General features: G+C 43.9%; 4 protein-coding genes and 2 long non-coding RNA genes across 10 annotated transcripts; 2 read left to right on the forward strand and 4 right to left on the reverse strand.

Annotated features, from left to right (window-relative positions):
* Positions 1 to 1,813: 1,813 nt before the first annotated feature.
* SLX4IP (SLX4 interacting protein) lies at positions 1,814 to 103,134 on the reverse strand. Of its 3 annotated transcripts, XM_082215692.1 has the most exons (9): positions 102,741 to 103,131; positions 92,015 to 92,068; positions 68,433 to 68,550; positions 46,317 to 46,406; positions 43,872 to 43,995; positions 29,671 to 29,748; positions 25,380 to 25,447; positions 6,995 to 7,089; positions 1,814 to 3,293 (listed from the first exon to the last, which is right to left on the reverse strand). In XM_082215692.1, exons 3-9 carry the CDS (start codon positions 68,457 to 68,459, stop codon positions 3,194 to 3,196), a joined length of 582 nt encoding a protein of 193 aa, XP_082071818.1. In that variant the 5' UTR covers positions 68,460 to 68,550; positions 92,015 to 92,068; positions 102,741 to 103,131; the 3' UTR covers positions 1,814 to 3,193. The 3 variants fall into 3 exon arrangements, with proteins under 3 accessions (XP_082071818.1, XP_082071820.1, XP_082071819.1); XM_082215694.1 differs by lacking the exon at positions 29,671 to 29,748 and having other exon boundaries at positions 102,741 to 103,134; XM_082215693.1 differs by lacking the exon at positions 68,433 to 68,550 and having other exon boundaries at positions 102,741 to 103,129.
* A 224-nt stretch (positions 103,135 to 103,358) lies between these two features.
* Positions 103,359 to 121,582, forward strand: LOC309528287 (uncharacterized protein). The gene is made up of 3 exons (XM_082215713.1): positions 103,359 to 103,465; positions 112,018 to 112,256; positions 121,282 to 121,582. Exon 3 carries the CDS (start codon positions 121,329 to 121,331, stop codon positions 121,479 to 121,481), a length of 153 nt encoding a protein of 50 aa, XP_082071839.1. The 5' UTR covers positions 103,359 to 103,465; positions 112,018 to 112,256; positions 121,282 to 121,328; the 3' UTR covers positions 121,482 to 121,582.
* Positions 113,267 to 119,555, reverse strand: LOC309528332. Its single transcript, XR_014217672.1, has 3 exons — positions 117,900 to 119,555; positions 113,557 to 113,863; positions 113,267 to 113,518 (listed from the first exon to the last, which is right to left on the reverse strand). It is a non-coding gene; the product is annotated as an uncharacterized lncRNA (long non-coding RNA).
* A 113-nt stretch (positions 121,583 to 121,695) lies between the features above and the next one.
* On the forward strand, positions 121,696 to 128,937 carry MKKS (MKKS centrosomal shuttling protein; the record flags this gene model as incomplete). Of its 2 annotated transcripts, XM_082215556.1 has the most annotated exons (4): positions 121,696 to 122,689; positions 124,839 to 125,014; positions 125,719 to 125,829; positions 127,614 to 128,937. In XM_082215556.1, 4 exons carry the CDS (start codon positions 121,696 to 121,698, stop codon positions 128,052 to 128,054), a joined length of 1,722 nt encoding a protein of 573 aa, XP_082071682.1. In that variant the 3' UTR covers positions 128,055 to 128,937. The 2 variants fall into 2 exon arrangements, with proteins under 2 accessions (XP_082071682.1, XP_082071683.1); XM_082215557.1 differs by lacking the exon at positions 125,719 to 125,829.
* Positions 128,938 to 153,032: 24,095 nt separating this feature from the next.
* Positions 153,033 to 243,294, reverse strand: SNAP25 (synaptosome associated protein 25). 2 transcript variants are annotated; one of them, XM_082215683.1, is made up of 8 exons: positions 243,145 to 243,294; positions 178,229 to 178,365; positions 176,582 to 176,623; positions 169,873 to 169,921; positions 163,704 to 163,821; positions 158,650 to 158,775; positions 157,703 to 157,847; positions 153,033 to 154,718 (listed from the first exon to the last, which is right to left on the reverse strand). In XM_082215683.1, the coding sequence occupies exons 2-8, from the start codon at positions 178,298 to 178,300 to the stop codon at positions 154,650 to 154,652; spliced, it is 621 nt and encodes a 206-aa protein (XP_082071809.1). In that variant the 5' UTR covers positions 178,301 to 178,365; positions 243,145 to 243,294; the 3' UTR covers positions 153,033 to 154,649. The 2 variants fall into 2 exon arrangements, with proteins under 2 accessions (XP_082071809.1, XP_082071808.1); XM_082215682.1 differs by lacking the exon at positions 163,704 to 163,821 and adding an exon at positions 163,433 to 163,550 and having other exon boundaries at positions 243,145 to 243,288.
* LOC309528313 lies at positions 159,096 to 161,146 on the reverse strand. Its single transcript, XR_014217651.1, has 2 exons — positions 161,056 to 161,146; positions 159,096 to 160,705 (listed from the first exon to the last, which is right to left on the reverse strand). It is a non-coding gene; the product is annotated as an uncharacterized lncRNA (long non-coding RNA).
* Positions 243,295 to 288,358: the final 45,064 nt, after the last annotated feature.

Here is a 288,358-nt window from a genome sequence, read left to right on the forward strand (position 1 = left end):
GGCGAGCTAGCCATTGAGAGATCCAATGAGGTTTCTTAAACGGAACATTTTCTGATCAGAATCGCAATGCTGGCAAAAGGGGAGGGTTTTTTTTTATTATCCTGTTCTCTGAGCTGTTTTTCTCAGCTGAAATCACTTTCTGAAACAGCTCTTTGCCCCATGGGGCAAGACACAAAAGGTAGAAAAAAGAAAACAGCATGTTATTCCTTGAAGGAAAAGTACCTGAAAATGATTTACAAATGGTACCTAACTTCGAATAGGCTTTCTAAGATGTATAAGACTGAATCAGATAAGTAATGGAGATGCAATGAGGTTGAGGGTATGTTCTTTCATATGTGGTGGATCTGTAAAAGGGTAAGAGTATTGGGAAATAATTTATAATGAATTGAAAAAAATGTTTAAAAGCACTTTTTGAAAAAAAAATCAGACTCCTTTCTGTTGGGGATAATGCAGATGGAAATTCCCAGGTGTCAAAAAAGGTTGTTTATGTAAGCCACTACTGCGGCCCATATTTTGTTAGCCCCAAAATGGAAAATGAGCGAGATTCCAACTAAAGAAGAACAACAACTTAAACCAGGCTTCCTCAACTTCAGCCCTCCAGATGTTTTGAGACTACAATTCCCATCATCCCTGATCACTGGTCCTGCTAGCTAGGGATCATGGGAGTTGTAGGCCAAAAACATCTGGAGGGCCGAGTTGAGGAAACCTGACTCAAATATGCACAACTTGCGGACCTAACATATAGAATAAGAGAACAAGAAGAACATACGTTTAAAGAAGACTGGAAAACGTTTATTGAATATATGGGGGCAAATTGTGTACACTTGAAAACGTTGGCTTCATTAAGATAAATTCAACAGTTTAGGTAAGTTTTGATGGATGTAATACTGGAATACTGAATGGTTTGTTTTATATAAAACACGCAGGGATTTATGTTATGAAAATGAACCATGGAAGGAGAAGAAGAGAAGGCATTGATATCTTAAGGTTGGTCAAAAATGAGTATTCTAAATTGTAAAACAGAAAATGTAATAAAAATTATATATTAAAAAGAGAGAATTGAAAACAAATTGTGGAAGAAAATAAGAAACCAAAAAGGTACAAAGATTAATAATGAATGGAATAAATTTATGATATATATTGAAACAGATGTAAAAAATCTAAAAATCACAGTAGGCTCGATATAACGCTTGCGACGCAAAGAGTTTTAAGAAAACGAAACTGCAGATAGGAAACCTTTTGTAACATATTCCAAAACCGAATTGAAGGGAAGTCAACTATTGTTGTGTGATTTAGTTATTTGGTTATTGTAAGTTTAACTTGTTGGTGTTTTATGTTATGTAATGTTTTTCTTCTTTTTTGTTTTCTTGTGTTTTGTTTGTCTTTTTTGTTGCTTTAATGTTTGGTGTTGCATAATGAATTTGAAACTAATAAAAATTAAATTAAAAAAAGAAAAAAGAAAACAAATTGTGGAATGAAGCGACTGCCTAGCTCACATACAAGCAGTCGTCTGCCACTTTTCATGCAGCCCATAGGCAGCCAACACTGGAAACAGATGAGTACACCAATCACTGAACAAGGGCAGTGACATGGGTGGAATATCACAGCAGTTTGAATCTCCACTTTCCACGAAACTTTACTAGATGATCTTGGACCGATCAGATCCTTTCAGCAGTTTTCTCAAGCATAAAAATGGGGGCAAACGTGCATCAGAGAAGTAAAGAAAATGGGTGTATTATCTCCCTGATCAATTGCACTGCCGAGTTTTGTGAGCTCTTAGATCTCAAGCCTCCTTAAAGCAATTCTGATGCAGTTTTAATGTCCTCGTAAACATTTATTGCAACGGAGAAAGAAAAGTGAGTCAAGTGAATAGTAAATCTCATAATAATCCAATAATAGAGGTTTAGCTCCAAACAAATTTAAGTGGATTCGAGGTACAGGGGTGGGCTTAATCTTATCCTTTCTGCCTCTCTCTCTCTTCCCAACCTGCTGGTTGGGAAAATATATTCCATTCAGCACACTCTATTTCTTCTAAATGGCTTCTGCATATTAAAAGCTATACAAAAAAACAGGAATAAGACCGAGAGAAATAGGGGCAAAAGAACCTAAATCCCAGTTTGATTCCCATGGAAGTAAATGATGACAATTAGGCTGTAAACAACTGCAGCAGATAAAGGCCCATAATGGATTCATGACAAAATGAAGAAGGGTCTTTGAGGGAAGCCAAAAACAGATCAAAACTCACTTCTCCAATTACCTGTTGTAGATCACTACCAGGTGTAGAATACAATGCTATATGGAACTTGTTTCTTGTTACATTTCAGTGATGTCAAGGATCTGAAACCTTAAGAAAGCTCAGGAGAAATGCCCATTTAGATGATACTTGCAGGTACTTAGCAAGCCCCCCAAGAAGCCAATATATCTTAACTATGGCCCTGGCAGAAAACAGAATCATGATAGCTTTAAATTTGGGGAACTGTATTTTTCTGTGGCTTGCTTTTAGGATGGCCTTTCCCCCAACCCCTGCAATTCCCAGCCAACACACACACACACACACACACACACACACACATTGAATGAGTCTGTCTGCAAGCTTGGCATACAGGGGGTTAAGCGTTAAGGGTTATTCTTTGGTGACTGCAGTCGGTTTTGGTTTGTCTGCAATGACGGGGCCGTCGTATTTTTCATAAAAACAAGTCTCTCAGGAAGGCTTTTTCTTCGAGTAAGCAACTCTCCATCAGACTTGGTTCCTGCCAAAGCCTCGTGTAGAAAAAACAATGTGGGATTTGGGGGTGGGGGGAAATTTCTCTGAAAGATGTCCCCGGACAACCAGCACGACTGCAAGTCTGGGAACAGAGTGATCCTGCCTCGGAGACAACCTTATTGCTCCTGCAGGACAGGACAGCAGTCGTTTCAGTCACCCTTTGACTTTGGTTTGGATGCGGCAGGGCTGCTGACTCACAGCACCGCCGAGGGTTCCTGCGTCGAAGCCCTGTCTAACCACGCCGCAAAATGTAGTTTTTGCTGGCCGGCTGCACTGCTCGGCTGTCTCCAATTCACATCACTTGTCCCATTCTGAAACAGGAAGCCCCAAGCTGCTCTCAGCTGTATTTATGCAATCCTTTGGTCGAGCTCCACGCCTACGTTTTTTGCTTCGGGCTGAGCATCGGAAGGAGCTTGAGAGGCATTCTTCCTACTCCCTGTCTGAGTGCAGAGAGCCAAGATACACTTTCACGGTGTCCTTGCTGGGCTGCTTGCTCTCGTCAGCTTTCTTTGATTTGGTCCTCTTCACTCTAATAATAATTTTAAAAAGAGATATTTTTCTTTAATAATGCGTCGCTCACAACAGCTTTGCTCTTTCTACGAATTCAGGAAGGCTAAGGGAGGATCGGCTTTTGTCAATGACAAGCCTGCTTATTGTCTTGGCAAACACCTACGGCTTGCCCAGTATGGGTAGGATCAAGCAGCCGCCATCTGCAATGGGGGAATTGGATTTACGAAAGAATGAGTTGTTCAGGGCTTCAGGTCCAAATCCACAGGATAGGGCGGAATTTTATCCAGATGTTACAACCCACAATGCACGTTGTCTTCTCATCCTTCCCAACTGAAAGACAATGTTTTCAGGAAAAAAAAGATATAAAGACCTATGCGCCCAGAGAGGGATTCTAGACTTTTCGGCTTGAAGAAATTGTATGCCGTTTTCATAAACACAGTGGACGCCAGATTATAGCAGATGAACATAGCACACCATTCTCAGTCCTGTGATTTAACATTAGAGAGAACCCTCTCTTCCCAGTCCACAGTGGAAAACGATTCTGGGGGAATGACGGTGACGAACATCTTCTGGATGCTCACGGCAGTAGAGCGTGGGTAGCCAAAACATCTTCCAGATGTTTTAGACTCCAACTCCCTTCATTGACAGTATGGCCAAAGGGAGATGTAGTCCACAACTTCTAGGGGGCAGGACGTTGGTAATCCTAGATCGAGGAATGTTGTTTGGGAAATACATTTCCCATGTTTCCTTGCAGACTTGATACTGGTAGTTGCATATCTTTGCAGCACTTTCCTAGACTATGGAAGCCCTTCTATGAGCTACTATAGCCAGGTAAGATTGGGGCCAAGAACAGGTGAGAGGGATGGCTCTTGGAGTCCTAGGGACTGGTCCATTTCATTTATGGATTCCAGAGAGGGAGAGCTTGAAAAATTGGGGCATGGAAGGCCACAGACCTATAAAATTTGATGACCAAACCTCCATATTTTCACAGCTCGCCACATTACTTGAGGTTTGTGCCAGTGCTTACCCATTTTAGATTTTCTGTTATGCTGGTGTGCATCCTTAATTTAAATATCATGCATGTTTCTGTTTTCTCTGCCTCGGTTTTATATCGACATGCATTTTAGGTGATCATAAATCACTTTGTTGATTTTTGGACCAGGGTGGAAATCTTTCAAATAAACATTTAGCAGAGGTATGGAAGTGTTGTGATTCCCATGCTGAATTCATGTGCCCCTATGGGTTGGCTGATACATTCCAATTGAGATAGATCCACATATGCATTCCTTTACATCCAGGGACCTGCTGCCTCCAATTTAACAGATGAGGATGGGCAGCCCATAAACTACTTAGCCTTCTGGAAACAAACAAACTTGAAGCCAAGAAACTGAGAATCAACTAGATTTGCATTCTACTTCCCCGCTGGCCATATTCTCTTCATTGTCAGATGTATCCCTACTGTTGTGTGGAGCAAAACCTTTTGAAAAAGTCCCACCCTGCCTGACACCGGGCCCTGGAGCCTGGCCTGGCCTTGCCACCGCATCCCTGGCCCTCTTGCTGAATGACCACTCAGCCAGCGCTCGCTCACTCGTCACTCAGATGGTGAACGAGCTCAGACAGAGGGAGGCAGGCATGGGGCAACCCCAGCCTGACCCTCCTCTCTGCAGGCGTTGGGGGGGGTTCGCCCCCCAAGAGCCACACCGGCTGGCCAGGCAGTGCAGCGTGGCCCCACCTGGCTGTGGTGGCAAGGGCTGGGCTGGCACGGCGGGCTCCATTTGCCCTCTGTGCTCCATGCATGCCCCGGGCACCAGCAAACACTGTTACACCACTGCCTCAAAGTGACCTACACGTGGCTTCCTGCAGCCTACCCACGTCCTCGCTTCGCCAGACTGATGTGCCCATGGCTATAGTCGTTCCCCGGCTATCCGGGGAAACACGTAGTTAAGGAGCTGGGTGATCTTCCAGGAGACAAAAGGAGGAAGATGAAAAGCCCAGACAACATGCTATCAAATGCCTTTCCCTAGCACATGCCACTGGCACAGATGAACTTTAAACAGGCTAGGCTGTTAACCGCAGGCAGAACGAAGAGGGCAGTGTCTTGGATTTTGTCAGGCAATCTCAGCTTTAAGGCTAAGTTAAAGTGGGGGGTAAGTCCTCTGTGCAAAGGCCACAGCATAATGAAGGCTGAAGTTCAACTAACACTAATATTTGCGGTTGGCGTAAAGAGCACGGAGGAGAAAAGGAATGTTCCTTGGCCCAGTGATTACTTAAGCATAAAGGACCCTCAGCTGCTTTGCAAACGAGCAGAGAAAGGACCCAAATTTTATTCTATACCTTGGGAACTGATTCAATTCCCAAGCAGTGCAAGCTCTGGGAATGCAAGGATCAAAGGAACATTGAGCAGCCAACTGGTAACTTACGAAGGGGAACAAGCACTTTTGCCCTGCCCGCCCAATTCATTTGGACACGTGGTTTCATTTTGGCCTGTTGCAAAATGAATTTCTATTTTGAATTCTGAATAAATGCATCATATGTATTGCTACATGTTAGACAGATGGCTCTCTCAGATGGGTTAGGAAGCATATCCATTTCCAGAAAGAAAGAAAAAACAGCAAGGGGGTAGAATACCTCTCATTACACCCCAAAACACGACGTGGGCCAAGGACTGCTCCCATATACCTGGCAGCAGAAAGAAGCACCAAATGCTATAGGTCAACTCTGTGTCCAGGGCAGCTGTCTACCAGCTCCATCTGGTATGCAGGCTGAGACCCTACCTGCCCACAGACTGTCTCGCCAGAGGGGTACATGCAGGGCCGTCTTACCCATAGGTGCTAGGGGTGCAGGGCACCTGGGCACTGGGCTCCCAGGGGCGCCAGGCCAAGAGTCCGGGGAAGAGCCAGCCCGTCGGTCGGAGCACTGCGGCGGGCTCTTCTACTGCAGGCGGCTCTGAGCCACAAGTTCAGGGGTGACCGAGCCGGCGATACACTGAGGAGGCCGGCCGGATATACCCTCCTGCGTGCCTGGGACTGGGCAACCTGGAGGGGGGGCACTGGGCAGATCTTTGCACCCCAACGCCGCATATGCTAAAGACAGCCCTGGGTGCATGCTCTAGTTATCTCCTGCTTGGACAACTACAATGCGCTCTATGTGGGGCTACCTTTGAAGGTGACCCCAAAACCAGTGTGGTGATTAAGAGATCGACTCGTAATCTGGGGAACTGGGTTCGCGTCTCCGCTCCTCCACATGCAGTTGCTGGGTGACTTGGGCCAGTCACACTTCTTTGAAGTTTCTCAGCCCCACTCACCTCACAGAGTGTTTGTTGTGGGGGAGGAAGGGAAAGGAGAATGTTAGCCGCTTTGAGACTCCTTCGGGTAGTGATAAAGCGGGATATCAAATCCAAACTACAACTAACCCAGAATGCGGCAGCTAGACTGGTGTCTGCCACCTAAGACCCAACTCTCCTCATGATCAATTAACTGCGAGAGAAAGTTGGAAGGGTACGAATGAAAAACAGTCCCTTCCCACCCACCCTGTGTGGGTTCCAGTTGTTCCTCTTTGCTGTTTATTTCTAGGAAGTTGCTTTTATTAAAAACCATGTATATGCATGAATGACGTGGGGACTTTGGGGACTGTGCTGCAGCGTTGTCACTATAAGGTTCCCTATTCCCATCTTAAACATGTATGTGGTGTGTGTGAGAGAGAGGAGGGGAGAGCACTCACATCTTTTTCAGGGCGTCTTGCTTTTCCTGCTGAGTCAGGGAAGTTGCCACAGATTCTCCAAAATATTCAGATGTCCCAGGAGGAAGGGTCTCTTCCTAATCCAAAAGGTAATGCAAAGCTTTCAAACGGTGACCCATCAGCATCACATTTTTTCAAAACGTTATAATATACGTGTACAGTGGTAACTCGGGTTAAGAACTTAATTCGTTCTGAAGGTCTGTTCTTAACCTAAAACTGTTCTTAACTTGAAGCACCACTTTAGCTAATGGGGCCTCCCGCTGCCGCCGCGCCACCACTGCACGATTTCTGTTCTCATCCTGAAGCAAAGTTCTTAACCCGAGGTAATATTTCTAGGTTAGTAGTGTTTGTAACCTGAAGTGTATGTAACCTGAAGCGTCTGTAACCTGAGGTACCACTGTATTCTTTATACATTTCACAGATTTTACAATAATTTTGACATTTCAAAACTTGACTTCCTTCCCTCTCTTTCTGTGGTTCCTTAAATTTATTTTTAATATCTTCTGCGTATCCAAAGTAACTTAATTTGCTCATTTATTAATCTTCTTTAAATATATACTCTTAGGAAACTGCAGGTTATTGCAATAATCCTGCCAATGTTCTTATCTGTTTACAATTTATCTGTAAATAGTCAACAAACCATTTCCATACTTTTTTAAAAAAGTTTGTTATCTTGATTTCTCATTCTTCCGGTAAGTTTCACTATTTCTGCATATTCCATAAGTTTTGTATCCATCCTTCCTTTGCTGGGACTTCTGCTTCTTTCCATCTTGGGGCAAGTAACATTCTTGCCGCTGTAGTCGCATATATGAATAAATTTCTATACAGTTTGGGTAGTTCTGTCCCTATAATTCCCAAATAATGTTCCTATAATGCCCTGTGTTATTATTCATCATTCATATTTTTATCAGCACCAGATGAGATCATAAAGGCCAAGCTCTCTCCTTTCTCTCCTTCAAGTCTCTCTCCTTCATTGGCCACTATCAACATGAGGTCACAATGGCCAGTCTCTCTCTCTCTCTCTCTCTCTCTCTCTCTCTCTCTCTCTCTCTCCTTCCTTCAGGGAGGCAGCATCCTCATGAGGTCACAGTGGCCAGGAGAGCCTTCATAGTCCAGTAGCTGTTGCAGGTTGAGGGCAGAGTAGAGAGAAGAGATGGACTAGGCAGCAACTGATGGGTAAAGCAGCAGTAGAACAACCAAGAGGAGACTACAGTGGTACCTCGGGTTACGGATGCTTTAGGTTACAGACGCTTCAGGTTACAGACTCCGCTAACCCAGAAATAGTACCTCGGGTTAAAAACTTTGCTTCAGGATGAGAACAGAAATCATGCAGCAGTGGCGTGGTGGCAGCGGGAGGCCCCATTAGCTTAAGTGGTACTTCAGGTTAAGAACAGTTTCAGGTTAAGAACAGACCTCCAGAACGAATTAAGTTCTTAACCTGAGGTACCACTGTACAGAAGAAGAGAGGAAGGATAGGAGGAAGCACCCAGCACTGGGAGAGGAAGAGAGAAAGTAATTTGGACAGGAGTAGCAATGCTCACCTGATTTCTTATTCATCTGGTAAGTTTTTGCCATTTCTGCATATTTCGCAAATTTTTGTATCCATCCTTCCTTTGCTGGGACTTCTGTTTCTTTCCATTTTGGGGCAAGTAGCATTCTTGCCACTGTAGTCGCATACATGAATAAATTTCTATACAGTTTGGTTAGTTATGTCCCTATAATTTTTCTGTGAATTTCTCAAAGGCTTCCAAGCTGGTGGCCACATCTTGTGGCAGTGAATTCCATAAGTTAATTCTGTCCTGTGGGGAGAGGTCCTTCCTTTTGTCTGTCTTGAATATTCTGCCAATCAGTTTTAGCAGGTGTCCCCAAACTCTAGTACTATGGGTGGTGATTTCAGACCTAGCGTGTCCCTATTTTCCTGGTACCATCCTGGATTTACAGAAGCCATCCCAGAATGCCCTGCATTTCCTTAGGACATCCATATTTTCATTGCTTAAATGTTGCAGCCAAGGAAATAGCTATACAACCTTTAGAAGACATCTGAAGACAGCTCTGCATAGGGAAGTTTTTAATGTTTTATTATGTTTTTATATATGTTGGAAGCTACCCAGAGTGGCTGGGGCAGGGTATAAATTTATTATTAATAATAATAATAATAGGGACACGGGTGGCGCTGTGGGTTAAACCACAGAGCCTAGGACTTGCCGATCAGAAGGTCAGCGGTTTAAATCCCCGTGACGGGTGAGCTCCCGTTGCTCGGTCCCTGCTCCTGCCAACCTAGCAGCTCGAAAGCACACCAGTGCAAGTAGATAATTAGGTATCGCTCCGGCGGGAAGGTAAACGGCATTTCTGTGCGCTGCTCTGGTTTGCCAGAAGCAGCTTAGTCATGCTGGCCACATGACCGGATGCTGTATGCCAGCTCCCTTGGCCAGTAAAGTGAGATGAGCGCAGCAACCCCAGAGTCGGTCATGACTGGACCTAATGGTCAGGGGTCCCTTTACCTTTACCTAATAATAATAATGGAATAGGATGTCCGTATTTTCATTGAGGAAATTATTTTTCTTATGTGAAGAATGTGCCCCAGTTCCATTGATTATTTGTTCGTCCTTTTCTGCGTCTTCTTTTCACTCTCACGGTAACACTTTATTATTATTATTATTATTATTATTATTATTATTCATTTTTAAATTAAATTTTCTGCTTTACAATTTAAAATACTCATAGTGTCTAACCTCTGCAGTCATTCTTTCTGCCTGTTATATTTTTCTTTATTTTACTTACTTAAAAAAAAATACGGATTCCCAGACAGGATGAGAACAGATTTAATCTTCCCTTTTTCATTCAGAAGCCTTGGCATTCCCACAGGAAATAAACAACAGAATTCTCAAAACAAGCTCCTCATCCCTCCTCGCCTGCCAGTCCCCCATCCCCCATCTCATCAACTAATTATTAAAGCAGGTATCACCATTAATACTTAAGATATATGAAGTGTCCACTTTTTGTTCCATATATATATATATATATATATATATATATATATATATATCTGGTGCTATTCCAGCCTCAGGCAACTTAACATTCCTCCTAAAAGCAAGAGGCTCTCTGGTTCCCACAGAGTCGTTCAAAGAATGACTCATATTCCTTATGTTAATTGTTCAGTTCTCAAAATATAGCACTTACAGGGTGTGGCTCTGAGGGGAAAATCTACTATACTTACTGGGCATGTTGAGAAGTGTTTCACATATACATCATTTTTCCCTTGTTATTTTTCAAAGCTTTAACCCTTTTCGGCTCCCTCTATGGACAAATACTATGAAGCAAACTAAAAGTCAAAGAGTGCAATCTTTTCCACTCAGCAACACTTTCCTCACAGCTAAACTGCAAAGTGGGTTTAGGCCACAAGTTAAACGGCATGCATGAATTTGGCCTTGCAAGACTCTTCTTCATGTCATCAAGGCACAACGTTATGTGACATGGGAGAAGTGTGGCACTTTTTGCTTCAATGATGCTCTGAGGACCGAGGCCTCCAATTTTTGATTGGATAGGCGAGAAGGCAAATGGAAGCCACACCTTTTCACCTCGGCTAGATGGTCCAATTTCAAGTATTCAGAAGGGTTGCAGCGAGGAGCGTGACTTTTACAGGAGCAGTGTGTGGGGGATACATAAATAAAATTTCTCATTCTGTTCATATATAGGTTTTAATAATGAAGAGAACAATCAGCGTTCTGTGTGCATGTACAAATGTATATATTTATTAAAGTCACTTTGTTGTTGTTTAGTCGTTTAGTTGTGTCCAAGTCTTCGTGACCCCATGGACCAGAGCACGCCAGGCACTCCTGTCTTCCACTGCCTCCCACAGTTTGGTCAAACTCATGCTGGTAGCTTTGAGAACACTGTCCAACCATCTCGTCCTCTGTCATCCCCTTCTCCTTGTGCCCTCCATCTTTCCCAACATCAGGGTCTTTTCCAGGGAGTTTTCTCATGAGGTGACCAAAGTATTGGAGCCTTAGCTTCAGGATCTGCCCTTCCAGTGAGCACTTAGGGCTGATTTCCTTCAGAATGGAGAGGTTTGATCTTCTTGCAGTCCATGGGACTCTCAAGAGTCTCCTCCAGCACCATAATTCAAAAGCATAATTCAAAATGAAAGTCACTAGCAAAGCTGAATATAATGGATGGATAGACAGTTTTGCAAGTCTCTGTATCCCATGTAGTTAATATGGGAGATCATAGGAATCCTTCAGAGAATAATGGAATAGACACGGTTCCATTAACTCTTCAATAACTAGTGACAAAGCAAGCTGCTGTTGTCTGCTACACAGACTCCTGGCATCTGTCACAGTTCGAACCACAGAGACGTCAAATATTTGCCAGCAATTTCTTCAGATGGCTTGGAATCCAGCTCATTGGCCTTGTTTATTTGTGGTTCAGTTCAGTGGCTCAAAAATGTGTAGCAGGAGATTATTGCAGGAAAGATTGCCCTTGGTTTAGTGCAATCTGGTGTCCCTTTTTTCTGGAGAGGTAGAAGAGTTAATAAAGAATACATGTATAAACTGGGGGGAGGGGTGAGTTTAACGAATAAACTGGCAAAAATGTATAAATCTAAATCAAATAAGTGTTGGAAATATAAAGGGAAAAAAGGTTCTTTTTATCCTATGTGGTGGTCTTGTAGTAAGGTTTAGGCTTACTGGGATATGATATATAATGAAATGAAAAGGATGTTTCAAATAACCTTTGTAAAAAACAAACAAACCAGAAGCTTTTCTTTGGGGAATTATAAGGACAGATCTACCATCTGCACACACAGCTTGCTGTGATCTGTTTTTTCCTGACCCTCTCCTGGCCACTGTGACCTCATGAAGATGCTGCCTCCCTGAAGGAGAGAGAGAGAGACTGGCCATTGTGACCTCATGTTGATAGTGGCCAATGAAGGAGAGAGACTGGTCATTGTGTCCTTGTGCTGATGTTGTCCACTTGAAGGAGGGAGATTGGCCATTGTGACCTCATGTTGATAGTGACCATTGAAGGAGAGAGACTGGTCTTTGTGGCCTCGTGCTGATGTTGTCCACCTGAAGGAGAGAGATTGGCCTTTATGATCTCATTCGGGTGCTGATAATAATATGAATGATGAATAATAACACAGGGCATTATAGGAACATTATTTGGGAATTATAGGGACAGAACTACCCAAACTGTATAGAAATTTATTCATGTATGCGACTACAGCGGCAAGAATGTTACTTGCCCCAAAATGGAAAGAAGCAGAAGACCCAGCAAAGGATACAAAAACTTATGGAATATGTAGAAATGGCGAAACTTGCCAGAAAAATAAGAAAGCAAGATCACAAACTTTTAAATAAAAGAACGGTTTATTGAATATTTACAAATAAACTGTAAACAGGTAAGAAAATTTGCAGGGTTATTGTAAAAACCTGCAGTTTTACAAGAGAATATATTTAAAGTAAATGAATAAATGACTAAATTGAGTTATTTGGAATATGCAGAAAATAATAATAATAAAAATTATTGAAATGTATAAAACTGAAAAACATAAATAAAATAATATGTTTGGGGGGGAATCATAGAAATGAGATTGATCATCCATTGTAATCTACGGTAACTAAATGGATCCCTCCTAGTTTCCTGGTAATGCATCTTGAGGAAGTAGAGGATTGCATCTGTCAAAAGCTTGCGCCATAGTCAAGGAGCTTTCAAGATGCCACGACTCATTTTGTTGTTCTTCGCCCCTGTTGCTGACTCCTGCTTCCCCAAGACTGCACCATTTTGAGTTCTAGCACAAATACTCCGCCTTCCAAGAAGGAATTCACAAGGAAACTGAAAACGACTATTTTCAAGACCTGGGAAAGGCCCTGTGTCAATTCCAGTTCCTTGCACTCACCTGAGGTCTAGCCAGGTTGGTGCCCTCTTTGTAACGCTTTTGGGAAAAGGAAGGGGCTGCTCCCTGACAACTTTGCATATCACCTTTCTAAGAACGTCTCAGTTTCTGGTGCCTTCCTTTGGAACGAAGCTCTTCACTTCTGGGTACTGGAATATGTTGTTGTTTAGTCATTTAGTCATGTCCAACTCTTTGTGACCCCATGGACCAGAGCACACCAGGCACTCCTGTCTTCCACTGCCTCCCGCAGTTTGGTCAAACTCATGTTGGTAGCTTCAAGAACACTGTCCAACCATCTCGTCCTCTGTCGTCCCCTTCTCCTTGTGCCCTCAATCTTTCCCAGCATCAGGGTCTTTTCCAGGGAGTCTTCTCTTCTCATGAGTTGGCCAAAGCATTGGAGCCTCAGCTTCAGGATCTGTCCTTCCAGTGAGCACTCAGGGCTGATTTCCTTCAGAATGGATAGGTTTGATCTTCTTGCAGTCCATAGGACTCTCAAGAGTCTCCTCCAGCACCATAATTCGAAAGCATCAATTCTTTGGCGATCAGCCTTCTTTACGGTCCAGTTCTCACTTCCATACATCACTACCGGGAAAAGCATAACAATACGGACCTTTGTCGGCAAGGTGATGTCTCTGCTTTTTAAGATGCAGTCTAGGTTCATCACTGACTGGAAGGTACATTAGCCATATTTTAAAGGAAAAGGAGAGGAGGGTAGGAGGTGAAGAATAGAATCATGGTTCTCTTAAACTCCCCTATGTGCATTATTTTTTAAAAATGTGCAGGGGTACTAAAAAACAAAAGTAAGTTTTCACAGTTTGCCAAAAACAAGCTGGTTTGACAGCTAGGTACTCTTTACCTGATTGGATTTTTACTGTGGAATACAGAACATTTCTTGTGCTGCCTTACAAAAGAGAATTGGTGGCCACATCCAAAAGCTACTGCTTGAAGACATATGCTTAATACTGTTGCTCCAAGGCTAAGATCTTAATTGAGGCATGAATTGCTTCCGATTGCACATTATGTCATGTGACTATCGACGGTGGATTCAGAGTGAATATTTGCAGAGAATGGATCTATTGTTCAGCGATAACACAAAGGCGGGGAAAGGTCAGTGGTTTTATAGTCAAGACAACATTCGCTTAATAACATGCAAAGGAAACTGAAGCCAAGATGGTCTTTGGAGTTTTACTTTTTTCTGGTTGTTAAATGCTTTAACAATGCTGTTTTATCTGCTGAACATTCTCTATTTCCCTACTTTAAAGCAAGCATGGGAAGGCTACGGTTAAGGAGGAGGGAAGACGAAACTTTTGCATTTCTGACTCGGGAATCTTGAAAGCTTATTTTATCATTTGGCTGAAAGAAACACAGGAGGAAGCAAATCAATAAAAATATTTTAAGAAGAAAGAAAGTGGAAATGTAAAAAAAAAACAACTACAGGTGAAAAAGAATATGGATTTCGAAATACAGTGGTACCTTGGAAGACGAACAGAAGCCGTTCCGGAAGTCCGTTCGACTTCCAAACATCCAGAAATCAAGGAGTGGCTTCTGATTGGCTGCAGGAAGCTCCTGCCAGCCAATCAGAAGACGCAGAAGCTGTGCTGGATGTTCAGGTTCCAAAAGAATGTTTGCAAACCAAAACACACACTTCCGGGTTTGCGGCGTTCGGGAGCCAAAAAATTTGACTTGCAAGTCGTTCGTTAACCAAGGTACGACTGTATCTAAGTAGTGTTGGATATCAAAATTAAGGAACACCCATGTAAGTACTAACTTATGACAGATGAACTGCACACAGCAGCAGGGCATTAGCAGGGGAGAGCTGACAGAGGGAGAGAAATGTGTTAATATATTAAAATTCCTCTTCTTTCCAATTCTCCCCCCCCCCTCACTTGTAAGTCCCAACCCTTTTGGGAAGGAAGAGGGAGGACTGGTGGGGGACTAAGGCAGGCTTTGTCAACATGGTGCCCGCCAAATGTTTTGGGCTGAAATTCCCATCAGCTGCAGCCAGCCTTGGGAGTTCCACTCCGAAACAGGTGGAGGGCACCAGGTTGTCGAAGGCTGCACTAAGCATCCCTCTTGCTCATTCTCCCTTCCACGGAGCACACTTTCTGCCGACTCACCTTTGCAATATCCCAAACGGTTGCTGGAAATAAACAACCTTATTTTACAAGGGTAAATTCCAAAACGGCAATAGAAGTGGCTGTTTGCTGATCTAATTATGGCAGCATGGACAATAACTGTTGATGACTTCAAAGGTCAATAGCACTTATCCTTGATCTTGCCATTTATAGTTGGATTAGGGAGGCTCAGCTGACAGTATCAACTTGCCCTCGATGAGAATAGTGGTCAGACATGGGGAGCATCACTAACCAGGACAAACCCCCTCTCTCACACTTTCATCCCAGCCATTACTCATGTGGTCTACATCCTGGCTCCTTCCTTTCAGAAGAAGATTGCAACAGATGTCAGGTTGAAAATTGTTGTTCAGCCAAGAGATGGAAAGGAGATAAAGTTCTGACCAGAGAAGAATGGCAAATTAAGTTGATGGATTATGCCAAAATGGTAAAAATGACCGGAAGAATCAGAAATCGGAAAGACCAAAAATTTAATAAGGAATGGGGAATTTTTTATCTTAAAAACCACTGTAAATAGTTAAAACTGTTAGTAGGATGGGAATAACACTTGTAGTTTAATGGTGAATTTTGGATATAATGGAGATGCAGAAAGATGTCGATTATTATAAAATATGCAGGAGGAAATGATTAACAATAGGACCCACAAAGGGGAGGAGGGAAGTCCAGTAGATTCTATGGAATTTTGTCTTTATGTTGGATATGTGATTGTAAAACTGTAATTTGAAAAAAACACCCTGCAAATAAATAAATTTAAAAAGCAAAAGAAAATTGTTGTTCAAGAGGCGAGCTCAGTTTTTATTGACAGGGAAAGCAAAAACAAGTCAGCACACTGTATTAATGCATTACTAGAATGCAAAGGTGAATAGTGTTTTTATCAGTACTTTGGTATAAATGCACATTTAATTGAAGAAAATGAACCTTGCCCCTACTTCAATGTCCTTCCCCTTTGTTTATTTTTCTTCTGGCTTAGATTCAGCTACCCACTGTTGGAAAGGAAGCAGGTCTGCTAATATGTGTTTTCCCAGCAAGGCTTCAAAAATCATGGCACCGACTTCCCAAAAGTTAGAAGCCTATAGGCATAAGGCAAATTTTCATGATGTTATTTTTGTTCTAGTACAACAAGCTCCTCACCAGCTCCTCCCCCTTCTATCGCATTGTATAAAATCACTCCAAAGAAGCTTATGTGCATTTTGCACAGTTGCAAACAGAAGGAAGGAATGTCCTTCTAGACAGTTAGCAATTCAGCAAGGTATAAAACATTATTTTCAATAGGCAATAAAGTGTAATCAAATATTTAGAAAGCAAAATAGGCATCAAATTTTACAAGACCTAGGGTAAACGCCAGACAACGAAAAGACTTTAGGAAATAAAAGCATTACAGTTGACGTAAACATATAAGCTCTTAGTTTGAAGTGAGAGTTAACACTCAGAATTCTGATTTCATGAGGATTGCTTTCCACTCTTCACTATCTTGGCATCTTTGAAAAACAACCGAGGGACTTGGTGATATATATATTTTATATATATTGCAAAATCTACGGCTTATCTTTGTAAATCGGTCTACGCTAAAAGACACTTCCCTTTCTGGTGTCCCACCCGTAAAAAGTGATATCAGAATGTATCTGTTAGATAATTATTCCAGTTGAAGGTACTGACAACCATTAATCATGGTTATGGAGAGTGAAAAGGTATCATTGCTCTGTTAGAAGTTATTTCCTAACCTAAGTCTGGGTGTGCCCTCAAAGTAGCTTTGTTTCATCCAGACTTCCCCATCTTCCCAAATATCTCCATTATTTCAGCACTGAACAAATACAGATCTCTCTGAAAAGCTGGAAATATTTACTGCTTAGCCCTAAGGGCCTCTCAGCTATATTCTGTGCACAGCTATTTCAAAATATTTGCCATCTTTCATAACTTTATACCACCTCCTTTTATAGGCATGCCCCATTTCCACTTTTTAGCTTTCTCGAGAGCCAGTTTATTCATTCAGCTGGATGGCGGAATAAAGCTTTCCCCAGACCATACCATTTCAGGCCACAAGTGAAGAAGGTGCTGGTTTGAACAACTGGGACGCAAGTGGCGCTGTGGTCTAAACCACTGAGCCTCTTGGGCTTGCTTTTTTTTTTTATAAAATTTTTTATTGGTTTTACAAGAGTTTTTATAACAAACAAACATAAAAGAAAAACAGACAAACAAACAAATATAATTTCAAAATGTCCTTTCATAAACTTCTTTCCTCGGACTTCCCCATACCTCCCCTTTCTGCATCCTCATGTCCAAATTTTATAGCAACTTATAAATGTTTTTTCCGATCTTAATTCATCATAGTCCTTTCTTAATCTAATCTTATATTACTGCAACCCTTTCTCTCTGTAAAATCTCGACATTCTAAACTTCATCAAGTTTATAATAGTTCTTAAGATAAATCTTAAATTTCTTCCAGTCTTCTTCCGCAGTCTCCTTTCCCTGGTCACGAATTCTGCTCGTCATTTCCGCCAATGTCATATAGTCAATCACTTTCATCTGCCATTCTTCCAAGGTGGGTAAATCTTGTGTCTTCCAATACTTTGCGATCAGTATTCTTGCTGCTGTTGTTGCATACATGAAAAAAGTTCTATCCTTTTTTGGCACCAGTTGGCCGACAATGCCCAAGAGAAAGGCCTCTGGTTTCTTAAGAAAGGTATATTTAAATACCTTTTTCATTTCATTATATATCATCTCCCAGAAAACCTTAATCTTCGGGCATGTCCACCAAAGATGATAAAAATTACCTTCAGTTTCCTTACATTTCCAACATTTGTTATCAGGCAAATGGTAAATTTTTGCTAGCTTAACTGGAGTCATGTACCACCTATAGACCATTTTCATCACATTTTCCTTTAAAGCACTACATGCCGTAAATTTAATACCAGTGTTCCACAACCTTTCCCAGTCAGCAGACATAATATTATGACCAATGTCCTGTGCCCACTTAATCATAACTGATTTAACTGTTTCGTCTTGTGTATTCCATTTCAACAGCAAGTTATACATTCTTGACAAATTCTTAGTATTGGGTTCTAACAATTCTGTCTCAAGTTTTGATTTTTCCACCTGGAAGCCAATTTTCCTGTCTTGTTTAAAAACCTCCATTATTTGATAATAGTGGAGCCAATCTTGTACTTTGGGTTTTAATTTTTCATGGCTCTTTAATTTCAGTTTCTCTCCATCCTGTTCTAAGATCTCACAATACTTTGGCCATCCGACCTCCATATTAACTTTCTTGTGGGCCTTAGCCTCTAAGGGTGACAACCATCTAGGGGTTTTGTTTTCCAACAGATCTTTATATCTCATCCAAACATTAAACAACGCTTTCCTTACAATATGATTTTTAAAGGCACTATGCACTTTGATTTTGTCATACCATAGATATGCATGCCAGCCAAATGCATTATTGAAACCTTCTAAGTCCAAGATATCTGTATTCTCGAGGAGCATCCACTCTTTCAGCCAGCAGAATGCTGCTGCTTCATAGTACAATTTTAAGTCCGGCAGGGCAAATCCCCCTCTTTCTTTTGCATCTGTTAAAATTTTATATTTTATTCTGGGCTTTTTGCCCTGCCAGACAAATTTCGCAATGTCTTTCTGCCACCTCTTGAAACAGTCCATCTTGTCAATAATCTGCAAAGTTTGAAATAAAAATAACATTCTAGGCAGTACATTCATCTTAATCACTGCAATTCGGCCTAACATTGACAATCTCAAATTTGACCATATTTCTAAATCTTTTTTAATTTCTGACCAACATTTTTCATAATTGTCCTTATACAGATTCAAATTTTTAGATGTTAAATTAACCCCTAGATATTTCACCTTCTTAACCACCGTCAGACCTGTCTCTTCTTGAAACTTATTCTTTTCCATATCTGTTAGGTTTTTCCCTAAGACTTTAGTTTTTTGTTTATTCAATTTAAATCCAGCTACCTGTCCAAATTGTTGGATTATTTCCAACACTCTTTTTGTACTAGTGTTTGGCTCCTGCAAGGTCAAAACAAGGTCATCTGCGAACGCTCTTAACTTATAGTGTTTGGTTCCGACCTTTACACCTTTAACCTGCTGGTCGTCTCTAATCATGTTCAGCAACACCTCCAGGACCGAAATAAAAAGCAATGGGGAAATTGGGCACCCCTGTCGTGTTCCTTTTTCTATCTTAAGTTCCTCAGTTATTACATTATTTACAATCAACTTAGCTTTTTGTTCGGAATATATTGCACCCATACCATTCTCAAATCCTTGTCCTACCCCCATCCCATGAAGATTCTTTTTCATAAAACTCCACGAAATATTGTCAAAGGCTTTCTCCGCATCCACAAATATCAAAACTGCTTTAGTATTTATGTTCACCTCTAACTTTTCCAAAATGTCTATTATATTCCTAACATTGTCTGAGAGGTGTCTTTTTGGGAGAAAGCCTGCTTGGTCTCTGTGAATCTTCTCCATCAATACTCTTTTAAATCTTTTTGCTAAAATGTCTGCAAAAATTTTGTAATCCACATTCAATAACGAAATTGGGCGGTAGTTCTTCAGTTGAGTCTTTTCAGTCTCTGTCTTTGGTATGAGTGAGATATATGCTTCTTTCCACGATTCGGGTGCCTTTTTTCCCTCTAAGATCTCGTTACAAACTTCCTTTAACGGTTGTATCAGCCATTCCTTTAAAGATTTGTAATATCTGGAAGTCAGTCCGTCTGGCCCTGGAGATTTGCCCAATTGCATGTCCTGAATGGCACCCTCTATCTCTTGTTCTGTTATTCTCTGGTTTAGATCCACCTTGCTATGATGAGAGATTTTTTGTAATCCATATTTATTAAGGAATTTATCTATGTCCTCTTCATTTTGTAATCCTTGGGAATAAAGTTTTTTAAAATAACTCACAAAACAATTTCTTATCTCGTTGGGTTTAGATATATTTTTTCCATCCACTTCTAGACTTGTGACTGTATTTAATTTCTGTCTTTTCTTAAGTTGCCATGCCAGAAGTTTACCACATTTGTCTGCCGACTCAAATGTCTTTTGTTTCATTTGCTTTATTTTCCATTCTATCTCTTGGTTCATCAATTCCATATATTGTGTTTGATACAACTTAATCTCCCTCAAAATCTCCTGGGACTTTGGTTTTGATCTTAATTTTTTCTCTCCTTCTTTTATCTTTTCCAAAATTTTTTCCTTTTTCTCATTCTGTTTTCTCTTCTTTATTGAATTTTGTTGAATCAAAAATCCTCGCATCACAGCTTTACTTGCGTCCCAGATCACTCTTTTTTCCACATCGCCCTTTAGATTGATTTCAAAATAGTCCTTTAGAGTTTTTTGGGCCTTCATGTGGATCTCTCTATCTCGGAATAGGGTGTCATTCATTCTCCATCTAAACTGACCAGTTGTTATAAATTTCATTTCCATCTTCACGGCGTTATGGTCGGAACAGGTTTTTGGGCAGATTTCTACCTTCTTAATCTTCGGAGCCATTCCACTAGTAACCCATATTTGGTCGATTCTGGTCCAGGTCATCTTTGCATGGGAGAAAAAGGTTCCCTCTCTTTCAAGAGGGTTCCTTGTTCTCCAAATGTCTATTAAGTCCATATTTTCAGTCATTTCGAAGAAAGTCTTCGGGAGTCTCCCTTCTTTAGTAAGTGTCAGTCTTTGTGTCTTGTCCATGTTTGTAGAGACTACACCATTCATATCTCCCATGATTATCATATTGTATTCCAAATAATCCGTCAAAGTTTCATGGAGTTTTTTGAAGAATTCTGCTTTACCTTCATTTGGTGCATAGATCCCAATTATCAAAAATTTTTCTCCTTGTACCTGAATCTCCACCGCTAAATATCTTCCTTGTTCATCTTTGAACATCATTTTTGGAGCCCACTTCTCTTTTACATAAATCACAACTCCTCTTTTTTTCACTTTGTCCGACGAAATAAATTCTTGTCCCAATTTTTTATTCATAAGCAGTCTCCTGTGTGCTCTAGTTATATGGGTTTCCTGTAAGCAAATCAAGTCCAGTTGTTCTCTATACAAAATATGGAATACTTGTCGTCTCTTCAAAGGACTGTTCATCCCATTACAATTCCAGCTAAGGAATTGCAGGGCCATCTTGTTATTTTTCTGGTATTCCTCCAACAGCTCCCAATTGTTGTTCCTCCTCTGTTGGTGGTGGAAGATTCTGTCCAAACGAAAGGTTCAGGATGTCTATTACACTCTTTTGCTCAGCAATTGGGTCTACAGTTCCTTTCTGTAAATCTTCTTGATTTCTTTGCAGGAACCTGTCTTTATCCTGTATCGTCTTTATTTTCACCTTCTTCCCCCTATAGTCAAAAGACAGTCCCTGTGGAAATTCCCACCTGAAGAGAATGGTGTTCTTCTTCAACAGGTAAACCAAATCCTTATAAGAAGCTCTCAAGTCCAAAATATGTTTAGGAATGTCTTTAAAGATCTGTATCGGTGAGTTCTGAGCCTCTTGGGCTTGCTGATCAGAAGGTTGGCTGTTCAAATCCCCATGACAGGGTGAGCTCCCGTTGCTCTGTCCTAGCTTCTGCCAACCTAGCAGTTCGAAAGTACACCAGTGCAAGTAGATTAATAGGTACCACTGCGGCGGGAAGTTAAACGGCTTTTCCATGCACTCTGGCTTCCGTCATGGTGTTTCGTTACACCAGAAGCAGTTTAATCATGCTGGCCACATGACCCGGAAAGCTGTCTGTGGACAAACGCCAGCTCCCTCGGCCTGAAAGCAAGATGAGCACTGCAACCCCATAGTCGCCTTTGACTTGACTAAACCATCCAGGGGTCCTTTACCTTCATACCTTGATTGAACAATTGCTTATGATAAACCTTCCTGAACAACGGCAGGGGGCGGAATGTCTGAAAGTCATCTCAAAACCTTCCCCTATCCAACTACTTTCGAATGTGTAAGGTTTTTGTGTAGACTCTTGGAAAGGGGGAAGAAGAGTCCACCACCTCCCAAGGGAGACTGTTCCACCTTTGAAGAACATTTACTGTCAGAAATTTCTTCCTTAATGTTTAGTCAGAATGTCTTTTCTTGTCCACTTGAAGCCATTGGTTTGAGCCCTTTCCTCCAGAGCTTGTTCCCGCTTCCATGTGACAGCCCTTGAGATATTTGAAGATGGCTCTCACATCTCTTCTCGGTCTCTTTCCCAGGCTAAACATACCCAGCTCCTTCAACAGTTCCTCATAAGGTTTAGTTTCCATACCCCTGATCATCGTGGTCTCCCTCCTCTGCACACGTTCCAGCTTGTCAATATCCTTCCGCCCTGCAACCTGAAGTGGCGCAGTCCAAGAAAAAGCTTTGTCCTTTGATGTATGGTAGCTGAATGGATATACTGGTCCCAAATCTGCCCTGAATAGAGGAGTCAGCTCAGAATACACGCAGGGGCCAGCTCAGGACCACTAAGAACCAACAGCTCTCTGTTTCAAGCAGATGCTCAGCATCTGCTGAGCAACAATCAAAAACCAATATGCCTCCATCCTGGGAAAATGTAAAAGCTGCATTAAAGGTGTTGCAGTAAGGAACGGCATCCTTTAAAAAGGCAATGCTTGTTTCTGATAACGTGGATGACATCACAGCAGTCTATCTTGGTATCACCATTCATCTGTCACACTTTCAGTCAGTGTTTGATGTTGGCATCCAAGGTGAAACATTGGCGTAAAGATGTCCTTAGACTTTCCCTCCCCCCCCCCCCCCGAGATCAAGCTAGCTTCACCTGGTTTTTAAATAATAATAATAATTTTATTATTTATAGCCTGCCCATCTGGCTGGGTTGCCCCAGCCACCATAGCCAACAATATATTCAAGAACAGGAGGCACCATCTATTTTGCAAGATGACAGTTTAATATGAATCTTGCCACCATCAGCGGCATAATGCATTATCAGTGGGGAAATATTATTATTTAAGCCACGTATTTAAGAACAGAACACTAGACGTATTTCAGATGTACACAAATGTATAATCAAACCTTTCTCCTACACAGGACATTCTAAAGCAGTCTAAACAATGTATAAAAGACCACCTAAGAAGCTGGGAGCAGTGATATCCCAAAAATCTGGCGGGGCAGGGAGAGGTCTATCCACCATCCTGGTAGTTCAAGAGACCTTCCAACTGACCCATACTTTTTAATGACAGCTGTGCTATGCTCTTTCTCTGTGTGGGTGTGTCTTTCTCTTAAAAAGCATCTTAAATGACAACAGACAAAAATGACTTCTGAAAGAACCTCAAACAGCTGTCTATACAGTGGTACCTTGGGTTACAAACACCTCGGGTTACAAACACTTCAGGTTACAGACTCCTCTAACCTGGAAGTAGTACCTTGGGTTAAGAAATTTACCTCAGGATGAGAATAGAAATCGCGTGGAAGCGGCGTGGCAGCAGTGGGAGGCCCCATTAGCTAAAGAGGCACCTCAGGTTAAGAACAGTTTCAGGTTAAAAACGGACCTCCGGAACGAATTAAGTTCATAACCAGAGGTACCACTGTATATTTGTTCATTCACAGCCAAGAAGACATCAGTGTCCGGCTGCTTTAAATCACGGTACAAAATTATTTCATCAGCAGACTGTCCAGTAATGTTATGTGCAAATATCATTTCATCTGCAGACCATCCAACAATGAAATGTGCAAAAATAAGGCAGATTCTCAACGGCTGTAGAATCACTGAATGAATGAATGGAAGTTGGAAGCTGGAATAAGGAGGCAACTCCAAAATGGTTGATCATACATGCATCCTATTTGACAAATTCCTTTCCGCTGTGCTCCCATGAAAGATGTGTTGGAAAGGTCTAAGTGTGAAATTGCCCTCTGAATCCAAGGCTTCCTACTGATGCTTCCTACAGTGGTCAGAATTGGTGGAACCTGTATATACTCATTTTTGGTCAGCCAACCTAAAAAATAGTGTTAAATCAACTCCCTCTCTGTTTGATTTGGACATGGCTCACAAAGAATGGTTATTTTTTAAAACATACCCAGGAAAAAAAAATCCGTTCTGAAATGCCTTATGATGTTGAGTGTTACAACAAAACAAAACTAGTCCCAGAAGCACTTTTAATTTCTCTTGTGCCAGGCTTTGCTGCTTGTCAATAGTGCCAAGAAGCAATGCCCATTGCCCAACTCATTAAAAAGAGACTGGTTACTGTTAGCAGTCTCCAATAGTGTGACAGTCGCCATACACACACACACAATGCTGGAGGAGACTCTTGAGAGTCCCATGGACTTCAAGAAGATCAAGCCTATCCATTTTGAAGGAAATCAGCCCTGAGTTGTCACTGGAAGGACAGGTCCTGAAGCTGAGGCTCCAATATTTTGGCCACCTCATGAGAAGAGAAGACTCCCTGGAAAAGACCCTGATGTTGGGAAAGATGGAGGGCACAAGGAGAAGGGGACGACAGAGGACGAGATGGTTGGACAGTGTTCTTGAAGCTACAAACATGAGTTTGACCAAACTGTGGGAGGCAGTGGAAGACAGGAGTGCCTGGCGTGCTCTGCTCCATGGGGTCATGAAGAGTCGGACACGACTAAACAACAACATATACCCAACATATACTTTTGAGGGTTTTTTAGAATCACAAAACATACTTCTAATTACTAAATGGATGTTACCTTAACTTCAGCTAAAGTTGGGGATGGATGGATCAATCAATCAATCAATCAATCAATCAACCAACCAACCAACCAGTCACTGTCAGTTTCACCTGTGATCATCCATTCCCCCTATTCATCTGCGGGCTGTTGTTTTTTAATGCAAAAATAGCATTTAAATACATATTTTTCACATTTTTTTGAGTGTTACAAAACTGGAAGAAGTGCGAAATCCAATGGATGACTCTATTTTGCTCTGGATGTTACTGTGGGAGATCTGCATCATATTGGAACGTGGCAAATAATTAATTCTGCAAGCATCCCTTGCTGCTTGGTATAGAATGCAGAAGCACTCCAAATTAAAGCATTTAAAATATTTTTTTAAAACAAGGTTGTAATTAAAAAAATAAGCTTGTAAAATCGCTTTATTCTGCACCCCAAGGAACAACCTCGCTTTGCAGAAGTGGTCCGCTTCCCAGAAGTTCTCATCGTTTCCCCTGCTTGGGTGTGTAGCTTGTGATCCCAGAGAACATATTCTTGACTCCAAGTTTTAAACTACTTGGCCTAAGTATTTTTGTAACATTTTCCATCTCCAGCACGTGCCAAGAATCTGTGAATGGCAAAGGCCAATATAAAAACCACCCACGTTTCTAACCAGCGCATGGCAAAATGTGCTGTTTCTTAATGCCCTTCAGTGTGTCCCGGTGCCACACTCTCACTGACCTGAGGAGGTGGACTGGAGTCAAGTCTTGTGACACAAACCACAAATCGGTCAGGAAACACTCGCAACTCTGCAAAAGAAGGAAGCACAGGGATGTTGTATCTTTACCCCGCTCCCTCAAACACACACATACCAACAAGCTTAGACGCCCCTCTCTAAGCTGCCTCATCCCTTAAGATTTTAAACACGCAGCACTTTTTTCAACTGGCATCTACGCTAATGGCATTACTTACTCCTCTTGACAGACAAGAGCACCCAAACTGCATAAGCCTCATGGAAATATGCTGAAGTCAATTGCCAGAACTGAACCCCCCCCCCAAAAAAAACCCCAAACCACAAGGTTTTGCCACACACAGAGGACAGAAAATAAAATATTACACTTCTATTTCTTTGCACCTTGCCCAATCATTTCTTTTTTTTTCTTTTTGGGAATATGTTTTATTGGGATTTAAAGATCTACGCATCACGCAGCACAGAAGCAAAAAAAAGAAAAAGTCTGAATTAGGTTTTCTTTTCTTTTTCTTTCTGTCTCAAGATGAGAAGATAGAGTCTGACACTAATGATATTCATGTGGGTAGAGTCAGTCCATCATGTTGTCATAAATCTACTGTTTTCTTTTTTCTTTTTTACCAAAATATGTTTTAATGACACAGCTTTGCCTTTGACTTTCAGACTATTTTTAAACTTAATTTTACATGTGCAGAGTTGTAACAATACCAAATACATATCCATATTTAGATATTTCTCTGAATCTCGAGACTTCCCACCATCCCCTCCATGGGTCCTGTTATCAACTTTTTCAACTGCATATTATTTCATAATCCATATTTGATACCTCTCCGTATTATCCAGGATTAAAAGTCCTGCTAATGTTTTCATCTGCTTACAATGGCCTCCTAAATAAATTATAAATTATAAAATTTTCCCATTCTTTATTCATGTTTTTGTCTTCTTGGTTCCTGAGCTTCCTGGTCAATTTTGTCATTTCGGCGTAGTTCAACAGCTTGATTCGCCGTACCTCTCTTGTAGGGATTTTGTCTTCTCTCCAATTGCCTAATCATTTCTTAACCCATATCATAACACATGGCATGGAAACTGGACTCCGTGAGCTAGTTGTGGCATTGTGAGAATAGAATGAATGTACCCTTTTTTTTATCAAACCTATCCGTTCTGAAGGAAATCAGCCCTGAGTGCTCACTGGAAGGACAGATCCTGAAGCTGAGGCTCCAATATTTTGGCCACCTCATGAGAAGAGAAGACTCCCTGGAAAAGATCCTGGTGCTGGGAAAGATGGAGGGCACAAGGAGAAGGGGACGACAGGGGATGAGATGGTTGGACAGTGTTCTCACAGCTACTAACATGAGTTTGACCAAACTGTGGGAGGCAGTGGAAGACAGGAGTGCCTGGCGTGCTCTGGTCCATGGGGTCACGAAGAGTTGGACACGACTAAACGACTAAACAACAACAACATAAAAACAATGTGCTGAAAGCATATTGCTGTACAAATGGGCAACTCACAGAATCCGTACCAGCCACAAATGGAGTTAAGCAAGGTTGTATCCTAGCTCCCGCATCGTTTAATTTATAGATAACATGCATCCTACATTGCATTCCTTTATCATTCTCATTCCTTTGCTTATATTTCAAGTCCCTGCCTGGAATTTCATCTGATCATAGTATTTTCTCAGATAGCCCGTGGAAGACAGGAGTGCCTGGCGTGCTCTGGTCCATGGGGTCACGAAGAGTCGGACACGACTAAACAACAACAACACCCTTTTTTGTTATTCAAATAGTAGCTGTGGGGATGGGGAGTTGCGCTCTCTCTCTCTCTCGCTCTCTCTCTCTCGCCCTGAGAGAAACAGCACCTCTGAAATTGCCATTTGCTCATACGTGGTGGACTTGGAAAACAAAAAAAAAGTCACAGGCTTTTGGGGACTGATACATAATGAGTTGAAGATGTTTAAAATAGTCGTTTCAAAAAAGCCTGAACAAAAAAAGGTGGTTAAATTGTTTATGTACACTACTACCGCAGCCAGAATTTTGCAGGCACAGAAATAGAAGTTTCAACAAAAGAGGAGTGGACTCTAAAACTATTAAGACTATGCGGGGATGGTGAAATTGATGGCAAAAATAAGAGAGCCAAAAGACGAAATGCCTGTGGAATGCCTTTTCGTACTATCTGAGAAAATACTATAGTGAAATGAAATTGCAGGCAGGACTTGAGATACAGTGGTACGTCGGGTTACATACGCTTCAGGTTACATACGCTTCAGGTTAGAGACTCTGCTAACCCAGAAATATTACCTCAGGTTAAGAACTTTGGTTCAGGATGAGAACAGAAATCGTGCTCTGGCAGCGCGGCAGCAGCAGCAGGCCCCATTAGCTAAAGTGGTGCTTCAGGTTAAGAATAGTTTCAGGTTAAGAACAGACCTCCAGAACGAATTAAGTACTTAACCCGAGGTACCACTGTATAAGCAAAGGAATGCAGATCATAAAGGCATGACATGTAGGATGCATATTATTAAAAAAAGGATTATATTTAAGGCAGTAGATCAGGCACCCCCAAACTTGGCCCTCCAGATGTTTTGGGACTACAACTCCCACCATCCCTAGCTAACAGGACCAGTGGCCAGGGATGATGGGAGTTGTAGTCCCAAAACATCTGGAGGGCCGAGTTTGGGGATGCCTGCAGTAGATAAAGGATTTGAACAGAAACATCATGGAAGTAAGGATGGGAAGTCAAAATGTTAAGGAAAATTGTACTGAAACATAATTGAATTCTTATTCCCCCCCACATGCCCCCAAAGTGAAGAACTAGACTGATGCATTTATTTATTTTAAAAACTAAGCACTGCTATAAGAGTAAACATCCAGTGTTTAAAAAAATGTAGCATTAATTTAAAGACGAACATGATTCAAGCAGGGATTTCAGACTAACTCTTAAAAATCCTGAGAGTGATGTTATTTCTGGCAGCGTAAGATTTGATGTCATATCCTCCTATTGCTCCTTGGCTTGGGGAAACATGAAGAGAGACCAGGTCCAATGACATCACCTAGAATCGGTTTTCTACAAGCAGGCCGGGCAACAGCCCTTCCTTGCATGGGCTTGTACCACCCTTTGACAACAGGCCTGACTCACAGAGCAAACTCCACTGATTCACAATCTGGAGACTCGGGGAAGAAAGCGCTGAGTCTTGTCCTCGCAGAAATGTGGTGTGTGGCCCAGCCAATTACCCTGACCCGAGTTAAAAGCAAACTTTAAAAAGATTAAGAAGTTAGTTAGCAGCACAGAACGACAGGACGACAGCCAGATCCTAACGCAAATATTGGCCCTGATTCAGCAGACGGGCTTCCCTAGCAGCTGAAAGAAAGACTGTGTTTCAGGGTGCGGCTGAAATGGATCACCGGCACATCAGTGCTTGCTGTTGTGCTTCCGGCAGCTGCAATGCGTTGTCTCCATTCTTCTCGCACAAAAGAATGGAATGTTCACTTGCTGCTGCTGTTTGGTAGCATCTTCCTTCCACCCCACACATAAACATGGGATTGTGTGACATTCAATTGTGTGTGTGTGGGGGGGGTACGTATGTGTGTGCCACATGTATTCACCCTGACATGGTCAACACAACCAGAGAAAACATCACTAGTTCAAGCAAGTGAAAGGGAGAGGGCAGTGGGAGGGGTCATTCCACCCCAAATCCCACCCCCCCACCCCGTTCCAGAATACCACTGAGATTGGGGCCATTCTCTTTGTTTTGTAGTTCTTTTTCGAATTATAAGCTTTGCTCCGAAAAATATGTATTTTTTCTATCTAATTTAAACATTTCATGTAACTGATGGTATTGTAACCAATCCATAACATGGATCCTTACATTTTCCATTGATTTCAGTTTGGGTCCCCCTCCCCGTAAAGTACAGCAATTCCCTGTAAGTCACCCACTGTCTATCGATATTTACTCTCTTAATAGTAATAGCCTTGATAGGAGATAGCCATAAAGGTGTTTTCCTTTCCAGCAGATTTTTATATTCTTCTCAAACTCTATACAGATTCTTCCTAAGAATATGGTTCATAAAACTTTTATAAATTTTTGCCTTCCCATGCCAAAGACATGCATGCCAGCCGAATTTGAAATCATGGCCTTCTAAGTTCAGGATGCCTGCATTCTCCAGTGCAATCCATTCTTTTAACCAACACAAACAGACTGCCTCATAATACATTTGCAAGTCTGGCCATTCTGGAAATAAACCTCTTCTGCCATCACTCGCTTTCTCCAAAGTGTTAAACAAACAGCTTACCGCCATGCTTCTGACCCATAATACATCGAAGATTCGTCCATCTTTTGACAAAGTAGGCTGAAATGTGAAAGTCGCCAGCTGCAACATAAAAACAAAAACAAGGACAGCCCTCAATAGATTTTTTTCATTGTTTAAAGCCAATGGCCATCACAATATAAGCACAAATCACCAGGGCAGGCTTATTGATCGGTGCTGCTTTCACACAAGTAGCACATGTTATCAGAATATGCCTCTACAAAACTCTAGAGAATAGAAATCCACAAAATAGACAAAGGGAGGTGAAACTGCAACTTAATCCTAGCCACCAAACAAGCCTGAATTGAAAACAAAATGAAAATGTATGCTTTGCTGTACGGCTTTAAAGTAGGCCAAAAAGCAGTGAATCCATCTGCTTCTTTCCTCAAACTGGGGCATCTAAGGATGGCTTGGAAGAAAGGGATAGCCACTTTTCCATACTATTATATTTCCCCCATTGAGAATTTTTCCTCTCTGGTCTCAGATGCTTGGGGAGGCTCAAATGTTTGTTTGCAAAGTACAGTCAAACATTGTTTTGCAGATGGGATCCGTTCCAGGGGCCTGTCCGCAAGCTGAAAATGACGCACGTCAAAGCGTCATGTCTGTGCGTGGTGCAATTTAGTGCTTCTGCGAATTATGCAAGCGACGAACCCAGAAGTAACCTGTTCCGGTACTTCTGTGTTTGCTGCAGACGTTCGCCGAAGCGGAGGCGGACGCAGAACAAGGTCTGACTGTAGATGCAATTGTTGCGGCAAATGCTCAAGAACCAGCTATAAGTTGCATTCCTTCCAGCACAGTATATACTACATCCCTGGATAAAATGCAATGGCTTCCATGGCCTTAATTCTTTTGCAAACAGTTTAATCTGAACCAGGTGAATGACACACAGTAAATAATAATAATAATAATAATAATAATAATAATAATAATAGTAAATTTTATTTATATCCCGCCCTCCCCAGCCGAAGCCGGGCTCAGGGCAGCTAACAACAATAAAACAGTACAAAAGTACAGCACAAACAAAATCCTGCTTGAATGGGCTTTATAGTATTACACTAGAGTGGTACCTCGGGTTAATAACTTAATTCATTCCAGAGGTCTGTTCTTAACCTGAAACTGTTCTTAACCTGAAGCACCACTTTAGCTAATGGGGCCTCCTTCTGCTGCCATCCGATTTCTGTTCTCATCCTGAAGCAAAGTTCTTAAACCGAGGTACTATTTCTGGGTTAGCGGAGTCTGTAACCTGAAGCGTCTGTAACCTGAGGCACCACTGTATTCATATTTTTCAACTGTATTGAAAAGTAAGTACAGTGGACACTCGGGTTGCGAACGTGATCTGTGCGGGACGCACGTTCGCAATCTGCAACATTCGCAACCCGCAGCGTTCGCAACCTGCGTCTGGGCATGCTGTGATTCGTTGCTCCTGTGCATGCGCAAAACGCGATTTAGCGCTTCTGCACATGCGTGATCGCCGAAACCCGGAAGTAACCCATTCTGGAACTTCCGGGATTCGGCGGTCCGCAACCCAAAAAAACGCAACCTGAAGCGTCTGTAACCCAAGGTATGACACTTGCTATAAATCTACCTTCCTTATTTTTTTTTTTATAAAAATATTTATTTCGACAAAGTAATAATCATACATAAATAAGAAAAAAAATGTGCACCCCGCCACCAAGACCATTCAATTTTAACTATCCAACCTCCCAAAATTTCAACGCCTCTTGCGATGGTTTGACCCCTTTCCGTTTTAACAGTACAAATTCTACAAACACCCTCCATGTCTCCTCAAAATCATTTCTCCTCCATATTCCCTGTCTTACCTTAATGGCACATTTTAATTTATCATTAATAGCTATATCCCACACCTCTTTACACCACTCTTCCATTTTATATTCTGCTTGCCCCTTCCACTTCCTGGCTATAATAATTAATGCAGCTGTCAATAAATTTGTGAACAAGTCCTCCATAGCCTGCGAACCTTCTACCTCCATTGTAAATTAATAATAATGCTACCTCTGGACTTTTGGTCAGCTTTAACCCAGTGATTTCTGTTATCTCCTTAAACACCCTTTGCCAAAGGAATGTACATATTTACACCGCCACCACGTGTGAACATAATTCCCGGTTTCCTGGCATCCCCTTCAACATAACACCGAATATTTATTGTTTATTTGATTTAATCTGACTGGTGTTAAATACCAAAAATTTATAATAATTTTCTTTTATTCTTATGAACAGCATTTTCTTTTTTTAGATTTGATTGTTATCATTCACTTTAACACACCAAACAGAAAAAGAAAGCAAATTACTATCACTGCCAAACAAAAAAGAAGGGAATTAATACATCAACTAATAGCCTTCAAATCATAAAATAAAAGTGATCTTTTTCTATCGACCAGACTTCCTGTCTATTCCTTATTACAGATTCTGTATCATTTGTTCACTGCCATTACATAACTAGGTAAAGGTAAAGGTAAAGGTACCCCTGCCCGTACGGGCCAGTCTTGCCAGACTCTAGGGTTGTGCGCCCATCTCACTCAAGAGGCCGTGGGCCAGCGCTGTCCGAAGACACTTCCGGGTCACGTGGCCAGCGTGACATCGCTGCTCTGGCGAGCCAGAGCCGCACACGGAAACGCCGTTTACCTTCCCGCTGGTAAGCGGTCCCTATTTATCTACTTGCACCCGGAGGTGCTTTCGAACTGCTAGGTTGGCAGGCGCTGGGACCGAACGACGGGAGCGCACCCCGCCGCAGGGATTCGAACCGCCGACCTTTCGATCGGCAAGCCCTAGGCGCTGAGGCTTTTACCCACAGCGCCACCTGCGTTTTGTTCAAATTTAATAACCCTTGATCCATTCATAGGTTTTACATCATTCTTACAACTGCTACTGAAATTATTTGAACGCTGCTGATTACCTTAGACTACAATTGATATTTTTCAGATATATTTTAAAAGCTTCCCATTTTGAGACAAATACCTGTTTTGGGGTGTGTGTGTGTGTGTGTGTGTGTGTGTGTGTGTGTTTGTATATATATATATATTTCTGACATGCTATCTAATTCCGCATACTCAGGCAGTTTTTGAATCCATTCTAATCTTGACGGGACTTTGTCACTTTTCCAATTTGCCGCAACGAGAACTCTTGCTGCAACTGTGGCATATAAGAAGATCTCTTTAACATTTTCAACGTACATTTTCCCCATATTTTCCCCCAGCTTTGACTATCCATCTGTCCTGCTGTCTTCTTTTCCCACACCTCTAAATCTACCTTTCTTATAAGGTCATTCCAAATCTCCTAGTTTATCTCTAGTAAATACAATGATAAAAATAACTGCTGAAAATTGTGGTGTTTTGCTCCTTCTCCTCCTGTGCTATACTAGGAGCCAAGCCTTGGCATTACAGTGGTACCTCGGGTTAAGTACTTAATTCGTTCCGGAGGTCCGTACTTAAGCGGAAACTGATCTTAACCTGAAGCACCACTTTAGCTAATGGGGCCTCCTGCTGCCGCCACGCCGCCAGAGCACGATTTCTGTTCTCATCCTGAAGCAAAGTTCTTAACCCGAGGTACTATTTCTGGGTTAGTGGAGTCTGTAACCTGAAGCGTATGTAACCTGAAGCGTATGTAACCCGAGGTACCATTGTATATCTGAACCTGGTCTTGTGGTTTGTCATCCTCTAAACAAATGTTTCTTAAACTTGGGTCCCTGGCTGTAGTTGGACTACAACTCCCATCATCCCTGACCACGGGTCCTCCTTACTAGGGATGATGGGAGTTGTAGTCAACAGCAGCTGGGAACCTAAATCGAGAAATGCTGTTCTAAACAAACTACAAGCCGTAACTAAAGTTTGTTCATGGCTTTTTGTGTGTGGGGTGTGTGTGTAAACTATGGCTGAGTTCCTGGAAGCCCAGCAGGAACAGAGGAAGGAGCGATGTGCTGGTGGTTGTCTCACTGTGCACCAGTACTTCTTCATGCAGCTCCGAGTTAAACAAGGGAACTCCACAGGAGGCTGCAAAGGCCAATGACTTTGATGGCTTTAAAAGAGGAACAGGCAACTTCACAGAGGACAGGACTGGTGGCGACTAGCCATGACGGCTCAGCTCGGCATCCACTGTAGGAAGCAGCAATGAATCTAAATGCCAGTTGCTGGACACGGGTGGCACTGTGGTCTAAAGCACTGAGCCTCTTGGGCTTCCAGATGAAAAGGTTGGTGGTTCGAATCTGTGTGACGGGGTGAGCTCCCGTTGCTCTGTCCCAGCTCCTGCCAACCTAGCAGTTCAAAAGCACACCAGTGGAAGTAGATAAATAGGTACCGCTGTGGCGGGAAGGTAAACAGCGTTTCCATGCGCTCTGTTTTCCGTTATGATGTCCCGTTGCACCAGAAGCAGTTTAGTCATGCTGGCCACATGACCCAGAAAGCTGTCTTCAGACAAATGCCAGCTCCCTCAGCCTGAAAGTGAGGTGAGCGGCACACCCGTCACCTTTGACTGGACTTTACTGTCCATCGGTCCTTTACCTTTTTACATTTTACTTTACATGCAAACCAGGCCGTTGCATTTATTTAAAGACTTGCCCAAACCACATGGATGAGAGAAGGCACTGTATGTCTTTCCACACTACTCTTTAAAATGCAATAATTAGCAGTTTACCTACATGGAGCCATCTTAATTCATGATTTACCTGCTATTAGGAACAAGTAGTAATTAAAGATATCCCATGGATCTCTACTGTTTAGCTCCATGACACACTGACTCATATTTAACTGTTGCTGCGGAGTGGTGTTTTACTGCCGCTCTGCGTGTGACCTCACAAATACATTGGCTCCAAAAGTCACCTTTGTCTAGGGAGGTCAGTTTTGGGGGCCGAATCGGCCATTTGTCGTGCTGATGACCTGGTCCAGGAGAGAGATGGGCGAGTGAGAGCCTGTTAATCTGGCTGGCTGTCTCAGCAGCTTTGGATACCATTGCTCACAATATTCCCCTGCACCATTTCAAAAGATTAGGGTTCAGAGATTTTGTATTGCAGCAGTTCCAGAAAGGTATGGATTGCTCGTACACCCCAGGTAGTGTGGTTGCTGACCTTGAGCCAGACATCCTGGAGAGTGAAGTCAAATGGGCCTTAGAAAGCACTGCAAATAACAAGGCCAGTGGAAGTGATGGCATTCCAGCTGAACTATTTAAAGATTTAAAAGATGATGCTGTTAAGGTGCTACACTCAATATGCCAGCAAGTTTGGAAAACTCAGCAGTGGCCAGACGATTGGAGAAGATCAGTCTACATCCCAACCACAAAGAAGGGCAGTGCCAAAGAATGCTCCAACTACCGCACAATTGCACTCATTTCACACGTTAGCAAGGTTATGCTTAACTATGGCAAAGTTTGAAAAGACCCTGATGTTGGGAAAGCGGGTTTTTCGTCTTGCGAGGCATTCGTCTTGTGGGGCACCACTGTACTGCATAACGTTTAAGGCAGTAGATAAAGGATTTGAACAGAAACATCATGGGAGCAAAGATTGGGAAGTCAAAATATTAAGGAAAGACGGCACTGAAACTTAATTGAATTTGTTAAATAGTATGAAAATCAATAAAACATTATTTTTTTGAGGGGGGGGGGAGAATTTACGTGCAGGGATGGTTCCAGAAAATAGCATGGTGTGGCTCCCTGGCAACTAGAGCGCTGAAGGGCTCTATCCTGTTGCCAATGCAATTTAATATTTACCGTATTTTTTGCTCTATAAGACTCACTTTTTCCCTCCTAAAAAGTAAGGGGAAATGTGTGTGTGTCTTATGGAGCGAATGCAGGCTTTCACTTTGCAGCGATCCCTCTTGCTGTTCTGGCTTCTGAGATTCAGAATATTTTTTTTCTTGTTCTCCTCCTCCAAAACCTAGGTGCGTCTTGTGTTCTGGTGCGTCTTATAGAGAGAAAAATATGGTATGTGCAACTGCTGAGAACGGCTATTAGGAGAGTTGGAGCAAAGTGTCATCAGTATGTGGATGACACCCAGCTCTATTTCTCTGTAACATTTGAGTCAGGAGAGGCTGCACATGTCATGGATCTGTGCCTGGAAGCAGCAATGTAGTGGATGAGAGCCAATAAGCCAAGACTGGATCCTGACATTATTTTTAGGAGGCTTAAACACCTCCACAGAAACTCAAAGTTTCCCTAAAGCCTAGTTCCTCATCGCGGCATGTAGGCTTGAGAGAAAAAGCGTATGATCTACGAGGAGGAAAAAATTGTTTCCGCTGGGAGTTGGAACTCATTCAAATGATACCAATTTCACTTGGAAAAGTGCCTTTGATATGACAACTACAGACAAAGGCCTTCATCACTCTGTTCACACCCCTGTGGTTAGAGATTAGAAAAATTAGAGGAGCTGATCAACAGCCGCATCCTATGTCTTTAGTGTGTTGAATGCAAAAGACCCTAAATGCGAACTGACAGCGCCAACATTTTCCTTTGTTTTAATAATAGCTGTTTCTATTTAGGCGGCAGCAACATTTTCATTTTGAAAAAGGAATAAATTCCTGAGGGTTAGCCAGGTTAGCCCATGGCAGCCGCCACAACCAAAATTCTTGTGGCTCCTCTAAGATTAATCACTTATGTAGAACAAGCTTTTAGGGGCCACTGGATGTAGGAAATGGCCCTCTATCCAGTCAGCTGATCATCTCAGGTACCTGCCCGTGGGGGCGCAGGCCTACCACAAATGCTTATATTAGCAGCTGGAAATAAGTCCCAATTTGGCCCGCAAGGCCACCCCAACAAGCTACGCTTCCCCTCTGCAGGGAAGTGGGACCGATTTGGATGGACCTAAATGGTTTCCAGAGAGTAGTATGGGATGTTTTATCTCATGTTGATGGCCTTTCTGCTGATTCCCTGGTGACCCGCTGGAACGCGGAGTTAACCAGGGCTATCAACTGTCTGGGTCTGAAGTGCCCTCTCTGATTGCATGGAATCTGGACAGCCCCGTGGTTTTCTTCAGGGCTAAGGGCAATGAAAGGACATGGGTGGTGCTGTGGGTAAAACCACAGGGCCTCTTGGGCTTGCTGATCAGAAGAGATCGGTGGTTCGAATCCCCGCGACGGGGTGAACTCCCGTTGCTCAGTCCCTGCTCCTGCCAACCTAGCAGTTCGAAAGCACATCAAAGTGCAAGTAGATAAATAGGTACCACTGTGGTGGGAAGGTAAACGGCGTTTCCGTGCGCTGGTCTGGTTCACCAGAAGTGCCTTAGTCATGCTGGCCACACGACCCGGAAGCTGTACGCCGGCTCCCTCGGCCAATAAAGCGAGATGAGCGCTGCAACCCAAGAGTCAGCCACGACTGGACCTAATGGTCAGGGGTCCCTTTACCTTTAAGGGCAATGAAACAATCACTGATATGGTTAGAGCGCCAGAAAACTCTTTCTGAGTCAGACCGGACACGGGTTAGACCTCAACGTCGACACTACCACGTGGCGACAGCGACAGCGAAGAGGACCTTCTTCACCGCCTCTATTGCATCTGCAGAAAACAGGAGCAGGAGACTCTTTCAGACAGTTCACAATTTAGCAGACCCACCTTCGCCATTGGGGCCCTGTAACTACCACAAGATCTCCTGTAATGATCTTGCCAAGTTTTTTGCAGGTAAAGTCGCTCAGATTTGGAAAGAGGTAGACTTCACCGTGGGAGCATGGCTGGGGCAGGAGTGTACTAGAGTCCTGTCTAGTCAAGTTGTATAGGATCAATTCCAATCTATTACCTCTGAGGATGTGGACAGGCTGCTTGGATGAGTGAAACCGACTACCTGTCTCCTTGATCCTTGCCCATCCTGGCTCATAATTATTATCCTGGCTCATATTATTAGAAGCCACAGCTGCCCGCCTCCCTCACCTGATGTCCTCAGTTGAGGGGCAGGTACGATAGAACAGCTGCGAAGAAATAAATTGGAAGCTTCAAGTGATCTCAGGGATCTCTGACCAGAAGCCTCACTGGGAATAGCAGAAGCAGGAAGCTCCCCATAAACTACTATTGAGTGGGGCTCACTTTTTCCATTTCGAAGAGGCAGTATGAATCCAAACCGCTTCATCCAAATGGACACCCTGCTGACTGGCAGTTACTGTGGCCTCCTTGGAATACTGACAGGTGCCAATCACCCAGCATCAGGTGACTGGCAGACAAAACTTGCCCGCAGTAGGTGGGGGAATTAAGAATCGGTCTGTCTGCTGCGTCCAGTTCCCTGTATTTGTTCCATGCAGCCAAAGAAGCAGTCAGTGAGATGTGCCATTTAAAACAACACCATTTGGAAAAGAAGTTAAGGTTGGAGGAGGCAAGACCCCAGCAGCAGAGGTCTTGTCGAGATTTTCGAGTTAACTTCAGATGAAGTTTACAGCATGTCATTCCTTGAAGGAGAACTACCTGAAAATGATTTACAGGTGGTATTTAACTCTGATTAAGCTTACTAAGATGTAGAAGACTGAATCAGATAAGTGCTGGAGATGCAATGAGGTTGAGGGGACGTTCTTTCATATGTGGTGAACCTGTAAAAGGGTAAAAGAGTATTGGGAAATGATCCATAATGAATTGAAAAAAATGTTTAAAAGCACTTTTAAAAACAACAACCCCAGAGATGTTTTTGTTGGGGATAATTCAGATGGAAATTCCCAGGTGTCAAAAAAGGTTATTTATGTATACCACTTCTGCGGCCTGTGTTTTGTTAGCACCCAAATGGAAAATGAGCGAGGTCCCAACCAAAGAAGAATGGCAACTTAAATCGATGGAGTACACGCAGCTTGTGGACCTAACATATAGAATAAGAGAACAAGAAGAACATACGTTTAAGGAAGACTGGAAAATGTTTGTTGAATATATGGTGGAAATTGTGTACACTTGAAAAAGTTGGCAGCATTAAGATAAATTCAACAGTGTAAATAAGTTTTGATGGATGTAATAATGGAATAATGAATGGTTTAGTTTATGTAAAATATGCAGGGATTTATGTTATGCAAAATGAACCATGGAAAGAGAAGTCCCTGAACTTGCCCGGTCACCTGCAGCCTCCTCCGGAAAGCTTACTAAGGCAGTACCTGACAAGTTGACTTGGACATCGATGAGGCTGCCAGCAAGAATCTGCAGCACAGGATTGAGCAGCGTAAAGCTGTCTCCCACGGCTATTAAAGACCGTTCACCTGGGGAGCCTGGGAAAATGCCTTTTTTGCTGCTGAGTTATCCAGAATAGCCTAGCAGGTGTGCCCTTCCCAGCAAAAACTGGCAGCTGAAGAGCTCCGTGACTGAATTCAGCAAAGCCTTCTTCAAAACCACAAAACAGGCCTTAGGAGGCCCACAGTGATCCAAAACATTTTTGTACGTGTCGCTTCCATTGTTTGAGATGCCTTTTCATGTTCTGTTCCAAAATCTCTGTATTTCCCCCCACTTTACCGCCCAATCATTTTAGATCAGAAATACTCTGTTCTTTGCTTCTCATTTATTTATATTTTAAGACAGGCCATTTTTCTTTGCTGCAGGGACTGAAAACCTCACATATCTGGAAAAAAATACATTAAAAACTAAAGTGTGTGTGTGTGTGTGTGTGTGTGTGTGTGTGTGTGTGTATAAATGTGACACACAGCAGACAAGATAATTGGTTGAAGCAGAAGTTCGCAAGAGTGCTAAAAGATTTGATTGTCTAATCTGGCTAATTTCTTTTAAGAGCGTAACATTTGTTAGCCCATGTAGGCACATAAATATTTAGCATCCCTATGAGCATATCCAGCTCTCTGCATTTTCAGGACGTTTAATGATATCTAATCCCTTAATTATCTTTCTCCGCTCAATATTTCAACAGCGAAGCCTCGAAGCTACAGAAAAGAGCTTTCATTTAAAGTTTGCCTGCTGCTCCCAGTAAAAAATTCCATAGCAGGTCAAACGCTTGAGAAATCTCATTGAGACTTGTGACATATATACCGGGCTGGGGGTGGGTGGGTAATGTAATGAGAACGGTCAATGACCATCAATAGAACCCTGTGTCAAATATTTCCTTTGGGGTTCAAAGAACGTTCGGAGCAATTTTTGGGTGGTGGTGGGAAGCTGCAGGGGAAACAGAGAAAGAGGGCGATTCATTACGTTCGTTCGTATAAATATAAAATCACAAACAATGATATCAAAATATAACAATCGCTTCTATAGGGGAGCCTGCCTGCCTGAATCTCTCTCCTGCAATCCTTCTCTAGGGGCAGTTGGTGGCAGATAGCCCTGAGAAGTAGCTGGAGAGTGGAAATGGATAGATATATAGGAGCCAGCATGGTGTAGTGGTTAAGAGCGGTGGACTCATAATCTGGTGAACCAGGTTCGCTTCCCCGCTCCTCCACATGCAGCTGCTGGGTGACCTTGGGCTAGTCACACTTCTCTGAAGTCTCTCAGCCCCACTCACCTCACAGAGTGTTTGTTGTGGGGGAGGAAGGGAAAGAAGATTGTTAGCCACTTTGAGACTCTTTAAGGGGAGTGAAAGGCGGGATATCAAGTCCAAACTCTTCTTTTTCCCATTCTCACATCTATCTGCTGTCAGCAATTTTGTCTGGAAACCTAGTGAGATGAACCAAAGGGATATGAGCAGTGCCGGATTTACATATTAAGCTAAACAAGCTATAGCTTAGGGCCCCACTCTCTTGGGGGCCCCCACAAGAAATTAAAGGGGGGGAACTGGATGTACATTTCCAAAATATAAGATAAAAAACAAATAAAATAAAACCTACATACAGCAACAGTGTTTTGTGTTGTGTAGGCTCCTATTATGTAAGTAATGGGCCCCACCTGCTAGCCTGCTCCCTAAAATATCACTGGTTTGCTCATTTCTATGTATAGGGGGCCTACATTGGCTCCCAGTATGTTTCTGAGCACAATTCAAAGTGCTGGTGTTGACCTTTAAAGCCCTAAACGGCCTCGGCCCAATATACCTGAAGGAGCGTCTCCACCACCATCGTTCTTCCCGGACGCTAAGGTCCAGCGCCGAGGGCCTTCTGGCGGTTCCCTCATTGTGATAAGCAAAGCTACAGGGAACCAGGCAGAGGGCCTTCTCGGTAGTGGCGCCCGCCCTGTGGAACGCCCTCCCATCAGATGTCCCATCAGAAGACATCTTAAGGCAGCCCTGTTCAGGGAAGTTTTTAATGTGTGATATTTTAGTGTATTTTTGCTTTCTATGGAAGCCACCCAGAGTGGCTGGGGAAACCCAGCCAGATGGGAGGGGTACAAATAATAAATTATTATTATTATTATTATTATTATTATTATTATTATTATTATTATTACATTCTGCATGAACTGGTTGCATGGCAACATGTGCAAATGGCTTTAGATACCTATTAGGTCCATAAATTACCATACAGCATATATTCAACACAAAAAAACAGCAACAATTTGTTGTTGACAAAGGACAGCTGGACATATAAAGGGCCCCATTACCTTCAGTAGCTTAGGGGCTCATCAAACCTAACTCCAGCCCTAGATATGAGAGTTCTGGAAGGGAAAGGATTTGAGCCCAATTCATGTGCCACTCACATATTGCCATGTTCATGGAGGAGTGAGGCTGAGCTTTCATGTGCCCCCCCCCCCCCGACATCGCTACCTGCTTCTGCAGCAAATGTGTGTTGGGTTGGGCTCTCTGCAATGAAATTCTGGTGCAAGAGCATCTGCTGTTGACTTGGGGCTCAGTCAGTGGTGTAGCGTAGGCAGGCCACAGGGAGATTACCCCAGGCACAAAATGATTAAGGGCACAAAATCTCAACACTCAGTGTTGAATACAGCTGCGTGCTTCTGTTGCTGGGCTCCGTTGAAAAAGGCTTCTCCACGCAAACCAGGAAGTGACTTCTCCAGACAACGGAATGACTCTTCTTTTTTATCTCTGCGGCTGCGATCTCCTGGATGACGCAGTTGAATGTGCATGTGTACTCTGTCCATTTCCCTTCCTCCCACCCCGTCTGCATGGCCCCGGGCTCTGGAAACCCAAGCAACACCACTAAGCTCAGTGTGATCAGGACAATGCTCCCTGATGCTATTAGACAACACCACCACCAGTGAGCTAGTGAATGTGCAGAATAATACGGAGTGATCTCCGCAGTAAGGAACAGCAGGATATAGCTGGATTTCCATGGTTGCCAGGGGCGTCTGTCTCTCCAGTTTTATGTCATGCCATGTGCCCCATGGGGGCCATTTTGTGACTGGCACCATAGCACTTTCTCTCAAAAGTGAAATTTCTGAAAGTCCAGAGGTAGCATTGTTATCAATTCATGATGGGGTGGAAGGTTTGCAGGCTATGAAGGGCTCGCTCACAAAATTATTGACAGATGCACGAATTGTGATAGCTAGGGAGTGTAAGGGGCAAGCAGAATATAAAATGGAAGAATGGTACAAAGAGGTGTGGGGTATAGCTATTAATGATAAATTAAAATGTGCCATTAAGGTAAGACGGGGAATATGAAGGAGGAATGCTTTTGAGGAGATATGGAGGCTGTTTGTAGAATCTGTACTGTTAAAATGGAAAGGGGTCAAACCATCGCAAGAGGCGATTAAATTTTGGGAGGTTGGATAGTTACGATGGAATGGTCTCGGTGGTGGGGTGCACATTGTTATTCTTATTTATTTATGATTATAACTTTGTTGGAAAAAAATTGCCTTCTGGTCCAAAAAGATTGGCAATCTCTGATCCAGAGTGTACGTCCTCAGGCTGCAGGTGGGACTTTACATGGCTGAAGAGAAAACATTTCCATAAAACTTAATTCAAAAGCATCCAAGCAGGAAACTAGTATGTCACAGAGAACATGAGTCAAGAACTCTTTCCCCCTGCATCTAGTTTTCTAATTTTTGTGCGTAGAGCTTTTCATTTTGCCAGATCCATTCATAGGAGCTCCCAAACATGGTCTGAAGCAGTTTAGACCAGACACAGGTTTACCATCTCATCTGCTATTAGTGTGAATTAGGACTACAAAGTGTGGAAGAGAAAGCAAACAGACTAGTTGCCCCACTTTCCAAGAAGCCAGGCCTGTAATAATCCACTCAGAACAGGCACACAGGCAACTCCTCCCAGCACATGCATTTATTACTGTTTATTTCCGTAAAACCATCAGTGTGTGTGGCATTTTACAAAGCAACGAACAAGAAAGGCAGTTCTCCATCCTGAGGAACTTACAATTTAAATTTCAACAGCAGGAGAGGCAATGGAGGGAAAGGCAGAGCAAAGGAGAATGGGATGGATATGCACAAATGCAAATAAAAATGTTGTGAAAACTAGGCAGATCTTCTCTCGCTATCCGTACTACAAGAAATCCGGAGGGGTGGGGATGGGGGCTTTTCTGTCCCACCTCCTAAGAGCTTATCCAAATGATCAAACCAAAACGTTCTCCAAGCTCATTTTACCCATTCCTTTGCAGGACATCCTTTTCACACTATCCCTTCCAGACACAGTAGCCGTAGGGAGAAAAACTTGGGGTCCACAAAGTCTTCTGAAAAAGGAGAAAGGATATCCATGCTGCTTTTAAAAATAAGACTAAGCAATATGAGCCCCAAAACAGGAAATGGAGAGCAGAGAGATGCAATTTCTTGCTTTTCTAGTTTTTTTAAAAAAAGCTTTACAATAGCAGTAGGAAATTGGTGGCTCATGGGGCAAATCCAGTCCACCAGATGCCCTACTATTCACTCATGATATAACCTAGTGGCTATTTTAAAGAAGCAAGCCAGCAAAAATGAACAAATGTCCTTCTAGTTCCATGAAGCTGTGTTCACCCTACATGAGACAGTTTTCATCCTAAGGCCGAAGCAAACCAAGGGACCAGCCTGAGCCATGGAATTTTGCTAGTCGGCCCTATCAGTCACTAGCTAATTTGCTGCCATGCAGTGAAATTCTTCTTTCTATTCACCCCAACAGTGGGTTGTTGTTTTTTCAGGTGGTAGACTGTCTTATGGGTCAATACTGAATTCTGGACCATTGTACCCCAATGGACAGAATGCCTTGTGCTGGCTTGACCCAATGACTGTATCCCCCTCCAAGCCAACATGATCATAGGCAAAATAATTTCTAATGGCACTCAGCTATTTCCAAGGTGTTCAGCCTGTCTATTTGATGGAAGTCTAGGTAATGAGACAATTGAACACTCAAAAGCTTAAGCAAAAAAAAAAAAACAACTGTGGGGAAATCGCACTGTGTTTGTTGTTATAAGCAGCTCCTACCTTTCAGAGACAAAGGATTAACTTTTGCGTGTTCCGTTTCCTTCGACTGTCCGTGCCGTTTGCGACCTTTCAGGTACTGCGTCACCCTTGAATCAATGACATCTTTTAGCAGCAAGCAGACATCCTAGAATAAATATTTGTTTTCAGACAGGTTGGAGCATCTTCTACGAGGTCTGAGAAACCACTTGTGAATTCTCAGATTTGTTTATCGTGCAGTGTCTTTGCAAAGAAGCTGAAAAGCAATGCAGGCTGCAGTTCTAAACTTGATTTGAAATCAACTGCATATATTTCTAAGTACTGTACATCATGGTCATTCCTAGATCCACGTATACTAAGTGAGCATTTTGGACATTGGAGAGGAGGGAAATAATAGAAAATAGATTAGTGACAAATCCCTGAGCAATCTTATAGCTGAGGGCAGGAGCAGCAAAGTGACTGCTCTTTGCTTTTGTACCGTACTTTGTACACATTAGTCAAAATAAAGAGACGTCCCTCAAGCTTGCAGGCAAAGGGATTTGGCAAACAGGAGAAGGCAAGCAAAGTGGGGGAGGTAACCAAAGGTAAGCATCAAGATTGACGCTGCTTAGTTGCTGTCTTTTAAATGGAAAGGCAGAATATAAATGCAACACATCACTGCCCTTATTCTTCCTTAGGCAAATCTAAATGTTTTCTTTTCTACATATGCTGCTCTATGGGCTGCTATGACATACAGGAAGCAGCGAGACAGGCACATCCCTTCAGTTGGGAGTGAAGAGAAGCAAGAAGGAAGGAAGGAAGGAAGGAAGGAAGGAAGGAAGGAAGGAAGGAAGGAAGGAAGATGCTCCTTTGCCACAATAGCACAAATAGAAGAAGAAGAGTTTGGATTTGATATCCTGCCTTTCACTCCCTTTAAGGAGTCTCCAAGCGGCTAACATTCTCCTTTCCCTCCTCTGGGGCTTTTCCCATTCTTCACAACAAACACTCTGTGAGGTGAGTGGGGCTGAGAGACTGGCCCAAGGTCACCCAGCAGCTGCATGTGGAGGAGCGGAGACGTGAACCCGGTTCCCCAGATTACGACACTACCGCTCTTAACCACTATACCACACTGGCTCTCCTGCAGCTTCAGCTGTTCTATAAGATCATGAACTCCAGATCATACATGCAGGCAGTATCTTCAAATCTATCTATCTATCTATCTATCATCTATCTATCTATCTATCTATCTATCTATCTATCTATCTATCTATCTATCTGTTTTTTATTAAATTTTCTGTTTTACAATTTAAAACACTCATTTAAACATCCTTAAAATATAAATGACTTCCCTTCTTCTCTTTCCATGATTCATTTTACATATCATAGATGCCTGCATATTTTACAAAAACTATACTGTTCAGTATCCCACTACTGCAGCCATCAAAACTTGTTTACATTGCTGAATTTATCTTAATGCTGCCAGCGTTTTCAGCTGTACACAGTTATTTCTCATATATTCATTAAACGTTTTCCAGTCTTCTTAAATCTCCTTTGGTTGGGACCTCGCTTGTTTTCCATTTTGGGGCTAACAAAACACGGGCCACAGTTGTTGTTGCATACATAAATAACCTTTTCTAACAACTGGGAATTTCAGTCTGAATTATCCCCAACAGAAAAGACTGGGTTTTGGGGGGAAAGTACTTTTAAACATTTTTCCCCAATTCATTATAGATCATTTCCCGCTACTCTTTTACCCCTTTACAAGTCCACCACATATGAAAGTGTTAGGATATTTCCGTTCCACCTTAAAAAGGGGACAGGCTGTTGTGTGTCACAGCCTGTGTATTTCCTGTTCACAGGATGTTTCTGTTGTGTCTATGCTTTCGTTTCTCTCTCTGTGCCTGAGACACCGAAGCAGGCAGTCACGTTTTCTTTGTTCTGACCAACGCTGAATAAAATTGTAAATAATGCTCTCCTGCGTGCATCTTTCGCTGTGCATTATCTGCTGATAGAGCGTGCAAGAGCTCTGGAATGTGGGAAGCTATTTCTGGGGCTCGTGTCACTAATTGAATGATACTACGTGTCTACGGGAGATCGATGGATCGTCCGGAATCGACGTGGGGCCTTGATGGATGATGTCTCCCTGGCAGTATCCCAACAGAAATAACGTTCCCTCCACCTCTTTGCATCTCCACCACCTATCTGATTGAGTCTTATACACCTTTGCAAGCCTGCTCAGAGTTAAATAACATCTGTGAATCATTTTCAGGTAGTTCTCCTCCAAAGAATGACATGCTGTAAACTTCAGGTCAGGAGTTTTTCCCTGCAGTATCTTCAAATATCATATCAATTCCAACAAAAAAGGGAGCACAAATAAAAATTCCCAAGATATTAGGAACATGCAATAACCAAATGTGAATAAGCCAATACAATCTCCTGCTTACCCTGCTTAAATTGTGTGCTTTTAAAGCACAAATGATAGAGCCTTACCTCTCTCTTACGATCAGAAAACCACACAGTGTCCTTACTGGAGTCACGCGACGTAACATGGAAATCCACCAGAACAGCAAAGTTTCCACACTTCGGATGTTTGTGGTAGAAAGCAGAAAAGGGAGAAAAACAGAAAATCTTTTTTATTCTGTGTTATTATACACATCATCATAGAATCATAGTTGGAAGAGAAAACAGGGGTCAGCTAGTCCAACTCCGTGCAATGAAGGAATTTCATCCAATTTGAAACCATACCGGACCCTGCTTAGCTTTGCAAACATGCTAGCCGTTTTATTGCTGCAAGTTTAGTGTGGTTCTTGGAGTTTAGAGCTAGGTCTTACATGACTGAATATTACCCATGTACAGGATATAACATAGCATCATAACTGCCCTATGAACATGCCGTTTATCATAGGAATCTTAATATTTTGTTATTAAAACCTAATCAATTCAATATCAGTGCATCAACTAGCACGTATAAACTTTAACATAAAAAATTACCCAATTCATGCCAGCTTAATTTTTTTTTTAATGGATTGAGAAATTCTTTTTTGAATAGTGTGCCTGACATTTCACGTTAGCCTATCAAACTGTTCATGTTACATTTTTTTTTAAAAAAATAAGAACTGCCTTTTCCCAGCGGAGGCAAGTTACGTTGGCCTAAACAGAAATGAATGAGTGAAGAGGATTCTGTGGTTTTCCAGGTCTCACCTGTGGCAAGACCAGGTGAGGGTCAGGGGGTCACCTCTATCGCCAAAGACCTCAGGTATCCCTTTTCCAGTGGATGAGGTGGTTTGGTACGGAAGAGGAGCTAAGACTGATGAGTACCCAAGAGAAAGTAGACATCCTTATCGGTCAATATTCATCCGTGGAAGCACAGAGAGACACAGGGGCTATGTGGTCATCACTGTTCAGCTGCCCAGCACAAATATGGGTCATGACATCAGAAATACATCTTTGGCGATCACTTGTAGACGAGTAAGATTGTCTTCCATGAACACAGTCTTAACAGTGAGTCCGTAAGTGACCGTGGAGGCCAATTCTGGATCCACATGTCCTTCCACAGTGGGGACATAGGTTTCTGGACAGGATGTTGATCATGACGAGGGTTTGCCAAATGTGCCTTCCTCTTAGTATGTTTCTCCCTATGTGCAACTATGTCAGCCCTGTTTGGCGAACTCTTCCATTCCACATCCTCCCATTAATGTGGAACTAAACTGTTTACTTATGCAGATTTTATGCAGGAATCAGTGTCTGGACCAAGTTAAGTATTATTCATAGTTTTATGTCAGCTGCCTTTAAAGCAAAGGGAGACTCCATGTTCTTGGAGGTAACCAAAATAATGTGTTGAAAGAACCCATTTATGAGCAGTAATAGCTCTGCATTTGATTATCTTTCTTCTTTAGCGAACACTCGTGGCCGAGTAAGATTGTCTTCCATGAAAGTGGTTTTAACAGTGAGTCCGCAAGTGACTGTGGAGGCCAGTTCTGGATCCACACGTCCGCCCACAGTGGGGACATAGGTTTCCGGACAGGAGTTGATCACGGTGAGGATTTGCCAAATGTGACTTCCTCTTGGCTTGTTTATCCTTTCCATCCTGAGTTTGTGCTTCCTCAAAGCTCACCACCCCTTTGGTAAAGGCTGTTTTCCAATTGGAGCGCTTGCAGGCCAGTGCTTCCCAATTTTCTGTGCTTATACCACATTTTTAAAGATTTGCCTTGAGAGAGTCTTTAAACCTCTTTTGTTGACCATCACCATTAAGCTTTCCATTTTTAAATTCGGAATGGAGTAGTCACTTTGGAAGACGATAATCAGGCATCTGCACAACATGACCAGTCCAACAAAGTTGATGTTGAAGAATCATGGCTTTGACAGTGGTGATCTTTGCTTCTTCCAGTACACTGGTATTAGTTTGCCTGTCTTCCCAAGTGATGTGTAAAAATTCTGGGAGACTCCGTTGATGGAATCTTTCGAGGAGTTGGAGATGGCGTTTATAAGTGGTCCATGCCTCACAAGCGTACAGTAAGGTTGGTAGTACAATAGCTTTGTAAACTATTACTTTGTAGACATACTGACCGCAGCACTCATGCCTTCACTGCATAGCAGCACTTGCAAGCAAGGGTGCTGGCCTCCCTAATCCTTAGTTGTCTTTCAAAGGCAGTAGCCTCATGGTTACCAGTTGCCACCATCCACAAAATGTTGCCATCAAACAAGCATAAACTGGAGGTGTCAGTAACTCATCTATCTGAGCTACCTGCGCACAGGGAGTGAATTGTGTGGTGCAACTCGCCATGCAAAGAAGCCTCAAGTTCTCCCCGAGAACCATAAATCTACATTTCTGTGGATTTGGCCCGGCAACCGAAGACTCCTATCTACATGGAGGCATCAACATGACGTTCTTTTCTGTCTAAAAGGACAGACCACTGTTTCCATTTCCCACTGTTTGGGACTAGGATCAGGATGCTAATTCAGAGAGAAAGAGAGCTACCTGCTGGAAGAATGCAAATTCTTATCCCGATGAGTGAACGAGACTACAGAGGTTCAAAAGTTCACAAGGAGTTGCTCATGTTCGCGGCGAGCGATGATAGCCAAAATATGACACAAGTGGGAAATCATCTGTAGACAGGTGTCAAAACATGTTCAGTTGATTTCTAAATGCTATGGGATCTTCTTCTTTTTTAAAAAAAATGTTATTTTGCAATGTATAACTTCTCGGTGAAGATTTATGTGCGTCTTGTAAATTTATTTGTGAAGGGAGAAAGAATTTGTGCGGCATGTAAGTACTTAATATAAGCGCTATTTATAGACAGCTGGTCATACGCAATTCAACCACGAAAAATATTACACAGGGCACCATGGTAATGCAAACATAAGTAAGCCAGGTTTGAATCCCCCATTCCAGCAGTAAATGAGGTGGAGTTAGCAGCCTTTCATCAATTCTTTCCTCCAAAACCACTTTTCGCTAACATAAGCTCTATTACTTTAAGACACACAGGAACCAGCAGGCGATGAGGCAGAGCAAGATTTTCCCACCCACAGAACTTGACTGTATCTGAAAACATTAACAGGTACAATACAGCTGACTTGCCTCCTGTCTTAACCCTTTAATAAGAAACCTCTGAAAGGAAGGCAGTGAGAACATTTCCTGTCTCATCTACTAAGTCCTTCTCCAAGTTGTGTAAATTGGGATGAAATCTGGGGGTCTAAAAATGGGGATATTAATGCTGACAGATATGGCCCTTATCAAGGAGCTCGTAAGATAACCTCAAGCTGGCCTTTATTTAGGAAATAAAATCATAATCAAATGATGTCTTTCTGTGTGCCATTACAGGACTCATGTTTCTGAAGGTGCTGCCAGAACTCTTGATTTTCCAAGGATGAAAGGAGAAAGGGAAATTATCGTGCTGAGATTCTCCACACGCTCTGCCAGAAGCCACCAGGATCATTATTATTATCTAAATTAATGTAAGAATTTGGTTTCCCATACATATCTCGAGGCGATTTAAAGGCACACCATGGGATCAGCTGGAGAAGCTCAAGATTTGATGGCAGATACGTCCTACCACATGTGGTGGACATGCAAGTTAACAAAAGCATTCTGGGAAATGATTTATAATGAGTTTTTAAATTTTTTTAAAATAACGTTGTGAGAAAACCAGAAGCCTTTTAACTAGGAATTTTAGGTGCAGAGATACCAAAGGAGCAGAAACGACTATTTCTGTATGCGACAACAGCAGTGCAGATACTACTGGCCCAGAGATGGAAAGAAATTAAAGTTCCGACCAGAGACGAATGAATGAAGATGATGGACTACACCAAAATGGTGAAAATGACTAGGAAAGTCAGAAACCAGGAGGAGGGAAGCTTTAATAGGGAATGGGTTACAAACTTTAATAGGGAATGGGTTATACAGCTACAGGCTTACTGAATATTCCTCAACATGTTCCCTGTAGTTGGCATCTATCCATCTCAGGAGACAATGGAAGAGTGTGTCTTCAGGCGTGAAGTCAAACTGTTGGAGAGTTACAGCGTCTGCTGTGGCTGTAGAGACTGATATGGGAGAGACATGTTTTATTGCAGCTGGGGCAGATGAAGGTGTCCGGTTTTGCTGCTACAGATGCACCATGGTGTTTCTTCTCTCCGAACTCCTCCCAGGGGCCATTCCTCTTCTGGTCACAGCTGTGGATACATGACCGGGCTGTCTGTCTCCAGGAGCTGTGGTTGTCTGCAAGAGGTTCCCACAAGGCAAGGTTAATGTTGCCAGTGTTCATGTCCCATTTGCCTTCATGTCTTGGCAATGCAGGGTTGGTCTGCCAATAACCTGAGTGCCTGAAGCCAACCCACCATTGAGCATGTCCTTGGGGATCCTGCCACTTTCCATTCTGTGTACATGAACAAGCGAATTGTAGACCTTGCTGAGACAGGACTGCAAACATGGTGGGAATGTGGGCTTTGGAGAGCACATCTCTGTTTGAGACTCTGCTCTGCCATGTGATGCCAAAAATCTTCCGGACTCAGCACATATGGAAGGCATTGAGGTGTCACTCGTGGTGGAAAGAAGTTGCCCATGACTCACTTCCATAAAGCAACATGTTCAGCTCGCAAGCCTGGTAGACCTTCATCTTGGTAATACTACTACTACTACTAATTATACAGTGGACCCTTGAGTTACGTACCGCTCTGGATATGTAACCTTTGGGTTGCAAACCCGGCAAACTTGGAAGTGTATACCTCCGTGTTTCACAGTGCACGCATGCACAGAAGTGCTCTATTGCATTGTGCGTGTGCGCAGAAGCGGCACCTCCAGTTACAGAAGAAGAGTTTGGATTTGATATCCCGCTTTATCACTACCCTAAGGAGTCTCAAAACAGCTAACATTCTCCTTTCCCTTCCTCCCCCAGAACAAACACTCTGTGAGGTGAGTGGGGCTGAGAGACTTCAAAGAAGTGTGACTAGCCCAAGGTCACCCAGCAGCTGCATGCGGAGGAGCGGAGACGCGAACCCGGTTCACCAGATTACGAGTCTACCACTCTTAACCACTACACCACACTGGAACCCCGGAATGAATTTAATTTGTATACGGAGGGTCCACTGTAATAATTATTATTTATACCCCATCCATCTGGCTGGGTTTCCCCAGCCACTCTGGGTGGCTCCCAACAGAATATTAAAAACATGATAAAACACCAAACATTAAAAACTTCCCTAAATAGGGCTGCCTTCATATGTCTTCTAAAAGTCAGGTAGTTATTTATTTCCTTAACATCTGATGGGAGGGCATTCCACAGGGAGGGTACCCCTACCAAGAAGACCCTCTGCCTGGTTCCCTGTAACCTCACGTCTTGCAGTGAGGGAACTGCCAGAAGGCCCTCGGAGCTGGACCTCAGTGTCCGGGCAGAACAATGGGGGTGGAGACGCTTTTTCAGGTATACTGGGCCGAGGCTGTTTAGTGCTTCAAAGGACAGCATCAACACTTTCAATTGTGCTCGACAACATACTGGGTATTGGTCATTACTCATATTGACCATCTTTACTTAGCCACCATGGCACCATCCACACACAAGGTGGAAGTAACAGAGGCTCAGGGAATCCCTGAGGTTTGCAGAAGTACAAACAACTTTTCGGTGGGAAGATCCCAAGGTGGGGAACCCCCAAACATGTCAGCGAGGATGCTCAGGCGGTACAAAATACTGAATGACTCTTGTCAGGGTCGACTGGAAAACTGGGGTGGGTGGAGTGGAACTTGAATGGGCATCCTGAGCAGGAACACTCCACCCTGTGACCCCTGGATTCATGTCTCACTTGTTGAATGTAACATGCTAGGTTTTCTTATACGATATACTGGGAGTACATTTTAAAATGGCCACAGAATGTTCCCAGATCCGTTCAGTGTTAACTATTGACTGGCTAGATATTTTTCAGGAGCTCTTTATCTCATCAGATTAAAAACATGAAAAGTTTCAGTACAGCCGCCATCTGTTAATTCTTCATTCTTGGGAAGAAAACAGAGGGTAGGCTTTTGATAAAAGAAGATCAAAGCATTCTGTTCTTTCGGTGAGTGATACCTGTAACACAGAAGCCTAGCAAAACTGATTTCACAATGACCCAGTTGTAAAGGTGCCTTCCTGCTATTGATATGATATTTCTAGTACTCGAATAACCTTCAATACTTTAAAACTGCCTCGAGTAATTCTACGTCTGCAGTGTGATGCAGTAGCTAGACACAGGCAAACGCAAACTAAGCGCTTCAGGAGTGCAACCTTGGCCAACTTGGGGGGAAGAGTTGTAGAAGCCGGACCTACCAAAAGACAATGATGAAGGTCTGCCCCTAAGTACCTCCAACGGCGTCTTTGAAATTAGCCACGCACACTTTGCATCCAGCTATCAACCACTTGCAACCAAGTGAAGGTGCCTGGATGGCACATGACATCTCCACCACCTGGAGATCATTGGATCTGGACTTTTTTCACACAGTAGTACCCCATCCTGTAGAATTCGATCCGTTATATTTTATCTGCACAATCAGAATGAATTTCTGGAACCAAATTGCATTTTCCAGTGCAACCTGAGAAGCAGTCACTATTCAGAAAAAGAGGTCGGAATAGGCCAGATGGGCGAGGTATAAATAAAATAATAATAATAATAATAATAATAATAATAATAATAATTAGCTTTTCTTCCTTAAGTTCTCAAAGCTCTTAACCAAGCTCATCTGAACTATCAATCAATCACATTCAGCCCATCCTTTGAAAAAGAAGACATTTGAACCGTGTAACCCAAAATGACAACTAGATATTCCATTTGGGGGACTGTGGCGCTGTGGGTTAAACCACAGAGCCTAGGACTTGCCGATCAGAAGGTTGGTGGTTTGAATCCCTGCGACAGGGTGAGCTCCCATTGCTCGGTCCCTGCTCCTGCCAACCTAGCAGTCGAAAAGCACGTCAAAGTTCAAGTAGATAAATAGGTACCGCTCTGGCGGGAAAGTAAACGGTGTTTCCATGCGCTGCTCTGGTTCGCCAGAAGCAGCTTAATCATGCTGGCCACATGACCCGGAAGCTGTACACTCGGCCAAAAAAGCGAGATGAGCGCCGCAACCCCAGAGTCGGTCACGACTGGACCTAATGGTCAGGGGTCCCTTTACCTTTACCCTTGGGCTAAGAAGCCATTTGGTGCCTAGCTTTTATATCTGAGTTTCTAACACTGGCAACAACCCATGTGACATCAGGGAGTTCATGCAATGGATGGCTACACCTTCGCCGGTTAGTGTCTGCATGCTGTAAAACCGTGGGCGGGGAACTTGCTATTCTATTTGATTAAATTTAATCATGTATCCCATCTTTTTGACAAAGTACTTCGAGTTCAAAGCAGCTAACAATAATGTGGCTCTCCTGGAGTTACTGGGGACATCTCCCCTGACCATTGGTCATGCTGGCACTTGACATCTCCACCAGCTGGAGATGCATGCCTGGGAATCATTGGATCATTTCACACACTAATACCCCATCCTGGAGAACAGGGGTGGCCAACTCTCAAGAGACTGCGATTTACTTTCAGAGTTAAAAACTGGCAGTGATCTACATCCCCCCCCCGGGGTTTTGGGGGTTCAGCTCAAAGTTGTTGAGCTTTTTTTAGGGAGCAGTTAAGGGGGGCTGTTTTTTTTTGGGGGGGGTAAAGGCAAGAGACAAAGGGGCAAAGTCACTCACAAAAAGATCGCTATGGATCAGCACAGAGAAAGCTCCGTCTTCCCATCCAGAGATCATACAACAATGAAGGGTGGGGCAGGAGTCAGTTTTAGCCATCTACCAAAACCTCATAGGGATCTACCAGTGGATCGCAATCGACCTGCTGGACATCCCTGCTGTAGAATTCTACCAGTTATATTTCATCTGCACAACTGGAATGCTTTCTCTCTGCAGCCCGAGCAGTCACCATTAAGAAAAAGAGGTCGGAACAGGTGTGTGTGTGTGTGTGTATTTATATGTGTATATATATGGACTGCCCCTGGATCAAGTGACTCTTCTTCTTTCTCAAAGCTCTCAATCTAGCTCAAGGTTGCCATCTAAACTAGCCAGATGTTCAACTGAGAATAAATCATAGTCAGTCCAGCATTTTCCATATGGGAGCGGCCACCGAGACCATATAACACCTACATTGGCTCCCAGTACGTTTCCGAGCACAATTCAAAGTGTTGGTGCTGACCTTTAAAGCCCTAAACGGCCTCGGTCCAGTATACCTGAAGGAGCGTCTCCACCTCCATCGTTCTACCCGGACACTGAGGTCCAGCACCGAGGGCCTTCTGGCGGTTCCCTCACTGCGAGAAGCCAAGTTACAGGGAACCAGGCAGAGGGCCTTCTCGGTAGTGGCGCCTTCCCTGTGGAACACCCTCCCACCAGATGTCAAAGAGAACAACAACTACCAGACTTTTAGAAGACATCTGAAGGCAGCCCTGTTTAGGGAAGCTTTTAATGTTTGATGTATCACAGTATTTTAATATTCTTTTGGAAGCCGCCCAGAGTGGCTGGGGAAACCCAGCCAGATGGGCGGGGTATAAATAATAAATTATTATTATTATTAGTGTGATTATAACCTTGGTTTTTAAGGAGAATATACATACAAACACTCCAACACACAGCCATATAAACAATAATAGAAGCATATATGGTGCATATTTAGTATAAAAACAAAAACAAATTCCAGACGTGCAACGACATATAACCAAGTTTTAAAGATGAGTCTATAGTCCAGCCACAATGAACAGTGAGTCATGGGAGGAGGTACTTGTATGACCCTCCCTACTGGGAAAAAATGGAAACAGATCCATGTCAAAACTGTCTGATTCGACTTTGCTCCAGACTACCTCCTCCTTTTCAATGTGAAACGCCCTTCCCCTGCAGCCAAGGGTTAGACATCATCAACTTTAAGATTCCCTTAATTGTCTAAGAGAACAGTTCCATGATAAATCATTGCAGCTCCTCCAGTTTCATATGCAGCACTGGGAACTGACGAACAGACTTTCATCCCTGCGCTCACTGTCCCCCTCCCCATGTCCTCTGTTAATAAATAGCTAACTGGATTGAGGAGGGGGAAACAGCTGGTTGCTAAGGAAACTGGGGTTTTTCACTCACGCTCTTAATTTGTGGCCAGTCGCCAGTAGGTTCACAGTGCATCAGAGCAGAACTTGAGAAGGAAAACCCCCGAATGTAGCTTATTGATTGCTTATTGGATACTCTTCAAAGCAAGCGCACAGAAAATCCAAGCAGCCAGGCTGATCTGTTTTGAAGGAGATCCAAGGGATAGTAACAGAATAATACCTTTCTTAGGGCCAACCGAAAAAGAAGTGTAGTTGCTTCAGACAGAGACGCCTCTCCAGATGTTGTTGGACTTTCAACAGCCTCAGCCAACGAATGGAGATGGTAGAATTTGTAGTCCCAACAACATCTGTGGGGGCCGCAGATTCCCTACTCCTGCTTTTGGATTTCCCAGAACTCTTCCTCGGACCGTAGTTAAAACAAATGAAAGAGAATATGTTGTGTGTAAACAAAGCTAAAAGTTAAAGGGTAAAAGACCCCAGACGGTTAAGTCCAGTCAAAGGCGACTACGGGGTTGCGGCGCTCATCTCGCTTTCAGGCTGAGGAAACCGGCGTTTGTCCACAGACAGCTTTTCGGGTCATGTGGCTAGCATGACTAAACTGCTTCTGGTGCAACGGGACACCGGGACGGAAACCAAAACACACGGAAATGCCATTTACCTTCCTGCCGCAGCGGTACTTATTTATCTACTTGCACTGGTGTGCTTTCGAACTGCTAGGTTGGCAGGAGCTGGGACAGAGCAATGGGAGCTCACCCGGTCATGGGGATTCAAACTGACGACCTTCCAATTGGCAAACTCAAGTGGCTCAGTGGTTTAGACCACAGTGCCGCCCGCGTCCCTTTATTTGCCAAAAAAATAATAACTATTGCTCATCGTTTAAGAAAATGGAACTGGTGAGACAGTGCCATGGGAGGAGCTCCTTTGTTAAGAATTTTCATAATCGTGAAGCATTAACAAAAAACCACATTGCAACACGCTAAAGCTTCAAAACTGCAGAGAGAATGATGTCCAATGGATCTGGGAGCGTTACAAGTAGGGCCATGCTGAATTTTGGCAAGGTTTGGTTTTTACTGCAAATGTTCCCATTTTGGGATGGGGATATTTTACAAAAAAACAAAAACAACCCATACTTTCAATTTTTTTTCCATGCATTCTCCTCTCCACTCTATTGCTTGGCAGGGATGACGGATGAGAATTTCTGCATGTCGACGAAGAGCTGGATGCTTCTCAGAGAAAGTATAACATAGCACAGTGGAATGGCACCCGAGTATGTTGTTTCCTCTTGGTGCATTTCTTTCATTGGGGTGAAAATTGGATGTACATTCCACTGGAAGGGAGGGATGGCCTGGTCTGCGCAGAAAGGGGCTGCATTCCTTTCCACTCCCAACAATACTCTCCCTTCCAAAACAGGATGCCACAAAAGTCACCTTCTTTAAGCTCATCGTGGCTCGCAAGCGGAGCAGCAATTTCTCCAAAATTGGTACTGCCGTATTTCGTAACCGAAGAGTCACCTCGCTATTTTAATTGTTGGGAATTTTGAGTCTCTCTGATGCTGCCGGAGCACTTTTCCTTCTTCTGAAAGCCAAGAGATGATGAAACACAAGCGCTCTCCCAGCATGAGTAAGGAACAACTGGAGATAGCATCTGAAACTGCAACCTCATTACACATCATCTGACAGCTTCCTAGTTGCAGGGATGCATGGAAATCCAAAGGCCGGTTGCCCACAACAAGAAAAAGAATAATAATAATAACAACTGCAGGAAAGGCTTTTCTTTTCCTAGCTGACTGCTGCTTCATGAGGGTGACTCACCAGATCTGCTCAGTCACAAAAACAGTCTATTCCCTGCCCCCTGAAAAAAATGGTCTGGTGAGGGAGTGATAAGTTAATCACGAAGCAGAAGGAAAACACTGGCTAAACTGGATAGGTCAGCGTAGATCAGGACAAAAGGAAACACGTCTGATCTCCTTCATGTCCAAAGCAAAACAGAAAGCTATACACAAATGGAAGTTCCCAGCATGCAATGCTGGTATGTGTATTAATAATAATAATAATAATAATAATAATAATAATTTATTATTTATACCCCGCCCATCTGGCTGGGCCTCCCCAGCCACTCTGGGCGGCTTCCATAAAAACCAAAAATACAATAAAATATCACACGTTAAAAACTTCCCTGAACAGGTGTCTCCTGAATGTCAGGTAGTTGTTTATCGCTTTGACATCTGCTGGAAGGGCGTTCCACAGGGCGGGCGCCACTACCGAGAAGGCCCTCTGCCTGGTTCCCTGTAGCTTTGCTTCTCGCAATGAGGGAACCGCCAGAAGGCCCTCGGCGTTGGACCTCAGCGTCCGGGCAGACTGATGGGGGTGGAGACGCTCCAGACATGTGACACGCAACAGTCCCACGTCTGTTCCTTACGGTGGAATGGAACGTCCCAACTCATGCAACCTCACTCACTTGGCATCAAATATTCCCTTGAAGTGAAAACTGGCAACAGAAATCCATTGGTAATGGGCATTTCAAGTTTCACATGGCACTCATGTTGCAATCTTATGTATGCCTCCTTGGGAGGAAGCCCCACAGGACGCAGTGGTACTTGCTCCTGAGTAAACATGCCTAGGATCCTGCTGTCGGTACTCAATTTACGGGTTTAAATGGAACCGTCCAACACCAACGTCTCCCGTATATTTGCCGCAAGTCTACTGAAGTAACAACAGTACTTCTCTGAAATGAGGACTTTGCAAAATATTGTCCCGTCATTTCGCCGGAAGCATCTCTGTCGGTGTGAATCCACTATATAGTTCAGCAGCACAGAATTGCACCGTACTCACAGGCACTCATAACGTACGACAATTTCATTTGAAAGCATCAGAAAATGCCGATGAAATTCAAAGCGGCAAACTATTTCATCTAAGGAGCTGCAAAGGAAATAGAAGAAAGCAAGGGGCAAAGAGGAGCTGCTTGAATTGCCTGTATGCGATGGAGTGGATCTACACAAAGGGAAGGGGGAACCCTTTAAATCAGAATTAAATCGTTATAACAAAAGGGGGTGGGAAACGCTATGTAAAAATCACATAGAATTATTATTATTATTTTGCTCTCTGCCACCATCTGGTGTTGCAGGTTTATAACATATTCAAATTGTTGGTTTTTGGCTAATGTCGCTGAGTCCATGGAAACAAAAACAAAAACGGGTTGAAAAAAAAGAAAGAATTCTCTTTGGTGGGCAGTGGTAGATGCCTTGCCATTTGAGCTGTTTGAAGCGGGTGGGCAGGATATGTTCGCAGGTTTCCCATGCCAGCCCTGGCTTGGATTTCTTTGCACAATGTGCTGGTAGCTGGATTATTTTAGGATCTGGCAGATCCTTGCCTTAGCTCCACCTCCTGCCCATCTTGACACACCCCATTTCAGGCGTTTACACTGGCTATTGCTTCCAGGGATACCACCAGCCGTAGCTTCTGCTTGCTCATGATTTTTGGATGCCAGAGAGACAACTTTTTCACGTGTTGCCAATTTTCCTGACAAATGAAAAACAGGTCACCTAAGCAAAACTTCATAGTCCAAAGGTAAAGCTGTCCTGGCTGGATTTTCCGAGATCAGTTGATGTGAAAGTGTAAACACTTTCATATATATATATATATTTAAAGTATTATTAAATGAACTACTATATGCAATCTCCATCAAGGGGGCTGTTGCAAGTGCAAAGCAAAATGAAATTTTCTCATTTATATATACAAAAACTGCGAAGCAACAGGAATGAAGGGCTCTGCTCTGAGCTCTTTTGATTTAATGAAGCACAAGAACACAAGAACACAATAGAATAGAGAAATATCTAGGAAGGAGATTATCATCTTTGTAGCTTTTGATGTGCGTTATTACTCCACTAAGAAGCTCGCCGAAGTCAGACAGAGCCTGAGAAAGGCTTTCAAAGCTATGAAAGTTCGGGTAAGGTAATGCTGGATGGAAGAGCATTGAACGGCACCCACACCCTTCAGGCGAGCTTGGAAAGAGTTAACATCCTGAGGCATCTCTGCGCATACTGTCTGGCAGAAAGCTGGGAAGTGGAAGAAGTTTACTTTTCAGCCATGCCACTAAAGGATTGTCAAGCAGGGAATAGATTCCTCCAAATTTGCAATTAATTCCATAAAAAGTCAGCTTCCCAGCTCCACTGACAGAAGGGAGGGGAGGGTCCCATGTGCCTCGGTTCTCTTCATTTTCCCATTATTTTATGTTACCTACCGCAGCAATCAACTCATTAAGTCATCATGTGCGCACCATATTCCGGCACAAATAATAATAATAATAATAATAATTTATTATTTATACCCCGCCCATCTGGCTGGGTCTCCCCAGCCACTCTGGGCGGCTTCCACAGAAACCAAACATCTGCAGATGTTACATTCCTATGCCAAAATACTGCAGTGCATTAAAAGATGTGTTGATTGCGCAGGCATGAACTTGTAACACGGCAAAGCTTCAGCTCATGCATTTGACTCGGTTCATATTCTTCCTTGAAGAATAGACTGGACTAGGTAAAGGTAAAGGTAAAGGACCCCTGGATGGTTCAGTCCAGTCAAAGGCGACTATGGGGTGCAGTGCTCATCTCACTTTCAAGCCGAGGGAGCCAGCATTTGTCCACAGACATCTTTCCGGGTCATGTGGCCAGCATGACTAAACTGCTTCTGGTGCAACGGGACACCGTGACAGAAACCAGAGCGCATGGAAACGCTGTTTGCCTTCCCACCGCAGCGGTACCTATTTATCTACTTGCACTGGTGTGCTTTCAAACTGCTAGGTTGGCAGGAGCTGAAACAGAGCAACAGGAGCTCACCCCATTGAGGGGATTCAAACCGCTGACCTTCCAAGTGGCAAGCCCAAGAGGCTCAGTGGTTTAGATCACAGTGCCACCCGCGTCCCTAGACTTGACTAAGCCACCCTGCGCCTTGCTGTCTTGTATCCCACCCTTTCACTGAAGGTTGCCCCAGAGGGAGAAAAGGGAAGCAGAACCAGACTATTTGCACTTCTGAGAGACTAGAGCTTGTCTCCTTGAATGGTTTCCATTCCACCTAGTCTTTCTAAGAACTTTGCAGCTGAGAATCTTAGAATCATAGCATGGGAAGCAACCTAAGAGCCATCTAGCCGAACCACGGGCAAGGAGGGAATCTCAACAAAGCATCCATAACAGACGACTGTCCAACCTCTGCTTAAAAACCTCCACCTCTTGTGGGAATCAAACAGCTCTTACTGTCAGAAAGTTCTTCCTGATGTTTGTCGGAATCTCCTTGTAATTTGAAGCTTTTGACCTGAGTCCTACCCTCCCAGAGCAACACTTCAGAAGCTATGGGGATTTTCCCCCCAGCTACAGCCAGTACACCAGCTACAGGGATGGTGGGGCCACAGTGATGCAGGACTCTCCCCGTGGGGCTGGCTTTGAGGCTGGTTCGGAAATGTCACCTAGTGCAGAACGTGGTAGCCAGGCTTTGGGCTGGAGTCGCTCTGTGTCAGCATATTACACCGGTGACGAAAGCTCTGTGCTCCCTGCCAGTGCATTCCTGTGCTGACCTAAGTTCTAGATGTTACTTCTAGTGCACATGACCTAGAACCACCTGAAACCACATAAAATATGGTATTAACCATGTGTCACTTGTGTGAATAGCGTAATAATTCATGCTTATCAAAATAATAAATAAGAAGTGTTGCTAACCCCCTACCAGTGGTGACTAGACATTCTGTTTTGGCACCCACAACCCAGGTCCCAGGAGCCATTTGGCTCCTAGATTTTTTTATCCCAGTTTCTAACACTGTGTTAAGGATTGTATTGCTACTCAACATTTAATCCACATGTACTGAAGATCAGCACTTACTAGGTGCTAAGGCCAGAACTTCTGCTCTTAACTCAGTTGGTCAGACTCATTGTTGTGGCTGTTGTGAAATAAAACTGGACCTCTGCATAACTGGGATCGGGGGAAAGGGCTACAATACCACTGAACATAATTGTTGAGAACATTAAAACCTTTGCATCTCTCAAGATTGTCCTCTATGGTGGTTTATGGCAATCTCCTTGTCTCTAGGCTGCCGGAAGATTTTTTCATTTGTTTTGATTTTCTGGAATGTAAGCCTAATAAGAATCATTAGGCTTGGAATAGCATTCCTGTCAAGATGCAACAGGCACACCTTCCGGAAACAATTGAAAATACATCTTTTGTTCTGACAAGTTTTCCCAGCCGGATGAAAAGACCTCTGCCACGGGTGTCCACTTTGTATTGTTTTTAATTTCATCTGCTGCTATTTTGTGCGTCTTGCTTTTAGCTGTTTTTACAGTATTTTGTACACAGCCTCGAGACGTGTGTGGAAAGAGACAAATACATAAATAAGCAAATAGTAAATGTTACAGGCTGTTAGCTGCCTTGGTACATTTTGTGAAGGATGGCACAAAATGTGCATTTTAACAAACAAAACTTGGAGATGCAGGTACTTTGCATTGACTGCTACTTATTTCGGGTACAGTTGTACCTTGGTTTTCCAACAGCTTAGTTCTCGAACGTTTTGACTCCCAAACGCTGCAAACCCAGAACTGACTCTTCCAGTTTGCGAACTATTTTTGGAAGCCGAACTTCTAACAGGGCTTTTGCGGCTTCTGATTGGCTGCAGGAGCTTCCTGCAGCCAATCAGAAGCCACGCTTTGGCTTCCAAATGTTTTGGAAGTTGAACGGACTTCTGGAATGGATTCTGTTCAACTTCCAAGGTACAAATGTATTTCCAATGCCCACATTACAAAGTACATATTCACCATGTTTTTATTAATCACAGCCTATTCCTCCCTACAGCAAAATAGGAATGCAATGCTCCTTCTGCCCCCACCAGTCACAGGAGAAGGACCAAAGCTTTGTAGAAGGGCACTTGCTTGGCACATGAAATATTATAACTTCAATTCCTGGCAAATGAAAGACAATTCTTCACTGAAGCCCTGGACAACCCCTGCTAGTCAGTGCTATATAGACTAGTGTTTCCTAAGCAGGGTGCATACGGTCCCAGGGTATTCCAAGGTTGGCACAGTTTCAAATTGCGTAAATGGGGGGCCACAGCACAAGACTTGGGGGCCACAGAGGGAAGTGAGAAGTGAAGGGGGGGAAATCGTTTTAATTTTTTTTTAAATCCAGATTAACTGGCTATCTGCTTGGTCAATCAGAAGTGGGTAAGGGGGCAGCCCAACAGGGCCTAGTGCTCCTTTTTGGCACGTGCATTTTCTTAGAGCAGTCCTGGTATGTTTCTGGTGGGAGAGGGCGATTGCAGAGGCTCCTGTTTTGACCGGTACAGCCCATGATCCGGGACCCCCAGGTCAGGTTGGTGCGGTGGTAGGTGTTAGGAGCTTGGCCTACACTCGAGTAGGATTCTGGCAGAGACACATGCCCGAATAGCATGTTCTCTCTCTCCTAGTGGTTAGGACATGAGCTTCAAAAGCTTTATTCTGCCCGAACATCACAGCGACCGATGCCAACAGACATCGGCACACTTAAGGATCTGCAGAGTGTTTGCAGTTTGCATAACAGACCTCAGCAACTCAGCATTTTGGCTAATCTACTTTATTTACATATAAACGCACACGGAGCACTGCAACATGGCTCCCTCTCTCTCTAGCATCAGACAGCAAAGAGAAAAAGAACAAAGGACAATAGTCCCACTTCGCGGAACACAGTAACACAATCATCCTGTCTCCGTCACTTCCCACTCTGTGGAGTCAAAACATACACCGTCATGTGATAGACAAAAATCCCCTGACTGCAATCATGGAGCAGGAATTCTAACAGTAGGGTGGCAATGGGTAGGACTGGGCAAGCCCGATCTGCTTGTTGCTGCCACCAGTGCTAGGCCTGGTGGCAGCCTGGGCCTGACTCTGCAAGGCGCAGGGTGCAATCCACCCCAGCGCCCAGTGCAGACAATCTTGAGTTGGTTGAACCAATGGTTTCACTTGGTATTAGAAGAATGTCCATGTTTTCTGAGGAATGCTGGAGGGTATGAGCATAAGTTAGCTTCCTATGTTTATATATGAAATGCCATGCGTTAGACAACTGGACATCCTTCATAATAGATGCAAGATGTGAGTATTTCACACCGAAAACCAAGTAGAATTTGTTTTACAAGAATCGGGAATCGGTCCAGCCAAGAGGAAAGGGTGTGCCATGCAGGCAGGAGAGGGGAGCTTGCTGAGGATCCTGCAAACAGGAGCTCAGCCACAGCTCTCCTGTCTGCGAGGGAGAAGACAGCACTTGCCCGAATCTTCACAGGCTTCCGATTTGCAGATAAAGCATTCAAGAATCCACATGTTCCATTTATAGAAACATTACTGACCAAAGGCGACTATTTCCAAATATACTTCCCAAAAGCAAAGATGCAAGTCCTGAGAAGTGCATTTCCAAACCTGCCCTTACAAGTTTTAATACTTCAAAGCCTCCTTTTTTAATTTCCATTGGATTGTGTTACTACGCGGAAAATATTTCCCACAGCTAACGATTATCATGTCAAGCGGCTGCAGTAATGGGCAGTAATTAGGAAAACGAAGACACCCACCCACCTGGGAAATACGACATTGGTTCAAATTATGAATGCTGCTCTTTAAAATCTAAAAAAACAACAACAAAACTGCATGGAACATCCTTTCGCCTTAATGAAGTGACTTCATCGTAAAAGCTTGACAGATTTTGTAGTGCCATTAATATAACCAACCAAAACGAAAGCTGTGAAAAGCAGGGCATCTTTGCCAGATTCGTAGATGGGAGAGCTGCTTCTGATTCAGAAATAAATTAAAATGGCATTCCCCGCCCCAAGTTCAAATTTGATTTCTCGGTTAATGTTATTTTGCCACACAGAAGCTCTACTTAGGGGTCAGCAAACTTTTTCAGCAGGGGGCCAGTCCACTGTCCCTCAGATCTTGTGGGGGGCCGGACTATATCTTTTTTTTGGGGGGGGGGGAAATGAATGAATTCCTATGCCCCACAAATAACCCAGAGATGCATTTTAAATAAAAGCACACATTCTACTCATGTAAAAACACACTGATTCCCGGACCGTTCGCAGGCTGGATTGGGAAGGCGACTGGGCCGGATCCGGCCCCCAGGCCTTAGTTTGCCTACCCATGCTCTACCTTCTTAGTCCATGCCTTGGATGGACTGCAACTGAACAGAAACGGACTAGCCTTTTTAACGCCTCCTCAATAAGTGCTACCCTATTAAAAGGTAAAGGGACCCCTGACCATTAGGTCCAGCCGTGGCCGACTCTGGGGTTGCGGCGCTCATCTCATGTGGCCAGCATGACTAAGCCGTTTCTGGCAAACCAGAGCAGCGCACAGAAACGCCGTTTACCTTCCCGCCAGAGCAGTACCTATTTATTTATTTACTTGCACTTGATGTGCTTTTGAACTGCTAGGTTTGCAGGAGCAGGGACCAAGCAACGGGAGCCCACCCTGTCGCAGGGATTCGAACCGCCAACCTGCTGATCAGCAAGCCCTAGGTTCTGTGGTTTAGACCACAGCGCCAGCCGCATGCTGCCTAAAGGTTTACTTCTGCTCTCTCTGATATTTTTGTAGAGATTGCCATGTTCCTTTTGGCAGGAACATGGGTGTATTTGGCTTCTAGTCTTTCTCTTTTAATATTCTGTTATCTTACATTTTTGTAACTTTTTTGCACTGCGACTTTCAATTTGTACTTCACCCTTCGCAAGCCACTCTTTTTGGGTGAAAGGGAGCACAAAAAGGATCTCTGACGCAGTAACAATCTGAATGTGGTATTTGGTATAATCTTGGTGAGCAAACTGTACATAGGAGAGAATAAAGTCGCAAGGAAAGGAGAATATTCAACTCTGCCAGCACACTAGGTTTGAGACAACATAAAGATTATGAAAGACTGCACATGAGAAATGGATTTAATGTTGAAAAGACAGAGGTGCTGTCTGTGAGGAGAAAATACGGCTGGCTGCTAGTTGGACAACAACGAGTAATGGTTGAAATGGAAATTAAAGATGAGAAGATGTGGCAACAGGAGGAAGAGATGAACATAAGTTTGCAACAGGAATAGGAAACCTGATTTTAAATAAATTGCATTAAATTAAAGTAATTTGATCGGATTTGTAATAATTGGGAAAACTAATAAAAAGAAAAAGAAAAAAGAAAAAGAAAAAGAAAGGAGACAATGCATTTCCTTTGGAAAGAAAAATAGCTATTGATCATGTTTCTGAAAGTAAAAGATGTCAGGGGATGCTCAACTCAATTTGCCAAGATGATGATGATGATGATGATTTATTCTTTATATCCCGCCTGGGCAGCTCCCAACAGAATATTAAAAACATGATAAAACATTAAACATTAAAAACTTCCCCAAACAGGGCTGCCTTCAGGTGTCTTCTAAAAGTCAGATAGTTGTCTATTTCCTCGACATCTGATGGGTGGCACCACCACCAAGAAGGCCCTCTGCCTGGTTCCCTGTAACCTCACTTCTCGCAGGGAGGGAACCACCAGAAGGCCCTCGGCGCTGGATCTCAGTGTCCGGGCTGAACGATGGGGGTGGAGTCAGTTCTTCAGGTATACTGGGCCGAGGCCATTTAGGGCTTTAAAGGTCAGCACCAACACTTTGAATTGTGCTCGAAAACGTACTGGGAGCCAATGTAGGTCTTTCAGGACCGGTGTTATATGGTCTTGGCGGCTTCCCCCAATTAGCAAGAGTGGGGAACTATCGCTCTTTCGGATGTTGCGGAACCAGAACTCCCATTAGCTTGCATAGGTAAAGCCAAAGGTTCTCTGCAACTGCAATGGACCCACGGATATCCATCTGCCTTGAATGCACTTGATTAAAAGGATTATAATCTATTACATGACTTACTGTCATGTCCATGCCACAGTTATTTCAACATTTTTTAATGAAAAATATATGTAATAAAGCCATCAATTCAAGTTAATCAAGGCTAAATCCTTCCAGATGTCTTCGCTGTTCTAGCAGTTATACCAAGAAATAACTGGGTAACGCATACCATCACTTTTCGTAAATGTTCTGCAAATACACCCCAAAGAAGACAGCCCATAATAGGCCAGCATCTTATGCACACTTTCCTGGGAGTGAGGCCCATCAACACAACTGAGTTTATTCACAAGCAGTCATGCATGAGAGTGCAATGGCAAGTAAATCTCCAAAGAGAGTTTCCAAACTCTTCAGGAGTGTCTGGATCATAAAGAACACTTCGGCAGAAAGTAAGGCATTCTACACTTAAACAGGGTTTTTAGAAAATGTAAATTATGAGCTTTTAAACGGGGAAGGGTCTTCTCCCCCTTCCCATGTGTCTTATGCGCCAACAAAAGCAATAATGTTTTAGCTCTCCATTTCTTTTTATCTATCATCACAGCAAGATTAGAAATAATAATAAAAAGAAAGAAATTCTGGTTTATACAACCCGTGAATAATTGCTGGCACACTAATATTTTAAAGATTGCTTTTCTCCCTCCTACTTGCTGAAATGCAGCTCTGGTCTTCATCAGTCTGGGTTCCCAAGTGCCCTTCAACTTGCACTAATCTCTTTCAGAGGTTCCCACTGTCAAAAACCTGCTCTTGCAAGCAAGCGAAGTTGCAGTAAAGAGCGGGGATATTCCTCAGTGCTGTTGCCCTTTAACCTTGCTATCAGATGCTTGTGTAGCAGAGATCTCGGGCAAAAAGGAATGATTTCCCCCATTAATACTGACTGAAGGCATTTAGCACCCTGACTTTAGAGCTTGCTTGCTCCAGAATTTCAACTATACATTCAGTTTTGGTGACTGAAACGTTGGTTTAAGGAGCCATTTTGGTACAAAGCTTATATATTATGAGTTTCTAACACTGACTGGGATTTGCTGCCCCTGTGGAACCTGCAGCCTGAGGTGGTCACCTCACCTTGCCTCTTGGGTGAGCTGGCCCTGGTCTCAGCCTTGAGTTCTGTTCAGGGATTCCCAACCCAAACTACAAGTAAATAAAAACTCAGAAATGGAAGGAAACTGAAACTTGTCAATCACTTGATCATTATCACAGGGTAGAAATTATGTATCAAACAGATGGAAATCTCTTTAAACTGAGTAGGCTGAAAGCAAAGATTAAGGTAACCATAACTTCCATCATAGGGCTTCAATATGCAGGTGACAACGTAGTGTGTGCACACTCAGCGGATGACCTCCAAACCATCCTAAATATATTCGCAAAAGCTTACGGAAAGCTTGGCCTATTGCTCAATATCCATAAAACCAACAGTGATGCACCAACAATAACAAATCAACCCCTCCACAGTGCCACAAATACAACTTAATGCAGTAACATTGGAAAATGTTGATCACTTTTCCTACCTGGGCAGTTAAACTTTCCACAAGTGTCAACATCGATGCTGAAACCCAACATCATCTGAGTTCCGTGAGTGCAGCTTTCTCCCGATTGAAGCGCAGATTGTTTGAGGACCAGAACATTCGCAGGAAAACCAAAATGCTTGTTTACAAAGCTATTGTACTGCCAACTTTCCTGTATGCTTGTGAAACGTGGACCACTTATAAACACCATCTCCAACTCCTCAAAAGATTCCCTCAACGGTGTCTCCAAAAATGTTTACACATCACTTGAGAAGACAGGCAAACTAATGCCAGTGTACTGGAAGAAGCAAAGATCACCAGTGTCAAAGCAATGATTCTTCAACATCAACTTCATTGGACTGGTCATGTTGTGCAGATGCCTGACTATCATCTTCCAAAGCAACTACTCTACTCCCAGCTTAAGAATGGAAAGTGAAATACCAGTGGAGAACAAAAGAGGTTTAAAGACTCTCTTAAGGCAAATTTTAAAAATGTGGTATAAGCACAGAAAATTGGGAAGCACTGGCCTGCAAGCGCTCCAATTGGAGAACAGCCTTTACCAAAGGTGTGGTGAGCTTTGGGGAAGCACAAACTCAGGATGGAAAGGAGAAACGAGCCAAGAGGAAGGCACACTTGGCAAATCCTCACCATGATCAACTCCTGTCCAGAAAAATACCAGTATGGCCCTATCGTGGAAGGACATCTGGATCCAGAATTGGCCTCCACAGTCACTTGCGGACTCACTGTTAAAGCCACTTTCATAGAAGACAATCTTACTCGGCCACGAATGTTCACTAAAGAAGAAAGATAATCAAATGCAGAGCTATTACTACTCATAAATGGGTTCTTTCAACACATTATTTTGGTCACCTCCAAGAACATGAAGTCTCCCTTTGCTTTAAAGGCAGCTGACACAAAACTATGAATAATACTTAACTCAGTCCAGACACTAATTCCTGCATAAAATCTGCATAAGTAAACAGTTTAGTTCCACATTAATGGGAGGCTACAGAATGGAAGAGTTCGCCAAACAGGGCTGACATAGTTGCACACAGAACTTTTAACATGCTGATCATATTAAGAACAGGGCACAATAAATGTTTCCACTTCGTAAGAATCCAGACTGTTTACATGCTTAAGTGGCTAGAGACTTGGCTGTCTGTGTGTGGTCTATCTTTCAGTATTATAACCTCAAATATAAAGAGCAGCAGCATGGAAATCATTTTAGTTGCAAGGGAGGCCACAATTTGGTTACTGAAATTCTCAAGATACAACTTAAAGCGTGTTCTAAACACACACACGCTGAATAAAAATGATTCAGCAGAAGATAAACAGCAGCAGAGGAGACAGGAAATCTAACGAGCAATTTCGGGATTTACTGAAGACACAAGTCAAACTAAGATGCTCTTAGCAATCCACAAAAGGGGAGACAGGAGGCAGGGCTTTCCATCTTAAGTTTTACCTACACGAAACAATTATTTACCATTATAGCTGCGGTTGCTCAGATAATAAATCCTGCTCAGGAATTCAATCTGACTGGATCTCCTTGCTGCTTGAGAGTAGTAGGAAAAGAGTTGTGTTTAAGTACCATACAAAAATCTCAGGTGGTGGGTGGTATGCAGAAATGGCAACTTATTTCTAGGGCACAATCAGGTGGTGGGAATTGTGCTGTCCGAGCTGTGTTTGAAAACTTAAAGGTAAAGGTAAAGGGACCCCTGACCATTAGGTCCAGTCGTGGACTCTGGGGTTGCAGCGCTCATCTCGCTTTATTGGCCAAGGGAGCCAGCCTACAGCTTCCAGGTCCTGTGGCCAGCATGACTAAGCTGCTTCTGGAGAACCAGAACAGCACACGGAAAAACCGTTTACCTTCCCGCCAGAGTGATACCTATTTATCTACTTGCACTTTGACGTGCTTTCAAACTGCTAGGTTGGCAGGAGCAGGGACCAAGCAACAGGAGCTCACCCCGTCGCGGGGATTCGAACCGCCGACCTTCTGATCAGTAAGTCCTAGGCTCAGTGGTTTAGACCACAGCGCCACCCGCGTTTGAAAACCTAGCTGAGAACAAAAACCATACATTTCCATTCTGATACCACTTTTGATGCTGGTTTGGGGTTGTTGTTTTTCAAAAGAGAGCGTGTTTTTTAAATGCTCATATAAACTAAGGTGCTATGCACTCTACTCAGATTTCTGCAAATTAAGCACAATGGGCATATGCAATTTCGCTGTATATCATTAGATGAAATTCGCAGAATCATAGAATTGTAGTGGGAAGGGACCCTTCTCATCCATCTCATCCAGCAATGCAGGAATCTCAACTGAAGAATCCAAGACAGATGGTCATCCCTCCAAGTAGCATGTTTGAATGTTGAATGTGTAAGCATATGTCTAGAAACAATGGATAAAACAAACACCATTAGCTGTAACTGTGGGCTAAGTGTTTAACGGTTACTGTACAGTGGACGCTCGGGTTGCGAACGTGATCCGTCTGGAAAGCACATTCGCAACCCACAGCGCTCGCAACCCTCAGCGCCGCGTCTGCGCACGCGCGGGTCGCGATTCAGTGCTTCTGAGCATGCGCAAAGCGCAATTTAGCACTTCTGTGCATGCGCAAGCGCTGAAACCCGGAAGTAACCAGTTCCAGTACTTCCAAGTTCGGCGTGGTGTGCAACCTGAAAACGCACAACCTGAAGCGTCTGCAACCTGAGGTATGACTTTTTTTAAAAAAAAAGAACAATTACCAGAGAATATGAAGATCTCGCCACCAGCCCAAGAGCATTTGTAATCATTTTGGGCGCATTTCAGAAAGCAAACATGTGTCTGGAGTATCACTTACTCACTGCATGCTTCTCAAGGAAAACCACCACAGCAGAGAAACACACTATCTTTAAAAAAAAAAAACAACCCCAAAAAACCACTTGACAGAGAAAAGTGATGTATTATCCTGGAATTAGATCAGGTTTCCTGGGCCATTTTGTCTCTCCTTTTGCTTTGCTGGGTTGTTTTATTATTAAAGAGAAGAAATTCAATCTGCCAGAAGGGAAGGATAACCAAACCTCTGTACTAATTGTGGTTAACACCTGCCTGCAGTTTCAAAGGACAGATATTGCCGGTGGCATACAAGCCGAGTGCTAGACTCACCAGGGACCTGCAAAAAGATGTGGATGGTTATCTCAATTGGTATGTGAAAATCAGCTCCGTCTCTCTCACATGAACACAGGCTAATCCGTCTCTTTCCCTCAGTTGCCTGGACTTTAGTCCCACCCACCCCGCATTTCCTGCCCAGCCCTATCCCTTACCTCTATTACCTCTTGGGCCTTCCTCCCAATTACTTTCTCAGATTCCCTGCCCACCCAGAGAGATGGAGAAAGGGCAAGTAGAAGAATATGCATTCAGATAAGGACATGCAACCGACACACATGAACATAGGGATATATTGCAGAGCGCAAGATTCCTTTGTAAGCTGTGCACCAGGGATGAGGAACCTGTGGCGCTCCAAATATTACTGAACTGCAACTCTCAAACCAGCCGGGAGTGGATTACAACAATATCTGGCAGGTCTCAGGGTGGCATAACTGCTGTACGCCCTTATGCAACCATGGTACATGTTGGACAACTTCTGAAGAGCTCCTGCAGACATATATAGGCATGTCTTATGTCAGAACACTTATGTCTTATGTGTAAAGGTAAAAGGTAAAGGACCCCTGGATGGTTGTTGTTGTTTAGTCGTGTCCAACACTTCGTGACCCCATGGACCAGAGCACACCACTGCCTCCCGCAGTTTGGTCAAACTCATGCTGGTAGCTTCGAGAACACTGTCCAACCATCTCATCCTCTGTCGTCCCTTACTCCTTGTGCCCTCCATCTTTCCCAACATCAGGGTCTTTTCCAGGGCGTCTGCTCTTCTCAAGAGGTGGCCAAAGTATTGGAGTCTCAGCTTTAGGATCTGCCCTTCCAGTGAGCACTCAGGACTGATTTCCTTCAGAATGGATGAATTTGATCATCTTGCAGTCCATGGGACTCTCAAGTGTCTGCTCCAGCACCATAATTCAAAAGCATCAATTCTTTGGCGATCAGCCTTCTTTATGGTCCAGCTCTCACTTCCATACATCACTACTGAGAAAACCATAGCTTTAACTATACGAACCTTTGTTGGCAAGGTGATGTCTCTGCTTGACCTGGATGGTTAAGTCGAGTCACAGGCAACTATGGGGTGCGGCACTCATCTCGTTTTCAGGCCGAAGGAGCCGGCGCTTGTCTGCAGAAAGTTTTCCGGGTCATATGGCCAGCAGGACTAAACCGCTTCTGGCGCAACTAAACACCATGACAGAAACCAGAGCGCATGGAAACGCCGTTTACCTTCCTGCCACAGCGGTACCAATTTATCTACTTGCACTTTGATGTGCTTTCAAACTGCTAGGTTGGCAAGAGCTGGGACTGAACAATGGGAGCTCACCCCGTGGCGGGGATTCAAACCGCTGACCTTCTGATCGGCAAGCCCAAGAGGCTCAGTGGTTTAGACAGGCTTCCTCAACCTCAGCCTTCCAGATGTTTTTGGCCTACAACTCCCAGGATCCCTAGCTAGCAGGACCAGTGGTCAGGGATGGTGGGAATTGTAGTCTCAAAACATCTGGAAGGCCAAGGTTGAGGAAGCCTGGTTTAGACTGCAGCGCCACTCGCATCCCTTTTTGTTTCTGTGTATGTGCGTGTGTCCATAATGATGATGCTTGATGGCTTGTCCCCAAACACAGGGAACGGACCACGCAAGCTACTGCAACTTCTTCTACAAATGTGCACACACTGAGATCAGGGTAGGATCGCCAGAAGGCCGAGAGATCGCCACTGCCTTTGGGATTTCCTCTGCTGCACAGAATTACAGCGCAGCGTTACGAGGAGCTCAGGTTTCATCCAGAGGTGGCGGTGCAATGCCGTAAAGTGTTTCTGGTCACATAAGATGGCGCATCCAGTTTTCACTTATCCTGCTGCAGCCCTCCATGCTTTATCCAAAGCCTCCAACATTTCTCCAGTGAAAATAGGGGCTCCTTGATCAATAGCAGTAGTTGTAGTAGTAGTAGTAGTAGTAGTGGTGGTGGTGGTAGTGGTGGTGGTAGTAATAATAATAGTAAAGGTAAATGGACCCCTGACCATTAGGTCCAGTCATGACCGACTCTGGGGTTGCGACGCTCATCTTGCTTTATTGGCCAAGGGAGCCAGCGTACAGCTTCCGGGTCATGTGGGCAGCATGACTAAGCCGCTTCTGGCAAACCAGAGCAGCGCACGGAAACACCGTTTACCTTCCTGCCAGAGTGGTACCTATTTATCTCCTTGGCCTTTGACGTGCTTTTGAACTGCTAGGTTGGCAGGAGCAGGGACCAAGCAACGGGAGCTCACCCTGTCGCGGGGATTCGAACCGCAGACCTTCTGATCAGCAAGTCCAAGGCTCTGTGGTTTAACCCACAGCACCACCTGTGTCCCTTAGGTGGTAGTAATAGTAGTAGTAATTTTCTTATTTACACCCTGCCTATCTGAGTGGGTTGCCCCAGCCACCCTGGGGGCTTCCAACATATACGAAAACATGATAAAACATTTTTAAAAAACTACCCTATACAGGGTTGCCTTCAGATGTCTTCTACAGATTGTATAGCTACTTATCTCCTTGGCTTGGGGGTCGGATAACTCCATACCCTTCAACATTTCATGGATGGAAATTGGGTTAATGGTTCGAATCCCCGCGATGGGGTGAGCTCCCTTTGCTTGGTCCCTGCTCCTGCCAACCTATCAGTTCAAAAGCATGTCAAAGTGCAAATAGATAAATAGGTACCGCTCCGGCGGGAAGGTAAATGGCATTTCTGTGCGCTGCTCTGGTTCGCCAGAAGTGGCTTAGTCATGCTGGCCACATGACCCGGAAACTGTACGCCAGCTCCCTCGGCCAATAAAGCGAGATGAGCGTCACAACCCCAGAGTCGTCCGCGACTGGACCTAATGGTCAGGGGTCCCTTTACCATACCCTCCCGCATTTCTCCACTGAAAATACAGACGTCCTAAGGAAAAGTGGGACATTCTGGGATCAAATCAGAAATCAGGACAGCTTCTGTAAATCCGGGACTGCCCCCTGGAAAACAGACACACTTGGAGGGCCTGTATTTCCAGGGGATCTGCCAACCCTCAAGAGCAGCTTGGTGCGTGTGGGTGAAAACTACAGAATACTTTCTGTTTGTGCAAAGCCACCCGCTGGATACAACCCCTTTGTTTTGGGAAGGCCCGACTTCCTTGCACAGAAGTGGTGAGCTGCAGGATCTTATCTTAGCTTGAAAGTGGTTCCCGCCCCCCCTTAAATCATTTATATTACTGCACTTAGCTAACTTCTCCAGGTTTAGTTTGGAGACTAACCTTTTGTCCCGAGGAATTCCATTAGAAGCCCTTAAATATTAAAGTTTCATGTTGCAGCCTGAGACCGTATTTCCCATGTCAGAAGCAAAGACAAATGGTAATATAATCTTCAAATGATTCAATATATGGAAGAATGAAGAATGGCATTTTTTCGGCCGTGCAAACCTTGCCCAGCTCTGCTGTAAGAGAGTATCCATGTGAACCAGGATAATGTTTCAATTGCTATAGCAACAGAAACTGGAGTTCCCCAAGCTTGCTACACAGCCTTTCTGTCCGCTAAGGAGGGTAGTTTTCTAGATGTGTGTTTAAGAGGGGGAAATGCAAGCCCTTGCTTGCAGAACGAAAGTAGTGCTCTTCTGTCAAACTGTTACCAAATGCACGGAAATGCTAAGATCATGACAGTCCAAATGACCTAGGAAGAAAACCGACGCTTTGCCACTACAGCTGGTGAAATCGTGGAGAAGTCTAAAGCAACAGAGAGAAAATTACTAAAACTAAAAACGAAGGGCAAAACGATTTTGCAATTGCAGCAAATACGTTTTAGGACAGCGATAAACTTTTTTCTTTTCTTTCTTGAAATGATTTTTATTTGATTTTACAAACACAAATGCCAAATCGATAACAATATATTGAGATTCCATATATTATATCTCTCCATGTTTATCCACAGTGTTTGTTACATTACAAGTGTTATTAAAATCCTGTTAATGTTTTTATCTGCTTACTGTGGTCTCCTAAATAAATTGTAAATTTTTCCCATTCTTTCTTAAAAGTTTTTGTCTTCTTGATTGCTGAGCTTTAGAGACATTCTCAAAACGAATGCTGGTCGGAGGAATCGAACGGTCAGGAAAGTGACGTTCAAAACCAAATAATGCTATGCTGAAAAGAATTTGGAAGCTGCCCTATGGGCAGAATGGGGCTGCCTGATTTTTTTAGCAGTACAGGGAACCTGTAGCACATTAACTCCAGAAAAACATACACTGGTTTTCTATATGCTACAGAGCCCAGTTGATGGTGATGCCATTTGAATCACTAATGATCTCTCCCTTCACCCAAACTTTTATAGGGATTTAATTCAGCCAGGCGAGATGTAAATTAGCTGTGAAATTGTTGCTAATTGGTTTTAATAGATGTTTTAGATATATGGTTATGCTAACCTACAAGCCTTGAAGAACTGAATAGGGTTTATTTCTGAGTAGACACGGCTAGGATGCTCCTATTAGGGTGTTCTCCAACTAAGTTAAACTCTATTAAAATTAAGGAACCCAAGCTAGCCATGTTCATTATTTTCAATGGGACCACTCTGAGTTTAACTAATTGATACAACCCTTAATCAGCATTGTGCATTTTATTGTAGCACTGTGATGAAGAGCTGATGAAGAGTGGAATTAAAAATGGGCAAATAAATGTAAGAAAAAAGGCAGGAGCAAAATACATAAACTGCACACCCCTCCCCTCCTTTTCAAGTTTTCACTTTTGCATCTCTGTTTGTCCAATGTCATTCAGTTGCAAATGACACTGGATTACACTAGCTCAGAAACGTACTGCAGGGAAACTCCCAAGAAGTTCCACTATTTCAAGTGATGCTTCTTAGCACAGAACCAAAACTTGCCAAATGATTCAGCTATCGAACGAAAGCTTGACTCACAAGGATTACGGCTGCTGGAGCTGGCCAAGCAAAATGCTTCCTTTGTTTTCATCCCACTCTGCCTGGGTCTCTCCTCCCCCACCACCTTATAAGACTCAATGAAGCAAGTACAGTGGTACCTTGGGTTACAGACGCTTCAGGTTACAGACTCCGCTAACCCAGAAATAGTACCTCGGGTTAAGAACTTTGCTTCAGGATGAGAACAGAAATCGTGGTCCGACGGCGCAGCGGCAGCGGGAGGCCCCATTAGCTAAAGTGGTACCTCAGGTTAAGAACAGAACCCCAGAACGAATTCATAGAATCATAGAGTTGGAAGAGACCACAAGGGCCATCGAGTCCAACCCCCTGCCAAGCAGGAAACACCATCAGAGCACTCCTGACATATGGTTGTCAAGCCTCTGCTTAAAGACCTCCAAAGTAGGAGACTCCACCACACTCCTTGGCAGCAAATTCCACTGTCGAACAGCTCTTACTGTCAGGAAGTTCTTCCTAATGTTTAGGTGGAATCTTCTTTCTTGTAGTTTGGATCCATTGCTCAGTGTCTGCTTCTCTGGAGCAGCAGAAACAACCTTTCTCCCTCCTCTATGTGACATCCTTTTATATATTTGAACATGGCTATCATATCAACCCTTAACCTCCTCTTCTCCAGGCTAAACATGCCCAGCTCCCTTAGCCGTTCCTCATAAGGCATCGTTTCCAGGCCTTTGACCATTATGGTTGCCCTCCTCTGGACACGTTCCAGTTTGTCAGTGTCCTTCTTGAACTGTGGTGCCCAGTTCTTAATCTGAGGTACCACTGTACTCTACTTACTACGCCCCACTCCCTAGAAAAATTAGGTGCCGGTACTCGCCATGAAGTTGTTACAACAAGTGTCACACTTTTTAACCAAAAAGAGAAGGGGGCTGGTACTCACTAGGCCTGAGCAATACATTGATACATCACCCAGGACCAGTCTGAGGAGCAGACCATGATGTCGGCTTCACTTAGTGGTATATCGCTGGTGAAACCACCCCTGAGTCCCTCTTCCAGCAGCATCCGCTGGAGGGTGTTAAGAAGATAAAGGTAAAGGTAAAGGGACCCCTGACCATTAGTTCCAGTCGTGGCCGACTCTGGGGTTGCGGCGCTCATCTCGCTTTATTGGCCGAGGGAGCCGGCATACAGCTTCCAGGTCATGTGGGCAGCATGACTAAGCCGCTTCTGGCGAACCAGCGCAGCACACGGGAATGCCATTTACCTTCCCGCTGGAGTGGTACCTATTTATCTACTTGAACTTTGACGTGCTTTCGAACTGCTAGGTTGGCAGGAGCAGGGACCGAGCAACGGGAGCTCACCCCGTCGCAGGGTTTCGAACCGCCGACCTTCTGATCTGCAAGTCCTAGGCTCTGTGGTTTAACCCACAGCGCCACCCGCATCCCTGTTAAGAAGATACCACATTGCAATTTAATAGGTGGGTCCTAACTCACAGAAAGCCATTCCGGATCTCGTGGAATATCTGACCACAGGCAAATGACACGTGGGTCAACCGACAAGATCCAGTGGATCGATGAACAGGCATTGCAACGCCACCCATTGGTTATCTCTTGCTCAGAATACAACAAGAGGTGGAGAGTGAGCGGAGAGCTAGGATGCTAGGTGGGACTCCTAGGAAAAGGAAATGTTCACTGGCGGGTTCCCTTTAAATAAGGAAGGCTTTGGTTACAGTTTTGTGCATATTTACTTGGGAATAAATCCTTCTAAACTTCAATGGTTTTCAAGTAACTAGGCATAGGGAAGGTATATGGTTTTCAACAGCGTCTCATGGGTTTTCCATGAGCAGTTACCTAGCCAGACAGTATGGGAAACAGGATGATGGCCTAGAGCAGCGGTTCTCAACCTGTGGGTCCCCAGATGTTGTTGGACTACAACTCTCATCATCCCTGAACTCTGGTCTTGCTAGCTAGGGGTGATGGGAGTTGTAGTTCAACAACATCTGAGGACCCATAGGTTAAGAAAAGCTGGCCTAGACGAAGCTTGATGAACTGGTGGCTCCCTAGCTGTTGCTGGACTCCAGCTTCTATCATCATCCCTGACCCTTGGCTATGCTGCCCGAGACTGATGGGGTTCCCGTCTCTGGATTAGAAGGAATTTTGGCTTGACCAGCAGGGCTATTGTTATGTTGGATCACATTTTATTTCTGTATCATTCTTCAGCTGATGTTTTGCTACGTGCCTTCTCAATAACGCAGAAAAGTTTGCCTCCTACTTCTGCTTTGAATTAAAAATAATAATAATCAGGCAGCCATTGAGTAGAATTTTTTTTTTTTAAAGAATGGGTAAGAAACATGAAAATTAAGTGTTGGAGAAAGGGGGATTAGCAAGAAAGATGGCTAAGACAAGGGAAGTCCCATATTATTAATGCTTTGATCGAACTTAACATAGGCAGGCAGTTTGGGGAAAAATACCTCTACATGTGATCATAAACTTGTGTAGATATATTTGCAAGGCTGCCGCTGATCAAAGAAAAAACAGAGAATGTGACGGTGTTCTCTTTAATATGCCCCCCCCCCCATAAATCAGAATAAAACTTTATTCTGCCATAGCGACTTCCACTAGAAGTCTAAATCACCTCATAACTCTTGGGTTCTAACAGATAGCAAGATACTGGTGCCTGGCAATTTAAAGAGAAATCTAGAATGCTGTTGGATAAATGAAAAGTTACTCTCTCAGTTACACATCATGGCATTCTAACAAACAATATAAGGAAGATAGATGTACAGTATAGGCTTCAAAAGTAACCACAAACCATATTCCTTGGCTTCAGTTGATTTAACTGACAATGAGGAAGGCAATATAATATTTTACTAGCACCATCATGTCAGAAACACCAAGCAAGACATACTTCCATAGATGTTTCATGGAACAACTGCGATTTCTTCACCTTCCAGACAGATTTTCGGTTCCTGAATTTATTTTTAGCCAAGGGGAGTTTATACTTGCAGCTTTCACAATTATGGTTGCATTTTATGAGTACTTTGGCTAGACCGTCAGCGTGAATGCACATCCATTGCAACCAGCTGACCATCAGTCAGCATTGAAAAGGGGTTTCTCTAAAAGCCATGAGTCAGATGCTTACTAGTCGCCATGACGGAGGCATTTTTTAAAAAACCAATCGACACAATGCTGTCAAAATGCAGTAACTTTTTTGCAGAGTCACGGTAGGGTACTAAGAATAACAGTTTGTGTGTGATGCTCAAGTAACACCCTAGTGATTAGAGAAGTGAAACTAAACCCACATCCTCACTACACAATGAACTAAACTAGCTTATTTGTGTTTGACAGGGTTTGGGGTTTGTGTGGAGGAAATAACCGAGTAAAAACGTCAACAGAAAAAGGGAAGTCCATGTGGAGAAGCTGCAAGCTTTTCGTTTATCTGTTTTGTTCCGGCTTATATCATCACAGTTTATCTCACAATGCTGAAAAATTATCTGACAGAGCATTACTGGGCTGGTCCAGACATAATGCTGAGTCACGGTTTAGTGTCAACTGCACACACCTTTGGCTGGTGTGTTCGCTTCCACACAGCCACGAGAAAGAGATTACATTCATTTCCATTTTCAACTAAACGGTCTGACATTATGTCCATACCCGGATAAAATAACTACGGCTTATTGCAAACAAGGTGTGGCTCACTTTTGTCAATGAATCATAGTTAACATAATAATAATAATAATAATAATAATAATAATAATAATAATAATAATAATAATAATAATAATTTATACCCCGCCCACATCTGGCTGAGTTTCCCCAGCCACTCTGGGCAGCTCCCAATCAAGTGTTAAAAACAATACAGCATTAAATATTAAAAACTTCCCAAAACAGGGCTGCCTTCACATGTCTTTTAAAAATAGGATAGCTTCTTATTTCCTTGTCATCTGATGGTCGGTTGTTCCACAGGGCGGGCACCGCTACCGAGAAGGCCCTCTGTCTGGTTCCCTGTAACCTCACTTCTTGCAATGAGGGAACCGCCAGAAGGCCCTCGGCGCTGGACCTCAGTGTCCGGGCTGAATGATGGAGGTGGAGACGCTCTTTCAGGTATACAGGACCGAGGCCATTTAAGGCTTTAAAGGTCAGCACCAACACTTTGAATTGTGCGGGTGATCTTTGTTTTCGTGTGTGAGTGGGGTGGGCGGGTGTTTTGGATCAGGTTAGCCATAGTGATTCATATGCTGTTGGTGGATTTCTGTCGTTGTCTTGTTGGGCTGTGTATGTGATAAAGGGGAGCCATACCGGGGTAAAGGCGTCTTCTTCTATTTGTTCCTGTGTCAGTTTCAGTTTATTGGTTAATTTTTCTAGCAGGGCTGTTTCCCTTACTATTTGGTACCATTGGTCCATGTTTACTCCTGACAGGTCTCTCCAGTGTCTGGTTATGATGTTTCTGGCTGCTGAAAGTAGGTGGGTTCTGAGTTCTTTGTGATGTAAATGGGCATTATTGTCTTGGAAGATGTTTAGTGGGGCCAATTCTGGGGTGATTTCTAATACCTGCTTAGTTATTTTACATATTTCTCGTATGGCTGTTGTCCAGAATAGTTGGATTTTGGGGCATTCCCACCACATGTGGAGGTATGTGCCTGTGGAGGTACACCCTCTCCAACATTTCTACCACGCCTTCAATTCTCACCTTCCTACTTTCAGCTGGAGGTCTAACCTAGCACCGTTTGAAGCAGAAGTTAAAACATAGAAGTTAAAACCTTCATCAAAGGCTGGCTCCAGATACCTGCTTTTCTGTCTTGCTCCTGTGCTATGGGCACTGTCCTGTTTCTTACTGTACCAAGTTAAACGAATCAATTTGCATTCCAGGACAGAAGAAATATTGACAGTGCATTGCTTGGAACATCCTTAGACGAGGTAGCATCGCCAACTGCGAATGTAGTCAAGGGCCTGGCGACATGTTATAGTCATCACGATCAAAAATAGTCCACTGTAGATCAGGCTAAAGGTTGACTATTGAGAACTCCCCCAAAGACAGCCAGAGAAAGCTTCAGAGGATTGATGTTAGGCCAAGGAACAGAGAAGCAGGAGGCATTGGCCATTTGCCACCTGTTTAACGGTGCTTATCCCATCTCTTCTCACTAATTTGCCTTGGGGATTGGAACAGGGAGGAGGGACAATTAGACACTTAAGGAAATGGAAGATAAGTGGTGATAACAGCTTCAAGAGAGAGGTGGTTCCAGCTTCCCTGCTTTGATCCCCTCCAGCTTTCTCTGCTTATCTTCAGAGATGAGCTTGGCTGGTTTTGATGTTCTGAATGCAACAGTTTGCCCAGCACAAGCCTGGCTCTCGAGACTGAGCTGTCTTGCAGAGGAGCAGTCACAGCGGCAAACCCCTCCACAAACTGGCTTCACGGGAACTTCATAGAAAGCCCCCACAGTCGATTGCTACTACAATGACGTCAACATCAGCTACACGAGCCATTTTCCGCGACAAGCTCCAACATAGCTTGGATCACATTTGAATGGCCCTCTTCTCTTTCTCTTTGGCAATCACTCATAGCCGAGTAAGATTGTCTTCCATATACACGGTTTTAACAGTGAGTCCATAAGTGACCGTGGAGGCCAATTCTTGATCCACACCTCCTTCCACAGTGGGGACATAGGTTTCCGGGCAGGAGTTGATCACAGTGAGAGTTTGCCAAACATGCCTTCAACTTAGCACGTTTCTCCCTTTCGTTCTGAGTTCGAGCATCTTTAAAGGCCACGACACCTTTGGAAAAGGCTGTTCTCCAATTCGAGTGCTCGCAGGCCAGTGTTTCGCAGTTGGCGGTGTTTACACTGCATTTTTTAAGATTTGCCTTCAGAGAGCCTTTAAACCTCTTTTGTTGACCACCAGCATTACGCTTTCCATTTTAAAGTTCGGAATAGAATACAGTGGTACCTCGGTTTACGAATTTAATCCGTTCCGGAATTCCGTTTTTAAAACAAAACCGTTCTTAAACCGAAGTGTGCTTTCCCTAATGAGGCCTCCCGCTGCCAGTGCCCTCCCACTGTTCAAATTCTGTTCTTAGACCGAGGTAAAGTTCTCAAACCAAGACACTATTTCCAGTTTTGCAGTTTGTAAACCAAATCGTTCTTAAACCAGACAGTTCTCAAACCGAGGTACCACTGTAGTTGCTTTGGAAGACAATAATCAGGCATCCGAACATGACCAGTCCAACGAAGTTGATGTTGAAGAATCATTGCTTTGACACTGGTGATCTTTGCTTCTTCCAGTACACTGGCACTAGTTTGCCTGTCTTCCCAAGTGATGTGTAAAATTTTTGGAGACACTATTGATGGAATCTTTTGAGGAGTTGAGATGGCATTTATAAGTGGTCCATGTTTCACAAGAATACAGTAAGGCTGGTAGTACAATAGCCAACCGTGTTGGGGGGAGCCAATAAAACAAGCCATTCCTGTGGATTTGCTATGGTCCTTAAAAGCCAGAGTGTTGACCTTCAGCCAGACCTGAACAATTTCCAAGCATCCCTGGCCTTACCTAGAGATGGTGGGAAGGCAACCTGGGACCTTCTGCATTAAAAACAGATAATTTCCGTGCGCTGCTCTGTTTTGCCAGAAGCGGCTTAGTCCTGCTGGCCACATGACCCGGAAGCTGTACGCCAGCTCCCTCAGCCAGTAAAGCGAGATGAGCGCCGCAACCCCAGAGTTGGTCACGACTGGACCTAAGGTCAGGGGTCCCTTTACCTTTTTAATCTACTGCTGAACTACAATGAGGCCATTTCTCACTTCCCCCCAAACTGACACTCCTTGGCCCCCCATTTTTGTTGACCGACCCCCCACAGATCATTTCCACTGCCAAAACAACAACAGGACATGGCACACACAACCTGCGCTGTCCTGAGAAAACCCCTTATTCCTGATTTCATTTCATTTCATTCTTTGGCAGATTTGCACAATGGAAAACACACACCAAGAAATAAATTTTAGGAAGGGGCAAGATTAGACAGCTAAAACCGTTAATAGGATCGGAATAACACTTGAATTTTGGAATCTGAAAAACCAAATAAATAATATATTTTTTTAACAAAAGAAAGAAAGAGCAGGGGAAGTAACTGGATTTAGGCCAACGGGTGTGCTCAGACTTGCATTCTGCTCTCAGAAGCTCCTCTAGACAGTGCATCCAGGTCTTAGTTTTGGCCAAATTCTTGCAGTTCACTGATACGAATCCAAAAAGGTGCACGCTGCCTGGCAAGGAAACAATTTCTCAGGGGAACCAGTAGGGAAGTTAGGGAATGAGCAGATAATCCCAGTTTTATTAGGAGTCTACTTTAAAGCCTTCCAGAGGGTGCCCTAAGGAAGTACAAAGAACTCAAACTTGTTTTTTTGTGTTTTGTTTTTGTGGGAGAGCATTTCATATTTCATCTTTTAATCATGGCTGTCATTTCCATCAGAGATGGCAAGAGCACATTCATTCATTGGGCAACATCTTATTTATTTTCTGGAGGCAGGGGGAGGAGGTAGGCTGCATCCCCTCAAGGAGGTATGGAGCAGAGAAAGATAAAAAGCTCTTGAAAAAAACAACATTGAAGGTGAAGGAAGCTGGCACACCTAAGAGCCAAGAGAAAAACGAGCAGGAGAAGGAGAAACGAGATTATTTTGATAATCCAACACCACTTCAGAGCGCTGAGCCCTTCTGAAAATTTGGTCCAGGGGGTAGTATTCTGTCATCTTTGCAAATGATAACAAACCTAAAGCTGTGGATGATTAACTTTGAGTGAGATGCTACCATTAATCTGGCAACCTCTTACTTTAATGCCCATTCCTTATCAGCCACAAATTTAGTTTTGTGAAACAAACAATTTGTTTGTTTATGCTGTTTTAAAAATAAAATCTGGATACCGCTGAAATTGGTGGAACTGGCAGTATTGTTGCCACGATTAAACGGCTCCATCTCTTACAGATTTAAAGATTATTTTATGTTGTTGTTGTTTAGTCATTTAGTCGTGTCCGACTCTTTGTGACCTCATGGACTAGAGCACACCAGGCACTTCTGTCTTCCACTGCCTCCCGCAGTTTCCTCAAACTCATGTTGGTAGCTTCAAGAACACTGTGCAACCATCTTGTCCTCTGTCGTCCCCTTCTCCTTGTGCCCTCCATCTTTCCCAACATCAGGGTCATTTCCTGGGAGTCTTCTCTTCTCATGAGGTGGCCAAAGTATTGGCGCCTCAGCTTCACTTCCAGTGAGCACTCAGGGCTGATTTCCTTCAGAATGGAGAGGTTTGATCTTCTTGCAGTCCATGGGACTCTCAAGAGTCTCCTCCAGCACCATAATTCAAAAGCATCAATTATTTTATACACCTTATCTAAAAGAGTAGAGTCAGAGAGCAACCCTACCACGTTTACCGAGAAGTAAGACGTTCAACGCTTACTCCAAGTGCATAGCATTGCTCCCTCCACTTGCTTCCCCCCTCCAACCCCCCCAAGTTTTCATATTTTAATGCAAATGTCAATTGTAGTATGGTTAGTTATGTTCTAAGGACGCGGTTGGCGCTGTGGTCTAAACTACTGAGTCTCTTGAGCCAGAAGGTTGGCGGTTCAAATCTCCCAGACAGGGAGAGCTCCTGTTGCTCTGTTCCAGCTCCTGCCAACTTAGCAGTTCGAAAACACACCAGTGCTACTAGATAAATAGGTACCGTTGTGGTGGGAAGGTAAATGGCATTTCCGTGTGCTCTGGTTTAGTCACGGTGTCCTTTACAGTAAAGGTAAAGGGACCCCTGACCATTTAGGTCCAGTCGTGGCCGACTCTGGGGTTGCGGCGCTCATCTCGCTTTATTGGCCGAGGGAGCCGGCGTACAGCTTCTGGGTCATGTGGCCAGCAGGACTAAGCCGCTTCTGGCGAACCAGAGCAGTGCATGGAAACACTGTTTACATTCCCGCCGGAGCGGTATCTTTTTATCTACTTGCACTTTGACGTGCTTTTGAACTGCTAAGAGGGCAGGAGCTGGGACTGAGCAATGGGAGCTCACCCCGTCGCGGGGATTCGAACCGCCAACCTTCTGATCAGCAAGTCCTAGGCTCTGTGGTTTAACCCACAGCGCCACCTTCGTCCCTTACCTTTACAGTAGACTGCATGATAAACTCCTTTGCAGTAGACTCCATGATAAAATTGATGCTCGTATCAACAACAGCACCATTACAAGAGTTATGAGTAATCAAAGATTTGATCCTGTGCTCAGATAGGTCAGATTACATTGACATCAGCCCAACCCAGATCTGCATTTTATAAAAAAGAGCCTAGCACCTGACCTAATATGTATGATGCAGCATGCATTTGAGAGCTAACTTGAGACTCCCCTGGCCTCAAAGTGAGATGAGCAATGCAACCCCATAGTCGTCTTTGACTGGACTGAACTGTCCAGAGTTCCTTTACCTTTACCAGCTGCTTTAAGAACAGCCAATGACTGCTACTCTGCATACTTACTTGTTATTTTAGCATGCTTTTTTTTAAAGGCAATGTAAAGAAAAGAAAAAGCAGTGCTACCATCAGCATTGCATTTGAATCTACATGCAGTTATGTGGCTTTGTGCGTGTCAACAGGGCTTATGTTCAACTGCATTCACATGTCACTTTAATATGTTAAATTCCACACTGTATTTGACCTTCCACATGTCAACACCACTTCTTGGAATACGGTGGACTATAGAGTTAAGTAGGGACGCGGATGGCGCTGTGGGTTAAACCACAGAGCCTAAGACTTGCCGATCAGAAGGTCGGCGGTTCGAATCCCTGCGATGGGGTGAGCTCCTGTTGCTCGGTCCCAGCTCCTACCAACCTAACAGTTCGAAAGCACGTCAAAGTGCAAGTAGATAAATAGGTACTGCTCCGGTGGGAAGGTAAACGGCGTTTCCATGCGCTGCTCTGGTTTTGCCAGAAACGGTTTAGTCATGCTGGCCACATGACCCGGAAGCTGTATGCCGGCTCCCTCGGCCAATAAAGCGAGATGAGCGCCGCAACCCCAGAGTCGGCCACGACTGGACCTAATGGTCAGGGGTCCCTTTACCTTTACCTATAGCATTAAGTTAAGCGTTGTTCATTTCCATGTTATTTGCTTCCAGAAAGAAATAAAAAAAATCTGTGTGAATGCTGAAATGTAATGTGGAAATTAGGAGATAGGAAAACGCCGGGAGATGGGGAATAAACTGATGTGTGAATGCAACCTGTGGGTTGCTTTGCAGCACATATCTGTCTGAAATATATATTATTTCAGCACATTTTGCCATTCCAGCCAAGGAACAACCAAAATGCATGCATTTGGAATGTTAACAACCTCCATAGCATACCATAAGATTAGTCAAACAATCCTCATTTAATGTGGTGTTAATTTTTCAACTAAAGACTTGCAGATTTGCCGTTCAAATGTAGATCAAGTGCTCCCTCTTCAGAAAATGCTGCATAACTGCATCAGGAAAACTGCGCTGAAATCCTCTGGGATCCTTCAAATATGATACTTGTGCTCCCGTGAAGAAAAGCTATTAAGACTGTAGGTGTTCTCCTCCTCCTAAATTGCATTTGAAACCACCAAGGCACAAACAGATGAGCAGGCGAATTTTCCAGAGTCTTCTTAGTGAAAACATTTTGGGTAATATATTACAGAACAGAAAACAAAATCTATTCAGCACAGAAAACAAAATCAGTTTGCTACCAAACGCATTATCATGCAAACTGCTACCGATTTATCATTTGAAACCAATTGCAAGGAATGATTTTTATACTCCCATGTTTCCTCCACTGCCTGGGTAACTGTAAAGCATTCATGGAGAGACATTCTGGGTAAACAGCTTAGAAAGTGAAATGTGCCCAAGTTTAAAAAGAAGAGAACAGAGAAAACACTTATTCTGGGGAGGAAGAAACAGAGTTATAAAACCTAGAAAACATCAGCTTTCTCCACCAGTTAGCAGAAGGAAGTCTTTTGGCCTTCATGATTTAGCAAAACATTAACAAAGCACTGTTTACTCAGATGTAAGTCCCTCCATGTTCAATGGCATTTACTTTTGGGTGAGTACAGTCATACCTTGGTTTTTGAACGGCTTAGTTCTCGAATGTTTGGGCTCCCGAACTTTGCAAACCCAGATGTGAACTTTTCCGGTTTTTTGGAAGCCGAACGTCCGACGGGACTTCCATGGCTTCTGACTGGCTGTAGGAGCTTCCTGCAGCCAATCAGAAGCCGCACTTTGGCTTGTGAATGTTTTGGAAGTCAAACGGACTTCCAGAACGAATTCTGTTCGACTTCCAAGGTATGGCTGTATGTGTACAGGATTGCAGTGAAGGAGGTGGGCAGGAATGATCCCAATGTATTTGCAGATACCATAGTGAAGAAGACAGTTTAGATCCTCCTTCACGCTGTTTTCTTTTTAAAAAAAGAAAAAAGAAAATATTCAGATTTATTATCATTTCACGAGTAGAAATACGACTATGTCTGTATTGATAAATGTGTCTCTCTCATTCTGCGGAAGCTACGCTGAGAGTATATTTACTTGTGTGGCAGTAATAAGCCCTCCAGAGGAAGCTACTGTTTTGCTTAACTATCCTGATGTCATGGCCGAAAGCTGATTGCCAAAATAAATGGAGAGGTAGACTGTGAATGTCTGAATTTCTGCATTTGTACCAGGAGTCTACACAAGATTGCTGATCAGCAACCATAACAATTTCTGGACTCCCGATACGGCATGGAAACTTAACCCACTTATTTACTTTGGCAGCCGCACATCTCCTAAGGAAACCAGGAGGACTCAAATAATCAAGCCTAATAGCCATTCTTAGAACCATTCCTCTCATCACATGATGAGGGTTTGCTGTTTACAAGTCAGTGGTCTCCAGACCACAGCATGGTTTGGACATTCACGGTAAAATTAGCTGGGCTCTGCTGGGGACCGAAAATACCAACAGCAGTTTGTATCCCCTGACACATTCCTTGGTGGAAGTTAAGTGCAGTAGAGCCTGAACAATGCCAAACATTGACAGAAGATTGCTGGACTGTCATTCCTTCCATCCTGAGTTGATGGTATTATGCATGCAGAACATTAGTCATCCTAATCCGTGACGTAACGGCGCCCAGCGTTAACCAAGGCTGGCTATTCTTGCACACTGAGATAATGTGTCGCTCTCGTGCTCTTCAAGCTGTTAAATCCATTACTAAATTGCGGGTGGGTGGGCTTCGCACGAGGCAGGGAACAGAGGAATCTCGACCTATCAAATGACTGCTCAGGACCCTTCCCCAAGATTGTCCAGAGACTCAACTGTGCGAGGAAGTCTCTTGGAAGAGACATCCGTGTGAGAAACCCATGGTCTTCAAAAAGTTATGGACTCCCCATCAGTCCCAGCCAACATTCCCTATGACCAGGGATTATGAAATCCAAGATCTGAAACCACAGGTTCCTTGCTCTTGCGTTGCACAAAGGCAACTAGAAACGCTATCACTGCAACTTAATTGTGGGCTGGCTCGCTGCTTAATAGCTTTTTAATATCCTAGATAGCTAAAGCATGCTAAAAAGGCAGCCTTTTCCAAGGGTTTTGTTGACAGAAGTGGAGAGATATTAATTTGTGTTGCCTCCTTGGCTGGATGGAGGAGAGGCGTAGGAAGTGCCACAGACTAAGGGTGTAATTACCCCATGGATAGCTCTCTCTTTTTGGAGGGAACATCAAGTTTCTTTCTGCAAGATAAATCAACTGTACACCTCTACGAATCTGGCAAACTAGGCTGCTACCCACAAAACTTGTTATGTACTGAAGTTCTCACCCTGGGCCAGCAGGGGGATACTGTAGATAGTTATGCAAATAAGGGATCGAAAGTGACGTTCAGTGATTGGATAGTTTCAGAAAATTGTTACAGTTACGTTGTACTGGAGCTCTATATAAGCAGGCTGACTGAACCCTTCAGTTCAGTTCTGTTCTGGCCTGTGAATAAACAAGAGCTGTTTGAAGAATCACTGTGTCGTCTGATATGTTCACCCACAACTTAACAAAACTCATGCCACAATGAACTCTTATTTGCATGTAAATTGTCACAGCATGTTTCCCCAGCAATATGAGGTGCAGAAACTCAAAAGATCTGTGTCCTAGGGTTTCTTTGCTTCCTCTTTAGAAGATACAGTGGTACCTCGGGTTACAGACGCTTCAGGTTACAGACGTTTCAGGTTACAGACTCCACTAACCCAGAAATAGTACCTCGGGTTAAGAACTTTGCTTCAGGATGAGAACAGAAATCGTGCGATGGCGGCGCAGCGGCAGTGGGAGGCCCCATTAGCTAAAGTGGTGCTTCAGGTTAAAAACAGTTTCAGGTTAAGAACAGACCTCCAGAACGAATTAAGTTCTTAACCCGAGGTACCACTGTATTTAATTGCACCTAGGCTAGGAAACGTACATTCCAGCTGGATGGCTTTCCTTCACCCTACGACTTAGTAGCATTTAATATTTAAGCGCATCCACTCAAGTCACTAGCGAAAGCAGGCCAACCAAACTTAGTGGGATTGCTGTAAATCGAATAGTTTCAGAACTACATTATCTGCAACTCAAAAATAGCCATATAATCCTAAATGTGCTCCCTAAGCACTTCCTCTGCCCTCCGTATTGCACTGAATGCAGCAGGGATTTTAAATGCCCTCCAGCTTTTCGACCCTACCCAGGTCTGCCTGCTCAGTACGACTTAACATTCTGCAAAGCCATGCAATGGGGGAAACTGTGAAAATGCACCTCAATAGAGCAGCGATGCACTGCGCTAGAAGCCCATAGATGTTCCCCTTAACTTTTAAATTCGGAAAGTCCGGCAGATGGGTTCAGATAAGCTGCTACAGGAAAAATGAAAGATTTCGTGCAGGCATTACCAATGTGATAGACTGACCACCCAAGTGTGCAATTACTTCCAAGACACACACACAAAATTCATTTGTTTTTCCACACAGCTGACATGGGAAAATCTTGCAAGGAGAACAGACTAATTTCAATAACTAATGGTTATCCACTCAAGGTTTTTTTTTTAATGATATTATACAAAAATGATAAAACATTGGGTTGAATCCAGGGTGGATTTGATTTAAATCAATCAATTTAAATTATGATTTAAATCAAACGATTTAAATCACTAGTCAGTAAGACTTGATTTAAATCCTTTTTTTTTTACAGAAAGACTCATTCTTGCTGGTATAATCTTAATATTTTCAACCGGATGAAGGTTTCATTTTTTGGAATAATAAATTTTCAGAGTAGTTTTTACAGTTGTATCAAAAATGACTGATTTGGTTATACTATTAGAACACTATTACGTAGACAGATAATTATGAAATGATTGTGCGGTTTAATAAGTTAACTGTTTATATTTGGGCAACGTTTCTGCTGTACTTTATTGGAAGGAGAAAAACAATCATTTTCTTAATAACAATTTAAACCATTTATTTAACTAAAGCAATAACATTATAGCACATGTCTCCATGTTTGTTAACTGATGTGGTTAAACAATTTAAAACAAAAACAAAAACTTAGACTGAGTTTTAGCACACATGAAAAACTTAAAACAAATCCTTATTTCCTGATGGATAGCCTTTGGACTATAATGTAACTTAAATAAAAAACTATCTTTGGAAAGATTTTTCCTCCAAAAGCATTTTATTTTAAAATCCAATTTAAATTTTTAAAAATCCGATTTAAATTTTAAAAAATCTGATTTCTTTTTTAAAAATCATTGATTTTTATCCACCCTGGTTGAATCCAAAGATGTCCTTCTGCCAGTGGCGTAGCGTGGGTTGTCAGCACCCGGGGCAAGGCAAGTAATTTGCGCCCCCTAACCCGTGGATTTGCGCCCCCTAACCCTAACCCCCAGATGTTGCGCCCGGTGCGGCCGGCCCCCCCTGCACCCCCACGCTACGCCACTGCCTTCTGCACTCAGAAGGCATCTTCAGCCCTTTAAAACACTATTGTGGTTCGAGGACCCGATCCCCGCTTAGTGAAATGAAGACACAAGGACACGTAATATAAGGTTAATGGGTCAAGAAAAGGCCACAACTTTATTGATTACAGCAAGTGAAAAGGTATTGGCTTAGGCATTGGATCACGTGACTTGACTCCACCCACTCAGAGAGGGGTGAGTCTAAAAGGGGGGGTTTATTCACCAGTAGGTGGAGCCCGTTGATGCTAATCCAACTATAAGCTCTCCCCTGATGTCACCGAGGGTCGTGCCATGGCCCCCCGCCACACAGGCATCGGACAGGATCCACGACCGCTGGATTCCTTTAACGGATTACCCAAAATTGAAGGCGTAGGCGATGGCAACACCTAACCCTTCCACACACCACAACACTTTATTCCAATGCCTAACCTACCCACCAATACCACGAAGGTTGTGACGATTGCTACGAGGTAGGCGGAAAAACCACAAAGCCTAATGCCAAATGGAAAAATTCCTACCAGGCCCCCTGGACAACCAGGGCGACCAACCTAAGGTCCATAGCAAGGGCAAAAGAAAACTGAGACCCTGAGCTCTAAGGGAGTGGAGGGTGGGTGACTCATGACGGGACGGCGAAGAATGAGGCCACATGGCTGGCACAGCAGCGATTTACGCTGCTGTCCACGCCCCCTTCAAGCCGCCTGGTTGGGCGCTTGCCCGTGGGTGTGCCTGAGGCAGAGATCTGATCCCGCCCACAACCCCTCCCCTCTTTGCAGGAGGAGAATCTTTATACTGTACCATGTGCTATTGCACAGAAAAGTGAACCATCCTTGCAGACTGATGAGATTTGTCATAGAACGTATCAGTTATGATACTACACAACCTCTTCTGAATACCAATAAAAATTATTTGGACAAAACTCTTCTGAATACAATTTGCCGAGCAGCTGTACTGGCTATCCGATTTCCATTCATGCCTCCTAGGATCCAACTTAGTAACATCTTTTGCCAACAACCAATAATACAGCTGGTATATTGCTTTTATTCTTTTTTTATTATTTGATCACATATATGGCTTATTTTTCGTGGTGATAAGTATCAGCATATTAGGTGCACTTAACACATGGTTTAGAAAGCTGCAAGTTTGCTGCTGTCTGTACACAAGAATAGCTGGCTGGACCAAGACCACAATTTGCCATGCTAATCTGCCGCTGCACCGGAATAAGCTGAGATCCTAAGGCTGTGCACTTCAAAGCAAGAAAAGTTCACCAAGTCAGTAATCTGCTGCTATTTAGGTTCCGAAAAGCAGCTTACCTTTATAACCAATTTGTGCAACATCACGGCAGTCTCTTCGATTTCGGATGGAGCCTGCAAGTAAAGTGGAAGGAGAGTCGCTTTAGCAAAAAGGCAAGAAACACTGGCAACTGAAGTCAGCGTTCCAAAAAGCACACAGTTGAGGGAGTACCGTACTTTTCCGTGTATAAGGTTTTTTTACTTTAAAATAAGGTTAAAAATCTGGGGGTGTCTTATGCATATACCCATTTTCTGAATTGGGGGTCCCCAAAAGTAGGGGGCGCCTTATACACAGAAAAATACGGTACTTAGAGGGAGAAATGTTATGCACGTGTATGTACATCATTAGGTATGTATCTCTTTACTTAACAACTCACAGCCAAGGTCTGAACTAGGTGTCCCCAGATGTGTAACATCATGAGAGAGTGGTTGTTCCCAGGACTAAGATGAAACTTGTCATTTTTGCTATTGGATGCTGCATGTTGTTTAAGTGATCTTGTTATATTTGCAGTATTGGGATGTGGTTTTCGGGTATGTTATTATATTTGTTATCAATCTGCCGCGTTACGAAATTGTTGCTGTGTTGCTTTGCTATGTTGTTTGAAATTTGTTTTTGTAGTGTCTGCTCCCCGTTTCCTTGTTGCAGGCAGCTCTGAGCATGATTCCTTTGTGTGGGAATGTTCAGGGAGGCAGGAGAGGATATATTGTTTATTAATATATATATCCTTCCTAACTTGCGCTAGCAAGTTCTATAATTTAATTTTAAGTGCATAGCAGGTAGCTGGTTGCAAGCTTGCTTAAGCTTTTCAATATAGATTCCTGGTAAGATCCCTTGTTTCCCTCTTAAAAGAATAAATATGTCGCAATCTTATTTAAGACATATAAAAGTAGTTTACTCACAGCATCATCAGTTCACAGATGGATCCCTGAAGGCAGACTTAGTTACAGATCTATAAATGTGAGCCTATCCTATATAGAGATAGTCTCTTTGTCCTCTGTTGGCTGAAAGCCAACAGGGCATCTCTAGCTAAAAGCTGTTGCTCCAACGACGAATTCAAAGAGAGAGAGAAAGTGGCTGTGTGCTTTTGTTACCTGCGCAGGTAAGGTCACACCCATCTCTAGTCACATGCAAGAGGAAGGATGCTCCAGGCCAGGAGGAAACAGGAAGTTTTCGACTGGCTGGAACAAACATCCCCTTTGCATGTCTACTCTAGGCAAAGAAGGAATGTTGTACTTGACTGTTATTTATGTATCACATCCCACACTTTGTTGCAAAAGCAACATGCAAATTGAATGAATGACTGATTGAATGAATGAATCCTGCGGCCACAGGATTGGATCAGAGCATTGGGAACCAGTTAATTTGACTGGAGCATTGGAAACCAGAAAAAGGGACATATTTGTGGTGGCCCCCTATCTGTAAAACTCCTGAGGAACACAGGGTCGGATCCATCAAGCATTACATTGTTTCCAAATGTCTTCATTTCTATGAGAGTTTTCGGCTAGGCTGTGTGATGCTTCAACTTCTGTTTTCAGATTACAACAGAACAAATGAAGCAATTGTATGTTTTACGTAAGGTTGCATTGGAAGGCCTTTGCCTAAAAATATTTCTGTTTCTATCTCTATCTGTGGGTTGTGCTTCTGATCAAATCCCTAATCTCTGGTCATATACTATGTGTATATGTGTATCTGTGTATCTGAAGAAGTGTGCATGCACACGAAAGCTCATACCAAGAACTAACTTAGTTGGTCTTTAAGGTGCTACTGGAAGGAATTTTTTTATTTTGACTATGGCAGACCAACACGGCTACCTATCTGTAACTGGTCATATACTAAGTAAGACACGAGACAAAATAAAGAAATGATGGACTGCACATCATTGGTACTTGCAAAGACATGGGGTTTAGCATGCACTGATGATCAGCGATGCTCGAAAAGTGTCGAGCCTCTCTATATGTTGGTTTGATTTCAAACCACACAGGCAAAGGAAAACAGGCCACACAGGGTGTCATTGTGACATCAGGTAATTGATAGCTGGGTAGTCCTGCCAAAGTTGTCTTTGATGGAGGAGGTAAGGATCTGGCCTCCCGGCTGGATCTGTTTTGCTTGCTGCAGACTATGAGATGAATAGACATTTCTCAACCAGAGAAGATTGACTTGTCCTGATATCACTTCTGCATTTACTCCAATAGCTGATTAATATCAAACATCATGCTGGCATCTATATTCCTTTTTAACAGAGGCAATAAAGACTTTAACAGAGGCAATAAATAAGCAAGCATTTTCTATCCTTTTACATTAGGGAATTAAAAAAACAACACTTCAATAAAAGAAGAATGCCACATGCTAAATGCTATTTGCCCATTTGTTGCTTTGATAAACTGGAATATTTTTGCAAAAGGATGCAGGTTACTGAAGTGAATTTATTGCATAGCTCCAACAGAAATAAACAGACAGGAGAAGAAAAATTACGGGCTTTGAACAACTCCATTTCTCTTCTAGTTCCCACATTTTATTAAAGCCTGATTCAACTGAGCCTAAAATCTGCCATGGTGATGGAGTGCTCAGAAAAATCCCAGTTCCCCAATTACAAAAAAAAACACACACACACAAAAAAAAAACCGCACTTGAAGAATTTGATCCAGTGTCAATCATAGCTTCCGATTACAGTGATACCTCAGGTTACAGACGCTTCAGGTTACATACGCTTCAGGTTACAGACTCCGCTAACCCAGCAATAGTGCTTCAGGTTAAGAACTTTGCTTCAGGATGAGAACAAAAATCGTGCTCCGGTGGCGCAGCAACAGCAGGAGGCCCCATTAGCTAAAGTGGTGCTTCAGGTTAAGTACGGACCTCCGGAACGAATTAAGTACTTAACCTGAGGTACCACTGTACGTGCAAACCCAGAAGCAATGGCTAACAGCTTCAGAACAAGCCATGGTTTACAGGAGGCTTACTGGGAAGCTGTTAACCATGGTTGACAGTTCGCACAGCCTGGGAAACCATGGTGAACAACTTACAGATAAAGTCAATTCAGTGCTTGGTGTAAGAGGGTGAGAGCAGGATTGCAACCCAATCCACTTTTCCAGAAACTTTTGCGCTCTGCTTCTGTGGGCTGAGACTGTTGGGAGAAGGGCAACACAAGGATATTGAATCAGCCTTCTATTTGCCAGGCAATAGGTCAATCAAATGGGTCGCGAAGTGGGGGTAAGCACAGCTCAATTTGCCACAGTTCCAAAATTGAATTCATGTCCGCATAGACCCGAATGAAGGAAGTGGCCTATTTTTTATTTCCCTGGCTGGGGGGACAATCCTAAGATTGAAAAAAGGCTTCCCAATGTTCCATCCTGTATCATCTGCTGCCATAAATGCTTAGCTCCCCTTTTGCCTTTCCAGACACTGTCCTGAATCGTGCTTCAGGCTAAGGGGAGGGAAGGGTGGATTTGCAACACAGGCCATTCATCAGACCGACCAAAATGCTTTCTGCATTCCTCAAGTCCTGGGAAAAATAGGCTGGATTCTTTTATTACTAATCTTTGCACTTCAACACTTAACGGTCTGACAGAAGGGCTAATGCTGTGTAATTAAAAGCAAATGTTTCCTGGATTCAAAATAAAGCAGGGCAGGATAAAAGCGGGTTGAGCAAGAGCAGCGGAGCAAAGGGGAAGAGAGGGAACAAGCTATTCAGACAGAATTTAAGCTTTTTTAATAATAATGGAAAAAACCCACCCAATAAAAGCTAAGCAAATTAGGGCCATAAAAGCACTGAATTCTTTTCTGAAGTGTCCAAACAGCTACTAAGAATCCTTTAGCTAAGCAGTTTTAATACAAGCCACTGTGTTTGTGTGTGCTTTCATTGTGTGTATGTACAGGCAACAACTGACTGATGCGCAACCACGCACATCATGGTGCATGGAAGTAGCCGGAAAAGGGGGTGGAAGGTAAAAATAAAGGACCCCTGGATGGTTAAGTCCAGTCAAAGGCGACTATGGGGTTGCGGCGCTCATCACGCTTTCAGGCCGAGGGAGCTGGCGTTTGTCCACAGACAGCTTACTGGGTCATGTGGCCAGCATGACTAAACCGCTTCTGACACAACGGGAAACCGTGACGGAAACCAGAGTGCACGGAAATGCTGTTTAACTTCCTGCCGCAGTGCTACCTATTGATCTACTTGCACTGGCGTGCTTTCGAACTGCTAGGTTGGCAGGAGCTGGGACAGAGCAACGGGAGCTCACCGCATCACGAGGATTCGAAGCTGGCCTTCTGATTGGCAAGCCCAAGAGGCTCAGTGGTTTAGACCACAGCGCCACCCGCGTCCCTCCAAAAAGCGGTGGAACGGGGACAGAACGGGGTGTAACCCATAACCCTAGAGAAACAGAGTAGTTACAACTGGGAGCCAATCTACAGGCATACCTCTTGTTATGTTTGCTTCAGGTTAAATCTCTTCAGGTTGTATCCCGCGGTGACCCGGAAGTACTGGAAAGGGTTACTTCTGGATTTCGCCGCTCGCGCATGCGCAGACGCTCAAAATGATGTCACGCGCATGCACAGAAGCGGCAAATCGCGACCCGCACACACACAGATGCGGGTTGCGCTCTGCTCATGTTGCAAACGGGGCTCTGGAACGGATCCCGTTCGCAACCAGAGGTACCACTGTATTTTAGGTGGTTGTAGCCAATCTATTTTATGACACTTATTATTTAAAATTTGTATACGGGCCCTTCATCCGTAGATCTCAGTGCGGTTTGCCACATAAAAATACAAGATAAAACAGAGAATACACAAGAAATACAAGAACAAAAATCCCCATTCCCACAACACATTTAAAAGGGTATCAGATGTTATTCAGCCCAAGGCGTGATTGAAGCAGAACATTTTCGACCAAAGGTGTGCATTCCACACTCGTTCCTATGCTGCTACCCTCAGGACCTTTCGTGGAGGCACACAAAGAAGGTACTCAATGGGTCATCTCAGGAGCCACCCAAATTCCTGCGGAGAGAGGTGGTCTTTGAGGTCTCGTTCTCTCCTTCTGTGCCAGGGCTGTACCACCCAAGACTGCAGCTAAAGACTCACAGGACTGAACAGTTCTCTGCAGAAGAAAACAAACCCCCACATGTAGAAAGCTAGCAATTAATGAGGAAGTCTAGGCTAGATCTCTTCCCCACGATATGCTTGTCTGCTGTGGGCAAGGATGCTTTTCGATACAGGTGTGTTCACATCACATGATCCACAAATGCAAAAATAAATAAACAAAAAATGAGAAGAGAAAGGAAGGAAACTGTTCTACTGCCACCGCTAATGGCAACCGTCCCACAGCCATGAGACTGTCAAAGAACTTCACATCCTCCCTGGACAAATTTGGTGCAATCCCACCAGCACCGCAAGCAGGTTCCATCATTCCAAGAGGCCAATTGCGTGCAATTCTTTGTTTGTAAATTACTTCTCTGCAATCCTTCCTCTCCCCTATACTTGCCTAAAGAAACAGGCCTGTGGCTTGCCTGCAAGCCTGTTTCTTTCTGATTGAAGGCCTGCAGGCAAGCCGCAATTAATTGCAAGGTGCTTAGCCGCTTGTAGTAACTCAACGAACAATGGAAGACTGAAGACTTATGATGATGCAATGACCTTACCCTACTTCTAAGCGGATGGGAATATTCTGGTGGGTCAACATTAAATCCCTCTATACCCTTCTGCTTTTCAATTCTGCACAATTTCATATCAAGCCAGAAGAAAACTTGACTGCTTGTCCTGTCCTTATAACATCTGTTTTGCTCAGCCAAAGGCCATTAATAATTATTTTATAGTACAACAAAAATGCCGCACCACTGAAAATATGATAAACAAATAACACAAGCTGATGCAATAGCAAATATACGTAACAGCAGCAGCACTCAATTAGAAAAAAATACAGTGCAACACTTTAACAACAGAAACACTCCCAAAATTCTTCATCCACCTCAAACTTATAATACAACAGCCACATCTAGTGTCCAAAGGAATTATTACTGCAGAGACAGCAAAGGATAAAGAAAATTCACTCTATCCAGGGACAGTCCACATAAATATTGGCTTATTCCTCCCTCCCTCTTTTTTTTTTTGATGGTGACACAGACAATTAATAACAGAGGAATATTCTTCACAACCGTGAGCAGAGCAGTGGGGTGAGGGGTAAGTGAAGACAAGTAACATTTAACTACAGTGGTACCTCAGGTTAAGTACTTAATTCGTTCCAGAGGTCCATTCTTAACCTGAAACTGTTCTTAACCTGAAGCACCACTTTAGCTAATGGGGTTTCCCGCTGCCGCCGGAGCACAATTTCTGTTCTCATCCTGAAGTAAAGTTCTTAACCTGAAGCACTATTTCTGGGTTAGCAGAGTTTGTACGTAACCTGAAGTGTATGTAACCTGAGGTACCACTGTATAATGTTGTTTGCTGCTCCTGCTCAGGCTCCACAGAAAAAGCATTTTGGTTACTCAAATTCATTCCGATTGTGCAGATAAAATATAACGGATAGAATTCTACAGGACTTCCAGGGTGGCGCCATCGGTAATGGCGGATTCCCTCTGATCCGGAGGGACTGGCTCCACGGAAAACGGGTCTGTTCCGCTACGGCGAAGCGGGGACCCTTTAAAAAATCACAGGCAGATGAAGCCTGTGACCATGGGACTTAGCGGGCACCTTTCGCCCCTCCCCCCAATTCGTAAAGGAACCCAACTACGGGCTCCGGAGCGAAGAGTGGCTAGTGGCGCGGTGCTGAGAGTCAACTGCTTCTTCCGTGGAGCGAAGCCGCACAGCCGTTGCCGGAGAGCGCGACCTTTTTCCTGGGACAATTTGGCTACAAAAACAACTACCCGTGAGCAGATCAAATTTGGACAATTGGTTTAAACAACGATCTGTGAGTAGAACGGGAAATTGGATTAAGAAATTCCTCTTAATTTGGCACTGAAGCGGGAAGGTCTAAACAGGAAGTCAGCCTTCCGTTTCTTGTAGATAGATTAAAGCAAAGACATGGCAAACTAGAGTTTAGAAAATTGTTTGTAAAGGATCAACTTTCATCATCTAAAACTACTGAACCCCCTTCGGAAGCAGGAGAAGAGGGGGAATTTTTTCCGGATTGTTTAAGCCTGCAGAAGAGAGTGTAAAGAAAAGTAATTTTCCACCGTCTTGAACCTGGGAGCGGGGTGTCAGGACAGACTTTTTGGGAAGTTCATTGACTATAGACAAATGTTTTTGACAGACAGTTAAAAGAAGAGAAACATAGTGATTCCATTGTTCTCTTTCGCATTTTAAAGGAACAAATATTGTCAAAATATCTGAAAAAGGAAACTTTGTTATTAGATCTGCTGTTAAAAAAAAAGAAAAGAAAAGAGATTGATACAAATAGAAGTTCTTCTCCTAGAGGGAGCTTGTGAAACTGTTATTAAATTTGAACTGGGGAGCTTCGCAGCTGCAAACAGATTAAGATCGTGGGAACAGACTTCTGACCTTGTATAACAATGTATTCAGAGGCTCTGGTGCGTGCTTTCTGCAAGACAAGTGCTTTATTGGAACAGTTACATGAGAAGACGGATTTGATGACTCTTGCGATTAGAAATTTTGGACAGGTAGTGGGTATCTATATAGAACCCACCCAGGAATCAACTCAGGAGTGTGCTCTGACAGATCAGATGAGGGAGGAGGTTGTTGCTGGACCTCGGGTGGCAGAGATGGAGGAAGCTGTGGCCCAGCAGGAACATAAGTTGTTGGATCTGATAAATGAACTTGGAAAAAGCCAGATTTGGAGAGATAGAGTTTTGTTTGGCTTGGAGATGGGGGGCTGGATAGACCCCCCCCTATGCAGGGATGTTTTGACTTTTCAAGTCTGGCAATGGACCGTGAGGAGTTTGGGGTTGTGGGAGTCCTCAACTCTGGAGGGACCTTGAAACATGCTTTTAAATACCACATGGAGTTCAGTGTGGACTACGGAAAAGGGGCTGATCTGCCGAGAAGGGAGAAAAATACTGTCAAGTTGGAGTTTCCACGAGTGAAAGGGCCAGGAGACAAAGTAAAATACAGGTATAAATATGAAGAAGATCTGCGGGACATGGAAGAGACTTAAGGGCCTTGGACATAAGATTACCAGGTTAATGAACTAGATGGATGGGATAGAAAGGACTGACAAAACCCGGGACCAGGAGGAAGAGACGTTGGATGAAGATTGGAAGAAAGTTTTTTAATTTTTTTTAATTTAGGATTGTTTTGTAAAATTAATGAGTATTAGAAAAATGTTGGAACGAAATTATTTGGCTTTAGCAGAAATGTTAAAAAGAACTATGCAAGAATATGTTATGGTTATGAGAAATTGGTATAAATAAGTTTTAAGTTTTAGGGTTTTTTATAGTAAGATAAGGTTAAAATAGATTAAGGTAATTTAATGACAGAATATTATGAAAAATGGGAAGGATTTGCTGTGATAATTAATAACTAGAATACAAAAAAGGGAGGTGTGAGGAGGTCGATGAAATAAGGCAATGACAGTTAAGGATTTGGGAATATTGGATTTGTTTTTAAATTTTTGTGGTTTATTTTTGTTTTTTGATTTTGATGTGTTATGTGTTTTGTTTTTGTTTTGTTTTTGATTTTTATCGATTTGTATTGTTTGATTGCTGTTTGTTTTTCCCTTGTTTTTTTCCTTTTTTGTCTCTTTGTTTTTTCTGTAATTTTAAAATGTTTAATAAATATTATTTTTTAAAAAAAAGATAGAATTCTAGAGGGTGGGGTATTAGGGTGTGAAAACGGTCAAGATCCGAGGATTCCCAGGCATGCAACTCCAGATGGTGAAGTTGGCGCCCAGGCATCGTCACTTGTTCACAAGTTGCTGATAGGCTGGTGCAAAATGCTAATTCCAAACACGTCTGTTTTTTAATATATATAACTTTTATTACATTTCCTGTTTTACAATTTAAAATACTCATTTTACATCCTTAAACTATCAATGACTTCCATTCTTCACTTTCCATGCTTCATTTTACATTTCATAAATCCCTGCATATTTTACAAAAACTATACCATTCAGTATTCCATTAATCCATCAAAACTTGTTTACACTGTTGAATTTATCTTAATGCTGCCAGTGCTTTCAGCTGTATATAATTATTTCCCATATATTCAATAAACGTTTTCCAATCTTCTTTAAACATATGTTCATCTTGTTCTCTTATTCTATATGTTAATACTGCAAGTTGTGCATATTTTGTCACTTTAAGTTGTCAGTCTCCTTTGGTTGGGACCTCGCTCGTTTTCCATTTTTGGGCTAACAGAACGCAGTAGTGGCAAACATAAATAACCTTTTTTGACACCTGAGAATATCCGTCTGAATTATCCCCAGCAGAAAGGACTTTGGTTTTGGGGGGAAAGTACTTTTGAACATTTTTTTCAATTCATTATGGATCATTTCCCAATACTCTTTTACCCTTTTACAGGTCCACCCCATGTGAAAGAACGTTCCCTTCTGCCTCTTTGCATCTCCAGCACTTATCTGATTCTGTCTTGTACATCTTAGCAAGCCTACTTGGAGTTAAATATCATCTGTGAATCATTTCTGAGCATCCCTATTTTCACATCAAGAATCACAGACTAAGCCAGGGGCAGGGAGATTGATGCACATTTTTGCTGGACTACAAATCCCATCATTCCTGACCACTGGCCATAATGGTTTGGGCTAATGGGAGTTAGAGTCCAACCACACCTGGAGGGACACATTCTTGGTCCATGTTCATCTCACCCCCCCTGAACATACGCGAGAAAGTTATTCTCTGAAAAATGTATTAACGTTCATTTGCTCTGCACAAAGTTACTAAAGCAGAGAACGGAATGCCGAATTATTACCTCCAATGAAATCCCAACGGAGCACAAAGGACTATGGTAATAGAATGGCAGCCCTGGCCAATAATCCCTGGATCTCTAAGGTGCAAAAATCCCAAGGGAGCAGAAAAGATTATCTATTTATGTGATCTTAGCTGCACAGACGTTATTGGTCCAGAGATGGAAAGAAGAGAAGAAGAATGGGAGATCAAATTGATGGATTATGCCGAAATGGCTAAAATGACTGGAAGAATCAGAAATCAGGAAGACCAAATTTTTAATAAGGAATGGGGAAAATTTATAACTTATCTTAAAAACCATTGCAAGCAGTTAAAATCGTTAGTAGGATTGGAATAACACTTGTAGTTTAATGAATTTTGGATACAACGGAGAGGTAAAAGATTTGGATTCTCATAAAAGATGCAGGGGGAAACGATTAACAATAGGACCCACAAAGGGGGAGGGGGAAAGTCCAGGAGATTCTTTCGAATCTTGTTTTTATATTGTATGTTAGACATGCGACTGTGAAATTTTAATCTGAAAAACCAAATAAATAAAATTTTAAAATGCTTAATGTTTGTGTGCTGTAGAAACAAAGGCAGCGGGATGGTTCGGTGGGAGACTCTTCATTTCAGGGTACTGTAATGGGTTCGAGCAAAAAAAGAAGAAGAAAGATTTCTGGCTGGCAGAGGGGGTTGGACTAGATGACCCCCGGGTGTCCCAACTCTGCAATTCTAGGAATCTAACCCAGGGACATACAGCGGCACATCTTGGTGCAAAAGGCTCCAAAACAAGAGGCACTAAGGGGAAACAGAGGTAATTCCACTATGAGAGGTCCAAACCCCCAGCTGAGCCCCTGATTCCGGGTAGCAGCTCCCCTCTCTGCTTTATCCCGCAGTAACTCACCGCGGCAACCTTGAATTCGGCTCCTCCGCCGCCTTTTTTTCCTTAGAGGGAAAGAGGGGCGAGGCTAGCGCACGAGACTTCCGGCTGTGTTCAGAGGGGGTGGAGGGGAATGGAACGGACTACACCGCGAGGCGCTCTTTCTCAGCTCCACTTGAGCCTCGTATTTTGCTTCCAGCCCCAAAACACTTAGTCGGCTTTTCTGTTGCTTCTCTATAACGCGCCGTTTGTCGGCCTTGCCACTCTCTCTCGCTTCGAAAACGACTCGGGAATGTAGCGCGCGAGCAGCAGAGCTCGGCCCTTGGGAACCCCCGCCCCGTTCAAAAGAGCCGATACGCGAATAGGAAACGAGGAAGGTGCCACTCGGATCGACGTCTTCCGGCCCATTCAAAGATGTCCGCCGACTACTTCCGTTTCCCCCCCTTACGTAAGGCCTTTTCTACGGGGCCACGTGACGGGCGGCAGCCAATAGCTCCTCACAGACCACGCTCCGGCAATTGGCCTGCCGGTTTCATGGGAGAGAGGCCTAGTCTCCCTCCTACATGCGCACTACAGCTCCCAAAATGCACAGAGGGGCCCTTACCGTGGACGGCCTAGTTGTTCGCATCGTGGTGCATCCTGGGATATGTAGTCTCATTTCTCCTTGAAGTCCCTTTCAGGAGAGCTGCGGATCCTGAGAGGTTTGCAGAGTATTTGCTGGCCCGTCCAAGAGAGAGAGAGAGATAGAGGTACTGGAGCAGCAGGGGAAGGAAACCCTCTGTTATTTATTATTATTATTATTATTATTACTACTACTACTACTACTACAACTACTGGGGGGGGGGGGACATTGAATTGTAGAGATTTAACCTCTCAGCAGCAGAGGAATATAAGAGACTTGGCTACTTTTACTCTTCCCTTCCTCCGCTTTTTCAAAAATTAGAAATGCTGGAGAAGGGCAATTGGAAAGCAAGTAAAATTAATTTCAAATTCCTGACACCTGCAAAGTTGTTGAAATTTTGATAGAACTTGATAGTTGTCTGTTTCCTTGACATCTGATGGGAGGGCGCCACCACCGAGAAGGCCCTCTGCCTGGTTCCCTGTAACCTCATTTCTTGCAGGGAGGGAACCGACAGAAGGCCCTCGGCGCTGGACCTCAGTGTCCTGGCTGAATGATGGGGGTGGAGACGCTCCTTCAGGTATACTGGACCCGAGGCCATTTAGGGCTTTAAAGGTCAGCACCAACACTTTGAATTGTGCTCAGAAACGTACTGGGAGCCAATGTAGGTCTTTCAGGACCGGTGTTATGTGGTCTCAGCGGCCAATCCCAGTCACCAGTCTAGCTGCCACATTCTGGATTAGTTGTAGTTTCCGGGTCACCTTCAAAGGTAGCCCCACGTAGAGCGCATTGCAGTAGTCCAAGCGGGAGATAACCAGAGCATGCACCACTCTGGCGTGGCAGTCCGCAGGCAGGTAAGGTCTCAGCCTGCGTACCAGAGGGAGCTGGAAGGCAGCTGCCCTGTACACAGAATTGACCTGTGCCTCCATGGACAGCTGTGAGTCCAAAATGACTCCCAGGCTGCGCACCTGGTCCTTCAGGGGCACAGATACCCCATTCAGGACCAGGGAGTCCTCCACACCTGCCCGCCCCCTGTCCCCCAAAAACAGTACTTCTGCCTTGTCAGGATTCAGCCTTAATCTGTTAGCCGTGATCCGTCCTCCAACCACCTCCAGACACTCACACAAGACATTCACCACCTTCACTGGCTCTGATTTAAAAGAGAGGTAGAGGTAGGGAAGGTGACTGGCCCAAGGTCATCCAGCGACCTTCATGACCAAGTAGGGATTCGAACCCATGTCTTGATAGTTTTTGTTCAGTACTTCAACTACTATTTCACAACCGCTTTCAAGCCCTTAGCAGCAGAATTCCCATTTATCCATGTGTGCACTGAGAGAGTAACAAAAGTCTTCTTTATTTCCGGGTTTCGGGGTATTGCAAGACCAGAGGAAAGGACATATTACCACCACCTGCTGACTATAGTACTATCGTTTCACAAATGTAAAAAAAGGATCATGCCAGAAAGGAGCTTTCTTGTGTAAGAAACTAGTTTCTAAACAGGAAGTTATTTTGTCTGCAGAAATAAATCCGTCCACATGCAATCTGGAGTGTTGTGTAGCCCAGAAACCAGCTTAACATCTCATTTAGAACTGGGAAGCTCGTTGCAGTGTAAAAAGTTGGGTCATCCTTATTGTGATCTTGAATATTGGAGTCCAAATACTGAATTTTAACTATCCAGATATGCTCAGTTGGTAGAGCATGAGACTCTTAATCTCAGGGTCATGGGTTCAATTGGACTAGATAACTAGATCGTGGTCCCTTCTAAGTCTACAAGTCTACAAAATGAACTACTGTAATTTATCAAACTGGAAGTTTGCTTGTGTGACTTAAATTTTAAAACCTGTCATTGCTTGTAATATTTATGCAAATCTAGCATACAGAACTGAGCCCTGAATGGCGTCTCTCTCTTCCCGTTGTAGTTCATAACCTATGACCAGTCACAACAAAACCCAGAATTGATTTGTTTTGCATTTCCATTAGGCATATAAATCCTGCTTTGGGGCTTAATGCAAGCATTTGATTGATCACTCTGAGAATAATAAGTTGAACTAAATGGTCCTTTGGCCTGATCCAGAAGGCTCTTGTTATGTCTTTAAATTCATGTAGACTTGGGTGTAGTTAGTGATCATGCAGGCATCTGTATTGCAAGCACCGTTTTTCTGCGTTTGGTGTTCTTAAGCTATGGTATTATGAGTTTACAAGTGGGAAGGGCAACAAAATACTGCAATATAAAATGACCTCAAATATTTCTCTGCAAGGAGGAAGGAAATGGGAAGAGCTTTCCAATTGTCCTTGGACTGTAGGGGCTTATACCTGCCTATATACTCCATTCTGACCCCAGATACAATCCTGTCAGCAATTGCCAATTGATTTTGGCCTTAAAGGGGATTATTTTGACCAAGGGCAGCTGCACGTGCCCATTTCGACTAACAGCTTTCCATTTTGCTTGGGCAGGAAAGTTTGCCATGTGCAAAACACTGTCACCCTAGTGCAGATAATGGGATCCACCCTCAGGAGCAAGGCTTCCACATGCATGTCACTTGCTGGAGCAGGAACCACCGTCATAAATTGGACGCAGCTTCAGCTGCAGAGCTGTTCTATCTGTGCTGCATTGCTTTCAGTAGGGCAGAACTGAACTTTTACTCCATCTACGTGACTGTGCAAGCGGTAAATGTCGTTGTTCCTTTTTATGTCACTAGGATGGATTATATAACCCCACCCCCACCCTAAAATACTGACTTTAATTCAACTATTTAATTCATATATTTTCTGAACAAGATAACACATGTTACTGTTTGCTGTAACGATGATAATGTTTGTTTGCTACAAAGCAGAGCATTTACACAATCTAGGACAGGAGCACAAACCTAAACCTTCATTTGAAGTCAACTGGCTTTAAATTGTATTAACTGTAGGTGGATTGTGCCCTAAATGTCTGTGCCATTTGTTTGACAGTCATATGACCTAAATTCAGATTCCCCCTCCCACCTCCCGTTCTTTCTTCTACGTAGAAAAGCAAAAGGGTGTTTGTTAGAGGAGCACGGATTTATTTTCAGTGTCATTTAAAACATGTTGGTTTGTATTAAAAGCCGGCTTCATTTTAAACCAAATAATGTGGGGTTTGTTTTTGTTTTGTTTTTTAAAAAATAAGATTTTGCTTATTTTAAAAGAAAAAAAGATGTGAAATTGTAAAAATGATTTATGGTTTTGTGTTTATCCTGCCTGCAGCTCGAACTGAATTGGGACGGATGTCTCTGATTGGTCATTTATTGGGAGCAAAAGGCTAGTTCAGTTAAGAACTGAATCTATATATGCTCTTTAACCCTTGGGAGGTGGGTCTGCAGATTAAACGTAGTTCTCACTGAGATGATAATGGTGTGCCTGAGCTTTACCAATTTAGCATACTCATATGTATGAGGCTTATATCTATGAATAATGTGCCTTAGGATGATGGACTGGCTCCTACAAAAATATTCCCTTAGCATAGAACAGGCACGTCCAACAGGTAGAGTTTGGATTTGATATCCCGCTTAATAATAATAATAATAATAATAATAATAATAATTTATTATTTATACCCCGCCCATCTGGCTGGGCTTCCCCAGCCACTCTGGGCGGCTTCCAAAAGAATATTAAAATACTATAATACATCAAACATTAAAAGCTTCCCGAAACAGGGCTGCCTTCAGATGTCTTCTGAAAGCCTGGTAGTTGTTGTTCTCTTTGACATCTGGTGGGAGGGTGTTCCACAGGGAAGGCGCCACTACCGAGAAGGCCCTCTGCCTGGTTCCCTGTAACTTGACTTCTCGCAGTGAGGGAACTGCCAGAAGGCCCTCGGTGCTGGACCTCAGTGTCCAGGTAGAACGATGGGGGTGGAGTCGCTCCTTCAGATCACTACCTGAAGGAGTCTCAAAGCGGCTAACATTCTCCTTTACCTTCCTCCCCCACAACAAACACTCTGTGAGGTGAGTGGGACTGAAAGACTTCAGAGAAGCGTGACTAGCCCGAGGACACCCAGCAGCTGCATGTGGAGGAGTGTGGAATCGAACCCGGTTCACAAGACTACAAGTCTACCACTCTTAACCACTACACCACACTGGTACCTCAGTGTGATTGTACCTAGATTGTGATCTACCAGTAGATCACTGGACATATGTGGTAGATCACTGGCTCCCCCCAAAGAAGCTCAACAAGTTTGGCTCCCCTAAAAAAAGCTCAACATTTTTGCTCTGCACCCCCAAAAAGGGGGTAGATCACTACCAGTCTTTAACTCCGTGAGTAGATCACAGTCTCTTGGGAGTTGGCCACCCCTGGCATAGAAGACTAGACATCAAGGGAAAGAGTCTAGCCTCATCTTTTCCCTGATGCACCACTTTTCTATGTGTAGAGATCTATTGTTTTTTAAGAAATTAGTTTCTAGATGACCCTTGGGGTCCTTTCCAACTCTACAGCTCTGTGATCATGGAAGCCTCCAGTGGAATTCCGAAGTTGTCGTCTTCTTTGACGATCACTCGTAGCTGAGTAAGATTGTCTTCCTTAAACATGGTTTTAACAGTTACAGATAGGTAGCCGTGTTGGTCTGCCATAGTCAAAATAAAAAAATTCCTTCCAGTAGCACCTTAAAGACCAACTAAGTTAGTTCTTGGTATGAGCTTTCGTGTGCATGCACACTTCTTCAGATACACTGAAACAGAAGTTTCCAGATCCTTCTATATAGTCACACATACCATCTCGGGACTATTTAATTGCTCATCGTCTAACATTGTGTATGCTATCAAATGCCAACAGTGTCCTTCAGCTTTCTATATTGGACAAACAGGCCAAACCTTACGCCAAAGAATAAACGGACATAAATCTGACATCAAGAATCACAAAACAGAGAAACCAGTAGGAGAACACTTCAATCTCCCAGGACATTCTATACAAGATCTCAAAGTAGCTGTTTTACTACAAAGGAATTTCAGAAATAGACTGGAAAGAGAAGCTGCTGAATTGCAACTCATTACCAAACTTAAAACCACGGAGAGACCTGGTCTGAACAAAGACATTGGATTCTTATCTCATTATACATGACTAAGCCATTTTTCACCTTCTCACCCCTTGCCTTTTCCTGTAAGATCTATTGCAGTCGTTAAGATTCGTCAACAGGCTCACCTCAGCTATCTGCCAATCTCCCATTCCCACCACCCTTCTGAGTAATACCCCTCCCCACCTTCTCACTATATAGAAGGATCTGGCAACTTCTGTTTCAGTGTATCTGAAGAAGTGTGCATGCACACGAAAGCTCATACCAAGAACTAACTTAGTTGGTCTTTAAGGTGCTACTGGAAGGAATTTTTATGGTTTTAACTGTGAGTCTGTAAGTGACTCGAGGCCAATTCTGGATCCACATGTCTTTCCACAGTGGGGGCAGAGGTTTCTGGACAGGAGTTGATCATGGTGAGGGTTTGCCAAGCATGCCTTCCTCTTAGCACTTTGTGTAACCCTGGCATTACCATTTTAATTAAAAGGGAAGAATGTTCTCAAATCTGAAGAAAGAGAAATATATTGTCAGAGCTAATACGAAAGCTTTCAAGAAGCATGCGCACACTTGTATAAGGAAATGAAGAATTGTTAAAAATAAATGCCTAGGAGAATATGCAGCCCGCAGAACAATCAGCCCTGCAGAGATTTACTTGTAGAATCGGGAACAGACACTGGAAAATCAAATGGTAGCCCCTGAAAGGCAGTTTATTTTATTAAATGCAAACAGATCACTAGGGAAACATGCTCAAATGATGGCCAACCTAAATTTTATGACTATCTAATTTTTCAGACTAGGAAATACTCATAGCAGTAGATAGGAATGGGGCATTGAGTCCTGCCCAGGATAGCTCTAAGGGCAAAAATACACGCTTTGGAAGGCCAAACAGTAAAAATCAATAGTTTCCTCAGTTTAACAGATAAGGGAGGTATAAGCCCCTACAGTCCAAAGGCAATTGGAAAGCTTTTCCCATTTACTTCCTCCTTGCAGAGAAATATTTGAGGTCAGTTTGGGAGAGTCAAAATGGCTGTACTATTTCAGACACATGGTTTATATCAGGCTTCCTCAGCCTCGGCCCTTCAGATGTTTTGGCCTACAACTCCCATGATCCCTAGCTAGCAGGACCAGTGGTCAGGGATGATGGGAATTGTAGTCTCAAAAACATCTGGAGGGCCGAGGTTGAGGAAGCCTCATACTTATGTATGTGTTTGCCTTGTACATTTATGAACATTTGTTCTATATTTGAGACCTTGGAATTCTTGTAACAAAAGTTGTAGGCAGAATCCAATGAAGTCTGCCAGCTTGTGCATCAAAAATCCATTTGCGCTATGGGGATCCTGATCTTTTCTTCCCCCCCCTTCCTCCTCCACCACTCTGCCCCCACCCACCCCTTAATCTGCTCTGGAGGTTTCATGAAACATCAACCTATATAGAGCACAGTCATACCTCCATGCAATTATTGCAACTAGAGCAAGAACTGCCTGCCCCCAGAAGTCAAATGTGCGCTTGCTCTCAAACCCAGAAGTAATCAGGATATGTGAAGAATTGCATTCCCCTCCCTGTTAATAATGCTCCAGAGACAGCAAGTGTGGGATGCTAGCAAAGCATTGCTAAGAGGTATTCTGAACCCACTCAGTGCTTATCGTGAAAAGAAAAGAACAGGCAAAACAGAAAAACGAATTTGTACCAGAGATTAATAACGAAGAAAAAGAGCATAAGAAGGCAGCCACTTAAAACAGTTCTTAATAAATTAAGGACAGTGGTACCTCGGGTTAAGTACTTAATTCCTTCCAGAGGTCTGTTCTTAACCTGAAATTGTTCTTAACCTGAAGCACCACTTTAGCTAATGGGGCCTCCTGCTGCTGCCGCGCCACCGGAGCACGATTTCTGTTCTCATCCTGAAGCAAAGTTCTTAACCCGAGGTACTATTTCCGGGTTAGCGGAGTCTGTAACCTGAAGCGTATGTAACCCGAGGTACCACTGTATTTGCGAACAAATGAACTTGGAACTTTTAGAAACACAGACTCTTAATTTCAGTAAGCAAAACAAAATGAATGTGGGAATAAACTGCTTGAGTTACCTGCATATCAGGTTAAAGAAAGAACAACATATGAACCCAGTTCCTCCAATAAAAAGGAGAATTGATATAGCTAGGTCTTTGGAAGAGATTATTTATTTAGGGCACTTACAAAACATGCCAGAGAATATTGGTGTTTTCAATGTTTTGGTGTTCAGCTTTGGATTGGTAGGGACGAAGCATTCTATTCCGACTCTGTTTTTAACGTGCTTATGTGGTTTCTTTTTTGTATATTTAATTTGTTTTCAAATCACTTCAGGGCATTATTTTTTTATTATTTATTTGTCGTGGAAAGCAATATATACGTTTAATAAACCTAACCGAAACGTCATTGTACCATTTTGAAAAAAACAAAAAATACAAATCAAGTTACAAAACAAATTGAATTTAAATCAGCTAAATGCCTGAGTAATGAAAATGTCTTCATATGCAGGGCTGGGTTAAGACCTTTAGAGGCCCTAAGCGCTTAAAAGATTTGGGTTCCTCTTCATATATATCTAATTCAAAATATAAACCATAAAATGAAATTTTGTTTTTTGAAATGAAACAACCTACAGTAAGATGGAAAATGATGTTTATTTTTCCATATAAATAATGTTTATTTTTGTTGAGCTGCGCCATATGGTTCATGGTAAATCCAGCAATGGAATTCTTTTGCAGTGCCCCTCTTCCCTTGATGCCCTAAGCATGTGATTATTTTGCTTAATGCTTAATCCAGCCCTGTTCAGAAGACACCTCCAAAACCTACCAGGGGCAAGGCCAGCTAGGTTCCATAATCACGGTTGTCTTGTTGAGAAAGCCCTCTCACATATTGCTGCATATCACACAGTTGGTAAGTGCAGGATCTTTAAGAGTGCACCCCCACATAGAATCATATAATTGTGGAGTTGGAAGGGACCCTGAGGAATATCTAGTCCAACCCCCCTAGAATTCAGGAATCGGCAACTGCCCCATACGGGGATCAAACCTGTGACCTTGGAATTATCAGTACCATGCTCTAACCATCCGAGCTATCCAGACTCTGATCTTGTGCTGCAAGTAGTTAAGGATTTCATTATTTAATGGGCACAGAACTTAGGGAGGGAAGTGTGGGGGAAAGAGCACAGGTTTTCTCCAAACATGAATCAAAAATAAAATTGCTATAAGATTATGGCTAGATGGCATGTCCTTGGAAACAAGTACAGTCGTACCTTGGAAGCTGAATGCCTTAGGACTCTAGCCTTTTGGCTCCCAAACGCTGCAAAGCCGGAAGTGAGTGTTCCGGTTTGCAAACATTATTTGGAAGCCAAATGTCCAACGTGGCTTATGCACGCAGGAAGATCCTGCAGCCAATCGGAAGCTGCGTCTTGGTTGTCAAATGTTTTCAGAAGTCGAACGGACTTCCGGAACGGATTCCGTTCGACAACCAAGGTACGACTGTACTCCTTAAATTTGTGGGGCTTATTTCTGAGAAAATATCATTAGGATTATGCTACCCAAATGCAAATGTTCAGTCTTTGCTTGATTGCACAATTATTACTGTTGGGGTATGAGGGTGCATGCGTGTTTAAATTGTGTTCAAATTTTCCTGTTCTTTACATAGGTAGCAGCCAGACACGCTATGGGCATTAAAAGCATTTGGAAGAACTACAAAGTTTTGATTGTTATGGGACCTAGCCTTGTGTTGATACACTGGGGCTGGTATAACATCAAATCCAATCCTATGTTCCAGCCAAAGAGTGAGGACACTGTCCCTGACCCTGGCCTTGTGACATACGTACTGCAACAGGACAGCAAAAATAAAAAAAATAGCCAATAACGGTGCTGCAGAAAAATCGAAAGGTAAGTTCCTGCTGCAGCAAGAACAAAACCATTAAGGCAATGCAAATAAAAGAGAATCTTGTATTGTATTATAGAAATCGTTCTCTTTTCCTGCAGCTCTACAATCCAGAGCCTCTTCCCGTGCCCAGAACAGCAGTGGTCTGTAATAGGCAGCACTTGGCTCTGCTTGTCAAGGACAGGCACAGATTTTACGCTAGCAGTTTCTGAAAGTCAGTCAATAAGAGAGGTGGGTTTAGAAAGAATATTTGGAAGCAAATCTGCTCCACTTCCCTAAATAGGATAGTTACTACTGTAGCCTTTTTAGCCTCAGGTGAGAAGAGCTTTGCGCCCGGGACGGGGAAATGGGAGTCAACAGACACTCAAGGAATAGTTTCAGAGAAAAAGCTTTATTCTACCATCCGGCTGGTAGAAGGAGCAAGTGTGATAGATTCACAAAACAAGCATGAGTTCACAGTCATTTGCACAGAGCATATACCGTATTTTTCGCTCTATAACACGCACCAGACCATAACACGCACATAGTTTTTAGAAGAGGAAAACAAGAAAAAAATATTCTAAACGAAACAGTGGATGTATGATTTTTGTGGTTCATGCTGTGGCCACAGACATGTGATCTGACAGTGAGTTTGGAGTAGCACAATGCAAAAATCCTGAGGATCCATGTGGATCCGTGCTTTGTAACCACGTTTTAAGTGGGGAGGGAAGGAAAAGCACTCAAGGGACAAGGATGTGTAAGTAGCTCCTCTCCTTTTCCGCTTTGCTCCTTTAAAGCAAGCAGGCTCTCTGTCCCTCTCTCCTCCCCACTCAGCGGCTCTTCTCCTGCTTTGCTGTTTCAAAGCGAGCCACGGAGGAGGGAAGGAAGGGGAACCACGGATCCTCTGCTCATGACTGCAGCAGATCCCCCCCCCCCGCCACCCGCAGGCATTCACTCCATAACACGCACAGACATTTCCCCTTACTTTCTAGGAGGAAAAAAGTGAGTGTTATGGTGCAAAAAATACGGTATTCCCCTTCCAGTTCCCTCCCCTTTCTCCTCCTCAAGAGTCCTGCCTCATGATGAGTGAGTTTCCTGAGCTTGAACAGAAAGCTCCTGTCTTGGGACTCTTTTGGACTCTTGGCGCCCTTCCCAGGAAAGAGGGATGAGAAGCCAAGGGGGTTTCAGAGTGTCCAAGATGTGTTACAACCGAATGAGATAAGAGTCAGTTCTCAGGCCTGAGTATTCTTGGCATTGACAGAGTCTATTCATTGGCTTTTGAAGCTTTCTCGTACTGATAAAAGAATAACATTTTGCCTTTGCAACAGCAGAGCAAATGAGCAGATGCTTAGCTGCTGAGAAAAGGATTTTGAAAAGCTTTGAGAAGCTTTGAGCCTGCTTTGGGGGGGGGGACTTTGGGCCTAGGTGGGGTCACCTGTCCTCACCTCTTTCATTACGAGGCTGGGCTACAAACCAGGAAGTCCTTGATTGAGATTTAATCTCTTCCCTGAGCTCGCTAAGTTGTCCTCGGCAAGGCGTTCTCCCTGGGGCTTGAGAGAATTACACAGGCCCTACCTTACAGAGTTGTTGTAAAGAGCAAAAATGCGAAGCACTTTGAAAACCCAACAGCAGTCTATAATGTTGAATGGTTTCTTTAAATGTAAAGGTTCATCATTGTTCCACTCCATGTGTATGTCTTTAAGGGGCCAGAGCAAGGGCCAGAGCAAGATAACGAGACCCAGCTTTACAGCTGTGAAACGTAGCAGGTGCTGCTGAGTTGTATTTGATTAAGGCGTGTCAGCATTTGGGTAGAGTATATAAGGAGCAGCACCTAGCTCTCCCATTACCCTGGGGGATGGGTTGGTGGTTGGGTCATGTTGGTTTTGTTGAGGTTGGAACTTAACGGGTTAAGTTCTTCCCATGATGCCACACCATTCTGACGTCAATTTTGGAAGCTTGGGAGGAGCTTGGGAAGAGTATGCCAGTCCCACTCTGTACTTTGTGGGGAAAGGATGCAGTTTTGTCATGGCTGCAAATAGTCCTGGAAATTCCTGAGAAATGTTGGAATAAAAGCTGTAAATAGACAAACCTGGACTGTGTGTGTTTGTCTGGAAGCCAAGCTACGTGACAGTTTTACACCGCTGTGATATCTCTGCTACGGCGTGACTGAGAGCTCGGAGCAGAGCGTGCGGCAGGAGAAGTGTGCCGGGCAGTAAAGAGCTAATTGAGGATCGCAAATCAATTAGCGGGGGTCGCGCCAGATCAATCAAATTCCACAGGTTATGGGTAACCTAAATCACCTATCGTAAACCTGTCACGGGAGAGCTGCCGGGAGCTGTGAAATCTGCGGTGTCGAGCAGAGGAGCACGGAAGGAGGCGGAGGCAAGCAAGCAAGCTGAAAGACGCAGAAAGTGCCTGTGTTGCCAAGAATCGTTTCTCCACGCCAGAGGAGCTGGTGCTTTTGTAAGTACAGCTTGGGGCCCACTTGGGAGAACGGGAGAACATGGCAGATGGCCAGGAGGTGATTCAAGCTCCGTTTGAACAGCTTGAGGAACTCACCGCCCAAGCGTGGAATACCTGGGCAAGATGGGTGAGAGCGTGGTTCATAGCCACGGAGGTTTGGGACATTTCCCAGAGGGAACCAGTGCAACTGGTGGACAGAGATGCAGGAAAGCTGAAGTCTGTTTCTCTGGAGGAGAAAATGCAGAGGGAGAAAGCTATGAGAGCTGAGGTCTGCATGTTGAGAGCAGGTGTTCGTGCTAATTTGCAACATCACCTGGAAAGCATTGAATCTGCGTGTGAGGCCTGGAGTGTGCTGAAACGTCTGTGTGAAGGCTCAGCAGGAGGCCTAGGGCAGATGGAAGCTGAAAGCCTAGAGATGGCTGGAGCCCCTGTTCCTGATGATTTAGCCTCAAGGAGTGCTAGTGAGCAAGTCGGGGGGGCGGAAAGTTCCAAAGGCAAGTTTGAAAAGTTTTCCACTGAATCTGCTGGAATGGAGCGGCAGTTCAGGGGGGGCGGATCTGGCAAGGAGTGCTTTTCCGGAAGAAGGAGAAGGAGGCCAACTGTGAGGAGCACCAGGCAGTGGTTTTCCACTAGATTTCGTCGGTGCTACGTGTGTGGATCTCACAGTCATTTCAAAAGAGACTGCCCACAGAAAGCGAGAGCAGCTGCACAGGAAGGCTTCAAGGACACCTTCCATGGGAATCAGTCGGGTTTCCATGGGAACCAGTCTGGAAGGGGAGGTCAGCGTGGGAACGCAAGAGAAGGACGAGGAAAACAACGTCAGGAGATTTATCAGATCACGGCTAGTCTGGCGTTGGCTGAAGACAGCTGTGGGGCAAGCCAAGAGCTAAGTTTTGTTATTGACTCTGCAGCTAATCGCAATTTGATTCCAGAGACACCTGCTGTCGAGAGGTGGAACTGCACGGCAATTCCTGCCGGGAAAACTGTACTGTTTGCAAATGGACAGAAAAGAAATATGACTAATGCTGTAAATCTGCATTTTTGTATTTTACAGGAAACGTTGGAGTGTTGTACTGTTCCTGGGATGCACCACTGTCTTTTATCTGTGCCTTATTTACTGAAAAAGGGATTTACGGTTTGTTTTCAGGGTGATGTTTGCACAATCTCCAAAGGAGGGAGGATGCTTGCCAAGGTTAAAAAGGGGCAGAATGATCTCTTCATTCTTAAAACGTCTCTGGAGGGTGGTGGGAAGGTTGAGAAAGCACAAGCACTGCGTGCTACAATTCCCAATCATGATTCATGCGTACATGCTTGGCATACACGTACAGCTCATAGTTCTCTAGAAGAACTACAGGTGCTGCCGGAAGTTTCCAAAGGTTGTAATATCTCAGAATGTGGACATGCTGTAAATTGTGAAACTTGCAAACTGGCAAAGGTAAAAGGATGCAGTTATCCTAAGGTTGAAAGGATAACCACTAGGCCTTTTGAACTGATTCACATAGATCTGTTGGGTCCTGTAAAAGAACCAAGTCTGGGAGGGTCAAGGTTTCTGCTCTCGATGCAGGAGGATTTTACTCAGAATTCCTGGATACATGGCCTCAAATCCAAGGATGATGCAGCACAGCTGATCAAAGGGTGGATTGAGGGGGTGGAACAAAGGTTTTCCACCAAAGTGCAAGCTGTCACAAGTGACAGAGGAGCTGAGTTTACAGGTTCTGCTTTGCAGAAGTACTTTCGCAAGAAAGGGATACGTCACACAGTGACTTCACCCAATCAGTGGGGGGTGGCAGAGCTGAAGTGTCAGGCTCTGGTTAAAACTGCACAGGTGTTGCTGGAAGATTCTGGGTTACCTCCAAGGTTTTGGCTGGAGGCAATCAAGTATGTAAGCTTCACCTGGAATCGCACCTACAATTCCATGGTAGGGGACACACCATTTGGTTTGTTGCATGGCAGGAAACCCCAGATTCATTTTTTGCGTATGTTCGGGTCACGTGCGTCTGTGCCGGTACCTGCTGCTTTGCAGGGGCCAGATGGATCCAAGTTCCGAAAAATGATCTTCTGTGGGTATGAGCCAACAGCGAGTGCATGGAGGTTTGCATTTCCATCAGGTGATCAGAATAAGTTACTGATCAGTAAACACGCTGAGTTCTATGAGCAGGATAAAAAGACACAAGCTGCTGTCAAGCGTGATGTTCTTTCAGAGTGTCTCTCTGATTCAGAACAGGAAGATTCTGAGGGGGAGGAAGGAGAGGCTGAGTCTGATGATGACGATCAGGTAACTGACCAAAGTCAGGAACAAGAGGAGGTATCTGTAGCATCTCCACAAGTTGTAAAAAGGGAGGCCAAAAGCGAGCCCAGTTCCCCTGTGAGTGTAATGGAGAGGATTCGAAAACGTTTTAAGTCAGAGGGGGAATCCCGTGATGCTGAGGACACATTTCCTGGTGGCAGTGAGTCAGAGGTAACATCTGAGTTTATGCCCAGAAGGTCTAGTCGCACAACAAAAGGCATTCCACCTGAAAGGTACCAGGCAAAATGTGCGTGGGCGAAATTCGCACAGTGTGATTCTGGAAGTGTTGAAAGGGTTCAACAGGTGCCTGGGAAAGATGCTGGGAAGGAGCACAAGGCAAAGGGTAAGGTGTTGGGCTCAAAAGGGTCTTGTCAGAAGGTGCAGCAAGGGGGGGTGTTGAGGTTGGAACTTAACGGGTTAAGTTCTTCCCATGATGCCACACCATTCTGACGTCAATTTTGGAAGCTTGGGAAGAGTATGCCAGTCCCACTCTGTACTTTGTGGGGAAAGGATGCAGTTTTGTCATGGCTGCAAATAGTCCTGGAAATTCCTGAGAAATGTTGGAATAAAAGCTGTAAATAGACAAACCTGGACTGTGTGTGTTTGTCTGGAAGCCAAGCTACGTGACAGTTTTACACCGCTGTGATATCTCTGCTACGGCGTGACTGAGAGCTCGGAGCAGAGCGTGCGGCAGGAGAAGTGTGCCGGGCAGTAAAGAGCTAATTGAGGATCGCAAATCAATTAGCGGGGGTCGCGCCAGATCAATCAAATTCCACAGGTTTGTTGTTGTATTTAGTGTAAATGGAGTTTTTGTTTTTCTTATTAAAACCTTCTTTAAGTTATTTTTGAATCCCTTCTTTTTAATGCATGATCTCCCCAGCAAGCTCTCTGCAGCGTCACTATACTGCAAAAAGCCAACATATAAATGCTAAGTAATCTCGTCATTGTGTACAGCTCCATGACTAAAATTGTTTTCACGGAAAAACCCAATAAAAACCTGGTTTGATTTTTCTTCCTGCTAACTGAAAACCAGGCAGCTGCGTGACCCAGGAAAATGCACCGGGATTAGTGACACTTAAATCAGTGGTGGGCAACTGGGTTCTTTAAGAATCCGAGCTTTCATTTTTGCTTTTATTTCATCTTGGTTGTGGGGATGTACATCTGAATATGGGATTTGCTGCTCTAAATTTAAGGTGCAGCCATTCCCCCAACGCCAACGCCTGTTTATCTTTTTTAAAATGTGCTTTCCTGGTTGCTTGAATTTATCCGCTGTGACATTTTTCATCAGTTTACATTTTCATACAGGGTGGCAAAATGGGATGCGGGCACTGTAATGAATGTGAAGCATCCCAGCTGTGGTTCACCAGCTGCCTTTGCAGAGCTGCTGCAAATACGGTTCTCCATGCATAATGCATAGAAGCACATGCCTAACCTAATTTTTCTGAACCCGCCTGTCTGCAAGCTTCAATAATTATTACTAAGGTTGTTTTTTTTAAAAAAATAAAAATAAAAACCGCCATTTCTGTAAACGTAGAAAAAAAAGAGGTTTGCCATCAATACTGCAGTCCTTCGGCTAATTTATACCGACAGATTATAGTGCATTAACATAAATGCAGTCTTTATGCACAAGTGTGTCTTAAACATTGTCTTAGGGTTTGGTTTTAAATCTGCTGTAGATCTTCATTGGGCTCTTCAATTGTGTTTCTTTTAATTGCATTGTAATTAGGTCTGCAGGAATTGGGGTGGGGATGAGACTAGAGCAGGCATAGGGAAACTCGGCCCTCCAGATGTTTTGGGACTACAACTCCCATCATCCCTGACCACTGGTGCTGTTAGCTAGGGGTGATAGGAGCTGTAGTCCCAAAACATCTGGAGGGCTGAGTTTGCCTATGCCTGGAATGGAGTGTCGAACACTAAAAGGGGGAGCTGGCAATATGAGAATATTGCATGTGTGTTTTGCCTCATATCTCTGCAAATGCTATATATATCAATATCAACAAGAAAGCTGAGGCTTGGAAGATCCCATTGCCATCTTCCTCTCCTCCTGTGGACTCCCATAATTGTGGCATGCTCTGAGATTGGTTGTGATGAAGAATGGCTTATAAACATACATTTAACATAGGCAGGGGGTGCTGGGCCAATTCCAAAGGAAACAAATAATAATTAAGCATATTAGGTCAGATCCTTACGGCAGTAATCCAAATCACACTCCCACCCCAACAATAATAGTAATCACCAGTGCAGCACCTAAACCACCCTGCAGCATTGGTCAAAGGTGATGTGTGATTGATGTGGCCATCGGCCCCCAGTAGGAATACAAGCCTAATGGGCAAAGGCTGCCAAGAGGTGGCCACTGGCAGAGCAAATCCAGGAATAGCAAATTCATTCCAGCTGCTTCAAGAATTGCAGATAAATTGCCCAGGCACAATAAATTCATTCCAGACTCATCCTGTTTAGAGTAGGCCCATTGACTGAGTATTTCATTAAAAAAAATTATTTATACTTTTCAAGGTTATACATTTCATTAGTTTTACAATCAGTTTAACATTTCGAAGTTTGACTTCCTTCCCCCTCTTTCTGCATATCCAAATTCATTTAAATATCTACTTTAAATATATACTCTTAGGAAATTGCAGGTTATTACAATAATCCTGCCAATGTTTTTATCAGTTTGCAATTTATCTGTAAATGTCCAATAAACCATTTCCATTCTTTAATAAAAAGTTTGTTATCTTGATTTCTTACTCTTCTGGCAAGTTTCGCCATTTCTGCATATTCCATAAGTTTTTGTGTCCATTCTTCCTTTGCTGGGACTTCTGCTTCTTTCCACTTTTGGACAAATAGCATTCTTGCTGCTGTAGTAGCATACATGAATAAGTTTCTATACAATTTAGCTAGTTCTGTCCCTATAATTCCCATTGACTAAGTATAGGAACCAGCACGGTTCCAGTTCTGCCCTCCATATCCCAATGCCCATGACAAGCAAATGGCTGAGATCCCTTTCCTGCCCACCTACAGGGATGGGCATGGCAACTGTGGCTTTTATTTTCTACCAGCATATGAAGTTTTGAAGGCCACGTAGTCTGACACCAACCAAGAACTACCCATGTCCAATGACACAGATCCCATCTGCAAACCTGATCATATGCATTGTGGGTGCTCTTGCTACTCCCTTGTTTGGTTGGGCCATGATGGAAAGGTGTGCAGCTGCATTGTCTGAACTTTGTGGCCATGCTGGTAGTACTGCTTGGGCACATGGGTTGATTTTGGGAACCTTCTGCTGCATTCTGATGTTGGTCTGAAGATTGGCTGTGTGGGTTTTGGCTGCAGTGGGAAGTTGTGGATTGTGGCTTCCTTTCTTCTGGCTCCCCCCCCCCCCAATTTAGAATTTCATTGCCAAGGACTCATGGGGCACCTGTTGGAGACCAATGTGGGTAGGATATGGGAGCAGACAAAGAATTGATTGGCCAAGAAAGGATGCAACACTTACAGTGAAGAATTCCACTTTTCCTAGTTTCATCTTCAAGCTCTGTATTAAACTGATAATTCCCCTCAAATTCAAGAGGTCAATAGGCTTTCTGTTTCATTTAAAATTAAATGAAAATGACATATCAGGCTCCTGAAGAGACAGTTAAAGTCTATACCATTCAGCCATTCCCCCTAGCATATTGTCGTTGGGATGTGTTGTGTCTAAAGATTCACACTAGGTGGGTTCTTTTTTTTGGGGGGGGGGGGTAGCAGTTCCCTAACATAAACAGGATGTTTCCAATATTTCACACACCTTGCTCGTGCAGCCAGAGTTATCGGATACCAGATCACATGATGTGCCTCCTGTCAAATACATGATAGGACTTTAAATGAGCCCCAACGGTGTTAAAAAAATAAGCAGAGTGATCCGTTTGGTGTGAATTGTCTTGCTAAAATGTGAGCTGAGAAAATGCATGATTATTTCGGTCACATTTCTGCTTTGTACGCCAAAATATAGGTGAAATGAAGCCCTGCAAGTCAAAATTAGGGTGTTTCCTTGGCTGGTTGCTTTGGTTACTGTTTCTCTCTCCCAGCATTTTAAAAGAACACGGGATTTTTGCATTGTGCTTGCATAACCGATTATACAGGGAAGGACTTGTGAGGGTCTTTTAACCAGTTTGAATGCACATTATGCTATAATCACATTCTGCTGAGTTGGCCTGCTGTTTGCCCACAGGTCTCATTGAAATATATTGTATCTACAACAAATAACAAGTAACTGTGCCTCTAACGGCAGCCTCATTCACCACCCGTCTCTTTTTCTAAAACTGTAGGTGCACTTCACTTTGTTCATTTGAGTTTCGGGCCGTGAACAAAAGAGATGAAGAAGATCAGCTGGATTCGGAAAAACTGGCTCCTTGTGGCTGGACTGTCATTTGTCGGTGTCCATCTTGGGACCTATTTCATTCAACGAGCCGCAAAGTCCTCTGCTAAATCAAACTTGGAAATCAAATCAAAGGGTCTTGACGAATGACGCAATCTCTGCATCTTCACATTGGTAGCTAGCATAGCAAGTGTGCATTTGTTTTGTCATTGACTCCATAGTTGATTAAATGTGCTTTGTGGAAACGGAAACATATCCTTTTTCTTCTTCTTTTCCTTTTAACATTTCCATAAGTACCGGGAAGAAGAGACAACTATACGGGGTGTAGTAAGTCCTGACTGGAATTTTTCCTGGGGGGAGAAAAATGTCTCGCCTCGATGCTAAAAAGCCCTCATTGTGTACCAGCGAACCTTTGACTAAGGAAGCCATAAGCTGTGTTCTGTCTGTGTTCAGTGAAATAGTCAAGTCTTGCTATGGCCCCTCAGGTAGGTTTAAACAGCTCCACAATGGTATGGGAGGATATGTCCGCACCACATCGCAGTCATCCGCTTTGCTTGCTGGCCTCTGCGTCACCCACCCGGTGCTAAAACTTCTGACAGCCTCCGTCCAGAGTCACCTCTCGCTTTTCGGCGACTGCGGCTTATTCACGGCCATTCTCTGCTGCAGCCTGCTTGAAAAAATCCGAGCCTTGAACGTTGCTCCATGCACTTCCATTAAAATCTGCCAGCACCTTTTGAGCCTGTGCACCGACTATCTCTCATCCGAAGCATGCGGCTGTAGAGTGCCGGTGGATTTCGGCAGCTCCAAGATCCCTCTCGGGTTGGTGCGCAGTGTGCTGACCAGCAAACGGGCCTGCATGCTTAACAGGAACGAGGTAGATCATATCAGCACTCTGGTGCTGAAGGCCTTTGTGTTGACCATCAGCCCACAAAACACGGAGACCAGCGTTGCCTTCGGGAAATGCCTTTATATACCTGTGAAAGATAGGAGAGCTATGGATTCTGCGGTCTACCCTGGACTTCTGATTGAAACACCCGACTTGGATCTGACCACAGAGCTTCCCAACAGAACGGCTCCTTCGTGCGCAATCAAGATGGCGCTTTTCTCTCTGTCCCTATCAGGAGACTTGTCCGACACGGGAGAAGGAACCATCTTTGTCCATCAAAGAGTGTTTCTGCAAGCGGAAGTCTTAGGCCAGTTGCTTAATTTAGGCAGGCAAATGGTAGACGATGGTGTGAGCCTTGTGGTGTGCCAAAAAGTTATCCACCCAGCCCTGAAGCAGTACTTGAAGGAGAAACAGGTTGTGGCTGTAGAAAGAGTTGGGGCGGCAATGATGGAGCCGCTGAAGCAAATAACAGGTAACAAGCAGATTTTTGTTCTTTTCTAATCATGTGAAAGGGGAAGTGGGTGGCGCTGTGGTTTAAACCACTGAGCCTAGGGCTCGCCGATCAGAAGGTCGGCGGTTCGAATCCCCGCAACGGGGTGAGCGCCTGTTGCTTTGTCCCTGCTCCTGCCAACCTAGCAGTTCGAAAGCACGTCAAAGTGCAAGTAGATAAATAGGTAAACGGCGGGAAGGTAAACGGCGTTTCCGTGCGCTGCTCTGGTTCACCAGAAGCGGCTTAGTCATGCTGGCCACATGACCCGGAAGCTGTCCGCCGGCTCCCTCGGCCAATAAAGTGAGATGAGCGCTGCAACCCCAGAGTCAGTCACGACTGGACCTAATGGTCAGGGGTCCCTTTACCTTTACCTTTAATCATGTGAAAATGCCAAAATGAAGACTTTAAAAAGAGTTTTCGATCTTGATAGGTTCATGATGTGCTTCTCGGGAAAGAGTAATACTATAAGCAGAATTCTCGCTCGTGACAATTCCTCCGATGCGCTACTTTCCATCCCCATGTGTTGGTTTGTTAATGAGGGTGCGCCGTTCAAATATATGGCATGTAGCTAATGGTGCACGTGGCTCTTCATTGGTTCTGCTGATGCAGCCTGACTACGATGATGTATATAAATTTAATAGACAGCAATAAGAATAAACAGTGATGATGCAACCCAGTTTTTGTAGAATTTGGCTAGGCTATCAAAGGTGAGCAGGCGTTCAGCCTCTGAGAGAACTTGCTTGCATTATCCATTTCCCTTTTGTACCTGAACTCGCCAGCGAGGTAGTTTTCACGGACGTAGCAAACCTACGTCTAGACCCGTGGTTCCCAACGTGGGGCACACGCCCCACAGTGGGGCAATTCGATTTTTAAGGGGGGCAATTTGGAAGCTTGTTTAGACCAAGTTAATCGCCTTTTAGGCTTCCTCTACATGAATAGGAGTTCACTTTTTGAATAATGAGAAGTATATGTCACGGGAGGAAGGGAGCATCAGGATTTCAGAGATGCTTAGCTGAGGCATGGCCAAAAAAAGGTTGGGAACGACTGGTCTAGACTGTGGCCCCTTAAGAGGGCACATGGTGGCACATATAACTGATGGCAACATTTTTCGGCCCAGCCCTCTGGGCAACCTTGTGGGCAGAGGAACTAATGTGAATGTTACCTTTCGTACAGCAGGCTAGTTTCTAAGAACTCCTCTCCTCCATGCAGGCGAGCAGGAGCCCTCGCTAACTCGAAGCAACATACAACCAGGCCAAAAAAACCCAGGCAATAAACCCCACTTAGATGCATTAAAACCAAAAGGGAAGAGAAACGCATCCTAGCTAGAGGCAAAAACAGTGAGGGTTCCATGCAGGACAAATGAGGGGGGTGGCCTGTGGAGAGGAAGGCGAAAGGGTGCATGACCTCTGGGAAGGTCCTGAGGACAAGATAAGAGAGGTGGGGGCCTTCATGCCCCTGGCCTGAAGTTCCTCATCCTTGGGCTAGAACCCAGGGGAAGGAAATAAGAATTAGAGAACCATATAGAAAATGATAGGGATGCAGGTGGCGCTGTGGGTTAAACCACAGAGCCTAGGACTTGCCGATCAGAAGGTCGGCGGTTCGAATCCCCGCAACGGGGTGAGCGCCTGTTGCTCAGTCCCTGCTCCTGCCAACCTAGCAGTTCGAAAGCATGTCAAAGTGCAAGTAGATAAATAGGTACCGCTCCGGCGGGAAGGTAAACAGCGTTTCCGTGCACTGCTCTGGTTCGCCAGAAGCAGCTTAGTCATGCTGGCCACATGACCCAGAAGCTGTACGCCGGCTCCCTCGGCCAATAAAGCGAGATGAGCGCCGCAACCCCAGAGTCTTCCGTGAGTGGACCTAATGATCAGGGGTCCCTTTACCTTTCATAGAAAATGATATGAGCCCGCCCCTACATTTTGAAATAAGTTTTTGCCTGGCACCTCAAGGTGTTTAATGACGGTGCCAGCCAAACCTACCTGAGGAGAGCATTCTGCAAACAGGGAGCCACTGCAGAAAAGGCATGTTCATACTTCTGCCTTTGAAACATGCTGAATTCACTTCGGTTCCATGCAATGCTACGCTCAGTGTTTGTGAGCTAATGCCATGCCACGACTTCCCCTCGTTTGAACAGGTTCTCAGCCGATGCCTTCTTTGCAATTTCTGTCCCCTGCTTGCTACGGCCGCCTGAAGGACTTGCGGGCCGAGTCGTTTGCTTCAAAATGGTTCTTGCATCTAATCCCTGAGGACCCGGTTGTCTGCAACTTGGTGCTCTGTAGCAGGAACGAAACTGCATGGGAGGAGCTGAGGGTAGGTGTAATCTCTTTAAATGTCAGCGGCGATGCCTATTCTTGGAGAAGTATTGAGGGGATGTGTCATTAAATGTTTGGGGAAATCTGCCAGTCCACCACTGCTTACGCTAACAAAGGAGGCAGTTTGCAAGCAGTAATGGCCTTATGCAAGGCTTCCTCCACCTTGGCCCTCCAGATGTTTTGAGACTACAGTTCCCATCAACCCTGACCACTAGTCCTGCCAGCTAAGGATCGTGGGAGTTGTAGGCCAAAAAACATCTGGAGGGCTGAGGTTGAGGAAGCCTGCCTTATGCTATCGGGATTGTGTTTACAAGTGAGGTCTCTTGAGTTAATTCGCGTAGGTAGCAAAATCGGCTGCAGCTGAGCGAGACTAAATCAGCCTTCCCCAATGTGTTGCCTCCTGGTTGTGGTTGGTCTTGGGTTCAAGTCTCTGCTCAGCAGGTGACGTGAGTGAGTCAGGACTTCGCAGCCTCAATCAGCTCACAAGGTTGCTGTGGACAGAACGGGATAAGCATTATGTCCGCTACACAGAGCTCCTTGAGGGAATGTGGCGGATGCAGATACAATGAGCGAATGGCTTTTTGTTTTAGATGGGTTGCATAAGGAGACCTCCACTTTAAAACCATTTCTTTATTTCACCTGGATTTTTCTTCCTCGGCTTAAAGAACAATAACAACAGGAAGTCCTTTGCTTCTTTCCTAGCTGGCTTGTCAAACGGCGGAGCATGTTTTGCAATTAACTGTCTCCGACCCCTGGGTACTGTTAGGTGGCGGCTGTACCGAAACTCATTTGTCGTCCTACGTAAGGCACAAGGTATGCTGAGATCTGCGTGGCTTTTTAAAGCTGTCTAATGCACTTAAATCCGCTCAGAGCATTGAGGGTTATTGGTTAGTGGCGGAGGTGAAACACCTGGCCGAGGCTCTAAATGCCTGCGATTCTTAAAACCCTGTATGGTTTGGGGATTTTGTTGCTGCCGCTGCTGATGTTGTTTAAATCCAAAACAGCATGGGCGGGCTCCCAGGAAGGGTAAAGCGAAGGAAGATGCTCTCTCCTTCCTTCTCTATTCCCTTGTCAGCTCAAAATTGCCTCCCACACAGAGAAAACTCTAGCACAAAAACCTTCCCAAGTTGTTTTTATCCCCTGTTGAGAGGCAAGGGAGAGGAAGGCATACAACTTCTCCCTATCTTCCACCTCTGCCCTGCATGGGAAGGGTAATTTTGGTCTGGAAAATGACGAGAGAGAAAAGCAGGGTCTCCCCCGCCTTGCAGATTTCTTCTCCGATGAGCATGACTGGACTCCAAAGCATCACAGATACCTGTGTGTTACTGAGCAGTCTGAGCCATAGCATCCTCAAGCCTGTATTGCTCTTTTTTTAAAAAAAGTAAATGCACAAGCACTTCTTAAAATCTTATCCGATCAGCGCATTCTAGTGAAAGGCCTCAGCCTCATTTACTCTCCTATTTTGTTCATTCTTCAGTTTTGCGTAAATGGCTATTTGAAAAATTCTTTTCCTGCTGTAAACTGAAACTGTGGGATGAGATATTTGTTCATCACTTATCTGATGTTTAGTGTATGAAACCAGTCTGAGTAATAATATTAATCCATTAGTTGTATTATGATGATCATTAATAATAATAATGCATAATGAACCCTGAGTAGTAGTAGTAACAACAACAACAACAACAACAACAACAACAACAACAACAACAATAAATTATTATTATTATTCCCTACCCATTAAAAGCTGCCTTCAGATGTCTTCTATAAATCAGATGGTTGTTTATTTCCTTGACATCTGATGGGAGGGTGTTCCACAGGGCAGGCGCCACCATCAAGAAGGCCCTCTGCCTAGTTCCCTGTAACCTCACTTCTCACAGTGAGGGAACTGCCAGAAGGCCCTCGGAGCTGGACCTTAGTGATGGGGGTAGAGACCCTCCTTCAGTATACTGGGCCGAGGCCGCATAGGGCTTTAAAGGTCAGCGCTAACACTTTGAATTGTGCTTGGAAACGCACTGGGAGCCAATGAAGAACCTTTAGGACTGGTGTTATATGGTCCCGATGGCCACTCCCAATGGCGAAGGTGGTTTTGTTAGATTGCAAACCAGCTAAGTCTCCTGCTGCTGAGTACACAGTCTTTAATAGTTTGGATCCAGACTTAATCATACGCAGAGTAAATTGTAAATTTAAAATAATACAGAAAGAGAAAGAATAAATAATCATTAAACTGTCATGACAGACTTAGTTCCCATTGATTTCATTAGGTTTACTTTGAGTATGACTAAGTCTGGAACCACCCCAGTGACATTTACTAATAAATAAAAGGAGTGGAATTGTAATTAACATTGTTTTCCAGGCAAAATATTAATTTAAGACACTTGCTTTCTATAAATAATGCTATCATTGCTTAGCTTTCTCTGGCTCGAACCCTATACTGAGGCTGTAATCCATTGCTCAGTTTCCTGGGAGTAATACAGCAAGACTTACCTCCAAGTAAACAACGCATAGAATTTCTCTGCACGTTGAATATCTTTGTTTTGTATCTTAATCATAACATACTAGAAAACAGCTTTCTCAACCCCATCCCCTTCCTATTTTAGAGTTGCGCCGTGACACGCAGCACCTTGGAAAATTTGTCCTGCTCTCAGGCAGAGTTCCAGTTGGTGGCCAATTCCTTTTGCGGCTCGCTAGAATCTGTGTCTCGCTGCCTAGAGCACGACGGCGGTGACGTTCTCACCGATACGAAATGGGGACATTTTTGGAGCGTTCCACCTGATCTTCCTAGCGGGTCCGATTGGTCTGACGTAGTTCAGAGGTGCGGCTGCGGCCTTTGTGGCCCTCAACAAGACCTTGATTGGAAGATTCTGCAATGCCGTTCTCGTCCTTTCCCCCCGCAAAGTTGCGTCAGCGACTCTTCCGTAACCTCCACCGACAATCCCGTTCTGGACTGCTTTGCGGCGAAAAGGAACGGTCTACAAGTCGCTGTTGAGACGGCCAGTCTGCTTTTAGATCTGTCCTATATTGTGGAAGATCGTAATTAGGTTTCGTTTGCAAGTGTTTCTGTGTTCCACAGGTGTGCTGGCATTTAGTGGCCCCCCCATCCCATAACGTCTCCTTGCACCCACTGAAAAACCTCTTGAGGGACCTGTCCGGAAGAAGCATTCGATTTTGCACAAGGAGCTGCAGTTGGAAAAGTACGTCAGCTCCTCCCGCACTCCTGAAGGCTCTTTGCACATGCACAAGATCTCATTTGGATCCCTGCCTCCATGCTTGGGGTGGCTGCTTTCAAAAATGGGAACAGACGGCTGCAAAAATTGGAACATGTATTTTTTCCTTTTGGAAAAATTAATAAATCCTTATTTAATAAATACATTGTAATAAAACCCTTTTCTAGGAAGTATTACAGACTGATGGGCCAAAATGCAGCGATGCAATGGTGGCAGTTAATGAAGGTTGGTTACCTTACTTGGCTGATAAAATAACAGCTTAGAAACATCCAATGGGTTAGTCATGTATTAAAAGGAGGTTACAAAATGAACAGTGTGTCGCACGCAGTGTCAGCTGTAGAATTCCTGTATTGCAAGGCAGCTCGAAACATCGGATGAATCTATAAAGCCAATATTAGTTAGGGGATGCTTCAATTCTGCTATAATTGTCGAAAGAGCTCCATTTCCTCGCCTGACCCTACTTTGTACACCCCTCCCAATCTGCTCTGGAGGGTCCCACACACGGGCTGCAGGGAACAAGAGAGAGAAAGGAATTTCCGTCAAGGGCATGGAGGTCTGTTGAGCAAGTGGAGCTGGAGTTTTGTACACAGCCCCAAATCTCTCTTCAGGCCTAATTCATGATGCAAACATCTAGCTTCTTGATGTCATTTATGTTTGATGGTTATATTTTGTCAATAAAATGACATCTCTTCTTCTGCTTGCTGCTGTTATCAATTTCTTTGGAGGCCAATATGAATGGTTTCTTTACGAGAAATGAAGAATAAATCTTGTCTCATGTGTGTGTTCCTTATAGACTTTTAAACTGGCCATTTTGAATCCAGCAATGCTGTATGGTTGAAGATGGGTTCAGAAGTAGTAATCCCATATATTATGTTAATTTCCTCAGATAACTACAGTGGTGCCTCGCAAGACGAAATTAATTGGTTCCGCAAGTTTTTTCTTCTTGCGAGTTTTTCGTCTTGCGAAGCACGGTTTCCCATAGGAATGCATTAAAAATCAATTAATGCGTTCCTAGGGAAACCGCTTGCCAGGCTGGCGGTGCGGAGAAGGGCTTTTCTCCGCACCGCAAGCCTTCAGGACAGGTACGGGAACAGGGAAAGGCGCTCAGCGCTTTCCCTCTGTTCCCGGGGCTTGCGTGGGAGGAGGGTTTTTCCTCCCCACCGCCAACATTCAGAACAGCATTCTGAATGTTGGCGGTGGGAAGGAAAACCCTCCTCCCACCCCAAGTCTTCAGGAAAGCCATCCGATGCCGGGCGGCGGGAGAAGGTGTCCCCCCCCGGCATCGGAGCTTTGTTCCGATGCCGCGCGGCGGGAGGAGGCCTTCCCCCCCCGCCGCCCGGCATCGGAGCTTCGTTCCGGTGCCGCGCGGCGGGAGGAGGCGTTCCCCCCCGCCGCCCGGCATCGGAGCTTCGTTCCGGTGCCGCGCGGCGGGAGGAGGCGTCCCCCCCGCCGCCCGGCATCGGAGCTTCGTTCCGCTGCCGCGCGGCGGGAGGAGGCGTTCCCCCCCGCCGCCCGGCATCGGAGCTTCGTTCCGCTGTCGCGCGGCGGGAGGAGGCGTTCCCCCCCCCCGCCGCCTGGCATCGGAGCTTTGTTCCGAAGCTGGCAGCGGGAGGAGGTCCAAGGACAGTGGGGAAGACGCGCTGCGCTTCCCCGCTGTCCCCGAGATTTCCCTATGGGCTTTCGTCTTGCGAAGCAAGCCCATAGGGAAATTTGTTTTGCGAAGCGCCTCCGAAACGGAAAACCCTTTCGTCTAGCGGGTTTTCCGTCTTGCGAGGCGTTCGTCTTGCGGGGTACCACTGTATCCCCATAGCTGAAACCTAGATTTCGAAAACACGATTCAGTGGTGCCTCGCAAGATGAAATTAATTCGTTCCGCGAGTTTTTTCGTCTAGTGAATTTTTCGTCTTGCAAAGCACGGTGTTGGAAAAGTTTTGGAAAAGCTTCAAAAATCACCAAAAACCTCAAAAAAGGCTACCATACCGCGTTCTATGAGTTGCTTCTCAAGTCAAGTCGCAACTGTATTAAGAGTGTTAAGAAAAAGGAAACAAACTTGCAAAAAACGCAAGACGTTTTCGTCTTGCGAAGCAAGCCCATAGGGAAATTCGTCTTGCGAAGCAGCTCAAAAACCGCAAAACCCTTTCGTCTAGCGAGTTTTTCGTCTTGCGAGGTATTCGTCTTGCAGGGCACCACTGTTCACCAGTTGAAAGCCACAGTTGTACAGTCCAGAATTAAAATACCTAAATGACATCCATGATATTGCAGGAAAAATAGAAGACTGGGAACATAACCCTTAATTGATGAACATACTTTTGATTGAGAAATATCTGCATTCTTTGTTGGCCAAACAATCTTTAAAGGGAACCAAAGTTCAGAGGTTTACCAGCAGCCACAGACTTAAATAACTGCACTCCTACAGCTGAATTAAGAGGTGAAGCACTTAATCAATGGCTCCCTGTTCCATATGTCAACCACATTTTTAAAAATAAAGGTGACGATCAAAAATGTACAGTGGTACCTCAGGTTAAGTACTTAATTCGTTCCGGAGGTCCGTTCTTAACCAGAAACTGTTCTTAACCTGAAGCACCACTTTGGCTAATGGGGCCTCCTGCTGCCGCCGCGCTGCCGAAGCACGATTTCTGTTCTCATCCTGAAGCAAAGTTCTTAACCTGAAGCACTATTTCTGGGTTAGCAGAGTCTGTAACCTGAAGTGTATGTAACCTGAAGCGTATGTAACCCGAGGTACCACTGTACAGGGAGATTTTTTTTTTCTTAATCCCATGGGACATGACCAAGTCATTAAGATTCCTTAATGCAGCTCTAAATAAGAACAGAAATTATTTTCTCACAATATCCTTTTTTTTTTTTAAGGCAAAAATTAGAACCAAACAAGTTGCCACAAACAACATTTTTAATATGTTCAAGTGGAGAAAGTGTTGTCTCTATTTTTGGAACCATGGTGGGATAGCTGTTTCGGGAAAAAAGAAAAGGCATGCTGGAACATCCTAACAAATATTCGCTTGGTCACTTTGAAAAGCATACTGTACCATCTGGCAGCCAGCAGTATGATGTCAAATAATCCTACTAAATAAAAACAAAATCAGCAGATGGGGAAGGGATGTGTAAACTCTTACTGCTGGCTTCTTTATTTTTAAGTATTGATGTATTTAAAGCAGGCTTGATTACTATGAACCACTCTGCTTTTGGTTTGCAATTTTTGAAAGGGAAGGGTGCTGCCGTTATCCAGACAACGTCCACCTCTTACCTTTCTAGATCCAGCATTCTAGTAAAACTGCCCTGAGACCCCCGGGTATAGGGCGGTATATAAATTTAATTTAATAATAATAATAATAATAATAATAATAATAGGGTGGTGCTGTGGGTTAAACCACAGAGCCTAGGACTTGCCGATCAGAAGGTTGGCGGTTCAAATCCCCACGACGGGGTGAGCTCCCGTTGCTCGGCCCCAGCTCCTGCCAACCTAGCAGTTTGAAAGCACGTCAAAAGTGCAAGTAGATAAATAGGTACCGCTCCAGCAGGAAGGTAAACGGCGTTTCCGTGTGCTGCTCTGGTTCGCCAGAAGCGGCTTAGTCATGCTGGCCACATGACCCGGGAGCTGTACGCCGGCTCCCTCGGCTAATAAAGCGAGATGAGCGCCACAACCCCAGAGTCGGCTATGACTGGACCTAACGGTCAGGGGTCCCTTTACCTTTATGTCTAACCCTATGGTTTCCAACATGGGGCAGATGTCGCACAGGGGGGCAATTTGATTTTATTGGGGGGGGGGGCAATTCAAGAATGAGTTATTAGCAGTAAATGGCCTTTTAGGTTTCCTCCACATGAATAGGAGTTCACTTTTTGAATAATAAGAATTATGTCACGGGGGAGGGGAGCATCAGGATTTAAGAGATGCTTAGGTGAGGCATGGCCAAAAAAAGGTTGGGAACCACTGGTCTAAGCTCTCCTGGTTAGGGGAAGGGTATAATAATAATAATAATAATAATAATAATAATAATAATAATAATAATTATACGCTGCCCATCTGTCTGGGTTTCCCCAGCCACTCTGGGCGGCTTCCAACAAAACACTAAAATACAATAACCTATTAAACATTAAAAGCATGTCAGAGTGCACCCCAAATCCTGGAGCTTGCACTGCTCCCCCACTTTTATTTATGTCATTCTGAAGGTCCAATCTGCAAGTCGCCAAGAGTGATTGTTGGGGGAATGATGTGGAATAAGAGTAAAACCATCGGGCTGGGGAACAAGCTGGTTGCAATGTAGCTCGCCCTTGAAGATATCAGTGGAAGCTTCCCTGTGTTTATATTTGTATTGCAAAGACCTTGTGAGGTTTGCTGGAGTCGGAAGCTACTGTTAGAGCAGAACGTGCTCTGACTTCTGAACAGTGAATCACCAGTCCAGGTCCTTTCCTGGAACGTACAGTGTGTCCTTGTGCAGATAATCTGGGATTTGTTGCTCCAGAGACAGAGAGGTGTGATTCCCTAGGTGACATGTTCTCTCGAGTACTAATACTAGAGAAACTTGGGCAAAGGCATGAGGAGAGAGGCGGGGTACAAAGCACCCTAAAAGGGCCCTGATCCCAAGGACACTGAATGACAGTGCTGCTTTTTGGGGTTTGCACACACAGAAGCACTGCCATGTCTAGCTATCGGTACAAATCAGTCAGCCAGAAACGCAATGAGGTTATGCAACAGAGATATTAAACAGGTCTCCAGTTTTTCAAAGAATAGTTAAGCTGTCTACCTGTTCATTTGTTTTTCTGTGACCTCGACAGAGAAATAGGCACCGGGGGGGGGGGGCGGTTGATGATTTTGCAAGGAAAAATGTCAGGAACGCTCGGCACAACCAGAAGAATTGCAAAGTGACTGCTGTCTCTTTAGCAGTTCCTACTTTTGCTTGTTTGTATGAAACTAGGCTGCTTCTTCAGACCATTATGTAAGCCAAACCAGAGTGGGGAGGTATTTGGGGCATTGTAGAAAAGCCCAATATGGAGGACCACAGTGTGTTTTCAGAAATGTGTAAAATGTGATTGCATTATTTGTGAGATGGTATGTGTAGGATGGAATCATGGGATGCATGCTTTGATCTTCTTCTGTGAACCGCCCTGAGACCTCTGGCAATAGGTTGGTATATAAATTCAATAAATAAAATAAATAGGGAGTGGTCCCCTGTTACAAGCTGACATTTGGGCCCCTGCCAGCCAACCAGGCAGTTTATTCCACCCCCTCTTCCCTTTCTGTTCTTCTTTTCCATCAGGCACTCAACATTTCATGATCCCTGAGGGTTCCCAGTCCTCATTGGCCTGTTCGATGGAGGTGCACATTTAGTTTTTGCAACCTTGGAAGTGTTTTGTAGTTTGCAAAAGCTCAGATTTCCACCAAGCATGGCAGATCTTCTAACTGCTGGCTGGTAAAGTTTAGGACAATGGGACTTCCTCCTCCCTTTTCTCAGGATGCTACTTACAAACGCCCCACTTCATCCTTTGAATGCCTTCATCTCTTTAAGAAACAAACCAGAGTTTGGGGTGAGCTTACACAAGCAGTGGAGGAAATGACAAAAATCTCTCTCCCTCTCCATCCCCCCACCTGCCACACTTCCAATTCCCAAGCAAGATCAAACAGTTCTTGCAAAGACTAGTTTTCTGCCTACAGGGGACAAGTTGCTTTCAGCGTCCCTTACCGTAAACTAGGTCTGAATTACTCACACAGGGAATCTTTTTGTCTCATGTTTCTTTCGAGTTGTATAAAGGAAGCGAGAGGAAGACGCCACTTTGTGTAATTCAAATCGAAGCATATAATTAAGTTCGGATCTTCTCAGCACCCCTCCCCTTCCCACTTTCGCTTTTTTTTTAACCGACAATTTTAGTAGCTGTGAGTAAGCAACCTACCTCTACTGCAAAGGGGAGGTACTCCCCCCCCCCATATAATTTTTTTTGTGTGTTTGTGTGTGGGGAGTGGAGAGAATCTAGATTAAAGTTGCACGTCTGGAATTTCTGAAAATGTCTTAGAAAATATCTCAACTTTGGGGGGTTAGAGAGGCTGTAAAAATATGAAAATCTGGACACACACACCCTGCAAATGCTAGCTCGTGATGATACAGAAGGCAATGATAAGGTCGGAAATGATTGATACAAGTAAGATTTGCAGCAATCTGTTGCAAGGTGGAGTACTACACATTCCATTCTATTGCACCTCCCCACCCGTTTTTGGTCTGCCAGCTGTCAGTCAGGATTCTGTACCCACTGAGCATGCTCAGTCCTCATCCACCTTTTTTTTTTTAAATAAACTATACATTTTAGGTTTATACATTTCACTGATTTTACAATCATTTTGACATTTCAAAACTTGGCTTCCTTCCTCCTCTTTCTGCAGTTCCTTAAATTTATTCTTAATATCTTCTGCGTATCCAAATTAACTTAATTTGCTCATTTATTCATCTTCTTTAAATATATACTCTTATGAAACTGCAGGTTATTACAATAATCCTGCCACTGTTCTTATCTGTTTACAATTTATCTGTAAATATTCAATAAACCATTTCCATTCTTTTATAAAAACTTTGTTATCTTGATTTCTTATTTTTCCAGAAAGTTTTCTCATTTCTGCATATTCCATAAGTGTTTGTATCCATTCTTCTTTTGCTGGGACTTCTACTTCTTTCCATTTTGGGGCAAGTAATATTCTTGCTACTGTAGTTTGAATAAGTTTCTGAGTTGTAGTTCTAAGATGTAGATTGAATAAGTTTCTATTACAGTTTAGGTAGTTCTATACAGTGGTGCCTTGGTTCTCAAACGCAATCTATTCCGGAAGTCTGTTCCAAAACCAAAGCATTCCAAAACCAAGGTGTGCTTTCCCATAGAAAGTAAGGCAAAATGAATTAATCCGTTCCAGACTTTTAAAAACGATCCCTAAAACATGAATTTAACATAAATTTTACTATCCAACAAGACCATTGATCCATAAAATGAAAGCAATAAACAATGTACTGCAGTCAAACAATCAATGCATCAGTAGCTGAACTGGGTTCCACAAAGTCACAAAAACAAAAATAGAGCCGCAAAAACAAAAACAAATAGCAACCCGCCCCCCCCCCCAGAAGACCTCAGCGTAACACTCAAATTGGAAGCGCAACACTCAAAATGGAGCACATTCAGCTTCCGAAAAACGTTCACAAACGGGAACAGTTACTTCCAGGTTTGCAGTGTTTGGGTTACGAGTTGTTTGAGTACCAAGGCATTTGAGAACCAAGGTAGCACTGTAGAGTTTGGGTAGTGAAATGTATAAGCTCAATCTCTCTTTCAAATCAGAGCCAGTGAAGGTGGTGAAGGTCCTGTGTGAGTGTCTGGAGGCGGTTGGAGGTTGGATGGTGGCTAACAGATTGAGGTTGAATCCTGACAAGACAGAAGTACTGTTTTTGGGGGACAGGAGGCAGGTAGGTGTGGAGGATTCCCTGGTCCTGAATGGGGTAACTGTGCCCCTGAAGGACCAGGTGCGCAGCCTGGGAGTCATTTTGGACTCACAGCTGTCCATGGAGGCACAGGTCAATTCTGTGTCCAGGGCAGCTGTCTTCCAGCTCCATCTGGTATGCAGGCTGAGACCCTACCTGCCTGCAGACTGCCTTGCCAGAGTGGTGCATGGTCTGGTTATCTCCCGCTTGGACTACTGTTATGCACTCTACGTGGGGCTACCTTTGAAGGCGACCCAGAAACTACAACTAATCCAGAATGCGGCAGCTAGACCAGTGACTGGGAGCAGCCACCGAGACCACATAACACCAGTCATGAAAGACCTACATTGGCTCCTAGTACATTTCCAAGCACAATTCAAAGTGTTGGTGCTGACCTTTAAAGCCCTAAACGGCCTCGGTCCAGTATACCCGAAGGAGCATCTCCACCCCCATCGTTCTGCCCAGACACTGAGGTCCAGCTCTGAGGGCCTTCTGGCGGTTCCCTCACTGCGAGAAGCCAAGTTACAGGGAACCAGGCAGAGGGCCTTCTCGGTAGTGGCACCCACCCTGTGGAACACCCTCCCACCAGATGTCAAAGAGAAGAACAACTACGAGACTTTTAGAAGACATCTAAAGGCAGCCCTCTTTAGGGAAGCTTTTAATGTTTAACAGACTACTGTATTTTAATACTTTGTTGGAAGCCGCCCAGAGTGGCTTGGGAAACCCAGCCAGAAGGGCGGCGTATAAATAATAAATTATTATTATTATTATTATTATTATTATTATTATAGCATAAATAAGATTTAGAAAAGTAAAGAAAGCGAGGAGGAGGAAGCCACAAGTGGAACTAAAGCCAATGATAGGAAGGGCAAACGCATTTTGCATTTGTTTCCATCCTCCTTGTTGCATTATACAAAAGGCAGCACTGGGACTAGGAAGGAGGCAGCTGATATTCAGAGCCACCCTCTGCCCTGCTCAGGTTGGCAGGCAAGTGAGGGCAGACGGATCTTGGTGGGGCAGGGCTCTGTTCGCCCTAATAGACCGGCATCCGCTGCCTCTGGGAACCTGCAGGAAAACAGGGAAATGCCTGAGAAACTTTCTGCCTGTCCGCTGTTTGTCCACCCTCACCCCAAGCGGGAGAAAAGATATTGCAAAACATACCCACATCACAAAATGTGTTTGCAGTTTTAGGCTTGCATTTTAAAGAAAATTGTGATCATCCTCAACTGAAAGCGGATTGGTTTTGTTTGTTTTTTCCTGGAGCTAGCCTGTCTCCTTGGACTCGAATAAAAATACACAATGGAACTTTGCCCTTAATTAAACAGATTTCATATTTGTTGGGTGAATTGTACCAATATACGTGTGCAGATATGTTTACCCTCCCACGGTGTCCAGGATGAGTCTGGAGTGCTATTTGCCAGTCTCATAAGCGCTAATTCAATGCATTGATTTCCGCACCCTCCTTCTGTATCTTCTCCGGAGGCTGAATGCGGTGAATTATTATTATTATTATTTAGACGTGCTGAGCATTAGCACCGGCGGGTGCAATGACAGGGCTTGCATGTTTGCGTTTGGAGCTGAAACCAAATATTTGCACAGAAGGCTTTCCCCCTTGCTAGTCCAAAAGCATAGCTCTGTCACTGGGAACCTTAGAAGAGCTCTGTTGCCATCTGCTGAATTAAAAATGGCTACTAAACCGAGGGCTGGGGAGGAACCCCAAAGTGTGCTTTAGATGTGCTTGGTAAACAGCAGATGTCACTCCTTCCTTTGGGCATGTCGAGTTTGGGAGATTGCTCGCTCCCTCGCCAAGAGATTAATTTCCTAAATTATTGATATCCTATTACCATTAGTACATGCCGAGAATTGCTTAACGCTTCTCTACCGACGGTGTGATTTCAGCCCCAGTTAACTCCTTAAAAGAAGCAGCAGCAGAAGAAAATGCTTCCCACCTCCCCTGTCTCCTTCCTCCACTTTTACTGCTGAGAAATCATCCGTTTCTTGTGGGATGTAATCCACTGGTACTGTCGAATTCAACATTCCTTATTTCCCCTGCATGTGATCTGGGAGATGGGTGTGGCCTTGACTGACTCCATAAAAGAGCCAAGTCATGCAGCCATTTTCTTAGTCTAGCCCACCAGTCTTGCCTGATCTTGCTTGCTATCTTGTTGCTGCTCTCCTGCAGCTATTTTGCTGTATTAAAGTAACTTTGCTGTCTGCTGGCTCTCAGCCAGCAGCCCATGAGTTCAGTCTCATCATCATCATCATCATCATCATCATCATCATCATCATCATTTTATTCATACCCCAGTCATCTGGCTTGGTTTCCCCAGCCATTCTGGGTGGCTTCCAACAAAATATTTAAAATACAATAAAACATCAAACATTAAAAGCTTCCCTGAACAGGGCTGCCTTCAGATGTCTTCTAAAAGTCAGATAGTTGTTTATTTCCTTGACATCTGATAGGAGGGCATTCCACAGGGCAGGCGCCACTACCGAGAAGGCCCTCACAGTTTCTTTGTGCAACTACTAAGTAAAGTCTGCCTTTCAGGAATCTAATTGTGAACTGAAATGTGAGTAAACTTTTTGTTACTTTACTCAGAAAGACTCTTGTGTCTTTATTATTTTAAGAGGGATTAAAGGGGACACAAGGAAATAATCTTAACTAAGAGATTCAAACGAATATGCAAACTAGTTTCCAGCTATATTGAGGAGAATCTGCTCTGCTACATCGCTTACTAGCGTGAGTGAAGGAATAATAATAATAATAATAAAATTTTTATTTATACTCTGCCCTTTCTGGTTCAAAAACCGGGCTCAGGGCAGCTAACAACAAATTTAAAACATTTAATTATAAAAGCAGCATAAAATACGGTATAAAAACATGAATAACAATAAAATTCAAAAATCAATCCCCAGGGCTAGCTGGCTGAATTGGTCCTACTTGGGCCAGTGAGGAGGCCAGGGGAGAATTAGCTGTGGGGTCTCAGAGCGGGTGATCTTCATAAAAGAGGAGGGGGAGGGAAGAGAAGGGAAATAAAAGATCAGGCTGAATTCAAATTAAAGGCTAGGAGGAACAGCTCTGTCTTACAGGCCTGACGGAAGGAGGTTAAATCCTGAAGGGCCCTAGTCTCATGGGACAGAGCATTCCAACCAGGTCGGAGCCATCACTGAAAAGGCCCTGGCCCTGGTGGAGGATAGTCTGACTTCCTTAGGGCCTGGGACCTCTAAACTATGATTATTCATGGACCTTAAGGGTCCTCTGCAGGGCATACTAGGAGAGGCGGTCCTGTAGATACGAGGATAATACTTATTCAATATATAGATAGATAGATAGATAGATTCTTTATTGTCATTACACAAGTGCAACATTGCACAAAGTGCAACGAAATTGGATGCCATCCCTTAAAACAACAAAAGCAAGACAACAACAACAACCAAACAAACCACATTCCAGCCACACCCACACCACACCCATCAAACTCCCAGGTCACACTAACGAGTTACAGCATTCAAAAGGGCCACAGCTCTTGGATAGAAACTGTTTTTCAGTCTATTTGTCTTTGACTTGATGTTTCTATATCTTCTGCCAGAAGGCAGTAGTGCAAACAGACAGTGTCCCGGGTGAGATGAATCCTGCAGGATGTTATTTGCTTTCCTAAGACAACGGGAACCGTACAGTTCTTCCAAAGATGGGAGAGGATGACCAATAATCCTTTGGGCTGTGGTTATGACCTTCTGGAGCACCTTCCTCTCCCTAGCTGTACAACTGGAGAACCAAGCACAAATACAGTATGTAAGAATGCTCTCTATGGAGCCTCGGTAGAAGGACACCAGCAGTCTCTCACTCAGATTGTTCTTCTTTAAAAGTCTGAGGAAATAAATTCTCTGCTGGGCCTTCTTCACCAGAGCAGTGGTATGTGCGCTCCAAGTCATGCCCTGATCGATAGGTAAAGGTAAAGGTACCCCTGCCCGAGCGGGCCAGTCTTGACAGACTCTGGGGTTTGTGCGCCCATCTCACATCTATTGGCCGGGGGCCAGCACTGTCCGGAGACACTTCCGGGTCACGTGGCCAGCGTGACAACGCTGCTCTGGCGAGCCAGAGCCGCACACGGAACGCCGTTTACCCTGATCGATAGCTACTCCCAAAAACCTGAATTCCGCCACCCTCTCCACCCGTTCCCCGTTGATATACAAGGGCTGAATGTCCGCCTTTTTTTTCCTGTAATCCACCACCAATTCCTTGGTCTTAGCCGTATTAAGAGCCAGATTGTTCTCTCCACACCAAACACAGAGCCGCTCCACCTCGTCCCGATAGGCGGACTCATCCCCTCCTGAAATGAGCCCTACCACCGTAGTGTCATCAGCAAACTTGATGATTTTGTTGCTGGAATAGATGGCTGTACAGTCATACGTATAGATAGTGTAGAGCAGGGGACTCAACACACAACCCTGTGGTGAGCCGGTGTTAAGGCTAAGGGCTGTGGACATGTGTGACCCTACTCTAACCCTCTGGGAACGTTCTGACAAAAAATCCAAAACCCAGAGACAGGTGGAGTTGGAGAGTCCAATCGCCTCTAGCTTGGACACCAGTCTATGGGGGAGGATAGTGTTAAAAGCAGAGCTAAAATCCACAAACAGCAGCCTCACATAACTCCCCGGCTGCTCCAGATGGGACAGAGCAGCATGGAGAGTGGTATTGATGGCGTCTTCTGTGGATCTATTTGCTCTGTATGCAAACTGGTAGTTGTCAAAAGTTGATGGAAGACAGGAGATAATGTGACGGCGCACCAGTTTCTCAAAACACTTCATGATGATTGGAGTCAGTGCAACTGGTCTATAGTCATTCAAACTACTGATTGTGGATTTTTTAGGCAGAGGGACAATAGTTGACGACTTCAGGCAGGGTGGGACAATAGACTCTCCCAAATTAAGAAGTTCATTACCTATAAAATTGCTTGCCCATCCTATCTTTAACATTCCCACATTTCTTAACTTCCTCCCTTTGGAGCCGCGGAAGAGGAGACGTCGCCCCTCGTTGCGAATATCCCGAGTGACATGGAAAGAAATTATCACTCCCTGATGCAGAGAGGAAACCTGTATTTAGGCCAACAAACTCGGTGCCTACGAGACAAACACAGTTGATGCATGAATAATATGCTCAGAAAGAGCTCTTCAGTATCTGCCGTTCCTCCCCACCACACTCTCAAACAGATGCTGAATGCTGATGCGCCTGATAATTCTTGTTACACAACACATAACTGCAATGAAAATGATCATTCCCTGCTCCCCCGTCCAAGTGATAGATGATGCTGTTCAAATAATGGTTAGCACCCAAGGAGGAGGATTTGATTTATTTTGCATTAAAAGGTGAATCTGCCTCATTTATGCTTTTCTGGAAAAATACACAAACCAAAACACAGCCAGTCCTCAAAATTCGCACTTCTCTGAATTTTGCAATGCAGTTCTGCAGCCAAGGAATGTGTCTCAAAATGCATACGCCGGAGGGAAGTTTGCATATATATATATATATATATATATATATATATATATATATATGCATATATATGTGTGTGTGTGATGCAAGCATGTTTTATACTAGGGGAAGTTGCTTTGAATCTTAGGCAAAACTGCATGCAAAAATGTGTATATTCAGGGGAAATAGCACTAAAATGCTGTTTAATTTTCGTGGGGACTTCTTTAAAAAAAATCACAAACTGATGTAGAGAACTGAATTGAAGATTGGGAAAATGAGAAACAGAGGAAAACTGAAATGGAGAAATTAATGCTGAGGAAATAAGGACTGGATCAGAAATATGGAGAAAGGGAGGTGCCCCACCCACCCCCAAAACCCCAGTCTAGATTACCTGCTTTCTACAATTTGCCCCTTGTTAAAGTTTCACCTCAAGTAAGTAATTGCCCTGACCCAGTACCCTGAAGCAAGCTTCTTTAAAAACCTCCAGACCTAATCCAATTGATGAATATGGCTCATCCATGTGGACGTTTAATCTGCTCCACTTCTATATAAAGAATGCCTCAGTAATTCGAGTCAAGGAGGTCTCATTCTTACTATCTTGGCAAATTTGTCTCTGAGCTGTGCTATTTCAGATCACAGAAGAGAGCTCACAGGATTGAATTCTTCCCCGCAGTAAAAAAAAAAAAAAAGACAATTCCCTGCATGCAGAAAATTAAATATCAAGGGGAGAAGGAGTCCACCACAGCCACTTTGCAACGATAAAGTCACCTCAATCCCATGCCCACAGAATTGCTAAAGCAATTCTAATATATATATAATTTTATTTTATAATCTTCAGGGCAATTCTAAAGTGCCCTGAGAAGCCTCTTTTGCAGAGGAAAAGAACATTTGAGAAATTGGAGGACAGATTTTGGTGCACCAGTGGAACACATCTCCACTTGCATGTGGCAAGGCTGGGTCTGCCCACAGAAATGGCATGCAGTACCATATAGGTGCCCGTTATGGAGGGCTTAGAGAAGACTCTAGTTGGGAAGCTAGACAAGAACTTTATTGTCTTGCTGAATGAAGGACAGAGCAACAGCAGGAAACTTGTGACTCTATCCAGCGCCACCTAGTGGATAAGCTATATAACAACACTATCCACACAGCGCATATGTCAGCAGTAAAAGCACCTATGACCTGTTTGATAGGGGATGTCCACATTTGTCTATTGCATGTGAGGATCTCTGAACTGAACAAAAATGGAAAACGAGCAAAATCCCAACCAAAGAAGAATGGCAACTTAAAATGTCGGAATATGCGCAGCTTGCAGATCTAACTTACAGAGTAAGAGAACAAGAAGAACATTTGTTTAAAGAAGACTGGAAAATGTTTATTGAATATATGGGGGATAATTGTGTACACTTGAAAACGTTGGCAGCATTGAGATAAATTCAACATTGTAAATAAGTTTTCATGGATGGAATACGGAATGGTTTAGTTTATATAAAATATGCAGGGATTTATGTTATTGCAAAATGAACCATGGAAAGAGAAGAAGGGAAGGCGTCGAGATTGTAAGGTTTTCTCAATATTCTAAATTGTAAAACAGAAAATTTAATAAAAAATATATAGACCGTATTTTCCCGTGTATAAGACTAGGTCTCCCCTAAAAAATAATGTCAAGAATTAAGGGGCGTCTTATACATGGGGCCATCTCCTCTCAATTTCTTAATCTGGGTCCCCCAAAAGAGGTGGCGTCTTATACATGGGGGCGTCTTATAGACGGAAAAATACGGTGTGTGTGTGTGTGTGTGTGTGTGTGTGTAAAGGATTTCTGAACTGAACTCCCCTTCCTTCTATTTATTCAAGGAGACATTAGTTTTATCTTAGAGCAGTTGTCTGGTACTCAGCTCAAAGTAGGCTGTTCTTGCTGCTTTCCGCAGGTCTGTTTTCTTATTTTACTTACCCTTGTCGAATAGGTTTGCAACACAGTCAGTAATTAAAGCCAGCAATATCCTCTTGGCAGGGCGACCCAGAAAGAAGCGTTCAGACTAAGAAATGGGTTCCATTATCCTTAGGAAATGTACCAAAGACTGCAACTCTATGCATGCTGGCATGGAAGTCAGCCCCATTCAATAGAGTTAGTTCTACTTCTGAGTAAACGTGCCTAGATCAGGGCGTGCCTGTACTCAGTGGCAGAGCGTGCTTTAAGAATGCCCAGGGTGGGTGGGTGGGTGCACATGCACACCAGGGTTCAAGCATGAGGCGGCGCATGGGAGGCAAAAGGAGTTCACCATACACAAACGCAGCCCTTGCCACCGATGCCCCCAGAGCAAAACCAGCCCTGAGCCGCTTGCGAGGCTGGAATGATCCTAGCCTCGCAAAGCCGCTCTTGGGAGGGTGGCGTGCGCACCCCAGAAACGATCTCTTTCAGCTTCTGCCTTCTGGAAGAAGGTAAAAGTACAGGTAAAGGGACCCCTGACCATTAGGTCCAGTTGTGACCGACTTGGGGGTTGCGGCGCTCATCTTGCTTTATCGGCCAAGGGAGCCGGCATACAGCTTCCGGGTCATGTGGCCAGCATGACTAAGCCGCTTCTGGCGAACCAGATCAGCGCACGGAAACGCCATTTACCTTCCCGCCGGAGCGGTACCTATTAACCTACTTGCACTTTGACGTGCTTTCAAACTGCTAGGTCGGCAGGAGCTGGGACCGAACAACGGGAGCTTACCCCGTTGCGGGGATTTGAACCGCCGACCTTCTGATCGGCAAGTCCTAGGCTCTGTGGTTTAACCCACAGTGCCATCCGCGTCCCCTGGAAGAAGGTACAGGGTTATAAAGATTAGGACTAGCCACCTGAGAAACAGTTTCTCTCCAAATGCGATTTTGGTTTTAAACACAGTGTAAAGTAGCCTCTATGGGAGTACATTGTATTCCATTATGGGGTACAGTGGTACCTCAGGTTAAGTACTTAATTCGTTCCAGAGGTCCATTCTTAACCTGAAACTGTTCTTAACCTGAAGCACCACTTTAGCTAATGGGGCCTCCTGCTGCTGCTGTGCTGCCGGAGCACAATTTATGTTCTCATTCTGAAGCAAAGTTCTTAACCCGAGGTAATATTTCTGGGTTAGCAGAGTCTGTAACCTGAAGCATATGTAACCTGAAGTGTATGTAACCCGAGGTACTACTGTTTTTAGGGGGCTAACCAGGCTGGGATAGCTGGGATAGCAGGCTTGTTGGTTTCTGAATGTCTGATGTAGATTTTCAATTTCGTTGTTCTGTATGGAACAATGACAATAAAGAGTATCGTATTGTGAGAATGACGTCCTGCGCCCTTCAGTCACAGCTGCGCCCCCAAGGGCCTGGGATCAAAGTGCACATGGCTTCTCATGCCACCCTTCTCTTGCCGCCCTCCTCAAAGCAGCCCTGAGCATCAGATCCCAGCCGTGCAAAGTGGCGCAGGACTGGCTCGGGGGTGTGTGATCAGCCCCCCCAATGCACCCAGGGCAAATGTCCCAGCAGCAGCCCCTCCCCCGCTGCTATGCCCCTGCCTCTACTGCTTCACGGTTAGGCATTTAGACCACTTAGAAAGTCTTTGTGTGACGGCTGTAAAAGGCTAGAATCCCAATAATCCTGCTCATTTGAACACGCCCCTCAATTCGAACATGTCAGATTTCTCAAAACATCAGTAAAACAGGATTAGCCTGCCTTCTGCTTTCCCCCAAATGAATGAGCATTTAGGCAGCTTTGTTCACACACAGCAGCCATCAAAGTATTTAAGAAGGTGACAAGACTCAATTGCGTATGTCAGAACTGGAAAATAAATGTGCAAATCTGCTTAGAAATCATCCTTCCCCTTCCCCTTCTCCCACGAGGCCTTGTAGACACTTTTGCAGATTTGTAACATCTTTGGCTCTGGCAAAGCAAAAACCCAGTGCAAATCTTAACTTCATCCCTTTATTTCTATTCTTTTCAGCAAGGGGGCATTGGTCTGCAGCATGAGGAGCAGCAAACCCGGTGGCTAGGCCTCAAAAATGCAATTTCAGGGTGTGCAAGAAATAGATTCCTGCAAATAACCGAGGGAAGCGGAGACACGACTCGATTCTGAACCTCAGCCAAGAGGATTATTTCTGTACAGGGAAAGCAAATGCATTTGGTTTTATCATAATCACATGAAAAGATCCTCTCTCCCCAGGAAAAAAATAGACGGATTATTTTTAGGACAGAATAGAAGCTTAGTTAAAAAGGGGGGCAGGAAGCTTGTGGTAAAGATTTTAAAGTGTTACAATGAGTAAAGGACCCAGTAAAAAGTCAGTGTCTTTTACAGTTTGGATTCATAATGCCCTGGTTTGCATGCCACATTAGGTAAAGGTAAAGGGACCCCTGACCATTAGGTCCAGTCGTGACCGACTCTGGGGTTGCGGCACTCATCTCACTTTATTGGCCAAGGGAGCCTGCGTACAGCTTCCGGGTCATGTGGCCAGCATGACTAAGCCGCTTCTGGTGAACCAGAGTGAGGCATCTGATCAAGGCCTCTATTTTAAAATGAGCTTAAAGATATATTTGCAAATGTTTGTATGTTTCATGCCAGGCATAAAGCAGCTGGCTAAGTACTTTGGCAGTTGTTTATCTTCCTGCTCTCCTGAAAAGGGCCCCCCTGATTTATAGCAGTAACAGGAGACAAGTTTCTCAAAGTTGTAAAAGGGAAATTACAGGCTAGGAGGAAAAGGTCACACTGACCATACATATTACAGAATACAATCAAGCTGCAAAAACACTAATTAAGAGTTGGTAAATAGTAAGATTTATTGTTTAACAGAATGTGCCTCCCATCAGACTCGAGCCATATTTTCCTAAGGTTAAGGGGCAAGAGCTAATGGGAAAAGCAGCTGGGTGGGAAAGGAGGTTGTAAACTGAAGAGGCTTCTTTTTGAAGCTGTTTTTACTGAGTTCCTTTTCTTCTAAAAAGCTATCTATGTTATGTATGAGATTTAATGTAATTATGCAAAGGATTTAGAAAGTAAGAAATGTTAGATTCTTATGTTAGATTCTTATTTCATTGATGGTGTGTGAGAATGTGAACCTAAGATCTCTGTTTAGATAGAATTTAAAACCATGAGCCATCTGTTTTAGCCATTTGTTTTGGAGTGCAGGGGCAACAGGGCAAAAGGTGATCTGGTAATTAAGGTGCCTTGTTGAGGCAAATGTAAGATATATGGCTACTTGTCTGCCATTTATGGATAGAAGGAAATATAGCTCTTTGTCTCCCATAAAAGGTAATAGGAAGTGGGTGTATCTTTTATGATTGGTTCTACCAAACAGCCAATAGGAATTTCAACCAGGCTGATTGGACAGAGGCAGCCAAAGGAGGAGCAAGGGGGCTGGGCTGAGGAAATATAAGTGCTGGCCATCAGGGCTGGAGTGGGCAGAGCTTTTGGTAACCATATACCACTGTGCCTATCATTTATTTGTCTGACAAATAAATTAATATTTTAATTTCTCTATTGCTGCGTTGAATATTTCATTCCAGCTAAGCGTTAACCACAAGCAGGGTGCTACAAGAGCAGCACATGGAAACGCCATTTACCTTCTCGCCGGAGCGGTAGCTATTTATCTACTTGCACTTTGACGTGCTTTCAAACTGCTAGGTTGGCAGGAGCAAAGACTGAGAAATGGGAGCTCACCCCGTCGCGGGGATTCGAACCGCTGACCTTCTGATCGGCAAGTCCTAGGCTCTGTGGTTTAACCCACAGCACCACCCGCGTCCCCGCATGCCACATTAAACCATCGTTTAAAACAAACTATAGTTTAATATGAACCAGCAGTATATTGGTGCAAAAACTCTATGATGTGCCTCCCTCCCTCTTGCTCTGCCACAGCAAGAGTCCAGCTTGTTGCGTCATTCAAACCTGGCTCCATGGCTTGATTACCTCCAAATAATCCAGGGGTAGAAAGCAAACGTTGCTCTTGCTTTACTGCTCATTTTTTTGCCTACCTGGAAATGCACCTTTGCAGTGCCAAACATTGCAGGGGGCAATTTGCAGGTGTTTGGCACTGTTTTAGAGTGAATTGTACGACGTCAGGTTTTTGGCCAAAACTGTGACGCCGAGGGCACGGAGGGCATGGAGGACTCATTTAGGGCCTATCACGAAACGTGGCATTTTCACTGCCAATAGTTTCAGGGGGCCATTTGCCATCCTTTGGCATCGTCTTTGAGTGAATTGCATGACAAAGGGTTTGGGGCAAACTGTCACCCTGACATCTAGGAGAAGGAAAACGGTGATTCTAAACCTCCACTGCCTTGCAGAATACCTGCGGGAGAAGAAAAGGGTCAGGAGTAAACCCCCAACAAATCCTGAGTTTAGTTCCTAAATCGGTTGGATGGCGCCTTGTACGTCTCCTTCCGGCAGCTCCGGCAGCCAAACCTTTGCTAAACTTCCTGCTCTGCTCTCCTTTGGACCACATCAGCAAGGCCGAGAGAGGGGTCTTATCTTTTGGGCAACTCAGGATCTCCTTAGACTAGACACTAATCGGCCAGGAGCAAGTTTCTTGATCCATATCTAAAGGGAATCACCGATGATTCGAATGAAGCCAAACTGAGATATCTACTAAATGATGAAGATCCCCTAAGATCACTCACGGTTGCCAGATTCTTGATCAGCGTCCTATCCCTAAAGAAGAAAAATGGACTCCTGTGCGGCTCGGATAACCCTTTTAAACCATGATATATGTTTTAGGATGTAACTAGGTGATATCACCACTGATGTCTTTTATTAATTTATGAGCAGAGGGCGATGTTTATGGTGCAAATTTATTGTAATGTATGTTGTTGGTCCTTTGCTTATTTTGCTTTGGTTCTTGTCTGTTTTTGTAAGTTTTTAGCTGTTTTAAATTTGGAGGTTTAAGTATATATATGTTGGTGGGAAACTGTCGTGTGACGGGCCAATGGCCGTAATAAATATCAATCAATCAGACTAGACACTGCCTAGAGTTGTGCCTCGGGGAGGTCGCTTTGGTGCTGCTAACACAGCAGTCCTTTGAGACACATGGAAGCCAACAACCCCACACACTTTAATGGGGGTGAGCTTTTGGGGAAACATCCTGTCAAAATATCCTCCCCCCCCTTCTTGGTCCTGTTCTTGCTTATTCTGTTGTGCATCCCATTAAGTGAAACCACCCGAGGTTCCCTTCCACTTCTATCATTCTTAGGAACTGCACTCTTGTCCAGTCGATGCACTACAAAGAGAATCACATTACATAACTCATTCTGTGTGTGGCTCTGTGACGTCGGCAGATAATCCAGTCTAATCCTACACTTTCTTTGAAGAGCTCCATTTAAAAGCCCCCACTTGGGTATATTTTCAGCTCAGCCTTTAATGGATGGGAGTCCAACACCCTCCCTTCCCCCTTTGCGCCACACAAAGTACAATCCACGTTGCCTCCGCGCAGAAGGCAGACGATCAAAACAGGAAACAAGAGACCAGAGGTCAGGGTTGACTGGAATGTTATTTGCTATTTAGATCTCTAGAATGCTGATTCCTCAATTCCAGCTGTTTGCTTGCTGGACCATGACTGGGATTGTACACTGGATGGGATTGTTTTATTTCCTTTCCTCAATTTAGATTTTGCTTTTAAAGAATGCAGCCCAATGAATGTTAATCTTTGTCTTCTTTTTTTTGGTATTTTTTTTAATTGGTTTTCTTTTCTTCTTTCCACAAAGAATAATGATTCCAGTCCAGTCAAAGGCCTTAGGGGTTGCGGCGCTCGTCTCGCTTTCAGGCCGAGGGAGCTGGCGTTTGCCCACAGACAGCTTTCCAGTCATGTGGCCAGCATGACTAAACCGCTTCTGGCGTAACAGAACACCATAATGGAAACCAGAGCTCATGGAAATGCCGTTTACCTTCCTGCCGCAGCGGTACCTATTTATCTACTTGCACTGGTGTGCTTTCGAACTGCTAGGTTGGCAGGAGCTGGGACAGAGCCATGGGAGCTCACTCCGTCATGGGGATTTGAACTGCCGACCTTCTGATCGGCAAGCCCAAGAGGCTCAGTGGTTTAGACCACAGCGCCACCTGCGTCCCATAATGTGAGAGCAGCAAAGCAGGAAATGGGAGCCTGCGTGGCCCTCCCAATGTTGCTGAACTACAGTAGCCACAATTGCTGACCATTTGCCATGCAGGCTAGGGCTAATGGGAGACAGTCCCATTTCCTCCATCCCTGCAGAAAAGCATCGCTGGTTCCGTTGCTTAAGTTGCTTCATTGCTTGTCAAAAACTAGGGGTATGAAAATTATCTGTTCGTTGTGGACAGCAAAAACAGCAGCCAGCGTAACTAGCCCTTCTACCTTCCCCCTTCCAGTTTTCCCTTGTCCTTACCCCCCTCGCCACAAAGACCAGCCTGGTTCACCATCTCTTCCTTTCTCCATCTCTTCCTAGAAGGTCCACTTTTCTGGAAAGTCCTGCGACTCCACACTTCGCTGAGTGGAATCCTCACGATTCAGGCCACAACCATAAAGGACAGGGTGGGAGAGAGAATTTCCTGTCCTTACACCCTGCTTCGCTTGTGCTGGCAACGCGGAAGTGAGGTCACAGCATCCTTGTGCTCCTTTGACCTTTCCTGCTTTCCTCCCCTAAAACCCAAGGGGGTAGGATTCAGGTCTAGTGTATTGACGATAATTAGTTTTATTAGTTTTCAATTACAACCCAATGATAGCCTCATTATAACAATGCCAAATTATAATACAGTTAATAAAATCCAATCATTCAAATACCAAACTAAATAATTTAGGTGCCCCCCATGTGCTAGACTTGATGGTTTGATGATTTTTTTATGGTATCTGCATTCCAAAATCTTATTAATTTCAATTACTGCAATATTAATGACTTCTATTTGTGTTAATGATTCATGTCTATGAGGTAACAGAGTCTATTAGTAAATAGCAGAGAGAAATTCTAGGATTTTGGTTATTTGGGATATGTAGAGAGAATGTTAACTGCAGAAGAATTCCTGGGCTAGCCTAAGCAAAATGACCTGGCCAAGCTAGGGCCATTCAGAAATAATACAGGCCATTGACACATCAGCTGGAAGAGCACAAGACTCTTAATCTGATTGTTGTGGGTTCAGACCCCATGTGGGACAAAAGGTTTGGGTTGGACTTAGATGATCCTTGTGGTCCCTTCCAACCCTACAATTCTATTATTCTATGACTCAGCATGCCTTAAATCAGTGGTTCCCAAACACCTTATGGACCACTTGAAAACTGCGGAGGGTTTTGGCAGACCACATAATGATTGAAGGCCATTGGTAATGCAAGAGATCTGTTCCCCCCCCCCCGTGCAAACAGAAACAGGAAGTGTGGAAGGTTGCCAGGGTAATTGGGTGCGATGTCACAGGAAGAGTTGGAAGACTTTGGCATGAGGATTGGAATGAATCTGGCCGGTTGGCTGAAGGCAGGCTGGAAGAGATGCCTTGCTCTCATGAACTGCACTACTGTGGGGAACAAACCCCTCTGGAGATGACCATGCTGTAAGATCTGGGCTCCTTCCATCTAAATTCAGGTGAAAATATGGGACTGGTTGGGTGCAGAGGAATGGTGGGAGGACCCAGCTGGGGAACCCCCGAGGGAAGAAGGCTCAGAGCTTGGAAACTGGTGGTGGTGGGACAATGATGAGTGGTCAGAGGAAGAAAAGGGAGAAGGCTGGGAGGGGGAGGAGCTTCCATCACTCTTTTCTTCCCTCTTCTAGTTCTGAGATACCAGGGTGGAGGGGAGCTTGCAGGAGGGGGAGATGCTTATGAATCTTCACCAACTAGGCTCATCTCTGCCTCTTGGCCTTCCTCAACCCACTCTCCTGCTTCTGCTTCTGCTTCTGCCTCTGATTCTGGACTACTCTCTGCCACAGACTCCCCCAGCTCACTAAGCCCAGTTACCCCTTCAGCTTCCGACAACAACTCTTCTCAGTCTTCTCCCTCTTACAACTCGTCGTCATCCCACCAACATTCCCTGGGCTCTGAGCCCTGAGCCGCCTTCTCTTGGGGTTCCCCAGCTGATTCCCCCCACTATTCCCCTGCATCCAACCAGTCCATGCCGATATGTGAATGAATCCTATTTCTTAAAGCTATGACAGCCTCTGCCACATCTTGATTCTTGCAGGGATTGCCTGGATCCCCTAGAAACTTGCCACAGTTTGGCAGAGATTGGGGAGTTGGCATCCAACTTTTGCAACAGTGCGTTTTGCTTGTTTTGGATCCATGTCTTCACCGAGTTGTATGGACAATCTATCCAAAAGATAAATTGTCTTTCGAGGAGTTAGTGATCTGACATGGTTACCCTTCCAGCCTCTGTTCCTTCCCCCTTCTTATCACTTGCTAAGTTCTTTGATGTCATGAGAAAAGCCTTTAATGTCCTAATCAATTGGGAGGAAGTGATAGTGCTAGGTAACTTCTTTGATGTTGGACATTGTTTTGAGAAAGTGAGGCATTGGGAGGGGGTGGCTAATGAATAATTCTGCACATAGCCGCTAATGAATAATCTGCACATAGCCACTAATGAATGATCTGCACGTAGCCAGTAATGAATGATCTACACATAAAGGTAAAGGTACCCCTGACCATTAGGTCAAGTCGTGGCTGACTCTGGGGTTGCGGTGCTCATCTCGCTTTATTGGCTGAGGGAGCCGGCATACAGCTTCCGGGTCATGTGGCCAGCAGGACTAAGCCACTTTTGGCGAACCAGAGCAGCGCACGGAAATGTCGTTTACCTTCCCACCGGAGCAGTACCTATTTATCTACTTGCACTTTTGATGTGCTTTCGAACTGCTAGGTTGGCAGGAGCAGGGATCGAGCAACGGGAGCTCACCCTGTGGCAGGGATTTGAACCGCCGACCCTCCGATCGGCAAGTCCTAGGCTCTGTGGTTTAACCCACAGCACCACCCGTGTCCCAATCTGCACATAGTCATGAATAATCTGCACATAGCCACCAATGAATAATCTGCACATAGCCAGTAATGAATGATCTGCATGTAGCCAATTGGGGAAGCCACACAGGCTAGCTATGTCTAAATTGGATGGTTTTGGGCAGAGTTAAGGAGAAGCTCATGCACAGATCAATTGGTCATAGGGCCGCGCCAACTGAGTCACTTTACTGCCAGTGTGGTGTAGTGGTTAAGAGCGGTAGTCTCGTAATCTGGGGAACTGGGTTCGCGTCTCCGCTCCTCCACATGCAGCTGCTGGGTGACCTTGGACTAGTCACACTTCTTGGAAGTCTCTCAGCCCCACTCACCTCACAGAGTGTTTGTTGTGGGGGAGGAAGGGAAAGGAGAATGTTAGCTGCTTTGAGACTCCTGAAGGGGAGTGAAAGGCGGGATATCAAATCCAAACTCTTTTTCTTCTTCTTCTTCTTCTTCTTGAGGGCTTCCCAGTGGCAGAATGAAGCACTTGCTTGGTATGTACATATTGCTTGCCGTTTAGAATGAAATCTTTAATCTTCTCACTCACTTGTGTTTTGTATTGCTTCTGAAACTCATTTTAAAAGAAGCACCTTGCATTTGGCAAGACATCTCCTGGCGCACTCTGGGGGAGATTCCATGGAGGTGGCGAGGAGCCCAGGGTAGCAGCATCTCCCTCTATCTTTCTACCCTCACAAGAGGGAGAACTGAAATATCCTAGGGCTGCAGGGATGCCACAGATCTGCAGGGCAGGGCTATTTTCACAGCTCGCCTCAAACACAAAATTTCCATTGCGTTTCGGGAGGCAGGTTGCTTGCTCAGAATCACCTGGGCCACCTGATCGGCACAGAATCCCTTTCTTTCCTGATGGGTGGGGAATAACAAGGTGTGAGCAGCAAAGAGCCAACAAAAACAGATTAAGAAAAAAGCCTTCGGAGGGTCTATCATTTTTAATATTTTTAAACTAGCTACAAAATGTCAATCACGTCACAAACTGACAGGAGACAGAAGGAATTTCATAGTACATGCGGCAACTATATTTAATCTCACAGTTTTATCTAGATTTTCATTCATGTAGGTTATTTTTTGTTTTTTGTTTTTTAATTAATAACAGCTACTAAACATCGCAGTGATTTTGGTGTGCATAGCTCTAGGTAAGCAAACAGAGAACTCTACCAATAACAAACCACATTGGGGGAGGGGGAGAGAAATGGAAAGAGAGAGAGAGAGAGGAGAGAGAGAGAGAGAGTAGCTAGAAAGATAGAGAGAGCCTTATAAAAATTACATTTCTCTGCAACATTTCATATGATAGCCATTCCCTCCCCCCCGAAAAAAGACAGTCTTTGAAAGCAGCAGACATACTATATATATTACACTTATTTCTTATTTGTTGATGCTTTTTTCTTCATTTTTAAATATTTTGTTTGTCGTCGACAATAGTATCAGCCAAACATTTAATTTGCTGGCAATGGTTAAATGAGTGCCAAATCCATCTCTTTTTGAAATTAAAAGTAAGGGGAAAAAAGAAAAAGAGAAAAGAAAAGAAATGAACATGGCTCATAACTATATATATTTATATTTATATTTATAATATAATATAATATATATATATATATATATTGACAAGAAGAAATAAATGGCACTACTGCAAACTTGCTGGTATTATAACATAGTCCTGACAGTGTCCCAATACGGAGCATGCTAATTTAATTTTTTTTCTTTTTGTTGTTGTTGATGTTGCTACTGCCATGGAAAAGTCTCACTTAAGTTAAGGAGTCTAAAAGTCTATTTCTCATGCAATAAATGCATAAAATCACATCACTTTTTATTTATTAGTATCATTATTTTTTAGTGCAATGCTTGTTATAACTTATAGAATTCCACACTGTCTAATCAATGAACTCATAACGACCAATGGAGAGAGCGATGGAGAACCAAGAAAGAGAGAGAAAGAGAGAAAAAACACCAAATTCTTAAGTGCTTAAACGACATGACACCCAAAGAAAATACTCTTGCGGGTGGCTCTGTGGAATGTTAACAGTTTTACAAGAACAATACTGTATAGTTAAAAGTTTAACAGCACGTTGAGCATTCCTACATTTTTTGTCATTCAGCAAAAAACATCATAAAGTTGTTGTTGTTTAAAAAAACCTCACCAACCAAAAACAGACAGACAGAAAGAAAGAAATGCGGGGAGAGGGAGAGGGGAGGGAGGGGCAATAGAAATCCAACAAATATATCGAACGTTGTCATGAGCTATAGCCATCGAATCAGTACTATATACAACCTTTGGAAAGGAAGAGATCTGGAAGATAATAATTTACAAGTATCATTTTTGGAAAGCTGACAACCTACACAGGACAACATTTACAACTGGGATATGGGCTGGGCTGGGAGAGCAGGAGGAGAGGGGTGGGGTGGTTGTTGTTGTGTGTGTGTTTTTTTGATATGTGCATGTGTGCAAACCTAGTTGGTAAATACCATGAGAAAAAAGCATGAAAGTGCTGCCCTTGCGGACAGTGTTTAGAAGGAGAATCAGCACAGGGGCACATCTAACCGCTGCCCAGCATTTTTGTTGCACGTTGATTGGCCTCATCAATCCTAGTTTTGTTGGAAACAGCCTAGATGGGAGAAAGAGAGAGAGAGAGAGAGATGTAATTGTGGAATAGGTGCAACAGAGCAACTGAGTTGGCTGAAGCTTATCCTGAGTAATGTTCCAGTCCAGTCTACCTGGGGATGACCCAGGTTGCTTAGAGCACAGCTAGCTGCACTAAAAGTTCAGTGCTGGTGAGAAATGAGCCAACCACCATCTTTATTTGCTTAGAGCAGCCTTTCTCAACCTTGGGTTCCGAGATTTTATTTTATTTTTATAATAATATTTATTGAATTTTCACAAATTATATAAACATACTACAGACAGACAAACACAAAAACAAACAAGTATAATTTCAAAACCTTATTTTCTTAAACCTTATTTCACCGACCTCCTCATACCTCCCCTTTCTGCATTCCAATTTCAAATTTAATTCAGCAAATCCTCATCCTTAATTTTATCTAGTTATATTCTTTTCTTTTCTTTTAACTTAATCTTTACAGCTGTAATCCACTTACTTTCTAAAATCATAACATTTTAACACTCATTAATTTTACAATATCTCTTAAGGTAAATTTTAAATTTCTTCCAATCTTCTTCCGTCGTCTCTTTCCTTTGGTCCCGGATTCTGCCAGTCATGTCTGCCAGTCCCATGTAGTCGGGTTCCAAGAAATTGTTGAACTACAACTATCATTCTTTTCCTTTCCCTACTGTGATGGAACCCCTATTTGGGGACTTCCCTGGCTTTTCTGGCCCACGTAGGACCAGTCTGGATAGTTGCCTTGGTGAAGATTTGACCTTTTCCCCACCCCAAACAGTTTTTGATCTGGGCTTCCACTGAAATGACGCAGCATTTTAAGTAGTATTTTAATCTTGTTTTTAAGTTGTATTTTAATCAATTGTTTTTATACCTGATCTTAGCCGCCCTGAGCCCGGACTTGGCCGGGGAGGGCAGAGTATAAAAATCAATCAATCAATCATTCCTAGCTAGTGTCATGGACGATGGGAGCTATGGTTCGAGAACATCTGGGAACCAAGATGAGCGAGGGTCTGGAAACGAAGCCTTGTGAGGAACAGTTGAGGGATCTGAGTATGTTTAGCCTGGTACAGAGGAGATTGAGAGGAGATGTGACAGCCATCTTGAAATATCTCAAGGGCTGTTGCATGGAAGATGGAGCAAGCTTTTTTTCTCCTGCTCTGCTTCAAGTTACAAGAACGGAGACTCCGACTAAACACCAGGAAGAACTTTCATAGAATCATAGAATCATAGAGTTGGAAGAGACCACAAGGGCCATCGAGTCCAACCCCCTGCCAAGCAGGAAACACCATCAGAGCACTCCTGACATATGGTTGTCAAGCCTCTGCTTAAAGACCTCCAAAGAAGGAGACTCCACCACACTCCTTGGCAGCAAATTCCACTGTCGAACAGCTCTTACTGTCAGGAAGTTCTTCCTAATGTTTAGGTGGAATCTTCTTTCTTGTAGTTTGGATCCATTGATCCGTGTCCGCTTCTCTGGAGCAGCAGAAAACAACCTTTCTCCCTCCTCTGGCAGTAAGATGCTGTTTGACAGTGGAACAAGCTCCCTCAGAAAGTGGTGGACTCTCCTTCCTTGGAGGTTTTTAAGCAGAGGTTGGATCAGTCATGGATGCTTTACCTGAGATTCCTGCATTGCAGGGGTTTGGACTAGATGACCAACTCTACAATGCTATGATTCTGTGACTCTTTGATTCTAGATACATGCAGAGTAGACGATAAAGCCAAATTCACATTCAGATGAGCTGAACTTTCCACTCACTGATAGCTACTGTGTGCAAGTGTAAAAAGGTCTTCTGCAGTGATGAGGAGTTCCAGAACTTCAGGATAAAGCATGATGCATTTTATATTTGGATTGAAAGGGGCCGTTCCAGTTCCCTTAACAAATGGTACAGCTGGGCATTGAAAAGCTAACGTTGCTATACTTATTCTCGAGTCCGATGAGGATCTGTCACTACATTCAGTTACTGGATAAAGAAAATTACCTAGCTGTGAATTTCATTCCCTGAACGTGTGCATTTGTGGCAGTCTCAGTCTTACATTCCTATCTTTTGCGCATGGTGAGATACCTGTCTATTTTTTTCTGATCTTATCTTTTGATACCTAGTCCTATACGCATTATGGAGGAATTATCTTCTGAGGCAACCAAAGATTTCTGGAAGGTTGGGAACTCTCCTTTATTGGAAGTTTCAAAGCAGATGTTGGATGGCCATCTGTCATGGATGTTTTAGTTGAGATTCCTGCCTTGTAGGAGGCTAGATGACCTCAGGGTCCCTTTCAAGTCTACAATTCTATTATCTGGGAACTCAAGGTTGAGAAAGGCTGGCCTAGAGGTATCTATCTAGACCACAAACAACACCACATGCGAATTTCAGGCAAATGTCATGAGGCTTATGCCTTGAAGCCTTTATATACTGCTAAAAAGGAAGTCCCTGCACCCATCACTTTAGCATAGAAGCTAAATGTTTTGCCCCGAAAGGTAAAGGTACCCCTAACCATTAGGTCCAGTCGCGGATGACTCTGGGGTTGCGTGCTCATATTGCTCTATAGGCCGAGGGAGCTGGCGTTTGTCTGCAGACAGCTTCCAGGTCATGTGGCCAGCATGACTAAGCCGCTTCTGGCGAACCAGAGCAGCGCACTGAAATGCCGTTTACTTTCCCGCCGGAGTGGTACCTATTTATCTACTTGCACTTTGACGTGCTTTCAAACTGCTAGGTTGGCAGGAGCTGGGACTGAACAATGGGAGCTCACTCCGTTGCCAGGATTCGAACCGCCGACCTTCTGATCGGCAAGCCCTAGGCTCTGTGGTTTAGACCACAGTGCCACCCACATCCCTACAACCCCTACAACCCCACAAACTGGGGGGGGGGGAATTAATCACACTCTTAGTTTTTATCCCAACATTTTGATCCAGAAAAAAACTTATTATCATGCTCAGAACAAGGAATATAGGGTACGAACAGCAGGCCAGCTCTTACCTTCTCCATGATCCTGTCAATTTGGCGGTTCTGTGTGTCAATCTCATTGCCCATATCCAGGGCCATGTGACGGAGATTTCCAATGATGCCACTGACCTGTTCCAGATTTTCATCCATCTCACCTTCTCGGGCATCATTTGTTACCCTGTCAAGGAGTAAGGAGTAAAGGTGATCTGAACTGTATCATAAAGCTACATATTCATCCCAAACTGCTAGACTCCTTTGCCTATTCAGAGCAATGCACTTGATCGCTTCTTACTGTCAGAAAGTCATGAAACAGGTGCTCATTTCTTAGCCAAGCAGGAAAGATTTTATCCTAAAGTGTGGTATATACATCCTTAAAAGACTGAGATAGTAATTTGCCACGTTACCCGAAGCATTCGTAAGGATGACGGTACGTAACCCAAGTTCCACTGTACTCTTTTAGTACAGTACAGTGGTACCACCTCTGGTTACGTACTTAATTCGTTCCAGAGGTCTGTTCTTAACCTGAAACTGTTCTTAACCTGAAGCACCACTTTAGTCAATGGGGCTTCCCGCTGCTGCCGCACCGCCGTCACACGATTTCTGTTCTCATCCTGAAGCAAAGTTCTTAACCCTAGGTACTATTTCTGGGTTAATGGAGTCTGTAACCTGAAGTGTATGTAACCTGAAGCATATGTAACCCGAGGTACCACTGTACTCCTTTACCCTTTTACAAGTCCACCAACCTGCGGGCCAATCTGAAGTTTTTTCAGAACCCCTCCCACATAGGACATAGGATGTCAGTGGAAATTTACAAATGACTCGGACTCATTTGACTTGGCTGTTGTCAACTTGGAGAATAAACAACAGTACAGCATCACCACAAACCCTCTCCGTAGGACCATATGGTCTGAATGTGCCAGTTACAGGAAAGAAAGAGGGGTAAGAATGGGTAAAAATAAGATTCCCAGAACAAGCCTCACCTGCGGATAAATCCACCGCTGATAGCCATCTGTTCTCGCTCATCCACAACGCGTGCCGGCTGGCTGGCTACAACCCCATCTTGATTATTCCCCCAGGCTTTTTTATAAGCATCACTCGATTTAAGCCTATGCAAAAAGAGACGGTGAGTAACGAAGCAGAAACTGGGCGGAAGCAACTGCAAGAAATGTGACGATTGTTATTTCTTCAAGCTAAGAGCCGAGTCAAGCAAATGAGCGTTTCATACAAGGGGGTGGGACGGGACAGTCTGGTATACCGATATATCATACAACTGAACAAAAGGATTGATTTCATTTTCATCGTTTTGCTGCCACAACAACTGCAATGTTTAGAAATTTCATTTCCAATCAAGTCGCCTGCGATTGCCAAGTCAGCAAGAATTTGGGCTTGCGTTTTTGTTGTTGTTTGGTTTTAATTTTTTTAAAAAAATGAAACACAACTAGAAAACCTGTATTTCATGACACATGGGATATTTGGACATATGACACAGAGAACATACAGTCATACAGACATGAAGACAGAAACCACAGAGGGTAGTGTGTACATCACAGCGACAGATTAAGATTAAAAGACACACAGATCGGGTCTCTTTTGAACACAGAACCATGGCCAACTTGCTTTTTTATGTGTGGCACAATAATCCTCTGTATCCCCCAAACTTTTCAGTGATTTCCAGTGAAATCAGTCTTGGCTTGTTTGACTTCTGGGGTCATATATGGCAATTTAGATTAGATATTTTAATAATATATCGGTACTTGGAAAGAATATACATCCAGAGTTGATGTACAAACCTTTGTCCACAGAGACAAAAAGTAAAATTAGGCCATAGTGGGATGAGTGCGGGAAAAATGAAGAAACAGATAAATAACTATAATACAAGCATGTGTAGCAGTTGAGCATCAGAAAGGGAAATTCTTCTAGATATAATTTTTTTTCATGCACCAGCTACAGGCATGAATAAGAAAGTGAAGCATTCTCCGTAAAGCACAGCTAACCCCAGTGGTTCAAACATTCTCTTAATGCACTAGCAGTAACAGCCTACGCAGCGAGTGGGACACAGGCAAAAATGGATCTTCAGCTATGTTGCAAATCTTAAAACGTTCAGCCCTGGAAAGCCACGTTGCGAATTCAATTGCACAGGGCAACTGAGGAGCCATCTTTGACTGAGTCGCCACAGAGAAGTTAAAATCCAGGCATACCAGGAGGCGACAGATAATATTAGCATGCGCAGCATTCCTTTGGGTTGTTTCAGAACAAAAGCTATCCGAGATTACAAATTGGACGTGATGGAAGCTCATTGTCAGAATTATCAGCCTTTCAGGAAGTCCCTCTTGGGGATTTAAACCAAAGATGGCAATTAGTTTTATTAATGAGGTATGTACAAGTCTGTGCTTTAAATATGAAGCTCTCCTATCTGAGTGAAGAAAGGAGAAGATGAAAATTTGGAGTGCCGTTAGTAAGAAATGTCCAATATTGCTACTTCGTAATAGTGGCATGTATGATCTGAACACTGTGCAATGTTTTCCATTTGGCCATAGATTTCAAACAATGTGCTAATCAACAACACTATTAATGAGTGCTGTATTTTATAAATTGCTTGAAGAAAGATGTTTTAAGTTGGGTACTTTTGGAGACTGAGTGGGCTAAATGAAGAATCCTTACTACAGTCAAACCTCGGTTCTCAAACGGCTCCATTTTTTTAACGTTTTGACTCCCGAAAGCTGAAAACCAGGAAGTAACTGCTCCAGTTTTTGAATGATTTTCAGAAGCTGAACGGGCTACATGGCTTCTGTTTTGAGTTTCCCTATTCTATTGAGGCTTCCGCTTTCAGTTTTCGGTTGTCAAACATTTCAGAAGTCAGAACGGATTACGTTTGACAACCAAGGTTTGACTGCAGTTCCATAAACCACCATTGGACTTAATAGCACAAACATATATTTGCTGACCCAGGTGTTAGTTTCATTGCCCTCAATGTCAACACAGGAATGAATCACACTGAACTCAGTGGGTCTTCTTTATGAGTAGACATGCATAGGACTGCTTTGTTAAGTTAGAAGTAAAGGTAAAGGTATCCCTTGACAGACTCTAGGGTTGTGCGCTCATCTCACTCTATAGGCCGGGAGCCAGCGCTGTCCGCAGACACTTCCGGGTCACGTGGCCAGCGTGACAAGCTGCATCTGGCGAGCCAGCGCAGCACACGGAACGCCGTTTACCTTCCCGCTGGCAAGCGGTTCCTATTTATCTACTTGCACCTGGAGGTGCTTTCGAACTGCTAGGTTGGCAGGCGCTGGGACTGAACGACGGGAGCGCACCCCGCCGCGGGGGTTCGAACCGCCGACCATGCGATCGGCAAGTCCTAGGCGCTGAGGTTTTACCCACAGCGCCACCCGCGTCCCTAAGTTAGAAGTAAGTTGCATTAAAATAAAGAGGCCTTACTTCTGAATAAATATAGTTAGGGTTGTGCTGTGCAGCTGAAATCCTAGGGATATTTGGTAGTAAGGCCCATAAAACTCATTAGGGTGTGCTTCATAATAACCATACAGATGAACAGGCTGCATACTAGCAGGGATTGTTAGAAGAAGTTGCTGTGTTGCTTGATAAGCAATCCAGAAATTTTTTGTTGTATGCTGTTGGTTATCTTTTTGGCTTTGACTTGATTTTATCAGTTACAGGTAGGTAGCCGTGTTGGTCTGCCATAGTCAAAATAAAAAAATTCCTTCCAGTAGCACCTTAAAGACCAACTAAGTTAGTTCTTGGTATGAGCTTTCATGTGCATGCACACTTCTTCAGATACGAATATCTTCAGGTATCTGAAGAAGTGTGCATGCACACGAAAGCTCATACCAAGAACTAACTTAGTTGGTCTTTAAAGTGCTACTGGAAGGAATTTTTTTATTTTGATTTTATCAGGTTGTGTTTCCTCTTGTTAAATCTCTTTGAGACTCTTTTGGTATAAGGTCGCTAACAAATGTTTATAATAATAATAATAATGATAACACATGACTGAACATGTAAACAAACAATTCTACCAGCCTGAATGCTAGTTGGATTTTGATAGTTCAGGTGACTTTTTTTAGCACAGTAATTGACACTTGAGATTAGAATTTCCTTTAGATCGTCAAGTCTACTTCCTTTAGATTGTCAAGTCTACAACAGACTCTTTGCCCCTTTCAACACACACACACACACACACACACACACACACACACACACACACCACTTTAGCCACTGGTTGACTCTCTTATCTATGCAAAAGGGTAGCCAGCATAAAGTTCAGCTATCCAAACTTTCTACTGCCATTGCAGATTTTGGCGTCTCCTGTTTCAATATTCTCTTTAAGTTCTGCAAGGGCTCTGGCTGGTTTTTGCTGCTTGCTTTGAAGGACTGATCCAGCCTTGCACATCAGAACAAGAATCATACCTTCCCAGAAATGTTTGGCAATTTATTCACCCAGAGGAATTATTATTCACCCCAGGTGAGTAGGCAAATATCCTACTGTAAAGCTGGACTAATGAAATGCTGAAACAGAAGATTGCAAACACACTTGAACACAGTCACTCGCTGACATACACACCATTTGGGGCAGCCTACTTATTAATGTACTTTTAGTAATTCCTTCATGCAGTGTCAGTGCATACTAAGTCTGCTATCCATCAGAAAGCCTGTTCTTTCATGGCTACTGCCTCCCTCCAAAGTCCAGACATCACATTTTTGAATGCTGCATTTTCATTTTGTGACAATAACATGCAAACAAACCCAGCACATTTCAACATTTCTGCTTGGTGTACACTACCCAATTGGGGAACGACAATTGGCAAAATGGGTCTAGTTTTCCTGCCAATATATATAAATATATTTTAAAACTCCCCATTTCTTGGGATCAAACAAGAAACCACGGCACGTCTCCAGACCTCGCAAAGAGAGATTAACTGATTAAATAGGATGTTGGTATTGTTTTTGGCTCCAAATGGTCATTTTATGCAATTTTGGAGCAGAGCTCATGGTCAAGAAAGCATTCCCTTTATAGCTTGAGAACGAGAGAGAAAAGTCAGTATTCTGAGATAGTGCCATAATTTTTGAAGCTTAGGTTATTACGACATAGTACACACTCTGTAAAATGTTGAAATCTTCATCATTTAAAAGTGTCCACAGTGAAGGTTTCAGTGTGGTATGCCTGATTTTAAATGCAGCTACGGTGATCTCACTGTTTTGCCAAAGATTCCCAAACATTAAACCCATAAGCCACTCATGAACTCTGAGATGATGGCAAGTGGCTCTCAAATAGCTAACGAAGCCACTATGATCCCGACCTCGTCTAGTTCCCATGTCACACCAGTGACCATCCATGGAGGGGAAGGGCAATCTGCCACTTCTTCTCCACTGGGACTGATGTGAAGCCACAACCCCTCCGTGTCAGCATTCAAATTTCCAGGTAACTGCTTTTGGGAATAAATGGTTGGATCCATAGCGCTTGGGAATTTGGATGCTGACAGTGGGGAGAAGAGGAGGAAGCCAGGAGGGTTTTACTTTTTATTTTCATAAAAGCAGGGCAAGAGTGGTTTGTCGGTCCCTAAAATTTGGGAACCTCTGGTCTACGCTATGAGATGAACGTATTGGAACCAGAATTGTTCTCTCTGCATGCCACATGCTCATCCTGCCCAGGTGCCTTAAGCAAGGATGAGCATCACAAGGCTTGCTAGCTTGCGATCAGCCTTGGGTGCTCAAGATTTCAGGCAGGCAGGCAGGCAGGCAGGCAACACCTACTTGTTGCATGGACAGGCACAAAGACCACAGAATTTTCCTAGGTCCGTCAAATTCTTTTCTGCTTCTTTCATGTCCTTATTGATTTGGTCCATTCCCTCTTCGATGCGCTCCAGTTGTTCTGATTAAACACAAGTATTTTATCCCCACAGTATGAAGCAGATGGAAAGGGACAAAGAAAAGAAAAAAAGACAAAAAAGAAAAGAAAACTTCAGACATTCACTCATGACAAAGAACTGGACATTACAGAGCAGAGCTGGTACCCAGTACCTACTTGTTACAAGGACATATGAAAAGGCCACAGCATTTCCCTAAATCTTTTAAATTTTTCTCGGCCTCCTTCATGTCTTGGTTGATATGGTTCATGCCCTCTTCGACTCGATCGAGTTGCTCTGGTCAGGACAAAGGGATGACAGTATGGAATGAATTGTACTTTTGTTTCGTTTCGCTGTTGCAGCTGTTTGTCTTCAACAGAACATGAACAAATGATGGATGGGGAAACTGAATCACGATGGGGGCATTTCAATGCATTAATTGCAAATGATGCATTGAAGCAAAGATGGAAGCAAACCTAGAGGCTGAAGAGTGAGGCCCTTTGCTAATATGGTAAAGCACACGCACATTCACATACAATGAAAATAAAAATAAAATGAGATGCTGCGCCGTCTAGTCATTTGAACAAAATGTAAACGTGGAGGTGCTACCAAATACCTCAGTATCCAGAAACATAATACTATACACCCAGATACTAAGACATCAATGGCATCAAGAGAAAGAAAGAAATGGGCTTATTACTTTCTATGTATGTACATTAATTACAAAAAAACTCCAACACAATTTAAATGGTGGCCATGGAAAATATCTACAGTACTTCCACTTATGAATTTGATGGTGGTTGAAAATGTAATTGGTTTGACTTGAGAGTTGGTGGGAAAGTAGACAGTTAATAATGGTATTAAGAATGGATATGAGGAGTTGAGTTAAGATCCATGTCTAGATACAAACTTTTTCAAAGACTGAGGCTCTTCAGATCTGATTTTTTGGCCGTGGTCCATCTCTAAAGAAGAGAAGACCATGGGTCTTATTCCTCTGTCCGTGACATTGTTATACGTCAGGAGTAACCCCACTGCAGTAGGAGGAACTACAAGAATCAGTAGACCTAGTTTGATGCCCAGAGAAGCGATGAGAGGACTTCTATATGCTCCAAAGTAGCTTCAGAGCAGATGGACTACGTAAGGATACAAACTGTTGCATTGTCCTGTTTTTGACTAGCATAATTCCCTATTCTTGCTGCTTACCTCGCTTTGCCATACTTCCAGGACATGATTAGGCCAATGTAATTCCTTTTACTTCAGTGGAGTTACACCTGTTTTCTCATCATAACAGTTTAACATAACTATCTGGCCCATCACAGTGGGTTCACATGCAAACAATAAATGACTTTCATGAACACCTACAGCCTGGTGCTTACTTAGGGTAGCACAAATTGCACCCCCCCCCCATTTTCTCAAGTGGGAGACAGTGGTTCCATGCCACTATTATATCTACAGAAGCAAAAATAACCCACCCCAATGTAATGATATGTGCTGAGATTGCAGAAGCAACCATGCAGCACAATCTAAGCATGGGTAGAGTTGCCACCTTACTGACAATAGGTGGTATTCAACTGTTTCACTCAAAGTAGACCTATTGAAATAAACGGCCCTAACTTAGTCATGGTCATGAATCTCAATGGGTCTACTGAGTAAAACTTGGTCAGACACCACCCTCTTAGTCAATTGTTTCAACACCAGTGTAGACCAAATCACTTTACTGGCCCGTCCCAAGTTGGTTCTCCTTAAAAGAACAATCTGATTCAGAGCCCAGCTTTCTAGCACAGTGTGGTAGCCAGTTATAGGAAAGAAACATTTTAATCCAAGGAGGAAAAATCATAGCAGCTACTCAGGGAAAAGAAATGAAATATTAGAATCCTGAAGCAAGTTCTATTCTCATTCTCTGCATTGGAACGAAAATATAGATGCATGTTTCAACAGATTAGTAGAAGAAAAGAAGAAATCGATTCACAAACAACAAATACAAGGCTGGTTCCTGAAGTTAAAGAGAAGAGAGAGAGAAAAGAATGGTTTGCACACTGTTTTGGAAAGCATTAATTGGATAGATTTGCATCAATAGCCTTACGGCACCAAATTCCTCCCTCGTTCCTACCCAAGACTGAACATAGGGTCTTATGTATGCAGAGCACCTGCTGGTCTAGGCTACATAAACTAGGACAGGGGTAGCTTATGCGGTGATCCCCAGATGTTCTGGATAACAACTGCCATCACTCCTGATCATTGGCCGTGCTGGCTGGCGTTGATGGGAGTGGTACTCTGCAGGGCACCATATTGTCTCCTCCTGAACTAGGATGCACAGCCCCAAGCCACAAAGCCAGTTGTTAGTGATTTTGAGAGTTTGAGTCCAACAGCTTCTGGATGCCTTAACTATCCATGGAACAGAGGAAGACATAAGAACATAAAGAGAAAATTCCATCCATGTTCATAGCAGAGGAAATCAAGGCCCTTGAGCTTTTACAAGGTCTTCCTCTGTACAACGAGCACTGGTGGACTGGTTTGTGAGACAGGGGACAATTGTACTTTGTGAATCCTATACTGTCGTACCTTGGATCTCAAATGCCTTGGCTCGCAAACAAATTGACTCCTGAACGATCAAGACCCGGAAGTGAGTGTTCTGGTTTTTGAATGTTCTTTTAGAAGCCCAATGTCCAATGGGGCTTCGATGGCTTCCAATTGGCTGCAAGAGTTTCCTGCAGCCAATCAGAAGCCGCTCTTTAGTTTCTGAACGTTTTGGAAGTCGAATGGACTTCCATAATGGATTCTGTTCGACTTCCAAGGTAAGACTGTAATACGAATTTTGTTGTAATTGTACTGTTTAGCTTATTTTTTTAGCTGTTTTGCCAATAGCGTAATTGGGACAGATTGCAATTGTTTTACTGACGATTTGTCAATCGTTCTATATGATTTACATTGCCTTTCCGATGTTCTGTTATGTTACGGTTATTGCTTGCTTGCAAGCCACTTTGCGATTCACATGAATGAAAAGCAACCTAGAAATATAATGAGTAAAATCAAATAAAATCTAAGTTTCAGGGTCCTGGTTTGAGTGAGCTTGTGGAATGGGTGAGAGAACAAGAGAGGAAGAGTCAGGTACGTCAGGACAGAGTTTGCTTGCCATGAGGGCAGCTTTACATTGCTTTGCCCGTGCAAATCTTCCAGGAAGCCAGCTTAGTTAGCCACAGGAGGATGACCTCAGTGGAGGGCAATGTTCAGGTGGCTTTGGAGTAGAAGCAGCAGCTGCCTGTTTCTATTTCAAGACTTGAGCAGCCGGCTAAGGGACAATTGCCAGGAGTAGAGAGAATGCGCAGGAAGAACGCCTGATGCAACAGACAATTAATTTTGCCGCACAGAAAGGTGCAGTGGCTCATGCATGTCTGGAAACCAGGCTCTCCTGCATGACTTCCATGTCCTTAATCACTCTCTGCATGCACACTTTAACATTATTCAATTACGAAGGTTAAGCTCTCTGTACATGCCCAGAGGCCTTTTGCTGTTTACTTTGTATGTTGTGGGGACGAGCCTGGGACTGAAAATGTGTCCCAGAATTCAGCAAAACCAAGACCTGCTGCAAATTAAGACCTAGTAAACTCCAATTAACCCAAAGCGCTTGGACTTAATCCAGTTTTGACCCCTAATATATCTCAATGTAACACAGCCACAGTGACTGAATTATATGTTTCTGGAATGGGAACCTATGGCTGCAGTACCGAACACACTTTTTATGGGGTAAAATCTATTGATTAGTGGGACTTACTTCTGAGTAAATGTGTTTAGGACAGCATTGCATATTATGCTCTCTCTAGCACAGCTACACTAGTGGCCAAAATTGTGGAAACCTTTTGGAAAAAGTGTATTTCCGAGGTTTGATGGCTCATAATACCTGATTGGCTCTCTAAGCACTCATGCTAATTGACTACATTTACATGAAGGAAAGCTACTGCATATCAACCTAAGCAAGCTGTGCTTCTTTTTCTGGTTATTTGGCTATAACTTTTAATAGAATACAGATAATTGAACAAACTTTGTTGCATTACATTCTTCATTAAATTATCTTTCCATTGATATATAATTTTATGCTATTACTCTAAAAGAAAATGGTGTTAAGAGCCATCAAACCTCAGAATTATACTTTTCCCAAAAGGTTTCCACAATTTTGGCCACTAGTGTAGTCTTATCATTTTGGGCTTGGTTTTACTAACCATTGATAGGCAACCAAAGCATATAGAACTGAAACTGGATTTTTTTTTTCACCTGGAGGAGAATTAGATACATGGGACATGCCAAAACGTCTCACGAAAGCACACTCTTTAAATGTGCTTAATAACCCTTCTAATGGCGGATCGTGTCCTCCATCATGGAGGGCATGTGTTGTGGTGAGATCACCTCAACTGCCTCCCTGTTGTGGGACAGGACCATTTGGATAGCTACAACACCCCATTGGTTGCCCCTCAGTTGCTGGGGCAGAAATTTGGCCTGTTGGGTCGCCTATTGGCTACTGAGGGGCTATTTAAGCTGCAGCACGTTGCTGGGAGCTTTCTCTTTCCTGCGATGTGCATCGGATCACCCGCCCTCCCACCCTATATTTAGGGCTGTTCTTTGGCCTTGCTATGCCTGTCTAGGGGTCGTCTGTTTTGGAGCAGGGGCCCCGTAGGAATTTTGCCATTTGGCTGATTGGCTGTTGCCATTTGGTTTTTGCCTACCGTGTAGCAAATGGTCACAACTTTGTAAGGTTGGCGGTTAGGCATTGGTTCAATGTTTTGGGGAGGGGAACTGACATATGGTAGTGCCCAGTGTCAGTCCTGTTCCTGCCACTGTGCAGGTTCAGGTAGTCTGCAACCAATGCCTAAGCAACCACTCACATGCTGTAATCAATAAAGTTGTGGCCAAAATTAATGCCAAAAACCTTAAACTAAAATCTGTGTCTATTGTGTCTTTATTTTGGGGGTCTTCCCATGCAACTGAATTCCTCAAGATATCAGCAAGAGAACCAAGAGGCTTCATGGAGGTGCTTTGTGATTTGCCATGTGGGCTGCACACTCAGCACGTCACGTCACTGCACTGATGACCTCAAAGACACTTGCTTTCTATACCAGAAATAAACCATTGTTCTCCTCTATAGCACTTTCACTGAAGTTGACTCAGGAGGCTTCTGTCCTGCAAATTACTCGCAGCATCAAAGTAAACAGGTGCCTTAAGAAAACCGGGCAGGGAAAAGGGGTATGGCACACAAAGGAATGTGATAATCTTTGTCATCTGCACGTTCCAATGATCCATATCAGAATCCTCTATATAACACCTAACAATCCTAAGTAACTTCTGCTGTCAGGGTCATCTGGGAAAAGATCACATGGCAAGGTTAACAAACGGTTTCATTAATCGGATCATCTGCCGAGGCATACATTGCTAAGGCACAAATGACAGGAAGGGTCCCCGAAGACAGCAGAGGCACAGCTGGTCCAACTGCACACAATAGGCAAATCACATTTTCCCCAAGTCACATTTATCCAACCTGCACAACGCTTTTTTTTTAAAAAAGTGATACAAATTTGGTTAAATAACATTGAAATCAGTGTGGTGATCACTTTCAAAACCTTGTCACCTGCCTCTGCAATATGGTTGCATGCTCTCTATAACCAGCTTTGCTCTTCAGCTCTCAATGCTCAATAGGAATTGAGTATCGAGATTACTTCTTAAATCCAGAGTTCAGAGAATTTGATCCCCCAAGCAACTTGTACGTAGGAGTGAAACAGAGCTTCCATCAGTCAAACCAATTATGAACTACTAAGCACCCTTGCCTCAATTTAACTACTCTGGAGAGAGCTCTAGTGAGCCAACAGCAAGGTGGATGTTCAATGTTGTCCATGTTCCAAGTGTGCAAAGGCTTATGTTTGTTGACATCGAAGATGATGGGGCAACCTCAGGTTGCGCAGAATTCTGTAGGTGCACTGCGGACTTGTAGAGTTTTGGCTTACAGATCCTTTGTGTAGAAAAGCATGGGAAAAATGGAAAGCCTACAGTCGTCTAACCACACACTCTAAAAAGCAGTGGGGTTATTTTGGAAATGTTGGGTTCAGGAATTCCTGTTGATTCCGATGGGTGCTGGGAAAAGACTTTTTCAGCTTTCTGTCCCTGGTAACCAGGTTCGTACATGCATGCGTTACCGATACCTTTAAAAGATATCTACAGTTAATCATTCACTTCATTGAAAAGATGCTTTCGACTTCTAATCTTTGTTGGAAGCTGCCCAGAGTGGCTGGGGTAACCCAGTCAGATGGGCGGGGCACAAATAATAAAATAATAATTATTATTATGTAAATGATCTGAACTTACCTCCTTGCTCATCCAACATAACCAAGGTCCTGATACCAGCATCTTTGCTCTACATTCCAGTAAGAATAAGAGGATGAAACGAAGAGACAGAGATAGAGAAAGAAAGAAATTAGTGGGAGAACAAGCAGTCCTAGATCTGGAAAAAATTAGAAGCTCAAAGATCAACAGTGAAAGGAATGGCAAGGGATAAGGGAATCAACAGGAACCCATCACATGAGAGATGATGAAACTGTTGGTTTTTTTAGTTTCTCATTTTTCCAGTCTTAAATTTACTTCTCCACATTTCCACATTTGCTTGCAATGTTTGTAAAAAAGACGTCATCAGCATTTTAGTGAAAATTTATCCCAATATACACATTTTAAAATGCAATTTTGCCTAATATAGACCTTTTTTCTTCAATATTTCTATTTTCCCTAATATAATGCATTTCTACATGTTATTGTCACTAATATATGCATTTTAATGCATATTTTACCTTGGCATATGCATATTTGAACACATTGCTCTGCTGAAGAACTCCATTACAAAATTCAGAAAAATGTGAATTTTGAGGAATTGTGTTTTGGTTTGCATCTTGTTTTGGGGGAATGTGAATCAGGTAGGTTCAGCTTTAAATGCTAAGTGAATCTAATTCCTCAATTGCATCCATTAACACTATGTAATACATGGAAGATTCTCTACTGCATTAGTATTCCTTGCAACACTTGACAGTTTGAGAAGGAGCAAAAGGAAAAGCGAGGCTCGTCTTAAAAAAACTGGATGTGTGAACCAAATTTTGGGGCTGGGGAGAAACAGTGATTAAAAATTTGTGAAATGGACCCCATGATTCAAGGTGAAATGGTCCATCTCCCCACTTTGGTTTTTTTCAATTTTTTCCCACTCATTCTTCAGCATGTTTGCCTGGGAATAATTTCCATTGAACTCAGTTATTCTGACTTCTGACTTCTGATTACACATACATACATACATACATACATACATACATACATAGGTGTACTTTGTTAACCTCCAATGCCTCTCTAGCCCCCAAGCAACATTTTTAAACCTTGGGGTCTGCGTTTAAATAAATCACCTTTAGCTTTATTGCAAGACATTGTTATAAAAGAAGGAAAGAAACAGGGGAGTTTCCCATGGTAGCTCAGGTTTTAAAAATAAGAGCTGCATGGAATAGCTCTGTGTGATATTAGATTTTTAACAAGTCACTGCCCTTTGTCTAGACTGCACCTCTCCAATAAAATGAACTGTTAGAGGAATGATTCACCCATTCTGTCAAAGGTTGTCTTTTTCTGTAGCTGCCATCAGTGGCAGAGCTTCATGCTCCAGCACTGGGGGGTGGGGGGTGGAGAGCAGGTGGGAGCAGGGATGCCGCGCGTCCTGGGAGCGTGGAACACATCCTGGGGGCATGGCATGCCACCTGTAGGGGTGTGGTGCCCAGCATGGGCAGGGGAGGGCAGCTGCGGTGGCACCCCACCGGGATCGCACTACCGGGGGCAGTGTGCTCCCACTGCACTCCTCTTCCTCTGCCAGTGGCTGCCATAATAATAATAATAATAATAATAATAATAATAATAATAATAATAATAATAATTTATTGCGGTCAAAGACCAGTTCAGAGTGGCTGCCATATTTTATGGCGGTAGCTACTCTGAACTTCCCAAAATCCACAATGCACCCCAGGACAGAAAACAAAATGGCGGCAGCTCTGATCCTCTTCCTTCCCCCCAAAATCCTGACACCCTTGAAATGCAATGGAAACAGAACTGTTAACACCAAGGTGGGTAAAACAGCTAAGAAATGGTTTATATCAAATATGTGCAACCCTTGGACTAATAGTATCTGTGACCTAGGCCTCATTTGGACAATATTCTCCTCTAGTCTCTCCTACAAATGATGGGGGAATAAGATCACATCTTCTCCCTTCTCCTACAGGGCATGACTATCCGGTAGGGTGTTCATGTGAGGCAGGGATGGAGAACTTCAGAATGTGGCCTTCAAGGGTTCTTTGTCTGGTTCTGCTCCAGGCCACACCCAGTCTATCTAGGCCGCACCCCTCATTGGCACTGCTTTCCACCCTGGGTGTTTTGGCCTGGCTGCAATGTATTATTAAATTTTGGCAGTGCCTTTTGCTTGCCTGGGTGAAGGACAGAGAGTTGTGATGCATAAGCACACGCACCAAGTTAGGCTAGTCACTAAGGGTAAATATGGTAAAAAAAGTTAAAGTTAAAGGATCCTGGACAGTTAAGTCCAGTCAAATTTCCATTGAACTCAATTACTCTGATCTATAGGAGCACAGGATCAAATCTTTGATTACTCATAACTCATGTAATGATGCTATTGTTGATGCGAGCAGCAATTTTGTCATGGAGTCAGTGGGTGATAATCTACAGGTAAAAAAAGGTAAAGGACCCCTAGACAGTTAAGTCCAGTCAAAGGCAACTATGGGGTTGCTGCGCTCATCTTGCTTTGAGGCTGAGGGAGCCAGCGTTTGTTCACAGACAGCTTTCTGGGTCATGTGGCCAGCATGACTGAAACGCTTCTGGTGCAACGGGACACCGTGATGGAAACCAGAGCGCACAGAAATGCCATTTACCTTCCCACCTCAGTGGTACCTTTTTATCTACCTGCACTGGTGTGATTTCGAACTGCTAGCTTGGCAGAAGCTGGGACAGAGCAACAGGAGCTCACCCTGTCAAGTGGATTCGAACTGCCGACCTTCCGATCGGCAAGCCCAAGAGGCTAAGTGGTTTAGACCACAGCGCCACTCGTGTCACGATAAGGGTAAATAAATACAATATTAAAAAATCAGAAATCAAGATTAAGGTGAAGGAAGGCAGAGGCAGGAATGTGGACAAGACAAAGAATAGTCTCTGCTTGAGTGAGAACCGGAAACAGAATCTGAACCTTGGTTAGTGAATGCCACACATAGTTTGACGGAGAATGGCCCTCACAAATACCCATGCTGAGGCAAACAGGGATAGGGAGTGGAGGATTTCACTGAACAGTCTCTGTTGAGGGAGGCAGAATTTCCCCAAAAGTGGAGAGGCTGGGGGGAGCTCTCGGAAAATTTATGAGAAGATTCTCTGAGATGTTATGGTTTCAGTTTGGTGGGTCAAAAGTTGTCTAAGCAAAGAGAAAGGCTTGAATCCTAAGAAGCAAAGTGGCGGCACCTACTGTAGGTTCTGGCAAGGTCTTGCAAGATCTCACCGAAATCAGTGTTGATGGTGGCACTGCTTCTCTGCCACCGGTGGAGGCCGGGGGGACAGTGGGGCACCCACAGGGGTACCACCTTGGGAGCTTCGGCTGCCCAAGGCAGCTGCTTCCCTCTGCCTCATAGGTGGGCCGGCCCTGCTAAGAAGAGCTCATGGAAGGGGGATGGTAGAAGAGGACTTGTTCATCCCTTGTTCCCACCTGCTCATGGAAATGAAAAGCCTCTCCTGGGGGTCAGGAGACCCTCCTGAACAGGATGGGCTGTGCAGCAAGAGATTGTGTGTGAGAAACACTCCAAACACTTGTATGTCAGCATCTCCCATAAGCACTCCTTAGGATCGAAAGGGAACATATCATGTCTGCTGGAGGAACAGAGCACACAGTCTAAAAGCAGGCAATTAAATACATTTCATTTCATTTACTCTGGGGTAGCAACCTTGTTTTGATTGAGGTAGGAGAGACATTAAACTACTAGGACAGCCTGACATTGCCAACAGTTAGAAGACACTAAAAGGATGAGTCAGTTGCCTAAGGACACAGGAATGGCTGCAGAACCATTTCTTAGGCATGAGTTACAATTTATTTTCTCAGTCCTGCGCCTCCCAGCTGTACAAGGAACTCCTTATTTACCATTTGCGTGTGTTGACACCATCCTGTAGCCCAGCCTTAACCACCTAGGTGCTCTCCACATGGTTTGGACTACTACGTTTTGGAGTTGTAGTTCAAAAGATCTGGAGAGGACCAGGTTAAAGGCTGGCGTAGCCCAATGGCCCATTAAAATATGGAAAGGTAATCACTTGGAATCTCCCCCAAGAAGCCACCAAGCTCCTGCTCATTTCTTGACTTCTGCAAAAAAGGGAGCCCCTTTTCACAGAACCTTCCCCCTATCATAAAGAAATCTTTTCATTTCCACTGGGGCATGTGAACATGGGGCAAATCTTTGCCATAATGTGTGCATTTGTGTGTGTGTTTCAAGAGAGTCATGACTTCAGAGGAAAAGGTGATGTGCAGCACTAATTAGGCATATAGGAAGATTTCTTACAACAACAACAACAACAACAATAATTTTTATTTATACCCCGCCCTCCACAGCCAAGGCTGGGCTCAGGGCGGCTAACAAGCAATAATAAAAACAAGTTGAATGAATACAACTTAAAAACAAGATTAAAATACAACATTAAAATATTGAAGCATTAAAATATTAAAATGCAGCCTCATCACAGGAGGAGAAAAGAAAAAAAAAGAGAGGGAGGGAATCAATTTGGCTCCAAGCCAAAGGCCAGGCGGAACAACTCTGTCTTACAGGCCCTGCGGAAAGAAATCAGATCCTGCAGGGCCCTGGTCTCATGAGGCAGAGCGTTCCACCAGGCCGGAGCCAGTGTTGAAAAGGCCCTGGCTCTGGTTGAAGCTAATCTAAAGTCTGAAGCTAATCAGACTAATGACTCAATCTAGCTCAGTATTGTCTACACCGAATGGAAGTGGCTCTCCATGGTTTCAGGCAGGGAATACTAACAGCCCCACCTAGAGGCACCAGGGTTCAAAACAGGCATCTTCTGCATGCAGTGATGATGCATGCAGACTCCTGAGCTATGGCCTTCCCAGTGGCCAATGAGCTTACTCTCTTAAGTAAATGTGCTCAGGACTGCAGCTTTATGCTAGGACAGTGCTGATCTTTGGGAGAAGATTTTATACATGCTTCCCCTACCCTCCCAATCGTCCACTGCAAAAATGAAAAATAGAACAGCACAAAAATTAAGCCCACCCCTAACACCAGTAGTTCATGACATTTCCCTCGATAGCTGTTCTTTTCTGAAAGCAGCATGCTTAAATGCCAGGCTGATTTATCATGAGAACTGGCCTTTTCCTTCATGTTTTTCTCCTCCAGACTTGGCCCAGGGGTCAAATGTTTCAATAGGAAAGGATGTCTGCTCCAGATTTGGTGACACCCACCTATATGTGAAACTTGCCTTCTTCCCCTTTGCAAAAGGCCTTCATTCTGCCCTAGTGCCCTGTTATAAATTTGCTGCACGATCACAGCCAAGACATCACCATCAACAGGGGAGAGGCTCAGCACTAGAGCAAATAGCTTGCACTCAGCTGGTATCTGGGCTCAGTCGATGGCATCTCCAGTAGGAAAGATCAGAAAGCAGCTCATGGGCATGATCCTCGTCTGAGAGCTGCTGGTGGGCAGAGTAGCTCAGGGGTCATGAATCTTTTGGGCTCCATGCAGGCCAGGGTCTAGTCTTGTGGGCCAAATTTGACGGGGCAGGAATGCCCACCTTGTTGCCAAACAATTAGGAGTTTGGAAGTCTCAGGACTTCAAAACACCATGCCCAGCCCAGGCACGGTATGTGACCACCAAATCCCATGCCTATCAGTTGATGAGCAGTAGTGCTGGAGCCTATTTTATGCACAATCTGGAGTGCACTTGCAGGTTTGGGTTGCATTTACTCTGGACAGCATTGCATTTCAAAGGGAGGGTGCAATGAGAGCTACCACCTCCATCCAGAAGTGACAGCATGGACAAAAAGAGCTCTGAATTCATGACTCACCACAGAGAAAGCCAACTTTGATACCTGTCAATCTGACGGATTCATACTGATGTCAGATTGAAAGTTGTTGGTTCTATCCATCTTAACAGGACAGCAGTAACACAACATTTCTGGTATTATGTATTCTTCTGCCACACCACCAAAAAGCAGCTTCAGGAAGCTTTCTGTTGTATGGCATTGCCCTTCATGTTACCAGAAAATTATGTGCCTATGAGTATAACGATCTCTGGCAGGCAAGCAGTCTGATAAGCAGCAATGACTCTCTGTCGGTTTTATGTATGTTTATTTACAATATAAATATCCAGAGCACGGCCCCTGCCTGCTTGCATTAACAGTAGTTGATCAGTCTGAATCAATGTCCCTCCTCCAACAGGAAGGATGCCAAAATCCCGCCTTTCTTCTCCTTCCCTTCCGTTGTTCTCTGAGCGTCTTCAGTTTCCTAGTACGGGGACTGAATGGCTGGCCTGCCTCCTCCCCACTCCCAGAAGACACAGCACCAGACACTGGCTTATCTGCTGGCTGCCTGGCAATGCTCTGGCCACCTTCTAACTCTCCCTCTCCTTGTGAGCTAACATCTTCCCTGGGAAGGAGAGGGCTGCCCTTTCTAGACTCTGACAGCCATTTGCAGAGTTGGCCTCTTGCTCGCTTAGCTCAGTTTCTGAGGCTGACTCTTCCGCTGCGCTCTGGCGGGCCACATTGGAGAGGGCACCACCGCCTGGCTTAATGTATGCTGGATGAGCATGTGCATTCACCCAAAACTGTAGAAGTGCTTTGAAAGAAAAACAAACCACTGTGTTTAGAGAGGTCATTCCATAGATGGGACAATCTCCAGGAGGCAATGAGTGTGACCTTCGTCATCATTTGCATCATGGGCTTTGAGATGGGTCAACTCCTGCAAACCATTCAGCATTCCTGAGAAAACACTGAAGTTAAGCCATGGATTCCTTACCTCTTCAACAAGCTGCAGCATACGACGAGTGCTTTCGAGTGACTGAGAAGGAAATGGGGGGAAAAACAGAGGAAGAGAGTTAGAATTGCTAAACCGTTTCAGCTCAGAAACATGCAGAGCATAAGCACGTCAAATAAAAAAAATGATGACATCTGTCTTATTTTAATTTATTTACATGGTTATCTTCCCCCTCTCACTTTATCTTTCCAACAACACTGTGACATAGGCTGGGCTAAGAGATAGTGATTGGCCCACAACCAGCCAGTGAGCTTCGTGAAGCAGGGGTTTGAATCTGGGTCCCTCTACTCCTAGTCTAACACTATACCACTCTAACTCTTCTGATTGTTTTCCAACTATACTACAACAGACTATGGCTGCTTCAGGTTGGGTGTGTGTGAAAAGGACAAGGTTCTTGCCCAGTAGAGGAAGTCATGAGAACCTTACAACCAAAAATTTGCAGGTTAAATTTTCTTTGTGATAGCAGCATATCCCACAAGTAGCAATACATGTGTGGTTGCTTATTTAGACAAGTTATGCCACCTTTCCCCCACCCAAAACACTGCTCAAAGAGGCTGCCCAAAGAAGCTTGTTAGATCTGTACCTAGCTTGTTTGCTGGTTGTAAAGGCTAGAACAGAGAAGAGGAACCTGTAGTTCTCCAGATGTTGGTGGACTACTATTCCCACCATCCCTGGCCACTGGCTATACTGGTTGGGGCTGATGGGAACTGAAGTCCAACAACTTCTAGAGGGCCACAGGTTCTTCTTTGCTTGCTGAGGTGCATCAATGAAAGGCACAGCAAAATGACTCAATTTGCACTTTCTGGTATGTTTTAAACAAAGGCACTTTAAAAATTAAGTCACCAGAAGCGCTCTTCCTTCCTACATGAAGACTTCACAAAGTCAACAGCAGAATCTGGGAGAGGCCTTGTCGTTGGACAATATTTCGACCCCTCTGGAATTACTCTTCTGCATTCTTTGCTTCCTTCATGAGAAGGGTCACCGCTGATTAGTAGAGCACCTGGTTTTTCACGCAGAAGGCCCCAGGTTCAAACTTTTGCCTCTCTAGTGGGTGGGGAAGTCATGGCCCTCTGCTTGCTCTTGCACTCCAGCTCCCATCAGTCTCAGCCAGCATAGCCAACGGCCAGCGGCGGAGGAAGCCACTCAGGCACCTAGGGCGGCGTGCCCAGGGGTGGGGCAAGCTGCCCCTAGGGGCAGGGCGCACCACGGGGCCTCTGGAGTCTGCTTGCCTTCTCCTACTCAGCCGCCCTGCAGCTGGGGGGGGGGGAGGCAGTGGGCAGACCGTTTGGGCAGCACGGAGCCTGCATGCGCCCAAGCCACAGCATCTCTCCCAGGAGAGATGCGTGGCTCGGGCGCACTGCAGGCCCCATGGTGAGTGCCGCCTGGCATTTTGTTCCCCCCCTCAGTGGTGACACCTGGGGCGGTCCGCACCCACCACACACCCCTGCCAACTGCTAGGGATGGTGGAAGGTGTAGCAGGAGCTTTCTCACTTCTGAATTCAGAACATCAAAATGATGGAGCTGAGAAAGCAGGAGCCAACAGAAAAAGTCTACATTTCTCTGGGTGAGGATCTTAGCCTGAGGCTGTGGTTTTTCCCCTGCTTATCATTCCAGCCACATTTCCCTCACCTCATCGGTCATCTGGTCAGCACGCTGCTGCATTTCTTCCAACTCATTGCGCATGTCAGCGTCTTCGGCCATTTTGGCTGTGGGTGTGTGGGCTGGCCCTCTGCGTCAAGCAAATTTCCTTGGCTCTGCCAGCAAGCCTAGAACACAAGAAAGAAAGAAAGAAAGAAAGAAAGAAAGAAAGAAAGAAAGAGGAATAAATTCAGTGAAGCGAAATCAAACAGGTTTCACTCTGGACATTTGCGTGCTATGATGATCATTTTGAAAAGCAACATCAGATTAGTGACCTCACACAAACAATTCTCTTCTGGATTATATCTGTGCGTCAGTGCCAGGTATTTTCAAAGAACCCTCTTAGATTACTGCTCTCACCGTCAAATCATTTAACTGTGCCAGGCAATTCTTATGAGCTAGAGAACAGTCATAGATTGTTCCCAAGGTGATGTTGTTCTATTTCTGGGGTATTAGTCACTCTCTTCAATAGGAACCCAAATGTTTGCTTCCTTGGTACAATCACGAAGAAGAACTGATTCATTTCTGTTTTCTAAAGACACCAAGTCAGCCTCCGTGGAGCTGCTAATCCAATGCAAAGTGACTCCATGGAAAGATCTCACAAACAACGTTTTACCTCAGATGGTCAGAACTTTATTCAAAGTTGGTGACAGAATTAAAACAGCAATTTCTAAGGATCAGAATGTACCGCAAAGCCCCAGCTGTTCCCCAAGCTTCAAAACTTGAGTAGAAATGGTTGGACTGTGGGTTGGGTCTTTGTCCTGCATGAAAGTTGTCTTCACTGAAAGAAGAAATATAGGGACATGGCCTTCTCTGTTACCCCCTATGCCATCAGGAAAGGATAAAGCAATGGAGCATGATAACTTATTAAGTAATAATACTAATACTAATACTAATTTATACCCCACCCATCTGACTGAGTTTCCCCAGTCTACTTTCAGTCCATGTCAGTCACACATTATAAAGGCTGTTCCACACACCCCATTCCATGTTATTGTGCAGATTTTTAGAAACTCTCAAATCCATGTGAAAATGTGTATTGAAAAAGGAGGCATGGAACAGGTCCATTCACATTGGAATACAAGCTGAACATATTCCTTGAGCATCATTGCCATGCTTGCAAACCTGGTTTCCATAATGCCATAATGCTTTCTGATCATGAATGTTGTACAGCACAAAATGTTCCCCACTGAGGAAGAGCTTCTGAGAAAAAGTAGCAAGGACACCCTTCTTTTATCTATGACACACCATGGGAGGTCCCATAAATTCCTAACGGTGAAATTTCACTATTGGCAAAACTGATGAAGCACACCTGTTGTCAGGGACCGTGCTGAGGAGGGCTGCACAGATGAGGAATGGTGGGAGTCTCCCCCCCCCTGCTCCTGATCAGGATCTTGAATCTTCCCAGGGACAGTGGGACAATATAGATTTGGAACAGTGGTTTGCAAAGGGACATAGTTCAGAAGACAGAAATTGGGAAGACCTGGGTGGTGAACAGCTAGGAGAAGAAGAACTGGGGCAGAGAGAGTTAACAGACTCACTTTCGCTGGAAAGCATCCATCCGCTCAGCCCAAGGTCAAGGAGAGCAGATAAGGTGGCAGCACAGAAAGCACAATGGTTGCGAGATCAGGTTGCCAGACACGGAAATGACGTGGATGACTGGGGGGGAGTGGGTGAAACCCTTAATTGGGAGCACCTTCATCCCTCGGAATGGATTCTTTGTTCTCTCGCTGTGATCATTAAAATTTCTAACTGGTAAGAGACTCCTTTCTCTTTGTTCTACTTATCTACTGCCAAAGGGGGGGGGGAGAGCTGAGTCCTTGAACTGACACCTGTCTTCTATAAGGACTGAAGACCATCAGTCATAATTTACAGCGGTTAAGGCTGACCCAGCTTTCAGAGAGCATCTAAACTGCTTTGTTGTTGTTGTTGTTGTTGTTGTTTAGTGGTTTAGTCATGTCTGACTCTTCGTGACCCCATGGACCAGATCAGGTCAGGCACTCCTGTCTCCCACTGCCTCCCACAGTTTGGTCAAACACATGCTGGTAGCTTCAAGAACACTGTCCAACCATCTCATCCTCTGTTGTCCCCTTCTCCTTGTGCCCTCAATCCTTCCCTACTGTAGTTGATAGGATGAACTTGGCACTCCTGTCTCCCACTGCCTCCCACAGTTTGGTCAAACACATGCTGGTAGCTTCAAGAACACTGTCCAACCATCTCATCCTCTGTTGTCCCCTTCTCCTTGTGCCCTCAATCCTTCCCTACTGTAGTTGATAGGATGAACTTGGCACTCCTGTCTCCCACTGCCTCCCACAGTTTGGTCAAACACATGCTGGTAGCTTCAAGAACACTGTCCAACCATCTCATCCTCTGTTGTCCCCTTCTCCTTGTGCCCTCAATCCTTCCCTACTGTAGTTGATAGGATGAACTTGGCACTCCTGTCTCCCACTGCCTCCCACAGTTTGGTCAAACACATGCTGGTAGCTTCAAGAACACTGTCCAACCCTCTCGTCCTCTGTCGTCCCCTTCTCCTTCTGTCCTCAACATTTCCCTACTTTAGTTGATAGGATGAACTTGGCATCAGGGAACTCCTCCGTAACCTTGCCCCTCGACAGTGAGAGGATTTCAGTTTATGAAATCGCTTTTCCTCGATGACGCATCACCACTGTGGGAGAGAGGACTCTTCTCACTGAGATGTATCTGTTAATTAAATCTGAACAAGAGGCAATTGCCTGGATGTTGACATAACCGCTATCTCGGAGACATGACAAACCAAACAAACCTTAAATAAGCCATCAAGCGTTATATCGGAGACTCAGGTTGTCAAAACTGTATTCCACATGAATGTATTTTCAGTGTCTCCTCCACTTCAGAAATACAGTGGTACCTCAGGTTAAGAACTTAATTCGTTCCGGAGCTCCGTTCTTAACCTGAAACTGTTCTTAACCTGAGGTACCACTTTACTTAATGGGGCCTCCCGCTGCTGCTGCACCGCCGCCACACAATTTCTGTTCTCATTCTGAAGCAAAGTTCTTATCCTGAGGTACAGTATTTTTTGCTCTATAAGACTCACTTCTTCCCTCCTAAAAAGTAAGGGGAAATGTGTGCGCGTCTTATGGAGTGAATGCAGGCTGCGCAGCTATCCCAGAAGCGAGAGGGATTGCTGCTTTCGCTGCGTAGTAATCCCTCTTGCTGTTCTGGCTTCTGGGATTCAGAATATTTTTTTTCTTGTTTTCCTCCTCCAAAAACTAGGTGCGTCTCATGGTCTGGTGCGTCTTATAGAACGAAAAATATGGTGCTATTTCTAGGTTAGTGGAGTCTGTAACCTGAAGCATCTGTAACCCAAGGTACCACTGTTGTTGTGCAGCAATCTGGTTGTCAACAGGAAGATTGACTTGGAAGTGAGGGGTAGGTAGAGATTGGGGGAGCATCTCGGGCACCCACCAGAATATGAAGAGGAAAAACAACCAGGAATGGCAATGAAGAGGGACTAGACATGTGCAGATGGGTGGAGCAAAAAAATGACAGACCACAGAAGTGGCCAAAGACAAAAATGGCACACATGGCATTTATGTGGAGGAATATCAGTTGTGGCTCCTGATCTCCCCGAGATCCAAGATGGCTTATTTATTTTTAAAATTTATAAATCATCCTTCATCCAGAAATGGATTTCAGAGTGGTAAACATAGGCATTTCAGATAAAAATAAAAATACCACTCTGGGCGGTTCCCAACAGAATAAAACATTAAATATTAAAAACGTCCCTAAACAGGGCTGCCTTCAGATGTCTTCTAAAAGTCAGATAGTTGTTCATTTCCTTGACATCTGATGGGAGAGCTTTCCACAGGGTGGGCATCAATACCAAGAAGGCCCTCTGCCTGGTTCCCTGTAACCTCACTTCTCACAATGAGGGAACCACCAGAAGGCCCTCGGCGCTGGATCTCAGTGTCCTGGCTGAATGATGGGGGTGGAGACGCTCCTTCAGGTATACTGCGCTGAGGTCGTTTAGGGCTTTAAAGGTCAGCACCAACACTTTGAATTGTGCTCAGAAATGTACTGGGAGCCAATGTAGGTCTTTCAGGACCAGTGTTATATGGTCTCAGCAGCCACTCCCATTCACCAGTGTAGCTGCCACATTCTGGATTAATTGTAGTTTCCGGGTCACCTTCAAAGGTAGGCCCACACAGAGCGCATTGCAGTAGTCTAAGCAGGAGATAACTAGAGCATGCACCACTCTGGCGAGACAGTCTGCGGACAGGTAGGGTCTCAGCCTGCGTACCAGATGGAGCTGATAAACAGCTGCCCTGGACACAGAATTGACCTGTGCCTCCATGGACAGCTGTGAGTCCAAAATGACTCCCAGGCTGCACACCTGGTCCTTCAGGGGCACAGCTACTCCATTCACGACCAGGGAGATTGCAAATACGTATGTGGCCACAATAAAATTGAAAGGAATAAAACCATTCAGGCAGCTATAAAGTAGGTTGCAGGAGATAGAATATTCTATGAGAACTTCTCTATGCTACTTTTGCAAGACAGGGCAAAATACAAGGACTACAGCCCAAGGCTTGCATCTCCTCTTCACAGTAAGCTGATATACTTTTTCACACATTAATACCGTATTTTTCGCCCCATAGGACGCACCACCCTATAGGACGCACCTAAATATTTTTTTGGGGGGGGGGAAATAAAGAAAAAAAATTATTCCCCCCCCAGGCATGGGGCTGGCACGGGGGAAGCCCGAGCTTCCCCCAACCCCAGCCTCCAGAACAGCCTGCTATCCGCAAGCCTAGGGAGCCGCGTCAGTCTCCCCAGACTTGCGGACAGCGTGCCCGAGGCTTCGAAATGCAGGCAGCTCTGCGCAACCCTCCGGAGCCCGGTGCGGCTTGGCGCCGGGCTCCGGAGGGTCGTGCAGAGTTGCACGGACCCCGGGAGGGCAGGCAGCTCTGCGTGACCCTCCGGAGGCCGACGCGGCCCCATAGGATGCACCCACATTTCCCCCTCATTTTTGGAGGGAAGAAAGTGCGTCCTATAGGGCGAAAAATACGGTATTCACGTTCTGCAGACCAGTATCTTGCAAACGTTACAGCAGCTCCTGTAAGCTGCCTCTTGGTGACTTATCGAACAGCAATTTATTTATTTAGCTGGAAGTTTTATCCCACCCTTCTAAGTGTCAAAACACACTCAGGGTGGCTTGCGACAACATAAAGTGCTTTTGTAAAATAGTATAAAGCAAAAAGAAAGAAAAGAGAGAAAAAGAAAAAGAAAGAGGGGGGATGCAGTAGTTTAAAGAAATAATAAAAACACAGTCTCATAAACTGAAAGCTTTCTAGAATAAATAGGGTTTCAGTAACATGAGAAAAAGATGTGAGGGACCTGCAGTTCCTAGAGCAAAGTGTTTCATTCCTACATGGGGCAGACCCTGCCTAATTTCCACCCAGCTCTGCCTCAGTGAGACACAGAGAAAGGCCTGTTCTTTGGATTTCAGGGGAGCAGGCAGGATGGTATGGGATGAGGTGATCTTTAAAGGATCCTGCACCTAAGCCGTTTAGGTCTTCTTGTGGTATGAATGGGTCTGTACGGGGAGAAATCAGCTCAGCTCACATTTTAATGGGAAGCGACCTAATTTTAACTCACTGAAAAACCGTGAAAACTGAATTACAGCTATCCTTTCACATTTGCACTTCTCCACATTTTTGCCGTGCGGTGCTGCAGATAAAGAAATGTGCAGAAAATGCATACATTCATGAAAATATACAAAAATATTATCATCTGTTTACCAAATTTATGCAGCATTTCAGAGCATGATGCCATCAAAGCAGTGCACAAGATGCAAACAGAATAGAACATAAACACACAGGGTCCTAAAAGAGTAGAATCATTTCAAAAAACTAAAAATGAATTATGTTAGGGAACTTCGTTGGCCAAAATGTGTATGTTAAAAGGTATATATGAAAAGGTGTCCATTAGTAGAGATTGTTGACAGCTCTGCACGAGGACTTTTCAAAAATGGGCTCCCGAGAGCTGCGCAGAGCTGCCTGCAGTCCTGGGCTTCGCGCAGCTCTGCGCAGCCCTAGGGAGCCCGGTGCAAAGTCATGCCGGTCTCCCGAGGGTTGCGCAGAGCTGCCTGCGTTCTGAAGCCTGGGGCGCGCTGAAGAGCTGCGCAGAGCTGCCTGCAGTCCTGGGCTTCGCGCAGCTCTCCGCAAGCCTGGGGAGACCGGTGCGACTTCCTGCCGGGCTCCCTAGGCTTGCAGATAGCAGGCTGTTCTCGGGGCTGGGGTTGGGGGAAGCTCGGGCTTCCCCCGCGCCAGCCCCGCGCCGGGGGGGGGAATATTTTTTTTCTTTATTCCCCCCCCAAAAAAACTAGGTGCGTCCTATGGGGCGGTGCGTCCTATGGGACGAAAAATACGGTATATTGAGAAGCAAAGCGGCTAGTAAGCCTGATCTTTATTAAAGGAAATAAACTGTTGCAACAGAGTCCCCACTCACCACATGCAGGAGGGAGGAGAACACGGAACAATGGTGTGTGAGCCCCTATATAGACTTTTGAAATTGCCCCCTCTGTAGCCCAAGACCACCCCCTCCAAAACATACATACATCACAAAAGGAGGAGGTCTACAGCGGAAATTTGAGTGTTGCTCCTCTCCTGTCTTCCAGGATACCTCATAATGCCTTACTTGGTTGCATTTTCTGGATAGCCTGGCCATTCCTTTGAGATGGTAAATACAGTGGTACTTTGGTTTTCAAACGCCTTGGTACTCAAATGCCTTGGTTCCCAAATACCGAAAACGCAGAAGTAAGTGTTCTGGTTTTCAAACATTTTTCTGAAGCCGCACATCTGATGCAGCTGTCGGCTATTGTTTCCGAGGCTCCTGCACCAATCAGAAGCCGCGCCTTGGTTTTCAAACATTTTGGAAGTCAAACGGACTTCTGGAGCGGATTAAGTTCGAGAACCAAGGCACCACTGTATTTGGCGCTTTTGTTTTTGCTATTTATTTTACGTTTTTGTTTTTGAGGCTTTTCGGTTCATTTGGTTTTGTGACTGTGTGGAACCCAGTTCAGCTACTGATTGATTGATTGTGTGACCGCGGAAATAGATCAAAGCCCCCCATCCAAACAATGACTATCATCAGTGCATGTAAGAAAAACAATTACTTTTAATTTTTATCATATACAATACCGTCTTATTTATTTTATAGTACAGTACATTGATTATTGCTTTTTTTGTTAGTCTTGTTAGTGAAATTCATGTTAAATTGCTGTTTTAGGGGTTGTTTTTAAAAGTCTGGAACGGATTAATCTGTTTTGCATTACTTTCTATGGGAAAGTGCACCTTGGTTTTGGATCACTTTGGTTTTGGAACGGACTTCCGGAACGGATTAAGTTTGAGAACCATTGTACCACTGTGCTTTAGTTCCTGAATTTCTTATGCATATTGATAGTTTGCTCAGCTTAACAGATACTTACCCGACTGTATTTGAAAAGGGAGGTGTAAGCCCCTACAGTCCAAAGACAATTGGAAAGCTTTCCCCATTTCCTTCCTCCTTGCAGATAAATATTTGAGGTCAATTTGGGAGAGTCAAAATGGCTTCAGGATTGTTCTCCTGTACTGTTTCAGATACGTGGTTTATATTCTTGTGTATGTATGTTTGCCTTGTATGTTTATACAGTGCTTTTTTCTGGGGGTACGCATACCCCTAAACTTTTTGTTAATCTTTGTACTTTTGTCCATTTACTGTATTTATTTTCTCTAATTTGAACTATAAAGTGGTGATTTTCTTGAGTCAAAATGAGAGTATCCCTAAACATTTTTTTTTTTAGAAAAAAGCACTGCATTTATGAACATTTATTTTATATTTGAGATTCTTATAACAGTTGTTGTTGTTTAGTCGTTTAGTCGTGTCCAACTCTTCGTGACCCCATGGACCAGAGCACGCCAGGCACTTCTGTCTTCCACTGCCTCCCGCAGTTTGGTCAAACTCATGCTGGTAGCTTCGAGAACACTATCCAACCATCTCATCCTCTGTCCCCTTCTCCTTGCGCCCTCCATCTTTCCCAACATCAGCGTCTTTTTCAGGGAGTCTTCTCTTCTCATGAGGTGGCCAAAGTATTGGAGCCTCAGCTTCACGATCTGTCCTTCCAGTGAGCACTTAGGGCTGATTTCCTTCAGAATGGAAAGGTTTGATCTTCTTGCAGTCCATGGGACTCTCAAGAGTCTCATCCAGCACCATAATTCAAAAGCATCAATTCTTCGGCGATCAGCCTTCTTTATGGTCCAGCTCTCACTTCCATACATCACTACTGGGAAAACCATAGCTTTTACTATACGGACCTTTGTTGGCAAGGTGATGTCTCTACTTTTTAAGATGCTGTCTTATAACAGAGGTTTTCCTTATTCCTAGAGATGTAGCTTCCGATGAGCTGTACCACCCACATCCAGCTCCTCAGGGGTCAGAACAGCAGACGTGTTTTGTAATATGTGGATTGCTCTGACAAGGTCATCCGTGTTTGTAAAGCACCGCAAATGATTTCTTTAAGAAAAGGGGATTGTATACCAGTATTTAGTCATAATTAACGATGCCCCACAGGGGGCCTGGCTCATCTTTATTTATAGAAACAGCAGAGCAATTCAACAAGGTTACTCATTTGCAAAAAGTACGTTGCACAGAAGAATAATTCCAGATTTCCAGCTACGGACCCCGCAGAATCTGCACAATTTACTACTAATTGATATCTTTGCAATAAATTGTCTTAATTGCGTGCAATTAACGTTACAGCTGTGCTGTGGTGCATAGGCTAGAGAAGGGAGAGACAAAAAAATGTCTCAGGTAATGATTCTGAATCTGTTTGATGCTCAGAGCCTCAGACAACCACTCATTGTAGCAGCTAGAAAAATAGTTTCTCGTAGCGTTAAGCCAAAAATGGGGGAAGGATGGTGACAGCATCTTTCAAGATCATTTCATCATCCATGAATTAAGCCCCCAGGTTTGGGGTATTTTTAAAGACTCCTTTGTGGAGGGGTGTGAAATTGTAATAGAAATGGTTTATTGAATATTTACAGATAAATTGTAAACAGATAAGAACATTGGCAGGAATGGGGGAAATTTATAACTTATCTTAAAGACCATTGTAAACAGTTAAAATCATAAGTAGGATATCACTTGTAGTTTAAGGTTGAATTCTGGACATAATGGGAGATGTAAAAGATTTGGATTAGCATAAAAGATGCAGGAGGAAATGATTAATAACAGGACCCAGAAAATGTTCAAACAAACATTTGTAAAACAAAAAATGAAAAACCAGAAACCTTCCATCTAGGTATTTTGTCCAGAGAGATCCCAGGTGATAAGAAAATGATATTTTAATACGCAATAACAGCAGTAAGAATGTTGGTTGCCAGAGATTGGAAGGGAGAGAAAACCCCATCGAATGAGGAAAGGCAGATAAAAATGTTTGAGTATTTGGAACTTGCAAAAATTACAGAAATAATCAGGAATCAAACATCCCAAAAGTTTACAAAGGGGTGGGAATGTTATAGAGGGTATTTTAAAAAAAACATTGTTCCCAACTAAAATCTTTATTTGCCTAGACTAATTTTCGCAAATTGCATGAGTGATAAATATTGTATTGGATATAACATAGATGATGGTTACGGTGATAAAGGACGCAGTCAGCACCAACACTTTGAATTGTGCTCAGAAACGTACTGGGAGCTAATGTAAGTCTTTCAATGTGGTCTTGGCGGCTGCTCCCAGTCACCAGTCTAGCTGCTGCATTCTGGATTAGTTGTAGTTTCACCAGATCTGCCACCAGGGCTAATTAATAGTTTAGCCAAGTGTGATTTGAAGTTTGTTTAGTTAAAAAAAAATCACTACTTTTCTGCTGAAGAAACAGATGCTAATTTTCTACTGGGAAATAATATACAGTAATACCTCCGCTAGCTTCCGCCTCGTCTAGCATCCATCCTGGCGAACGTCCGCGGCAAACCCGGAAGTACCGGAATGGGTTATTTCCAGGTTTGCCACTCACGCATGCGCAGAAGCACTAAATCGCGTTTCGCGCATGTGCAAAAGTGCTAACTGCTCCGTGTGCGTTTGCAGACATGACACTTTGCCCTGTGTCTTTTTCAGCTAGCGGCTGGGGATCCGGAACAGATCCCGGTCGCAAAACAAGGTACGAATGTACAATGAAATGAAAAGGATGTTTAAAATAACCTTTGTAAAACAAACAAACACCAGAAGCTTTTATTTTAGGAATTATAGGGACAGAACTACCTAAACTGTATAGAAACTTATTCATGTATGCCACTACTGTGGCAAGAATGTTACCCGCCCCCAAAACAAAAAGACGTCGCAGCAAAGGAAGAACGGATCAAAAAACCTATGGAATATGCAGAAATGGCGAAACTTACCGAAAGAATAAGAAATCAAGATAACAAACTTTTTATAAAAGAATGGAAATGGTTTATTGAATATTTACAGATAAATTGTAAACAGATAAGAACATTGGCAGGATTATTGTAGTAACCTGCAGTTTCATAAGAGTATATATTTAAAGAAGATGAATAAATGAGCAAATTAAGTTAATTTGGATATGCAGAAGATATTAAGAATAAATTTAAGGAACCGCAGAAAGAGGGGGAAGAAAGTCAAGTTTTGAAATGTCAAAATGATTGTAAAACTAGTGAAATGTATAAACTTGAAAAGTATGATTTATTTATTTTTTTAAAAGAAACATACGTTCAAGTGGGTGCGAAACTCATTTGCAAATGATGTCACCAAGTTGTCTTTGACTGCACGAGAAGAACAACCCATTATCATGCGATACATAGGATCCTCAAGGATAGTTTTTTGGAAGAGAGGTTACCTGAATTCTAGCTTCATGTTACTAAATTACTGAGTTTCCACTGACCTTGCCGATGAAGCTATATTTGTGCTGCTGCCATTTGGTGGTACATATTTTTGCAAGACAGATTTTTCAGCAACGACTGCTGTGAAGATGAAATACAGCGGCAGGCTACATATCAATAATGATCTGAGACCATGGGTGACAGCCATCAAACCCTGCATTGACCTACTTGTTGGCAAAATGCAAGCTCAGCCATCCCGCTGATACTTGCCCAAATGGGACTTCATTGTGATTTTTTTTTTTTAAGAATATTTATAGTTGGTTATATATAATATTGCTTGTGTAACCATTTTTAGAATAAACCATTTTTAGATTGAATCAATTTTATAATAATGTTTTAGAGCTTACAAGGCAATATCCTGCAATTGGGTGATTGGGGTTCTGACATTCCCATCAAAATAAATGGCAAATAGCTTTGTCAGTGCTGTGCACATTCCTTTTTCTTTTCTTTTTTAGTGTTCTATACTATCGTTCCTTCTCTCTTCTTTTTTTTGCTGATAGTAATTTTTATTAATTTCCAATTATAATCCAATAATAGCCTCATTATAACAATACCAATTTATAATACAATTAATATCAATCATTCAAATACCAAATTATATAATTTAGATAAGGTCCCCCCACTAATAATAATAATAATAGTAGTAATAGTAATAGTAATAGTAATAGTAATAGTAATTTATTTATACCCCGCCCATCTGGCTGGGTTTCTCCAGCCACTCTGGGCGGCTTCCAACAAAACACTAAAATACAATAACCTATTAAACATTAAAAACTTCCCTAAACAGGGCTGCTTTCAGATGTCTTCTAAAAGTTTGGTAGTTATTTTTCTCTTTGACATCTGGTGGGAGGGCGTTCCACAGGGCGGGCGCCACTACCGAGAAGGCCCTCTGCTTGGTTCCCTGTAACTTGGCTTCTCGCAGTGAGGGAACCGCCAGAAGGCCCTCGGCGTTGGATCTCAGTGTCTGGGCAGAATGATGGAGGTGGAGATGCTTCTTCAGGTATACTGGACCGAGGCCGTTTAGAAGAAGAAGAAGAAGAAGAGTTTGGACTTGATATCCCGCCTTTCACTCCCCTTCAGGAGTCTCAAAGCGGCTAACATTCTCCTTTCCCTTCCTCCCCCACAACAAACACTCTGTGAGGTGAGTGGGGCTGAGAGACTTCACAGAAGTGTGACTGGCTCAAGGTCACCCAGCAGCTGCATGTGGAGGAGCGGAGACTGAGAAGATTGGAAAACGTTGATTGAATATATGGGAAATGACTGTGTACAGCTGAAAACGCTGGTGGCATTGAGATAAATTCAACAGCGTGAACAACAATTGATGGATGCAATAATGGAACACTGAATGGTATAGTTTTTGTAAAATATGCAGGGATTTATGATATGTAAAAGGAAGCATGAAAAGAGAAGAAGGGAAGTCATTGATATCTTAAGGATGTAAAAGGAGTATTTGAAATTGTAAAACAGAAAACTACAGTGGATGCTCGGGTTGCGAACGTGATCCATGCGGGATGCATGTTTCCAACCTGCAGCGTTCGCAACCCACGTCAGTGCATCTGCGCATGCGCAGGTTGTGATTTGGCGCTTCTGTGCATGTGCAAAGCGCGATTTAGCACTTCTGCGCATGCACGACCGCCGAAACCTGGAAGTAACCCGTTCTGGTACTTCCAGGTTTTGGTGGTCCGTAACCTGAAAAAACACAACCGGAAGCGTCTGTAACCCGAGGCATGACTGTATATGTATATGTATATGTATATGTATATGTATATGTATATGTATATGTATATGTATATGTATATGTATATGTATATCCATATCCATATCCATATCCATATCCATATCCATATCCATATCCATATCTATATCCATATCTATATCTATATCTATATATACAGTGCTTTTTTCTGGGGGGATGCGGGGTACACATAACCCTAAACATTTTGTGAATCTAAGTTTGGCCTAACTGAGGGGCATTATTTCAATATGAGTAGGAAAATGAGAGTACCCCTAAATTTTTTTTTTTTAAAAGCACTGTACACACAGAGAGAGAGAGAGAGAGGGAGAGAGAGAGAGAGAGAGAGAGAGAGAGAGAAAGAGAGAGAGAGAGAGAGAGAGGTACCCTGGTTCTTGAACGTAATCTGTTCCAGAAGTCTCTTCGACTACTGAAACATTCGAAAACCAAGGCGCAGCTTCCAATTGGCACAGGTGCCCCAGAAACAATAGTAACAACCGCAACGGTTTCGGGTTTTTGGCATTCAGGAGCCAATTTGTTCAAGAACCGTTCGAGAACCAAGGTTCCACTGTATATATAAATAAAGAAATCAACGGGATTCAAATAACCCTTAGTATTGGGAGGGGGGAACCCGCTGTAGAATCTTAATCCACACATTAATTCTGAATCACACTAAAATTGCTGAGTTTCATCTGGTTCATACCAGATGGCTCTACCCATAGATAGATGACCATTCCCAAGTACAGTGGTACCTTGGGTTACATACGCTTCGGGTTACAGATGCTCCAGGTTACAGACTCTGCTAACATAGAAATAGTACCTTGGGTTAAGAACTTTGCTTCAGGGGGACTTCCGGTGCGAGCGCGGCTCCCGCGGCAGGCGAGGGTTTTTTCCGGTGAGAAAGCCCTAGCTATTCTGGCCGAAAAGGGGGGTTTTTAGGGCGCAGAAAACCCCCCGACGAACCTCTGGAGGGTGTCTAGAGGTCTAGGTTCCCGGCGGCGTCAAAGCTGTCCGCCTGGTCGCCAGGTAACCTCTGGAAGGAGGTGAAGAGAGCGACGGTACGGGCAGCAGACAATCGGGCAGCCATTGCAGTGGCAGAATAGCGAAGCCCCGAGCCTGCAGGGATTAGCGCTCCGCTCTCAATACAAAGAAAACCGGATTTGCTACTTAAGACCTTGAGAACTGGTGATTTAAAATAATAAGAAAGCCTCCGGTTAAAAAGGAGAAGATTCCGAGTTCAGCGGTTTGTCTGGCTTCAATGAAAAAGACGCAGCGCTGATTGCAGAGCCAAAAGTGAAAGTAAGCTGCCGCTAGCGGCTATTGTAACTGTCTCCCCTGTGTTTGTTTGGATTTGTGCCAAGTTAAAAAGTAACTTTCTTATAAAGAAAAAGAAGAAAGGGAGGAACAAAGGGGGAGCAGAGAAACTGTGTGAATTAAAGATCCTCAGTAGCTACAATAAGTGAAGTTATAGGAAACAGAGAGGACTAATGGTGAACGCTTTTGCGAAGAGGCTACTAAGTTTAAAGAAACTTCGATGCCATATTAACTGGAAAGTAAGAAGGACCTCCGACGCCATATTAAATTACTTTAAAGTACTCTCAGATAAGGGGGAAAAGCATCTGAAGGTTCCCCTTTTTTGTTCACCACTGTTTTTGTTCACTTTTTTCTCTCTAAATTTTTGCTAAGGACTTTAAATAAATGAGAGTCAAAGTTAAAAATTAAACTAAACCAAAATGAACAGCTGGAAATAGGCAGTGTGGAATATGTTGTAAAGACTATCTCTCCCTAAGTTGGAAGAGCTATCCCCCTAGTGGCTGATGTTGGTGGAACTATCCTTTCAGTGTTTCAAACCAATATTAAGCTGAAATTTAGAAGGAGGTAACTTAGGCTTTGAGAAATATTTATGTGATAACTGTGTCGGAGAGATACCTCCTTTATTATTGGATTACATCTTTGGGATTATTCAGTTTTAATATTAAAATTTGAACTACATTGGATCATATTGGAAGTGGTAAGCTGACTGTAACTTGAACTAAGGACATTGCCTTTTGGATTACTCAGAATATAACTAGAGTTCTACCTGTTTAACGCTCTGGATGGATTAGCCCGAATAGGGGCAAGAAGGTCAGCTGGACCAACCTGATTTGGATTAGCCCGAATAGGGGCAAGAAGAACGTGGACAGACAACTAACCCCCTCAAATTGGCAGGGGAAGGGACAATAATTAAGATAATATCTAGGACTTTGAGGTGAAAGTGTAAGGAAGTTGTGTTCTGCAATTTTTGTGTCTACAGTTTTTAGGCGTTAGTTTTTTCTCCTTTCTCTGCTCTTTTCTCCTTATACAGGTGATATCTCCTGGTTTTTGGTGGTCAGGTTAATAGTGCTTAACAGTATATAACAGTGCTGGAACTATAACTACACAGGAAAATACAGTTTACATATTTGTTATCGAAACACTGAGGAATATGTCGCACACACAGAAAAAAGGGGGAGAGGGGGGGACCCCAACAGACAGGAGAGCTTCAAAACAGGAAACAGAATTTAGAACAGAAATATTGAAGATGTTTGCAGAAATAAAACAAAGCGAAAAGAATTTGGAGATGAAGTTAGAACAGGTAGATAATAAAATAGGAAAAATGGATAAGAAGATTGAGGAGACAGTCAGTGAATTAAAAGGACAGATTAAGGAGGTCTCAAGGAGAGTGGATGAAGGATTAAAAAAGACAAAACAGGAAATGAAAGAGATGAAAAGGGAAGAGGAGAAAATGAGAAATGAGATTGCAGAACTAAACAAAATACAAGAAGAAATAAAGGATTCTATCGCAATGAATGAACTGAAACAGAGAGAGGTTAATTTAAGGCTGAGGCAAGTTCCAGAAATGCAAAACGAAAATATAAGAGAAAGATTAATAAAAGAAATTGTGCAGTGGATGGAGCTTCCGGAAGAGGATTTGGCAATGACAATACAGAATGCCTACAGAATGAAAATTAAGTCAAATAGACTAAAGAAATTCCCAGGCGATTGTCTAATTACTTTTAAGGATAGAGAGATGAGAAATTTGATTTTGCAAAGGAACAGAGAGAAGAGACTTTACATTGACGGGAATTACATAATTATATTTAAAGACATTCCAATAAGGCTGTTGAAACGAAGAGAAGCTTACAAACCACTGGTGCAACTACTTAAGAAAAATAAGATCGATTTTAGATGGGAATTCCCGGAGGGTGTCTCTTTCTTTTACAAAGGAGTTAAAAGAAGATTGTTAAGCCCTGAGGAAATAGGGAAATTCACAAGAAGATACAAAGAATTACAACAAGGAGAGGAAGAGATTAAAGGAGCAGAAGGAGGACTAAGAAAGAAGGAGGAATCTGAATTAGGTGAAGAAGAAGAACAGAGCGGAAGAGAGTCGGACGAAGAGGGAGAAGAAGAAGAAGGAGAAGAGACAGAAAGACCTTAAGTTTAAATTCTTAAATCCAGATAGTGGTAAGGAGAATGACGTTAAAATTATGGAACTGGAATATTAATGGAATGAACAATAAGAAGAAACGGAACGGAATTGAACGTATTTTAAAGAAGAAGAACTTGGATATCATATGCTTACAGGAAACACACGTGGCAAAAAAACACAGGAAGATCCTCATCAATAAAAGGTTAGGGAACGAATTTGTATCTTCAGACAAAAAGAAAAAAAGAGGGGTGGTTCTATATATTCAAAATAAAATTGAGTCCCGCCAACTATTTAAGGATGAGGAAGGAAGAATAATAGCGGCTCAGATTAAATGGCAAGGTGAAGAACTGATAATTGTTGGAATCTACGCCCCAAATGGGAACAAGACAGAATTCTTTAGATTATTGGAAGAAAAATTATTTGAATATATGGATAAAAAAATTATAATAATGGGAGATATGAACGGCGTGGTATCAACAGAAATGGATAGATTGAGGGAAACAAAGAATAAAGAAGGGAAGTTGCCAAAGACTTTTTTTATGATGATTAAGAACTGTAACCTAATTGACATCTGGAGATTTAGGCATCCGTTAGAAAAACAATTTACGTACCATTCAGAACCAAACCAATCAATGTCAAGAATAGACCAAATTTGGGTGTCGAACGAATTAGTACCAAGAATCCAAAAAATTGAAATACAGGCTAAAGTTATCTCAGACCACAACCCGATTAAGATGGAGTTAAAAGGATTTGAAGAACGGACTTTCAGATGGAGACTGAATGATAATCTTTGGGACGACCAAAAATTTGTTGAAAAAATACAGAAAAAATTGTCAGAATACTTTCAAGATAACTCAGATAAAGGGACAAAAATGAGTGTAGTATGGGATGCATCCAAAGCAGTGATGAGGGGTCTATGTATCCAACAAAATGCATGGAAAAGGAACAACAAGGAAAAAAAGATAAGAGAGATCTTGAGACAAATTACGGACAACGAACAAAAATTGATTAAAAAACCTAATAATGAGAAGATAAGGCAGGAAATAAAGGCTCTACAAACCCAATTCGCAATGCTAATAAATAAGGAGGTCGAATGGAATATAAAAATGTTAAGACAAAAAAATTTTGAATTTGCAAATAAATCTGGAAAATGGCTTGCTTGGCAGGTAAAAAGAAGGAAAGAACAAAAACTAATTAACAAAATTGAATTAAATGGGGAAGAAATTACAGACCCGAAAGAAATTAGGAAAGGGTTCGTGGACTTTTATACACAACTATATAGGAACAATGAAAGGAATAATAAGGAGAAAATAGAAAGATATCTCGAAGAAAAGATGTTGAAGAAGATCCCGACAGACCAAAAAGAACAACTTAATGCCCTAATATGTAGAGAAGAGGTAGAAGAAGTGATAAAAGAATTGAAAAGAGGGAAGGCACCGGGCCCAGATGGGTTTACATCAAGCTATTATAAAGAAATGAAAGATAAGTTGATAGCCCCGCTGACCGATGTAATGAATAACATCTTAAAAGAAAAGGACATTCCTGAAACATGGAAAGAGGCTTTTATTACAATAATCCCAAAACAAGATTCGGACCCAACACAGATTAAGAATTACAGACCTATCTCCCTATTAAATACGGACTATAAGATCTTTGCCGGCGTTTTAGCTAAAAGATTAAAAAAGATACTATCAAAAATCATACATAAAGACCAAGCTGGTTTTTTGCCAGGAAGACAAATAAGTGATAATACAAGGAATATAGTCAACATTATTGAATTCCTTTCCGATAGGTGCGATAAACCAGCAAGCTTAATTTTTGTAGACGCGGAGAAAGCGTTCGACAATGTAGTCTGGGACTTCATGTTGAAAAACTTGGAGGTTATGGAGGTGGGACAGGAATTTCTGAATGGTATAAGGGCAATCTACACAGAACAGAAAGCAAGACTGATAGTCAACAACGTCATTTCTGAAGATATTAAAATAGCTAAGGGAACAAGACAGGGATGCCCCCTTTCGCCACTGTTATTTATAGTGATTCTGGAAACCTTACTAAATGCAATAAGACAAAACAGACAAATTAAAGGGGTCACATTAGGGGCTAACGAGTACAAGGTTAAAGCCTATGCAGACGATGTGGTTTTGACTGTGGAAGAGCCGATAGAAAGCATAAAGGAGAGTTTGGAAGAGATGGGGAAATTTGGAAATTTAGCAGGATTTAAATTGAACAAAGGGAAAACAAAAATGATTGTCAAAAATTTAGACCAAGATAAGATTGAACTACTGCAGCAAAGAACAGGGATTGAGGTAGTTAGAAAAGTTAAGTACCTGGGAATATGGCTTTCCGGAAAGAACATTGATTTGTACCAAAACAATTATACCCCAGTTTGGAATAGAATAAAAAAAGATATGGAGACATGGGCCAGAATGAAACTATCTTTCTGGGGACGAATATCAATGATTAAAATGATGGTGCTCCCCAAGCTGTTATTTTTGTTCCAAACTATACCCATAATAAAAGGCACAAAAGATTTCAAAGACTGGCAAAAGGTGATCTCAAGATATGTCTGGGAAGGGAAGAAGCCCAGAATTAAATTCAAACTATTGACTGACATAAAAGAAAGAGGTGGCTTCTCCCTACCAGACATGAGATTGTACTATGAGGCAGCATGTTTGTGCTGGATAAAAGAGTGGGTAAAATTAGAGAATAATGAACTTTTAGACTTGGAAGGATTTAATAACAGACATGGGTGGCACGCCTACCTCTGGTGCGACAAAAAGAGGGTTCACAAGGGGTTTAGCAACCATGTTTTCAGAGGCGCTCTAATAGAGGTTTGGGATAGATATAAAAACATATTAGAACCCAAAACTCCTCACTGGTTATCTCCGTTAGAGATAATGGGGGTAAAGAAAATCAACATGAGAGGAAAGTGGGGAAAATATGAAGAAATGGTGACAAACGAAGGAGGAAAGTGGAAAATAAAACCATATGACCAGGTCAAAGTTTTTACATATGATTGGTTGCACTATTTTCAGATTAACGAAATGTTCAAAAAGGAGGTGAAGGAAAGGGGTTACGAGGAAAAAGAGTCTAGGTATCAAAAGGAGATAGTGAATAATGAATGTAAAAATCTGTCGAAAATGTACAAAATACTGTTGGAATGGAATACGAAGGACGAGGAAGTGAAATCAGTGATGGTCCAGTGGGCAAGTGTCCGGAACGAATTAAGTACTTAACCCAAGGTACCAATGTACTGGAAAGAACTTCTAAATAGTACTGCGCGCTTTGCTCTCTGCAATTTCCCGTAGCTGGAAAGAGTTTTCAAGCAGCAGATGCCAAGCCACTGGGGGCAGAAGCTAAGTCAGAGAGAAGATCCGGCGCTGGGAAATTCATTTCCCACCCTCAGGGTAGCTGTGGTGAAGTCCTATGGCTCAGAAATACTCAGAAGCACAATCATTTCTGTTCTGCTCAATCTATCCATGCAGAGATCCAAGGGAAAGTATAAGAAGTCTTTTCTTGGTAAGATATATCCTTTGTTCACTTCTCCGTCTGTGGAACTGCAGGCTGTGGGAAATTTAGGTCCCTCTTTTCCTTATGTCTCTTCCTGGGGGAAGGCTTTGATGCACTCCACGGTTGCAAGCCAAGATTCCTTTTCTCCTTGGCTCAACAACCCCTGGTCAAATTCAACAAATAAATCTATGCAGTGGATCCATGGTTCAAGTGCTAAGCCAGGGATAGCTAACCAGATGTTGCTGCAAAACTGTTTCCATCACCTCTGACCCTTGGTCATGCTGGCCGATGCTTATGGGAGTTGACATCAGGAGTGCCTCAGGTTAGCTCTCAAATGCTTGCTGCATCATACCTATTAGGTCAGGTGCTGAGGTCTTTTTAAAGAGCTCTGGGTTGGGCTGATGTCAATGTAATCTGACCTCTCCAAGCACAGGATCAAATCTTTGATTACTCATAGCTCTTGTAATGATGCCATTGTTGATGCGAGCAGCAATTTTATCATGGAGTCTACTGTGAAGATAAGGTAAAGGACCCCTGGATGGTTAAGTCCAGTCAAAGGCGACTTTCAAGCTGAGGCAGCTGGCGTTTGTCCACAGATAGCTTTCTGGGTCATGTGGCCAGCATGACTAAACTGCTCCTGGTGCAATGGAACACCATGACGGAAACCAGAGCGCATGGAAATGCTGTTTACCTTCCTGCTGCAGCGGTACCTATTTATCTACTTGTACTGGCATGCTTTCGAACTGCTAGGTTGGCAGGAGCTGGGACAGAGCAATGGGAGCTCACCAAGTTGCGGGGATTTGAACCGCCGACCTTCCAATTGGCAAGCCCAAGAGCCTCAATGCTTTAGACCACAGCGCCACCTGCGTCCCCTACAAAGGGCTTATCCACACTTACGTACTTTTCCTCAACTTTTTCCAGGTGCAGGTCGCGCTTTAAAGCTTTGTGTCTGAGTGCCCTTTTTTCCTTTTGCTCCAGAGTGTTCCCCTCAAAAGTTCGCTCTTTAAAGCTCAGTCGGCACAAACAACAATCCGCAGAAATCCCAGATTGACATTTGCTCCAATTGAACGCTAAAGAGCAGGCTTTCATGGGGAAAGCTCAGGGCAAAACACAAACAAAGCATAGGCTTTGGACACAGAACTTTTAAGTGTGGACCTGCCTGGATAGAACAGAGCAAAACCTAAGTGTGGATAAGCCTTATGTTTTAGTCAGAGTAGACTTGCTGAACATAATTAACCTAATTTAGGCTAGTTCATTAATTTCAATAAGTCTACTATGAGTAAAACTTAGATGGCCCACTTGGTCCAAATCCCAGTGTACTTTTTTTTAGCTCGCACAACTGGTTGGGAAGACCACAGAGCTCATCTGTTCTTACTTGATTCAAAGAATGCTTTGGCCCTCATTCCGCCCAATAGTTTTGGATGGGGATGTTCACACACAGCTGCATCAAATGTGTTCAAGGACACTGAGATGTTGACTGTAATGCCCATGTAATGCACATCCAAATGTGCAATTTTTTCAGTATTGGTTATATGTGCATTGAAGGCATCTTCCACCTGCAGGAAACGGGGTGCGTATCTGCAGCGGTTCCAATCTGTTCTCTCTCCTTGAAAACCCCCAGCGACAGCAAACCCCAAACTTTCCTGAATGTTGTCTGTACACAGATAAGAGGGTTCAGACAGAAGGATGCACCTCATCCTGAATGCCTCATAATTGCTTTGTTTTTCTGCTTTTGTTTTTAGCATCCAAGTGTTTCAAATGTATATAAACCTGCAACCTTACAACAACTATGTAAGGCAAACAACCATTATTGTGCCCATATTGCAGACACCAGACTGAGGCTGAGAGAAAGAGACTTGCAGAGAGTTCAGGACAATGGCAAGAGTCAAATCTGGAACTCCCTGAGTCATATGCTAAACCGGTTAGCATGTAATGTTAAACTATGGTTTCATGTGGAAGAGCAGCATGCAGCTGCACCGAGTCAATGCAATGCTTGCTTCATTCTTCCCTTGATCCCATATGCCGCTCATTGTTTATTTTATGGTTTGGCCACAAAACAAAGTACGCCATGTCCCCAGTGAAATTCTATAGAGGCTACTCATCAGTTTTCAGACTTCAGCCTAAGAACGAAAGGAAGTCAAACAAATACAGCCCAGAAATTGAGTGCTGCTCCTTTTATTATGAACTTGAAATTTGGATAGTATTCTATTAATGCTCAGTTTTATTCCTGCCCAGATGCTGTGCTGTTATTCCACAGTTCGTCTCTCTTCCCATAACAAAGGAAAACTAGAATTAACAATCTTGGCAGGGCAACCCAGCTGAAGTGTATGCGTGCCTTGCAGGAAAGTCAAATAAAGTACTGCAATTTTCCACAGCAAAACCAGCACATTGGACAGACAAGGTTCTCTTTTAAAAGTCCGGCCTCTTTCAAAGCATGCACACAAGGGCAACATCAACAAGACAGAGCTGCCTTGGGGTTATTCTCTTAAAAGGCAGTGAAGACCAACCCAAATACATTTTAGCTCTGTTGCCTGAACAAACAGGTGATATTTTATTTGTGTGCTTTATTTGGCCCTGATGTTACGTTTTGTTTTTCTTTCCAAATGCACGCATTGCAAGCTAAGGTAGTGCTTGTTTTTTTAAACATCATTATCAGCATCATCATCAACAAGAACAAAACAGAAGGCTTGGTTATGTAAAAAGTATGATTAACTTCTACCCTGGTAACGTATTGTTGCATGGCACCCCAATCTCTGAGCGGTGGGAGATTCCAGGGTCTGTGTTTTCTTTTGGAGCACCAGAAACTGTGGTGTCTTGAGGATATATGGTTTATTCACACAAATATGCAACCCGAGCCAGTGATGCTGTGATGGTTCACAACATTAACGCTCCAAGTGGGTCCTGTTTCTCCCATAACTGCAGCCTTGGATTCAAACAGAAATCAAACGTTGTGCTCTCTCTCCAGCTTGCTGCTTTCCCTCTCATTCACATCACAGCCCCCAAACTCTGGTTTTGTTTGTTAAGGAAGGGAGCCCTCATCCATGTGACTTCTAACACCAAGCCCCTTAACCCTTTGTTCTCTTACTGGCCCATCGCCCAGGTGATCGGCTCATTAGAAAGCTAGCCTGGTTATATTTTAACACTGAATCCAGGGGTTAGAAGGGTATTGCAGACAGCCTACTCCCCACCCCATTCCCCTACTCATAACAAGATAATTCCAAATTGACAACAACAGAGAACTAGTATTCTGCTCTTGTATTTCACAGAACGGATGATTAACAGCTATCATTCTCTCTCTTTTCTAGTCTCCACTTCATTGCCTGATATTCTGGCAATGTGCATCTCTTTATTCCTTCTCGGCCCTGAGTAAAAGCTAAGCAAACAAAATATCATTGCAGAATAGCTGCTGTATTTTGAAAAATATTTATTTTTTTAAAAAATAAAAAATGCAGCGAAGGGAAGAAATCGCCACCGCCCTTTACGTTTTCTGAGCAGCAGAGCCACTAATATTATGATGTAGGCAGACGGAGCTGTTGTAAGTGGAAGTATCTGATCTAGCATGCAAATAAAATAAATAAATAGATAAATAAATAAATAAATAAATAAATAATAAATAAATAAAATTCACCAGGAGAAAACATGCACACAGCCTTGCATATGAACACACACATGCTTGTGCATATACATGTGTGCAAACACACACATGTGCAAAGATGCACACATGCACACACAGAGGAGGCTTTCCACTAACATCTGATGCATACCCACACATGTGTGCTAATACTGGCTAACTCCGTGTGTGTGTGTGTGTGTGTGTGTGTGTGTGTGTGTGTAGCTTAGGAATGGTAAACAGCCATACAAGTCTCCACCACCCCTCCATGTTAACTGCTGTGCATAATGCGTGCATAGAACGCACACTCTGCCCTCGCCATCTCCCTTCAGCTACCAGATATGACTGTGTTTTAATCGAGCCTTGTCACCTTATGAAGCCGACCGAACGAAGCAGTGTACGGTCATGACTAATAAGCAGGATCTGAGCAGCTCTGTGGCAAGCTCGAGGCAAATGAGTAAGCACTAAAGGGGAGGGAGGGGGGAGGGAACAGGCAGCTTCCACCCCCTCGTGCCGCCTGCACAGAGGCCTGTCACATGGACCTTCTCCGTGAACTGTGAGGAGCAGCTCCCTGAATCCCTCTGGAAGGTGAGATCACATGCCAGACCTTTCACAGAACTGATGTGTAGATCGGCAGACAAAGTCAGCCTGCAGAGTCTTTCCCCCAAGCTTTTTCTTAAATCCTGCAATCGTTCCGTCCCCCCACCACAACCAATTGAGTAATCGTTGGCTGACCCACACAAGTGTGTGTCCATTCTTGAAGGCAGGGGTAACACAGTGGTGCCCTCTGCGGGATAAATCCAGCTTCATTTAATCAGCATGCTTAATTCATGCACGAAGGGGTTAAGATCATAGACTAAGTTGTCCTGCCAGGGTTAGCTAGGTCACACCTCCTCTCCTTGGGACAGGAAGGGTTACCAAACTCTTTGTTCTCCTACTTCCACCATGTGAATCCCACCAGTAAGGAGGTCTAATCTGGAGGCTCCAAGCTTAGACTGTGTGGCTTTAAGCAAGCCATCTTTGTGTTTCAAATAATTTAGAAACGTTTACTGTTTTAGTACCTAAGTTCTACTGCCTGTCTTTTCTTGCTGCTGTATGGAAAAGCACACGATTCTGACCTTTGAGGAATTTGTAAGTAAACTTTTTTAAAAAACAAAATTTACTAAATGGGTCATCTCTCTTTATGCTAAGGGAACTGGGGAAAATTGGGAGCAATTTAGAAGGGGATATTTTATGGATTTAACGGTAAATTAGGCTTTATGTTGTTGCATATTTTGTGATTTTAAAATAATCTCTGCTGGAGTTTTCTAACCTGGCTCTTGGCATCTGAGGATTTTCCCTTTTTGTTAATCCCCTCCTAGAGGTGCCGCAATAAAACTACTAGCACACTTGCAAACTAAGCAGGGTCTGGTATGGTTTCAAATTGGATGGGAGGCCATGTGCTGAGATTCCTGCTTTGCAGGGGGTTGGACTTGATAACCCTTGGATCCCTGCCAACTCTCAAGTTCTGCAATTCTATGATATTACCCTAAAGTATTTTTCCCATTTAACCAAAATGCAAAAACCAACCCCCCCTCCAGATGTGACATGGGATCACATTGGTTTGGTAGTCTACCCACCTGACTTGAAGTGGATCACCAGAAAGCAGAGGCCTTGCATTTGGTACTGAATATAAACAGTCCTGAGTGTGCAAAGGAATATTTGGTAATGCACTTCTTATCGTTGCTGAGCAGTTGTAGCTTGAGGTGGTCATTTTTACTCTCTTTCCAAAGGCATCCCTCCACTCCCTTCCCTGTTGTATTTAACTGAACGCTCTCAAATACTCCTTTAAAATTAGGAGTTAGGCAGTTGAAACAATCTCAGGCTACCATTTCTAACCCCACTTAGCTGGGAATAAGCCCTGTTGACTTCAAGAGAGCTGACATAGTTAGGATTGCACTATAAGTTATTAAATTGTTTTAGCGTTAGGCTCCATCTGCACTGTACATTTTGAGCAGCGTCATGCCAGCTTAAATAGTTATGCCTTCGTCCAAAGGATCTTGGGAACTGTAGTTTGCTAAGGGCGCTGAGGGTTGTGAGGAGACCTCCTACTCCCCCCCCCACATTTCTCAGAGTTGCCCAGGAACAGCAATTGGGTTGCTAAACTGTACTGAGAACTGTTGCTCTGTGAAGGGAATAGGGGTCTTCTAACGACTCTCAGCAGGGACGCGGGTGGCACTGTGGGTTAAACCACAGAGCCTAGGACTTGCTGATCGGAAGGTCAGCGGTTTGAAACTCCTCGATGGGGTGAGCTCCTGTTGTTTGGTCCCAGCTCCTGCCAACCTAGCAGTTCAAAAGCACGTCAAAGTGCAAGTAGATAAATAGGTACCGCTCCGGCAGGAAGGTAAACGGTGTTTCCGTGCGCTGCTCTGGTTCACCAGAAGCGGCTTAGTTTTGCTGGCCAGATGACCCGGAAGCTGTGCGCTGGCTCCCTCGGCCAATAAAGCAAGATGAGCGTTTCAACCCCAGAGTCGGTCACAACTGGACCTAATGGTCAGGGGTCCCTTTACCTTTTAACGACTTTCAGCACCCATAACAAACTACAGTCAGGGGCGTATGAAGGGGAGGGACGGGGGGCGCGGTCTGCCCCAGGTGCCACACTGGGGAGGGTTGACAAGATCGCTCACTGCCTCCCCCCCCCCAGCTGTAGAGCGGCCAAGGGTATGGACTGCCACTCAAGCACCGTCCGCAGGGGCGCTGTCCATATGCCGCTGTGCGGTTTGCCCCGCCTCTCGGCACCCTGCCCAGGTGCCAGAAAGGCTTCCTTTGCCACTGACTACAGTTGCCAGGATCCTTTGGGTGAAAGCCATGACTCTTGAAAGTGGCATGATGCTGCTTAGTTATGAATCAGGTGGTGAAGACTGCATAAATCTGCCTATCTGGAAAGGGGGGGGGGAAGGGTAGGTTCTTTGATTTTAGCTCTGTGCTGTGTCTTATCATTTCCATCCCTTGACCTCTGACTGGAATGGTCCCAAGAGCCTCAGAACCCTAGATAGTCAACACATTTGCCCAGTGCTTTTTTTCCTTAAAAAATGTTTAGGGGTACAGTGGTACCTTAGGTTAAGTACTTAATTCGTTCCAGAGGTCCGTTCTTAACCTGAAACTGTTCTTAACCTGAAGCACCACTTTAGCTAATGGAGCCTCCCACTGCTGCCACGCCCCCGGAGCACGATTTCTGTTCTTATCCTGAAGCAAAGTTCTTAACCTGAAGCACTATTTCTGGGTTAGCGGAGTGTGTAACCTGAAGCGTATGTAACCTGAAGCGTATGTAACTCGAGGTAACACTGTATTCTATTTTGACTCAAGAAAACCACCATTTTATAGTTCAAATCGGGGAAAAATAAATACAGTAAATGGACAAAAGTACAAAGATTCACAAAATGTTTAGGGGTATGTGTACCCATGCGACCCCCCCCCCCCGGAAAAAAGCACTGCATTTACTCGTTCCATTAGTTGTTGGTCTAGGCAAAGTAAGCAAACATTCACCGACGTCAATGGTTCCCAACGTGATCATTAGACAGCAATGGCTTGACGCTGGAAATAAAATCCCTGGGTTCTCCAGGTGCGACTCGTTAAAGAAAAGGTACAAATGATTTGATTTAGGCTTGCCACCATCTCTTTTGGCAGGCATATTCATCCACTTGAAAGGCAAAATCATATAAGCATTCACGCCAATCCGTTAATTGGAGGTCAAATTGCTCCTGCGACAATGTTTCGGAGCCGAGGCCGACGACTGCATAAAAACCCGTAGCTTTGCTATTCATACACATTTGATAGCGTTTGACATTTGTAGGCTGACTAACAAATTATATTAGCCACAGGAGTGTTCAACAGAACCCCACAGACGCATAATTCTTATTTGCTTGTTTCCAAAGCACGGTGCCGGTTCACTCCCCGACTTCTGGTCCTCAGCTACGGCACGCATCCTGCTCAGCAATGTTAATACGAAGAAGCCCCAAGAACCACATACCCGTGTTTTGTTAGCCCCAAAATGCAAAATGAGCGAGGTCCCAACTAAAGAAGAATGGCAACTTAAGCTGATGGAATATGCACAGCTTGCAGATTTAAGATATAGAATTAGAGAACAAGAAGAACATTTTTTTAAAGAAGATTGGAAAATGTTTATTGAATATATGGAGGGAAATTGTGTACACCTGAAAACACTGGCAGCACTAAGATAAATTCAACAGTGTAAATAACATTTGATGGATATATTAATGGAATGTTGAATATTAAATAGCCCTGTTTAGGGAAGTTTTTAATGACTGATGCTTTAATGTCTTTTTAATCTTTTGTTGGAAGCAACCCAGAGTGGCTGGAGAAACCCAGCCAGATGGGCGGGGCATAAATAAAAATTATTATTATTATTATTATTATTATTATTATTATTATTATTATTATTATTGAATGGTTTAGTTTTTGTAAAATATGCAGGAATCTATGACATGCAAAATGAACCATGGAAAGAGAAGAAGGGAAATCATTGATATTTTAAGGATGCTAAAGTGGTTGCACATGCCTGGTTTGGGAAGCCAGGATAGAAGAACGTGAACACCAAATTTCGTTTCCACCCCTCGGAGTACTCAACACAAACCAACACGCAAACACACAACCTTTGTGTTTCCAGCGATTATATCATAGCTTGGCAGGGGAGGATTTATTTTGTACTAATATAGGCATTGAACTTGCACCCCCCTCGGTCTCCCCGTGACCAATCAGAAGGCTTCTAGAGCATCAGCATGTCGCGTGAGCAGCAGATTAATGGAAAGATGCAGCAAGCAAAATCTTTTCTGCTCAGACTGTTTCTATCCAAGGATCAAGCCCTTCCCCTCTGCAGAAGGTTTTATTGATTTCCTTCTTTAGGTTTGTTTTGCTGCTGCGTTTCGGTGTGGGTGCTGTTACAGAACTACGGAAAATGGCACAAGATGGGCTGATCTCGTCTTCCACCATCATAGGCTGGATAATGGATTCCATTAGTTAAAATCATTATACAGTGACACTTGTAATGTGAAATGAACTTTGGAAATTATGAATATATAACAGATAGGTAAAGGTAGACCATTAGGTCTAGTTGTGGCCAACTCTGGGGTTGCGGCGCTCATCTCGCTTTATTGGCCGAGAGAGCCGGCATACAGTTTCTGGGTCATGTGACCAGCATGACTAAGCCGCTTCTAGTGAACCAGAGCAGCACACAGAAACACTGTTTACCTTCCTGCCGGAGCAGTACCTATTTATCTACTTGCACTTTGACGTGCTTTTGAACTGCTAGGTGGGCAGGAGCAGGGACCGAGCAACGGGAGTTCACTCCATCGCGGGAATTCGAACCGCCGACCTTCTGATCGGCAAGTCCTAGGCTCTGTGGTTTAACCCACAGCGCCACCCACGTCCCATATAACACATAGATAACTGTAAAAGATGCAGAGAAAGAAAGAAGAATTTATTTTCTTGGGAAATGGAGGGAGGTGAGGGGTTCCAAAGATTTGAAAGAACCTTTTTATTTGAATGTTTTGAAATGGTTAAAGTTATAATGTATAAATTTATGTAAAACCTATATATATATTGGAGCTTATTTCACAAGGCGATTGTCCACAGAGCTCCCCGAGTTCCCCTGTTTGCTGCTACAAACTTTGTAAAATGACAGCACAAGGGACTGAAGGATGGAAATGAATAAATGTGATACCTTTGCTACAACTGAATTCAAAATGGCTTCTGCTCTGGGTTTATATCCTCTCTTGGTGTTTCCCAGAACTGCTTCTCTCCATGTACTGACTCAGAGAACACTTTGATTCCTTCTATAGCTACATGCAGATTCACTGTCCATTCATTCTTTCCTGTGATTGTAGAAAGGGATCACAGATCATATACAGGGCTCATATTTTCCCAAATCCCTGATACTTTTAGTCAAAAGGTGTCAAGGCTGAGAGAGGCTTTGGACTGACAACCTGGGATAGCTGCAGACAGTTCTGAGCTAAACAGATCAGAGGTTTGATTCAGCAGAAGGCATTTTTGTAGCATGTTTGTCAAATCTGTAAGATTAGATTACAGCCTGGGTACAGGCTCCTGTTATTCTGCACTCCTGCTGATGGTTTGTGAAGCTGTTTACATGCCATTTTCAGACCCTTCCAAGTGTCCCTATCTTCCAGAGACAGTCCTGGATTCACAGAAGCCACCCTGGTTTCTGATCTGATCCCAGAATGTCCCGCTTTCCCTTAGGATGTCCGTATTTTCATCGGAGAAATGTTGGAGGGTATGGAGTTTTGTGACCCCCCGAGCCAAGGAGATAAATAACAGTACAACCTTTAAAAGACATCTGAAGGCAGCCCTATATAGGGAAGTTTTGTTTTTTAATGTCTAATGTTTTATTATGTTTTTATAAATGTTGCAAGCTGCCCAGAGCAGTTGGGGATACCCAGACAGATGTGTGGGGTATAAAAAGTAAAATTACCATCATGAGAATCAGAAATCAGGAAGACCAAAATTTTAATAAGGAATGGGGAAAATTTATAACTTCTCTTGAAGACCATTGTAAACAGTTAAAATCGTTAGTAGGATTGGAATATCACTTGTGGTTTAAGGGTGAATTCTGGACACAATGGAGATGTAAAAGACTTGGATTATTACAAAAGATGCAGGAGGAAATGACTAACAATAGGGCCCACAAAGGGGAAGAGGGAAGTCCAAGAGATTCCTTGGAATCTTGTTTTTATTATTTATGTTTGATATAGCTCTGTAAATTTTTAATTAAAAAACCTCAAATACATTTTTTTTAAATAAAAAGTAAAATTATCATTATGGAATGGGACGTCCCTATTTTCATCGGAGAAACGTTGTACGGAATGCATTACCTGCAGTACACAACCTGCAATACACAATCAACCTGCACTTTCTTGAGAAATACTGTATTTTCATGCGTTTTCCTTCAGTGTGAGCAGTGTGAACTTGGGAGTGCATGTGTTCTGTGACATGCAAGTGCGATTTGAAATGCAGCAGTGGGAGTGAGAGAATGACCCCAGTATGTTTCAAGATACATTTCACTTCAATCTTATCAAATCGCAGCTTGGAGTTACTATTCCTTCCTTCACTCTCTTTCCCTGGCCTCCTTTATATTCACTGAAAGGTTCAGGAGCTGAAACATAAGAAAATGATTCAAGCAGCTTCAAAAGAGGAATCCCACAGAAAAAACAAAAGGCAGTCTTGTGTAGTGGGTAGAGCAGGCATAGGCAAACTCGGCCCTCCAGATGTTTTCAGGCTACAAATCCCATCGTCCCTGACCACTGGTCCTGTTAGCTAGGGATGATGAGAGTTGTAGTCCCAAAATATCTGGAAGACCGAGTTTGCCTATGCCTGGGGTAGAGCAATGAACTGGAATCACCAAATGCTGGAATCAGATCTCTGTCTAGTCATGAAACTTACAAATGTAGCAAATAAACAACAGCTGTGCCAAAACCAAGTTGTTTGGGACTTATTTTCATTTTCATTATTTATTAAATTTACATACCGCCCTATAACCGGAGGTCTCAGATACACAGAAAAGATCAACATAAAAACCACAATATATATAATCAAAATAAAAACAACAACCCAATAACACTCTCCCCACCCCCACCCCCCAGAAAAGAGCCACATTTTAAGAAGTGATGTAAATCGGATCAAGGCCTGGTTAAAAAGGAACATTTTTGCCTGGCGCCTAAAGGTGTATAATGAAGGTGCCAGGTGAACTTCCCCGAGGACAGCATTCCACAGATGGGGGCCACTGCAAAGAAGGCCCCGTTCTTGTGTTGCCACCCTCAGGATCTCTTGAGGAGGAGGCACATGAAAAAGGGCCTCAGAAGATGATCTCAGGGTCCAGGTAGGTTCATATGGAAAGAGGCGGTCCTTAAGGTATTGTGGTCCTGAGCCGTTTAAGGCTTTAAAGGTCAAATTCAGCACTTTGAATTGGGCCAGGAAACTAATTGGCAGCCAGCGCAGTTGAACCAGGATCGGTGTAATATGCTCAAACCATCTTGTTCTGGTGAGCAACCTGGCCGCTGAATTCTGCACTAGCTGAAGTTTCTGACTTTGTTTTAATATTGTAGGATATATAGAGTATATTTCTAGCAATGTGAACATTGCAAATCAATCACTCTGAGTGACAGCTGATGTTGATGTAGCAATCTTAGTTGTAATCTTAGTAGCCTCCCTCTCTTGGGATCTCAAATATCTAACACTCTACCCCTAAAACCAATTCAGGTGATAAGATGAGAGAAGAAAGAGCTTCCTATAGCATTAATGCCGGGGTGGGTGGAATCTGTGGATTCCCAGATGTTGCTTGATTTCAAGTCTATGTACCAGGCAGCATAGCCAATGGTTGGGGGTGCTTGGAGTTCTAGCCTAGCAAGAGGGCTTCAACAGCCATCTTAGAAGTGGAAATTCTCTCCTGCAAAAAGCTAAACCTACTGAAATGTATGCAGCTACCAACACAGGACTCTGTCCTTCTCATAGCCCTGAAGGTGGGGCTACCTTTGAAGGTGACCCGGAAACTACAACTAATCCAGAATGCGGCAGCAAGATTGGTGACTGGGAGCGGCCGCCGAGACCATATAACACTGGTCCTGAAAGACCTACATTGGCTCCCGGTATGTTTCCGAGCACAATTCAAAGTGTTGGTGCTGACCTTTAAAGCCTTAAATGGCCTCGGCCCAGTATACCTGAAGGAACGTGTCCACCCCCATCATTCAGCCTGGACACTGAGGTTCAGCTCCAAGGGCCTTCTGGCGGTTTCCCTCCTTGCAAGAAGTAAGGTTACAGGGAACCAGGCAGATGGCCTTCTTGGTAGTGGCGCCTGCCCCGTGGAACACCTTCCCATCAGATGTCAAGGAAATAAACAACTATCTGACTTTTAGAAGACATCTGAAGGCAGCCCTGTTTAGGGAAGTTTTTAATATTTGGTGTTTTATTCTGTTTTTATTCTGTTGGGAACCTCCCAGAGTAGCTGGGGAAACCCAGCCGGATGGGCGGGGTATAAATAATAAATTATTTTTATTTTCATCTGAAATGCCTATGTTTACCACCCTGAAATCTCCACCTTCATTGATCAGTCCAGACACTGAGGTCCAGCGCCGAGGGCCTTCTGGCGGTTCCCTCATTGCTAGAAGTGAGGTTACAGGGATCCAGGCAGAGGGCCTTCTCGGTGGTGGCACCCACCCTGTGGAACGCCCTTGTTGTGGCTGTTGCCAGGGCAGTCTGCTAGGGATCATGGACAGAGGACAGCACTCACCAGAAGTCCCTTTCCTCAAGAAATGAACTGTGCCTCCAAATCATTGTTTATTATTTTAATCCTCCCACCTCTCCAGTTCGGCTGATAGCTGAAAAATTGATGCTTTTGAATTCTGGTGCTGGAGGAGACTCTTGAGAGTCCCATGGACTGCAAGAAGATCAAACCTCTTCTTAAGGAAATCAGCCCTGAGTGCTCACTGGAAGGACAGATCCTAAAGCTGAGGCCCCAATACTTTGGCCACCTCATGAGAAGAGAAGACTCCCTGGAAAAGACCCTGATGTTGGGAAAGATGGAGGGCACAAGGAGAAGGGGACGACAGAGGACGAGATGGTTGGACAGTGTTCTCGAAGCTACCAGCATGAGTTTGACTAAACTGCGGGAGGCAGTGGAAGACAGGAGTGCCTGGCGTGCTCTGGTCCATGGGGTCACAAAGAGTCGGACACGACTAAACGACTAAACAACAACAACAACCCCTCCTATATTGGTCTCTACAGCCACAGCAGGCATTACAACTGTCCAACAGTTGGACCAGCCCACAAGGTGCCCCTTTCTATTGTCTCCCGAGACAGACAGATTGCCCACAGCTTCTACCCCAGTCTTCAATTAAAACAAATACTCAAAGCAGCTTACAAAAGAAACCGGAACCCAATACAGAATACTAAAACCACAAAATGCAATCGTTAAAAGGAGCACTCATTAAGAGCGGCGGAAAAACAAGCATTACATTTCTCTATAGGCCTATACAGAAGTGCCCCCCCCCCATGAAAAGGGCAGGTTGGACTGCACACAAATGCTCCGTGGGCTACATTTGTTCTTATTTACATGGCTAGGAATCCAAAGTAACCTTCAGCGGAGCCACATTAGACTCTTGTCATTAGGAATTAGAGGCACATTGGGCCCCAGGCCAAGAGCAATGTTAATAAAAGTGACTCCACGGCAACATATTAAAAAAGCGGTGGGGGCCAAAGGGGGAGGAATGACTCAGAGCCAGCAGCCATACTCGAAAGCAAAAAAATAAAAATTTAAAAAATGGCCTTAGTCACAAGGCTTTTTAAGTCTTGCTGACTGACCACAGGGTGGCACTGAGGATGCCAAGCTCTGAATTCATCCTGCCTTATACGGAGCTAGCCTGATGAGGCAGAGGATTTGACAAGACCACCGAGGAAACAGCATGCGGGCACAAATCAACATCATCATGGCTACAATGCTACAGGGAGGCCTCTCTCGGAGAGCCGGGCTGCATTTCAAGGCAAGCATGAGTAAGACAAACGCTGCGTTTGACATCCACTGCGGTAAGCACAGAGGGGAACCAGACACCATTGCAGATTCCTGGAGAACGGTGTAAAAATTGATCTCTCTGGGTGACAAAGCACTTTGCGCCTTTTTGCCTGTCATCTGCGGGGCTCTGGCTCGAGCGCTCTGAGTTCTCAGAGAAAAAGAGGAATCCTGAGAAGAGCTGCTGTTTCTGCCATCGGAGTGGTCTCTCGCCCGTTGCCTGGCGGGATCCCTGGTGCGCTGTGGCCACAAATGGAGTCGGGACTCTGACGTCTCTACCAATGCCACTAGCTTGCTGCAATGCAGGTTCACGGGACAAAACTCTGAGCAGTTGTTCTTCCTTTTGCTGCCAACCTCATCTCGTTACCTTCATGCGCCAAGGACTGAACTGCAGGTGCAGGCAGTGTCCTTTCTGTGTCATTATAAAGTGCGAGGTGATACAGCACTTTAGCCGGTGGCTTGCAAGCTGCAAAGCCCTCTAGCTGGTTGGCACTCGGTACATCTCAGGAATAACAGCTCCCCACACATTAAATGGGGGGGCACCCTTTGCGTGGTCGTGCACAGCCCCCCTGGACCCTATGCAGCACCATTAGCACAGGCTTGGCTTCGCCTTCCCCAGGTGGGATACCTGGAGGTCTCTGCCTACTTCAGCCAGTTGCCCAATCCCGGCTGGGGAGGCGTTGCCAAGGTGATCAGGCCAGGTAGGGGGAGGGACCATCCTGCCCACACAATAGGGGGAGGATCTTACCTGCCTCCCCCAGGCCAGGGGGCAACAAAGCCCACCGACCTGGCCAACAGCGAGGTCAGTGTCAGAACATCCCTAACCCCACCCCAGCTCTGCCAAGCAAACTATTTCCTGTCAGGCTCTCTGGTGATTCACAATACAGTGGTACTTTGGGTTACATACACTTCAGGTTACATACGCTTCAGGTTACAGACTCCGCTAACCCAGAAATAGTGCTTCAGGTTAAGAACTTTGCTTCAGGATGAGAACAGAAATCATGCTCCAGCGGCATGGCGGCAGCAGGAGGCCCCATTAGCTAAAGTGGTGCTTCAGGTTAAGAACAGTTTCAGGTTAAGAACGGACCTCTGGAACGAATTAAGTACTTAACCCGAGGTACCACTGTAAAGCTATTTTAAACCAGAAATACAAACAACACATGCTCAATAACCAGAGTAAAACAGCACGTGAATAAATACCTACCATAGAGACGACAGCAGGGCAGAAAGACCTTAAATCCACTGAAATCCACATAGAATCATAGAATCATAGAGAGTTGGAAGAGACCACAAGGGCCATCGAGTCCAACCCCCTGCCAAGCAGGAAACACCATCAGAGCACTCCTGACATATGGTTGTCAAGCCTCTGCTTAAAGACCTCCAAAGTAGGAGACTCCACCACACTCCTTGGCAGCAAATTCCACTGTCGAACAGCTCTTACTGTCAGGAAGTTCTTCCTAATGTTTAGGTGGAATCTTCTTTCTTGTAGTTTGGATCCATTGCTCCGTGTCCGCTTCTCCGGAGCAGCAGAAAACAACCTTTCTCCCTCCTCTATGTGACATCCTTTTATATATTTGAACATGGCTATCATATCACCCCTTAACCTCCTCTTCTCCAGGCTAAACATGCCCAGCTCCCTTAGCCGTTCCTCATAAGGCATCGTTTCCAGGCCTTTGACCATTTTGGTTGCCCTCCTCTGGACACGTTCCAGTTTGTCAGTGTCCTTCTTGAATTGTGGTGCCCAGAACTGGACACAGTACTCCAGGTGTGGTCTGACCAGAGCAGAATACAGTGGCACTATTACTTCCCTTGATCTAGATGCTATACTCCTATTGATGCAGCCCAGAATTGCATTGGCTTTTTTAGCTGCCGCGTCACACTGTTGGCTCATGTCAAGTTTGTGGTCAACCAAGACTCCTAGATCCTTTTCACATGTACTGCTCTCAAGCCAGGTGTCACCCATCTTGTATTTGTGCCTCTCATTTTTTTTGCCCAAGTGCAATACTTTACATTTCTCCCTGTTAAAATTCATCTTGTTTATTTTTGCCCAGTTCTCTAATCTGTCAAGGTCGTTTTGAAGTGTGATCCTGTCCTCTGGGGTGTTAGCCACCCCTCCCAGTTTGGTGTCATCTGCAAATTTGATCAGGATGCCCTTGAGTCCATCATCCAAGTCGTTGATAAAGATGTTGAATAAGACCGGGCCCAAGACAGAACCCTGTGGCACCCCACTAGTCACTCTTCTCCAGGATGAAGAGGAACCATTGATGAGCACCCTTTGGGTTCGGTCAGTCAGCCAGTTACAAATCCACTGAGTGGTAGCATAGTCAAGACCGCATTTTACCAGCTTCTTTACAAGAATATCATGGGGCACCTTGTCAAATGCCTTGCTGAAATCAAGGTAGGCTACATCCACTGCGTTCCCTTCATCTACCAGGCTTGTAATTCTGTCAAAAAACGAGATTAGGTTAGTCTGACATGACTTATTTTTCAGAAATCCATGCTGACTATTGGTGATCACAGCATTCCTTTCTAGGTGCTCACAGACTGTTTGCTTAATGATCTGCTCCAGAATCTTCCCTGCTATTGATGTCAGACTGACTGGGCGGTAATTATTTGGGTCCTCTCTTTTCCCCTTTTTGAAAATAGGGACAACATTTGCCCTCCTCCAGTCTGCCGGGACTTCGCCTGTTCTCCAGGAATTCTCAAAGATGACTGCCAGTGGTTCTGAGATCACATCTGCCAGTTCTTTTAATACTCTTGGATGCAGTTCATCTGGCCCTGGAGACTTGAATACATCTAAACTAGCCAAATATTCTTGTACTATCTCCTTAGTTATTCTGGGCTGTGTTTCCTTTGCTGAATCATTTGCTCCAAATTCTTCAGGTCGGGCATTGTTTTCTTTATCGGAGAAGACTGAGGCAAAGAAGGCATTGAGGAGTTCAGCCCTTTCTGTGTCCCCTGTTTGCATTTCACCATCTTCTCCTCTGAGTGACCCCATTGTTTCTTTGTTCTTCCTTTTGCTACGAACATACCCATAAAAGCCTTTTTTGTTGCTTTTAACCTCTCTAGCAAGCCTGAGTTCATTCTGTGCTTTAGCTTTTCTGACTTTGTGTCTACACGTGCTGGCTATTTGTTTGAATTCCTCTTTGGTGGTTTCCCCCCTTTTCCATTTTTTGTACACATCCTTTTTTAATCTTAATTCAGTTAAAAGTTCTTTAGATAGCCACCCTGGCTTCTTTAGGCACCTTCCATGTTTCCGTCTCATTGGTATTGCCTGATGTTGTGCTTTTAGTATCTCCCTCTTAACAAACTCCCAGCCATCATGAACTCCCTTTCCTTTTAGTATTGTTGTCCATGGGATCTCACCCAGCACTTCCCTAAGTTTTATGAAGTCGGCTTTCTTAAAGTCAAGAAATTGAGTCCTAGTATGCTTGGCTGCTCCTTTCCGCTGTATAGTAAACTTCAGAAGAGCATGATCACTCGCGCCTAATGATCCTTCCACTTCTACCCCACTAACCAGGTCATCAACATTGGTTAGGACCAGATCTAAAATGGCTGTTCCTCTTGTTGCTTCTCCCACTTTCTGGACAATGAAGTTGTCTGCAAGGCCAGTGAGGAATCTGTTTGACCTTATGCTCTTGGCTGAGTTTGACGTCCAACAAATATCCGGATAATTGAAGTCCCCCATTACTACTATCTCCCTTCCTTTTGCATGCTTGGCCATCTGTTCCAGGAAGGCATCATCTATGTCCTCCGTTTGGCTTGGGGATCTATAGTAAACTCCCACAATGAGGTCTCTGTTATTCTTCTCTCCCTTAATTTTGACCCAAATGCTCTCACTTTGGCTTTGAGGATCTAAATCTTGGATCTCTTCACAGGTATACACATCCCTGACATATAACGCCACTCCTCCTCCTTTCTTGTCTGGTCTGTTTCTCTGAAATAGATTGTATCCCCCCATTATTACATTCCAATTGTGGGACTTATCCCACCAGGTTTTAGTGATGCCTATTATGTCATATTTAGTTTGCTGTACCAAGAGCTCAAGCTCATCTTGTTTATTTCCCATGCTTTGCGCATTAGTGTACAGACATTGAAGTCCATTAATCATTCCCCCGTGTCTCTTATTTAAGGATTTTTTCCTCCCACCACTAGGTCCGCGTGCTGTTTGCTCCATTTGGTCTATGACATTTGGATGATCATCTTCATTAATTGATAGACTCCTACCTTCAGGAGCACTGTCTCCCTCCCCCACATTAGTCAGTTTAAAGCCCTCCTGATGAGGTTTCTGAGATTTTTGGCAAAAACATTTCTCCCAACCGTTGTGAGGTGCAGCCCATCACTTGCCAGAAGTCCATCTTCAAGAAACTGCAGTCCGTGATCTAAGAATCCAAACCGTTCCTGTTTACACCATTTGCGAAGCCAGCTGTTCACTTCCACTATTTTCCCCTCTCACATGGGGGTCAGGCGTGCTGCTTTGGGGAGGGCGTTCTACAGTTGGGGTGCTACCACCAAGAAAACACTCTGTTTCTCATAGCCACCCATCGTCATTTGGCGACGGAAGTCAGAGAAGCACGTGGCTGTAGGTCTGGGTAGGTTTAGGCTTCAGTTCTAAACAATTGTTAGCACAAACTATGGCTTAGTGTGATGCCCGAATCGAGCAAGCATGTCAACTTGGAAGCAAACAATTTGAAAATTGCAGCCTGTACTTCCCCCTCGACAGCCTTCTCCTTTCTAACAGCGAACCTTAATTCCCCATTCCCCCATGACACTCCCGCCAAGGGAAAATCCAACTGCAAGCTAACTGCTTGAAACTAATTGTTACGTTAACAATCTTTGCCTTGCTTTATTACCAGGCGGCAGGAGAACTATAAAACAAGCTGATTCATGCAGAGTCTTTTTCTTTCATTGTTATTCTGGTATATGAGAGGTGAGGTGGGGGGATTGTGTGGGTGTGCATATAGAATCTACAGGTAGAAGCATAGAAACATGAGTAAAATAAGATTTTTTTGGGAGGGATGGGAGGTGGGAGTTCATGTTCAGCTGTGCCTCTTTCACAAATCGATGGCTTCAGACAACCATTCATTGTACAGTTGTACCTTGGATCCCGAACACCTTGCAAGTCGAACGTTTTGACTCCCAAATGCCACAAACCCGGAAGTGAGTGTTCCGGTTTGCAATCGTTCTTTGGAATCCGAACGTCGGACGCTGGTTCTGATTGGCTGCAGGAGCTTCCTTCAGCTAATTGGAACCTGGGCCTTGGTTTCCGAATGTTTTGGAAGTCGAACTGACTTCCGGAACAGATTCTGTTCAACTTCCGAGGTACAACTGTAATTGTCGCATGATATCTGAGGAGTGCACACCTAAAGATGCCTACTCAGAAGTAAGGCCCCTCGAGTTCAATGGGCTTTCTTCCCAGGTTAAGTGTGCATTGCAACCTTAACTTCCTTGGCCTGAAAAATCTGCTTGTGATGTTCCTTTCGTTTCTCCAAAAGTGGCAGCAACGAATGGGGAGTAAGCTCCAGGGTGAATGGCTGTATTTAAAGACCTTCTGGATTTACCAGTGGATTTCTAATCCATCTCCTAGGAAGGTTCTGTTTACTTCCATGCACCTTTGATGTGTTTGGGGCTGTCTACCGCACTTTCAGTTTGGAAATAAAGTCGCCTTGCAATAACTTAAACACCCTCTGTTTGGCTATGAGCCAGGCTTACCAGGAATGGACGCATGTCCACTTCTGGAGAAAAGCAGTTTCTCCAACAGTCTGGCAACAAAGCTAAGCTATAAAGCATGGGCAGGCAACAGGATACTCTCCATATGCTGTTGCTCTCTAGCTCCCATCAGTCCCAGGCAGCATGATCAATGGTCAGGGATAATGGGAGCTGTGGTCCACTGGAGGGCATTGTATGGGCAATCTATCTGGAAGATAAATTGTATTTTGAGGAGTTAGTGATCTGACATGGTTGCCAGTGCTGCCTCTGTTCCTTCCCCTTCTTATCTCTTGTTAAGTTCTTCGATGACATGAGAACAGCCTTTAATGCCCTAATTAGCTGGAAGGAAGGGGTAGTGCTAGGTACCTTCTTCGATGTTGGACATTGTTTTGAGAAAGTGAGGCCTTGGGAGGAGGTGAATGATCTGCACATAGCTACTAATGAATAATCTGTACGTAGCCAATAATGAATAATCTGCACATAGCCACTAATGAATGAGCTTCATGTAGTCATTTGGGCAAGCCACATAGGCTAGCTATGTTTAAATTGGATAGTTTTGGGCAGAGTTAGGGAGAAGCATGTGCACGGATCGATTGGTCATGGGGCTGTGCAAACTGAGGCTACCTGGGGGAAGTCACTTCACCACTTCTTGAGGGCTTCTAAGTGGCAGTTTGAAGAGCTAGCTTGGTGTGTGTATATTGCTTGCTGTTTTTTAATCTTCTCACTCACTTGTGTTTTGTATGACTTCTGAATCTCATTTTAAAAGAACCCTACCTGCCCACAGACTGTCTCGCCAGAGTGGTGCATGCTCTAGTTATCTCCTGCTTGGACTACTGCAATGTGCTCTACGTGGCTACCTTTGAAGGTGAACCAGAAACTGCAACTAATCCAAAATGCGGCAGCTAGACTGGTGACTGGGAGTGGCCACCGAGACCACATAACACCGGTCCTGAAAGACCTAGATTGGCTCCCAGTACATTTCCGAGCACAATTCAAAGTGTTGGTGCTGACCTTTAAAGCCCTAAACGGCCTCGGCCCAGTATACCTGAAGGAGCGTCTCTACCCCCATTGTCCGGCCCGGACACTAAGGTCCAGCTCCAAGGGCCTTCTGGTGGTTCCCTCACTGCAAGAAGCAAAATTACAGGGAACCAGGCAGACGGCCTTCTTGGTAGTGGCGCCTGCCCTGTGGAACCCCCTCCCATCAGATGTCAAGGAAATAAACAACTATCTGACTTTTAGAAGACATCTGAAGGCAGCCCTGTTTAGGGAAGTTTTTAATATTTGGTGTTTTATTCTGTTTTTAATCTGTTGGGAACCACCCAGAGTGGCTGGGGAAACCCAGACTGATGGGCGGGCTATAAATGATGTGGGCAGCAGCAAGCAGGTCTACTGAGGTTGGACACTGCAGCATCTTTCCTTTTTCATATTGTTATAGAATTGATGGGGGCGGACAGCCCTAAACCCTAGAAATCAATAAACAGCAGGATTTTGCTTATTTGGAATATGAAGATAGAATACAAGCTGCAGAGGAATTCTTGAGCTAGCCTACGTAAAATGACCTGGCCAAGGAAGGGCCATTAAGAAACAATACAGGGCCCTTGAGAGACATTGGCAATGCAAGAGAACTGCCCTTCCACTTTGCCCTGAGATGTGAACAGAGACTGGGGATTTGGAAGGTTGCCAGGGTAACTGGGTGTGAGGTGACTGGGAAAGGGAGTCTTGCTGGGGAGAAGGAGGAGGAAGAAGAAAGACTGGGATCCAACTTGGACAGGCTGTGTGAAGACTATCTGGGAGATATGGCTTGGAATTCCATGGCTGCCCTGCTGTGGAGGGCAAGCCCCTCTTGAAATGTTCAAACTATGAGATTTGGACTCCCTCCATGCAGACTAAAGGCGTAAACAGGTGAATAAACCATATTTATTAAAGCTACAACAGTCTCTGCCATGTCCCAATTCTCCGAAGCAACCTATGCCCTGGAACCCCCTGGGATCTTGCTTTCGCTTGGCAGAGAATGGAGGTGGCACCCAACTTTTGTAACAATATGTATATATGTCAGGGGGATGGCTAGTACATGTTTTGAGATGCTCATGGTTTTATGTGGTGTAGTGGTTAAGAGCGGTAGTCACGTAATCTGGGTAACCGGGTTCGCGTCTCCGCTCCTCCACATGCAGCTGCTGGGTGACCTTGGGCCAGTCACACTTCTGTGAAGTCTCTCAGCCCCACTCACCTCACAGAGTGTTTGTTGTGGGGGAGGAAGGGAAAGGAGATTGTTAGCCGCTTTGAGACTCCTGAAGGGGAGTGAAAGGCGGGATATCAAATCCAAACTCTTCTTCTTCTTCTTCTTAAAAATATTCAGCAAAGCAGTGATTCTTCTCAGCAAATGTGCTAACCATCACAGCAGCAGAAACCAAATCTCCTCTTTATTCCCTTCATCACGATACTGCTATGATTCAATTTATATGCAAAACTGTGCATGATTGGAGCATTTGTTTTCTTTTCATTCCCCCCCCCCAATAAAAAAAAATCAAGATTGGCAAATGTTTTCTTTGCTAGCTTGCTCTAAGAAATCAGGAATGTAGACACAGTTGTGAGGCACGAAACTGCACCACTGCTTTTAATGGTCAAAAGCAGCTACCTTTTTTTTGAGGGGGGGGATTCAATTATTTTATAACATTTTTATTGGTTTTACATAATTTTATACATTTTAACTTTGACCATTTCAAACATTAAAATAAAAGGTTCTATTGGACCATTGAACCTTCTTCTCTCCCTCCATGGGTTCCATATTTAAGATAAGGGTTTCTGCATCTTTTGCCATTATGCATCTGTTATATAGCCATAGTTACCATAATTAGTTCCACATTACAAGTGCCATTACATCCCTGGCCATGATTTTAACTGTTTACAGTGGTCTTTTAAATAAATTAAGAATTTACTCCAGTCTTTTAAAAAATGCTTGATCTTCCTGGTTCCTGATCATCTCTGTCAGTTTCGCCATTCTAAAAGCAGCTACCTTTTACTGAATCAGACTAACCCTCCATCTTGTATAATACTGTATACACTGAATGGAAAGGGCTCTCTAGGGTTATCTTTCCCTGCCTGGAATGCCAGGGACTGACGCATGCAAGCAGATGGTCTGCCTCTGGGCTATGACTCTTCCCATAAATTCCCCTAGACTGTGGGTATTCTATCCTGGGAATGATAGATAGGTCCAAGGGGTCTCCTGTCCTTGAGCACGGAGACAGAGGGTAGCACCATTGTATCAAAAACACAAAATATTTATACTGTTGTATGCTGCCTTGTTGCAAAGCTAATAGACTCTGGAACTCTGCTTTGGTGTCTCATTACCGATACTAGAATATAATCCTAGCTAATCACGATGCACAGAAGTAAACATCTCTCTTTATTTACAGTCAGATGAAGTAATATTTAAAGAGATATAATCAACGGACAACTCAGATGACAAGAAACACCAGGAGTGAGGTTACAGGGAACCAGGCAGAGAACCTTCTCAGTAGTGGCACCCTCCCTGTGGACCACCCTCTCGTCAGATGTCAGTGAGATAAAGAACTGCGTAACTTTTAGAAGACATCTGTTTTTTTTTTTTATAATATTTTTTATTAGTTTTACAAAAGTTTTTATAACAGACAAACACAAAAAAGAAAACAAACAAACAAACAAATATAATTTCATAATGTCATTTCATAAACTTCTTTCCTCGGACTTCCCCATACCTCCCCTTTCTGCATCCTCATGTCCAAATTTTATAGCAACTTATAAATGTTTTTTCCAACTCTAATTCGTCATAGTCCTTTCTTATTCTAATCTTATATTACTGCAACCCTTTCTCTCTATAGAATCTCGACATTCTAAACTTCATCAAGTTTATAATAGTCCTTAAGATAAATCTTGAATTTCTTCCAATCTTCTTCCGCAGTCTCCTTTCCCTGGTCTCGAATTCTGCTCGTCATTTCCGCCAATGTCATATAGTCAATCACTTTCATCTGCCATTCTTCCACGGTGGGTAAATCTTGTGTCTTCCAATACTTTGCGATCAGTATTCTTGCTGCTGTTGTTGCGTACATAAAGAAAGTTCTATCCTTTTTTTGCACCAATTGGCCGACAATGCCCAAGAGAAAGGCCTCTGGTTTCTTAAGAAAGGTATATTTAAATACCTTTTTCATTTCATTATATATCATCTCCCAGAAGACCTTAATCTTCGGGCATGTCCACCAAAGATGATAAAAAGTACCTTCAGTTTCCTTACATTTCCAGCATTTATTGTCAGGCAAATGGTAAATTTTTGCTAGCTTAACTGGGGTCATGTACCACCTGTATACCATTTTCATCACATTTTCCTTTAAGGCACTACATGCCGTAAATTTAATTCCGGTGTTCCACAACCTTTCCCAGTCAGCAGACATAATATTATGACCAATGTCCTGTGCCCACTTAATCATAGCTGATTTAACTATTTCATCTTGTGTGTTCCATTTCAACAGCAAGTTATACATTCTTGACAAATTCTTAGTATTGGGTTCTAGCAGTTCTGTCTCGAGTTTTGATTTTTCCACCTGGAAGCCAATTTTCCTGTCTTGTTTAAAAACCTCCGTTATTTGATAATAGTGGAGCCAATCTTGTACTTTGGGTTTTAGTTTTTCATGGCTCTTTAATTTCAGTTTCTCTCCATCCTGTTCTAAAATCTCACAATACTTTGGCCATCCGACCTCCATATTAACTTTCTTATGGGCCTTCGCCTCTAACTTTTAGAAGACATCTGCAGGCAGCCCTGTATCGGGAATTTTTAAATGTTTGGTGTTTTATTATGTTTCGATATATGCTGTAAGCTGCCGAGAGTGGCTGGGGAAACCCAGCCAGATGGATGGGGTATAGTAATAATAGTAGTAGTAGTAGTAAAGTAAAGGTAAAGGGACCCCTGACCATTAGGTCCAGTCGTGGCCGACTCTGGGGTTGTGATGCTCATCTCGCTTTATTGGCCGAGGGAGCCGACATACAGCTTCTGGGTCATGTGGCCAGCATGACTAAGCCGCTTCTGGTGAACCAGAGCAGCGCACAGAAATGCCGTTTACCTTCCCGCTGGAGCAGTACCTATTTATCTACTTGCACTTTGACGTGCTTTCAAACCGCTAGGTTGGCAGGAGCAGGGACCGAGCAACGGGAGCTCACCCCGTTGTGGGGATTCGAACCACTGACCTTCTGATCGGCAAGTCCTAGGCTCTGTGGTTTAACCCACAGTGCCACCCACGTCCCTAGTAGTAGTAGTAATAATAATAATAATATTTTTGGTGATTGTGGTGCAACCTAGCATGGGCCTCAGAAATATATGCACTCTGAATATATACTGCATTCTGAGTACATGTTCCAAAAAAACCTGGTTATTCAGTCAGCAAACCCTACTCACAGAGGAGTAAGCACCACTGAATGCAACTGGACTTACTTCTGAGGAGACATGGTAAGGATTGCACTGCAACTCCTTTTAAATAATGCTGGAAAATCAGCTGCTTTTTAAATATTTAATGCTAACTGCCCTTTTGCAACACATGGATTGTGCAAGGATTTTCTGTCTGCTGCACAATCCAGCTCTAGAATGTTACAGTCATAAGACAGAAATGTTGAATCCTCTTTCATTGCTGAAGACTGACAAGACGAGGGACAAGATTCAGTTGGGCCTCTGCCTAGGAAAGGGAGAAGTTGCTTCCTCTCACACTTTGGCTTCGTGCTTCATGCTTCATGCTTCATTTTGTTGTTATAAAACACTGCTTGGAATTTGGGCAGCCTTTTTTGGGGTGTCGGCCATTTTGTGAAGCAGCATCTTGCAGAAGAGCTGACTGTCTCCTAAAGCTTCTCCCTCACCATCCTGATTGCACACTCTAGTATATGTGTAACACATAAATGGACATAATACTCCAGGTACCTAAGTGCCATGATTCTTCTTCTACAGGAGATGAAGTCAAGGATTCAGGGTGAAATTGCTCTCAGGGTGAGCCCCAGATGTGTATACTGAACCCAAAGCACTGGTGCATTACCCTCCTCTGATTCTGAAGACTCTAACTGAGCTGTGTCCCGTTAGATGAAGAGATTTCTCACATGGAAAGCAGTGGTAGCTAATGAGACAGAGTTGCAGCTCCTCGGGTTCAGCTTGAGGATGCCTGGTGCTGAAACAACATTTGAGTCCTGCTCTTATGGAGTCTCTGCATGGAGCTGTCCAGGGTGCTACTGAAACCAGGCCAAGCCCTGCCTGCTGCTCAAAACAGAACGCCAGGGAGCAATGCAATAATGCACATGTGTAGCACTATTAGCTTATGTGCCAGCCAGACCACAAAGTGACGTCCAACCACCACTGGGAAGAAAGGGTGAGTAAAGATCTAATTCAGGAACAAGGGAGGAGTAAAGATCTACATTGGGAGCAAGGTGGGGAATCAAATTAACCTTACCCAACAGTTGAAGTGGAAATCAACGGCTGTTGTGGAAGTGAAGGGCCCCTGTTCTGAATCACACCAGCCAGGTGCAGAGCCCAGGAGAACCCAGAGTCAGTTTGCATTTCTTAGTGCAGAAAGTATTGATCTTTCCTATTCTAATTAATTCAAGAGGGTTCTGGAAGCTTCTGGAAGCTTCTCTGTGTGAAAGAAGCAAGCAGAAGGTTCATGATGTTTGGGTTCATGATCTGCTGCCCCCGTGGATCCTGCCACCTGAGGTAGCCGTCTCACCTTGCCTCATGGGTGGGCTGGTCATGTATGCCAACATTACATGTTTGTACAGAACCCTCAGAGAGGAGATTAGCTTTCCCCCAATACTCATCAAGAAAGCTTATGAATACCAAGCCAATTTCAAATTGAGCTGAACAGAGCTCATTCTTGGACTTTGAGTACCTTGACTTAACTACTCAATCCCATAAAGTTAATAGCTACCAGATTTTGCTGTGTTGCATTTTATGTAACTCTGTGTGTGTATGTGTGTGCTAAGAATGTGAGGCAAAATAAATAAAGAATTTATGGGAGGAAAAATATAAAACCTATATGTTTCTCAAAGGATTTTCACATGCAAACAACAATTCTAAGGTAAGTAAGCAAGCAAGCAAGCATGTAAATAAATAAATATCAACACATAGCATCAACGTTATAGAATGGTATATGTATGATATGACTCCCATTTGAAAACAAAGCAGTGCAGGGTTAAAACTTGGATATCTGCAGTCAATTCATAAGAAACCCAGAACATGAGGCAATAATTATTTGTAGAAATTCAGCAATTGTAAGCAGGTTACCTGTCTTGGGAGCATGCTAATGGAATATCCATGAATGAAAAAGAGATGCCACATTCCATTAGAAATGACTGGATGCAAATTATCATCCCACATAAACAGCTGAGTCATACTTCAAGTGTTTCTCTTTAGATGGTCAGACAGTTACTGAACTGCTGATGAGTTGGCTGGCTCCCTGCGACATTCTGCTTGATATTTCATTTTCCATGCTAAATAATTAGGTGCAATTCAACCATTTCTGGCTTGATAGATCGATAAATAGATAAACAAGGAAGTCTGAACACGCTAGCTCTTGCATATGATGTTGATAATCAAGGCACTTCTTTCTTGTGCATCATTTTCTAATGATTTCAAAAGTTTCTTTTCTGGGCTAGATCCTTAGGCTGGACCCAAATACAGAGGCTTTCTTAGACCATAAACAATGTGTACCATAATTATGGGTTATTATTATCAGTATGGGTGCTCTTGGAGGTACCTGATTTCCTTGATCCATTTCAATCAGGATTTAGGCCTGGTTTTGGCACAGAAACTGCTGTGGTTGCCCTGGATGGTGATCTCTGAGACAGGGAAAAGGTGTCCTTGTTAATTCTCCTTGACCTTTTAGAGCTTTTGATACCACCAGCCATGGTATCCTTCTGTAGTGGCTGTCTGAGTTAGGGGTGGGTGGGACTGCTTTGTGGTGGTTCTGGTCCTACTTAGATTGTTGTTTCCATAGGTTGGTGCTTGGGGAGTGTTTTCAGCCCTGTGGAACCTTCAATGTGGGGTTCCTCAGGGTTTGAATCCCCACCAGCACCACCATGGTGTTTAACATCTACATGAAACTGCTGAGTGGGGTCACCCAAAGTTTTGGAGTATGTTGTCAGCAACATGCTGATGACACAAACCTCTACTTCTCCTTTACATCTGCAACTGTGGCAGTGGGTGTCCTGGACTGATGTCTTGCCTCAAGAATGGACTGGATGAAAGCCAATAAATTGAAGCTCGAACCAGATAAGACAGGCACTTATAGTGGGTGGTTCTCTAGATTGGATAGATGGGAGGTTGCCTGCTCTTGATGAGGTTGCACTCCCTCTGAAGGAGCAGGTATGCAGCTTGGGAGTCCTTCTGGACCCATCCTGTCGCTGAAAGCTCAGGTGGCCTCGGTGTCATGGAATGCCTTCCATCAGCTTTTGCTGGTGGCCCAGCTATGCTCCTATCTGTATACGGATAGCCAAACTTCTGTTGTCTATGCTCTCCTAACCTCTAGGTTAGATTACTGGAATGTTTCTGCCTCTGAAGAAAGTTCAGAAACTTCAGTTGGTGCAAAATTCAGCAACTGGGTTGATCACTAGACCAAGACATTTTGCGCATGTAACACCAATCCTAGCCCAACTGCACTGGCTGCCAGTTAGTTTCCAGGCCCAATTCCAAGTGCTGGCTTTGACCTATAAAGCCTTAAATGGCTCAGGACCACAATACTTCAAGGATAACTTCTCCCCATATGAACCGACCTACATCCAGCAATAATTATCAAAGGTCCATTTTCGCGTGCCTCCTCCACAGGAGGTCTAGAGGGTAGCAACACAAGAATGAGCCTTTTCTGCCCTGACTCCTCATTTGTGGAATGTTCTCTCCAGGGGGAATTATTATTATTATTATTATTATTATTATTATTATTATTATTATTACCTTTCAAATATTTGCTGAGGATGCATCATTTCAGCTATATCATCTCCGAAATATTCCAGCCCCCTCTCATGAAACCCACTGAACATTTGCTCAAACATTTTACACCTTGAGTTAATCCAAAACATTGCTATGCTGCTGGCATGCTGTGAAAGTCTGCCGGGTCTCCACCATGAATTTCAAATGCCACACCCAACTGTGTGACAGTATTTACTGCTTTGTTCACAGGCCTGACTCTCTGATAAGATGCCATCTGAGCTGCCGTTAAAATACCCACCCTCTGCAAACATTGATTTCCTGCAGGCATCTGGGTATATGCAGGCTGGTACCAGCTGTGCTGTTAGCTAACAACAGGAAAGCTGATTTGTGGGTGCTAGATTTGAAAAACGAAGAAACATTAAAGAGATGCAATAATCGGCCTACACATTCCCCACACAAAATCTCTTTAGACTGCTGAGGGTTCATCGTTGACCTGCTGGACCTGTTCGGAAGAGCTAGATTTGGTGGGGTGGAGATGGAGGTCAAGAAGTTTCTTTCATCCTCTGTTGCATTAGACTCACACTAAGTTGTACAGGAGGAAGGAATTACAATGTCATTCACTCTTTGCACTGAGGTTACCCAAAGGCCTGTATTCTCCTACACACAAGTGCATATAATCACAAACAGAGAGAATGGAATGAACTGGGCTATACAAAGATATTGCCATAGTGATTCCTGTGGTTGCAGTCTAGATGGAGTCAGCTTCACGAATAATTCTGGGTTTTCCTCTATTACTCGCACTTACCAGATGGATGAAACATGCCAGAAAGTTTTACGCTAATGGGGTGAAGGGGACTTAAAGCATACCAATCTTTGTGTCTTGCCAATCAATGAACCATAGGTTGCAACCACCGTGCAATGGCTTTACTTTATACTTCATCAAGTGCTCTCCCTCTTTTATCTTCTTTTCATTGCACACAGGTGCTAATGTAAGAGAAAAACACTTGTCCACAATCATCTAAGGGGCGTGTCAAAGTTCTTTGTAATCAAATCAGTTTCATATTGTTATAGACGTATCTCAAGGACCAAAGCATCTAAAAGGTTTTATTTGCACAAAGTTTAGAATGTCTAAGATGGCCTGCCCATACAATGTGTTATACATGGGGCTACCTCTGAAAAGTGTTGGGAAATTTCAGTGGTTCTAGAATATGGCAGCCATAGGAGCCAACTCCTAGAGGCCCTTTGGCTCCCCCAATAAAATATTTGAGGGGGCTGCCCCCCCAAGTTGTTATACATGGGGCTACCTCTGAAAAGTGTTGGGAAATTTCAGTGGTTCTAGAATATGGCAGCCATAGGAGCCAACTCCTAGAGGCCCTTTGGCTCCCCCAATAAAATATTTGAGGGGGCTGCCCCCCCCAAGTTGATGGGCCTTGCCATTCAAATTGTGTGCATGAACTGTGTTGTGATTGATTATATGGGGCAGGTAAGGCCCCATATTTTATTCAAGTTGGCACCCCTGTTGGCTGCCAAGTTGTTTGTCATGATGAACATATTCCACCACTATCTTCAAGCTGGTTTATAGGCAAAAATCAAACGAAGTGCTTCACTTGATTTTTGGAGACCCAATTAAGGTACCAAAAGGACTCAGCTATGAGTTTCCAGTGGCTCACTCTGTCCCCACCATTTTTACTGAAACTATTAAACTTTGGCCTAAGGATTCTGGATCAATGGAGCTTAGGAAGGTCAAATGATAAAGCTGAGAGAATGTTTGACAAAAAGCCAAATAGAATGAGAAATATGGAAGAAGAATTGAGGAAGGGAAAAACCATAACTCCCAACCCAATTAATCAAATTTAGGACAAATAGATCTGCAGAAAGACAGTCAATAGATTCTGCATCTACCTTCATCACTCTAAATGGTCTGTAATATTTTTTACACCTGACTTTATAATTCCTTGCATTTCCTTTGCTACATTGTGCTTGATTGCGTTTTCATAGTAGTATATACACACACAATTTTTTGCTGGACCTCTTCACACGTCTGGCAAAGTAGGCTGTTGCCCATGTAAGGCCAGCCAGAATATTCTTCAGGATGCCATGAGACTACTTGCTATTTCTGGCTATCATAACAAGGTATCATTAGTCCTCTTGCTGATATCAGTAAGTGTCAAAGAGTGAGCTAGCAGGAAATCACACCGTTCAAAGTTGGAGTTAACTCTTTATTAACAAAAACACATTTTGCACAGACTTGGCTGAATGTTAGGCCTAATGAGCACAGCACCTCATTCGTGTAGGCAGTGCTATTTTTCTAGAAAAAGAGGTGCCGGAACTCACCACGAACACCTGCCTTGTTCTCTTAGAGTGGCAATGGTGCTCACCTGAGAGGTGCTGGTAGGTCTTAACCCATGAATCAGTTGCTGAGGCTGAAAGTCCCTGTCTCCTCACAGCCATTTAAATCCCCTGCTCTCAATGGCTTTCTCTTCAGCCCAGTATACCTGAAGTAGCATCTCCACCCCCATTGTTCAGCCCGGACACTGAGGTCCAGATCCAAGAGCCTTCTGGTGGTTCCCTCACTGTGAGAAGTGAAGCTACAGGGAACCAGGCAGAGGGCCTTCTTGGTAGTCCCATCAGATGTCAAGGAAATAAACAACTATCTGACTTTTGGAAGACATCTGAAGGCAGCTCTGTTTAGGGAAGTTTTTAATGTTTGGTGTTTTATCATGTTTTTAATATTCTGTTGGGAGCCGCCCAGAGTGCCTGGGGAAACCCAACCATGCAGCCTGCTGCTGCTCTGTTCGTTTCAGTCTCCTTCTGGTTCTGGAAGACAGTGGGGAGAGGTGCTTGTCACAGCAGGAGGGGGATACATTTGTGACTCTTCACCAGCCTGACTCACATCTACGCCTTGTTCTTCCTCCTTTCGTACTTCAGCTTCTACCTCTGATTCTAGACCTCTCTGCCACGGACTCTCCCAGCTCACTAAGCCCTGTCTCTTCTTTAGCTTCCAACATCTCCTCTTCCCAGTCTTCTCCCTCTGACTACTCATTGTTGTCTGACAAGCCACTCCCTGGGCTCTGAGCCTTCTTTCCTTGGTGGTTCCCCAGCTGGTTCCTCCCAGCATTCCTCTGCGTCCAGCCAGTCATCATCCAAATCCAGAGCAAAATGAGAAAATTGATAATTATCAGAATATTGGCCTCATTTCCTGGGTCCCAAATATTTGCTGGTATGTGTGTGTGAGAGAGTATCGGTATGCATGCAGTCTTCATATATTAAACCTATATGAACAAATACATATCTACAGATCCATTGAATGCTACCAGCCTGTTCTGCAATGCACTCAGACTGGCCCTCCCATTAAAGGTAAAGGGTAAAGGGACCCCTGACCATTAGGTCCAGTCGTGACCGACTCTGGGGTTGTGGCCCTCATCTTGCTTTATTGGCCGAGGGAGCCGGCGTACAACTTCCGGGTCATGTGGCCAGCATGACTAAGCCGCTTCTGGCAAAACCAGAGCAGTGCACAGAAACACCGTTTACCTTCCCGCTGGAGCGATACCTATTTATTTACTTGCACTTTGACGTGCTTTCAAACTGCTAGGTTGGCAGGAGGGCCCTCCCATTAGGCAGAGTAAAATAACCACCTCAGGTAGCAGAGTTTGGGTATCAGGAAAGGGCAGCAAAATGTTAGTTATGTAATTTGTTTTTACTGTGTTTTTACTTCTAGGGAGTAGGAGAGGTGCTTGTTGAATGTTCTGCCTCAGATGTCAAAATAACTTGCCTGCTTTTAGTATTATGTGTCTTGATTTTGGGATGGGTGCACCATTTGCTGTTTTGACCCAGGGCATCAAAATACATTGTGTCTGCTCTGAGTATCTAGCAATGGGTAAGGTCCTCCCTTCAGAGAGCTAGTGTTTACGCGCACACACACACACACACACACACACACAGAGAGAGATAGATAAGTGCTACTTATCTGTTCTGCTGCACAGTAAAAACTGCTTAGCTCCACCCTTCATGTACCCAGTGTAGTATAGGGACTGGAGCATCAAATTTTGAATTAGGAGAGTTAAATCAAATACACCCTCAGTCATGGAGCTCAATATCTCAGCTTGGACCATTCCCAATATATCAGTCTAACCTATACCCAATGGGAGGGAGGTTATGTTCACCACTAGGGATAGAAGGGTCTGTTAATTTCAGTTCTCTAAGATTCTCACTTTCTAATCTTAATTTCTGTTCTTCATGTTTCTGCAGCAATTTTTCATTTTTTTTAAAAAACCTCAAGAAAACCCTTCAATATTTTAGTGTGAATTTCTCCTAAGAAATATGTTTTTTTCTGTGGTTTTGACTAATATGCACCTTTTTTTTGCAAGCAATGCACACATTTCCCCTAATATATGCATTTTTATAAACACTGCTTGGCTGGAGAACTGCATCACAAAATTCAGATAAGTGTGAATTTTGAGGGATGGCTGTGTTTCGATGCTCATATTGTTTTGGAAGGCACAGATTAGATATATTCAGCTTCATGAATCTGAACAGAGTCACATTTATTTCCCATCTCTAGACACCACCTTTATCTTACTGAGGGAATGGTGGTACACAAACGTGATAGATTCAGTAACGACAAATGATAATTTCCCCGGGCGCCATTTTTCTCCTTGACAACAGTAGGTTGCAATGGATTGTCACTTCTTCCGTGGCCATAAATATAAGGGTGTACTTTTTTATTAATAAGTGAATGGGACATTCTCAAGGTCAGAATGTGTTCTCAGGGCAGGGACCGAAACTGTGAAATTTGAGATACAGAATGGATGGACACAATAGCCTAATAGGCTTCTGCCACCAGAGGGGAGGAGAGAATATTGATGTCTTAGAAATCCATGCACAGGGTAGAATTCTTTTTTTTTTTTAAAAAAAAAAATGTTAAGCTTTCCCTACAGCACAACATGAAAGATGACATCTATGTATCAGTGCTCAGTGACTACTCAGAACCCTGGAGGTTTTTCCATTCCGTTTCATTATGTTCTCCTTTTCTAAAGGGTACCAGACAAACAGGCTTTCACAAACACTAACTGCTACCGCATCCAAAATCCATCTCTCTCGGAGCCATTTGCCTGATTTCAAAAAATATACACTGGATACAATATAACGACACTAGATAATGATGATCAGCATCTTAAATAGATTGTGCCCTGTATGATGAGAGAGGAAATGCTTTCTAGCTGGTGACGCAGTTTATTTGTGGAGTTAAATACATGTTGGGCAGACTCTACAAGGCACTTCAGATGATTACATAACCACCCCATATTGTTTCACAGGGGCTCCATGCGCCAAGTCACAGCGTGATAATGTGACAACTATAGGTGGGTGGATTGTCAAGCCCTTGGAAGGGCAGTGTCAGTGGCGATCCCACTGCTTCACCCCCCCAAACCCTCAACTCACTGTTCTTCTTTTTTCTTGGAATTAAAAGGCTGGGGAGGCTGTCTCCACCATTCTTCCTCTGCCCACTCCCTGACGTCACCACATCTCAACCAGTGTGATATGTCAACAGAGTATGCAGAGCCCCATCAGAGTCTTCCAGAGATTCCCTGTTACCAGCAGACAGCTTCTCCCAGAGTTCCCGATTACAGGGGGGTGAGGACGCCTCTCCCGCGCAGTTCGAAGTAAAAAAATGTTTCTAAGATGCAGCAAAACACTATTGTCTACTATATATGCATTTCTTCTGGCCTATGAAGATACATACGTGCAGGAAGATCCCCTAACACTATCACCATGCTAGCAAACGCTGCTGTGTAAAACCCACAACCTCTTCTCCTGACTTTTGCAGAGTCAGCCCCTGACAGCAAACAGGACAGTACATAGATGTGCAACAGGACAAGACGTAATGAAAGCAATGCCCTAGAGACTACTATGCCTACCTCCACGTGCAGGCTTAATTCCTGAACCAATGGGAGGCTGAATGACTCAACAAGTCATACATTCAACCTTGCTGGCTGGTGTTGCTATGGTAACCCAGTGCACCCGGCACCCTTATCTCACAAGATCCAGGCATGGGGAATGTGCTGGAGCTCAAGCTCAAGCCTGTGCAATTTAACTCACTGTTCACATCACACCAATATATAGTCCTGCAAGAGAGGGGAGTGGTTGTGGTCGGGAGCCGGACTCCGCCTCAAGCAGGGGGCGTTAGCCCCCTGCCTCCCAATCACCTGGCTGGCCTACGCCCACGGGCAGGCACCCAACCAGGTGCCTGCGAGGGGGCCTGTTTAGCAGCCCAAATTGCAGCGGCACCAGCCTTCCAGCCTCACTTTTCGTCGTCCCGTCGCGAGTCACCCACCCTCCACTCCCTTAGAGCTCAGGGTCTCAGTTTTCTTTTGGCCTTGCTATGGACCTTAGGTTGGTCACCCTGGTTGTCCGGGGGGCCTGGTAGGAATTTTTCCATTTGGCATTAGGCTTTTTGGTTTTTTCGCCTACCTCGTAGCAATCGTCACAACTTTCGTGGTATTGGTGGGTAGGTTAGGCATTGGAATAATGTGTTGTGGTGTGTCGAAGGGCTAGGTGTGGCCATCGCCTATGCCTTCAATTTTTGCGTATTCCGTTAAAGGAATCTGGCGGTTGTGTATTCTGTCCGATGCCTGCTTGGCGGGAGGCCATGGCACGACCCTCGGTGACAGCAGGGGTGAGCCTATAGTTGGATTAGCATCAACAGGCTCCACCTACTGGTGAATAAACCCCTCTGTTTTAGACTCACCCCTCTCTGAGGGGGTGGAGTCAGCTGACGTAACCCAATGCCTAAGTCAATACCTTTTCACTTGCTGTAATCAATAAAGTTGTGGCCTTTTCTTGCCCATTAACCTTATATCACGTGTCCTCGTGTTTTCATTCCACTACGCGGGGGTCGGGTCCTCGAACCACAACCACATCCTTTGGCCTTCCCACTTTTGACTCTGGTCCTGCTCACACTGGCATTAATGTTTGATGTTTTATCGTGTTTTTTAATATTCTGCTGGGAGCCGCCCAGAGTGGCTGCGGAAACTGAGTCAGATGGGTGGGGTATAAATAAACTATTATTATTTTTATTTGGCCTCCAGAATGTTGTACTGGAGGGAATATAGCTCTGGATATGGATTGCAAAAAATTCCCTGCCACTGACTTCCTACTAGTCTTGATATGGCTAGGGAACTTTTTTGTTTTAAGGTGGGGTATGCATGTGTTGAAGCCTACTGACTACAAACAAGCTCTGCTAATAGTTATTGATCTTGTTGATACGATTCATGAGAAGTTTTCTTTTTGTTTGTGGCTCTAATGGCACATTTCTAAATTAGACAACAGGCTTCAAAGGAGAAACGAAATACAAGGCAGTCATGTCAGAAATCACATGTAAAGAAGCATCTTTTTGTATTCATGGTTAAAGACAGAAGTTGACAGTTATTATCAGCAGTTATGCTCAGCTACAATCATTCTAAAGTTATCCAGTTTCTCTAGCGGTAAATAGTGGACGTTAAAAATTTGAAAAATGAAAACGATGTGCAAAACATAATTACTTGTACATGTCTACAAACGGTCCCTCCCTCCCTTGTTAGAAGTGTACTTTCAATGATAGTTCCTTCCCTCCACATGTAAATATTCTTATTGCTGAGTCATATCCCAGGCACAGTGAAGAACAACGATAGAATGATTTGTGTGTGTTTGTGTGTGTGTGTGCATTTAAAAAATGTTATTCTTCAAGACAAAGTCATATCATTTTTAAATTTGTATACTGCCCTGGGATCTGTGGATGAAGGGTGCTATACAAAATCAATAAATTCTGAAATCCAGCAAAAGTTTAACATCAGCCTCCCCCATTCCAGATGTTTTGGACCACGACCCTCATCATCCCTACCAGTTGAACATATGGAGGGTACCAGGTTGGGGAGGGCTGTCTTACCTGCAGACATGGTAAGGCAATGATTGCAAGCAAAATATGCTGCTCCTTTCAAAGTAAGAGATTGGCTTTCATCCATTAGTTTTATTTATTTATGCTTAAGATTGATAGATGCATTTCTTCGTAGCCCACAAGGTCCCACTATCTGCACTTAAGAGGTTCTTGGGTAGCAGAAGGGTTTGAGCCTGATGAGCCAGTGTCTGGGGCTCAATTTTCATATGTTCAAAGCAGTTTCATATTTTCAAATTGTCACCATCAGCACTAGATTCTTATATGTGAACCCGTCAACTGAAAATTATTTTTGCTTGCTAGAAAGGGGAGATTCTGACCCAGAATTACCAGACTCTTGGTATAAGGTTTGACTAAAAATGATTACTTCCAGGAATGCAACAAAGCCAGTTCCAAATACTAACCCTCTCCCTGTTTAGCAGAGGGCTATATATTCTTTCTTTAGCAAACCCCTCAGCTACACCATCACTTTCACAGTTTGAAAGAAATGCATTTTGGTCGGGGTAGGAGAAACTATTTCACCTATTCACACAACAGTTTAATCTCTAATACTTCAAAATCTATGAAACAATGAATGCATAAAAGAAGAAGAAAAAAAAATTCAGATTTGCAATCCTGAGATTAAATCACCAGTCTGTATGAATGTAGTGGCACACATATAACTGGAGAAAATACCTGATGGGTGTAAATCAACATATTCCCATTAGGTGTCGTTAATGTGGTTATAAATGATTTTGATGCCCAGATCTCAGTTTTTAATGGGGGCTTTTTAGAACACAAAACACACATGGCTTGGGATAGTTCCAGCTGAAAAGCTAAATGCATTTGATAGCTGCAGCCAGCATGAATTCAATTTGGTCAATGCCAGATGAGAATTCATCATCCAAAGTAACAGTGAAACATTCAGGACAAATTGCTTCTGGTCTTTCTTTCCCCTTGGATTAGAAATTCAGCTTCTGCAACTGGGCAAGATGAGATACCGTATCTACCACTGCCAAAGAAGGGACACTATAAAGCTATGATAAAGGGGATGAGGCATAACAATATATTTCACCCATGTGCGTGGATGGGTAGCCTCTTAATGTTTAAATTGCAGAAGGTTTCCAAAATTTGCAGTGGAAGTAAGCTGTAGAAAATTGGTTGTATGCGTCATTCCCAACTGGCTGAGATGGGAGAATCAACACTGCATCTTGGAATGGCATGTCCTGGAATTATATAACACGCTCCACTTTGCACATTTCTACTGCATTTATGACAGAGAGAAGCAATGTTGCAACACTCACCCCTAGAACAAGAAATAATTGGGTGGATGGTAGCCCCCAGTGTGGAAGATCCTGCCAGCGCAGCCCAGAAGCAAGTCCCATTACGTTCAAGGGAACCAACTCCCAGATAAATAGGTACAGTGGTACCTCGGGTTGCAGACACTTCAGGTTTACAGACGCTTCAGGTTACAGACTCCGCTAACCCAGAAATAGTACCTTGGGTTAAGAACTTTGCTTCAGGGTGAGAACAGAAATTGTGCGGCAGCAGTGGGAAGCCCCATTAGCTAAAGTGGTGCCTCAGGTTAAGAACAGTTTCAGGTTAAGCACGGACCTCCAGAACAAATTAAGTTCTTAACCCGAGGTACCACTGTATAGAGTCAAAGCCGGAAAAGCAAGGTCTTCTGCATGACAGGGGTTTCCCCACATGAGCCATAACATTTAAATGCTGCTTACTAAAGATCTAGCCGGCTACAGAGGTGAAATGCAGATATATAAAGACTACCCTCCCAGTCCAGTAAATTAGAATGCAAACAGTTTAGCTCTGCTCAGCAGAGATGTTCATCAATGTAAGTTAAATTCAGCCGGCAAGGAAGATTGCTCAGGCCATTGTACAGCATCAACACCAGAAGAAATTAATCACAGTAGAATGAATTCACTTCAGCGCCATCAATTTATGTCAGTAATGATATTTCAAGACTCTGTCAAAGGATGTCAGCTGAGCCCTAAGGCTCGGGTTCAACAATGCGGCTAAGAATGTGTCTGGGCAACTGAGCTCCACAATCAGCAGCCCCATGCTATAAGATGGCGGCCAGACTGTATGGTCAATTCAGATGGGGCAGAAGAGGAATGGGATGGTGAATGCCTTCAATTTGTTGACTCGGAAGAAGGCTATATATGGAGTTTGGGGGTGGGTAATGGCATGTCAGAGAGAATGATCTAGCTAGGCACATGCTAACTTTGATTTGCTTTACGCAGCAGGGGCATTCAACCATTCAGCACAGTCTGATGTGGTGCAATCCAACCACAGATACATCACATGGAGCTGCTGCGGGTGTGTTTTGTCTCTATTGCCATAGCTGTCAACCTTTCCCTTTTCTTGCGAGGAATCCTATTTGGAATAAGGGAATTTCCCTTAAAAAAGGGGGAAAGTTGACAGCTATGCTCTATTGCTAAGCTCCTGCTTCCCTATTGTGCAACGGAAAACGTTGCCATGCAATTTAGTACATGCTTAAATTATTTCCTAAGTGCATACAGTATGTGCTGGCTGCTCCAGGAGTAGCCAACAGGGTGCCCTCCAATGTCATTGGACTACAGCTCCCACTTGCTGACCATTAAGGCATTGATTTTTGCACCATTAAAGCATTCCCACCCTTCTTCCTTATGGTGTCACCTGCAGAAAGCCATTTTAACCTGCCCCATCCCAAAGACTGAATTGCCTTCCTCTGTTTTTTGTCACACAGAAAAGGTAAAAAGGTAAAGGATGCCTGGATGATTAAGTCCATTCAAAGGTGACTAGGGGGTTGTGACGCTCATCTCACTTTCAGGCCGAGGGAGCCGGCGGTTGTCCACAGACAGCTTTCTGGGTCATGTGTCCAGCATGACTAAACTGCTTCTGGCGCAACGGGACACCGTGACAGAAACCAGAGCGCACAGAAATGCTGTTTACCTTCCTGCTGCAGTGGTACCTAATTATCTACTTGCAGTGGTGTGCTTCCGAACTGCTAGGTTGGCGGGAGCTGGGACAGAGCAACGGGAGCTCACCCCTTTGTGGGGATTCAAACCACTGACCTTCTGATCAGCAAGCTCAAGAGGCTCAGTGGTTTAGACCACAGCGCCACCAGGGGCAGCCACACAGCCAGGGGTAGCCAACCTGACACCTTCTGTGTTGTTGGCCATGCTAACAGGAGTTGAGAGCCAGAATGGCATAATGGGCCCTGGAGCCCAATCCCAGCTCAGCCATGAAGCTCATTGGATGACCTTCTCTCAGTCTACCCTACCTCACAGGGTTGTTGTGATGGTAAAATGGAGGGCAGGGAGAACCATGTATGCCACCTTCAGCTCCTTGGAGGAAAGGTGGGAGAGGAACTGAATAGTAATAAATTATAAGAACTTCTGGTTGGCACCCTATTGACTAGGCTTCCTCCAACTCAGCCCTCCAGATGTTTTGTGACTGCAATTCTCATCATCCCTGACCACTGGTCCTGCTAGCTAGGGATCATGGGAGTTGTAGGCCATAAACATCTGGAGGGCCAAGTTTGAGGAAGCCTGCTATTGACTATCATGACGTGAGTCTCACAAAGCAGCACAAGTTTATTTTATTTTTGATTTGAGGATATTTATTATGATTTCTGATGTGGCCAGTTCACCCCTTGCTAGTTTATCTTGGCACTGGAAGTGGGTCTGAGAACTGAAATGACCAACAGGCAAAACACTATACCACGTGTGAGACACAATCTAAACAGTCTATGAGAAGCTAAAAATTGCTATTCCTAGACTGGGAAAATGGTTCAAATGTCAAATGGTTCCCTGCCTGGTATTATTTTCAGTTCCCAACCCAATCCACCTACAGTGGCAAAGGAATATCACAGAGGGACAGCATAAAGTGGATGGGCAGCTGAGAGCAAGGCATAAGTGTAATATAAAAACCATATACTATATTCAAAGATGCATTTTGCTCATATCTAAACATAAAGGGAGCAGGAAATGTAAATGAACATAAGATCAGGCCAGAGGTCCATCTCGTCCAGCACATTGTTTTCACAGTGGCCAACCAGATGCCCATAGCAAGCAGAACCTAAGCATAACCTCACTCTCCCCATCTGTGAATAATATTTAAAGACATACAACTGCTCAAAGAAACAGGAAACCCAAATCAACACTGCATCCCGTTAGCCGAGCCCTAAGACTTTCTTGCAATGGTGCTGCATCAGACAGAGAAGAGGCGTCATTGCAAATTAAAAAGACATTTGAATCATTTATTCTTCTTCCCCACTGCAGCACTGGAGTAGGAAAAGAGACTCCTAGCCAGCAACGGGCAGGAAAAACACTCTGCTGTGGCAGTGTGGTCCATATGCATGTGTGTGTGTGTGTGTGTTGGGGGTGCATGCATGTGAGTGTGCATTGACCACACCCACTTCAGTTCATCACTGGCATATAACCCTATGAGGGGTGGCCAATGCTCAGGGCAAAAAAGTTAGCTGCTCCAAGATATAAAACTAAACATTAAATCCTTGCCATAAATCCTTGAGTGAGTGAGAAACTTGGGTGTTAGGAATGGGCAAAACGTATTTATTATTTATACCTCACCCATCTGGGTGGGTTTCCCCAGCCACTCTGGGCGGCTTACAGAATATTAAAAAATGGAAAACTTCAGACATTAAAAATTTCTCAATACCTGCCTTCAGATGTCTTCTAAAAGTCATATAGTTGTTTATTTCCTTGACATCTGGTGGGAGGGTGGGCACCACTACCGAGAAGGCTCTCTGTAGTGGCGCTACAAATTTATTATACAAAATTAATAAACAACAATAATAATCTTGACACACTAGGGCATGCTTTACTCATTCTTTGGGATACCCTCTCTGACAGCTCTTTGGAACCAAGGGCCCAAAGTCATCTTAGTTATTGCAGTCTGGAAATATCCTCCTGGCTGATTTGCAGTCTTTGCAAAAGCAGCAGCCATCAGCTCCATCCAATTCCAGCTGCCTGCAACATTTGGCAATCAAACAAGCCATTGTGGAATTATGCCTTGGCAGGTCCTAATGGAAAGATTTTGTTCAGGTTGTTCCCTAAGAAATGGTCTCCGCTTCTGCTTGTGTTGGCTTGTTTGCTTCCAGGTCTGCATTGCTGGTTGGTTGGTGCATCTTCTGTCTCTGTTCCACATGCCAGCCACTGCAAGGTGACGCTGTCAGTTCTTTTAGGGTCCATCTTCTCATGTGTTTGATATCCAGGCACCTGGAAGTCATACATGGAGAACCTTCCTGGACATGGCTGTTGCAAGAAAGGCATTCTGCCCATGCTTAGAAAACGCTGTTGTTGCTTCATAGGGATATAAGAAGATTCCTGCTCCATCAATGACTCGTCATCATGTTCTTATGGGGGACCAACCAGATGCCTATGGGAAGACCTCAAGCAGAATCTGTGCTTCAGAAGCAGCAAGACCATGATGGGCTTGGCATCGAAATCAGGTTCTGGGGCTACAGCCTACCCCACATCCCTCCCAATCGGTCCTCTTCTGATCTACCAGCTGCATTCTCCACTCCCACCTCGTTTCTTCTTCCTACTGCGAGGCACGATTCCTCGGTCGTGGCTGCCCGCGGTTCCTCGAGATTATTCTGGGTTCCCATTCTCTGAGTCACGAGGCACCCGAAGGACATTGCTGGTGCTTAACGTCGTGAGCCCGAGGAAGACACCCTTTGCTCGCCTTGTCTGCAGCGACAGCATCCTTCAAACCACCCCCCTCTTCCCCTCCCTGCTTTGTCCAGATGGACCTGACAAGCCCACACCTTAAAACAAAACAACAAAAACACGATAACAACAATCTCATGGAGGGGTTAATTTGTTTAACAAATCGATTAAGGGAAAGGTATATCAGTCGTGTTTAGATTGTCACGTGGTAAGTCTCGCTCGCTTCTGTTTTGCTGCGTAGAGATCTGCTGGGAGAAGCTGGCCTTGGGCAGCGGTCGCCAGCTGGATTAATAATAACCCCACCTGATTATTATCACCAAGACAAGGACGCGAGCGGAAAACAAGCTGTGCTCAGTAGAGCCCCTGCGATTTGGACCTGAAAGCTTTTTAGACAACCGAATGGTGGGGTGGATTGGGGGGTGGGAGACAGGAAGAAGTCACCGCACCTCGCCACTCCCAGCTAAGTAGCCTCTTTTCGATGTAGGCGCCCCTTGATTCAACGTGCTTCCTCCACGCCAGCAGTTAATGCAGCAGATGGACGCAGAGGCCAGGAAACGTGACAGCGGGAAGCAAACGCCGGGCTGGGCGCATCAAATCTGGTGCTTGCTGCCTGATCTCCGGGAGTTTTCTCAATCAGCCCTCTTAATCCGTCAGCTGAGCTGAGCTGACGCGTCTCTCTCTCTTTCCACCCTGCAGCCATGAATGGGCGCCACCTGAGATCTCGCCCCGCATCACTTATCCAGAGACTCTGCTAGGATGGAAACAAAGCCTCACGGTCCCCTGGTTTTCCTATCAGTCTCAGACGCAAGGATTTTTTTCCCCGCCCCCGCCCCCTGTAACACTGCAAGCTTCCTCCCCTCCCGCTCCCTTTCTTCTTCTTCGCCCCTTCGCCTGCGATGAAGAAGAAAACCCCCAGGAATCGTTTTCACTGGTGCTTTCGCACGTAAGAGCTTTCCTCTGACGCAAACATGTGAAGCGCTCTTTGGCCCGGAGCTCCGGGGAAGCGCAAAGCTGTATTTGTGAACACCCTGACCCCCCCCATCCTTAAGTAAACAATCTCCCTTGAAGCTTCCTTGCTTAGGGGCCCCCGGTCCGCTGGCTTTTCTCTCCTCTCAATGCAACCCCACCCCATTGGCAGGAAGAATCCCGCATGTTCTATGTGGGCCAGGAATGTTGCTTTAGACATTCCAGCAAATCGGTTACATAAGATGCACGCACAGTTAAGGGAAGCTCTGCGGTGCACACGAGACCAGAGTCCTCTTCGCTCGGTTCCCCTCCCCTCCGGTCGAGGGCTTGGGAGTGGGTTGGCCATTTGTTCTTGTTTTTTATTTTAAAACCCCCACATCCCAGCACAGATCTCTCTACTGCATCCCAGAGGCTCTGGCCCCATTGCTTCCCATAGCCTCGTAGGAATGGCCCTCCGACGTGTACTAGCAAAGAAAAGATGAATGAAGGTGCCCAGCCCAGTCTATGGGAAAATTACAGGGCGCCGGGCTCACGAGTGGTTTGTTTTCAAACCCAATGGAAGTTTAGCAATTTGGCCATTGCAAACGTCGTCATTAAAATGATGAGGTGGGCGGGGTGGGTGGAGAGACAGGGAGAGGAATTTAAAAAAAAACCGGATATTTTTTTTAAAAAAAACACTTATTGAAAACAGAGCACACAACGTGACAAGCAAATAATACGAACTTTAATATTGGAAAGTGAAGGCACCAAAAGCTATCTTACGCCCCTTCCCCCACCGCCTCCCCCTCCCCCGTCACCTTTTAGAATTTATCCGCTTAAACACAGGCTTTCCTCGCAGGAAAACGAGGGTCCACTTTTTGGGGGTGGGGGTGGACGAAACGCCGAGGGTTCGCAGCTCTGGACTCTGCAATACGGAGGTTAGGAAATACTTTTTGCCTGTCCTAAGTGACGATGAATGCGGATATTCTGAGATGGAGAAACAGCGTGATCTCGGGTGATGGCGTGTAAACAGAGGCACCGCTGGGCGGCTGGGGGGGGGTAAAGCATTGTTGACAAAAAGACGCAAAGGAGAAGCTGGAAACTTGGGACTAGATCGGAGTCGCCTTTTAAAGATTTTAATGTGCCTCTATACGCGCACATACAATCTGTCTGACATATTTAAGTTTGGTTTCAGTCCCCTGCCTTCTAAACCACCTCACGTTATCATTTTGCAGTTATTTGCAAATCGGGTCTCTGCAACCAGGCGAGCGCTGTCCAAGGTTCTGACCACAACCCTACGGGCTCCATGCAGGGAGTTAGCTGTCCGAGGTGCTGAATCGAAGCCCACTGCTGCAGTGAAGCTTTCCGCTGCGCAAGCTGCCCTGATGGATTTCTACCGCCGCGGCGACGCAGTCCGCAGCCGTAGCCGCTATCCAGGGTGCTGAACCTCTATCTGCCATTGAAGGCTGTCGGCTAATGTGGAGGGCGGGGAGGCAAAACAACCGAAAAGAAAACCCCAACCTCCGCCTGATATCGTATCCCACCTCGACACTCCAGCGCCAGATACGCAGACGAGAGCCATGCACCACAACGCGGGAGAGAGAGGTTGGTTGTTCCCAGACAGGAAAACAACCACCATATCTTAAAAGAAGGAAACGATATAGGTTTAAGTATTCTCTCCCTAAACCTCCCCCTCACGCACAAAGAGTTAAGGCTGCAGGAAAACTCTTAAAACGCACAGCAACATAAAATAATAAGAATAATAAAATCGGCCGTGTGAAATAGGGTTTCATTTCTTCTCCTTTCCTCTTCTTTGCTCAGTCAGAAAACAACAACATGGTTGGTGAGATTACAGCTCTCCCAACAATATATTTCCTCCACACCTTTGCGAGCGGCGGAAGCGGGGGGAGAAAAGGCTTCCTATGAGGCTTTTATCCGGTGCTTCTCTTACCTTGGCTGCAGAAGAGCTCTGTCCGGTCGCCTCCGACGAAGAATGTGAGACTGGGGTGCACTGCTGCAGTCGGGAAGTAAGCACAGCCGCTGCTGACCTCCCCGAGTCTCCTTCTTCAATGGAATGGGAGCTGTGCCCTCATCAAAGATGGCCGTCGTTTCCAACGTCAGCAGCTTTTAATAGACATCTATTGAGGGGAGGAGGAGAGGGAAAGGAGGGCTCGCGCGGGTGGGGGCGCGGGGAACTGGAGAGGCAGGCTGGCGTCTGTGGGAGCTTGACTCATCGGAAGCTACTGCTGCTGCTGCACTGTACCGCAATCCTTTGCATTTTGCTCCACCGGTTATTAAAAGCGATAAATCTGTTTTAAAATTATTTAAAGGAGACACGACGGGGCGTGACCTTTCCTAGTGCATGCCGTAGCCTGAAGATATCTTGTTCACCTTTGCAGGGCATTTGTTAGCTGAAGCTTTGGTTGGGGGCGGGGAGGGAGAGCAATAATGCGGTAATGATTTGTTTTCGCCAAAGGGGTGGTCCGAAAAGGGTATCCCTGTGAAGTCTCCAGTACTCCATATATGGCCCGTCGACGTGGGCTTCTATTTTTATGTAAGACCTCTCTCCTTCTCTGTGTTGTTTTCTGTGCCCCAACCAAGCAAGCCAACTTTGCATAGGGGCTTAACTTATGCCAATCTGTCTGGTTGGGACCCCTCCACCTTAGCAAAGGGAATGCAAACAAAATCGTCTTGTTGTTGTTTTGTTTTTACATTCCTGTCGGTAGCTTTACAATGTACAGTAGCTGTTAAAACCTCAAAAGTTATTTTTTTATATTTACAATATATAAAAACTCTTAGTCTAAAGAACAGCAGTACACTGATGGAATGAATCCAAATTTCTCGGATCGTATCTATTTTGCTCATTTTAAAAGCTTAAGCTAAACTCTGAGAAGGCTTTCTTGCCCTTATCTGCCCAAATGCCACATTCTATTTAATCCATATCTAATGACATACGTAAAGTATTACTCCTAGATTATGAAGACAAGCAAGCATCAATCACACCATTGCATGCTTACTTCAGGATAGCAGAATGATAAAGAAACTAAGCTCCGTTATGAGTTGAGACTGAAATGTATCTCCCCCCACTAAAAAACATTTCTGGCTGGATTCATGTGGCCCTCCAGGAGAGAGATCAAAGACCATGCAAAATTTAAAAGTGTGCCTGTCAAGCACTGAGCTTGTGTGGGACATGGAGAAAAGCAGAAATACAGATTATTTGCCCCCCTTCTGCATTGCTGTTTCTTCTTCACCCCTCCCTCCCCACCAAAAGTTAATTGTGCACTGAAAACCCAGGAAAGGACAGCTCTTCCACCCAAAAACAAACAAAAAACCCCTCATTTAAATACAGGTGTTCTAAAATGAGGAAAAGGAGGTCTGTGACAAGGAAAGGAAGAACAAGTAATAACGAAGACTCTTCAACAGTCTGTGTGATCTGTACTGCTGCTCCAACAAGAGCCTGATTTTGCCAGGTTTTCCAGATTATGTTGGCTGTGAGAACAGTCCTTCCTTCTTTCGAATGCAACAGTAAAACTCCCATTGAATGAAGTGAGATAGGATGGCACTTTTGGAACAAGTTAAACATAACTTAGGCCCCCTAACTTCACCTTCCAAAAGATACGTATTTGTAAGGACAGCTCATGAAAATCTTTATTTAGGTGCCGTCTTTGGAGATCTTTGAGGCTTTTGTGCAATGATCCAGAGCACAAGGCCACACTTGTGAACCATAGTGTAAAGGCCATATGGAGCAAGGGTGTGTGTGGTTGCTCCATAGTATAGTATCATGCCACTCACGCTACTGAAAGATTTGCAAACACAGTCGATGCAAAGGGCATATGCTGGGTGCCAGTTCTGGTCTCCCACAGTGCCTGTGTGATTTGCATTGTCCAGGGGAAAGCATTAGCGAACCATATTATGACATTATATGGTTTTATGACCAGTGTAGTGTAGCCGTTACAGTAGGGGACTAGGAGCTGGTAGACCAGGGTTCAAATCCCCACTAGGCCATGAAATTCACTGGGTGGCTTTGGGCCAGTTACAGTCTCCTCCCCCATTGTTCAGCTCGGACACTGAGGTCCAGCTCTGAGGGCCTTCTGACAGTTCCCTCACTGTAAGAAGTGAAGCTACAGGGAACCAGAGAGAGGGCCTTCTCGGTAGTGGCACCCACCCTGTGGAATGCCCACCAAACAGATGTCAAAGAAATAAACAACTATCTGACTTTCAGAAGACATCTGAAGGCAGCCCCGTACTGGGAAATTTTTAATGTCTGATGTTTTATCGTGTTTTAAATATTCTGTTGGGAGCTGCCCAGAGTAGCTGGGGAAATAAATTATTATTATCTCTCAGCCTACCCTATTTCAAAGATGAAATGGGGAGAACCACATATACCATCTTGATCATCTCCAGGGTATTTTTTAGCAGAAGAGCAAGATATACGGTAAGTAAATTATTATATCATTATTTATATATGATGTGCTGAGGTTCCTATCTAACTCCACTTCCCCCATTCTCCACAGACTCATTGACCCATGTGCTTAAGTCCACCTGATCACCTGAAATGTGGTGTTGTGGTTCTTTTGCACCACATCTCCAATCTCCATTTGAAGGAAATGTTATTAAATGTATCATTCCATCTGGCTCTCAATTCAATTGCTAGTTGTTGTTGTTTTTTAAAAAAGGCTGAGGATGCCTAACAGATGTGTGGGGGTGGCCCTGAAGCTGAGTCTGGGAGGGGAATGTCGGCCGCGTTACCAGGCAACAGAGACAAGTTCCCTGGTCTTGCGGGAGATTACATCATGAAGGATGTGGGGAAGAAACAGGAAATGGGCCTTGCCTGGTAAGGAAGTGGGTTTTGGTGGGCGTTGGCAACGCCAAGCATTTAAGGGCTAGAGGCAGCCAGGTCAAGTAAGGTATCCTTCAGCGTAGAAATGACAAGTGAAGGGAACAAATGTTCAAAAGGGTTTTGCATGCATTCCACTAGTTGTGCTCGGTGCATGTTACAGCTCCAAGAAAGCCAGGTTCATGCCACATGAGGCAATGTGGTGTAGTGGTTAAGAGTGTTGAACTAGGAGCTGGGAGACCAGGGGTCATTGGGTGACCTTGGAGCATTCAGCGTCTCTTAGCCTAACCTGTCTCACAGCATTGTTGTGAAGATGAATTGGGAAGGGGGGAAACCATGTGTGGTGCTATTTTGAGCTCCTTGGAGGAAAGGTGGAATATAAATCTAATGAATGAATGAATGAATGAATGAATGAATAAATAAATAACCCAAGTGCCTAGCATTTGAGCCAGGAAAAAAAGCAAGCAAGCCACAGGCTATTTTTTTGTCCAAGATTTGTCTTTTGAATCCTTGTACACCTGACATTTCATCACAAGCCATATTTATCCCGTAGTTTCTTGATACAGGTAGGTAGCCATGTTGGTCTGCCGTAGTCAAAACAAAATTTTAAAAATCCTTCCAGTAGCACCTTAGAGACCAACTAAGTTTGTTATGGGACACGGGTGGCGCTGTGGGTTAAACCACAGAGCCTAGGACTTGCTGATCAGAAGGTTGGTGGTTCGAATCCCCACGACGGGGTGAGCTCCCGTTGCTCGGTCCCTGCTCCTGCCAACCTAGCAGTTCGAAAGCACATCAAAGTGCAAGTAGATAAATAGGTACTGCTCCGGCGGGAAGGTAAACGGCATTTCCGTGCACTGCTCTGGTTCGCCAGAAGCGGCTTAGTCATGCTGGCCACATGACCCGGAAGCTGTACACCGGCTCCCTCGGCCAATAAAGCGAGAGTCAGCCACGACTGGACCTAATGGTCCGGGGTCCCTTTACCTTTCCTTTAAGATTGTTATTGGTATGAGCTTTGGTGTGCATGCACACTTGAGAAATAGTATATGAAGTGTTTCCCCTCAAACCAGCTTCCATCAGATTTAAAAATGTAAACCATGTTCAGTTTGCAGTTAAACTGAGGTGTGTACATTTGAGATGGCCATTGCACATGCATGGATGACAGTGCATGAACAGATGACACCTTAATGATTAAGAGTTCTGGGGTGGGAGGTTAAAGAGAGAGGGAAACCAAACCATCCATTCCTGGATGCCAAGATCCAAGTTTGGAGCAATTTGAAAGCCCTTGCAGAGCTAGTCTGAGGCGTGGGAGTCTTGTTAGAATAAAGTTATAAACTCAAACCAAAAAGCAGGTGGTAGGACCCACTACCCTGCCCCAGCCAACTTAGCCCTCCAAATGTACTTGGCTCTGGCCCTCTGTGTGGGCAAGTACTCTTTGGTGAAAGAACCCCAGCAGAGATTTAAAGTCAAAGAATGTGCCGCAAAGTACAGTGTGGAAATATAAGCTGTTAGATCATTAAAATATGCCCTTCCAAGTTCTTTCCAGAGTTTCCAACTTCCTCCAGCATAGGAACACATTTGGTAAGTTTAAAAATGCTTGATTTACAAACTCTTCAAAGGTCTCATTCTTGTGTTTTTTCATACATCAGTCAGAAATGTTGCACAGGCAGTAAAACTTAGCTTAGTTACCAAGTGGTGAAAATTCCTCAATTATTGATATAAGAACTCAAGAGTGGCTTGTGAGAGCCATGTGGTTGAGCTAGAGCAACCAGCTCAAACCTCTTTGCACACTGAGCTTCTCAGCTAGACAGTGGTGAAGCCTAGCAGAACAGCTTACTCTATGGTATTAACCTGTCCATGCATTAATTGGACTTAAGCATATTGGTTATATGAGGCTGTTTATCCCACAGCATTTTAAGATGCTAATGTGTGCATGGCCTTACAATTCCTTCTGAGTGCTGCTGCCACCTTCTACACATCAGAATACAGATTATTTTTAATATATTCTCACTAAATACTCTGGTGGCACTGTAATAATCTCAAAAATCTCGAGCCATGTCTGGATGCATTTCTAAAAAGGCACTGGGAAAGAGATTCAGCCTACTGAAATAAGCAGAAATTAATGTGGCACATTATATTCAAATTGGATTTGAAAACATGTACTTCTGAGGGCATGAGAGGAAGGGAGTATGACGTACTATCATGGGCAGCCTTCAACTAAGTAATTGTTCTAGTGCAAGGATTAGCACTTGTGCAACAGGACTTTACCCCTCTCCTACCCCTCTAAATGTCGTGTACCCGCTCCCCACAAAGATATTGCAAGCATCCCTGTGGGAAGGCAAATGTTTTCCTGTCAATATATGTTGATCGGTGCCCTAGGATACTTGTCTTTATTTTTTGTTAAATTCCAGTCTAGCCTGTCCTTACTGGAAATTCTTGGCAAGTGATCTCACTTTCAGTCCTGGTGTCTATTTCCACTATGTGAGATTGGAATATTCCTTGCTGGCATCATAGAAGCTGAGCTGGTGGATAAAAAAGGCCAAAACCCAAGAGGACTGCACACAGCTGGATTTCTGATATCCCCCAAAATAATACTCTTTCCATCCTTATGTCACAGAAGGACTGTAGCTGGGGAAAGGCAGTGGCTCAGTTGTATAGTCTTGGTCTTGGATGCAGAAAGCCTCAAGGTCAATTTCCAGCATTTCCATGCAAAGATGGGATTGTCCTCTGCCTGAAACCCGGGAGAACTGCGGCCAGACAGAGTAGACAGAACTGAGCTAAGTGGACCAGTGGCATAGTACCAGGCAGCTTCCTATGTTCCAGAAAGCTTCTTCTGAAAATGAGAGCAGTTTGAAACGCCGCACAAGGGAGGGAAGGATGGGTAGGTGGTCAAAGAAAAACAATCATGACTCCCCCTGAGCCCACACAAATGCATAGTAACAGCTATGGGAGTTGCCAGGGTTAGAGCCATAAAGATCATAAAGCACTCTGTTGCATTAAATAAGGGAAACACGGCTGGTCTGAATTTGTGCTCCAATTTGCACTGCAGCAAAATCAGATAGTACAGTGGTACCTCGGGTTAAATACTTAATTCGTTCCGGAGGTCCGTACTTAACCTGACACTGTTCTTAACCTGAAGCACCACTTTAGCTAATGGGGCTTCCTGCTGCTGCCACGCTGCCGGAGCACGATTTCTGTTCTCATCCTGAAGCAAAGTTCTTAACCTGAAGCACTATTTCTGGGTTAGCGGAGTCTGTAACCTGAAGCGTATGCAACCTGAAGCGTATGTAACCCGAGGTACCACTGTAGTGACATATAACAACACGGTTGCCTGGCTCTGTTGTGTGGAGTGGCCCCTAGAAACAATGGGAATAAGCTTGAACTTTTCTTGGATTTAAGTGAAGAGAAGTGCAGGGCTAAAATGCACGTCTGATGTTGTCAGCAGGCAGCAGGGTGAACTGCCATGGCCCCAAAAGGTGGGTTCTTCTTATGGACTTCCAATTAGTAGGACTGCATTTTGGATGGGATTCATTTTGTTTCGGTGAAAAAATAAAATAAAATAAAATAAAATAATGGGGGGAAATCAGCTTACCAACTGCTGTGCATATGTTCAGTTATGAAATCACTACTCCCTTGTAAGGGAATAGCTCTGAAAACAAAGCAGAAGAAGAAGGCTGTGATTTGATTTCGTAGAGTTGCAGTTTTCCTGTTATTCCTGATCCTCTCTTCTACAGATTGTACTTGTCAGGGACTAGGCAGAGGAGGAATGGTAGAGACTGCCTCCCCAGCCTGACCCTTCCAGAGAAGAAGAAGACAGTTCAGAATTACAACAGGGGTTTGAGGGATGTCACAGCTCAGCGGAAGATGAGGGGGAAAGCTGGGGAATAATGGGAGAGGAGGAGGAGGAGGAGGAGGAGGAGGAGGAGAAGGAAGAAGCAGTATCAGGGGAGTGACAGCTGACGGACTCAGTGTCTTTAGAAAGCATTCCAGAGCCCCCCTCTCCCCGAACATGCCGGGCCTTGAAAGTAGGAGAGCAAAGAGGTCAAAGGCAGAGGGCACTTTTCAGCACCTGTAGTGATGAAGCTATGGTTTTCCCAGTAGTGATGTATGGAAGTGAGAGCTGGACCATAAAGAAGGCTGGTAGCCAAAGAATTGATGCTTTTGAATTATGTTGCTGGAGGAGACTCTTGAGAGTCCCATGGACTTCAAGAAGATCAAACCTATCCATTCTTAAGGAAATCAGCCCTGAGTGCTCACTGGAAGGACAGATCATGAAGCTGAGGCTCCAATATTTTGGCCACCTCATGAGGAGAGAAGACTCCCTGGAAAAGACCCTGATGTTGGGAAAGATGGAGGGCACAAAGAGAAGGGGAGGAACGAGGACGAGATGGTTGGACAGTGATCTTGAAGCTACCAGCATGAGTTTGACCAAACTGTGGGAGGCAGTGGAAGACAGGAGTGCCTGGCGTGCCCTGGTCCATGGGGTCACGAAGAGTCGGACACGACTAAACGACTAAACAACAACAGTGATGACTCATGAGGAAATGGGAGAGACAGAGGGCGTGGAGATTCACTCAGGGCAACGCTATTATTCAGAGAGGCTGCATTCCAAGCCTCTCTCTGTAAATATTGAATAAAAGCAGATGGTAAGGACTTTTCCTTTTATTATCTGTTCCTGGCAACCTGCCGTGGGGGTTGGTTCCTCTGCCACCTGACAGTACTGTACACCCCAATCTCTGAGTGGTGAGAGATTCCACAAAGGCCTATGCCCAACCAGGGTTTGGTTTCCTTGAAATGAAGGCCAACGGAGACTGTGATGTATTTAGAATATCTGGTTTTATTTAACATATATTCAACCTCGGCATAGGATGGAAGCAACAGAGTTAAAAGGGCTTCCATGCAGCACTGGAAAGACAGCCAGGTAGGTGCCTCTGGAGAGAATGGTACAAAGCTGACACCATCACCAAGAAGGCCCTGCCTCTGGAAAACCACCTGTCTTATTTCAGATGGCGAGGGCACCTACAGGAAGCCCTCTGTTGAAGATCTTGTATGGCCGGTGTTAACAAAATTTATGGAAAGGTTGGGGGGTTGCCCCTCCAGTGGACATCATACACCCCACCGACTCCTGCAAATGTCCCCACAAAACACTTCATCATACAGTATTCCCCCCCATCTCTATTCAAAGGGCCTCTGCTGCACATTACCAGATGTAACAATTCACTGATAAATGTATCTATGTACTGGCTCAATGGGAAAACTTTAGGAAAGTCATATAAAAATTGCTCCAGTATCGGATTTGCGCAATTCTAACTTTGTTCTGCTCAGGAAAGAAATGGCTACCAAGGGGGGGGGAGAGTCTGGGATATGGGCAGCTATAATCCCTCAAGCCTGACACCACATAGTCAGCAGCCTCTTGCATGGGAGATAATAGCTGGCATCCAGGCCCTGAGTGCCAGACAGGTAGCTATTCCAGAAACAATAGTAAAACCCAACCTCAGTTGATTAGGATCTTGGTCAAGACAAAGGTGTGTAATTAACTTGACCGGCAGGAGAGGAATGCTCAGGTTTCTGCCAGAAGACCCCTCCCAGATTATGACATAGTTGTGATGTATATATGATGTATGTGTGATGCTTCACTAAGGGTGTTGTGGGTAAAAAGGGAAAGTTATTTAAAAAAGGGAGCCATCCTTTGTTCGGGGCTTCTTCCTGCTTCTTCCATGTGGTGGGTAGAAGTCCTGTTGCGACAGTTCAGGCCTACAGGCTGCTGTTTTGCTCCTATATTCCTGGCTGGAGTCTTTGTTTGGCAACCCAAGTGAGCCCAATGATTTTCCTATAACACCAGACCTATATAGATCCAGGCGATCTTTCAAGCAAGCTGCTCCTAGGCTGTGAAGGTGTGAAAGGTCAGAACCAGGACTTTAAACAGGGCCTGGAGTGAAGCACAGTTTCACTGCAATAACTCACAGAATGAAAGAATATGCACAGATCCCAAGAGGGGCATTTTAACCATGCAGTGAAGGACACTGTGGTTTTTTGTATGTGTGGTTTTTGTTATAGGCTAAAGGTTTCAGAGATATGGATCAAAAAACAAATCAGCAGCCATTTGAGAAAAAACAAAATCTCCTCGCAGCTCTGTAACCAACAATGCCTTCCGCTTGCTTCCATTTCACATTCTGTTTCACTGCATTGCAGCACTGAAACCTTCACAGAAACTCTACAAACGATGGGAGATTTTCAACTGGACTCTGACATTTTTTGCTTCTCTTTGAAAGCTTTTTATACTATGGCTGCCGAGGCTCTTTAAAAGCACCATCCTGTACATGTCTGCTCAAAAGTAAGTCCCACCAGGGCTTGCTTCCAGGTAAATTTTGTATAGACTTGCAGGCTTGCAGTACAGTCCTATGCATGTCTCCTGAGATGTAGGTCCTACTGAGTTTAGTGAGACTTGTTCCCAGAGAAGTGAGTATAGGATTACTGCCTAAAGGGTTTAAAGCTCTTGAATAACACAAAATAGTCTCTCTCTCTCTCTCTCTCTCTCTCTCTCTCTCTCTCACACACACACACACACACACCATAGCTGTCAACTTACAGATTTAAAAATAAGGGACCAGCAGCCTTGAAAATAAGGGATCAGCAGCCAAAATAAGGGATCAACAATTACTTTGATAAAATACATATTTTGTTGCATGCAAATGGCTTTAGATACCTATTAGGTCCATAAATTACCATATAGCATATATTCAACACAAAAAAGCAACAATTTGATGTTGACAAAGGACAGCTGGACATAGAAAGGGCCCCATTACCCTCAGTAGCTTATTTAAGGGACATCATCAATAAGGGACAGCAGCGGGACATGGCGCTGGGATAAGGGACTGTCCCGCCAAATAAGGGACACTTGACAGCTATGACACACACACTTTAACCCCCAACCCCCCCTGAATTTAAGGAGCTCACAGCATGGACTCTGCATTATCTATGTCCCCACAATAGGCAGAGTACCTGTTTCATGCAACGCCATATAAACACATGTACACAGTGTAGTTTATGAGAATTTAAGTATCTATGGAGAACCAACCATTCCATTGCACTCATGGCCAGGCATGCAAGGGAGTTATTGGTACAACAGGAGATTATTGGGCTCATATCCCTTAAAAATACCTGTTTTGGAAAAGCTTCCCCCAACATGAATGCTCCTCTCACAGGCCTTAGATATAAACAAACAAATAAATATCAATGAAATGAAAATTTTAAAAGGTGCAGTCTGCTCAAAACCAGAAGGCTTGCTCCATTGCAAGTGTGTATAGGATTGCAGAAAAAACCATTTACTGTGGAAAAAAACACACAATCGCTATGGCGATTTAATTAACATGGCAGCAAATTGTACTTTCCAGGTTTGCTACTATAAGAAGAAGAAGAAGAAGAAGAGTTTGGATTTGATATCCCGCCTTTCACTCTCCTTCAGGAGTCTCAAAGCGGCTAACAATCTCCTTTCCCTTCCTCCCCCACCACAAACACTCTGTGAGGTGAGTGGGGCTGAGAGACTTCAGAGAAGTGTGACTGGCCCAAGGTCACCCAGCAGCTGCATGTGGAGGAGCGGAGAAGCGAACCCGGTTCCCCAGATTACAAGTCTACTGCTCTTAACCACTACACCACACTGGCTCTCATTAATATCCCTATGGCACAATGGCATCTGGTTCCAAGGCAGTTGCTTTGGATGCTGAGTAGCACTGCTGCAAAAATTACCCTGCTGAACCTCTCCCTGAATTTGGGAATTCTGAATGTCTAGAACACTTTCCCAGAGTGGCATTGACAATGTCGAAACCTGCCGCTCCTCCAGAAAGGCTCTCCCTTAAAGCCTATCATTACATTACAAAGATGTTTTTTTTTAAAAAAAGAACAACCTAAATGACAGGACATTGATCAAAACCAGGAGAGATCTACCCTTGACATGAGATGATTTTTGAAGCCTTTATTTAGCCCTGCTTTTTGAATTTATATTGCCTTGATATTCCTCTCAGATATAAGAAAAGTGATGCTGCTGTCTGTCTGACTACTTAAAATTCTGGGTAACACTCTGTGACTCAGCAAACTGAAAATAATAATATTTTTTGGAGTGGGGAACCCACAAGACCTAAACAGCTGTGAAGATGAGTTTTTACCTAAGTGTGGACTCAGGTTAAGAAAGGGGGTGAGGGAAGCTCTCTGCTTTTTTTTTTTTTTTAAAAGGACAACCAAAATGATCAAGGGGCTGGGATGCTTTTCATATGATGAAAAGATTAAGCTCTGTGCTTTTTAGTTAATAATTGGGACGCGGGTGGCGCTGTGGTCTAAACCACAGAGCCTTAGGGCTTGCCGATCAGAAGGTTGGTGGTTTGAATCCCCGCGACAGGGTGAACTCCCGTTGCTTGGTCCCTGCTCCTGCCAACCTAGCGGTTTGAAAGTACGCCAGTGCAAGTAGATAAATAGGTACCGCTCTGGCAGGAAGGTAAACGGTGTTTCCCTGCACTGCTCTGGTTCACCAGAAGTGGCTTAGTCATGCTGGCCACATGACCCGGAAAAACTGTCTGCAGACAAATGCCAGCTCCCTCGGCCAGTAAAGCGAGATGAGCACCGCAACCCCAGAGTTGTCCACAACTGGACTTAATGGTCAGGGTCTTTACCTTTACCTTTTTAGTTAATATAAATAGTGGGTGAAGGGGTGTAGCAGAGATGAATGAAAAATGCAAATAGAGCTCCTCCCCCACTAGAAGTCCGTTTGCCTCTTCTTCAGTGGGCGGCTTTGAGGACGGGCCCTGGGCCGCCATGTTAACCAGTGAACAGCAGGCTGGATTGTCCTCCTGCCACCCAATCAGCCAATGGCAGCAGGAGTTGGAGGGCCCAATGACAGCACTTGGCTCCGTGCCCAGGGCAAGGATAAATTGCAGGCCTGCCTGGCATTTTGGCCTCTTTTTCGCTGTGCCAGCTCTCCCACCCTCCCTCCCTTAGTTTAGGGTTGTCTTCTGATGGGACAATGTTGCTATGGGCAATGTCGGTCGCCATATTTTGGGGGCCAGGCAGGAATTTTTCCCATCTGGCAAATTGCCTCCGCCATTTGTGTTTTCTCCTACCTCATAGCAATTGACGCAACTCTGTAAGGCAGATAGGCATTGGGTAAGCTTAGATCTTGGTTGGAGGGGAAGTTGTAGCCTCTGCCTGCGCCTCCATGGTTAAGGATATCCTGCTAAAAGGATCCAGGAGGAGTGGCTCCTGTCTGACAGCCAGATGGGGGCTAGGGCCATACCACTCCTCCAACGGGGACTGCTTAGGGGATGTTCCAATTTGACGTAGGTCATAGGGCATGCCTTCTGGTTTGCTTTACCCGTTAGTGGTACTGCTAGCAGGAGGGTACTGCCATAACAATAAAGATGTGGCCTTATTTGATCCCATAAAGCCAACATTGAAGCAACTTGAACTTGGGTTTATCAAATGAAACTGATAGGCAGTAAATTTAGGATAGGTAAACAAAAGTATTTTTTAACACACACTCTCTCAGACATAGTTGCTGTCACGGGATGTGGCTGAGGATACTGGCTTAAGATGACTCTTTTTTAATATATATATGTTTCTGTTTTACATTTTAGAAAATTCACTTAAACAACCTTAAACTATCAATGACCTCCTTTCCTCATTTTCTGTGGTCCATTTTGCACAGCATAAATCCCTGCATATTTTATATAAACTATTTTGTATTCCATTATTTCATCCATCAAAACTTATTTACACTGTTGAATTTATCTTAATGCTGCCCACGTTTTCAAATATACACAATTTCCCTCCATATATTCAACATTTTCCAATCTTCTTTAAATGTATATTCTTCTTGTTCTCTTATTCTATATGTTAGATCCGCACGCTGCACATATTTCATCAGTTTATGCTGCCATTCTTCTTTAGCTGGGACTTCTCTCATTTTCCATTTTTGGGATAATGGCTTAAGATGACTCTCAGAGGGGCTTGACCGCTTCATTGCAACAATCTGCCTTTAATGCCAAATAGAACTTCCATATGCACAGGGAGTTTATCTCAGAATACCAGCAGGGAAAGGTTGCTGTGCTCAGGCCTTGCTCGTGCGAATTTTCCAGAAGCTTCTGGTTGTTGGCTGCTGCTGGAAACTAGGCTAGATGACCGCTTGTTTGCATCCAGCCGAGTTCTTCTCATTCTTCTTAGAGAGAAGGCATGAAGTATGAACCTGAAATCAGGGGAAGGGATTATCAAGCCAATTATCCTGACTCAAATGTGCTTGCACAAGCTTTATGTTCCCTTCATTTGGATTTTGTCCAAAATTCTCAGTGTCAGATGCTGTTGGCTCCAAAGCCTTTATAAGGAACAGGGAAAGACTGTCTTAAACTCTTTTAAGGCTTGAAGATTATCAGCGAGGTTTTCGATTTGCGGTTGGGATGTGGGGATTTTGTGTTGCTTTTGCTACTTATATGTTGCGAGATTACTTGAAAACAACATCTAAGTGAATACTAAATACAAATCTTATACTAATCAGCACATATCTCATGTACTTATATCTCATATGCATACATTAATTAGGTTCCGTATTATAATAAATTACATTTTCAATAAATAAATACACTTGTGCCCCCCATTATAAGTGTGAGCCACTGAGCCCATATTGAAGAGTGCTGATAGTTGCCCCTGAGTTACAGAGGCCCAACTGGCTTCAACTTAAAGCTGGCCATTTAGTGTCACTGGTCCCATAATGTGGAACACTCTTTTATTATTATAAAGAATAAAATTGTTAATTCCAGCAGGGATTCGGTAGGCGTCCTCACCCTTGACTTTCAGTTCTCTCTTGAATGCCTTTTAATGCTTATTATTGATGTTTATTTTTGATTAAAGGTAAAGGTAAAGGGACCCCTGACCATTAGGTCCAGTCGTGGCCGACTCTGGGGTTGCGGTGCTCATCTTGCTTTACTGGCCGAGGGAGCCGACGTACATGCTGGTCATGTGGCCAGCATAACTAAGCCACTTCTGGTGAACCAGAGCAGCGCATGGAAACGCCGTTTACCTTCCCGCTGGAGTGGTACCTATTTATCTACTTGCACTTTGATATGTTTTCGAACTGCTAGGTTGGCAGGAGCATGGACCGAGCAACGGGAGCTCACCCCATCGCGGGGATTCAAACCGCCAACCTTCTGATTGGCAAGTCCTAGGCTCTGTGATTTAACCCACAGCGCCACCCGCATCCCTTATTTTTTATTAGCCAGTCACTTTAATGTTTATCTGGTTTTGTGTTTGTGTAATTTTAAAAATGGTGCTTTATTTATTGATTTCATTTAGAGCCCTACTTTTCTCCATGGAGCTCATTGTGGCTTATCTGGTTCTTCCCCTCTCCAGTTAATCTCCAAAACAACTTTTTGAGGTAGGTTAGGCTGAGAGTGAGTGACTGGAACCCATGGTCAGGAGAGAGTCAGCAATAAATCACACAGAGTGAGTGAAGTTAACTCGTTCTTAGAAGAACCAAGGTCTTCTACTCAGGAGTTCCAGGCCTAATGAGCACAAACTCTTCTCAGTAGATCTTTCCCCTATGGGGCAGTTGTAGAGGTTGAAGGTTCCAACCTTCCTGCAGCTGTCTAATCTTCCTCCTACCCCAGGTTCTTCCCAAGTGTTGGTGTACCTGTCTTTGCTCCTCCCACTTCATACCTCTCTTGGTCCTGGGAGACAAGTAGGGAAGGGAGCTTGTCCAGCAGGAAGGGGAAGACAGACTGGCTTCTTCACCAGCCTGACTCCTGTCTGCCTCTTGGCCTTCCTCCTTTCCTGCTTCAGCTCCTGCCTCTGATTCTAGACTTCTCTCTGCCACAGACTCTCCCAGCTCACATCTACATGAAACCACTGGGTGGGGTTATCCGGAGGTTCGGAGTACGTTGTCAGCAGTATGCTGATGGCACTTGGCTCTGTTTCTCCTTTACATCTGCAGGTGAGGCAGTAGAAGTGCTGGACCAGTGTCTTGCCTTGATAATGGACTGGATGAGAGCCAACAAACTGAAGCTCAATCCAGATAAGATGGGGGCACTGTTAGTGGGTGGTTCCCTAGACCAGATGGCCAGGAGATCACCTGCTCTTGGTGGGGTTACACTTCCCTTGAAGGAGCAGGTTCGTAGCTTGGGGGTCCTCCTGGATCCTTTGCTGTCGCTCGAGGCTCAGGTGGCCTCAGTGGCCCGGAGTGCCTTCCATCAGCTTTGGCTGGTGGCCCAGTTACGCCCCTGTCTGGACAGGGGTAGCCTAACTACTGTTGTCTATGCTCTGGTAACCTCAAGGTTAGATTACTGCAATGTGTTATATGTAGGGCTGCCTCTGAAGATGCTTTGGAAACTTCAGCTAGTGCAGAATATAGGGAGGCATAGAAATTCAATGAGAAGAAGAAGAAGAAGAAGAAGAAGAAGAAGAAGAAGCAGCAGCAGCAGCAGCAGCAGCAGCAGCTTAGTTATCCCATCAGCTTCCAACAACTCATTTCCCCAGTCTTTTCCCCCTGACCACTCATTGTCATCCCATCATCAATCCCCAGTCTCTGAGCCTACTTCCCTTGGGAGATCCCCAGCAGGTGTCTCCCACCATTCCTCTGGGTCCAGCCAGTCCTGGATAGCTTCATAGTTGAGTCGGGACTCCAACCCTGGTCCTAGGTCATTGTTCTAACCACTGCAGCACCCTGGGTTTCTTGCACAAAACCCATCTCCCATTGCTTCATAGAAACCTGACAGTGCAATTCTATACAGGTCTACTTGGAAGTAAGCCCAGCTCGGTTAAACGGAGCTTACTTCTCAGCAAGTTCCTTTTTGGATAGCAACCCCAAAGAACTGTCGTCTCTGCACAGCATTGCACAGAAGCCTTTCTAGGTTTGAATGCTGCTTAGCTGATTAGCCTGCTTGAAGGAATTTCTTCCCTCCCTCCCTCCCTCCCTCGACTTCTCCAGAAATAACTTGAGCACTTATATAATAATGGTAGGTCCAAAGCATGCAATTTCCCATGCATTCCTCATGAGCGATTTGTTCACATGTCACATTTTTACTCCACCATCACTTTACAACCTTATTAAGTGTGGCTTTATTATTGTTATGTAATGATGAAATATCTATAATAAACATGGCAGTGCTTTGCCTGTCCCCTCCTTCAGCATCGCTTGATGTAGGCAGCCTGGGGCGCCTGCATTGATGTATCAGCTCTTCCCACCAGAAGAAGTCTAAGATATGAGCTTCTTTCTTTCTTTACCTCACTTGAGTTCGCTGCATGTTTCCCTCATCGTTTAGCAAGGATTCTAGGTCAGTGCTTTTTGAACTGTGATGCAGGATTCACAAGTAAGAAGACTGAGGGTGATGGACCGGCTCCCCCCCCCCCCGCAATTTTGGGCTGCAGGGAAATGTTGGATGCCATCTAAGGTGGGTTCAGCTGAGGCAAGGAGTCAGTGAGACTCACAATGAACTGAAAAGCCCCCTTTCAGCCAATATTCTCCATCCAGTTGGTAACTGAATAGAGCTCCCTCTGTGATTTAGAACCTTGATCAGTGCTATAGCATGCCTTCCATCTTGGATAGCCAATCTTTTTTATGCTCATCTCCTTGGTCCACAGTTTGTGTTTTTAAATTGGCAATTCAAGAGTGTATTCTCAGGATTTCTTGACACCTGAGGCAGAGCTAAAAGGTAAAGGTAAAGGTCCCCTGACTGTTAGGTCCAGTCACGGATGACTCTGGGGTTGTGGCGCTCATCTCGCTTTACTGGCCTAGGGAGCCAGCGTTTGTCCGCAGACAGTTTTTCCGGGTCATGTGGCCAGCATGACTAAGCCGCTTCTGGCGAAACCAGAGCAGCACACGGAAACGTTGTTTACCTTCCCGCCGGAGCGGTACCTATTTATCTACTTGCACTTTGATGTGTTTTCAAACTGCTAGGTTGGCAGGAGCAGGGACTGAGCAACGGGAGCTCACCCCGTCGCGGGGATTCGAACCGCCGACCTTCTGATCGGCAAGTCCTAGGCTCAGTGGTTAAGACCACAGCACCACCCGCATCGAGGCAGAGCTAATTTGTGTTAAATGATCCTAAGTAGGCATTCATTCATTTATTTTGGTTCAAGAACAGGAGAAAGTCCTTGTTGGCTAAGACTGTAAAATCCCACCAAATCACATAGCTGAAAAGGGAGCTTGAAGATCACCCATTCTGACTCCTCTGCTCAATGCAGCATGCAGCTGAAATTGCCAGTGATCCACCAATGGGATCACTGGGATTCATCCAGAGGCGCCAACTTCTCAAGATGATTTGGGGGGGCTCAACGCGACATCCTGACGTCATGCACACGGCATCACCAGGGGGTGGAGCTAAATACCCTCTGAACATTGAGGGAGACTGCCCCCTCCCAAAAAATTGGGCCCCCCTAAAAAAATGGGAGGGAGTTTCTCAGTCCCTAGGAGCTGGCACCTATGGATTTATCTGATACCCACCTATGCCCTAGACCAGCGTTTTCCAAACTTGGGTCTCCAGCTATTTTCAGACAACAGTTCCCATCATCCCTGACCACTGGTAATGTCAGCTAGGGTTGATGGGAGTTGTAGTCGAAAAATAGCTGGAGACCCAAGTTTGGGAAACACTTCCCTAAACAGAGGAAGTCCAGACCCCGCCCCCATTTTAATAGCAAACAAACCATTCAGGGATTCCTCAGAAGACCTGTCATTACTCTCAGGTGTCTATACAACACACTCACAACTTGAAATGGACATTGTCCTTTAAGGAATGGTCAGGGAGCCCCTATCCCTCTGAGACCAGGTGAAAGAAGGTTTAAATATTCCATGGAGATGTACAGATTTCCTAAGAAAGCTGACTGCACATAAAGAAGGGCCTGGCAACGCTAATAAGATCTGACTCTAGACACCAGATAAACCACACCGGTCTGCAGAATGTGATTCCATAACAAAATACGTATACACTCATCAATGCCACCTCAGCACAGAAACACACGAGCTCCCTGGACATTTTGCTATAATGGAATCGACTGTATACAGCTCATGACATGTTCAGTAAAATGTATTCATTACAGCATGTTTCTCATTGTGGATGTGTGAAGAGGTTGCTGGAGGTCCTTTAGGAAAACAGTCCCCGCTTCACAACTCTCCTTTCTAAAAATGACAACACCCCCCACCCCCGCAACACTCAGATTTAATTTTTAGTGAAAGGGAAGATGTTTTTAAAAATCCCCTGTTATATCACCCGAATTTCCGGGCCAGCTTAAGAGAGAGAGAGAGAGAGAGAGAGAGAGAGAGAGAGAGAGAGAGAGAAAACGCAACTGGTGAACCAGCAGCGTAGCGTGAGTTGTCAGCACCCGGGGCAAGGCAAGTAATTTGCGCCCCCCCAACCCCTAACCTGCCGATCTGAGGCGAGTTGCCGCTGGCGCTGCCGCCCAAACCACGCCGCTTGCCTGGAGGAGGAGGGGGGCAGAGAGGCGAGTAAAATGCAACATGGCCCGGCAGCTGCAGCAGCAGCAGCGGAGGTGGGGCTGTGAGGAGGGGCTGCCTGGCGCGTCCTCCGCGGCCCTGACGCGCGGGGCTGAGAGCCGCTGCCTGCTGGACGCCTTCATCCCCGACGCGCGCACTGCGCCGGAGGCTCTTCGGCGACTCCGGAGGAAGCGAGCGCCCCCCCGATGTTGCGCCCGGTGCGGCCGGCCCCCCTGGCACCCCCACGCTACGCCACTGTGGTGAACTAAAATTTCTAACTTTAATATGACTATATTATCTGAAGAAATGTGCATGCACACGAAAGCTCATACCAAGAACTAACTTAGTTGGTCTTTAAGGTGCTACTGGAAGGAATTTTTTTATTTTGACTATGGCAGACCAACACGGCTACCTATCTGTAACTTTAATATGACTGTAATTGTGAAGAATTATGTATTATTGAAAGCGGAAGAATGACACATCAAGTTTCAGGAGATGTGATAAATATTATCAGAGGAATGGATGAATGAGTCTTAATGTGAAAACCTCTGCATATTTACCCAGAAGTAAGTTTCGCTGTGTTCAGTCGGGCTTACTTCCATTTAAATAGGTTTGTTTTTTAAATTTATATATTTATTTCATTTCTATCCCACTTTTTTCTCCAGGCAGTTCAATGTGGCATACATGGTTCTCCTCCTCCTCATATAATCCCACAAGGTGGGTTAGGCTATGGGTAGGCAAACTAAGGCCTGGGGGGCCAGATCTGGCCCGATCGCCTTCTAAATCTGGCCTGCGGGTGGTCCAGGAATCAGCATGTTTTTACATGAGTAGAATGTGTGCTTTTATTTAAAATGCATCTCTGGGTTATTTGTGGGGCATAGGAATTCATTCATTTTTCCCCTTCAAAATATAGTCTGGCTCCCGACAAGGCCTGAGGGACAGTGGACCGGCCCCCTGCTGAAAATGTTTGCTGACCCCTGGGTTAGGCTGAAAGGCAGTGAATGACCTAAGGTCACCCATCGAGCTTCATGGCTAAATTGGGATTCGAACCCATGTGCACCCAATGTGTGAGCCAAAATTCCACCTGCATCTGTAATCAATAAAGTTGTGGCCATTTGGAACCCAGATCATTGTCTGCTTGATTCCATTTTATAACACCTCACTACCTTAAATAGAATAGAAATTCATTCATGTATGTGACTACAGCGGCAAGAATGTTACTTGCCCCAAAATGGAAAGAAGTAGAAATCCCAGCAAAGGAAGAATGGATACAAAAACTTACGGAGTATGCAGAAATGGTGAAACTTTCCAGAAGAATAAGAAATCAAGATAACAATTTTTTAAAACAAAAGAATGGAAATGGTTTATGGAATATTTACAGATAAGAACAGTGGCAGGATTATTGTAATAACCTGCAGTTTCATAAAAGTATATATTTAAAGAAGATGAATAAATGAGCAAATTAAGTTAATTTGGATATGCAGAAGATATTAAAAACCAATTTAAGGAACCACAGAAAGATGGGGAAGGAAGTCAAGTTTTGAAATGTCAAAATGATTGTGAAATTAATGAAATGTCTAAAATTAGTAAAATGTATAAACTTTTAAAGTATAAATAAATAAATAAATAAATAAATAAATAATACACACACACACACACACACACACACGCCTTACTTTAGTCACTGTCAGGGGAGTGTGGAGCTGTGACTGCAACTGCAACCATGCAACCTACTTCATAACAATGCAAAATTGTAACTCTATGTGGTAGCCTGTACAAAATGATTATGCAACCACACTGTTCCTGGATAATGCTATTTCAGACTGGAAACAGGCAACAGCCAATCTGAAAGCTTTCTCATACTACCAAAAAATATATATGAAAATCATGCAGGTGACAAAACTATTATATGCACAAAGATGGAAAGACTCATCATTACCAGCAATGGAAGAATGGTTGTTAAAATTAGCTGAGATTGCAAAAATGACATGTTTAATCAGAGAAAGTCATTGTTAATGTTTACTAAAAAGTGGAAACCTCTCATAGACTTTTTGTGTGAAAAAGAAAGCGAAATAATGACATTTGGATTTGGAGTCTTATATTGGAGTGGATGAAGTGAGTATTGATTATATAGAGCGGACAAATGAAGAATTTGAAATCTTTTCTTTTTTCTACATTTTTTTCTATTTCTTTGTATCTCTCTCTCTTTTTCTCTTTTGCTATTTTTCTAAATCTTATTTAGACTAATGTTGGATAAAAAAGATATTTGATATTAAGTTTTGTATTTTTCTTTATAAACTCTGATAAAATTTTTTTTTTTAAAAAAAAATCCTGCACATAAACAATCATAATAATTTATGACAGGTTTTTTTTAAAAAAGACCACCCACCTTTCATTACGCCCCCCTCGTGCCAATCCTGACCGCATCACACTTGCCCGGCCAATCAGGGCTGGGGGGTCGTGGTTGCGGGTGTCTTAAACCATGGCATGGCTGGGGGCTTCCCTCTCTCACCTAGGGCTCTCCCTTCTGGTGGTTTACCCTTAGTTAGACTCCCTGAAGAAGGGCAGGAGTCAAGATATAGCCTGGTTTCACCCAATGCCTAAGCCAAACCGCTCACATCTGTAAAAAATATCTCCCCCCCACCATCGTTCTACCCAGACACTGAGGTCCAGCACCGAGGGCCTTCTGGTGGTTCCCTCACTGCGAGAAGCCAAGTTACAGGGAACCAGACAGAGGGCCTTCTTGGTAGTGGCGCCTTCCCTGTGGAACACCCTCCCACCAGATGTCAAAGAGAACAACAACTACCAGGCTTTTAGAAGACATCTGAAGGCAGCCCTGTTTCGGGAAGCTTTTAATGTTTGATGTATTATAGTATTTTAATATTCTTTTGGAAGCCGCCCAGAGTGGCTGGGGAAGCCCAGCCAGATGGGCGGGGTGTAAATAATAAATTATTATTATTATTATTATTATAACCAATAAAGTTGTGGCCTGTTTTAGCCCATAATCCTAAATACTCGTGTTTGTGTGTTTATTGATCAATGGGGAACTGCAGGCCATGGGGCCTTGGTACGCAGGTTAGTCTGTGTGTACTCAACATTTTAATGGAGATTGTCTTCTAAAAGTCTGGTAGTTGTTCTTCTCTTTGACATCAGGCATTGTGGCCTTGATGCGCAATGATGGTGGGATGAAAGCTACTTCAGTCCTGGTGGAACTTCATTTCTCAGCAGGATCAAAAGGTTGTAAGACCTGCTTAGCCTGACATTTGGAGCCTTCTTATTTTGCACTCAATTAGTATGCAGAAATGATGAGCGTGTGCAGGCAAAAGCATTCTGTGTGTATTAATAGACCATAGACCATTTTGGAATGGCAGGTTCTGTCAAGCTTACCTGCCTAACAATTGCTTGTCTCTATCCCTCTGGCTTCATCCTATTTCTATTGGGATCCTTGCCATGCAATGCACCAGTTTTGTTGCTTATTTGGTAATTATAGCTTCTTCTCTCGTGTGTGTCTGTGTTCTCCTTCATGGCACAGAGTATAGATCTGCAATAGAAAGAAATTCTCCCACACAGGAGCAACTCCCCCACACTGGAAAAACAAAGTCAGACTCGCTGCTAAAGTGCTATGTGCATCTGGGATTTTTTTTCCAATGTGCATAACCCTTTGCACAGGTATGACACATTGCAATAAAAATGCCATGCTCATGCTTTGAATAACTCCGGTTTTGTGACCCAAATGTTTTTGCATTTCATCTAATCAGCCACAGATAGGCATATGATCTCTGAGTCACTGGGTTCAGATCCACAAAACAGATAAAAAACAAAGCAGTTGGATGTAATGACAGTGGGATGGTCTCTGCAGAACTCATTTTAACTTGTTCTTGTTCTTGTTTAGTTGTTTAGTCGTGTCTGACTCTTTGTGACCCCATGGACCAGAGCACACCAGGCACTTCTGTCTTCCACTGCCTCCCGCAGTTTGGTCAAACTTAACATAAAGTCCCCTTTCACTTTTTTGCAAGGATAAAGATTTCTCTGCAGCCTCCTGCATGAAGGAATTGAAATAATTTAATTTCACCCTTGTTATGTACTGAGTTGAATAGGATCCAAAATGCAGCTGTCTGATTGGACCTAGAACAATAGGATTCAGAATGCAGCAGTCTGATTGGTCCTAGAACAATAGGATCCAGAATGTGGTCGTCTGATTGGCCCACAGGAGCCACCCAATCCAACTCCAGGTGGAAGTGAAGCCGCAATCTGATTGGCCTACAGGAGAATGCCAGAATTAGCCAATCACGTGGCTCCCATTGTGTAAATAATGTATATAAAGCAGACATTTTGGGGGAACTTGCATTCCTCACTACTATGAGCTGAATAAAGAGCATGAAATCCACACCCAACTCCGAGTATATTTCACCGCTCAATTCCCCTGTCCCAAAGCAGTGGATTTTCATGGCAAAACGATCCACAGCTTCTAATATTAGTTATGGTTGCATTTCCATTCTTTCATTCCCTGCCCCGACCCACCCCCAATCAGGAAACTTTCACACATGAAAGCAGGCCAATGCACCAGAGTGTTTAAGCTTTAAAATACAGTGGTACCTCGAGTGAAGTACTTAATTCGTTCTGGAGGTCCGTTCTTAACCTGAAACTGTTCTTAACCTGAAGCACCACTTCAGCTAATGGGGCCTCCTGCTGCTGCCGCGCTGCCGGAGCACGATTTCTGTTCTCATTTTGAAGCAAAGTTCTTAACCTGAAGCACTATTTCTGGGTTAGCAGAGTCTGTAACCTGAAGCGTATGTAACCTGAGGTACCACTGTGTATAGAAACGTGTATCCACTCCCACTTGCACTGCAATGTGTGTTTTGCAGTCATAACCAAAGTCTTGATGGACCATGGTCTATTTCTCTCCAGCTCAGAGATCCCATACATGACATTTTCATGAACACACACAGAGTCAGAAACAAAAACAAAACTATGTTAGGTACAAAAATAGTGTGTGAAATATTACAAACCCTAGTGGAACATCATCTACAGTGCTTTCCTTGAAGCAAAGGACTCTCACAACCCAGTTTTCCTGTTTTCTGTCACAAGTCCCTCAGCACTGTCAGGATTGGGATTGGGAAGAAGAAACAAGGAGGTGGCTGAACTGCGCTGGAAGAGGGTCTTCCATCTCCACTCCAACTTCAGTTGATTTTGGAAGGGGGATCAGGGATGTTGGTTCTTCCCTCAAAACTTTCTGTGAATGCAGTAGGCTTTGATCAATGAAGTGGGGTGGGGTGGGGGCTAAACAGGAAGTGACTGAGCAGGTGAAGGTACATTTTTTCACCTTTGGTGGACGTGCCCAAAGATTAAGGCTTTCTGGGAAATGATATATAATGAACTGAAAAAGGTATTTAAATATACCTTTCTGAAAAAACCAGAGGCCTTTCTCTTGGGCATTGTCGGCCAATCGGTGTTAAAGAAGGATAGAACTTTCTTTATGTATGCAACGACAGCAGCAAGAATACTTATTGCAAAGTACTGGAAGATGCAAGACTTGCCCACTTTGGAAGAATGGCAGATGAAACTGATTGACTGTGTGGGACTGGCAGAAATGACTGGCAGAATCCGTGACCAGGGAGAAGAGTCGGCAGAAGAAGACTGGAGAAAATTTAAGGACTATCTACAGAAATACTGTAAAATCGAGGAATGTTGAATGATGTTGGATTGAAATTAAGTGGTTCCTAGCTGTGATGGTAAAAGGAATTTGATAAAAGGGCTTTTCTTTATTTAAAGTTATAATAATCTAAGAAGTTGGAGAGAAAATAAGGTGTTTTCTTTTTCTTTTCTTTTTAAGCTGTAATGCTTCTAGATAAGGATTTGCTGTATAAATAATTTGAATTGCATATACAAGAAGGAGAGGTATGAGGAGGTCAGGGAAATAGGTTATAGAAAATAAGTTGTGAAATTTATGTGTTTTTGTTTTTTATGTTTGCTTTTTCCTTTTTTGTTTGTAAAAAATTGGAAACTCTAATAAATATATTTTTTTTAAAAAGGAAGTGGCTGAGCAGGATGTTGAATCAGAGGGTGAGGTCATCTCACTTCAAACCAGGCACTGCCTTGGTAGGTTTGAGCAGGTGCATCTGCCACTACAGAGCGTTTTCTTGAAGTCTCGCTATTCTCAAGGCAAGGGAGCCTTGCGAGAGATCATGCAATGCCTCCTCTTTAGAAGCTTGGTGGAAGGGGTTGGGAAAACTCGTTCATACACCTTTGTCACTTCCTTCCGGTTCTGACCTTTTTGCCCTGCTCCTGAACTCCTGAATCGTGACTCCTGGGTGCAGTGCCGGCCCACCCGTGAGGCAAGGTGAGGTGGCTGCCTCAGGTGGCTGGATCCACAGGGGCAGTGGATCCTGATGTAGATCTTTACCCCCCCTCCCTTTGTTCCTCATGTCAATCTTTACTCCCAGCTTTTTCCCTGGTGGGGAAGGGGAGTCATTTTGTGGCTCGCCTCAGGTGCCAGAATTTCTTGCGCTGGCCCTGCCTGAGAACTGTATCTGCTGCTGAATATGTACCATGACTTGCCTGAATGAAGACCTGTTCCTTACTTCCAAGTAAGGGCTTCTGTGTGTGTTTGGGCAGAAGCCAGGATCATTTCTCAAGGATAGAGTGTTGATCAACCATTTCATTCTGAATCACTCTAATGCAGGCAGGCAGGCAGGGAGGCAGGCTATGTGGTTATTTATTATATACTTCCTTTCATCTTGACAGGCAGTTCCGGTAACCCAGTGTGACAGTCCCTCTTTTCCCCTCAGTATTTTAGCTTTCCCTTGAGAATCTTTGATTAGCCGGCACTTCCCTGTTCCCAGCTACCTTTTTCATCCCTGACCTCGGTTGAGAAAGCTTGAGTGCAGTGAGCCAAGCCACAATTAGGTTGTGCTTACGTTCCTTTCTTTGTCCTGAAGTAAATACATCCCATATTCCCCTCTGCATTCGCTCGCTATCATCTCCTTTGTGCTGCTATGTTTCCTCCTCTCAAGAATGAGTAATATACTCACTCAGGCTTTGAAATCTTTTGTGAGATCTGACCCCGCACCTTCACATTGAGGAGCATGAATGCCCCACATCCAGTTTTGAGTAATGATGACAATAGAAAAGGGGTATCAACAAACTAAAATGCGTCCAGAGGAGGATGGCAAAAACAGTGAGGACCTCAGAGACCAGGTCTTAGGAGGAAAAATGGGAGAAGTCGGGTATGTTTAGTCTGAAGAAGAAATTATTATAGCCTTCTTCAAATATCTCCTGGGCTATCACATAGATGATGGAGCCAGTTTGTTTTTTGTTGCTCCAGGGCAGGGATTGTCAACCTGGTACCCAAGAAGGCCTTCTCTGGTCTTCTGAATACCATTTGCTGATAACCAATGGAAAGGAGACTGCTCTTGTGTTCAGGTCTCGTCTGCTAGCCATTGTGAGGACAGAGACTTGATGGACCATTGACCTAATCTAGCACCTTATGTTCTTGTGTTCTCATTCAAAGGTAACCAAAGCCTAGAGTAAGCAATGGAAACATCTGAAATCACTGGGTTCAGATAATTTAACAATACATTCCTTTGATTAAACATCAAACCTGTTATTCTGAAATGGTTCAGATTTATTTATTTTTAACCTTAGGGAATCAGTTCCAATTCTGGTTCTTGGCAATTCAGAGATTTACAGTTCAGCTTTTACTGAAGGAAGAAGAAGAAGAAGAAGAAGAAGAAGAAGAAGAAGAAGAAGAAGAAGAAGAAGAAGAAGCAGCAGCAGCAGCAGCAGCAGCAGCAGCAGCAGCGGCAATTCAGTCCTATCTGGGTCTACTCAGAAGTAAGCCCTGTTCAGTTTAATGGAACTTCACACTGGATTGTAGACTAAATTGCCATGAGCTTTCAAGCTCTGGTTCGCTTTTATTTTCATTTGGATTAACTCCCCACCCCCATGGCATCTCATATCTGGAACTGAAGCAAACAGTCTCCCAACAAGCTAGATCCAGCCACCATTTATTTCTTTTAGGTCAGTGATGGGCAATCAGTGGCTGTAAAGGTGGTGTTCCCTCTTCGCAGTAAAACTCCAGCACACGCAGTGTAATATTTACAGTCTTTATTACATATATACAAAGAACAGCTGCAGTTCAAAACCATGCGTCCGAAACTGTCAAGTCAGATTCGGAGAGTGGCTTCCTTCGATTTCAGTGCCAACAAAGTAGGTGTGGAAATCTCGCGATATGTCTTTGCTCTTTACGTTTCATTTCCCTCCTTGCCTGTGCTGGTGTGAAAGCCCCCTACCAGCTCTGGTGGGTTGTAGGATTCTACACCATCCCTGACCCCTTGCTCCTCCTGACTATGGCCCACTCCCTGCTCTGCTTCATGTGTCAGTTCCCTGTCTTCCTCTTCTGCCAGTTCCTGCTCAGAACCCTCCCCTGCTACTGACGAAACTGTGCATTCTGGCTCTTCCCTGACATCGGCCCTCCATATTGTTGCACAGCACCCAACCTCCTAGTGGTGTGGGATACCAAGAGTTACTGTCTTGCTAACCCAGGGTCCATGCTTCCTTTTGGAAATGAGGTACAGCAGAGACTGTGGTGTCTTTATGATATATGGTTTATTTACATATATGTGCAACGGAGGGGTTCACAGCATTAACACTCCAAGTGTCTTGCTTCTCCCACAACCGCAGCCGTGGATACTACAGACACCAACCATGGCTCTGTCTCTCTTCAACTTGCCGCATTTAACAGACTGCAACCTCTCTCGTCTAGGTCACATCAGCGTCACTGCTATCCTAAACTCAGTCTTAAAAATCTGGCATTGTCTTCTGACTAACTCTCTGTTGAAGGAGGAACTCACACCCATCTGCTATCTGGCACAGAGTATTTGTTTTGTTAATGGCCTAGTACTGTACTTTCCTTTCATTCTCTGTAATGGTTGTTATCCCAGGTGATTTCTTGAACTGAGGAAGCTGGCCTGTCTTATATTTTAACACTCACCAAATCTGCCACCCATGTTAAGACTCCAGGTATTTATTTGATTCTAACCTCTACCAGATCCAGGAGTCTAGCACCCTTGAACCTATAAAATATGATGCTTGACTCCCACCAATCTCCAGCTAGTATGGCCAATGGTCAGTGGTGATGGGAGTTGTAGTCTAACAGCATCTGGTGGTCCACTAGTATTTTATGTCATTGACAAACTCCTGCATAACTTATAACTCCTTCCTTCCTTCCTTCCTTCCTTCCTTCCTTCCTTCCTCTCTCCCTATAGCCTAAGGCTTTTCATATTCTTCACTAGATATGAAGAGCTTTGAATGCTTGACCTCAAAAAGACTGGAGCAGTCTTAAGGGGCCAGAAACAGATGCCACCCATTCAGTGTAAATAATTCCCCCCCCTTCTATATGAGGCCACGTGAACAGAAATGAAATAAGCACAGTTTGTCAGCCTATCATACCATAATAAAATATTTATTTACCAAAAATAGGCTAGCAAGAAGGGTGTGTGGTTAGAAACATTTGGCCTGAGAGGTACTGTTAAAAAAGTGGGGCTACCTTTCTGGAAGGGTTGGTTCGTTAACATAAATAAAGCAGATGCCAAGGACTGGGTTTGAATGCAAATCTCCAGGCCAGAATTTTCACCTGAGGGATGCTCAAAATATCACAATGAGAATTTTCCTGCCGGGTAGAGAAACAGCCCTGGCAAGACTGATGGAGAAGAGACAGTATGCAGAGCAATGCGGCACTGAAAGGGAAGCAGGAGAGGAGGAGAGCTAAAAATAAAAGCCAAGATGTGTGATTGCCACAAAAGCTTCTCTCACTTTGCTGATTGTGTGTGTGTGCGTGGAGGTGAAAGATTCAGAATTGTTGCTCTGTGCATACTAAATCTGGGCAGTGGGTGCGGAAGATCTACAGAAATCTACAGGCAACCGGGTCGTTTCTGGCTCAGCAGAAGGGGCCAGGTGAGTCAAGATGAGATTGAAAATGAGATGGGAGGGGCCAAACAGATGAGGAAAGGATTTGGGGTGAAAGGAGCTATTGTCCATGTAGCCCAGTGCTATTCCAACTGGCAATAGCTCTCCTCTTGCCAGAGGAAAGAAGTAGACAGAGCAACCAATGTGGATTTTACATTTATTTTACATTCTACATCCACACCCACCCACCCCGTTTTGTCCTGCATCCAGGCAAGCAAAATGCTTGATCAGAGTTTAAGGACAACATTGCAGGTAGACGAAAGCATTTGTGGGTGGCACTGTGGGTTGAACCACAGAGCCTAGGACTTGCCAATCAGAAGGTCGGCGGTTCGAATCCCCGCGACGGGGTGAGCTCCCATTGTTGGGTCCCTGCTCCTGCCAACCTAGCAGTTGAACAAAGTTCAAAGTGCAAGTAGATAAATAGGTACCACTCTGGCGGGAAGGTAAACGCTGTTTCCGTGTGCTGTTCCGGTTCACCAGAAGCGGCTTAGTCATGCTGCCCACATGACCTGGAAGATGTACGCTGGCTCCCTTGGCCAATAAAGCGAGATGAGTGCCACAACCCCAGATTCAGTCACGACTGGACCTAATGGTCAGGGGTCCCTTTACTTTTATTCAACTGCCACACCTCTTCAATGCAGAGATGTCTGCTTGCACAATGGGGTTCCCCCCCTCCTTCCCTGAGCAAACCCCATGCCCTCCCCAGATCTGCTTCAGAGGGTCAGGGGAACCCCCAGGAACAGATCTGGGCTTGGGGAGGGCCTGGAGAGAGGTGAAGGAGAAGGGGCAAACTTCTCGTTGCACAAGCAGAAATCCTTGCATTGTTGAAACGGAAGATTGAGGGTCACGTTGGAGTGCACCCTCAAGGTGGGGGCAAAGTGGGGCTGCTATGGGGCGTGGCTCAAGGTGGCATGAGGAGAAGGGGCAGCTAGAGAGGCCTGGAGGGATACATTTACTTCCTGCTCTGGAGGGTATCAGGTAGAAAGATGCCTTTCACATAATCTGAATAGCGCCACCACCTGTTACCTGACACTTCATATACTGAAGTTCTCCCCGGACACTGAGGTCCAGTGCCGAGGGCCTTCTGGCAGTTCCCTCACTGTGAGAAGAAAGGCTACAGGGAACCAGGCAGAGGGCCTTCTCGGTAGTGGCACCCGTCCTGTGGAACGCCCTCCCATCAGATGTCAAAGAGATAAACAACTACCCGACATTTAGAAGACATCTGAAGGCAGCCCTATTTAGGGAAGTTTTTAATGTGTGACATTTTAATGTATTTTTAATCTTTGTTGGAAGCCACCCAGAGTGGCTGGGGAAACCCAGCCAGATGGGCGGGGTATAAATAATAAATTATTATTATATTATTATGAGATACCTTGAATGCAGCACCTCTGTGCTGCAAAAAAGGCTTTCTTTTCAAATCAGACTACTTTTGCAGCCCATGCTCAGACTGCAATAATGACTCAATTTGTCATTAAAGATGTATATTGCTACAGGGAAAAACAGAAAAACATTATATTAAAAATAATTCTGAATTAACATCACCCCCCTTCAGCTTAAAAACCATAACAAATTCAACCTGCGAATTCTAAACCCAAGAAAGATATAAATAGCCATCATTTTATTTTTGTTGTTGCTGCTTTAATGAAGGGAACAGGCTCCCATGCATGGTCATAACCGATTCCTCCCAGCTTCCTCATTCCAGATGTTCCAACATTCCCCCATGTATTTCAGGCGATACAGCAACAGCCTGCCCAAATACTCTCAATTCCAAAGAACTGCTCAACCAAGTCTGCATGCCAAAAAGGATTTTGTGATTGGTGTGTATGTGTTTGTTTTATGTAATGCCATGTGGCAAAGTCAACACAGAGGAAATGTTCAAAGAAAGAAAGAAATCCAGACGCCCACTGAGTGTGGGCAATCATTTGGGAATGCTTAAAGTAGGTATTTGGACCCAAGATTCCCAGCCTTAATATTTAATTTTGAATTCAGAATTCAGAAACCTGGCTTGAATTCAGGATTCTTAAAAGATGGGAGCATGATTAGTGATCATTTCCCAGAGAATTTTACAAATTTGGAACAGTCTTCCCACCAGAAGAACAGCATCAGCTCATGAATCATCCTAGTTGCTAGTTGTACAGGTCCTGGCGATGGCTGGATAATTGCCTTGACAGCTTTGCTTGCCATAGGCTAGATTGTGCCATGTACGCTCCAACTCTTTTGCCTACTTCAAAACTTGGCGAGGGGGCAGAAATGTTTGGCTGCGAGCCACAGGCACTTCGCTCCAGAAGATTCATACTAAAATTTTTTTTAAAAGGAAGCTGGACTGTGCCAAAGGATAGGGATGGAGGAATCTGACGTCTTAGTAGAACCCCTGAAAGCTGGAGGGGTTGGTGGTGGTCATAGCTTACCAGACCAAGCAGACCAAGACATTTTGCTGTCTGAGACGAAGAATCAAATGCTTCCCCACAAGTTAAGGTGCTCAGTATCTGAGGCCAGTCCTCTTGAAACTTGAGTTTTAAAAAAGCAGAACAATTCACGCAATCACCTTCCCCCAGTAGTCAAAACAATACAGTATTATTTTGCTGTTGCCCAAAAGAAATCCCTTGTAATAGGGGGTAGAGTCAGACCGCGGTTCAGGCCACGTACAAAAGGTGGTATCTGACCACGCAGAAAATCTCACCGTGTGAGCTGAGGCTGGCAGAGTCAAATTTGCCTCTCCATACCCGGTTTCTCTGCTGACGTCGTGCAGCAAACAGTCATCTGCATCCAGCCCCCGAAGTCTCAAAATGCCTTCCAGGATATTGCAGTTGCGCTGAGGAAATAAATAGTGCAGAAATAAAACAGTGCCTTTTCAGATGGAGCTGGCATGTCCCCATGCCTCATCTTTCTATAGTGTCTGAAGCGGCTCTTAAGAGCCTGTAGCGGTAAGAGCAGTTGCCGGGGAGCGTTGCAATATGGCAAATCAGGAGTCAGCGGCTGCCTTGTCACAGGGGAGACGAGAAACCTGGGAGGTGAGGTTCAGGTCAAGGGAGAGGATTATCATTTAGGCACACAGACCAGGCTCTGGGTGAGCACCCCCGTTTTGTTGCTTGTTTACAATGCTAGATTATGCTTAAAGGGCTCAGTCCTAGACGATCCAAATAGCTGAAAATATATGCCTCAGTTAAGGAAGATAACAACAAACAAACCTATGGTCACGTAAAGCATCCTCAATAAATGCACAAGACGTAACTGGCTGTGTTCTTAGATACATAAAATACAGTATACTATTCATTGTATCAAATTGTAAATTTCAACAGAAGTAACTCATAAAGTTCAAAGCAGAGGACCCAGTGGATCAGATCATTCTCTAGTCAGTTCATGCATAAGGTCCATCCGTGTCTATTCCACCTGTCTGTTCATAAAGTCCAAACAATCCACATGAAAGGTTGTTACAGTTCCACAAAATGATTGGGGGTCGCATAACTAGTTAGCATGCCAGAGTCTCGTTCGTTATTGGAATTAACCAGACAAATGGCCCAACCAACTGCTTTGTTCGTTTGTTGAACTTTATGAGTTACTTCTGTTGAAATTTACAATTTGATACAATGAATAGTGTATCTTATTTATCTAAGAGCACAGCTGGTTACGTCAATTAAGGAAGATGGCATTTGTGCCAATTAACATTTACAGTACTTTTTAGAATATGATTTCAACGTGTCTCTGGGTTGCTTGGACACACATCTAAGGGCGATGTGCAATCAAAATGTTTTGCAAAAGCACATTATGTGTGTGTGTGTGTGTGTGTGTGTGTGTGTGTAGGACACCTAGGCTTTTCTCACCCTGTGCTATGCTTCTTATTAAGCTACATATTTCAATGAGAATGCAGAGAATGTACTCATTTCAGTTGGCAAAAATGGGTCATATGGATTTGAAACTGCTAGGTGAGAGAGTCAAAGATGTGTTTGGGGAGTCTTTTTTTATCTTCTATATTGCTGAAAGCTGCCAACAGACCATCTTTCCTCTAGGCAGATCATCTGATAAAGAGTTCAGCATGATCAGCAGAGGTTGCATCGGTGGGAGCAAATGACAAATGATGGCCTCCTGATAGCTGAAGATATCTCTCGAGCTTCTGGAATGAGATACCCATCAGAGCTCAAAGATGGTGACAGTCCTCCACTTGGGGAGAAGGGGTGAAGAGATAGCAAAATGTTGTTTCATCCTGCAAAGGAACTCGGGGAGTTGTGAGGACTTCATTAGCTGGAAACTTTGGCAGGACTTTGTAAGTTTCTCTTGGGAAAGCTGATGTAGGCTGTGCTCACTCCTTAATAGTGTATCCAATTGTCTTCACTGTGCCAGGATTATAGGTTTAAATACAACCAGGGTTACAAAGATGCCTTCGTTCTTCAGGGTACTCTTTTTAAAAAAGCTTTTATTTATACTTTTCAAATTTATACATTTCATTAATTTTACAATCATTGTAACATTTCAAAGTTTGACTTTCTGAGGTTCCTTAAATTATTTTTTGTAGTATCATCTGCATATCCAAATTCATTTGGTTTGTTCATTTAATTATCTAATTTAAATATCTACTCTTATATAGCTGCAGATTATTACAATAATCCTGCCAAAGTTGCAGTTTATCTGTAAATATCCAATAAACCATTTCCATTTTTTAATAAAAAGTTAGTTATCTCGATTTCTTATTCTTCCAGTAAGTTTCACCATTTCTGCATATTCCATAAGTTTTTGTATCCATTCTTCCTTTGCTTGGACTTCTGCTTCTTTCCATTTTTGGACGAGTAGCATTCTTGCTGCTGTAGTCCCATACATTAAAAAAAAATTCTATACAATTTAGGTAGTTCTGTCCCTATAATTCCCCAAAGAAAAGCTTTCCCCCCTTTTTTCTTTACAAAAGTTATTTTAAACATCATTTTCAATTCATTATATATCATTTCCCAGTAAGCTTTAACCTTACTACAAGACCACTCAGGGTCTTGAGGGTACTGTCAGGCAACTATAGCCTCTTCTCGTATTGCACCTGGAACTCCCCACCACTGGGAATGTGCTGGAGGTGAGGAGCTCTATAACAGTATGCTTGCTTGAAGCAGGTAAAATTTCCATATAATATTAATTTTATTAATTGCACCCTGCCCATCTGACTGCATTGCTCCAGCCAGTCTGGGCAGCTTCCAGCATCTACAAACACATAATAAAGCACTAAACATTAAAAGCTTCCTCTTCAGATGTCTTCTAAAGGTTGTCCAGCTACTTATCTCCTTGACATCTGATGGGAGTGCATTCCACAGGGTGGGTGCCACCACCGAGAAGGCCCTCTGCCTGGTTCCCTGTAACCTCACTTCTCACAGGGAGGGAACCACCAGAAGGCCTTCAGAGCTGGACCTTAGGGGTAGAGACGCTCCTTCAGATATATTGGGTCAAGGCCGTTTAGGGCTTTAAAGGTCAACACCAACACTTTGAATTGTGCTTGGAAACGTACTGGGAGCCAATATAGGTCTTTCAGGACCGGTGTTATATGGTCCCAGCAGTCACTCCCCATTGCCAGTTTAGCTGCAGCAATCTATTAAAGCCACCCTCCATCCTTATATACCAGGCATAAACAAACTCAGCCCTCCAGAAATTTTGGGACTACAATTCCTATCATCCCTGACCACTGGTCCTGTTAGCTAGGGATGATGGGAGTTGTAGTCCCAAAATATCTGGAGGGCCGAGTTTGCCTATGCCTGTTATATACTTATCAGCAAAACCTACATAAGAACATTGGGAACTGCCTTTTGGTCTATCTTGCTCAATGTTGACTACACTGACTATAGTAGTTTTGTAGGGAGAATGAAATGTCATGCTGGATAACTTTTTTAAAAAAAGCAAATGAAATTTGTACAACATACAGTGGTACCTCGGGTTAAGAACTTAATGCGTTCCGGAGATCCGTTCTTAACCTGAAACTGTTCTTAACCTGAGGTACCACTTTAGCTAATGGGGCCTCCCACTGCTGCCACGCCACCGCTGCGCAATTTCTGTTCCCATCCTGAAGCAAAGTTCTTAATCCGAGGTAATATTTCTGGGTTAGCGGAGTCTGTAACCTGAAGCGTCTGTAACCTGAAGTGTCTGTAGCCTGAGGTACCACTGTGCTGACCAAGCCTCTGCCCTTCAGATGTTTAGCCACAAACAAAGAGATGAGTTAGCAATATCTCGATGCGGCTGCAGCCCGAAAATGAACTGTATCTAAGTGTGTTTCCCTGCTGAGTAGCTCTGATTTCTTCCAGACACCTGCATAGATTTTCTGGGCTTCTCTCCTCTCTGCCTTCTGTGCCTGGAGTGCCACAGAACAAAATGCAGCAGGAGCGAAAAGGCATGCCCTGGAATACTAATGAAGCTAGAGCTCTCTCTCTCTCTCTCCTTCTCCCCATTGATAAGATTCTGGAGACGGGAGAGTGTAGACACAGCATTTCATCTCCATCCATTGAGGGGAGGAAATATATATATATATATATATAAATACAGAGAAATAAAATGTTTATGGCTGCTAGGACTTGGGTCATGTGGTTAAACGAGACAAACAAACAGCAGTATGCTTTTCTGCAGCAATCCAGCTAACCCCCACACAGGTGGAGGGGGGTTTAACGAATCGCGGCCGAGTGTGGCAGAATCGATTCATTGCAGCAGTGGCTTGGCACAGGCAAGCAGGAGAACTCTGTATCTCGCTTTCCTATTGCAGCATTCGATGGCAGAGGACTTTTGACTCATTCACCCGGCGCTAAGGAGTGTGGAGGGGGAGATGGAGAGGGGAAGAGAGCGTGGCTCAAATCGAAGGAAGAGATGCAGGGGGAACGATTGTGGAATATGGATATATAATTTACAGCATGTTACAGTTTAAGAGAAAATCATATGAAAATGGTGTCTAGAAGGTACTTAACACCAAGTAAATTGGCAAGAATGTATAAATCTAAACCAATTAAGTGTTGAAAATGTAAAGAGAAAGAAGGTTCTTTTTATCATGTGTGGTGGTCTTGTAGTAAGGCTAAAGCTTACTGGGAATTTGATATATAATGACTTGAAAAGTTTAAAATAACCTTTGTAAAAACAAACAAACCCAGAAGATTTTCTTTTGGGAATTATAGGGACAGAACTACCTAAACTCTAAAGAATTTTTTTTTTATTATGTATGCTACTACAGTGGCAAGAATGTTGTTCGCCCTAAAATGGAAAGAAGCAGAAGTCCCAGCAAAGGAAGAATGGATACAAAAACTTATGGAATATGCAGAAATGAATAAGAAATCAAGATAGCAAAGTTTTTATAAAAGAATGGAAATGGTTTATTGAATATTTACAGATAAATTGCAAACAGATAAAAACATTAGTAGGGATATTGTAACAACCTGCAGTTTTATAAGAGTACCGTATATATTTAAAGAAGATGAATAAATGAGCAAATTAAATTAATTTGGATATGCAGAAGATATTAAAAATGAATTTAAGGAACCACAGAAAGAAAGGGGAAGGAAGTCAAGTTTTGAAATATCAAGATGATTGTAAATATGATGAAATGTATTAATCTGAAAAGTATAAATAACATTTAAGGAGGAGGAGGAGGAGGAGGAGGAGGAGAAAAGTTTGGATTTGTTATCCCGCCTTTCACTCCCTTTAAGGAGTCTCAAAGCGGCTAACATTCTCCTTTCCCTTCCTCCCCCAGAACAAACACTCTGTGAGGTGAGTGGGGTTGAGAGACTTCAGAGAAGTGTGACTGGCCCAAGGTCACCCAGCAGCTGCATGTGGAGGAGCGGAGACACGAACCCGGTTCACCAGATTACGAGTCCACCGCTCTTAACCACTACACCACACTGGCTCTTGAGGAGGAGGAAGAGATGCAGGTATGAGGCACTGTGGGTTTCATGTATACACGTTCTCTTCCCTTTCAAAGCCCTATCTACATAAGGGACAGTTTCAGGCAGGGGAGGAAGAAAACACACGAGTGTGTGATAAGCCACAGAGAGGCTTTGCACACTCAGCAGCCAGTCACACATTATGGCTGGTTGACTTCAGTGCAAGGAAGAAGAGGTCAGGAGAGGCCTTTGATAAAATAACACCCACCCATCGATTCTTTACTTTCTGATGGTGCTCTGTTTACTGTTTTAATGTTGAGCATACTAATGTACTTGGGGAATGGGGGGTTAATTGTTGAGAATCAGTGTAGAATCGCTTGTTGTCACGTTTATTGTATCTACTGTATGTTGCCTTGAGACCCAATAAAGATGAATTAAACAATTTGATTAATTAGCAAAGATTAAATAGAGAGAAATAATCACCTTCACCCATTGGCAACTGATCAAGAGGGCATGGAATTGTTTTTACCCCTCATAAGGAAAGGTAAATTGGGGAGGGGGAGAGAGGTATCAGTAATGTATTTAGGAAACCAGACAAGGTATTAAATGGTTGTTTTATTTTTGGGTGGTTGGATATCTTCCTTAGTGTGGCACATTCTTCATAAAATAGGGCTGCTTGATCCTTAAGTTCTCAGGCAGCCAATCCTATTTATTTGTTTGTCTATTTTGCACAATTAAAATAGTGTTTGGTTGTAATAAAACCAGCAGTGCCATCTCAATGGCGTCCTGCAAAGTAAGCACAAAACTCCAACAACAATGGTCATAGAGTCCACACAACCTATACAGCTCTTTGCCGAGGAATAATAATAATAATAATAATAATAATAATAATAATAATAATAATAATTTATTTGTACCCTGCCCATCTGGCTGGGTTTCCCCAAACCACTCTGGGTGGCTTCCAACAAAGATTATGATGGGTTTCCCCCAGAGTTAGTTCTCCTCAGAATAGACCCACTGTAATTTAGGGACTGAAATAACATTCGGTTCCCTAATTTCAATGGATCCATTCTTAGTACACGTATGTTAGATTGTACCCAACATCATTCTTGGGTGACTTCCCTAATGATCACACACAAGGAAAAGTATAGCAACCCCTTTGGTGACCACTCATAGCTGAGTAAGATTACCTTCTATGAACATTTTAACAGTGAGTCTGTAAGTGACTGCAGAGGCCAATTCTGGATCCACACGTCCTTCCACAGTGGGGATGTAGATTTCCGAGTAGGAGTTGATCACGGTGAGGGTTTGCCATGCCTTCCTCTTAGCATGTTTCTCCCTCTCGTCCTGAGTGTGAACGTCTTCAAAGCCCATGACACCTTTGGTAAAGGCTGTTCTCCAACTGGAGCACTCACAGGCCAGTGTTTCCTAGCTGTTGGTGTTTATACTACATTTTTATAGATTTGCCTTGAGAGAGTCTTTAAACCTCTTTTGTTGACCACCAGCATGACACTTTCCATTCTTAAGTTTGGAATAGAGTAGTTGTTTTGGAAGACGATCATCAGGCATCCGCACAACATGACCAGTCCAACAAAGTTGATGTTGAAGAATCATTGCATCGATGCTGGTGATGTTTGCTTCTTCCATTACACTGGCATTTGTTCGCCTGTCTTCCCAAGTGATGTGTTACATTTGCTAGAATCTTTCCAGGAGTTGGAGATGGTGTTTATAAGTGGTCCATGTTTCACAAGCATACAGTAAGGTTGGTAGTACAACCTTGTAAACAAGCATGTTGGTTTCCTTGTGAATGTCCTGGTCCTCAAATACTTGGTGGTTGAATCAGGAGAAAGCTGCACTCGCAGAGCTCTGGCGATGCTGGATTTTGGCATCAATCTTGGCCCTTGTGGAAAGATAACTGCCCAGGTAGGAGAAGTGATCAAACTATAACTACCCACCATACAGCAAATGTGGTACCTGCAATTCTGGTGACTTTTCAGACACACTCTCTGCAGCACCTCTATCCATACTATGACACGGGGAAGAAATCAGAATTGAAATACTCAGGATGAAACGGTGAAATCTGCTATGATTAAATGGGCACAAGACATAGGCCATAACATTATGTTTGCTGACTGGGAGAAGTTGTGGACCACCGGGATTAAATTTACGGCATGCAATGCCTTAAGAGAGAATATTATGAAAATGATGTATAGGTGGTACATGACCCCAGTCAAGCTTGCAAAAATATATCATTTGCCCGATAACAAATGTTGGAAATGCAAAGAGATTGAAGGTACATTTTTCCACCTTTGGTGGACGTGCCCAAGGATCAAGGCCTTCTGGGAAATGATATATAATGAACTGAAAAAGGTATTTAAATATACTTTCCCGAAGAAACCAGAGGCCTTCCTCCTGGGCATAGTAGACCAATCGGTGTTAAAGAAGGATAGAACTTTTTTTATGTATGCTACAGCAGCAGCAAGAATTCTCATCGCAAAGCATTGGAACACACAAGATCTACCCACCTTGGAAGATTGGCAGATGCAGCTAATGGACTATATGGAGATGGCGGAAATGACTGGCAGAATCCGAGACCAGGGAGAAGAGACGGTGGAGGAAGATTGGAAGAAATTTAAAATTTATTTGCAGAAATACTGTAAAATTTATGAATGTTAAGGACATTGAAATGAATCGCAGGGGCCTTAGCAACAAAGTAAAATGTAAGATTGGATTAACAATAGATAAACTAATAGGATATGAATTTGCTGAATTAATTTTTAATAAGGGATACAAGAACGGGAGACATGAGGAAGTCGGGAAAATAAGTTAATTGAAGATGAGAAATTAAGAAAGAGGGAATTTTTGTTTTTTGTTACTATCTGTGTTTTTATCTCTCTCTCTTTTTTCTTTCCCTTTTCTTTTGATGTGTTTAATGTTTGTATTTTTGTACTGTATTTTTCTTTGTGATTCTGTATTTTCTTTGTCTATGTATGCTTTTTTATTGTGAAAACTTAATAAAATATTTATAAAAAAAGAAAAGAAATCAGAATTGAAATGTTCACACATCCATGGAAGCAGGACTGAAATCTAACTAGTCCTACTAGAAATGGTGTGAGAAACTTTGACCTTCCTGATATTGCTGGACTACAACTCCCATCATCCCTAGCTATTGACCATGCATATAAACTGCTGTTGAGGTATAACCTCCAATCTGTATCTTAATCAACCCAGTACATTGGAAAAAGGGATGATTCCCCAACAACAACATCTCTGGGCTCCTTTAATTAGATCAAATAATCCAGGGCACAATCGCCTCCTGAGTTCACCTAAATTTTAGGACAATAGTCTCATCTGTGCATCCATGTGGGGTCCTTAGCTTTGGACAGGCCACGAGATCAATGCAGTTGACTTTACACTGATAATTTGGAGTAGATTTATTCACCTGCTCTTTGTTCTGCTAAAGAACCCCCCCCCCGCAAAATTTCATATTTCAACACTATTAAGTTGTGACAACAAAATAGATATACTCTCAAGCCTTCTTTGTGCATGACGAGGTATATACACATCTATACAGTGGTACCTCAGGTTAAGAACTTAATTCGTTCTGGAGGGCCGTTCTTAACCTGAAACTGTTCTTAACCTGAGGTACCACTTTACCTAATGGGGCCTCCCACTGCCACTGTGCCGCCAGAGCACAATTTCTGTTCTCATCCTGAGGTAAACTTCTTAACCCAAGGTACTATTTCTGGGTTAGTGGAGTCTGTAACCTGAAGCGTCTGTAACCTGAAGCGTCTGTAACCCGAGGTACCACTGTACAGAGATTAATGGAAGAAAATATCATTGGGGGGGGGGTTAAATGGACATCTCTCAAACACACACACACAAACAAACCACGAATAGCCTATCAGTGGCAACAATACTGTAGACAAAAATATTGCTTATTTGTGTATAATCCCCTGGCTTTGGGGATAAATCAGCTCCCTCAAAGTCAAAGCCAGCTCTTTTGCAGTAGAAAACACATTCCATTTCCTAGCACATATTTTCTTCTGATACTGTGACCTTAGTGCAAATATAATATATATTTTGGTTGTCACAATATAGCTTCTGGAAATTACACAAACTTTTTTTTTTAAAAAAGAAAAAGATCTATCTGAAAGTTTTCTTTGCCGCCATTCATTTAACTTTCATGCTTTATCTCCTTTGATGTGTACATGTTTCAGACGGAGAGAGCGAAATGCCTTGCTTTTGATAGGAAAGGCCATTTATTTTGACCAAATGGTCCCTTGCTGATTGTGAGTCTCATTGCATGGAGGTTTATTTTAAGCCAGCTCATTTTTAATGACACTTTATATGTATGACTGTAAATTCCATTAGCCATGGATCTTAACAACCAATACGTTAAAATATGATGTCAGTGATTTGATCCCATTTGACAGTCTGGAATGTTAATAAATCACATAAGCAAATTTACTGCTTCTTTATTTTTTGAAAAAAGAAGCATTCCTTTGCTCACCCCACTTCTGCAAGCAGTGTGTTTACAAATACATTAGGGGAAAGTATGCATAAAAATGAAGATATTGGTGAAAATAACTTACAAAAATGCATTACATTAGGGGGAATTGTTTGTAAAAATGTGAGCATTAGTCAAAACTACATATAAAAATAAGTTAATTAGGAGAAATTGCACTAACATGCTGAGGAATTTCCATGAAGGCTATTATTTTTAAAACACTTGAATTGCTACGAAATGTGGGGAACTGAATTGAAGACCAGAAAAATGAGAAACTGAAAGAATTGAAATGGACAGATCCTTCCTTCTGAAGATGAGAGCTATGATTTCCAGAGTAAATCAACCCCTCTTCCCAGGGATCTCTGGGGATTGTAGCTCTGAGGGGTCTTTTAAACAACTCTCAGCACCCTAAACAAACTACAGTTCCCAGAATTCTTTGGGGTAAACCATGACTAATAAAGTGGTAGAAATGTCCTTATAGTGTAATCAAACGTTAGTCCCATTGGAATTAATGGACCTAAGTTAGCCATTTCATCTCAATTGAGTCAGACTAGCATTGAATACAACCCACTGGTTCCTTTTGGAAGGAAGTTAAAGGTAAAGGACCCCTGACCGTTAGGTCCAGTCGTGGTCGACTCTGGGGTTGTGGCGCTCATTTTGCTTTATTGGCCGAGGAAGCCGGTGTACAGCTTCCGGGTCATGTGGCCAGCATGACTAAGCCGCTTCTGGTGAACCAGAGCAGCGCCCGGAAACGCCGTTTTCCTTCCCGCCGGAACTGTACCTTTTTATCTACTTGCACTTTTACGTGCTTTCGAACTGCTAGGTGGGCAGGAGCAGGGAACGAGCAACGGGAGCTCACCCCGTCGCGGGGATTCGAACCACCGACCTTCTGATCGGCAAGTCCTAGGCTCTGAAGTCATAATGCCATTTTGTACTGTTTATGTATTAATTACAAATATGCCAGCCGAAGTGGTAGTGGAACTTAGACACCTGATCAGACAAAGTCCACTGATTTCTCTTTGCTCTCAAGGTTGCGATGACTCCTCAAATTTCTACTAGCTTCCAGGGCACAAACTCAGCTCGATCTCTGTTCAAAACTGTAGACTTATGATCCTTTTTTGACCAGTTCTCCTGGCCCCTGGCCTGGAGGTGGAAGTTGGGTGGGTCATCTCTTCTGACCATAACCTAGTCTTTGTAGGGTTTTAAACCTCACCCCCCCAAATAAATAAGCAAACAAATAAACATTTGGAGGGCCACAGGTTCCTCACCCATAAGCCAAATGTCTTCCCTAGGTTTCTCTATGCAGGCTACATTTGTTTGATTAGCATTCTTAAGGAAGCTATTGAGATATACTGGCTGAGATACTTTGATGAGATGGGACAGAGCAATGGAGAAATTTCTGAAACAACAATGGGATATTAGCTCTGCCCAAGGCATGATGGAAAACAGCAACAACTAGGAAAAGATAGACATAACATTTTTCAAGGACAGAAAGAAACATCATGGACAGAATAATTGCCACACATAGGAAGAACACGGATATTGTTTGAGTGCCTCACTTGTAGATTTATAAATCATTTAATGTGTCAATACGAATAGAAGTTATTAATATTGCAGTTGTTTATAAGGGATTATTATTTTGACCAGAATGAAATTGAAATTAATAAGATTTTGAAATGCAGAAATAAAGAAAATCATCAAACCATCAATTCTAGCATGTGTGTGGGGTGTGTGTGTACCTAAATTATATATTTTGGTATTTGAACGATTGGTATTAGTAACTGTATTATAATTTGGCATTGTTAGAATGAGGCTATTATTGGATTGTAATTGAAAACTAATAAAAAATATTATCCAAAACGAAAAGAAAAGAGATACTTTGATGAGATGTTTCTTGTTGGATCACATTGCTAGCAGAAGTAGCCACACACATGGCAGAACATTTGCTTGTGTGTGTATATATGTCTGCCTTTTAATGATAAACATAATCTACTGGACTTGAACCACCACCAGTTCTATTGTAAGGGAAGCTTAAAAGTTTACAGGACACTTCCAGTTCAGCATTTCATCACCCTTTTCCTTGCTATCTCCAAAAAGGCATTAGCTACAACAACACAGAATATGTCCCCTAGATCGTTTCACCTAGATCACTTTAGCCCCATTGAGACCACATCTACCTTGGCATTTAAAAAAACAACAATCTAATTCCAAGCCGTCTTTTATGCCCTTGGTTCGAGGTCAAAAGCAATCTAACTGCTTCTGGATCTTTAACATGATACTCAAGTGGGAATAAAGTAACTCTGCTTACAACAGCCTAAATTCTTTTTCTAATTCTCTGCAAAACAAGGGAAATATAATTCTCTGATCTGTTCTCTGTTTCTCTGAACATTCACCTTGGGTATTTGCATAAGATGCAATCCCCACCATCACCGGCCCCTAAGAAGCAAGCTTTCTATTGTGGTGGGTTTTTTTTTATAAATAGGGAAAGCAAACAGAAGTGTTCCATTTATTGCTCTGGGCTTCTCAACTCTGAAGACATGTGCTGGATGGGTCCTAAATTTCTGCACTGTGAGAAAGGATGAGACATCCCCTCTGCTCCCTGAAGACCCCGAGGAAGACAACGATTCCAACTATGTGTCATATTCCTACCAGTATTATTCAGAAAGTACTAGCAGTGCTCTGGAATCAGAAGGCAGAACAGCTCTTCCCTAAATAGAGAAGCCATCATTCACAATCAGCTAGCTCCAGCTCCTCAATTACAGAGGAATTCATGAAGGGAAAATAAAACATTCTTTAGGAGGAGCTGGTAAGGATGTGGAACACATCTGAAAATGCTGACATCGCTGTCTAAGAAAGAGATGCATTCTGCACACACACACCCCGCTAACCAAAAAGGATGTTTGAAGCCCAACGTACTAAGTGACAGGAGATGGGGAGACTGGCGGGGGGGGGGGGGGGGAGAACAGAGATTTCTATTCCACTCTGCTGGGAATAGAAAATGCAGCTTTCTGGCTGCCTGTTTATGGTGCCAATTCAGCAGGGCAGTTTAAATCAGGCATGGGGAACCTGTGGTCCTCTAGATATTCTTGGACTACAACTCTCATCATCCCTGACCACTGGCTGGAACTGATGGGATTTGGAGACCAACAGTAGGCCAGAGGTTCCCCCGTTCATGCTAAAAGCTCAGTCCCTAGGAAAGGCCAAGCAAACTCCAGAGGTGTAGAGGACCACCAGAAAGATATCAGTGATCTATGTATACATGGTGACTGGGCAGTTGAACCCTACTTCAACCCATATATAAAAGGTAAAAGGACCCCTGACCATTAGGTCCAGTCGTGGCCAACTCTGGGGTTGTGGCGCTCATCTCGCTTTATTGGCCGAGGGAGCCAGCATACAGCTTCTGGGTCATGTGGCCAGCATGACTAAGCCACTTCTGGCGAACCAGAGCAGCGCACGGAAATGCCGTTTACCTTCCCGCTTATCTACTTGCACTTTGATGTGCTTTCGAACTGCTAGGTTGGCAGGAGCAGGGACCGAGCAATGGGAGCTCACCCCGTCACGGGGATTCGAACCGCCGACCTTCTGATCGGCAAGTCCTAGGCTCTGTGGTTTAACCCACAGCGCCACCCGCATCCCTTCAACCCATATATGCAACAACTCTAAAAGCCTTGCCCAAGCCATTTTCTCTCGGTCTTCTTATTTAATTCCACTTAGTCCTTATAAGAAAGTGGTTTCCAAATCTCTCCACTCCCCATGAATCACTTGCTGATGGCCTTGCTCTAACTTGGTCATGCCCATTGGGTGAATTCAGTTAAAACAGCTCCAATCATCCCTTCACTGCCTAGGACTGATGAGAGTTGGAAGTCCAACAATATCTGGAGGACCATGTACAAATTAGAGTATCTTCTTCAGGTCCTTATGGGGAAGTGGTTTCCAAATCTCTCTGCTCCCCACAGATCACTTGAAAGTTGCTGGTGGTTTTGGGGGACCACTTAATGATTTTTCTGCCTGCTATAGCAATTGTAGTGCACTGTGCCAAATGCCGAACGATTTTCCATTACATTTTTATTGCTTATTTTACTTCTTATATATTGCATTGAATTGTATTCCGTACAACTCAAAGTGCAATACACTCAAATACAATATAAGAAATAAAAGCAGCAATAAAAATACAATTAAAAATCAATATGTCTTTTTAATGTGTTGGGTGGGCCATCTCCCATTTTCAGCAACAAATCCACAGGTATGCCACAGATCACCTGAATAAAACTCACAGACCACTGGTGGTCCCTTGTCTACAGCTTGGGAACCTCTGTAATTGGGGTTTTAATTTTGTTTGCATTTTGGAGGGTTGGCAGCACTGCGAAAACCTCACATAGCAATCAGCCTTCACTTCTAAAGAACAGAACATTCGTTGCCAGTGACTTTCCATGTTTGATCTTCACAGTGCTAATGAGAAATTCGCTAAGGATTTCCCTGCCTCCTCATCTTTTAAGTGTCTGGCTGGCATGATTAAAGCGACTCACATTTCTGCCAAAGGCCGGTTCATGAAAATAACTTCCATGCCCT

The sequence above is a fragment of the Podarcis vaucheri genome (genome assembly GCF_965113315.1).
Source record: "Podarcis vaucheri genome assembly, chromosome: 3".
NCBI lineage: Eukaryota > Metazoa > Chordata > Lepidosauria > Squamata > Lacertidae > Podarcis > Podarcis vaucheri.

Excerpts from the sequence above, each read along its gene's own strand:
- SLX4IP (XM_082215692.1), bottom strand. The coding sequence starts at position 68,459 with ATGTCCTTCCACGATAGGGCCATACTG. Across the intron at positions 46,407-68,432 it reads TCCACGATAGGGCCATACTG|TGTGGAAACTTTGCTGTTCT; the intron begins GTATTTTTCTGG and ends AAACATCCGAAG. Across the intron at positions 25,448-29,670 it reads TATGGGTCAGAAGCATGGCG|AGTTGCGAGTGTTTCCTGAC; the intron begins GTAAGCTGTTTG and ends CTTCTTTTGCAG.
- LOC309528287 (XM_082215713.1), top strand. The coding sequence starts at position 121,329 with ATGAAGAAGATCAGCTGGATTCGGAAAAACTGGCTCCTTGTGGCTGGA.
- SNAP25 (XM_082215683.1), bottom strand. The coding sequence starts at position 178,300 with ATGGCCGAAGACGCTGACATGCGCAATGAGTTGGAAGAAATGCAGCAG. Across the intron at positions 169,922-176,581 it reads TGCTGCAGCTTGTTGAAGAG|AGCAAAGATGCTGGTATCAG; the intron begins GTAAGGAATCCA and ends ACTGGAATGTAG. Across the intron at positions 154,719-157,702 it reads TTGACAGGATCATGGAGAAG|GCTGTTTCCAACAAAACTAG; the intron begins GTAAGAGCTGGC and ends TCTCCCATCTAG.